Source organism: Spermophilus citellus, assembly GCF_964194105.1.
Source record: "Spermophilus citellus genome assembly, chromosome: 9".
In the NCBI taxonomy this organism is placed as follows: domain Eukaryota; kingdom Metazoa; phylum Chordata; class Mammalia; order Rodentia; family Sciuridae; genus Spermophilus; species Spermophilus citellus.
Window position 1 is genome coordinate 21,906,449 of NC_138191.1, and position 283,764 is coordinate 22,190,212.

Here is a 283,764-nt window from a genome sequence, read left to right on the forward strand (position 1 = left end):
TGTGTGTGTGTGTTGATGGTCTTTTGTTCATTTGTTTTGGGTGCTGGAGATTGAACCCAGGGCCTTTCCAATGCTAAGCATGCACTCAGCCACTGAACCCTGATCCATCAGGTTTGAAAGCCACCGATGAGATAGGTTCGAAGGCCTTTTTCAGTATTCAGATTCCTAAGACCAATTAATCACACACTCATCCAGCAGAAAGCAGCTTTGAGTTGTCCTGTGTCATAGTGGTCCAGGGCAGATGATCACTTGCCTGTAAAAGAGCCCTGCCCTGCCCTGGTGGCTCTTCCAGAATTGAATCATCCCTTGTGCTGGGAAGATAGGCTTTCTATCTAATCAATTGTTCCATCTCAGCAATTTACCTCCCATTCTGCTGACTTTGTTTTTGGAGCTGTAGAGAAGAGCTGGCCAGTATCCCTTCAGTATAGCCTCAAGCACTTGAAAGCTGCAGGAAGTCAGAAATGTCCCTTGACTTTGGCCCCTTTATATTTCCATAGTAACTGCCCTCCATGAGGTTGTTCCTAGCTCTTGTTTGGACCACATAGCTTCTTATAACTAGCCTCTCCTCCCTTCAGTCTTCTTTTCATGAAATCAACAGTTATTTTCCTCACCCCAGCCCTGATTGGGTCACTTCTCCCACAGTTCGTCCACGCTAACCCATCAAAACCAAACTACTTAGCCTGTCATTCAAGGCCTTTCAGAGCCTGAACCAACCTACCTTTTTGCTTTTGAAGCATATTACATTTCTCTTCCATAATTCCTTCAGGCCAAGAACCATTCTGGGTTCAGTTAACCGTTGAATTTTTTTTTTTTTTTGACAGGTTTTCCAAACTTGAAACCATGAAACTGCCTTACCCCTCACTGCCTAATTTTCATGGCAAAATATCTGTAAGATCTCACAAATACTGAGTGATTCATGGAGCTCAGTTTGGAGAACACTCTCTGTTCTTCAATCTGGTTGCCAATCAATGGCTTGACTCTCTTCTATGATCTTCCCAGGTCTTAAACTCCAACTCAGAACAGAATAAACATGTCATATGTTATCTCAGTCTGTTTTTGTTTGTTTGTTTGTTTTGTTTTCTTTTGTTTTTTAGAGCTTTATGGTTATACATAATACTTGGGTTCATTCCAACAAACTCATACATGCATGGAAATCGATTGCCATTCATGATCCCCCCTCCCATTTCTCCTTTTTCTACTCTGCTAGACTTCCTTTTGTTCATCTATTAATTTGTATTAGAATGGTTCTAAAGAACCATAATGTAATAATATGTAACATAAATATAATCTTATCCTTCCCTCTGTCTTTCCTCTATTTTACTTTAACTTCCCCATAAGAAAGAAAACTTTCAAATTTTTAGACTCCTACATTGCTGGTAGGATTGCAAATTGGTGCAACCACTATGGGAAACAGTATGGAGATTCCTCAGAAAACTTGGAATGAAACCACCATTTGATCTGGTTATCCCACTCCTCAGTCTATACCCAAAGGACTTAAAATCAGCATACTACAGTGATGCAGCCACATTAACGTTTATAGCAGCTCAATTCACAACAGCTAAGCTATGGAACCAACCTAGGTGTCCTTCAGCAGATGAATAGATAAAGAAAATTAAACATTAATTAACCATTAAAAAAAAGAATGACTTTATGACTTTTGCCGGTAAAAATGGATGAATCCAGAGAATATCGTGCTAAGGGAAGTAAGCCAATCCCCAAACACCAAAGGTCAAATGTTCTCTTTGATATGTGGATGCTAACACACAATAAGAGGGAGGGGAGAATAGAAGTTTAGTGGATTAGACAAATGGGAATGAAGGAAAGGGAGGTGGGATGAGAACAGGAAAGATAGTAGAATGAATTGAATGTAACTTTCCTATGTTGATGTGTGAATTCATAACCAGTATAATTCCACATCATGCATAACCACAAGAATGGGATCTTAATTGGAGTCAGTTATACTCCATGTATGTATGTCAAAATACAATCTACTGCCATGCATATCTAAAAAGAACAAATTTTAAAAATTAAACATTTGAGTTTCTGAGTTTGATTAATTTCTCTGTTTTGGTTAATTCTCTGTTTCCATCCATTTACTGGCAAATGTCCTAATTTCATTTTTTTTTAAATGGCTGAGTAGCACTCCATTGTGTGTGTGTGTGTGTCTGTGTATGTATACCACAGTTTCTCAATCCATTCATTTATTGATGGACATTTGGGTTGATTCCATAATTTTTTTTTTAAAGAGAGAGGAGAGGGAGAGAGAGAGAGAGAGAGAGAGAGAGAGAGAGAGAGAGAGAATTTATTTATTTATTTATTTTTTATTTTAGTTCTCGGCGGACACAACATCTTTGTTTGTCTGAGGATCGAACCCGGGCCGCACGCATGCCAGGCGAGTGCGCTACCGCTTGAGCCACATCCCCAGCCCCTGATTCCATAATTTAGCTATTGTGAATTGTGCTGCTATAAACATTGTTGACTGTTGCTGTGCTATGCTGATTTTAGACCTTTGGAGAAAATATCCAGGAGTGGGATAGCAGGGTCCTCAATCTGTTTTTGAATACTGACAAGGTTCCATAAAGACATGGAACCAGAACACTCCTCTATTTTCTTTTTTTCCTTCCTTTGTGAGCTGGTACCATGTTTTCCGCAAGAGCTGAACAACTCATTGGGTCTCCTGATTTAATTAAATGAGCAGAGTTGACCAGTTAGCCACCATTGTCTCCCCAGTTTCCAAATAAACAGCCTTCTCTCCTTGTTATCAACTCAAGCAGGTAAATACCTACCTCTGCTGGGGCGACTCCCCATTACTGCACCTGTGACAGACACTGATGGCTGATCACAGCATTTGCCCCTAAGCCCAAGATGTAATGAGGCACACTCAGAATCCTTCTCAACACAATTCCCAAGGCAGGCTTTACCCATCACTTAGAGTTGGCATGCAGCTGAGACAGTTCTATTTACCATCCATGACCTGGTTATTAAATAACTAATGTATTACTAGAAAAGCTCTGAGAGTTTGGATTTCGATTCCCTTATGGAACCTTAAACTAGTCTCTAGTTGCGTGTTGTCTACTCTAAGCCTTAAGATGGAGGATCCAGGTTGTGGGTGAGGGTCTATTAGAAGTCTAATTTGACATAAGAACTGAAATAAGAAAAGGTTTCTACTAAGGATAGGCCTAGTGTGTTGTCTACTACTTATCTCTTCCTCCTACGGAAACACAGAAGTGCCAGGTGAGCTGTTAGTGTTTCATCATAAATAAAAGCACCTGAGAGACTACAAACAAATGACAAACGACTGTAGAAGAACAAATCTCCAGGGCGGGCAGCAATTGGAGATACCTTTAGTGTCCCAAGCAGCAGCATGGTTTTCAACTTGGCCTGAGCCACTGGAACCATTGCAATGGAAAGACCGATAGGTCTGGTCAAATAACAGACAGCTCTAGTTTCTTCTCTCTCCTCTTACCCCACTCCCTCTCCTCTGAGTTGATCACATTTCCTTGGTGATTTTCATGCTTAGTCAGTAGATCTTAGAGGACAAGTGTGTATTCCTTAGGGATCTTGTCCATATAAAACACTCTGTACTAAGTAACATTATCCTCTGGAAGGTATCTTCCTTTCTTTCTCTCTGCCATAAGCATTTACTCACCTCCTACTACATGCTACACGTTAAGCACAATTACAGAGAAGACAGCCCTTGAACTCTATCTAGAGCTGCTATATATGAAATAAAGATGCCACTGCTCTATCATCAGAAAATAGCATTTCAGGTTGCTTCCTCTCCTCATTAGATCTCAAGAAAGCTCTGAGAGAAGAAAGTTGAGAGCTAGCAGCGGAACTGAGGGAGTTCTACAAAATCACAAAGAACCCCCACAGTGTGAACACAGACCAGTGCTCAATTCCAGGACACTATGGAGATCACCTGAACACCTCCTGGTCTCTACTTATTGCCAGGAATTTTCTAATTGTTTTCTATATATTAAGTTCCTAAAGCATCACAACAATATTTTGAGTTACTCTATTATATTATCATTCAAAATGTGAGAAACAAAAGCACAAAGAGGTTTATCCAAGGGCAGACAGCTGGGAAGTAGTAGAACTGGGACTTGAACCAATGTAGTCTCTCTCATTCCAGAGTCCCAAACTGATTGAAAAATGTACATTAAAAAAAAAAAAAATAAGAAGAAGAAGAAAAGAAAATGCTGATTCATGAATTAAAATAGGGTGGAATATGTAATAACTTACCTGGAACTTTCCCCCTCAAGACATCATATCAGTACAAACAGAAGGGTTTTAGTGCATAGGGAGTGCCTACCTGCTCCTGTACTTTCAAGGAACACCTCAGAAATACCACCCAGCCCAGCTCCCCTCCACATCTCCTAGTGTCCCCTGACAGCAGACTGGTGCCCTAGTGCCGGACCCAAACCAAGTACAGTTGTGTTCCTGAATGCCCGGCATGAAGACAGGTCTGCCTGGGTCCCTTTATGTACTAACACACTGTATTTCTGATTGGAAAACCAAGTGATATAACTAGTGCCTAGTACAGCAATGTCATTGGTCCTAGGAATCTGAAGCCCTGACTTATAGAATGGATTCCACCAGACTGTGCCTTAATTCAGTTTTTCATCTGCAAATATTTATTCATTCAATAAATAATTTTGAGCACCTTCTTCTTGCCGAGCCCTGAAACGGCTAAGTTGAATCCAAGAGTTGCCCCAAGGAGCTCACTCTTTGCTAGTCAGGACTGAGAGCTAAAGAGATATTTGCAAGGAGGCATTGTCTTCAAAGGCAGAGCCCGACCCATCTCTCCACCCTGGGAGTCTGAGCAGCAAATGAGATCACACTGGGAAAAGTGCTTTGTAAATAGCAGAAGGTGAGAATGCAGTGTGTGAGGAGGAGGGAGAGAAGGGAGGGAGGAGGAGAGGAAAGGGACATGGAGGGGAGGAGGGAGAGGGAGAAGAGAGGAAGTGAAGGAAGGGGGCTGGGAGGTAGGGAAGGAGGGCAAGGGGAGGGACTTCTTCCTAGAAGCTGTCAGCTTTGTGGAGAGACCTTGGGCAGGCGGCTGTCCAAGCTGTTTTCAATCAGGGTTTGTAAGCAAAGCCTCCGGACACAAGGAGAGAAGCCTGAAACTGTGGGTCCAGTCTCCCTACAGGCCAAGCCCAAACCTCACAGGGCTTGGCAAGCTGCTCTGTCCTCTGTCCTGGCAGGAACCGAAAACTGTGTTTACACTGCTCAAGACTAGGTGCTTTCGCAGCCCGACATGTTCAGGGTCCCAGTTTGAATAGTGACATGGCTAGGCCCTTCCTCCGCTGAGGAAAGCCTGATTTCCCATGAAGCCTCTTTATAAAGAATAGGAAGGTAGCCCGAGAAACGCAGGCCCGAGTACGCAGGCTGCCGCCGTTCTCTGTGCTGAAGCGCCACCTAGAGGCCACTTCTAGTTCGAACCAACGTGTAAGTTTAATTTCAAAATCTGCCTGGAGATAGGTAATGAGAGGGGGTTTTTGTTTGGTTGGTTTGGGGTTTTTGTTGTTGTTGTTGTTGTTCTGGGGATTGAACATAAGCGCTCTCTGCCACTGAGCCACACCCCCTTCCCTTTTTGTTTATTTTTTAATTTTGAGACAGGTTATGGCTAAATTGCAAGGCTGGGCCCTGCTTCAACCTCCCTAGCAGGTAGAGTTAAAGGTATGAATCATGCACCAGCCCCATTAAGAGATATGGTTTCAAAAGACAAAAAGGCAGTAATATGGCCCTTGACCCTTCAGAGGACCTTATTAGTTTCTTCCCAAGTCCATCTGTGGTTTGCTGATGAGATATGCCAGGGCTTAAGTGTGTCACCTTCTCAATGGGAAAGAATTCCTCCATAGCTTGGGACCAGTGTGAGAATGTGACTGCTTCTCACACATCATAAAATCTAGATTTCAAGACAAATATGTGGAGAAAATCTTCCAGCTAGCCCTGACCCCAACCTGTTTTTCTTTTCTTTTTTTTAAAGAGAGAGAGAGAGAGAGAGAGAGAGAGAGAGAGAGAGAGAGAGAGAGAGAATTTTTTTAATATTTATTTTTTAGTTATTGGTGGATACAACATCTTTGTATGTGGTGCTGAGGATCAAACCCGGGCCGCACCCATGCCAGGCGAGCGCGCTACCGCTTGAGCCACATCCCCATCCCCCCAACCTGTTTTTCTTCTCCAACCTCAAAGTTCAGACTCAAGCTAGTTTGGAAAGATTGTTTTGCTGTAGTCAGGACCTCCTTTTTCTGAAAGCTTGCTGGTTCTGCTAACCTTTCTCCAATTAGCTGTCCTATACTGAGCATGAGCACACATTTGTCCTGTGCCATTTATTGAGAAGTAGCTGGACGTTCTACAAAGGCACCAAAGTTTGATAATTCAAAAGGAGCATCAGGTTATTTTAGCCTGAAGAAACTCTTTGACGGTCCCAGGTCTGCAGGGTTCTAACTTGAACAGGGACTACCCAATACCAGGAAAAGTAAACCAGGCTCCAAAACTGAACAAGGAATTGTTTTTATTTTGTTTTGAAATGCTCGTTCTTTTTTAGGGTTTTCTGTTTATTCCTTTGCCAGGCCAATAATTTAGCTCTCTGCTACTCAACACATTGAATATTTAACTATAATTAGGAAAAAAAATACATGGAATATTCAAGCTCTCATTACAGCATCCTAATTCCTGCTGCTGGGGGGCAGCATCGGTGTGCAGTGCCCAGGGAGTGCCCCCAGAGGCATCTTCACATGCAGCAGCTGCTGGTCCCTCTTCAGACCAACAGTTCAAACAAGGGATCCTTTAAGAGGAAAACCCTCAGGAAAACTGGATCGATGTTGGAATCTGTTAACGCCACAGCCGTTCCCCAGGGGTAAAATGCAGTCCACTGACTGGTCTTCTGAGGGAGTCAAGTCACCATTTCATTTACCCATACTCCCAAATAAGTTAGATTTATAAAAACTGAACACTCTTTTAGGGGGAAAAAAAACTTATCTCCAATAGAAATGATTTTTCTTGTTGCTCACAGTAATCTTGTGAAATGAGTATTGTCTTACTGACTTGTAGAGAAGGAAACAGGTTAAAAGTAACAAGCAATTTGCCTATACACATGAGTACCCACGATTTGAACTCGGTGTTCTGTTCCAGAACGTCTGGAGTTTTCCCGGTGCAGTCATCCCTCTTGGTATGAAACCAACATATCAAGTACAAAGAGAATATTCAGATTTCCAGATTGCCGCAGTCTGGCTGGGCACAATTCAGGAGCCACTTGTCAAAAGAAACTAACTTTATTTTTAGAACTACAAACGCCAAACAAAACAGCTCCTCAGGAAAAAACCCTCAGAGCCCAACTGCCACCACCGGCTTCCCACAAGCCTCTTACACCCATACAAACCTTACCACCTCCCACAATCCTCCTGCTCTTGAGGCTGATTGGCTGGGTCGCGTGGGCGGAGCCAAAGAAGTCCCTCAATGAGCAGCTCCGTGGAGGAGCCAATCAGCTAGATGTTGCTGGGGCGCTGTGAGCCAATCATCGGCTGGCAGTCTGAAGTTTGCTGGCAGCTGGAAGTTTGCTGGGGCCCCTTTGGCTGTGGCTCTCAACACCAGATCATTATGTGGATTCTTATGCAATCTTTGTTACTGTACTGTAAGGTGGGGATTTGGGGACCAAGGATGCTCCTCATTAAGGAATAATGCTCAGTGTTGGTTGGTTCACACAGTAAAATTTCTAGGAGGCTCAAAACTTCACAATTAAAACAAAAATATTTCTCCTAACTTTGTTCCCCACTTAATTCTTTTCACTTAAATCAATCAGGCTTTGTTTTCTATAAAACACATGCAAGTATTTGTAACCATTGTTCTCTTGATAAATTTAGTCTTTCTTGGGAGTTAAGAACGACTGTAAAATAATTAAAAGTGAAGATGGTTCACTGTGACTGGAAGAATACAGTTTCAGAGCTGATGACAGTGTATACGCACCCTTTGGAGATGACATAAAGACTCAGCAGGGCTGGGCACAGTGACACATGCCTGTAATCCCAGCATTTGGGAAGCTGAGGCAGGAGGATCACAAGTTCAAAGCCAGCCTCAGCAAGGGCGAAGCTCTAAGCAACTCTGTCTCTAAACTCTGTGAGACCCTGTCTCTAAATAAAATACAAAATAGGGGTGGGGATGTGGCTCAGTTGTTTAGTGCCCCCCGAGTTCAGTCCCCAGTACCAAACAAACAAACAAAAAAGATTCAGCAGTCAGGCGACTTCCCAAGACCATGGTCAATGAGTGCAGTGATGATCAGAATCCCTCTTAGTGACTCTCAGCTGAGTGCACTTTTCATTCAATCAGCTTCTAGTTTCTAAACAAAATCCAGCTAGGAACTTAATTCTCCAGGGCTATCCCTGCAATGACTCATTGGGAAACTGACATTTCTCATTCCTCAGCCCGGGGAGAAGATGGGCACCCCATTTCTGAGTGCCCATAACAGTACCATAGAGCAGATACAAAGTTATTAAACACTGTGCTAGGCACTGTGTTGAGTACATTATATGCATGAGTTTATCTGATTCTGTCCACAAATATATATGGTAGGCATGAACTATTTCCATTTTATAGATAAGGAGAAAGAAATACAAAGCATCTAAGAAACTGCCTTAAGCAAATGGCAAGAGGTGGAAGTAGGATCAAAGTCCTCCACTGACTTTAAAACCATGTGATAAATAGAGGGCCTGGCTGGCCACATGGGGCCCTCATACACTTAGCCTGCTGTCTCTGCAGGAAACTGGCAGCCTTGGTCTAGTCTTGGGAAACCCGGCTTCCCCACTGGGGACTTTTACCCAAACTCCTTTACCAGAGGATGCAGGAAGGGGAGGAAGAGCAACGCAGAGGTTTCACGAGGGAAGAAAACAGGTTTGTTTTCTTAACCAGAGATATTCCAAAAGCCACACCTTGCCTTCAAGAGCTTCAAAAGAAATTCTAGGCTATTAATTCTTCCACCCCTCTCTGTAACCATTTCACTAACAAGTCTTGCATCATACAGAACTTAAGACACAAGAAAGGACTTGAGACACGAACCAGTCATTTCTCTTGACAAAACATTACTTTCTTGGACTGAGGAAAGTAATGAGCACAGCCAGCTCTTAGGAGTCTCTCCTAAGTCAAGGCTGCCCCAAGTAGAAATAAGGACACGTTCAACAGGGGAAGATACAGGTCGTTTCCACACTTCTCCTTATCTCCCTGGGTATTTAAGTCTTTGGCGTTCAAGGGAACTTCAGGGAACTGTACACATTTGGCAGATGAAACAGGGAGACCAAGGTCTAGAAAAGGCGCAAGAAAAAAGATGAAGCTTCTGGTGGAGCAAGGGCTGGGAGGCAGCTCCTGCCAACATGATGAATTCCTCTTGCCACAGACCTGCGATTTATTCTGATTTTGTGCTTCTGCAAAAGTCACAAGTTCTCAACATCACACAGTTGATCTTACCTTAAGTTCCAGTTTAGTAAGAGCATCTGTGTAGTCCCTGATCCACCCCCAGGTTACATGTATAAAGAACAAGGCCATTGAGGCAGCAGTAATTCACTGTTGGAAGGCAATTGTATTTCTCTGCACTAGCTGTTTCTGCATGGAATATATATGCGTGTGCTTTGGGAGTTTGCCCCAAATAATAAATAATTCAAGCTAGCCTCTATCAGTACTGACCTGAACCAGATAGCTATTGTTTTCAAAACAGAGGGATTTACATCAGCTTTGATGGAGCATTTAGAAAGAGCAAATCAAACTACTTGATATTTTATGTAACTCAACAACAGTCATAGTTCCACATACAGAATTTTACCTATTGACTTAATTATCTGGTTTCCCCTTGGATGCAAATAATAAAATAGGAGCTTAAAAGCATTTACTCTTGAATGCTCCAAATATCTTACTTCTTTGTTCCCAGATGCACTTATTTTTGCTTTTTTGCCCATAAAAACATGTCAGTTTCCTGCTTTCTGGCAAGCATGGCTCAGTGTTTGCAGATGCTTTTGTCTGAACTTCTGTGAGGCTGGGGTTGCATTAGAACCTCAAGCATGCTAGCCAGTGTGTTCCCTGGCTTCATTTCCAGTTTCTCCTCAAGGGTCTGAGAATATTAAATCTTTTTTTTTTTTTTTTTTGGTGGTGCTAGGGATTGAACCCAGGGCCTTGATACACGCTAGGCAAGCACTCTACTAACTGAGCTATATCCCCAGCCACTAAATCTTTACAGTACATTTCAACATATAAAGAACTAACCCGGAGGACTGAAGATGTAGCCTAGCACACACTAAGCCCTGAGTTCAATCACCAGTAAGGAAGACGGGGAGAGAGGGACAGAACCAACTGGGATCAGAGGACAGTATAGCTCAACTAAAAGAGAAGGAGCTTTGGGGCTGGGATTGTGGCTTAGCGGTGGAGTGCTCGACTAGCACGGGCAAGACTCGGGTTCAATCCTCAGCACCACATAAAAATTAAGGCATTGTGTTGTGCCCATTTAAACCTAAAAAAATAAATATTAAAAAAGAGCAGGAGCTTTGAGGCATATGACTTTAGACAAATATCATAACCTGACTCAATTTCTTTATTTGAAAAATTCAGAGCTGGAAATGTAGCTCAGTGGGTAGAGCCTTGCCTGGCATGTGTGATTGAACACCCTGGATTGAATCCTTGGAACTGGGGGCGGGGGGAATTCTACCAACCTGGCTGGGTTGCTAGAAGACTATTTTAGTTGGCCATAAAGAGTTTAGTAGACTGGATGGCTTAGACAATTTGTTTTTCATCATTCCGGAAACTGGAAGTCCAAGATCACTCAGCAGATTGGGTTTCTTCTACAGGTTCTCTACTTTGGCTTGCTGATGTCTACCTTCCCCACCCGACCCCCTCTTTTTTTTGGTACTGGAAATTGAACCCAGAGGCACTTTGCCATTGAGTTATATCCCAAATGGATCCTTTTTTCTTTTTTTTTTTTTTTTTTTTTTGAGACTGAGGGCTTTAATAAATTGCAGAGGCTGGCCTCAAACTTGTGATCTTCTTGCCTCAGCCTCCAAAGTTGCTGGGATTACAGGTCTATATCTCCTTGCCCAGCTATGGTCATCCTCTCCATGATTGTACACATCGCCTCTGATCTTCCCTCTGTGCTCCAATTTGTCAGTGTCCAGTTTTCTCTTCTTAGGAGGATTCCAATTACATCAGATTAGAGTCTAAAGACTTCATTTTAATTTATTACCTCTTCCATCTTAAAATATTATATTCTGAGGTGTGGGGATAAGGATTCAACATGTGAATTTTGGGGAGAAAAAATTCAGCTAATAAAAAAAATCAAGTGACACAGAAGGGGCTTGCTAAAAGCTCCCTTTTCTCCTTTCTTTGGCATAGGAAAAGAACTTGTGCCTTGAGATCATAAAAACAACATTTCAACTCCTGGTTCTACTGCTTGCTAATTATGTGATCTGGGGCAAGTTGCTTCATCATCTGTAAAATGCGGACAAGAATATCTCCTTCAAAGGGGCTGTTGTGACAATACTGGGGTAGGCAGAATATCTTTGCTATCAATTGCCTTATTTCTTCCCAGTAGGGATTGTGATATGCCTTTTTTTTTTTTTTTTTTTTTTTTGTCAAAGTGCTTTGACAACTGGCTTTAGTGATGATCTGGGAACTAAATCACTGGTGACAAATCTGAAAAGATTTCAATAAACACTGGCTGAGTAAAACAGAAGTGGCAGATGAAATAGCCCCAACAGGTTCTTACTCAAGCAACTACCCACAAGTCCACATTAGGCCTCACAGTGCCAGACCATCTCCTTCCTAGTATGATGCATGTACTTCCCTTAACCTATCCTGTGATAAAATTTTTTAAATATATTTTTAGTTGTAGATGGACACAATACCTTATTTATTTTTTAATGTGGTGCTGAGGATTGAACCCAGTGCTTCACAGGTGGTAGGAAAGCAATCTACCAAGTCACAAGCTGCCCATCCCAGAGCTTACTGACCAGAAAGACCGTAAAGCAAACATTCTGGCAAAGGATTCTATTCAGCCAACTCCAGCAGCAGAAGCAGCAGCTTAACTGAAAAGTTGTTTTAATAGTTGCTTTTAGTCAGGAAGGCCTCTGGACAGAAGCCCTCTCCTCCAGTTTCAACCACTCCACGCCAGCAGCATTAAAAGGAACCTCCAGAAATGAGTATGACCCGTCCCATCATACCAACTGCATTGGCACAGGCCCAGCAGTGCTCCCCTAGAAGCATTCTGTACCCATCACCCACAAATGATCTGCTTGTCCCTGATGAAGTACAGATATTGAGAATACAGTTAAAAAAATCTTAATAGCTGTCTAACAATAATTCTATGTCTGTTGAATCTGTAATACAAATTTTCTGTTTGAGGCTGGAGTGGAGGTCATTGGTAGAGCTCTTGCCTAGTGGGTACAAAGCCCAGAGTTCAGTCCCCAGCACTGGGGGAAAAAAAAAAAAAAGCTGGTATTTTGTCAGTTTATTTTTTTAGATATTGTACTTAACAAAATAATTGATCTAAAACAATGAGTTCTGCAGCATACGCAGCTTAAACACTGGGTTACAGCTTCTAAGTATCTATGAATGTGAACAAGTATCTTTCAAAACTCAGCAGGATGCTGCCACTTAGGCCTTAGCACATCCCAATCCAAAAGAAAAAATAAATAAATAACACTTTTTCATTCTGCTGTATGAGAGAAAAAAATAATAGTCATTTTCAATCAGAAATTTAATAATTTTAAATTTAATCAGAGTCTGGTGCGCCTGCCGCCGCCCCGCGACGCCCACCGCCACCCCTGCCCTGCAGCAGCCACCGCAGCTGCTTGTATCGCTGCCTCGGGACCGGCTGTATGATTAGGCCACAATCTTCAATGAGTAAACTTATTCCTTTCTGTGGTGTTCTTGGTCACACATTTATGCAGTTTCTGAAGGGCAGTGGAGATTACCGCCAGGCACAGCACGACCTCTATGCAGACAAGTGAACTGTAGAAATTCATTACTACTCCACCAAGAAGCCCCCATAAGAGTGGTTAACCTGGACACAGACGTATTGAATTGAAAATCCACCGAGCATTTTACAAGAGTTCTGACCTGGATGGGATAAACCTCAGTGCACTTCCTTTCCACTGCCTCAGTATTACTGGATTGAAGAATTGCTGCTTCTTGTTAGGAGGTTCATTTCATTTCCCATTACTCCCAACTTCATACTCAAAGTACTGAGAATATCAAGTGGAGTATATTGAAGTAAACTTCAGTTACTTTGCATCATTTCTGTATTCAACTTTTTAAATTCTTTCATAACCCTATTGAGTGTTTTTTAACTAAATTAACATGGCTCAAATGAACCGCCCTGCTCCTGTGGAAGTCACATACAAGAACATGAGATTTCTTATTACACACAATCCAACCAATGCAACCTTAAACAAATTTATAGAGGAACTTAAGAAGTATGGTGTTACCACAATAGTAGGAGTATGTGAAACAACCTATGACACTACTCTTGTGGAGAAAGAAGGCATCCATGTTCTTGATTGGCCTTTTGATGATGGTGCACCACCGTCCAACCAAATTGTCGATGACTGGTTAAGTCTTGTAAAAATTAAGTTTCGTGAAGAACCTGGTTGTTGTATTGCTGTTCATTGTGTTGCAGGCCTTGAGAGAGCTCCAGTGCTTGTTGCCCTGGCATTGATTGAAGGCGGAATGAAATATGAAGATGCAGTACAACTATGAATTTTGTCTTATGAAGACAAAAGCGGCGTGGAGCCTTTAACAGCAAGCAACTTTTGTATTTGGAGAAGTATCATCCTAAAATGCGGCTGCGCTTCAAAGACTCCAATGGTCAATGAAACAACTGTTGCATTCAATAAAACTCGGGCACCTGATGCTATTGCCTTGGAAGTGGAACTTAAGACGGGACCTAATTTGTCGTACATATTAGCCAACATGTTGGCGTGGTGAATAAGTCTGATGAAGCTTCTGTAGGAGTATTGGAAAGCAGTTTTACCAGGCCACAAGCTTGACAGAATTTCAATCTCTATGTTTGGGTTATGATCAACCTGTTTGGACACTTAGCAAAAGATTCTTGCTGTTCACCATTTAAAATGTGCTTATCATTTGTACCAGTTGACCTTTCCTGAAATCATGCGGTATTGAGCTAATGTCTTTAAATCTATTTCCATGCCAGAATCTTACATAAGAAATTTAGAAAGATTAGGTGCCAAAATACCCAGAACAAGACTTGTATATTTTTAGTATCATACAAAACCAAAATTCCAGGAACTAAGAACACTCTAGATTTATTCCTTCAGTCATTTCAAACATTGTAGGCCCTATATGATTTATTCCTTCATTCATTTCAAACATTTATTCCTTCAGTCATTTCAAACATTGTAGGCCCTATATGATTATTTGCCTGCTCTTTTATGTTTACATCTCCCACATACCAGTATACATCAGGTTTGCTTTTATCTATTGGGGTTTTTTGTTTTTGTTTTTTTTTTTCCTTTTACCAAGTCTTACAGCAATTATTTTTATTTAATATCTTTCTATAAGTCTTATTTTTTGCTGTTATGGGAAACCTCCATTTTGAAAACCTACGTTTTTACAGAAGCACATGTCTTTTAAGTCTCCAGACAAAAAAAAAAGCCTTAGTTAATTTAATGTTTGCACTCTGAGGTACAACTTAACAGGGAGGGCCTGGAAAAAAGAATGGGAGGGGGCTATTAAATATTTTTTAGTAAAATGTTGCCTTTGTCTGGTGCAGAACCTGTAGAATATATGCTCTTTAATTTAGTAAATATTTTTTTAAAGGTAGAGATGCTCTGTTATTGTAGGTAAAACAATTCTTAATCATAAAGTTTCTGAAATTCTTGTAATTTTTTTTCATAATTATCAGAAGTTGTTTACCAACTTTTTGTTTGAAGTGTGATTTTTTTTTATTCCCAACCTCTTGCAAAAAAAAAAAGTGGGTTTCTGCTGATGAATTGAGCAGACATCTAATATTTTATATGCCTTTTGAGCTGTGTAACTTAATATTTGGATACTTGATAATTTTGTTTTATTACGTAATTGATAAAATGGTGATGTATATTAATGTTAGTTCAACCATATATTTATACTGTCTGGGAATGTGTGGTTATAGTTCTGTGGGAGAAATAATTTGTCAGTGTTCACCAGCTTGTAAAAACTTAGTGCGAGAGCTTAAACATCTAAATAATGAAATGCATTTATCATAAAAAATAAATAAATAAATTTAATAAATTTCCAGGTACATTCTAAACTTTGACACTGAAAGTGATCAATGCCCAGCAGGTTTTTACATTTAGAGACAGGGTCTCACTGAGCTGCTTAGAACCTCACTAAGTTGCTGATGCTGGCTATGAACTCGCAATCCTCCTGCCTCAGCCTCCCAAGCCACTGAATTTAAAGGTGTGTGCCACAGCGCTGGGCCTCAGACCCCAGAGAGCTTTACTCAAATGTGTATGCAAATTATGGACAAGATATACTGCTCAGACCAGGCAGTATCATAGGGGAAAATCCTGTAACCCAAGGAAATTCTTAGGTCAGGAAATCTGGATTCAAATCCTTGCTTTATTGTCTGAAAGTTTTTTGATGTTGGATATGTGATACTGTATTTCACTGCATAATTGTTGCCACTACAAAATCATAGCATCCTGGTTGTTTCAGTCCAAAAATTGTTTTAAAACTTTTCATCACATAATTGTTGCATGGTATAGTTCTGTTCCACAGCCGCTTAAAAAGGTAAACAGGGGCTGGGGTTGTGGCTCAGCGGTACAGTGCTTGCCTCAAACGTATGAGGCACTGGGTTCAACTCCTAGCACTACATATACATAAATGAAAATAAAGATCCATCAACAACTAAAATAATAATAACAATAAAAAGGTAAACAGCAGTAATGTATTCACCAGGGCATATGGATGTGCATCTGTTTTCTTGAGTACTGTGAGCCTCAAACCTAGAATTCTCAGTACATGAGCACTACTCAGTGTATTTCCAAAAGCTGACTTGCGTGGCCTGTTCAGAGTGCTGCAGTACTAAGGGTAAACAAACCTTATGTGAGTGGCAATGAGGATGGTGCATCAGATAATGAAAACAAACACAGTGGCACAGAATCTTCGGACAGACGATTACACTTTCTAAGTCCATACTTCACAACACTGTAGTAAATTTTCTCAAATGTAATATTTCAACTACAATGTACAAAAAAATTAATGTTAACTTTTTTTCAGAAATATGTTCATTAAACTGTCATAAAGAAATGATGTGTGGAAGTGAATCCTAACACGCCCTGGGGCCCCCTACCAGAGCACAACTGGAATGTAACCCGTGAAGTTCCTCTAAACCCCCCTGTCCCTCCTGATCGAGTCACAGACTTTGGGACAGGAGTACCCTGTGTTATTTGCTAGTAAAGCAATAAACCTTCTTTTTCCTCTTCCTCAAAAAAAAAAAAAAAAAAAAAAAAAAAGAAAGAAAGAAATGATGTGTGTCACTTTGGACTACTTAATTTTAAAGTATATTCACAAATATTCTAGGCATCCTAATTCTGCACCAAAGACAGTTTAGTAATAAAGATTTTTAATACCAGAAAAAATATTTGTAAAAAGTTTAAAAATGGTTGCACTCCTTTTTTGCAAAAATAAATTGGCATAAAATCCATGATTATATTGTGAAATAGAGTAATCTCACTGAGCCAGTTTCCTTAACTACAAAATGTAGATTACAATTATCTATCTGATCTACATAATAAGATTATATGAGATTCAAATGGATATTTCTGGAAAGTGCCTCATAAAGACTAAAGTGCAAGAGATGTACACAATGGGATCAATAGTTTAAGCCCAGTCTTCAAAGAGTCCCCAAAATGGTAGTACAACTACAGAATACTGATGATCTTCAAATATTCTGTTAATCTAAGATTTACCACACTAGAAATGTTGCCTTCAAGTTCTTCCCCGTGAAGAAAGCACTCTTACTTCCTAATGAACTAAATATGGATGTGCATATTTAGCACATCCAAATCTGCCAGGCACCTAGCACCAACGTAGACACTCCGAGGGAAGAAGCAGAGGACAGTTCCTGTCCTGTACAGCTAGCAGGTAGGTGGCAGGTAGTGGCAGGCTCACAGCAGTGTGTGAGTTGGCAAGAACCAGAGAAGAGCAACTCTTCCTGTTCCAACTCATTCAGCTATCTGAAGGCTCACTCAAAAGGATACAAAATCAGAAATGAACCATTTCACTCCTGTACTTTAGGCAAGTGAAGACAAAAAGACCGTAATGTATTTTAGCTTTATTGAAGACATATTACAGTAGACAAACAAGTAGACAAAACACATGCTCTATAAAATATACATTCTTATGTGTGAGAAAATATAAATATCAGGAAAGAACCACACTGAACAACAACTTGGCTTACACTTACTTTTCTTTAGGTACATCTAATACCAGGGCTGCTCAGACTGACATCCTCTAATAAGGGAAAAAGAGAACAGGGGAAAGTATAGGGTAGAATTAAGTCTCTATGGATCAAGAGGCCACATTAAATAGCCAAGAGATATTTCAAGAGCACTTAACCACCTGCTGATCAATTTCTCTTCCAAAACAGTTATAATTGGCATAAGACCACTTTACTTCTTACATTTGAAAATAGGCACAAACAAGTCAAGCTGTTTCTTCACCTATCCACACCCTTTGCGGATTATTAGGACTGATAAGAAACAGCACACAACCTTGAAAGAGGGGGCTTGAATCTTAACCCTTAAAACACACACCCCTGGAGACTGGAGATGTAGCTCAACGGTAGGGCACTTGCCTAAAATATACAAAGCCCCAGATTTGATCCCCAACACCAGAAAACACAAACACACCACCTTACTACTCACAAGCCCTCCAGGTGATTCTTGGGGTTTCAAATGTTGTTTTAAGTGCAATTTGTAACACATCTCTTAATACAGAACTTGGGGAAAGAAGGGAAGGAGGGAGGAAATAAATTAATTGGAGTACAATCTAAATAAATATCAGTTAACCTCAAACTAAAAGTTAAAGGTAGAAGAGGCAGGAAGGAAAAGCCCCTGCTGAGCTGAAATGAGAAAGATCATTTAACAGAAAAAGTTACTTGCCAAGAAAGAAAGCTCAACCTTCTAAGGTCCAGCTGTTTTCACAATTACCTCTACAATCGGTATTAATGAGCAAATTTAAAAATGAAAGCTGTCACATAAAATGACAGCACATTTGGGGCTCAGGGCACAGCTCAGGGGCAGAGCATGTACAGATTCAAAACCCAGACCCAGGGGAGAAAAAAAACCCAACAGCAAACTTACCTCTGTTGATCTATTACCCCCTTGGCATTTCCGTGGTATTATAATTATGAAAAAGGCCACACCAGGTAAAATATTGAATATAAAACTGAACACTATAATTCCAACACCATTCCAACTGGGAATAGATAAGAAAAAAACCAAGTTCTCTCATTTCTATTTATGACATAAACACTTGAATGTGCACATATATAAATTTTTATATATGTATATAAACATACATATACATACATGTACACATATATAAAACCTTCTTATGTCTCTTATCCATTCTCTATTTTGGAATATATCTTTTCATATTTAGTCAAGTTCAGAATTTTTTATCCAATCATTATCTTTATATATCCTAATATATCTGACACCCAAAAAAAAAGAAGAAAAATTAATCAAAGAGCAAAAAGGAGAGTTATAATGCAACACAAGCTTTGAATTTTTCACTATAGTAATGCCGCTTGCATTAGTTCTCTTTAGAACAAGCCCATAATTTTACATTTTCAGTCATGATCATGGGTCACATCCTTTTTGTTACTCATGGTCCCAAAGTTCTTTAGTTTAAAAAAATTCTGAGCTGGGAATGTGGCTCAGTGGTAAAATGTTTGCCTAGCACATAAAAGACCCTGGGTTCAATCTCTAGTGCCATCAAAACAAAAACAAAACAAAAACTGAAGTATTCTCAACTAAACACAAAAGATTTTGAAGGGTAAAATTCTAAGACTGTCAGATTGCATGGAAAGTTCCAATAGAAATAAAGAGAACTTAAAAGTCATCTTGCCCATATTCCATCTCAAACAGAAATATAACACTATTTAAAGATTATTAGACTCTCAATGTACCTTTCCCCCAAAAGGCTGATATTCCACTTGTCAGATAAATGTGATTGTTTAGAGAGTTAACTCATATAGAATTATTAGCAGGTATATGGTGCACTTTCATGTAGATGACACCTGTCCTGTCATTTCATATGACAACCTTTAAGTTAAGGTTTTTATAACATCTCCCTTTAGGGAGATAGGAAAATGGGAAACAGTCTAAACTGCTTTAACAGCCTAAAGTTCCTTTTATAACCCTTTAATGGGCAAAGTACAGGCAACACGAAAGTTACAGAAAAATACACACTCAAAGCATTCTGATGTGGCACTTTAAGGTGCAACTGTACACTGGGCCAGGTTCCTGACATTTCCTATTCTAGAAAGTAGCTTGCATACAATGAAAGTATTTAGAAGATGCCGATAAACAGAAAGTTAATGGCTTAAGTATAGTTCCTGTGTTAGTAAGGCTTCAAGTTCAATGAAACTGCAGTGTGGTGGTGCACGCCTGTAATCCCAGTGGCCTGGGAGGCTAAGGCAGGCGGATCACGAGCCCAAAGCCAGCCTCAGCAATTTAGTGAAGTACTAAGCAATTCAGTGAGACCCTGTCTCTAAATAAAATACTAAAAAGAGGGCTGGGGATGTGACTCAGTGGTTAAGCACCCCTGGGTTCAATCCCTAGTACCAAAAAAGAAAAGAAAGAAAAAACCTAAGAGGGGCACAAATTAAGAACATTTATGTATCCCTATTAAAATGAAGGGATAACTGGGTAGGGAGAGACAGATTTCTCTTAGCATTTGTTTGCCTTTCTTTGCAACATCCTTGATTAAATTAGCATTAAGCGGACAATGTACTGATAGAAAAAAGCATGGGTAAGCCATCAATCCTGTTTACATTAGATGGTGAAGCACTTGATCAGTGTTTTACGTGGTTAGAAATACATGCACAACTGTAATCCCAGCTACTGAGGAAGCTGAGGCAGGAGGATCTCAAGTTCTAAAAAGCCTAAGCAACTTTAACAAGATCTTGTCTTAAAATAATTAAAAGGGCTGGACATATAGTTCAGTGGTAGAACATGTACAAGGACCTGGGCTCAATCCTGTACCAGAAAGGGAGAGGGGGGAAAAAAGCAATTAAGTAAATTCTTCCTAGGATTAGATGTTGTAGTTATTATTTTAAGACCCAAGGTAGGCTCTTTGTGTCTAGACAGATTCCTGACTAGTTATTCAGGCAAGCTTGAAATATCTGGGTGGAGGTTTCAACCATTTGAGCTGATATAAGGAAGGATAACCTGGCTCCTCAGGGCACCAGACTTTGACACCACTGTCAGCATGAGCAGCATGGAGGGAGCACACCTGGATGGAGAGAGCAGTGATTCACACACTACAGTCTCTAGAGCAGTGACTCACACCTGTTTTCTGCCCTCTCCACATACAACAGCTAATATTGTGGGCACAAACTCTGGCAATCCAGCCTAACTCCACATTTACCACTCAGGAAAATCTCTCTTTGAATTAGAGTACTATAACTTTGAGTACATTAGAAAGGGAAGCAAGGCACAAACTAGTTACAAATTAATTGTGGCCCACCTCTCAGATGATCTTGATACTCTGCTGTGCTGTAATTCTAGTATTCAGATCTGCTGCTCTAGAAACCAAAGGTTGATTTCTCAACTGAAACAAAATTATTTAAGGTTACTGATAACTGTTTAGAAGTAGAATATTTTGCCAGGCAGATGGTGCTTGCTTGTAATCCCAGCAGCTCGGGAGGCTGAGGCAGGAGGATCAGAGCTCAAAGTCAGCCCCCAGCAACTTGGTGAGGCACTAAGCAACTCAGTTGAGACCCTGTCTCTAAATAAAATACAGGGCTGGGGATGTGGCTCAAGCGGTAGCACGCTCGCCTGGCATGCGTGCGGCCCGGGTTCGATCCTCAGCACCACATACAATAACAAAGATGTTGTGTCCGCCGAAAACTAAAAAAATAAATAAATGTTTAAATAAAATACAAAAAAGGCCTAGGGATGTGACTCAGTGGCTAAGTGCTCCTGGGTTCAATCAAAACAAAATTTTAAAAAAAGAATATTTTTCCTCACAAGTATTTGTCTGTTTATGGTGCCAGGGACTGAACCCAGGGGGACTCAACCACCGAGCCTCATCCCCAGCCCTTTTCTAATTTTTTATTTTGAGATAGTGTCTCACTAAGTTACAGAGGCTGGCTTTGAATTTGGGATCCTTCTGCCTCAGCCTCCTGAGTCACTGGGATTACAGGTGTGTGTCACCATGCCTGGCTCCTCGTGAGTATTTCTTACACCATTATTCCTACTATAGAGGAAATAAATATGGATCAAGTTAGAGCAAGCAGTATCATTCTTGTTCAACTCTAACAAAATACTTCACAAAAGCAGCTTTTTATTAAAGTGGCATAATCCTCTTCAGCTCCTAAAGGAGCTAGAAAGGGCTGGAAAGAGCATCTAGTAAAATAAAATGCCTCATTTCATAAATAAGGAAATTGAGCCTAGGGAAGTCCAAGGACTCATGTTTGATTACCCAGCTAGTAAAGAGCAGAATCAGAAGTGAACCAGGTCTCTTAATTCCTGTCAGTCCAGTACAACCAATACCACAACCTCCTAAGAAGAGAGATGCAGACTGAAGTTTAGAAAAACTATCATATTTAAGTTCAAAGTGAAAATGAACAGACTCTGACAGGTGCAAGAGGGAAAAGGTAACAGGTGCAAGAGGTAAAGAAGTGCTGCTGCCCACAGGAGAAAAAATGATTAAAACCAAGTAGAAAATTCAGCTAAACTTTATGACAAAAAGCTGAGAAAGGATGTGAGTTTAGAACCCTGGATATGCATGACTTAGATATTTTTAAGAGGTTAAAATTATATAGTTAAGAACATTAGAATAGAGGATCGAACAGTGTATAAAGAAATCTGACAGCACAAAGAAAGAACTTTAATCCACTATATTTCATTAGACTGTTAAGTTCTTTCTTCACATAAAGCTCTTTGCTATGAAATTTGAAGGAAAAAACCCAACTTTTTGGCTTAAATAATCACCTGTAAAAAACAAGGACGACTCTAAAGCTTTATAGTATAGGAACATCTTCTGTATGCTCTTCCTAAAAACAATACAAACACAGGAAGAAGCAATCTTTGGTTTCCCTGTCAATGAAGTACTTTGCTGAAAAAAGATAGTCCCCAAACAAGTCTTCTTCTGTTTATAAGGTTGTGATGAGACAGCCAGGCTCTGAAACAGCCTGGCTTTTAATGCTAGAAAGGGAATGTCACCTGGTGCTTGTAAACAGATGGCAAATGATTAAATGTATGAACCGTCTGGCGTGAAGCACTTAATTTCACCAAGACTGTGTTATATGTGCATAATCACCAAGTACCCTGCCTCTATACATATACTTAACAAATAAGTTTTTAGAACTTTAGACAGTTTTTAGATCTCACTAAGTTATACAAAATCTTTGATCTGAGAAGCTGCTGTCAATATAATAACTAGAGACACATTATATATAATTCTGGCATATCAAAAATATTTACATTACAACCAACACACATGGTCAATGAATAGAAAAATTATTTATAAATACACACATATTTACAATGAGTTCCCTGGGCAATAGGGACCAAAAAAAAAAAAAAAAAAAAAAAATCACAAGAATACAAAAACTTTTGACCTAATACCAGCTGGTCAAACTGGGATTCTTGCTGAAGACCTTGAATATCAAAGCCCCAGCCTCAACTACCTGCTGAAAACCACTGAAGAACCCCAGGCACACTTCCCAGAGGGCTCCAAAGTTATTTTTGCTCTTGGAAGGTAAAGTAGAACATCAAAGCAGTAATGTTTTCTCAGGGTTGTTCTGAGAATTAAGATAATTCCAGCAGGTTAAGCAGCAATCAGACCTTCCTGATAGGCAAAGCACACCTCGGCACATCTCCATGGAACCATCAGGAAGCACATTTGTCCTGTATCTTCCTCTGCCAGTGCTGCATAATTTTGATTTGATATACCCATTTCTGTCAGCTGTTACCCTTCCTTCATCAGGCATAAACCCAAATGCCTGTCCTACCTTGGTGTGGTCAGATGTAACCATGAACAAAGAGTAAAGCAAATGCTGACTTTGGGGTTTCTTCTGAACTCTGAGGTAGTAAGTACAAATTGGTTCACTTTTGTCTCTGCCCAGATTTTATCCTAGAGTGGGTTTCATGTACCCTCACTACCATCTTGAATGTTCCGAGTCCTACTAAATTCAAAAGCATGGTCATGTAACCTGTGGCAGGGCATGGGGGAAGAAGAGTCTGGATCTTTCTCTGCCAGGCCTTCATTTCGATGAAGTTGTGGTGACTCAAGGACTGGTTGTTGGGAAAAGGGCGGATGAGACAGGCCTAATTCTCTGTTTATGTTCCACAGAGGCCGTTGCAATGTTTCTGAGAATGAAAGACAAGAATTATCAGTGGTGACTAGAATTCAAAATTAATTTTCTAAAACTTAATGTCCTTTTAACCAAAACCCCAAAGACATAAAGACGCCCAGTATTCCTGAATAAGAACATGGAGAACAAATGTGTATTTGCCATATTCTTAGCCACAATTAAAAAAACATAACCATACAAACACTGAATACAGTAGTAATGATAATACTGTTCAAGTGCAAACCCAAAAAAATACAGCTCTTGAATTTTATAAACTATCACTGTTTTTTTGTTCTGTTGCCAATAAATAGCAAACTGCTTTTCCATTAATGGAGACTCCATGCCTTTCAAGCATTTTAAATATGATAATATTTATAAATGTGTGATTTGGAGGAATTGTTTAAATTTTTTTTCCTAATTTTCATTCTCTTCAGAATAGATTCTTTCAACAAGTAATTTTTTTTTTAAAGACAGAGAGAGAGAGAGAGAATTTTTTTTTAATGTTTATTTATTTATTTATTTTTTAGTTTTCGGCGGACCCAACATCTTTGTTTGTATGTGGTGCTGAGGATTGAACCCGGGCCACACACATGCCAGGCGAGCGCGCTACAGCTTGAGCCACATCCCCAGCCCTCAACAAGTAATTTTTAATAATGACTGTGTTGACTTCAATTTTTGTAGTGTAATGGCTATGTTAAAGATTAACTATTTGATCTAACTGAAGCCAATACAGAACTTGCAGCTATGTTTTTTCTTCAGTGACAAATACAATACTTACAAAATTAAAAAAAAAATGGAACTGTGGTCTATTAGATCCTTATATTCAATGAATTTAACCAATTAATTTCTGAAACTATGCTGTCTTATGCTCATTCAGCTATTATTTTAGTGGTTCTGCTACATCAAAAATTAAATGCTATACATACATGGAAAATAACTAAAAAGACAATGGTATCCTAATTATAATGAAAGTTTCATGATACATGAGTAATAACTGCTGATTTTGTGCTGCTGTTACATCTTTAAATGTTTTTGTTTTAAAAAACAAACAATCACTGTACTGGGGTTTTAGCTCAGTGGTAAAGCACTTGCCCCACACACGTGAGGCACTGGGTTCAATTATTAGCACCACATAAAAATTATAGAGATATTGAGTCCATCTACATCTAAAAAAATAAACAAACATCATTAAAAAAAATCATTGTCTTCTAACTTCTAGAATGTAAGAACCAAGCAAATACAAGCAATAAATAATAACCAAAAGCAACTATATTAAAATGACATTATCTATACTCTGGTTTCAAAAAAATCTGCATTTCTCTCATTTTTATTACAGTAGTGAACTATTTTCCCCAAAACTACATTAAACATTAACTTCATTACATTAACTTCACCTGGTGCATTTTGGGAAAAACTAGCCTAACATTCTGGGAACCAAAACCCACAAATAAAAATCCATGTGAAAAGTAAGCTAGAGCAAGTTTTTCAAGCTTTAATATGCACAGAAATAACCTGGGGATCTTGTTGAATACATGGGCATTTTATCACTGAACTACATCCCCAGTCCTTTTTATCTTTTGAGACAGAGTCTTCCTAAGTTGCTGCCTCAAACTTGTGATCTCTTGCTCCAGCTCCAAAGTAGCTGAGATTACACATGTACACCACCACAACCCAGCCATGACTGCCTTTCTAACAAGCTCTGAGGTAATGCTCATGCTGACAGTCCTAGCCCACACTTTGGGTAGCAAGAATCTATAGTACCCTAGATAAAGAATAGACAATGCTCCAGTGCACTCTCATTTGCTTATTTCCTTACTCACAGAACAGAATCAAAATTTAGGCATGCAGAAAGCTAAAAAAAAAAAAAAAAAAAAAAAAAAGATGTGCTGCACCTTTGGTTCTCCTTAAATCTTTTTTTTTTTTTTTTTTTTTGGTAACAGGAATTGAACTCAGGGATACTTAACCACTGAGCCACATCAACAGCCCTTTATATTTTATTTAGTGATAGGGTCTCACTGAATTGCTTAGGGCCTTGCTATATTGCTGAGGCTGGTTTTGAACTCTCAATCCTCCTACCTCAGCCTCCTGAGCCACTGGGATTACAGGCATGTGTCACAACATCCAGCTTTGAACCATTAAAAAGAGTCACTTAAAAAATGTGACTTTTTAAATATATATATATAATTTATTTTTTAGTTGTAGTTGGACACAAGACCTTTATTTATTTATTTATTTTTTATGCGGTACTGAGGATTGAACTCAGGGCCTTGCACATGCTAGGCAAGTGCTCTACCGCTGAGTCACAACTCCAGCCCCTTAATGCGACTCTTCTAAGAGAAGGAAAAATTGATTTAGTGTTGGTGCATTTTTTTCCTGGACACTGAATGTAAACATAGAAGACTAACTTCAATAATGGTACTTTTATCTGCCCTCTACCCTCTTGAGCAAGCTTTAGAATTGGTCTCTTAAGAACTAAAGAGTGCACAATAGCTAGACTGTGGAGCCAACCTAGATGCCCTTCAATGGATGAATGGATAAAAAAAATGTGGCATTTATACACAATGGAATATTACTCAGCACTAAAAAATAACAAGATCATGGCATTTGCAGGGAAATGGATGGCATTAGAGCAGATTATGCTAAGTGAAGTTAGCCAATCCCTAAAAAACAAATGCCGAATGTCTTCTCTAATATAAGGGGGGTGACTCAAAATGGGGTAGGGAAGAGCATGAGAAGAAAATTACCTTTCGATAGGGAAGAGAGGTGGGAGGGAGAGGGAGGGAGAATGGGAATTGCATGGAAGAGGGAAGGAGACCCCCTTCGTTATACAGAATACAGGTATGACGATGTGAGGGGGAAAAAGAAAAAGAAGTGGTCACATTAGATTAGGTAGAAAGAAGTGGTGGGAGGGGAGGGGAAGGGGGTAATGGAAGGACAGCAGAATAAAATAGACACTAGTATTGCTGTGGGTATATACGTGACTGCATGACCAATGTAACTCTGCAACCTGTACACTCAGAAAAATGAGAAATTACATCCTATCTGATTCAAATGTATGATATGTCAAGATCATTGTACTGTCATGTGTAACTAATTAAAACAAATTTAAAAAAAGGAAAGAATAGAAAAAAAAAAAACAACTGAAGAGTGCATCTTAAGTCTCATCTTAGATTGCTACTCTTGCCAGAACCATCCCTGAAAAATACTACTATCTACTACATAATTTACTCTCCTTTCTAATCCTATATTTCTTACCTCCTGCCCCATTTCCAGTGCTCTTCCACCTCAGATTAACAGGAGATGACAGAGGATAAAAAGCCAAATGGTCAGGAAGATATGCTCAGGAGTACCTTTCATAGTCTAGAAAGAGCTATGTTTTACTGACCAAGCTGTTATCAAAGACCTGATCTACACAGTATAGTATTTCTTTTCCTGGGCCATGAAGGACAAAACAACTTATTCTAAAACTGTCTTCCCAATTATGGTGCTGATCATACCTCACAGGAGAAAGAAAACATCTGCCAAGTGATGCTGAAATAAAATATTTGCCTGATAGAACAGCAACCAAACAAAACATTTTAAAGTTTTCTCAGTACAAAATAATTTTGCCCATATTATATTCTAAGCATTTCAAATTTCCATTATTTAAATAAAATGGAAGAACAAATTACCAATACCCATATGAAACTTCTCTAAAGCTTCTTTCTATGTGGCCTTTGGATTTTCTGTCATACAATCTTGGTACCCCACAAAAGCTGTTTTCATCCTCCAGATAAAGACTTTGTAACCCAATATGTAAAAACCTCTGGCTCTAATATACACCAGTTAACAATGGCCACTTATTCCAGTGTAACAATTTGTTTGCTTCCTGTCAAATGAGTGCTACCTATATGATAGAAGGAAAAATCCATGAGGTAAGTGAAAGCAAAATAACAAAAAAGACCCTTACCATTGCTTATCTGTGTGCAGGGAAGTTTCTTCTCACTTTTTCTATCATTGTTAGTAGGAAAGGCAGACAGCTCTCTGTCTGCTGATATCAGGTTCTCCAAGACAGTGGCATCTTGGGGAGGATGTGACAAAAATGTCTCCTTGGGCATCTGGACCATGAGGCTGGATAGTGTCTGATCTAGAACATCCTCCTCAGCAATATAGGTGTATGGACAGTATTCACGGGTCCTTGAGTATATGTTGGCATTGTCGTAACAATCTGAGCAGATCACCCTGGTACCAGTGCCACCTAATGACAACATGGGACAGAATCCAAACCATTTTTCTGTTAAGGAATTAGTTTGCATCACCAATTTCCATCCTTGAACTCTTAAACCTTATAAACAAGATGAAGTTTCAAAATCTGTGAATGGACTCATTTAATCTTCACAATATCCTCATATGGTAGGTACTATCATTATCCCCACTTTATAGATAAGGTAACTACAGAACATGACAGAAGTAACGTTGCCAGAGTGAACAACCCAGGCACTCTGGCTTTAGAGCCCACACTCTTGAATATTATGTTAAACCATCTCTGCCCAGCCCGGATAAGTCAAGTTCAAAGGGATCCAAGACAGGGCTTGCACTATGCCAAAAGATACATGCTTAGCCTAAGGAAATTAAAGCAGACAACTAGGAGTTTAGGATGACTTTACTTCATGAGAGTCCATGTTACTTTTAAAAGTCAAGAGGTTAGCAATACTAACTGCTAAAATTATCCCTAGTCTAAGTCCTGCCTGACAAGCATGTGGTGATAGAAGTAAAAGTTTAATAAAGTAAAGAGCAGATCTAAAGTAATATGTTCATAGTCATAGAGCTAGAAACAGGAAGAACTCAGAATCAAATCCAGTCTTTCTATTCCTTCATTCATCTCCCCATGTTTTGGCACTCCCTATGGAAACAAGAGTCTTGAGAAGTAGGGGTGAGAAGTAGGATTGAGAAGTCAGGTCCATTTAATTAGGATATGTTTATCTCTCTGATGTTCTTCATTATATGATGAATGAGAACCACTGTTGTACTTTATTTATTTTTTTGACCAGCCACATCCCCAGCCCTATTTTGTATTTTATTTAGAAACAGGGTCTCACTGAGTTGCTTAGTACCTCATCCTTGCTGAGGCTAGCTTTGAACACTGTTGCACTTTAAACTTTACTGATTATCTACATGTTAGCAGGAGACACTAACTTCCCTTGGATGTGATCTGAGGGATGCTCCTCCCTGAAAAGTCTTTTATTAAGACTCTGGTCAACTTTTATCCTATTTTGCATGAAGCTAAATATTTTCACTTTAAAATATTGCTCAGAGCCAGGTGTGGTATGAACCTGTAATCCCAGTGACTTGGGAGGCTAAGGCAGGAGGATCACAAGTTTGAAGCCAACCTCAGAATTTAGTGAGGCCCTATCTTGAAGTAAAAAATTTAAAAAGACTGGGGCTGTAACTCAGTGGCAAAGTGCCCTGGGTTAAATCCCTGGTACCAAAAGGTAAAAAGTAAAATATTACTTCAGGTTAATGGGGAAATTGAACACTGAAAAATAAATGACAGGACAGGCTAAAGTTGTAAGCATAAACATAAATCCTTACCATCAGTGCCTTTGTGTATATATCCACTGGCAGGAGGCATGAGCTGCTGGTGACTGCCTGCCTCAGAGTTGCTGTATCCTTCCTGTGGCTCAGACAGTGTTCCTTGGGAAGACAAGTAACTAGGAATGTCTGCAGGCAAATTGAGCTCCTCTGATTAAAAAAAAAAAAAAAAAAAAAAAAGACATCTGTAACTTTCAAATAAAGTTACCCAGTTAAAGCCAACACTCTGAAGGCTATTTTCTCAATGTTCTCTACTCTGATACAGCTGGCCAGGGGTGGGAAAAAAGGGCACCACTGTTCCCCTTCAGAAAAACTATGATAGAACTAATTCCTCAAATAGGTTGTTATATCAAGGAAACTGCAAATTTTAACAGAAAAACTTCCTTATGCCTATATTAGGTATAATGTATCATAGGCTCCTAAGTTTTTGTACTTAATAATAAATCCTACTCTACATTCTTTTTTTATAATTTTTTTTTAGTTGTAGACACAATCTTCATTTTATTTATTTATTTTTATATGGTGCTGAGGATCAAACCCAGTGCTTCATGCTTGCAAGGCCAACGCTCTACCACTGAGCCACAACCCCAGCCCTGCACTACATTCTTGACTCAAGTATTAAGTCACAGATATCATCTGGGTACCACTCACCTGTGTTTGTGATACTATAGTCTTCACTTTTCCTTCTCATATGGTAAATAACAATGACCCAGATCAAAGAGGTGCCCACAACACAGCAGACCACAACAATGATGACAATGCCAACTGTAGTCCAGCCATCATCTTCATGCCCAATGCTACTCTGAGAAGAGTCACAATTGGGGGATGAAATGACATTTAGGTAAATATGGCCACGTTCTGTCCCAAGGGTATTAGACATGATACAGGTATATTTCCCGGCATCTTCTAGTCCAGCATCTACAATGATGAGAAGCTGGTTGGCAGCAGCAAAGAAGTGTCTCTCTGTCACCAGCAGTGGTCCATCATCTTTAGTCCAATTGAGGCGTGGAGCAGGACTTCCTCCAGCTATGCACTGTAATACAGCCGTTTCACCTCGGGTTACTGTCTTGTCTTCCAGAGGTCTAACAAATGAGGGTGTCTCTAAAAGGGAAACATTTAAAATATCAAGTTAGGCAATTGTTGGGGCTGGGGATGTGGCTCAAGCAATAGCGCGCTCGCCTGGCATGCGTGCAGCCTGGGTTCTATCCTCGGCACCACATACAAACAAAGATGTTGTATCTGCCGAAAACTAAAAAAAATACTAAAATTCTCTCTCTTTAAAAAAAAAAAAAAGTTAGGCAATTGTATTCTCTAAATCCTATTGAATTTGACTAATGGGAAGATTAGAATCTTCTAAAAATGGGAATTCATAATCCACTTGAATCAAATGTATGAAATATGATGTCAAGAGCCTTGTAATGTTTTGAATAACTAATAATAAAAAAAGAATCTTCTAATATAATAATTCTATTATAATTCTATCTTAAAATATGTTTCAGACCCCTCCCCCCCAAAAAAAATACTTAAATTGAGGCTGGGGTACAGCTCAGTAGTAGAGTGCTTGTCTAGTATGTACGAGGTCCTGGTTTTGACTCCCCTGCACAACAACAAACAAACAACAGAAGCTCCAAAACCTAAATTTCATCTCAACATTTCTACTTTGGGCATGCTCTCCCAAAAAACTAAAAAAGTTATATGCAAAGAAGTTTATTACAAAATCAACTGCAATTTAAAAGTATAAGGACATATCTAAAAATCGCTCTTCAAGAAAATAATTAGAGTCACATGATTCTTTATGAAGACTTTCTTTTAATGACAAGGTAATCCTTGTAATACAATATTAAACTAAAAAAAGGTATAAATACTTAACTACATAAAAATAAATTTTAAAAATGTTTAGAATATGCTAAAATATGAGTGACTTACCTAAATTTTCTGTAACCTTAAAATTTTAAAATACTAATTTTTCTGATTAAACAAGTAACAAATCTAACAAACTTCTTTTAAAAAACCCTACCATCTAGGGAAATACAGAACTAGAAAGAAGAATTTGCTTTAAACTTGAGAATAGGACTCTAATAAGAAGAAAGAAAATAAATAAAAATTCTAGTAAGGGAGATATTTGAAGAAAAAACATTTTGCCAGAATACAGGATTATGAAGCACAATAGAGGGGAAAAACAGAAAATCTAATGAGTTAATACAACGGTTATATGTTGTATTTTTTAATTAACAGGGGAAAATAATTAAATTATCTTAGGTTCTTTGTGAAATAGTATGTGGAGCATTAGAGAATGGCTAGAACATTTCTAAGAAAAACAGTAGGACTTGTAATGTGAGCTTTCTGAAAAGTTAATAAAATACACAAAGTAGAAAAATTACAGAGGGAGACATAAAATTAAGGGATTGAATTTTCGATTTATGAGATAAAAGAACCCTAATTCTGCCCTCAGCATTTCCCCAGATTTCAGTTATCTGACCTACTAATATCCTAGGCTGACATAACTTAAATAAAGTGACAAAATAATAACAAAGGTAAAAAATCACAACTGAAATCTCAAAATTATTTTGCAAAATAATAATGATTTGCAAAACAAAATCAGCTCTTAAAAGCTCCCAAAATAGTAGGGATACTTGAAGCAGTTAATGTACCTAAAACTGTTAGAGAGGCATTTGCTGAGAGACCTCCTGCTATATTTTGCGCCATGCAGCTATAGATTCCCATGTCTTCTATTTTCACATTGGCAATGAAGAAGACATCATCCTCAGGCATGACATGCATGCGTCTTTCTCGAGCCGCAGGAAAGTCAGTACCACCATCTTTCTGCCAGGAAATCTGAGGTACAGGGTGCCCCTCTGCAGCACATTCTAATCTGGCCATGGCACCAGTGCGGATAGTCAGATCCATTGGAGTTTTCAGAAAAGATGGCATCTCTGTTCCAAGAAAGATCATTAAGAAAAAAGTCAGGAGAGGGAAAAATATACACAACATGCCAATCTGACAGGCAAGATATCAATTGTTGAAATGATGCATTTCTTTGAGAAGACATTCTCTCTGGATTGACAGTCAATACAAGTTTAGAAGCCATCTTTCCTCTCAGAAACTCAAGAGTATTTAGAGCACAGTGACAACTAACTCTTCTAGAATATCTGACAGCCTGTGATTTTCCTGATGTGATTAGGGAAAGCTGAAGGCCAAAAACATTTCTGAACTCCATATTTCAGAACTTGATATTTAATACTACTCTCATATGTATGAAGTTAAATGGTGCTTCTTAAACTAACATCAACACAGTGGTCAAGGAAACTGCATGTTTAAAAAAAAAAAAAGGTCTTAAAAAATCTAAAACACAGAAGACAAATACATTTTTTTGGTTGCATAGTCTAAAATGTGACATTTATACAACATAATAGGCAATAGATAAAGCTATCCTGAAGTTTTTTTTTTCCAGCCACAGAAAGAAGAGCATTAATTTAAAAAATGATTCTTTGTGACTAATTTAGACAATAATACCAATCTAAACTAAATATAGTCAAGGAACATAATTCCTTACCATTCACTGTCAGTTTGGCTTTTTGAGAATAATTGGAACCAAAATGATTAGTAACAATACACTGGTATTTTCCTTCATCTGTGAAATTCACATTGAAAAGATGTAAAATACTAGTATATTCCAGAGCTTCTCCAGCTTGCTGCCGGTAACGAACAAAATTCTCAATATCCACATCATATAGGATTTCACTATTTTTGCGCCACACAGTGGACATGGGTGAATCACTGCTACTCACTGCAGTACATGTCAGAGACACATTAACTCCTCTTAGAGCAACTGTGGATTCAGGATGTGTTCTTATCTGTGGCTTGAGAAAATCATCTGAGGGGGGAAAAATGCAGTAGTAGACATGTTAATTATTTACTTGTACTTCTTTAGATTCAATTTTAAAACAAATACCGTAAAACTGTGAGTTCTATTTATACAGTGGCATATTAAAGTTGAAAAAGATTATAGAGCTGATGTCCAATTCCTTTGTTTAAAGATGGGGGAAACATTACAGAAAAGTATTTTCTGTAAATGAGCAAGCTAAGTCACTGGCAGAACCTAGACAGGAACTCAGGCTCCTGACATAAGGATCCAGTTTTACTATCCATGACACTTATGTGCCTATAATGTATTTCTTAAGCATTACCAGTTAGCGGAGAAAAAAAGAAACCTTAGATTAGAATTTCAAGACAAGTTCTAATTCTATTATCCCTTTCTTATTATATATTACATATATTATAACTATTACCCTTTCCATGCCAATATAGAAAATGGGGATATGTACTATTCTATTTCACAGAGTACCATCAATAATACAAAATACTTGGCAGTACTCTGTGAATACTCACAACATTAAAATAGTGAAAAAAATCCAAGTATGTCAAATGTACAACTAAAGATTAGTGTAGGACTGACTTGACTAATCAACTATAGATTTATAAACTGTAACGCTACTGGGTTGATTCAGAGAGGTTTGCATATGAATTCTTAACTTTATTATCTTTACTGATAATATTTCACCGTATAAAAGTGATATGCAGAATGATAGAATATAAGAGATATGTCTACATTTAATTACTAAAATCAAAAAGAAATGTGCAGCAACATATGCAGAATTTAGTCTTTATTGGATTCTTTGTTTCCTTCTTTAAAATATGTAAAAACAATGGAAGTATTTTGTAGGCCTGAACTTGCAAGCACCCCAAGTATTGTGAAATTAGATCTGGCAAAACAAGAGTACTCAAATGAACACGCAACACAGATGTACTAAAGTCATCCCTCTATATCCAAGAGCTTTGCATCCAAGAATTCAACCAACGGAAGAATTAAAATAACAGAGGAAGTCAAAAGTAGTGGTGCACACCTATAATCCTAGCAATATGGAGGGTAAGGCAGGAAGATTTCAAGTTTGAAGCCAGCCTCAGCAACTTAGTGAGTCCCTAAGCAACTTAGCAAGACCCTGTCTCAAAATTAAAATAGGGGCTGGGGATATACCTCAGTGATAAAATGCCCCTGGGTTCAATCCCCAATACCAAAAAATAAATAATAACAGGAAAAAATTATTTCGTTCTGAACACGTACAGACTTTTGTTCTTATTCCTAAAATTATTCCTTAGATAAAACAGTATAAGTATTTACATAGCATTTATATCACATTAGGTATCTTAAGTAATTTAGAGTTAATTAATATGCAGATATTGCATTTATATGCAAATACTATCTCATTTTATATGAGGGACTGAAACATCCAAGGATCTTGGAAGCAAACCCCTGTGGAAGTTGAGGGATGACTGTTCCATGTGAAGCTAAGAAAAAGAATCATTCCTTCTACTTTAAAGGAAATTTGAATGTAAAGGCAAAATTTCCAAGTTGAAAAAGATTTATACCAGAAATTATAAGTATTAAAATCAAGACACCTTGTCTATGTCTATCCCCTCAAGAAAACAACAACAAAAAAAATCCAAGTCTTAAAAAAAAATCCTTCAGTCTTAAAAAGCTGCATTTAAAAATACAGCACATGAAATCAGTACCTTATTATACATAAAACTTGCTGTACATGTATAATTACAGCATTGCTGATGATGACATACACTGCTAGTCACAACACAACTAGTGTTCGTTTTTTAGAATACCTGTGGCACTTTTCAAGACCTACAATAAGTATTCATGTAAAAAAAAAAAATCATACTTATTGATTCGGCAGAAGGATCACTTTAAGCCCAGATTCAAGGATAGCCTAGGCAACCTATCTCAAAAAAATAAAGAATATACAGAGGTGGACTGGGGCACATAGCTCAGTGGTAGAGTGATGTACAAGGCTCTAGGTTTGATTCCTAGCACTGAAAAAACAAGTAAGATGACAGAGGGAAAAACTGCTTATGAAATATTAAATCAAAGAACACAAAATTTAACCTATGATTATTAAAATCACTGAAACCCAGGTTAGAGAATAACACAGAAAAATGGAAATAGATATGCTAGTGGGAAAGCTAGTGGTTCTTTTCTTTTTAATTCTGTTAATACAGTTAAATAAGTAATATATAAAATTTTAAGACAAAAATACAAACCACAGACAAAATCTTTCAGGTCCACATTCAGGATGCTTTGCCCTGCTAGCCATTCAGGATGTGCACAGCTTACATTTACAGAATGATGAAAGTTATTATCAACCAGCCATTGAAGTAACCACTTCAAATGACAGTCACAGAGCAAACTGCTTGTGTTTAGAATCCTGCAGAAAAAAGAGGAAAAGTACCCTTTGTTTTACCTTTCAATATAAGTTTCTTCGGTATTAAAACCTTCATGCATTTTTCTTGCCAAAATGTTTAATCTGAATCTAATCCTAAAAGTGAAGAACATCAAAAAGGGGGAAACAACAGCAAGGGAACCATTTTTTTAAAATATTTATTTTTAGTTTTCGGTGGACACATCTTTATTTTATTTTTATGTGGTGCTGAGGATCGAACCTAGCGTCCCACACATGCCAGGTGAGCACGCTACCATGTGAGCCACATCCCCAGCCGAGGGAACCATTTTAAAGAAGACTAAAAAGCCACCATAACCCAATAAAATGATTCTTTAAAAAAATATTTATTTAGGGGATAGGAAAGGTAGCAGAATACAACAATTACTAATAGGGCATTACGTAAAATTATGGATGTGTAACCGACATGATTCTGCAATCTGCATTTGGGGTAAAATTGGGGGTTCATAACCCACTTCAATCTAATGTATGAAATATGATATGTCAAGAGCTTTACTGTTGTGAACAACCAATAAAAAAAAATATTTATTTAGTTGTAGATGAACACAATATCGTTATTTATTCATTTTTATGTGGTGCTGAGGAAGTCAAAAGTAGTGGTGCCTCACACATGCAAGGCAGGCACTCTACAACTGAGCTACAGCCCCAGCCCAATATGATTCTTAACTGGAAAAAAATACATCTAAAAAGGACATTTTTTGACAACAGGGAAATTTGTGAACTATTTCTAAACACTGGTGTTATGATGTCTACAGCTTTTAAATGGTCATACACACAGAACAATTGTGTATACAAATATCCATGTGTGTGGCAAGAAAGCAAAAGTGAGAACAAGTCCCAGAGCCAACAAGAGGAAGAAGGGAAACAGATAAATGTGGCAAAAAAAATAAATTAATAACTGGTGAATCAAAGTAGAGGGCATTCATTGTCCCTTTTAAACTTCTGAGGTTTAAATTTTTGAAAATTTTGAAAAGAGGGCAAAGACTCACTATGTATTTTAGAACAGTGAGAGATCTTTGTTGTAAAGAGTATATAATTATTTCCAAATTTCATCAAAACTAAAAATACTTCTGCCCTATGGTAATGTGTACTGCAACTTAGACTAAGAGCCACTAAAATATGATTTATGACCTACAATAGGAGTATAACACATATCTGAAAAATCACCATTCTCCATGACCTCTTAAATCTCCTGATGACTTAGAAGAAAGGAAAGCAAATAATTTTGAGACTGTAACCTGCTTTGTGTGTATGATCATAATCTTCATCTAGGTTTAAAGTCTGGTATAAAGTATCTACAAGTCTGTTCCACAGCGTGTTTAAGGGTAACTCAAAAATCCATATTTCAAGGGTAATTTTAACTAAACAAACCATAGTTCCCTTTTGCATTTAAGAATTTTTAAGTACTTTTCATTCATTCTTTCATTTATTCATTCATTCATTCATAGAGAAATATTTGAAAGTCTATCACTATATGCCAGGCACTGTTCTAGGCTTGGGCACAAACTCCTCATGGAGCTTTTGTATGTATGTAGAGTCAAATTAGCAATAAATAAATGCAAAATACAATGTCAGAAATTAGCAATAAATAAATGCAAAATACAATGTCAGAAAAGTGTTAAGTGCCATGAAGAAAAACAAAGTAGGCAAAGACATAAGAGACAGAAGCTACTAGTTTAGATAAAGTAGTCAGGAAAAGTTTTTTGAAGAGATGGCAGTTGGTCAAAGACCTGAAAGTGGTGAAAGGGCAGATGGTGCAAAGATCTGACTTAAGAGTATCCCACCCAGATAGAGGAAAAGACATGCAAAGGACTTGAGGCAGATAAGCTTAGTTTGCTCTACCAAAATCAATGAGGCCAGCTGGGTGTGGTGACACTCACCTATAGTCCCGCACTCAGGAAACCGAGGAAGGAGGATCCCTTGAGCCTAGGCATTTAAGACCAGCCTGGGCAACATAGCAAGACCACCAGCCCCTCACATCCCCCCCAAAAGGCAAGGAGATCATCTAGTATAAAGCAAAGGGATAGTGACAGGAATGAAGTCAGAGGGCTGGGCAGGGAATAAGTGCATTATAAACTAACGAAAGGAGCCAGGCACAGTGATGCACACCTGTAATCCTAGCTACTCAAGAGACTGAGGCAGAAGGATCACAAGTCTGAGGCCAGCTCCAATTTAGCAAGGCCCCAAGCAACTTGGTGAGATCCTGTCTCAAAATGAAAAGGGCTGGGAAAGTAGCTCAGTGGTAAGGTAACCCTGGGTTCAATCCCAGTACCCAAAAGTAAATAAACTAATGAAAGAACTTCAGGGCTGGGGCTGAGGCTAAGTGGTAGAGCACTTGCCTAGCACATGAGGTACTGGATTTGATCCCCAGCACCACACTTACAAAACAAAAAACAAAGAAACAAAAACCTTAAATAAACAAAAGTATTGTGTCCATCTACAACTAAAAATAACTTCAGTTTTACTTTTTAAGCCTTCAATGTATCAGGAAGACACTGAAAGGCTTAGAGGAGTGACATGATTTGGTTTATGTTTTCTTAGGTATAATATAAACTGGGCTCATATCCTAACTCCACGACCAACCTTAGACAACAAACTACATGCTCCAAAATCCCAGTTTTTATTTCTGGAAAATGAAAATGAGAATGCTTACCTCAAAAAATAATTTTTAATAAAGCATTTAGCACAGTACCTGGCCACATAAAATACTTAATTCACAGTAGTTTCTTCACTTGTATTTCTTTTGCTTTCCATCCTTCACATACTGACAGACCCTGCAGACAAGCACCTAATAGAGTATACTGCATTCTCCCAGTAAGTGTTTGAAATACACACCAAAATATTAACAGGTCTTTGAGTAGTGAGGATTCAGGACTCTTTCTCTCCTTCTTGGTTTAACTGTATTTTGTAATTTTTCTACTATAAGTATATAATTGTAATGAAAACTATTTTTCAATTTATATGTAACTCTTTTATCTACCTAAATATATTCATAAAAAGCAATGCAAGTAATACTAAAAAGCAGATTTTAATAAATTTTGAGCTAAAAAGTAGTATAGCCAGGCACAGTAGTGCACATCTGTAATCCCAAGCAGCTCTTGAAGTTGAGGCAGAAGGATCACAAGTTCAAAGCCAGCCTCAGCAACTTGGTGAGACCTTGTCTCAAAAAATAAAAAGGGCTGGGGAATGTAGCTTGGTGGTTAGGCGCCCCTGCGTTCAATCCCTGGTACAAAAAAAAAAAAAAAAAAAAAGAAAAAAGTACTGTAATTTAAGATTTCAAGTAACCAAAAAGCAACCAAAGCTTTGCAATCAAAATTTTTTTTTTCACCAGAGTTACTATAACAGTTTGTTCAAATCAACTGTCAGGCCAGGCACACTGGCACATACCTATAATCCCAGCAGCTGGGGAGGCTGTGGCAGGAGGATCTTGTGAGTTCAAAGCCAGCCTCAGCAACTTAGCAAGACCCTGTCTCTATAAAATATAAAAAGGGCTGGGGATGTGGCTTAGTGGTTAAGTACCACTGGGTTCAATTCCCAGTACCAAAAAAATAAAATAAAAAGAAAACTGTCAGAGAAAAAAAAATTACTCAATAATATTCATTAAAGTCAGCATTCCCTTGTGTTCAAGGAAAAAAGAGATGTCTTTCTTTCCTTTGAACAATATGGGTCATTTTTTTTTCATTCTGTCACCTTCTGTTCACTAAGGACCAGCTGAATCATCTGCTGGGACCCAGGAGTAAAGAGTATTTGCTAGGTGGTATGAGCAGTCAGGCATTTAATGAGGGAGATTTCTATGAAATTGAAAAACAGAGGCTAATGGTTAAACTAGAAATTCAGTTTGTTTTTTTTTCTTTTTGCAGTATTGGGGATTAAACCCAGGGGTAATTTACCATCAAGCAACATACCAGCTCTTTTTACTTTTTATTTTGAGATAGGGTCTCACTAAGTTGCTGAGGCTGGCTTCAAACTTGCAAACTTGTGAACCACCACAACTAGCCATAAACTCATTTTTTTAGGTCCAGAGGAGAGTCAGTTGAAAAGAACCCACTAGATAGTGGGTTCAAAGCACCTTCAGGTGAAGTTAGGACAAGCCATGACAATTTGACAGATTTTCCTGGTTTACAGATTGTCTCTGTTAATGTCACCAGCTATTAAAGTGAACTTTTTGAGTGATTCACACAATTAACAGGCATGAAGGTAGGCTATATATGTGATCCGTTTGCTGATTTCTCTGAAGTTTCTATTAAGTCATCCCGTTTCAATTTAGAAGGCTTTTCGGAAAAGGTCTGTTTTAGTTATGCCTAAAGTTATGCCTACCCACTAGTCAGAAGGGTAGGAAAAACTGGTGCACCAACTTGGAGAGCTACAGCCAGATATTGGAGGAAATAAGAGGAACTGGGAATTTAGAAGAACTAGCAAAATGAACTGGTAGAATCCACAGGGTGTACCATACTTTTCCACTGAAACAAAGATTTCTCTCTATATAAATACTTCACTCTTATTTACAAAATAAAATAAGCTATAGTTACTTTTGAGATTTGGCCTGAATGTTTACATAGGTGCAGCAAGAATGGTAACTGACCACCAGGCTTTTTAAATTTGCTTTGCTGGAATTTTTCTAAGAATCTCAGATTAGACTTTATGTTTTTTGTCATGTTGGAGATCAATCAAACCCAGGGCCTCTCGCACACTAGGCAGGCACTCCCACTACACTCTCTCAGGCTCCAGATTAGCCTTTTAAAAGCCTCTCAAATCCACAGAGCCAAGTCAGAAACTCATCACCAGACTTTTCCTTCAGTCTTTAGATTTGAAGGAATTCTTTTCTCCTTTTTTTTTTTTTTTAAAGAGAGAGAGAGAGAGAGAGAGAATTTTTAATATTTATTTTTTAGTTCTCGGCGGACACAACATCTTTGTTGGTATGTGGTGCTGAGGATCGAACCCGGGCCGCACGCATGCCAGGCGAGCGCGCTACTGCTTGAGCCACATCCCCAGCCCTTTTCTTCTTGAGGGTGTCAAAATACTCTGAAATTTCCAGGACTGCCAAAAGGAATCTTGCTCATTTATGAGGCCCAAAGACAGGAACCCCATAAGCAAGGTACCACCAGGCCAGTATTTCCAACAGGCACTTTAAGTTCCAGGGCTTATAAAGTCAGCATTGGTTCTTTTGTTAAAGCTGTCTGGTCAGATCTGATTTTATACATCATTGTCAAATGATATTCCAGTCAAATCGCTGGTAATATAATCAATGTTTTCAACTGCATCCTGTTACAAGAATATACTCCTATTGAACTTATACAAATAATAATATTACTAGGAAAATAAGAATACTCTCTAAGCTCCTGAATTCTGGAGAGATCAGGAAAGGAGAAAAAGGAATTATTTCCTGTTGTTCACAAAGACACACTTTAGCAAATTGTTTTAAGTTATAGATAGCTAAGAGAAAACAAAAAGAGTGCCTTAAATCTGAAAATAGGGGCTGGGGATGTGGCTCAAGCGGTAGCGTGCTCGCCTGGTATGCGTGCGGCCCAGGTTCGATCCTCAGCACCACATACAAAGATGTTGTGTCCGCCAAAAAATTAAAAGTATTAAAAATTCTTTAAAAAAAAAATCTGAAAATAGAACATTAGCAAAAAACGTCATTATACTTTATGAGTTCCTTCAGTCCCAGGTAATTAATTCTTGTTCTACTTGATCTTGGGCTAACAGTTTCATAAAACCATGTGAAGGAACAGTTTCATAAAATTCCTTCATTAGATTTCTGAAAATCTTATTCAGTCCAATTATTACCAGTATGATTATCAGAAACGTGTTTCTGTCAGTCCTTCCCATGAACCTCTGAATACAAAGCACTTTTAGATTACAATTCTTTGAAAAGGCCTTCAGGAAAACGTCAGAATAAATCAATAATTGTTTATGAATGGCACAGGACTTAGAATGATCATAGTTAAAGATAATGAGTAAACAGTTATTTCTGTGGTATACAACATACCAAAATTATGACCAATAACATTATGGCAAATATATCATGAACAGTAGGGTTCTGACAAATTTCTATGAACTTTATACAACTTCTCAAGTACTTATATTACTAGGATACATAACATAAAAATATAATCTTAGCATCACTTTTTATTTAACATTTCCTACATAACTAAACATACCAAATAAACCTATTTTTATATAGAGAAAAATGCTTTAAGATTTTCCAGGAAGAGCCAGGTGCCATGGTATATTTTGTTAGTCCCAAATACTCAAGAGGCTGAAGCAGAAGAATCACTACAGCCCAGAAGTTCAAAGACAGCCTCAGCAACTTAGCAAGACCCTGTATCAAAATGGGAAAAAAAGGGCTGGGACACAGTTTGGTGGCTCAGTGGTGAAGTGTCCCTGGGTTCAATCCCTACTATGGCACACCAAAAGGGCTGCAAGTATATCAGTGGTACAGCCCATGCTTAGTGTTGAGGCCCCGAGTTCCATCCCCAGCAACTAGGGAAAAAATAAAAGAGCAGACCAAAAATGCAAGAAAACATATCTTTGCTAAAATAAAATTAGATTTAATTTTTCACAGACGCACTACTGATATTTAAAACTGTTAATAAAGGGGCTGGGGTTGTGGCTCAGTGGTAAAGCGCTCACCTAGCACCCTGGGTTCGAGCCTCAGCACCACATAAAAATAAATAAATATAATAAAGATATTGTGTCCAGTTATAAGTAAAAAAAATTTTTTTAAAAAGTTTAAAAAAAAATTATAAGGCCAGATGCAGTGGTACATGCCAGTAATCCCAGCTACTTGAGAGGCTCAGACAGGAGGATCACAAGTTTAAGGCCAACTTCAGCAACTGAGCAAGGTTCTTAGCAACTCGGCAAGACACTATCTCAAAATAAAAAGTAAAACAAAAAAGTAGGGGATTAGCTCAATGGTAAAGTACCCCTGGGTTCAATCCCCAGTACCAAATAAATAAATAAAACCTTTATAAGCCAGATGTGTTGGTACAAGCCTATAATTCCAGAGATCCAAGAGGCTGAGGCAGGAGAATCTCAAATTCCAGGCCAGCCTCAGCAATTTAGCAAGACCCTAAGCAATCTAACAAGACTCAGTCTCAAATTTTGAAAAAATAACTGAGGATATAGTTCAGTGATAGAATATCCCTAAGTTCAATCCCCAGGACCAGAGACAGGGGGAGGGAGAAAGAGAGACAGACAAGACAGAGTCAGAGACACACACACACACCTCCCATTATAATAATAAATCATTCAACTGTAGACAGTTTAACCACATAAGATAATTCTGTCTCATCCCAACCTCCTATATCCATTCAGTTCTTGTCCCCTATTTAAAATAAAAAGGGATTAGGGATGTAGCTTATTTGTAAAGTTCCCAGCACTGCAAAAAAATAAATAACAACAATCTCCATACTAACATAAATTATTTTTTCCCTCAATGAACTATATCTTCATATCTTACACATTTTCTTAGCATTATTCATTTGCATAAATTAATTAGAATTGCTGACTCTTCATAATCTTTATTTCTAATGAAAACTAGGAAATAAAAAAGGTAAACTACAATACACCAATATTCTATAAATTAAGATTTATGAATATATCTTGTTATAATTTTTAGAAGCATATGCTTAATCAGAGTTGTACAGGTCACATTTTTAATCCAAATATACCTGGTTTTCTATAAAATTTAAAAAGCCAAAAGTAGATAAATTTAGTCTTATATTCAGCAATTGATATCTCAGTTTGGTAAATGATCTACATATTCGATAAATAACCATTTACTTAGCAGTACAGTTTTTTTTTTGGGGGGGGGGGCAGGGAGGTACAGGGAATTGAACTCAGGGGCACTCGACCACTGAACTGCATCTCCAGCCCTATTTTGTATCTTTAATTTAGAGACAGGGTCACTGAGTTGCTTAGAGCCTCACCAATGATGAGGCTGGCTTTGAACTCGTGAGCCTCCTGTCTCAGCCTCCCAGAATGCTGAGTGCCACCACGCCCAGCAACGGTACAGCTTTAATGTTTTAAGATACCAAACAGGTTTTTCAAACTATTTTCAAGTAGTACCCAAAAGACCTAAGAAGAGCATACTACAGGGACACAGCCACATCAATGTTTATAGCAGCACAATTCACAATAGCTAGAAAGTGGAACCAACCTAGATGCCCTTCAATAGATGAATGGATTAAAAAAATGTGGCATTTATACACAATGGAATATTACTCAGCACTAAAAAATAATAAAATCATGGCATTTGCAGGCAAATGGATGGCATTAGAGCAGATTATGCTAAGTGAAGTTAGCCAATCCCTAAAAAACAAATGCTGAATGTCTTCTCTGATATAAGGGAGGTGACTCAAAATGGGATAGGGAGGAAGAGCATGAGAAGAAGACTACCACTAAATAGGGAAGAGAGGTGGGAGGGAAAAAGAGGGAGAAGGGGAGTTACACAGAAGATGGAAGGAGAACCTCACTGTTATACAGAATACATATATGATGTTGTAATGAGAAAAATTTTTTTAAAAAGTGTGTCACATTAGATTGGATAGAGAGAAAAAAATGGGAGAGGAGGGGAGGAGGAGGGAGGATAGGAAGGGCAGCAGAATAGACAATTTGATTGATGTATGTACATTCCATGTATGTATTATATGTCAAAATGCATTCTATGTCATGTATGACTAAAAAAATAAATAAAAATTTAAAAAAAAACATAATTATTGTTAAAAAGTTCATTTATAAACTTTTATTCCACTTATATCTACTTAATTTACTTAACAATTATGCTTCAACTGTTTGTAAAAATTTCATGAGACATTAAATAAAGCTAGTCTATCATCTTCATTATCTTTTTTGTTGATAAAGGCAAGCATTAAAAATATTGTAGAGGGCTGTGGACATAGCTTCTTGCTTAGATGAGGAGGCCCTGCGTTTGATCTCTGGCATTGTAAAAAACAAACAAAAAAAAAATTAAAAAACAAAACTACAGGCCAGGAGTAAAGCTCAGTGGCAGAGCTCATGTTCAGCATGCAGAAGGCCCTAGGTTCAATTCCCAGCACCAAAAAAAGAAAACCCACTAAGTTACGTTTCTGACAAAAATGGATAAAAATCACTTGTTTACCAATACAGTAGTTCACCTTCTTATCTATGGTTTTACTTTCCAGTTTGTTACCCATAGTCAAAAATATTACATAGAAAAATCCAGAAAGAAGCAATTCATGAATTTTAAATTGTGTGCCATTGTGTATAGCATGATAAAATCTCCCATTGTTCCAACCAGGACATGAATCATCCCTTTGTGTAGTGTAGCCACACTGTATATGCTATCCACTTAGTAGTCATCTTAAGTTATCAGATCAACTGTGTTATCATGGTACTTGTGTTCAAGTAATCCCTATATTACTTGATAATGTTTCAGAGGACAAGAATAACGATGCAAAGGAGGCACCAGGTCATAAACATGGAAGGACAGACAAACTTTGGTACTATGTGGCAATGTTGCAAGACATAAGAAAAAGTACAGTATAGATAGGTTTGGTACAATCCTCATTTCAAGCATCCACTGTGGGTCTTGGAACATATACCTTGTAGATGAGAGGGAATTGTTATATTTGTGAAAGAGACATTTAAGATTTTCTTTTGCTTGATACATGATCTTATGGCGGCTAAAGAGATATCTAGGGACTATCAGAGTATCTCTAAAGCCCATCTGAGTATAAATAAAATATTTATTCTATTTTCATTCAGCCATTTTTGTTTTCAGCCTCAAGAAGCTATTTCTATGGTCTCCAATCCCTTGAGAGCCCCCAATGGAGGACAGGAAGGCAGAGTTCAAGTGATTGAGAGGCTATAGTGGGAAAGAAAAGGTCTGACAGAAGTGGACTGAAGGATATAGGAAGTAGGGATTTGCAGGGGAGCCTATCAAATGAGTCTAGGGAAATGGAGAGAGAATTAAAGGTGGTTAAAGAGAAAGGAGAACAACAGCAATGAGAAGTGAGAATTTTAGAGGAGCTCTTAAGCTTCCCAAAGAGGCCAATGAAGTTCCAACAAGAAGGAGGTAGACAGAATTAGCAGAGCACATAATCGGCAGAGGATTCAAGAAGTCAGTCAGGTGACAGAAAGGTTCACATGGGACAGACTGAATCCAATAGGGGGAACAGACAGGCCTCTCAGAGTGCCAGGAAGGATTTCCAGCCCAGGCAGCAAGGGAATAATTAATACCCAAGGGAAAGACAGCCAGAAAGAAGACCTTCCAGTCTAGCAGATACAATTCAAAAGAAGTCTGTCATTCATCACAGCTTGTATCAGACTCTTAAGAATCAAAATCTCTCCTTACCAGCTTCAACGGACATTTGTCCGGAGCAATGGTTGACCACTCTGACTCACCATTGGATCCCCGATCAATCAGTCAGGAATGAAAACAAAGGCTTCAAGGAGTACACTTGGGGTCCTGGGTGAGAGGTCCGGGGGTCCAATGATGAATCTGATCCTATCCGAGCCACAGCACCAAAACTGTTAAAGAAAAAGTTACTCAATAATACTTGTTAAAGCATCATGGTAAAGCAGACTTGATATTCAAGACCATCTCGATAGGTATAGAGAATAATGCAGCAGGATTTTGCAAAGAGGGAGAAATAACTAGGTTCAACTGTAAATAACCATGGGCAACCGGGGATTTTATAGCCAAGAAGTAGATGGGGTCAGTAAATGGAAAATTATTAAGAAGTATAAAGAAAGGGTGGGGAACTAGAAGAAGTAGAAGGAGAAGAAGGGGGAAGGGGATTTTTGGCTAAACCAACCTAACAGGATTCTTGCTGAAGACAGGCCAGGGCAATCAGACATCAACTGGGAAATGATTTAGAACAAAAAACCTGAGAAACCTGATCAGCTATCAAGGGTACCCTAAGTTAACCACGTTACTGGACAGGTTACTACTAAACTGGTTTAGCAACTGGTAAAACTGATTTTACATAAAAGTACACAGTCCTATGAGATTGAAGAACCTGACTAAAGTTTGGTCAAGCAAAATCTTTATGACAACTCTAAATTACTAAATGAAACTCTGAAGATTGAAACTACAATATTTGCTTTCAGCTACTATCTAAATTATTTCTTAAATTGGGTTCTTATAACAGTTGTCAAAACTTTCTTGCTGGCCCTCAAATTATAATTGTCAAACTTTTCTTACTGGCATTCAAAACAGAGATAAAAGTTATTTGCAGTAAGCTATGTCCTAACAAGTTAACTAAGGCTAGGAAAAATAATTGAAAATATCAAGATATTCCACTACCCCCCAAAACTTTTTTTAATCTAACAGAAAATGATTTCCATAATATTTAAATTTTTATGGTTAATATTACCTATTCAACTTTTATTATGTGCCAGACTTTATGCTCAGCATTTTCTCAAAAACCTCCAAAGTTTCCTCAGGCATTTAGAAAAAAGAAAAATCCTTATTCCTCACAGCCTATTAGGACCCACATGATCTGGCTCCTGCTTTTCTCTTTGACCCCATTTCATTTATTCCTCCCTGCCCAGAAAGCCCTTCATCCAATATTTACATGTTTTGCTGCTTCATTTCATTAAGATCCATGTTCAAATGCTCAATTTTCACAAGAGACTCCTCTCACTACTTTATCTAAAATAGTAATCCCTGTCAATCCCCACACCTCTAACCTGGTTTTATTTTTCTTAAGAAAATTTATTACCTGATGGGATATTCTCCATCTACTGATTTATTATTTATCTTTCTTAGTAAAATTTATATAAGAATACTTCGCTTTGTTTACTATTATGCTTTCAGCATCCAGAACAGTACCTTACACAGTAGATAAAGAAAATTTTATCTGCATTTGGGGTAAAATTGGGAGTTCATAACCCACTTCAATCTAATGTATGAAATATGATATGTCAAGAGCTTTGTAATGTGTGAACAACAAATAAAAAAAAAAGAAAATTTTACTAAACAAATTATCTCATTTTATTTTCATATAACCCTGAGGGAAGTGCTATTTCCATTTTGAGAAGAGACACTGAGTCTCAGGCTGGACAATATATGCCCACTGTCACAGGCTGTAAAGAATACAGCAAGAATTTGAACCCATGAAGTACAAAAACTCACACGTTTCCATTTTATCTCAAATTGTGTCCAGAACCACTTTTCAAAATTCCCAGTCCACTATAAACCAATAATTACATAAACTACAACAAAAGTGTCTCAGTAATGTCAAATTATTCTAAGTTTCATAAAAGCTTACTTTAAATTTCTATCATTATCTTATTATGAATCAGTTCTGGTACCCAGACAATCCTATGTGTAGCTTCCAGACAAGGCAAAATAAATGGCTAGAGTCCAGTGGTTCTGACATCTGGCTGCATATTCAAATCATCAGAGATCATAATTAATACTAATGCCCAACTAGCCATCCCCATCCCCAGGAAATCTCTAAACCAATAAAAGAAATCATGAATGAAAAAGAACATAAAAATAAATTTTTCTATTGCAACTATTAATAGTATTTGAACGTTTTAGTAATTTGAGCAAAGACATCCTTTCTGACAATTACAACAAAAGCTTAGTTCAACTCATAAATTAAAGGACAAAATCACATTGATTCCTTAATTTTAACCCACCCAAGGGATAAGAATTGAGAAACATGCTTCTGGTAGTCAAAAACTGAAGGAGAAAAAAAAAAACAGTAGGACACATACATAAAGCACAGGGAGCAGTGCTAAGATTTCCTAATTATGAGCACAAACAAAAAGAGAAGGTCTTAGTGTCACACACTCTGAACTTTGCACTGATTATTTTTAAATTACAGGTAGGCACTAAAATAATCGAGTATTACACTTTCTTTTTCCTGCCTGAATGGCACACTTTTGGAAACATTTGGGTCACCTTCATCACACTTCAAAGCACGAGCATTAAAAAAAAAAAAAAAAAAAAAAAAAAGCACAAGCATGGATAGTAATCTGGTGATTTTTTAAAATTTATAAAAGAAAACACTTAAGTTACTTACAGTTCTTTCAAGTGAGTCTGAGAAAAAGCATTTTCTTGGATAGACATTATAGCATTGTTGTTCAAATCTCTGAAATGAAGAGAAATGAAACTACCAGTCACATTTCTACAATTAAGTTACACAAACACTTGACTTTTTGTTGTTATTATTGTTTTCTTTTTGTACTGAGGGTTGAATCCATAGATGCTTTACCACTGAACTATGGCCCCCGGCCCTTCATTTTTATTTGAAACAGAGTTTCACTACTGATGGCCTGGAACTTGTGAGCCTCTCTGCTTCCACCTCCTAAATCACAGGTATTACAGGTGTATATCACCACACTAGGCTTATATAAATACTTTAAATGCTTGTGACAGTCTCTACTAACAGTGAAGATTATTTATATAGTGAGTAAATTATGCAAAACTTACAAATGCTCAAGGGATTCAAGACCAACGAATGCTTTCTTTGTAATTGACTTAATCTGATTTCCTTGCAAGATTCTGAAATAAAATTATATTCATTAGACATTTACCTTTAAAATGTGAAAATAAGCTTAATATGCATTTTTTAAATATTTTAACAGCTTTATTGAAGTATAAAACTGCACATATTCAGAGTGTAGAATTTGATTAGAACAAGCATTTTTAAGAACTTATGAACTTATTAATCAATCCAAGCTTTTATTATTAAGATGCCGGAGTTCAATGAAATACTTCTGAACAACCATCCTGGCCACTAAGAAACTGGCAGTTTTCTTATGATTAAATAGGTTAAATTTCCCATTTCTCACTCTTTAACAAAAGATCATCAGGCCAAAGAAATTAAGCCAGTGTAAACATTTGGAGAAACTCTTCTCATGGAAGATCTAAAATCAACATGAGAGAATCTTCTTTCCTTCTTCTAGATGAATTAACTTATAAAAATTTCACTTGATTAAACATACTTCCTGTTCAACTATAGTTTCTCAGTGATCTCTTTTACTTGAATAGAAATTCAAGTTCTATAAGTAACTTCTCTAAGTGCTCACAGGAATGCTTTGCTAACAAAAAATGCCCCATTAAAAACAAACTACTTGACCAATGTGATCCTGCAATCTGTACAGGTGGAAAAATGAGAATTCATACCCCATTTGAATCAAATGTATGATATGTCAAGATCATTGTATTATCTTGAGCAACTAATTAAAAAAAACGTAGCTCCATAATCCTTTTTAATGAGATGTGGGATAAGTTATTACTCAAAATGCTTTAATATCTGAATAAAAATTTTGGCAGGGCTGGGGATGTGGCTCAAGCGGTAGCGCGCTCGCCTGGCATGCGTGCGGCCCGGGTTCGATCCTCAGCACCACATACCAACAAAGATGTTGTGTCTGCTGAGAACTAAAAAATAAATATTAAAAATTCTCTCTCTCCTCTCTCACTCTCTCTTAAAAAAAAAAAAAAAAATTGGCAGCTTAAAAAAAAAAATTGGCAGCCTAAAAAAAACAAACAAACAAACAAACTACTTGATAAATAACAAAGCTCCTTTCATTAACAGAGGGGCCAGAAGGTTCAGAATTTCTGACCATATCAAAATCCAATCACATTTACAACTGGTTCTTGAAAAGACACTTTTATATAAATACATACAATTTAGTAAGACTTGTGAGTCCAGCAAAGGCTTCACTAGCATCTTCTATGGCCCATGAAATTTCATTGTTTCTTAAGTCTCTAGAAAATTTTCAGGAAAATACAAGTTATGTTAGTCAACACAGTCATCATGCCATTGAGCGGGATCCTAGCAAGACAATGTTACGGTACATGTGCTAATTCTGATCCTTATTTTAACAGTTATTTATAATGAAGACCCAATTATACTTTAAAGGTGTATCTGTATAAACATGCAATACCTGATTCTCATAAGCTAAGAATTAAGCTGGGCATCCTGCTAATAGCACTAATCTTCCTAGCTAACAGTATCTAATTGTGTTAACATATTTAAAATTATAGGGCTGAGATTGTGGCTCAGTGGCAGAGCACTTGCCTAGTACATGTGAGGCCCTGGGTTCGATTCTCAGCACCGCATATGAATAAATAAAGGTCCATTGACAACTAAAAAAAAAAATTATGGATAGGGTCCTGCCAAAGAAGGAGAGTTTCAAGATACAAGGGATATGATTCAGAATAATGGGATTTCTGGGTGACCCAAGGCTTTCCCTGGGCCTTTAAACTTGAAATGGCTGACAAAGAATAATATCAATATAGAGCTTTATAGCTCAAGAGCAATTAAGCACACCCTCTGGGAACCAAGAATGACATACCCGTGTGTAGAAGAATCACTGTATTTTTTTTTTAGGAAAAAAAAAAAAACAACTATGGATCTTTTAAAATCTACTGCTCCATTCTCAGCTGGGAGATGCAATTATACCACATCACGTGCTGATAAAAGAAATATCAGTTTAAAATATTTAATCACTTTTGCTTCCTTAGGCCATTTTATAATAAAAATAAAGCACAAAGCTTTCTGCTTTGTAAGACATAAATCTGTATGAATAACAATAAGGAGGTAGTAGATCCTTCTTCTTGGTTACCCATCTTTACTTAAAATGAAAAGCTAACAGAGTTCATTTTATTTTACTAAGGAGTAAACACTGAAAGCACCAGTGGCTCTACTCCTCAGGTAGGACTTTACCCTCTCCACAATAAAGTATTAAGAGAAACCATGCACAAAATTGAGTAACAAATATACCTACTCTTTCTTTTTTTTTAATATTTATTTTTTGGTGTAGATGGACACAACACAATGCCTTTATTTTTATGTGATGCTGAGGATAGAACCCGGGTCCCGCCCATGCTAGGCAGGTGCTCTACCGCTGAGCCACAATCCCAGTCCTATACCTACTCTTTCAAAAGCATTGGGCTAAAAGCCAGAGTTTCTCAGATTTGATCCTTCATTCTGCCATAACTATCTCTGTGAGGCATTAGAAAACCACGTACTTCCTCAATTACTTTCTTAAACTTTAATTTGGGGGTACCCAGGGGCACCTAACCACTGAGCCACAGCCCTAGCCCTTTTTTATATTTTATTTAGAACCAGGGTCTTGCTGAGTTGCTTAGGCCCTTGCTAAAATTCGAAGGCTGGCTTTGAACTCACGATCCTCCTGCCTCAGCCTCCTGAGAAACAAGGATTACAGGCATACAATACTGCACCTAGCCCCTAAACTTTAAATCTAAAAGTAATCATCAGCAGTAGACTGAAACAATCTGTTTGCCATCCTTTGAATTATCAAAAAGCTGCAACTGCATCTGATATAAATTTCTGAATTTGCACTAATCTAGTTTCACCTCTGATAATACAGAAAAAAGGAATATAAAAGGAAATTAATTTTTTACTTTTCAAGGACAATTCTGAACAAAGTTAAAATATATATATTGGGCTGGGGATGTGGCTCAAGCGGTAGCGCGCCTGCCTGGCATGCATGCGGCGCTGGGTTCCATCCTCAGCACCACATACAAATAAAGATGTTATGTCCGCCGAAAACTAAAAAAAAAATAAATATTAAAAAATTATCTCTCTCTCTGAAAAAAAATATATTTATCTTTAATCGCTTTTGCTATATATACATATTGATATATATATATATATATACACACACACACACACCTGTGCATGTATACAAACATCTTCACAAAATTATCATGTTTCCTTCTCATTGATGGCTAGGTCTCACAGATGTGAGTCTACTTCTTTTCTGAAATCCTCAATGGTGAAACTAATGACCATAAAGTCCCCTATTCAAAAACTATTAACAATCTACAAACTCTGTAGAGTGTGGAGGCCCACACCTGTAATCCCAGTTACTTGTGAGGCTGAGGGAGGAGGATCGTTAAGTGGGAAGCCAGCTGGGCAACTTATTGAGACCTCTTCTCAAAATGCAAGACAAAGACCTGGGGATGTAGCTCAGTGGTAGAGTGTTTGCCTAGCATGTGAGAGGCCCTGAATTCAATCCCCATATCCCCTAAAAAAATTTTTTTCTTAATCTATAAATTCTACTAACTACTCTGTTTTCTCTTATTCTACTGTATGTTTGAGAATGCTATATTTCATTAAAATACCTCTTCATTCAATAAAATTATATTCCATGAAGGAAAAACATTTAACTTACAGAACCACAGGATTTTCAGGTTGAAACTGCCTTTAGCTACCACTTAATTCTAAATTCTTCTTTCATATATGAAGAAACAAACAAAAACATACCCAGGAAAAGCTAAGTGATTTTGTTCATTTCATAATAAAATACATGAGCTTTCATGTCAAATAGACCTGGGTTCTAATCCTGATCCAAACGTTTATAAATTATATGACTTTAAACAAATCATTTTCATCTCTCAGTCCTCAGCCACCTAATATGGAAAAGAACAGTAACAACCTAGTATCTGAAAGTTCCTGGTACTTACAGATAATAATTGTTAAGTTTCTTCTGCCGAAAGTCATGCAGCAAACTAGTAACAGAACAGAAAGAACTGCTCCCGCTATACATCCTGCATTTCTCAGAATGAGAACTGATATACAGCCAAAGTCAGAGAAACAAGAAAATGACTGCATTCTTGACCCCAGCAACTATGTTTTATAACACAGCAACTGGTTCTATAAGACAGGCTTTGCTATTTATGTGTTAACTCAGAATTAAAATATAAAATGAACTTCTCATGATAGAAAAAGTTGTATCTATGGATACCAAGACAAATAAGATTATTATTCCTATCATGGGCTGAGGGAAGGACAAAATATAAAAATATAACATACATAAATAGATCCCCTGATTAGTGGACTGAATTAACTTGCTTTATTTCATTTTAAACCAGAATGGATAAACTTACAGTGTCTGAAGATTGGAAAGAAACCTAAACACACCATCAGCAATGTGAGTGACTCTGTTATCTCCTAAATTCAATCTCTCCAGTAAACTCAGACCCACAAAGGCAGATTCATCCAAGCGAGTCAGCTGATTATAAGACAAATCACTAAAAACAGGAAACATAGAAGGTAAGGAATTCATTGTATTTTGGTTCAACTTACAAATTCTTACTAAATTTACATGGTAAATTTAGAGTTTTCAACAAACTTCTAGGAAAGAATGTTAGTTAGATCTCATTACTGGCCATGGAAATGATTTATTCCAACTATTCTAGTCTCACAGCCTCCAAAAAAATACCATCCAACACTTACAGTTCAGATAGTCTTTGGCAGAACTCCCATGCATCAGGGCTGATTCTTTCAATAGCGTTCTGGCTCACATACAGCTGCTGTAACATTCGTAAGCCATACAACCACCCCTTGTTCACTCGTGTAAGATTATTGTGTTCTAGTTCTCTGCAGAATTAGAGAAAAGAGAATATTTCAAAACAAAGCATGTCAATAGAAGTATAGTTTTAAATCTTCAATAAGTCTTTCTCAGAAAAACATATACCTTTGCTCAACCCAAGTGATACAATAAATCCTATTAAATAAATATTATCTTAAGATTCAGTGCTAGAATGTATTAAGATTGTCTAAAATATCAAATCTACAAAACCAACAAGCTAAGTGGTATAATACTTGTATTCCAGATTGTTGGGAGTTGCCTGGGCTCCAAAGACTAACCTCCCCATCCCCTGAGAAGAGCCGTCCAATGGGGAGTCCTGCTGACTCACATGATCCTTACCCACCAATCAGAAAGCACCCCATGCCAGCTGCCAAAACTATTAAATTGTTAAACTGTTTCAACAGTCAGACCACCCCCTGCTCTAAAATTTGCAGAGCTGCCTCATAAGGGCAAGCCTTGATCGTGCTTTCACAGATGAATTCTGATAATTTTCCTCAAAGAATTTGGGAATACAAACTTTTTACATAAGAAGTTTGTAAGAACGATGACAAAAATGCCAGTAAGCCTACAAAACTTAAAAGCTTTGTGTGGCTGGGCACAGTGGTGCACTCAGGAGGCTGAGGCAGGAGATTTGCGAGTTCAAAGCCAGCCTCGGCTAAGCAACTCAGTAAGATCGTATCTCTAAATAAAATACAAAATAGGGCTGGGGATGTGGCTAAGTGGTTGAGTGCCCCCAAGTTCAATCCCTGCCCCACCTCCCAATAAAAAGCTTTGTGTGAAAGCTGAGGGTGCAGCTCAGTGGTTAAGTGTGTATTTAGCATGTGTGAGACCCTGGGTTCAATCCCCAACACACAGACATACAGAGCTTTAAGTATACTTATTTCATCAAAGAACTGAGAAATTACTAATTTGAGAAATTACTAATTACTGTATAATTAAAGCAACTTTATTTATTTATTTATTTATTTATTGGTACTGAGGATTGAACTCAGGGGCCCTTGACCACTGAGTCACATCCCCAGCCCAAAACAACTATCTTAACCATTTGGTACAAAAAAGTCCCAGAAAGACTCCTTTCCTTAAAATCCTCTATACTAATTCTCAGTACTTACAATTCTTCCATATTATTCAAACCAAAAAATGCTCCATCCTTAAGTTTGCTAATTCCATTCCGCTGCATTTTCAAAGATCTTAAGGAGTCAAGCCCTTGGAATGTAAGACCTTCCACAATTTTAATCCTGTTTCTTTTAAGTTCCCTTAAATAAAAAAAAAAGTTTTACAGTTAGAAAATTGGTTTGCTGAATTGCTCTAACAATAGTCAAAAAAGAAAAAAACACTAGGAAAAATTATCTTCTAACAATCGATCCACTTAGTTACTCACAGGAATTGAAGGTGAGGTAGTTTGAAGATCTTAGGTGGAATCATACTAAGTCGGTTCCGGTTCAACTTTACCACTAATAAGGAACTGGATAAATTATCAAAGCAACCAGCCTCCAAAGTAGTTATCCTATTATTACTCAAATTCCTAAAATGAGCAAGACAACAGCAAAAGAAAAAAATTAACTAAAATAAAAATTCTACCACTGGAAAGCTGACCAAAGACTACGATTGAGTCCAGCTGTATCATTTAATTATATACAAACTTTACAAATCAATTAAATGCTTTATTCTTTATCTACAAAATTATTATGACAGGGTTGGGGTGTAGTTCAGTGGCAGAGCACCTGCCTAGCATGTGCAAGACCCTGGGTTACAACACCAGCAATACATACATACACACAAACACACACACATCACTCCTACTTCATTTAGGTTGGCATGAAGCAGTGTGTGTGAATATGCTTTGTAAATGAAATCAATGATATATATACAATCATCATTATATAGGGTAAACTGTTAAACAAACTACTTCCTATTTACCTTTTACAAAACTATTGACTTAAAAAAAAATTCAAGAAGTATATATCTCAAAAATTACCCTGGATGCCTACCAATATTTTCTGACCACAGTGTCTCTTTGTCTGGGGTGGGGGGGGCGGTGACAACACCAACAACCCCAAACACCCAACGTGAGCTTTGTTTCACATATACCAAAATAATAAGCCAGTAGCACGTCCCTGTAATACTAGTGACTCCAGAGTCTGAGGCAGGAAGATTACAAGTTCAAAGGATAGCCTCAGCCCCTTAGTGAGACCCTGTCACAAAATTAAAATAGAAAATTACAATAAATAACAGACATTTAAGGAAGATAGATACCAATAAACAGTTAAAATGCAATCTAAGGGACTGGCGTTGTGGCTCAGCAGTAGAGCGCTCATGTACAAGGCCCTGGGTTCAATCCTCAGCACCACATAAAAATAAATAAATTTTAAAAAGGTATTGTGTCCAACTACAACTAAAAAATAAAAATTTTTCTTAAATGCAATCTACGGCAAATCTAATTTAAATTCTATTTTACTTACAGGTATTTAAGTTGCATTCGAGGAAATGAAGATGCCTTGATTTCTGATATTATATTGGAGCTGAGGTCTAAACTCTCAAGAGCAGGGTAAAACTGGAGAGCCTCTGCATTTATTTCTGGGATTAAATTATGAACTCTACAAAACAAAAATTACATTGAAGTTACTGCCAATGATCCACCCCCCAAAAGCTATGTACTATTCATAATTTAAGTAAAAGATTTAAAATTTTAATTACTTACAATGAAAGTAGAGTGATATTAGATGTTGGTTCTCCAAAATATGGGATTTCTGTTAGCTCATTGTAATTCATTTTCCTAAGCAAGGGGAAAGAGAGATTTCAAAGTTTAACAAGGGAAATGCTATCTCTTGAATTCTTTACTAATACAAATTAGTAAAGACACCAAATTTGAAAAAGCCTATAACTTATGAGTTAGACTAAGATAAAATCTATTTGTTGAGAAATTAAACATTTTAATAAGAAATGCTTTTTTCAGGACTAGAGATATAGCTCAAAAGTAGACCACTTGCACAGTATGTGCTAGACCCTGGATTCAATACCCAACATGGCAGGGGCAGGGACTTTTTTCATAGTGTTGATTTAGTATTGGTACCAATATAAGAAAGGCTGGGAAAAATTTTTTGCACATTAAACATTTTCAGTACCAGCAAAGTTCTTTGCATTTATGACAGTCAAAATTTAAGGCTATTCTAGTTAAGGAGTATTGCTTAGGACCACAGATGAAATTAATTTGTCCAACCAATGATGGAACCTATGACTAATTTTACATGACATGACATGTAACATCATTCCCAGCAGCTCTTTCAACTGATTGTCTCAAATGTTTTAGGAACAAATTTAACACAATCAGATTTCATTAACCTGGTTTTCAATCACTGAACAACCTCAACAATATAGAATATAGAAAAGAAATCAGAAGTAAACAAGAAACCAAATGAAGTTATAAAGTATATGCATAAAGCTCATGCACTTCCCAATAAAGTGATTCCTGGCTTTCCTCAATGCATATTTTCAACTAACAAACTTGTCAAATGTTTACTCAATATCACAACAAATTAGAAACAGCATATTTGGGACAAGGGAGAAAACAATGCAGGAAAAACAATTCATGGCCAAGCCAAGTGGCACAAGCTTGTAATCCCAGCAGCTCGGGAGGCTGAGAGAGGAGGATCATGAGTTCAAAGCCAGCCTCAGCAATGGCAAGGCGCTAAACAACTCAGTGAGACCCTAGCTCTAAATATAATACAATACAAAATAGGGCCGGGATGTGGCTCAGTGGTTGATTGCCCCTAGTTCAAATCCTAGAACCAAGGGGAGGAAAAAAAAAAAAAACAAAAAAAAAACCAGAGCATAAAGAAGTTAGCCCTGGGGGCTGGGGATGTGGCTCAAGCGGTAGCGTGCTGGCCTGGCATGTGTGCGCCCAGGTTCGATCCTCAGCACCATATACAAACAAAGATGTTGTGTCCGCCGAAAACTAATAAATAAATATTAAAATTCTCTCTCTCCCCCTCTCTCTCTCTTTAAAAAAAAAAAAAAAAAAAGAAGTTAGCCCTGTCTATGAAGAAACATTTTCCCCCACAATACAATCTGCTTCAGTGCCAGCAGCCTATAGACACAAAGGCCAGGCAATGATTCAGGGTCACAGTTTGCTCTGGCATGGGACACTAGAATATGAAGCATTTAAAGACAAAAAACAAAGTTAAGGCCACGTGTGGAGGTGCACACCTATAATCCCAGTGACTCAAGGCTGAGGCAGGAGGGTCATGAGTTCAAAACCAGCCTCATCAATTTAGCAAGGTCCTAAGCAACTTAGTGAGACCTTGTCTCAAAATAAAACATAAAAAGGGCTGGGGATGTGACTCAGTTAAGCACCCCTGGGTTTAATCCCTGGTACCAAAAAACAAAAAAGAAACAGAACTAAGGGTGTCTGAGGGTACTTAGCTTAGTATATAACACAGGGGTGAACAGGCCCACATACCTCAATAGTTGAACCCTGGGAACATCAAAATGCAATAACCAGTACTCACATTTTTTTAAAAATCCCAAAACGATACATTTCATCAAAGGAAAAACTTTAGTTAAGAAGAAAATTAAGGGCTAGGGTATATAGCTCAGTGGTAGAGCACTAGCCTAGCATGCACAAAGCCCTTGGTTCAATCCCCAGCACCACACACACAAAAAAAAAAGGAAAATCAAATGATATCAACCACTATATTCTCAAATAATACCCCAAATCCTCTACCTGCTGCTTCCATCTCACATGATATATTGAGATATTATAACACTTCACATAACAGGGGCTGGGGTTGTGGCTTAGCGGTAGACCACTCGCATAGCACACGCAGGGCCCTAGGGTCAATCCTTAGCACCATATAAAAATAAATAAGTAAAATAAAGGTATTGTGTCCAACTACAGCTAAAAAATAAATACAAAAAAAGAAAAAAAAAAAAAAAACTTCACAGTTTCACTGGCTAAACTCTTAGCCAAAAAGAAAAAAGATAAAATTTACACTGAAGAGGAGAAAAATCTTGCTTTGGGCCCCAAGGAAGTAGAATAATACTTCTATACAATTTGCAACTCGAAATCACCAACTCAATGCCCAGAGAGTGTGATAATAACAAAGTCAAATACAACAGTTTAGGTTTTCTAACAATTTCTTTTAATTAAAAAACTTTTTTTCATTCAATTTTTTGGAAGTATCACTGAATTAAATATCCCAAATTCAAATTTTATTATATCCCTTCAAAGAATTTAACATTAAATTAAAAAAAAAACTTACACTTCCTGTAAAGTTTGTGATTCCAAGCTGATGTTCCAGTCAGATAACCGATTATGGCTCAAATCCCTGAAAGACGACAAAATATCACTCTTAGTTTTTTGGAAAGTAGACTTAAAAAAACCAATGGGTACTGGGAATATAACTCAGTGGTAGAGAGCCTGCCTAGCATACAGAAGACATACTAGGTTTGATCCCCAGCACCACAAACAGAAAGAAAAAAAAAATGTAACCAAAAAATTTAAAAGTCCTCTTAAATTTGAATACAGGCAAAAAGAAATGTTTATCCATAAGAATTCATCTAAATTTCAAAACAGTTATATTACTTTTTTTTTAAGAGAGAGTGAGAGAGGAGAGAGAGAGAGAGAGAGAGAGAGAGAGAGAGAAATTTTTTAATATTTATTTTTTAGTTATCGGCGGACACAACATCTTTGTTGGTATATGGTGCTGAGGATCGAACCCGGGCCGCACGCATGCCAGGCAAGTGCGCTACCGCTTGAGCCACATCCCCAGCCCCGACTTTTTAATTTTGTTTTCTTCTTTTAGTAATTAGGAAATACATTTACATGGTTCAGTAACCAAGGAGTATAAAAGAGAATACAATAAAGTCTCCCACCCTTATTTCCATCCAACCAATTCCCCTTCCCAATAACAAATGAAAATACTGCACACTGTTTCTTGTTCAGCCTTTCAGATATTTTATACATGTACCAAGAAATTTTTACAAATGGCAGAATTTACACATTATTGGTCCCTTGCTTCTTTTACTTAGTGAGTTTCTTCATCCCCTCGCAGTGGTTATATAATATTAGCTGTAAATAAATTGAAAGGTAGATTTCACAAGGCAATATGGTGAGCTCCTATATTAAAATTGGAGTTAACCACATCCTTCAGAGAGATGCAATCTTCCTACAAAGAGCTCTCTAGCTTCAGAATAATTACCCAATTATTACTCAAATTATGGTAGGATGATGACAGTGGCAGCTAATGTTTATTAAGTGTCAGGCAGTCTTCTATGCACTTTATTTAAATATATATGCATATGCACACATATACACATATAAAATTATCTAAATTCATACAACAGCTCCTTTACAAAACAATTACTTTGACAATCCTCACTTTCCTAATACAGAAAGGAGGCACAGAGAGATCAATAACTTGTCAATATAAGGTCACAACAAATACGTAGGGAACCATAAATTCAAAAGTCCATCTCACCTCCAGCAATCAGTTTGTTAGATATGGGAGAAATTTTACTGAAGTTAGTTGTACGTTTAAATATTTAAATTGGCTTTTAAAAATACAACTTGATGTTCCCTGGCATCTTTACAAGACTGTTGAAGTGGAATCAGGGCACACAAGCTGCCCAAGAGATGTCCTATAGGTTACAATATGGCAAGCAACAGGGACACACTAGAGAAAATGACAGATCAATTTGTCTCACTGTGACAACCACATGCAGTTGGCAGATGCATGCAGGTTTAAACGATGTCTCTAACGCAGCAGAACAATTTATTCTGAGCTAAATTCATGCCTGAGCATCTGGAAAATCTAGGTACTTTCATTCAAGAGCTTAATTTACACCATGATATAACTAAGGCTATGTTAAACCATCACTTTTTCACAACAGTTCTAAACAGTTCTTTTACTCCAAGATATCTGTCATGAAGTAGCAACTCAAAGATACTCATGAATACAGCGGTGTGATAGGAAACACAAGATATACACACACACACATATATGAATTCATGCCACATAAAAGTGTCATATTCAGGATTGCAGGTATAGCTCAGTGATGTAGCAAGTGTTTACTAGCACATTCAAGGCTCTGGGTTCAACTCTCAGCACCAAAAAATAAATAAATCTTATATTTGGATACTTTATCCAACACACACTTGCTACTAAACAACAAACAATTCCATAGAAGTGAAAAGTTTTGTTGTTTTGTGGCATTTCAACTATAGCAGAAATTCAACTGTTGTAAATATTCCATATTCTGCCCCAAATTGGCTGGTACAACAAATGAAGAGATAATAACATCTGGATGTTATTAGTTAGCATGGTGTTTACTAGATTCTACATACCATGACTGCTTGTATTTAGCAGCTTTTCCCCTTAAGAATTTGGGCTTTCATTTTAATCACAACAATGCATTTCCATAATGCCTTAAAAAAATCTCAATCTTCCTGGCAGCACAATTTTTGATCATACTTTCCCCCAAGAATTCTCCCATGAATGTCACTCATCAGTGACAATCATTTACCAGGCAATCATTTTTAAAGAAAACATAAAGCAATAAAAAATTAAGCCCAATTTTGGGGCTGGAGATGTGGCTCAGCGGTAGCGCGCTCGCCTGGCATGCGTGCGGCCCGGGTTCGATCCTCAGCACCACATACAAACAAAGATGTTGTGTCCGCCGATAACTAAAAAATAAAATATTAAAATTCTCTCTCTCTCTCTCTCTCTCCCTCTCTCTTTAAAAAAAAAATTAAGCCCAATTTATATGATATAAATAACTTTGTACTCAGTATTAGTGAAAACTGTCCAGTTATCTATTTGAGGCAGAGTAGTTTAATCTGTGTCTTTGAAGAAATGATGAGCTTTTTAACCAACCCAGAGGATACCTAAAATACTTTCAAGCCTCTCTACAGTATAATGTTGTTTTATGCTCTGAAATAGTCTCATATGTCAGCACCCTTCTGAAACAAATCTTCCTTGAATGAGATTTAACAATATTAGGGCCGGAGATACAGGGCTCACCTAGCAAGTACAAGGCCCCGAGTTTCATCACCAGTACCAAAAACTAAAACAAAAACACACTAAAAGTGAACTTCCAACATAATTGTATCAATTGGTATATACCAGTATAGTTGCTTAAGTTATCAAAATAGCAGATATCTAACTAGAATTATTTGACTTTATTTAATCATCAAGTATTCTTTTTCTTTTGCTGGTGCTTATTAGGATCAAATCCAGGGCCTCATGCATGTCAGGCAAGCACTCTACCACTGAGCTACATCCCCAGCCCCAGGTATTCTTACAATAAATATTTATTGGACCATATGCTATGCCCTGTGAGTGCCACAAAAACTGTCAATATTACAGTCTTTTTCTCTTTCTGAAAACAACATTTATAGTTCTCACAGACAGGATCATCCCCAAACTAGACAAATTCAACATCAATTTTATTATTTCCCTTCACTGGAAATGATTAACTTTTATATCTAAATTTCACTCTGGAATTTAATCATATGACATGTGCTAACAGGAGTATAAAAGCATTGTTTTTTTAATCCACATAACTAGTACTTTAAGGCACTAAAATAAATTTATATATATATATAAATTTATATATATATATCATATTGTCAATACACCAAAACATCACAAAAAGTAAGATGAAAGAAGTCTGTAAGATTATTTCTTAACTTCAGTAATGCATAGCAGACATAATCTTATTCCCATAAATGTCTTTCCTATTTCCTTTTTTTAAATACCAGGGTACTTTACCACAGAGCTAAGTCATTCCTTTTTATTTTTTATTTTGAGATAGGGTCTCACTAAATTGCATTCTTCTGGTTTGGTCTCACACATGAAATTAATCATTTGGATGGGTTGTAATAACTTAAATTGCTTTTATTTGCATCAACTGAGCATCCCAACATCTTTCATGACTGGAAAAATACAGAATAAATGAGTTGTGTCATTTACTTTGGCATAAAAAATATGACATAAGAATGTACTCAAAGCACTTTTTTTTTTTTAAAAGAGTGAGAGAGGGAAGAGAGACAGAGAATTTTTTTTTAATTTTTTTTTTTTTAGTGAGGGGGGGGAGAGAGAGAGAGAGAGAGAGAGAGAGAGAGAGAGAGAGAGAGAGAGAGAGAGAGAGAGAGAGAGTTTTTTTAATGTTTATTTTTAGATTTTGGCGGACACAACATCTTTGTATGTGGTGCTGAGGATCGAACCCGGGCCGCATGCATGCGAGGCGAGCGCGCTACCGCTTGAGCCACATCCCCAGCCCCTCAAAGCACTTTTTAAAAGGTCTGAATATGATGTGATCTTTTCTCCATTGGTTAAATGCCAGTTTTTCATTAGGCTAGAAGATCTTTAAAAAGTAAAATATATAGCTAGGTGCAGTGGTGCCACCTATAATCCTAGCTATTCAAGAGCCTGAGGTAGGAGGACCGTAAGTAGTAGACCAACCTTGATAACTCAGTGAGACCCTGTCTCAAAAAAAAAAAAAAAAATTAAAAGACCTAGGGATGAGCTGGGCACAGTGGCAAACACCTATAATCCCAGCTACTCAGAAGGCTGAGGCAGGAGGATCAAAGTTCAAAGCCATTATGGGCAACTTAGCAAGAACTTGTCTCAAAAGTAAAATTAAAAGCTTCAGGATGTATCTCAGAGGCAGAGCACCCCTGGGTCCAATCCTCAGTATCTCTCACTCTCTCTCACATATATACACACATAAAAGACTTACCCAGAGTTCTTCAGTGGAAGTTAATGTCCTATGTATGCTAAAGAACTAACCTGTTCACAACTAAAGGAACAAATGCAAATAACTTTTAAGCAGTCATTATAATAACAGCAGAAGAGATTTAAAAACTATAGGTAACTAAATACATAAATAATTCAATAAGATTGATTTAGTATTGCAGTGGTTCCCAACACTAATTTATGATGAAGTTTTCAGCAGTCTATAGTGAAATAAAAACAGTAAAGACAAAATTACAAATTTTCAAAAGGCCAAATTTGGCCAGACCTGGTAGCACACACCTGTAATCCCAGCATACCTGTAATCCCAGCATACCTGTAATCCCAGTTACTGGGGAGGCTGAGGCAGGAGGATTGAGTTAAAAACCAGCCTCCGAAATTTAGCAAGGCCCTAAGCAACTCGGTGAAACCCTGTCTCTAAATAAATACAAAAAGGGCTGGGGGTGCGGGGGCTGGGGTTGTGGCTCAGTGGTAGAGTGCTCGCCTAGCACATGTGAGGCACTGGGATCAATCCTCAGCACCACATAAAAATAAATAAAATAAAGTCATTGTGTTCATCTACAACTAAAGAAATATTAAAAAAAAAAAGGGGGGGGGGGCTGGGGATGTGGCTCAAGCGGTAGCGCGCTCGCCTGGCATGTGTGCGGCCTGGGTTCGATCCTCAGCACCACATACCAACAAAGATGTTGTGTCCGCTGAGAACTAAAAAATAAATATTAAAAATTCTCTCTCTCTCTCCCCTCTCTCCTCTCTCACTCTCTCTTTAAAAAAAAAAAAAAAAAAAAAGGGCTGGGGATGTGGCTCAGTGGTTAAGTGCCCCTGGGTTCAATCCCCAGTAACAACAACAAAAAAAAAGCTAATTTAATTCAATAGAATGGTCTTTAATTCTATTAAGTACATGTGTGTTAACTTCTTGGCGCTATTGTGAAATGACCATGACAACAAACAACTACAAGAGAGGGGTTCTAACACCCTTATTTGGCAAAACAAGAAGTTGACTATTGGTCCTACAATGTTTGCGTGTTCATATGTGCAATCAGAACAATGTGGAGCTAGGGTTGTGGCTCAGTGGTAGAGCACTCGCCTTGCATGCATGAGGCACTGGGTTCGATCCTCAGCACCACATAAATGTAAGGTGAAGATATTGTGTCCACTTAAACCTAAAAAATAAACATTAAAAATAAAAAATAAAATAAAAAAAAGAACAATGTGCTACGGAGCTCTACAACCACCTAGAGAATCCAGTCAAGTTATGAATAACGAAATAATATTTCACAGTTTCTCATACAGAAAAACAAGATAGTATTGATATAGGTTTTAAAAAAACAATATTGAATCCAGGTGTAAACTCCATGGTAGAACACTTTGCCTAGTACACACAAGGCCTTGGATTAGAACTTCAGCATCTCAAATCATAAAAACAAAAAGCAGAATTAACAAACACAACCATTCTAGGCATTTGCATTTGATCACTAATATATTTAGAACATCACATGAATTTTATTTATTTATTTTAGAGTGCCAGAGATGAAACTCAGGGCCTTGCGTATGCTAGGGAAGTGCTCTACCACTGAGCTATATCCACAGCCCATTGCATATGTCTTAAAATTCTAATTTGCATGAAGAAACCTAAGTGTATTTGGTTATTTTAAAGCTAATGGCAATTGCTAAAGAATGTTTCATTTCTCAATTTAAAATAACACAATAAGGGACTGGGATTGTGCCTCAGTGGAGGAGCACTTGCCTAGCATGTGTGAGGCACTGGGTTCAATCCTCAGCACCACATAAAAGTAAATAAAGGTACTTTGTCCATATACAACTGGGGAAAATTAATTAATTAATTAATTAATTAAATGACAATCAGCCAGGTGTGTTGAAGTAGGCCTGTAATCCCAGCAACTCAGGAAGATGCGACAGGAGGGTAGCAAGTTCAAGATCAGCCTCAGCAACTTAGCATGGCCCTAAGCAACTTAGCAAGACCCTGTCTCAACATTAAAAAAAAAAAAAAAGAAAGAAAAAGAAAAAGGGTTGGGGATGTAGCTCAGTGGTAAAGTACCCTTGGGTTCAATCACCAGTTTAAAAATAAAATAAAATAGCACAATCATGTCTTTTAATATTCTAAGAGTGCTTTAGCTAATGTAAGACTTCCATCCAATTATATTTCTGTAACAGAATTGCTCTCCAAAGCATTTCACTTCAACTGAAAATGTCAATTTCATTATAGGACATTTAAAATTTCTGAATGCCACTTGGCTTTAGGCAATTTGTCTTGATTAAACAAAAATAAAACTCTGATAAAATAATCTTACATAAAATTATTTTTAATTATTGTTTAACTACCAGTGTAGAAACTTAGAAAGTAAGCCACATTTATTCAATTACAACTACATGAAGGCATGTTGTTTTTAAACTTACGCTAGATTTATTCTGTCATAATCAGGTAGCTGTTCCAAGAATTTCTTAGAAAAAAGTACTTGCTACATAACAAAGATGCTGCACTAGGTTTAAATCAGACTACCATACACATGAGTGCCTTAATTTAAATCAATACAACCAGAATTAACTACAGGTATTACTATAATAAAACAAAAGAAATCATATTGATGGTGTGGTGGTGCATGCCTGTAATCCCAGTGGCTAGGGAGGCCGAGGCAGGAGGATCAAAAGTTCAAAGCCAGCCTAGGCAATTTAGCAAGCCCCTAAGCAACTTAGAGAGACCCTGTCTCAAAATAAAAAATAAAGGTTCTGAGGAAGTGGTTAAGCACTTCTGGGCTCAATCACTGGTATTTAAAAAAAAAAAAAAAGGTAAAGAAACCATACTATTATATTGCAATTCTGTTTACACTGGATACATTTTCTCAATAAATGAGTTAAAGTTTCTTTCCTATCTATGCTAATCAATCTGTAAATATATAAATACTTCTTAACCTCTGCAACAGACCTTCTATTTGTATTCTATTTTCAATGAAAATCCAAAAACCCCCATATTTTAATTGCATGCCAAAAAATTTTTTTTAATGATGACTTTTTTTTTCTTTTTAAGTAACTATTAGAAGTCTGTCAATTAATAATTGTGTTGCTCAGTATGTGACACAGAAATAACTGTATGTTGGTGGTTAAGAAACCTCATAATTACAGTTATTTAATACCTAACTTTTGTTCCCAATGCCACTATGCTGACTCAAGGCTAATGCACCTTTCTAAGAGCCACTGTGTAATATAGGCCTGTCAGAATTAAAATGCAGCAGTGGAGACTCCAGAATTATTCATTCAACCATTGTACTTGTTTCTTATATATAAACAAAGAAGCCTCATTTCTGAGTTGTACACCACAAGTAAAAGCAATGAAAACAAAGCATCACATTATTTTTTGGGAAAAATATACTCTTTCCCTTCTTTATAGTGAATCCTAAATCAGCTCAAGAATGCTACTTATGAAGATATTCTGGGTTAATCCTGGATCTCCTGATACATGAAGTTTTCAACCCTGTCAAGTATCAAAACTGCAACACGAAAGGAAACAATATATGAGAACTAGGGACAGAAGACAATTCATTTATCTCAGGTGATCCTGTATAAAATCACGTGCCTGCGGCAGACCACTCAAGCTGAGGTACACAACAAATGATGCAGCCCACGAGGGATCCGCGCTCAGCCCACCCCCCGGCCATTCCGCGTCCCTGGTGGTGCCCAGAACCCTCGAGCACTTAACATTAAACACCCTAGCCCACCTCCTCCCTAGCCAGGAAATCAGACTCCCTAGCCCCGAGAATCTCGACCTCAGTCTTCATTCAAGTCTCCCCAAACCCTCAATACCAGCGCTTTTAGACTCCCACCACCCAAAACCAAGTTCACAACCACAGAATAGCAGTTTCTTTCACAACTCAGGTAGGCGACCGCGCCCTCCAGTCCGCGGCGGAGGGGAGCTCGCCCTTCTCTCGGTCCCTCGGCTTGGCCACTCTACTCACAGGGTGGCGACGTCGGGGGGCAGCGGGCCCGACAGCGCCCTCCAGCTCGACGCGGGCAGCTTTCTGCGACTGCAGTCCAGCAAAGGAATGCGGCAGGAGCAGGGTGCGGGGCAGAGGCCTGCCCAGGCGACGGGCAGCAGGAGGACTGCCTGGGCGAGGAAGAGGAGCCGGGAAAGGGGTCCGGACCGACACCCCGGGAGCTGCTCCTCCCGGACGCCTAGGGGCGCCGGCGCCATTTTCCCCTCGACCGGGACCGGCCGAGAAAACCCGCCTGGCTGACAAGGCGGCTCCGCGTAGGCTTTTGGCCGCTGCGCGACCACCTGAAAGCCCCGGCTGTCGCCTGTATCCTCTAAAAGCAGGCGACAGACAGAAGCGGAGGGACAGCAGGGGCAGCGGCTGAAGACAGGCGGCTGAGGCCCTACGGACACCGCTTGCCCGCCCCGCCCCGCGACGCAACGTCTTCACGCACAGGACCCAGCCAATCTGTGCACAAGGATGAAGTTGCGTCGGGGGCGAGACCCGGGACCGCCCCGCCCCTTCAGGAGAAGGGTATTAAGATGCTCCAGACTGCACTGCCCCTCCGCGGTTCCGCTGCCGTTCCTCCGCTGGAGGGCGCAGTGGTTCTTTAGGAGGGAACCGTGGGGCAAAGCCACCGCCGCAGTCCAAAGTCCTCACTCCGGATTTATCTACCTTAGTAGTATGAAAGGCTCTTTCTTCTTCTTCTCCTTCTTTTCTTTTTTTGGGACTAGGTTTTGAACCCTGTCGATACTTTGCGGCTGAAATACATCCTTTTTATTTATTTTTTTTATTTTGAGACAGGGTCTCCCTAAATTGCTGAGACTGGCCTCAATAATTTGAGATCCTCCTGTCTCCCGAGTCGCTGGGATTACAGGCCTGCAGTACCGCGCCCCGTGATTTTTTTTTTTTTTGGTTGTTTTTGTTTTTTCTTCTTCCCTAGACCCCAAGAAAGGGGAATGACAGAAAGGCCGCCTTCCGAGCCGCAGATGCAAATGGACGCGAGAGCCTCCATCAGGTCCTCCACCAGGCCGAGCTGGGCCTCTACTGCCCCCTGCTGTTCGTCCGCTGCGCGTGCTGCTGTCCTCTAGTGGAGGCAATCACAGTCTGCGGAGGGTCTAGAGTTTCCAGAAGACGGGGCCCCTGTTTATTCGTCTGGGCTTTTCCAGCTTCTGTTGTAGCTTGGGGTTCAATAAATGCTGAACGCCAAGCACCCGCATGCACCTAAGGAAAATATTCTTCTTCGGTTTCAGAGGGTGGTGGTCTCCATATACACCTTCAGAAAAACAAACAGGACAGGTAGAGAGTATTTATCAGTCAACAAAATGAAGGCTGTGAGGAAATATTTTTATTTATCCCGAAGTAGATGCTATCTCGCTATCTTATGCCTACTCTCCAAAGTTATGAATAAAATTTTAATAATAAATACTTTCCAAAGAGCATTTGTGCCTGTTGCCTTGATTGGTCCCTCAATGACTGTGACATTGAGTTACTGCCGATAAGGAAACAAGCTCAGAGTGGTTAAGAAGTTACCCAAAGCCACAGGCAGGGTTGGTAATGCCATGGATTTTCTGACTTGTAAATTAAAAACCTGAGAAGGCACCCAGCATGGTAACAAATGCCTGTTATCCCAGCTATTCTGGGTGCTGAGGCAAAAAAGAGGGATAGTTAGAGACCTGCGGAGAGCCACAGCACAGTCAGAATGGCCCCTGGCATTTTGCCGGAAGTAATAGTTGAGAGGGGAACCATTAAGATGATGATAATTAAGTTAAGCTGGCTATAATTGCTGTGACTGGATGATACTGGATTGAAACAGGCTGTGTAGTCAATTGTGCATAGACCCCTGCTGTCCTACCCAGGTGCCTACTACTTTGGAGTTCTCAAGGGGATTCCTGGGGAGTTCCCGGTGGAGTTCCAGGTGGGTGTGTGGTGTTCCTGGAAGGGCTGCGTGGGTGGTGTTCTCCGGATTTCGGGGCAATAAAGGAGTTCCTGTTTGAACCTACAAGTGCCTCCTGGTGGCTGGGTTATTTTGTGCCCAGCCAGACTGCGGCAGAGACCAGCCTGGGAAATTAGCAAGACCCTGTCTCAAAAAATAAAGCCATCTGTGGTGGTGCACACCTGTAATCCCACTGTCTCGGGAACCTGAGGCAATATTCCAAATTTGAGGCAAATCTCAGCAATTAAGCAAGATCCTGTCTCAAAATAGAAAGTAAAAGGGGCTAAGGATTAGTTCAGTGGTAGATTGCCCCGATTCAATATCCCGTACCAAATACATAAACATAATTTTTCAAAAAATAGAGGTGGGGGGCTAGGGATGTGGCTCAAGCGGTAGCACGCTCGCCTGGCATGCGTGCAGCCCGGGTTCGATCCTCAGCACCACATACAAACAAAGATGTTGTGTCCGCCAAAAACTAAAATATAAATATTAAAAAAATTCTCTCTCCTCTCTCTTTTAAAAAAAATAGAGGTGGGGGTAGAGTCTAAGGTATGTGTCCATCTACAACTAATAAATAAATAAATAAACTAAGGACTGGGGAGGTAGCTCAGTGATTTAATCCCCAGTGCCAAAGAAGAAGATAAAGCAAAGAGAGTTTATAGTTCATTACATTATTAATTTATTACATAAAGTAAAAGGAGAAAATCACATAACTGTGAATATATAAAATATGTATGATGTAGGGCATGATAGCACACACCTGTAATGCCAGTGAAATGGGAGGCTGAAACAGAAGGATATCAAGTTCAAAGCCATCCTCAGCAACTCAGGTAGGCCCTAAGCAACTTAGCAAGACCCTATCTCAAAAAAAAAAAAAAAAGGTTTGGGACAATGTGGCTCAGTGGTTAAGTGCCCCTAGGTTCAATCCTCCATACTCCCCCACCAAATATAGATAGATAGATAGATAGATAGATAGATATACACAAACACATATATGACATAGTATGCTATACTAATGACATCATATTAACTGTCATGTATTTTTTTTGCAGAAAGATAAAAAGGCAATGGTCATATTTTAAAAACTAAAAAGATAAAATATAGAACTTACTGTACTAGATTTCAAGATTTTAAAGCTACTGTAATTATAAAGTGTAGTATTGCCCCAGGGAGAGTTAGATAGATTTTTGGTGTATATCAGAGACTTGATTAGATACTTGATTTATGACTCTGGCAGAACTTCAGAACAGTGATAAAAGGATAGAATTCTTTTTATTAAATGAAGATAAGCTCATTTAGATAGCCAAGTGGAGAAAAAGAAATTGACTCCTTTCTGACATCACATATAAAAATCAATTCAAACTGAACCGGCATGTGGTTCATGCCTACAATTACAGCAATTCAGGAGGCTGAGGCAGGAAGATCACAAGTTCAAAGCCAGCCTCAGCAATTAGCAAGACCCTAAGCAATTTAGGGATAATTTGTCTCAAAATAAAAAATAAAAAGGGCTGGGAATGTGGTTCAGTAGTTAAGCACCCCTGGGTTCAATCTCTAGTAACAACAACAACAACAATAAAGACACCTAAGGATGATATACAAAACCATGAAGCTTTAACAAGAGAGTACTGGAAATTTTTTTTTTCACTCCATAGTAAAAAAGTATATCTTCAGATGCAAAAATTATTAGCCTTAAAAGAATGATAAATTTGGGCTGGGGTTGTGGCTCAGTGGTAGAGTGCTCTCCTCACACGTGAGAGACCCTGGGTTCGATCCTCAGCACCACATAAAAATAAATAAACAAAATAAAGATATTGTGTCAATGTATAACTAAAAATTTTTTTTTAAAAAAAAGAATGATAAATTTGACTACATTGAAATGAATCTTCATTCCCAAAAGACACAATAAAAAGGTATTTGCAGGGCCAAAAGCTGTTGCACATGCCTGTAATCCCAGCGGGTCGGAAGGTGGAGGGTGGAGGATGGAGAGTTCAAAGCCAGCCTCAGCAATTTAGCAAGGCACTAAGCAACTCAGTGAGACCCTGTCTCTAATAAAATACAAAACAGGGCTGGGGATGTGGCTCAGTGAGTGGTCAAGTGTCCCTGAGTTCGATCCCTGGTAGCCCCCCAACCCCCGCAAAAAAAAAAAAAAAAAGTATTTGCAGGCTCAGTGATAGAGCCTTTGAGACTTTGGTTTAATCCCCAGAATCATTAAAAAGAGAGGGAGATTTGCAACACACATAACCAACAAAGTATCCAGAATTTGCAAAGAATTCCTAAAATTAAATTAGATAAAAACAAATAACATGCACTTCAAAAAAGAAATATAAATAGTCAAAGAAATATAAAAAGGTAGATGAAAACATCGCTCAGTCTCATTATTAGTAAGAGAATCAGGCATGGTGGGGTACTGCTGCAATCTCAGCTTCTGGGAAGGCCTGGGAAGGAGGATGTCAAATTCAAGGCCAGGGATTGGGCCATTAATCAGGCCATCTTAAAATTTGAGGATAACAAAAAGGGATTGGGATGTAGCTCAGTGCTTGCCTAGCTTGCACAGGCCCTGGGTTTGATCCCCAGTATTAAAAAAAAAAAATTAATAAATAAACCACCTAGATCAAGGGACCTACCCTTCCAGATAATAAGTAATAAGACTTCAGTCATTAAAAAGTGAGGAAGAGGTATAGGGATAGGCAAATAGTCAAACAGAACATAAAGTCCAGAATTAAAATCATGTACACAAGGAAACTTGTAATTCAAAGGTCATATTACAAGGCAATAAAAAAGGGACAGATTAATCAACAAATATGCTAGGAGCTAAGGGTGTAGGTCAGTAGTGGAGCACTTGCCTAGCATGCATGAAGCCCTGGGTTTGATCCCAGCACCGCAATAAAATTAAAAAAAAAAACAACACAAAAACAACTATATGCTAGAACAACTTGTTATTCAAAACAAAAGAAAATTAGATTCCTAACTCACACTGTAATGAAAATAAAACTAAAAAAGACCTAAATGTGGGCTGGGGTATAGCACAGTAGTAAAGCACTTGCCTAGCTTGTAGGAGGCCCTAGGATGGATCCCCAGCACCACGAAAACAAAAAGAAAGAGGAAGGAAGGAAGAATAAATGAACAAAGGAAAGGGGGGAGCTTAAATGCGAAAAGTAAACCTTTTAGAATAAAAAAAATTGAGAACATCCACGTGTGCCCTCAGGGTAGAGAAGGTGTGACAGAGATTGCTCCTCCCCCGCCCCCATGTCATTCTCCCATTTTTCCCTAATAAGCATGTTGTAGTTGGGCACATTTCCCAGCCTCCCCAGCGCTGTGAGAGAACTAAATGTTTTTGTTCTTTAAACCACTATATTTTGGGGTCTTTTTATTACCACATCTCATTATTTACTAATGCAGATATATTTTGTAATCATGACTTGAAGAACACCAACCTGATGGGAAAATCCTGATAAAATTTGACTATATTAAAATGAAAAACAGCAGTACTTTAAAATGCCATCATATGAAAATACAAGCTATGATTTAAAAAAAAAAAGATATTTATAATGCCTATTCTGCATATATTTTAAAATTCTTCAAACTGGGCAAGGTGGTGCACACCAGTCATCCTGTCTACTCAGGGAGCTAAGGCAAGAGGATCACAAGTTTGAGGTCCACCTCAGCAACCTAGCAAGACCCTCAACAATTTTTCAAGATCCTGTCTCAAAATAAAAAGGATTGAAAATGAGCCCAGTGGTAAAGTCTCTGGGTTCAATCCCTAGTACAAAAAAAAAAAGGAAAATCTCAAAATTAAAATTTTTATTTTTAAAAACCTCCCCAGATCAGTGGAGAAAAAGAAAAAACCCTCCCCAGATCAATGCAGAAAAGAAAAATAACCCCACAGAACAACTGATGAAGGAAATAAACGTGAAATCTCAGGAGAAACCTAAATGCCATAGCTTAGATCTGGATTGTCGCCTAAAGAGCTGTGTGGTAAATGATTGGGAGGGGGTGGAAAAGTCTAAGAGGGAGGGCCTAGTGAGAGGTCTGCAGGTCTTTGGATTCATGTCCTTGAAGGTGACACGGAGACTCCAGCCCCTTCCTCTTTCTTTTGCTTGCTGACCATGAGGTGAGAAGTTTTGTTCCTCCGGCACTCCCACCATGATGTGCCACCAAGGGCCCAAAACACTGAACCAACCAATCATGGACTGAAATCAGTAAAACTGTGACCCAAAATAAACCATTTTTATTTATTAGTTTGTTATCTCAGGAATCTGTAATAATGACACAAAGCTAACACTATTAAGGACAAAATAAACATATAAACAATGTTCAACTTTAGCCAGGCACAGTGGTGCTCGCCTGTAATACCAGAGACTCAACTCTGGAGACCGAGGCAGGAGGATCACAAATTCAAGACCAGCCTCAGCAACTTAGCGAGACCCAGTCTCAAAATAAAAAATAAAAAGGGCTGGGGATGTAGCTGTATGGTAAGGGGTCCCTAAATTCATTCCCCAGTACCAAAACAACAACAACAACAACAACAACAAAAATTGAACTTTAAAAACATCAGAAATGCAGATAAAACTGCAATAAAATATCACTCATGGGCTGGGGATGTGGCTCAAGCGGTAGCATGCTTGTCTGGCATGCGTGGGGCCCGGGTTCGATCCTCAGCACCACATACAAACAAAGATGTTGTGTCCACCGAAAACTAAAAAATAAATATTAAAAAATTCTAAAAAAAAATCACTCATATCCAAAAATTGGAAAAATTAACAAAAATATTAAAGTCTAACAGTATCAAATATTGGCAGTGAGCAACAGGAACCCTTGTACCCTATCTTTCTAGTAGATTAAATCAATATAATCACTTTGGAGGATAACTTGGAAAGATCTAGGAAAATTACCCGCACATTACAGAGGACCCAGCAATTCTGTTCCTAGATAAATATCCTAGAGAAACTCCAGTACATGGGTGGAAAGGATCATATACATGAGTATTAATGCAGCATGATTTATAATGGTTGAATGTTGGGAGCAACTTAATGTCTACTAACAGAGAATAGGTAGATATGGTAAGACCAAAGATAAATCTCAAAACTTAGTGGCCAATAGAAAAAAGCAAACTGCCAAGAATAAGTATGGTATGTCCAAAATATACAAAGTTCAAAGTATATAAAAAATATTAGGTAGTAAATATCTGGAAAAATTTCACAAAAATAATAAACATAAAGTTCAAAAAAATGGTTATGGGCTTGCTCTGTGGAAAGAATGTGGGGAATGTATGCATTGATGGGAGAGAGAGAGTGGGAGAGAGAGAGAGAGAGAGAGAGAGAGAGAGAGAGAGAGAGAGAGAGAGAAAGGAAGAGAACAATTAAAAGAGAGTGAGAGAGAGAGAGCAGGCACCTATGCCTGTAATCCCAGCAACTTCAGGGACTGAGGCAGGAGGATCACAAGTTGAAAACCAGCCTCAGCAACTTAGCAAGATCCTGTCTCTAAATAAAATATAAAAACGGGCTGGGGATATGGCTGAGGGGTAAAGTGCCCCTGTGCCTCCTGTGTTCAATCCCCAGTACCAAAAAAAAAAAAAGGAAAGAGAAATCAATTTCCACCTCCACAGGGGGAAGCAACACCCCATGAAAGGGTTGGAGTTGTGGCTTAGCACAGCGTAGCATTGTGCAAGGCTTTGATCAATCCTATAAGCTTGCAGACAGGCCTCTTACAATTCAGGTTTTTTATATTTTTTATACTGGGGACTGAACCCAGGGACACGCTACCATTGTTTTTTTTTTTTCAGTGGGAGAGTACCAAGGATTAAACCTGGGGCACTTTTTAGCCCTGAGCTACAGTTTGAGCCTGGAATTTGTGAACGTCCTGCCTTAGCCTCCAGAGTCACTAGGTTTACAGGTATACACCATCATCCCTGGCTGTGATTTGGTTTTAATTTAGTCTTCTGCCTTCCCTACATTATAATTTTTTTTCAAGTTATCCTTAAACATAAAGCAATGAACTGTTACATTCATCAAGTATCAGAATCAGTTGGAGGACTATTAATATTAAAAGATGGTCCCCAAAAGTTTCTGATTCAATAAGTCTCCAGTGCAATGTGAGAATTTGCCTTCGAACAAGTTCCCAGGTGATGCTTAAGTGCTGGTCAATGGACCACATTTTGAGATCCACAGTAAACTCTGTCATACACATCATATGCATTTTTATGGGCTGGGGACATAGCTCAGTTGGTAGAATGCTTGCCTAGCATGCACAAGGCCCTGGGTTCAATCCCCAGCACCACCAAAAAAAAAAAAAAAAAAAAAAAAAAAAAGTCTATATCATATGTATTTTTGTGGTTGTAGGGAATTAAGAACAATGCAAGAAAACATGGAGCTGGGTGTAATGGCACACATCTGTTAATCCCAGCAACTGGGGAGGCTGAGGCAGGAGGATCAAAAGTTCAAAGCTAGCTTTGGCAATGTAGTGAGACCCTGTCTCAAAACCAAAAAGTGAAAAGAACTGGGGGTATAGCTCAGTGGTAGAGTATGCCTGGGTTCAATCCCCAGAACCATAAAAAAGAGAAAAAGAAAGACAGATGAGACTTGGCATTCTTCTTCCAATTCTCTTTGGGCCGAGGCCAGCACAGAAGCTCATAATTCTAGGTGGTGATTAGGAGTGTTGACAGTGTAGCAGTTAGGAGCCAGAGGTCAGCAGAATGACTGTGATATGAACCCTTTTCCCAAAAAAATGCATGCCTGAAGAGATAGATGCCATGTAACTGATTGGGAAAATGACCGACTTCTCACCAAGCCATGCACCCCATCCCACACTCTACCCCACAGCCTCAGCGTAAACTCCAGTTTCATGCTTAGAAGGTGTGGCAAGGAGAGTGATGAAATGCTCACCTCCGATCTGTACCCTGTCAACCCATCCCAAGGTTGCTTGAGCTTTGGAGCTAACCTGCAGTGAGCCCCACTTTTGTTTCCAGCTATCTGGACGCATCCCCAAACTCGCTCCTTTATCCTTTCAAGAAATGAGGGGGATGAGCTCTCACTTGGATGAGGCACTTATGATGATTTAATAGGCTCTTGGGAACCTCAGGCTTTGGTCATTCTCAGCAATCAGCAAAGCACTCGTGCGTTTCTGGGCCCTTTGGCCTCACCCTGATCACCAGTCTTCTAGGCAGGGAATGTACCCACAAACCCTTTAGTTGACTAAAAGCCCAGGAACTTGCGTGTGTTCCTGCATGCATGCGTGTTTGTGGGTGCCCAGGGGGAGCTGAAGGTCAGGGCATGGAAGAAGGCCAGAGGCCTCAGGCTGGTCATTATCTCCAGGCCAGAGCCTTTCTGTCCCTGAATAGGACCCTGATGTTCTGCCAAATAGACTCATTCTAATGACGTTCTCACTGATCATCCTCATGATGTCCCAGGAGACCTGAGGCCAGGGAGGTCCATCTGCTGCCAACCATGGTTCTGTGTTCCACTCCCCTGTGGAAATGAGGATGCCCATGAAGCTCCCCATCATCTCACTCCACAGAATAATGCCTATCCTTAAGGGACCCTGATCCTGGGGCTGAGCTGCAATGACAGCAACAGCTTATTAATTGGACTAATGAGAGGGCCTCAGGGCAGGGAAAGAAAGAGAAGCCTAAATGCCTGTATTCCAAGCCCTTTACTATTTTACATGCATTACCTCAATTCATCTTCACAAGGTCCATATGAGAGGAGAATCCTTATATTCATTTTTGCTAGGATCTGATCCCTGACAATCCCATTCTGGATCCCCCCGGCTTTTTCTTAGTACTATGTATTAAGTACTACCCTGAGTTACATCCCCAGCCCTTTTTCTTTTATTTTGAGACAGGGTCTCACCAAGTTGCTGGAACAGTTCTAGAACTTGCAATCTTCCTGCCTCAGCCTCCTGAGGAGCTGGGATGACAAGTGAGTGCTACCACATCCTGCTGTGGAGCCCCAAGACTTTTTTTTTCCAATGAATTCCAGCTTTTAATTACTAAAATCTAGGTAATACATTTTTGTAATTTAGAATAGAGCCCAGACACTTAACAGTGCCATTGTCATGGGTGATAGCATATGAGGCAAAACACATACGCAAAGGTAACACCTTCTGAGCATTGTCAGATGTACTAGGGATTGAACCCAGGGACACTTAACCACTGAGCCACATTCCCAGCTTTTTTTTATATATATATTTTACTTAGAAACAGAATCTCACTAAATTGCTGAGGCTGGCTTTGAACTTGCTATCCTTCTGTTGCAGTCTCCTGAACTGCTGGGATTACTGGTGTCCACCACTGTGCCCAGTTAGCACTAAGCTTTTAAAGACAGCAACCCCTTCAACCCTATAAGGTGGGATTGGTTTAATTTTTTTCCCCTATTTTACCAAAGTGGAAACTTAGAGGTGAAATAACTTGTCTACAATCACACAACTAGGAGGCATCAGAAGGGAGATTGCATATCCATCTGCCTGACTCCACACTGGACTTCTTACCTTAATTCATCGACTCTCTTTTCAGGAATCTGCCTCTATCCTGAGCTCCTACAGGCGTCTTGCTTAAGAGAATGGTGAGACATTTTATTTTCCCATAGAGGAAGCTCCAGTTTGACATAGGGGAATCAGAATGGCCATGCTATTTAGCCTGTGGAACTGAAACCCTAAGCAAGTAGGGAGGGGGAGAGGCGTTGCCAGGACATGGGGCAGGAAGCTTGTTACATGCAACTGCTAGGATTCCTTCAGCACAACCCAAATCCAACTCACTGCCAGATTCAGGAAGAGGCGTGAAGGAGCGGTTAATGGCATGACGTTTTCCTTAACATTTTGGGGTTTGAATTGTTTTCTACTGTCAGCAAGGCCAACAGGGTAATCTGTACCGGCAATTTCGTCCTTCCTGTTTGTCCTCCTGAAGCAGTTCCAGATGACCAGCCACTGGGAACCTGCTGCTTAAGCAGCTGGTGATGGACTAAAAAACAGCACGAGGAGAGCTTGCAGGCAGGGGTCAGTGCCCTCATGGGACTGAAAGTCACCTTGTAGAGAGGAGCTGAGGGTTGAGGACACAGGAGCACAGCTGCTGTGTGCATAGCTAGCTATTCTCTTCCCTGGGCTTATTTTATTTTTTGCAAAAATATATAAATAGTAGGGCTGGAGATGTGGCTCAAGCGGTAGCGCGCTCGCCTGGCATGCGTGCGGCCCGGGTTCGATCCTCAGCACCACATACCAACAAAGATGTTGTGTCCGCCGAGAACTAAAAAAATAAATAAATATTAAAAAAAATTCTCTCTCTCTCTCTCCTCTCTCACTCTCTCTTTAAAAAAAAAAAAATATATATATATATAAATAGTAATAATAAATGATCATAGGGAAGTTCAAACTATACTAAAAAATATAAAGTAAAAAGTGAAATTTTCCCTTCCAGATACTACCACCCACCAGGGTTACAACCTCTGCTAAACATTTATTGTCTATGTTTTGGTAGCTTTTTCTGCACAAATCTTGGTGTAAATATGAGCTTGAGATTTTATTTTTTTTTTATTATCTATTACAAATTGGGATTGATATGTTGACCTCTCCATTGAACATAATCTCTCCAAAATCTTTTGCCAATTTATGCTCCCACCAATAGCATGGAAAAGTGTGAGGTTGGGAGTACGGCCCAGTGGTAATGCAGTGGCATGTGTAAAACCCTGGGTTCAATGCCCAGTATTGGGGGGGAAAAAAAAGGCACATGCTAAAAATGCTTCTGCTGGGCTGGGGTTGTGGCCCAGTGGTAGAGTGCTTGCCTAGCATGTGTGAGTCCCTGGGTTCGATCCCCAGCACCACATACAACTAAATAAACAAAATAAAAGTATTGTGCAACTAAAAATATATTTTTTTAAATGCCTCTGCTTCTCTTCTGCCTCTCCCTTTCTTTCTGCCTTTTCCCTAGCTTCCTTTTACATTCACAATCTCTGACCCATGCTCATTACACAGAATTCCAGGTGTATTAGTAGATGAGAAATAGGGAAGAGGAATTTAGGGCTTATCAACAGGGATATGCAGAAACACAACATCACCCTGTAAAAGGTGACATTGTTGCCAGATGCAGTAGCACACACCTGCACATCCAGCAGCTCAGGAGGTTGAAGTGAGGCAGGAGGATTTCAAGTTCAAAGTCAGCCTCAACAACTTAGCGAGTCCCTAAGCAACTTAGGGAGACCATGTCTCAAAATAAAAAATAAAGGGCTGGAGATGTGGTTCAGTGGTAAAGTGCCTCTGGGTTTAATCCTCAGTACAAAAAAAAAAAAAAGAAGAAGAAGAAGAATTGACACCATTGTGTACATTTGCTAGAGTTCATTTGTATAAATCATTAGCAGGGAAAAAGAAATATATGGGCAAGACTCCTTCTGAGTCTGAGGTTTCACTGGATCCTCAGATAATCCTCAGAAAAAAAGCAAGCACTGTCTCCCTGTTTACAGATGGTTAAAAGGAGATTGTACAAATCTGGGTGTAAGTTTACAGAGTAGTCAAAAGTAGAACTCTAAATCACTGTCCTCTCTCCTCTATCACGTCCACAACTTTTATATATGTATAAAACAAGGTGTGTGTGTATGTAGAGAGAGACATAAACTCCAAGTGCACAATATGTAATTTGTGAACACATATTTAGATCACACCCCATTTTGCACATATGGATATATTCTAAGTGTAATCTGAGAGTGTGCAATATGATGTATATAAAATGTGGTAGATGGTACAGAAGGCACTAAGAGGTGGTTTAAAAACTAAACTCCACCTAAATGTGACTTGGCAGGCCCTGACAAATGCATAGGTGTGTCAGGAACTAATAAAGGTTGGGCAATGTTGAATTGTAAATGAATTCTCTTATAGTCACGGTTCTGGAACAATGTTTAACAAGGGTTATGTGCAGGGAGTTTAGGAGTAAGACACACATGGATTCAAGTCTCTGTGTGTGTGGCTGGAGATTTAAGCCAGGGCCTCTTGCATGCTATGCAAACACTCCACCACTGACCTACACCCCCAACCCCTCAAGCCCTCTATTAACCCATAGTAGATGTGTGTTCTTGGACAACTAAGTTAAATTCTCTGGACCTTGGTTTTATCTTTCTTTTTTTTATTTATTTTTTCTTTTTTTTTTTTTTTATCTTTTTAAAGAGAGAGTGAGAGAGGAGAGAGAGAGAGAGAGAGAGAGAGAGAGAATTTTTAATATTTATTTTTTAGTTCTCGGCGGACACAACATCTTTGCTGGTATGTGGTGCTGAGGATCGAACCCGGGCCGCACGCATGCCAGGCGAGCGTGCTACCGCTTGAGCCACATCCCCAGCCCTCTTTCTTTAAAAAAAAAAAAAAAAAAATTCTTTGTAGTTGAATATGGACAGAATGTCTTTATTTTATTTGTTTATTTTTATGCAGTGGTAAGGATTGATCCCAGTGCCTCACATATACTAGGCAAATGCTCTGCCACTGAGCTGCAGCCCAGCCCAACCTTGGTTTTTTCATTTTTGAAAAAGAGATAATATTCTCTCTCATAAGATTGTTGGGTGAGGGCTGGGATTGTGGCTCAGTGGTAGAGCGCTCGCCTCACACGTGCAAGACCCTGGGTTCAATCCTCAGCACCACAAAAAAATAAATAAGTGAAATAAAGGTATTGTGTCCAACTAAAATTTAAAAAAAAAAAAGATTGTTGGGTGAATGAAATGAAATAATGTCTGTATTATAACTTTCAGTATATACCTAGAACACATAAGTCTTAATTAGTTATTATTTTTATATTTCTTGTTATTTTAGCCCATTTTCTGTTGCTATAACAAAATACCCAAGACCGGGTAATTTATAAAAAATAGAGGCTTATGCTAGATACCATGGCACATGCCTATTATCCCAGCTACTCAGGAGGCTGAGGCAAGAGGATTGCAAGTTCAAGACCAGCCCAAGCAACTTATTGAGACCTGAAACTGTCTCAAACCGAAAAGTAAAAAGGGCTTTGGATGTAAATCAGTGATACAGCACTCCTGTGTTCAATCCCCAGTACTGGAAGGAAAAAAAATAAATAAAGGCTCATGTAGCTAACATTTCTGTAGACTGGGAACTTTAAGAGCATGACATAAGCATTTGGCAAGGACTTTCTTGATGCACCATAACATTGCAGAGGGCACCACATGGAGAGACGGAGCAAAGGAGACAGAGAGAGGTCACTTTCATAACAAAGGCACTCCCAGGATACCCCACTAATCCATGAGTGCATTACTCCATTCATGTGGACAAAGCCCTGTGACCCAATTGCCTCCTGAAGGTCCCAACCCTCTAATACTATTAATGCATGACTTTGGGGGGTAAGTTTCCAACACGTAAAATTTGGGGGATACAGTTAAACCATAGCATCTGTATTGCTATTTTTTTTTTTTAGATTCAACATAGTTTAGTTGTATATAAAACTAGGCATATGACTGAAGAAGTAACAAGAATAAAATTCTAAAGCAGTGGTTCTCAGTCTTTGATACCCATTAGAATGACCTGACATGCTGAAGACAAAATACTGATGTCTAGGCTAATGAAATCAGAATCTCTGGAGGTGGCAAGACTTGCTGGATTAACAGAGAGTGTGATATTTTCAGAGCTACTAAAATGAATGAGGTTATGTGAAAATCAAGGCTTTAGTGAGTTCTCTGAATCGTAGTTATATGACACAGAGGATGGCTATTGAGTAATTCTACTTTCTAAGTAATTCTGTTTTCCCTCTGGAGATTCATGGAGTTCTGGGGAAGCTGACTTCAGGGGTCAATTAGGAGACCCCTAATGACTAAGGTAATCATGGCATTTCATTCACCACCACTGTAATTGGATTGGAGTGTGCTTGTGACCAAAACTGTTGTAATCAGGGTGACTCTCAGGATTGTTACTAGGAATACTGGGATAAAGATGCTGTCTTTTGCAGGGAACAGTTGTGCATACCTATAATCCCACAATTCAGGAGGCTAAGGCAGGAAGATTGCAAGTTTGAGGCCAACCTCAGCAAGTTAGCAAGACCCTGTCTCAAACAACAACAACAACAACAAAAAACTAAAAAGGGCCGCAGATGTTGGTCAGTGGTTAAGCGACCCTTGGTTCAATCCCTGATATCTTCCCCACCGAAAATCTTAAGTTCTCCACATTCAGTGAATGAGGTGAAGCACACTAGCAGCATCCCTGCAGCTCTGACCCTGTTGTTGTGCTCACACTTTGCATGACTCACCAGCCATCAAGGCCCTCACAAACTGGTTCCTTTCTCATTCCCCACTGTACCATCCTATTCTCTTGCAAACTATGTACTTTTCCCCAAGTCTGACATGTTTCATGTTCCATTCTCCAGTGTCTGTGTCCGTGTGTATTGTGTGTGTGTGTGGTGTGTGTGTGTGTGTGTATGTGTGTGTGTTACTGGGAATTGAACTCAGGGCCTAACACATGATAGGCAAGTGCTCTACCATTGAGCTGCATCCCTAGCTCTTTAAGACAAGGTCTCACTCAATTCCCCAAACTGGGCTTGGATTTGTGAACCTCCCGCCTCAGCCTCCTGAGTAGCTGCCATTACAGGAATGTGCCATCTCCCGTGCCTTTTGTACAGGCAATTTCCTTTGCCTGGCATACCCCTTCCATCTTCTCCAAGCAGCAAACCTCCCCTATCCTTTCAGGCCTTCCTCAAATGTCAAGAGGTGGGGGACCTTCTTTGGTCTTCTCATGGTATTTGACCCACACTGTATTCTAGTGCTCCTCACATGGTAGAATCAAGTGTTTCTGTACCAGTATCCCCAACCAGATCATGAATACCTCAAGAGCAGGGTCTATTAACTTTTTCATTTCAGTACATTCCAGAAGCAGTATAGAGTGATAGTTAAGTAAACTGGTTCTGGGAGAACCTAGATTAAAAGTCCAGGTTTAGGGCACTTGTCTAGCATATGTACAGCCCTGGATTTGTCCCCAGCATTGAAAAACAAAGAAAGAAAAATAAAAATCCCAGCTGTACCACTTATTAGCTCTGTTACCTAAGGTAAACTATTTAACTTCTCTTTGCCTCAATTTCCTCATTTGTAAAAATGGGAATTAAAAATAATACTCATAGGGGAGGGAAGAGGGGGAAAAAAATCCATAGCCTACACACTGTTAGGATTAAATAAAATATTCCATCTACAGTTCTCCACCGGAGCACTTAGCCCAGGCTAGTTATTATGGTGATAATTATAGTGACAATGACTACAACAACAACAATTAGCATCCACTCTCCTGCCTTGAATGTTTTAAATGCTAAGTAACAAGGTTTACATTGTTGAAAGTGAACGATGACCAGATTTCTTAACCTAATGACAACTAATTTAATTCCAGAGAGGTAAAAAGCTATTCTTGGATTACTGCTGAGTCCTAGGGACTTTGACCCCAAGGAAGGAGGAACATAAGGGAACCTTTGAGAAAGCTTACAGTTCCGCCTTTGCAGTTCTCAGTAATTAGGCCACTTCTGAACATTCCTGAGATAGTCGTTTCTGTTCTACATATAACCTATTTTGAATTTTTCCAAATCCATTAATTTCGAATTTCAAAACAGACTGATTTATTTTTTTGCCCATGTAAATAGTTTTATTTTAAAAACTTTTTTTTTCTTTTCTTTGTTTTTTCCTTTCTGTTCACTGGGGATTGAACCCAGGGATATGTACGTACTTGGGCAAGAGCTCTACCACTGACCTATGCCCATGCCCCTCTATTAATTTTCAAACTTGATAATTTAAAAATTTTCAGGTATTTGAGTTATAGTTTCTTGAACCGGTTGAAAGTAAATAATAACATGTTAATATTTAGTGAAGTTTCAATATATTGGAGCTAGGGTGTAGTTCAGTGGTACAGTGTCCCTGTGGTCAATCCCCAGTACCACGAAAGAAGGAAGGAAGGAAGGAAGGAAGGAAGGAAGGAAGGAAGGAAGGAAGGAAGGAAGGAAGGAAGGAAAGAAAGAGGGAGGGAAGGAAGGAAGGAAGGAAGGAAGGAAGGAAGGAAGGAAGGAAGGAAGGAAAGAAAGAAAGAAAGAAAGAAAGACTGGGATTATAGCTCAGTAGTAGAGCACTCACTTAGCACCTGTGAGGCACTGGGTTTGACCCTCAGCCCCACATAACAATAAATAAATAAAATAAAGGTATAAAAAAAAGAGAATTTTTTAAAAAGGAGGAAAAAAAGAAAAGTCATCTGGTACACAATATTAAATAAATGCTTGTTTTATTACTTGTTAAGTATTAGTGTGTGTAGCTGACCTTGGGAGGGTGAAGGATTTACTTTGTGGAAATACAAACACTCAAAAGTTTATTTGCCCATCTTTTCCCCCCCACAGCCTCCTTTGCTTACCTAACTTTCAGATGCCTCTTCCTTTGCCACCTCCACAAACTCAGTTCCTCTCACTCTGTTTTGTACAACAACCAGCCTCTTTTCCGAGAATTCAACCCAGGCCTTCGCTACAGATCCAGCCTCAGTCCGTGCATTGCTGGCCTGTGAACACTTTCCCCACATCCTACCTCTTGGGCCACTTGGAAATATCATCCTTTCCTCTTCTTCAATAACCTTTGGATGAAGCAAGGACCAAGACAGACTTATTTTCCCACTAACTTGTATTTTGTCACCTCCCTTAGAACTAAGAAGCAACAACAATCAATTCTTATTTTAAACAGCAACTTTAATTATTGGGACTTATACAGTTTAAATACATATTTGAAACACATTTAAACATACTAAGTATGTTTTATGTATTATATTTCATTGCTGTGTTTTTGTGTTTTTTTGTGGGGGGGGGGTACTGGAGATTAATCCCAGAAGTTATCTAACACTGAGCTACAACCCCAGCCCTTTTTATTACTTTGAGATGGTCTCACTAAGTTGCCCAGGCTGGCCTCAAACTTGTGATTCCCCTGCCTCAGCCTCCTGCTGCTGTGCCTCTGTGCCTGGCTAGTCTTAGTATTTTTTTTTTTAGTCTTAGTATTTTAATGATTAATATTTATAAAAAGTGACATTCTTCATACTAATCTGCATTTCCTAATTTCTTTTTTTTTTTTAAAGAGAGTGAGAGAGGAGGGGGAGAGAGAGAGAGAGAGAGAGAGAGAGAGAGAGAGAGAGAGAGAGAATTTTAATATTTATTTATTTTTTCTTAGTTCTCGGTGGACACAACATCTTTGTTGGTATGTGGTGCTGCGGATCGAACCCGGGCCACACGCATGCCAGGCGAGCGCGCTACCGCTTGAGCCACATCCCCAGCCCATGCATTTCCTAATTTCTGAGAAAAAGGTCAGGAAGGATGTGGCTAGTTCATTCACCCACAAATATAGCACTGAATTCGCCTGGGGGGAGGGAAGGAGGAAATAAAGCAGACCTTGAGCAATGGTGCCTTTGGGGCTCAGTTAAAATCAGAACACTATCTGCTCATCCCCAGTCCTTCCAAAATAAAGAAAGGAAGAACATTTTTGACTCATGTTTTCAGAGGTTCCAGTCCTTGGTCACTTGTCCCTGTTGCTCTGGGCCTGCGGCAGCACAGTTCATTATGGCCACAGTGTGTGGCAGAGGAGTCCTCTCACCTCATGGTGGCTGGGAAGCAAAGAGGGAGTCCAGAAGGAACTGGGGTGGCAATATCCCCTTCAAGGGCATGCCCCCAGGACCTAACTTCCTTCTACTAGGTCCCACCTCCTTAAGGTCCCACCACCTCAAAACAGTGCCACGCCTTTAACACATGTGTCTTTGGATACTTGATATCTGAACTACACAGCGGGGACTCTCTCTGCCAGTGCGGGCTTCATGGGCATGCAACCTGTGACATTGCTTAAGGGCCTCGTGTTTAGTTTCATGTTCTGTTATTACCATCTTTAATTCTTTTTTTTTCCCTGTCAAGAGGCACTGTCTTTTCATTTTTTAATGGACCCTGCAAATTATGTAGCTGTTCATGTCTTCTAATAACCATTCTTCTCCTTAAACACCTACCTGCCTGTGCGTGCAGAGACCAGACTACTTCTCCCCAACCCAAGTGCTTCTGCATATACTCCTCCTACTTGGAGTTCTGATCCAACTCCAGGCACAAAACATGCCCCTGCGCACAAAGAAGACAACCAAGTAAATTCTTTACAAGAGATGAAATTGAACTGAGTGCCATAGTACACGCCTATAATCCCAGCGACTCAGAAGGCTGAGACAGGAGGATGGCAAGTTTGAGGCCAGCCTCAGCAACTTTGTGAGACCCTGTCTCAAAATAAAATAAAATAAAATAAGATAAAATAAAAGGGCTGGGGATGCAGCTCAGTGGTAAGATACCCCTGGGTTCAATCCCTGGTGCAAAAAAAAAATTTTTGTTTGGGTTGAAAGGGCTCAGTCTCATGTAGACTTACCCTATACATCGGAGTGTTTGAGGGAGAGGTTAGAGTGTTTTGTGTCATAAGAATATTCTGAGCTACTGGGGTTGGGGCTCAGTGGTAGAGTGCTTGCCTAGTGAGGCACTGGGTTCGATTCTTAGCACCACGTATAAATAAGTAAATAAAATAAAGGCTCATAAACAGCTAATAAAAATATTTTTTAAAAAAGAATACTCTGAAAAATTTGACTGCTAAGCTGGGCCTAGTGAAACGTGTCTGTAATTTGCCACCCAGGAGGTTGATGAGACAGGCCAGGCGGATCCAAGTTCCAGGTAGCCTCAGTAACCTAGCGAATCTCTGTCTCAGAATCAAATTTTAAAAGGGCTGGGGGTGTAGCTCCTGGGTTCAATCTCTGGTACTGTCACCAAAACAAAGAGTCTGCCTGCTACTCTTGTCTGTTCCCCACCTATACTCCCATCCCCCACTCTCCACCTCCCAGTCCCACCCCCAGCTCACCCCAGACCCTTTAGGAGGGTTGAATTTTCCAGACCTGACATGAAAGGGATCTCCCCAACAGGAGTTTTATACTATGCGGAAACCCAGCGGTGGGAGGCGGAGGGGCCAAGGCACTCTGGTGGTCAGCCACAGTCAGAAATGGGAAGGGGCAAAGGCAAGAAGCAGGAGGAAATGGGTCACTGCCTGTGGTTGGCAGGAGCAACTGCTGTGCCTGAACTTTTATTCTGGGAACAAATCTTTGCTCTCTCCACCAGTGACCCACATGGACCATCATTCTCAACAGTAATAAAGTAGGGCAATAAAATTGGAAAGAAGGGCTGACTCCACAGCTGTGGGGTAAGAGTTCCCTGGCAGGAGAAGAAAGACTGAAAGATAAAGTGCTTTCATGAATACAAAAGAAACAAAAGAGAGTCTGAGAAAAGAAGATTAAAAAAAAAAAAAAAAAAAGCCTGAGTCTTGACTAGTTGCTTCTGAGTGGCTCCATACCTAATATTGACCAAATTATATTGTGTGCACATACAAATACATAACAACAAATCCCGTCGTTATGTATAACTATAATGCACCAATTAAAAGTGCAGAAAAAATGAGAGAAAATAATAAATAAATAAATAAATAAACAAACGGCTCCATACCAAATATTTCCACCGTTTTTTCTCTTTCTGTTTCCCTCTTCTCATTTTAAACACCCTTTCTGTCCAAGGCAAGGTAAGGGTGAGCAATAAGGGGAAGAGTGGCTACAGAGCCAGAGCAAACTGGGAGCTTGGAATCATGGGAGATCTTGGCAGAACCTCACTGTTTCTTAGATGAGTCCTGGAAACACCCACTGAATTCGCTACATCTTCCTTCCCTGCAAACTAGATTTTAACAAGATTCTGCTACAGTCGGCCTTAGCCATGTCCTCTCTTCCACCCCATCCCCAGAGACTCTTCTCTTTCCTTTGGCAGTTTGAGTCCCAGAGTGTTATTTATCAGTGGGCAGCAGAGGGCGATCTGGCCCTGGAGAAGGACCTGGGCAACTCCCACCAAGCGCTGGGGTTGCTAATAACTTGCAGCTCCATCAACATAAAGCTGAACTCTTCACAAAGAAACATTGTCACTAAGCATTTTCCTTTTCATTCTTGAAAGCTCCTCAGCTAACCTCTTCCCCTCCCTCCTGCCTTCATTCCTGCTCTTTCCTCTCCCAACCTCTTGGAAGCAGCAGGAAATGATCAAGGTCCACAGTGAAGAAAAACAAATCCCAGGCCCCTGCTGAGGGAAACCACAGGAAAATGAGCAAGTGGCATTAGCAGCTGCAGGAGCTGAAGGCCACTGTGTGTTGTGTGTGTGTGTGTGTGTGTGTGTGTGAGAGAGAGAGAGAGAGAGAGAGAGAGAGAGAGAGAGAGAGAGAGAAGGTATGTGTGTCCTAGGTAGCAGTACTTTTTAAACTTTGGCAGCCCTAGAGATCTCCTGCAGAGCTTGTTAAAACACAGCTTCCTGGGCCTCACCCTGGAATTCTGATTTAGTAGGTCTGGAGTAGGGCCCGATAATTTGCATTTTTAACTCTCCCAAGATATTGCAATGATTCAGTGAAGGACCATAATTTGAGTAGCTCTGTTGTACGCAAGTGCATGAAAAATTGTGTAAATTTGGGTAAGGGGCTTGCTTGGATGGCATTCTGAGAAGATGACCTTCCCCCAGAACAGTCTGTCCAAATCCTTTTTACTCCAGGCCAGAAGATTTCATAGATCAGCTGTTCTCTCCCCTTGGAAAAGGAGCAGAGACTGTATCAACCAGAGCATTGTTTGGAGGAGGCTGAGTTGAGATAATAGGCTGGTTCTCCATTGACTGTTTTTTTCATCCCAACTGGCAGAAGAATCACAATAGGCCCTCCTTCACCCCTGAGCAGGGGTAAATACTTGCATAAAAATGAAGTTATTCCTGACTCAAACTGTGCTCCAGGGCTTGTGCCCAGAGTCCTCTGTACCCTTCTCAATACCCTGCAGAATCCAGAACCTCCAGAGTCACAAAGGAGTTGTTATCTTCAGGACACCTAAAAGCACTCTCACTAATATTTTTCCCCTGTGGTAGGAAATTATTCCCAGGTAGCTTTACCACTAAGCTACATCCTCAACTCTTTTTGTGGGGGAGGGCCTGAGGTGGGGCAGGTACCATGGATTGAATTCAGGGGCACTCAACCACTGAGCCACATGTTCAGCCCTATTTTGTAATTCATTTAGAGACAGGGTCTCACTGAGTTGCTTAGCGCCTCTCTTTTGCTGAGGCTGGCTATGAACTTGTGATCCTCCTGCCTCAGCCTCCCAAGCTGCTGGGATTTCAGGTGTGCAACAGTGCACAGGCCATCCCCAACTCTTTCTAATTTTTATTGTTTATGTAATCCTGTGCCAGCCTCCTGAATAACTGGAATCACACTTGGACTAATTTAAGAGCCACTCCCTTATGTGCACCAAAAAAGATAACAAGATAAAGAAAAGTGTTGCGTAGGTCTGAATTTTTTTTCTTTTAATGTGATATACACTTTTTAATATTCATTTATGTATTTATTTATTTTATGTGGTGCTGATAATCGAACCCAGTGCCTCAAATGTCCGAGGCAGATGCTCTACCACTGAGCTACAGCCTCAGTTCCTTAGGTCTGAATATTGATATGCCTTGTGTTAGGGATATAACTCAGAGGCAAAGTGCTTGTCTATCATAGGAAAGTCCGTGATCCCCAGCACCACAAAATGCTACTATTACTACTACTAATAATAATATCCCTCAAATTCATCTATTCAAACTTATTCGTCAATGTGATAGTATTAAGAAGTGGGTCCTTTGTGTGTGAGGGGGCAGGGAGAGCTGGAGATCAAATGCAGGTTTCATCATGCTGGAAAAGCACGCTACCTCTGAGCTACATCCCTAGCCTGAGGTGAGTACTTTAGGAGGTGATCAGGTCTTGAGGACCCAGCCCTTATAAAGGAGGTATTTGCCTCTTGCATCATCTGAGGACACTGGGAAGCTCTGTCTATGAGGAACCAGCCCTCATCTGACATTGAATTCATGCTTTCATCTTGAATTTCCCAATCTCCATCAGTGTAAGCAGTATTATTTCTGTCATTTGTAAATTACCCAGTATAAGGTATTTTGTTACAGCCTCCTGACTTAAGACAAGGAACACATCTTAACTACTCCATGTCTCCATTTATGAAACATGCCAAAATCAGTAGAATTGCATTTTTTTTTTTTTTACTCAAGTTTCTCCAAATGACATGACTTTCAGGTTAATGAATATCCTATTAGGACCTGCTCTATCCAAAGGGGATTTAACACTGGGAATTGCTAAACACTAATTATAGGAGGCCTCTGTTGTGGACTAAGCTCTTGTATTAGGTCCCAACAGACAGGCTAAAAATCAAAATGTGGTCATTTGTGCTAAAGTTCCACACCACCAAGCTAGAACTAAGGTGTTTCTTGCACCTTTAAGGAACTCTGGATTAAAGAAATGGTCACATTCCCAAATAGGTCAGTTTCAATAAGCATGATAATGCATATTATCTTAATTCTTACATAAAAAAAGGATAACCTGAAGTAAACTGATAAAAGAGTTATTTTCCTTTTCTAGCCCTGCACCACAAAGCAACTAACACTGAAATAACCAATCTGCTCTTTATGTTCTTTTCTGCTTTCTTCGGGCTTTCTCTATCTATAAACGAACTTTTCTGCTCAGCCCATTGGAACACTTTTCTGCTTTATGGAATAAAGTATTGCCCAGTTCTAGAGTCAAAATAACGCCAATTAAGACTGTTAAATTAACCAGGCATGGTGGCACACGCCTGTAATCCTAGAGATTACAAAGGCTGCAGCAGGAAGATTGCAAATTCAATACCAGCCTAGGGTAGTTTAGCATGACACTGTCTCAAAATAAGAAGGCCTGGGGATGTAGCTCAGTGGTAGAGGCTACTGAATTCAATTCCCAATACAAAAAAAAAAAAATTTGTTTAACTAAATTGTAATTTTGTCCTTTAACATATAGCATGATTTCTGATAAATCTAGCCCTACATCTTTTTTTTTTTTTTTAAGAGAGAGGGAGAGAGAGTGAGAGAGAGGGAGAGAGAGAGAGAATTTTAATATTTATTTTTTAGTATTTGGCAGACACAACATCTTTCTTTGTATGTGGTGCTGAGGATCGAACCCAGGCCGCACACATGCCAGGCAAGTGCACTACCGCTTGAGCCACATCCCAAGCCCTAGCCCTACATCTTGTTAGGGAGAAAAAATAATTTTCTCCACCCTTCATAGTTCTTACTTGGGACTCCTTGTAACAAAGGAGATCTTCTTTAAAAGAAGAATAACAGAAGTTTATGAACACATATATAGTTTCATACGTACAAGAGACATTGGGGTAAATCTCTAAAGTAGATCTGAAAGAAAGTTAAATTAAGTTTAAATATCACCAGTCTCTGAAACAAAGGGGAAAAAAGGTGTGGGAAAAAAAGAGATTAAGTGCTTGTTAAGAAGAGCTGGCCAGGAAAAGCACCTTAAACACAGTGGGGTTTGTTATGCAAATTAAAGTCCTTGCCTTCTGCTTTATAGAAGAGCCTCTAGTGATTACTCTTGCTTCTCTTTCTCCTGCAGAAAGGGAAAGACTTTTACAAAGGAAAATGTCCCATTTACATGCAAATTTTTCTTACTCCAAGGTTTGCAGTTTCTCAAAACAGCCAGGTAAAATAATCAATTTGCAAAAAAAAAACGTGTTTTGTTTTGTTTTGTAGTACTGGAATTGTACCCAGGGACACTCTACCGCTGAGCTACATCATTGTCCCTTTTTAATTTAATTTAATTTTTTGTTTTCAGACAGGATCTCATTAAATTGCTGAGGCCGGCCTCGAAGTTGTGGTCTTCTTGTTTTACCCTCCTGAGTAATCGAAGGGTATCACTACACCCACCTAGAGACAGGTTTTAGAGTGGCATATTTTGGTCTCCTAGTCATATTTAGTGATAGTGACTCTTGAGTGCTTATATCCTCAAGCAGGCCATAGTCAGCTGGGCATGGTGGCATACACCTGTAACCCCAGCTACGCAGGAGGTTGAGGCAGGAGGATCATAAGTGCAAGACCAGCCTTAGCAATTTAGCAAGACCCTCAGCAATTCAGTGGGACCCTGACTCAAAATAAAATTTAAAGAGAACCTAGGTTATAGTTCTACAGCAAAGAATCCCTAGGTTCAATCCCCAAAATGTCTGAAACATAGCAGAGATTTCTCAGCTTTGTTGAGCCTAACTACATGATGCCCTACCCACGTGATTGGTAAATTCACTGATTTATGACTTCCTTGTGTTCTGTAACTATAAAAAGTTTACATAATCTCTTCCACAGTGAAAAATGTTATTGAAGGTAACTTAAATTTGTGTTCAGAGCCTGATAATAAACTGTTATTTCCTTTAAAGCACAGTCAGGGTTATAGCTTAGTTAGCAATTTTTGCCTAAAATGAATGAAGCACTAGGTTCAATTCCCACTATCAACTTCCCCCACCTAAAAAAAGGCTGAGTTGTTACTTGAAGATCATCAAAGAAAAGGGGAGGGACCCTAAAAAGGACCGACAGAGCTGAGATATGCCAAAGAGACAAAGAGGCAAGGGAATCTTTTCTTTGTTTTTGATTTGTGCTTGCTAGGCAAGTGCCCTCCCATGGAGCTACCCCCAGCCCAAAGACAGCAAGTCTTTTGAGTCTTGCGGTGATTCAGAAAGAGCATGTTCTGCTCTGAGTTACCCTGCATCATCAAGCCACATCAATGTCAGTGACTGAACCTCTGATGGTAATGGTGATATAGATGGTTGGGGATCCTTAATAGTCAAAGGTATTTTTGCCAAAACTTTATGATAGCCAGGCAAAAGAGGACTTTCAGTTCCACTCCTTCTTCTTCCAAGTATTTTTTCACTTCTGAATTGAAGTTTTGCTGGAACCATTCCGTGAACAAGATGGCTATCACCCACGCTCTCTGATTAGGTTGCCAGAACACAGGCAGATAATTTTCCTTTTGAGACTGTTCTTTACTTTGTGTGCTACGCCTGCCTTCATTGTATTTATATTTTTTAGTCCAAACCTATTCCTGAATCTATGTAACCATCCCTTACTTGTAGTAAATAGCTTAGTGTCACTCATTTCAGGGAATTCTTCCAGCCTTGATTTCTTTTCCCCCATTTGATTTTCTCAATTACTCTACCCACTTTGCAAAAAAAGTCACCTCTTACCCTGTAAGAATCCTGTGGTATTGCTGACTGAGGTATTGCTCTGAGGTGTAAAAACTTTCAAGACATCAAAGGGACCATTCCACAATTATTTTAGCCAAGGAATCATAAACCCCACCCACTGCTTTCATCTCCTCAAGAGACAAAGTTCTTGAGATGGGGATGTAGTTCAGTGCTGAGCACTTGCCTAGTATACCTGAAGCCCTGGGGAAATCGCCTGTACCACAGGAAAAAAAAAAAAAAAAAGAGACCCTGGGTTTTGCACATGATAAAAAGAAATTTCTAATAACATTTTACTGCTTCAGAAGTGAAGTATTGGCTGGGTGGTAGCACACACCTATAATCCCAGCAGTTTGGGAGACTGAAGCAGGAGGATCTAAGTTTGAGTCCTTCCCCTACAACTTGGCTAGACCCTATCTCAAAATAAAAACTAAGAAGGGATATAAAGTGCCCCTAGGTTCAATCCCTACCAGCCAATAAGCAAATAAAAGTGACTTCATTGTTTTATTATAGTAATATTCACAGAAGTCATAATTATATCTTATGACTTTTAACCTTATAACACAAAATGTTAAATATCAACTTTAAAGGAGCCAGAGACCATGAACCACACCTGTAATCTTAATCAACTCAGAAGGCTCAGGCAAGAGGATCACAGGTTCAAGTTCAGCCTGGGCAACTTAAAGAGACCCTTTCTAAACATAAAAAAAAATTAAAAAGGGCCGGGGATTTAGCTCAGTGGTACAGCACGTGGTAAAGCACCCTGGATTCAATCCCCAATACCATGAAAGATGAAAAAATAAAATAAAATAAAATGTACAATGGATCACACAGCTTTTCTTTCTTTTTTCCAATACTGGGGATTAAGTCCAGGGACTTGTTAGGTAAGTCTACCACTAAGGTGCACCCCCAGATCTTTATTTTTATTTTATTTATTTTTGCAGTACTTGGGATTTAATCCAGGGTACTCTATCACTGAGCTACAAATCCAGCCCTTTTTTTTTTTTTTTTTTTTTGAGACAGGGTCTTGCTAAATTGCCCAAATTGGTTTCAATTTCACAATCCTCCTGCCTCAGCCTTCTGAGTAGCTGGGATTATAAACTTGTGCCACTTTGCCTGACTTCAGACTTTCTCTACAAAGTACAAGAGCAAAGCTGTTTGAAGACTACAGCTCTAGACTAGTGTTATTTCTGGAGTAGGAAACCCAGGATAACCAGGACTTGCCTTCCCCACGGAAGCAGTGGTCCCTGACTTCTCCAGAACAGGGTCAAAATGGTCTTCAGCTTCCTCTTTAACCATTTCCATCCCCATTCCTAGCAACCAGTCAGGTTACTCACCTTGGAGTCACAAAACCTCAAGTAAGACCAAACCTGACTCAGTCACATACCCAAATACCTAGGTCAAAGTACTAAACTTCTCTGTGTCTCAGTTTTCTAATTTATAAAATGAGAATAATAAATACTACTTTTTCTATTCTACTATTATCACTTCTTAATTTGTGTAAATTACCTTAAAAAGTGCTGGGCAATGGAAGGCACTCTTATCTACATGAATACCCAAAAAAGGAAGAATGAGAAATAGAGAGGAGAGGCCAGATGTCAAAATTCATTTGGTCTGTTGCAAAAGACTTGAACCCTGAAATCCTGGCATATAACCCACTCACCTTTATCTTCTGGACAGAGATTCAGATTATCCAAGAATCTGGAGGGATGACTTTTGTGTTAGTCAATTTTGCATCCCAAAGACAAAATACCTCAAAAAACAACTTAGAGAGATTTATTTTGGCTCAGAGTTTCAGAGGTTTCAGCCCATGATCTGGGAACTCCATTGCTATGGGGCTTGCAGTGAGGCAGAGGATCATGGCAGACAGGCCATGTGGACCAGAGCTGCTCACCTTCTGATGACTGACAGGAAGAGAGACAGGGGGGGGGGAGGAAGGGGCCAGGGCAAGATAAACATTTCTAGGATATGCCCCCATTGACCTACTTCCTTCCACTAGGCCCTGCTTCCTACAATTTCCACCATCTCCCAATAATGCCATCAAAAAAATTTTTTGGTGGGGGGAACAGGGAACAGGGGGGCTTAACCAATGAGCCACATCTTCCACCCTTTTTGATATTTTATTTAGAAATGGTCTCAATGAGTTGCTTAGAGCATCACTAAACTGGCTTTGAACTTGTGATCTTCCTGCCTCAGCCTCCCGAGCTGCTGGGATTATAGGCAATTGCCACCAAGCACGGCTGAGATTTTTTTGATTTTTTAAATTGGGAATTGAACCCAGGGGCACTTTACCACTGAGCTGCATCCCCAATCCTTCTTACTTTTCGTTCTGAGACAAGGTCTTGCTAAGGTTCTGAGGCTGGCCACAAACTGCCTCATCCTCCCAAGTGCAGTGGCTGGGATTACAGGCCTGAGCCACCATAACCAGCTCCTGCAAGAATTATTGCTAATATTGAAGGTCTAGGAAAATGATACTCAGGGACTGGTGCTTTGAATGGGCTGAGAGTCCTCAGAACCCACCTCATAGTCAAGGTCTGTCTCGCTTTCCCTGTTTTCTCTCCCTCCCAGCCCAGCGAGAGGCTTTCTGCAAAGTCCCTTTACTACCTAACAGGATTGGCCAAAAGAGGAACACAATTGCCTCAGTCTTCTTGCTGAAATTTTACTAACCAGAGGAGACTACACTTATATTGTAAGAAGAAAGATAAGTCTTATCAATACACCTGGACAGATTTCTGTCACAGAATTCTGTTCTCTATTTTGAGGACAAATGCATAATCTGTTGTTGTAAATAATTTACAATCTACTGTTGGTTCTACAGGTCCACTTGACCTTTTCCCAGACCACTGCATGTTCCAAAGCCCATTGGGTTCCTCTAAAATTAATTTACCATTCTCCTGACATTCCCCACTCCCTTATATAAAAGGGGGCTTATGGGTTTCTGAACCATGTTGGGCTAGTGGGTAATCACACCCCCGTGATTTACCCAGCGCCATGATTTCCCCATTTTGCACATTAATAAATCTGTATTTCTCCTATTTAATTTGACTTTCTCTGGAGGAGAACATTAAAAAGTGGAGTAGAAATTGCCCTTTGCCTTTACACAATGGACTTTATCTACACTTGGCCAGCCCATTTTTATCTCCCTTCTCTTACAGATACCACGTTCTAAACACACACTTCTTGACTCCAAGAGTGTGTGGAGCACATGCTGGAGACCACCAAGGATGAATAGAGGCCAGAGCCAGACACCTAGTGGTAATTAGATCCTGCACAGCACACTTACACTTAAGTGGGTGCCCAGACACGGAGGTGGGAAGAGTCGGAAGGGGCAGGGTGAGCATAAAGACAATAAATATCATATCAGAGGTGGAGAAGGGAGCTAGGTGGAGCGAATAGTTCTACAAAAACATCATGCTCTTTCCAACTCAGAAGGAAAGGCAATAACCTGGGTGTGGTGGTACATTGCCTGTTTATCCTAGGTATTCAGGAGGCTAAGGCAGGAGAATCACAAATTCAAGGCTGGCCTCAGCAACTTAATGAAACCCTATCTCAAAATAAAAAGTGAAAAGGAAAGGGGATGTAGCTTAGTGATGAAGCACCTTAGTACAGAGAAGAAGAAACCAAGGGTGTGTGTGTGTTGGGTGGGAGGGGGGAGCTAGCAGGTAATAACCAGGCCCAGGGAAGCACACCTGCAATCCCACCTCCTCCAGAGACTGAGGCAGGAAGATCAGGAGTTGGAGGCCAGCCTGGGTAACTTAGTTTTTGTTTGTTTGTTTGTTGGTACTGGGGATTGAACCCAGGGGCTCTCAACCACTGAGCTACATCCCCAGTTCTCTTTTGGTTATCTTTTTGTTTGCTTATTGGTACCAGGGGTGCTTAACCACTGAGCCACATCCCCAGTCCTTTTTTATTCTTTGAGACAGGGTCTTGCTCAATTGCTAAGGCTGGCTTTGAACTTGCAATCCTCCTGCCTCAGCCTCCTGAGCCACTGGGATTACAAACATGCACCACCACACCTGGCTCCCCAGTCCTTGTTATTTTATTTTGAGACAGGGTTTTGCTAAATTGCTTAGTCAGGGTAACTCAGTGAGACCCTATTTCAAAATAAATAAATCAATAACATAAAAGAGATAATACAGAAGTCAGACAAGGTACGGTGGAGTTTAGGAGAATTGTTTTAAGTGTTCTAATTTATCTCTCTTCAATTCCTGCCTCTCCTTTCCCCATCTCTGTTAAGTGTTGCATTGAAATCCTGCCAAATTCATATAGATTAAGATGAGAGGGACCTCACTTACCATCTAGTCCAATGTCTTTCTTTTAGGGGGGGTGCTGGGGATTGAACTCAGGGTCACTTGCTCACTGAGCTACATTCCCACCATTATTTTGTATTTTTTTATTCAGAGATAGGGTCTTACTGAATTGCTTAGTACCTGGCTTTTTTGCTGAGGCTGGCTTTGAACTCATGATCCTCCTGCCTCAGCCTCCTGAACCACTGGGATTATAGGCATGCGCCACTGCACCTGGCCCCGTCCGATGTCTTTTTAATTCTTTTTTTTTCTCTCTCTCTCTCTTTCTCTTCACCCCATATTGGGGAATGAACTGAACCCAGGGCTTGCATATGCTAGGCAAATGTTCTACCACAAAGCTGCATCCCCATTAGTTTTTTTTTTTTTTTTTTTTTTTAGCTTTTTCATTGTTTTGTCTTGAAAATTTTTGACCTAGACACTTTGAGAAATACATTTGGGGCCAGGCGCAGTGGCCCACGCCTGTCATCCCAGCAGCTGAGGCAAGAGAATCTCAAATTCAAAACTAGCCTCTGCAATTTAGTGAGGCCCTAAGCTACTTAGTGAGATTCTGTCTCTAAATAAAAGAAAGCACTGGAAATGTGGCTCAGTGGTTAAGCGCCCTTGGGTTCAATCCCCAGTACCAAAAAAGTAAATAAATAAAAAAAGTATATTTGGAACCATGATCCAATTACTTACATCATAAAATATAGCCAAAACCAAGTGTCATGAAACAATTTTTACCACAAACGATGTACTCTGATTTTAACTGTAAAACGCCAGTCGCAACCTGCTAAATTGATGACACAACCTGCTAATGGATCACAACTCACATTTTTTAACACAGACTCATTTTTATGGATGAACACACTGAAGCGAAGAAAAAGCCCCGAGTCATCACAGAGTCAAAAACAGCATTGAAACTCTCAGTTTTTCCTTTACAGGGCTGGATTCCACTCTGACCGAAGGTTTTGATTGGAACTGGAAATTTTTAAAAATGTGCTATTTCAGTGCTTAGACACCTTGTCTTTTTTGGTGTGGACTTTCTACCATTCTTGGGGAACTGGAAACTCAACATGCATTTGCTTTTTTTCAAAATGCAGAAAATTGACTGGTGTTCCCTGCCTGGGAGACTGTCCTCTCTCTTGGAAGGAAGGGGGGCAGGAGGTATTAAGGGTGGGGAGTGGTCAGGTGGGGGGTGAGGAGAAGGCCAACAGGGTTTCCTCTCTCCCTTCCTTCCCTCGTCCCTTTCTTCTTCCTTCCTTCCAGTATCACAATGCAGTTAAATACTGACCAGATCTTGCACTTGATTTTACACACAAATGCGCACAAACACACACATACACAAATCTCTTGAGTAACTAACTTAGGCGCCTCTACGGCCATCAACTTGTAATCAGTGTGTTACAAGCTACACCAAAGGTTACAGCAATGTTGGAAGGAAGTTTCTGTAAGCCTGTGGGGAGAGGAAAGGCTTCTCTGAAGAGGGGGTGGCTGAGCTGCTTCTAATCCAGGGAAGAAGTGGAAAAGCTGTCTCAGGCAGAGATCCTGCTTGTGGGATGGTCTTGCTGGTTTTTAAGATTAGTTCAAAATTTAAGATTAGTTCTAAAATTTACCAATTTTAGGGAGATCTCGAAATCTCCACCTATTTTTCAACTCTGGTCTCTGGAATCCGCTTAAACTGGAAAAATCTACCTATCTACCCCCATCTGACCAAACCAGTTTCCCAGAAGAGGAGCCCTCAGGCGTGGGGCTAAGAAGAGAGAGGCACACACCTATCTTGTATGTTCTTTGGATTTTTAAATCTAACAAGGTAGGTTATTTCTTTTTCTTTTCCTCTCTTTGAAATTAAAGTAGTCAGAAACACAGCAGGAATAGCTACTGAATATGCAAATGTTACAACTACTAAGAGAAGCTTTAATCAAAGCAAAAACAAACAAAAAAAAAGATAGTCTTGCTTAGAGGGATTTAATAGTAGTGCTAGGGAACTCACCTCCCCAACCCCATTCCCTCTACATTTCCTGGTAAGACACAGATGCAAAGGGTCAACATCTGGTCTTAGTGAACAAAACAGGAAGGTCAGGCAAAAGCTTGGAAACACAAACTGTACCCTCAAATGTCAGGCCTACAAACCCAGAAGATCTTGGAATGAGGATTCTACAATAGAAATAAACAACAATTATGTCACAACTTGAAATAAATACTTGTACATTCTTGATGATCTTCATGTTGAAAATCACTTTCTAGATTAAAACTGATCGAGATGATGTTAGAAAAGTCAAATGAAAAATTCTGACACAGATTGGCAGCTTTGTCAGCAGTCTATCTTCCTGGCGATCATCATAAGGTCATGCTCTTTTGTTTGGCTCACACTTTATCTTAACTAAAAATATCTGCGGTCTTTCAAGTTTATTTTAACCAGACTTAAATTTCACAAGAAAATGTCAGTTGTGCAAATGTAATTCGGAGCCACCAAATTAAAACAAAATTATAATTCTAAAGGTTTCAATGAATGTCTATTAATGCCAGGACATGATTTTATTTTACTTTATTTTATTTATTTTTATGCTAGAGTTCCTCCCAGGACCCAGGGCCTCAAGCATGCTAAGGACCACTGAGCTAGCTACATTCCTAGCCCTGGATTTTTATTTATTTATTTTAACATATCTTATCTCACATATAATAATTACAAGAATAAGTTTTTTTTTTTAGAGAGAGTGAGAGAGGAGAGAGAGAGAGAGAGAGAGAGAGAGAGAGAGAGAGAGAGAATTTTTAATATTTATTTTTTAGTTCTCGGCGGACACAACATCTTTGTTGGTATGTGGTGCTGAGGATCGAACCCGGGCACGCATGCCAGGCGAGCGCGCTACCGCTTGAGCCACATCCCCAGCCCAAGAATAAGTTGTTTTTTTTTGTTGTTGTTGTTTTTTTTTTTTTTTTTTTTTTTTAAGAGAGAGTGAGAGAGGAGAGTGAGAGAGAATTTTTTTTAAATATTTATTTTTTTTTTTAGTTCTCGGCGGACACAACATCTTTGTTGGTATGTGGTGCTGAGGATCGAACCCGGGCCGCACGCATGCCAGGCAAGCGCGCCACCACTTGAGCCACATCCCCAGCCCCCAAGAATAAATTTTGATCTATGAGATTCAGAAGTTATAGAGGTGGTGAGAACAAACAGGCATTGGGACTGGGGTTGTGGCTCAGTGATAGAGTGCTCACCTACCATACACGAGGCACTGGGTTCGATCATCAGCACCACATAAGTGTTGTGTCCATCTAAAACTTAGGAAATGCCTTTAAAAAAGGCATTAAAACCCAAATATGCCTCTCTTCACAATCTGTGATTTTCCTATTATACAACGTCTTCTCAAATGAACCAAAGTAAGCTCTAATTTAGTTAATTGACTAAAAGCAACAAGCATCATCCTCAAGGCCAGAGAATAGCCAGGGTAGCTCCTTATTTCTTACTCATTACCCTGTTCTCTCTTCTCAACTCCCAACCTTTGTTTTGATACAGGGATTGAACTCAGGAAGGCTTCACCATGGAGCGTCTTCTCTAGTTTCTTTTATTTTTTATTTTGAGGTAGGGTCTTGCTACATTGCTTTATGGCCTTGCTAAATTTCTGAGGCTGGCCTCAAACCTGTGATCCTCTTCCTACCTCAGCCTCCAGAGTCACTGAGATTACAGATACGTGCCACTACCCTCCGCTCAACTCCCTTCCTATAAAATAAATAGTTTTCTCTCTTCTCTCTCTTCTCTCTCTCTCTCTGTCTCCCTCTCTCTATCTCTATCTCTATCTCTATCTCTATCTCTATCTCTATCTCTATCTCTCTTTGATATGAGCTGGCAGAGTACTGGTGATTGAACCTAGGGGCACTGTATTCCAGCCCTTTTTATTTTGAGACAGGGTCTCACTGACTTGCCAAGGCTTGGCCTCAAACTTGCAATCCTCCTATTTCAGCCTCCCTAATTGCTAGGACAACAGGATGTACCACCCAGCCGGGATATAAATGGTGACCTCAAAAAAGCTAGACACTTAAGCATGCTAATGGAAAATGTTGGGCCTGAACCTTTTCTACCCCCCAGTGCCACCACAATCCTGGAGCCTCTAAGAAGGTGTTAATTAAGGTGTGTGAGCTGTTCTCATCATTTCAAAAGGGCTTCATACAAATTGTCAATTCTTTTTAGGCTACCCAATTCTTTTACCTTTGTCTAGAGTTCCAGCAACTCTGTGGTAGGCCTGGTTATCTTAAGGAAAAAGGAATTAATTAATCAATTAACTATTTGGCAGTTCCTTAGTAGTGAAAAGGTTAAGAATTTGCAATTTAATCTCTGGGAACAAAACCTTATATCAAAACACCAACTCCTTCAATAAACATTTGAGACCAGGAGTGGTGGCTCACACCTATATTCCCAGAGTGTGAAGCAGGAGGAATATGAGTTCAAAGCCAGCCTCAGCAATTTAGCAAGGCTCTAAGCAACTCAGTGAGACCCTGTCTCTAACTAAAATAAAAAAAATAAGAAAGGGTGCTAGGGATGTGGCTCAGTGATTAAGTGCCCCTGGGTTCAATCCCCAGTACCAAAAATAAATAAAAAATAAAAATAAGGGGACTAGGGCTGTAGATCAGTGGTAGAGGTCTTGCCCATCATTCACGGGAACTGTGTTCAATCCCCAATACCTTTCTTTACATCCTCTGAACTAATAGATGACGGTTATTGCAAAGATGAAATTTGTCAAAGAAAAATGCCTGAAACAGGGGCCGGGGTTGTGGCTCAGTGGCAGAGCGCTTGCCTAGCATGCATGAGGCACTGGGTTTGATCCCTGGAACCACATAAAAATAAACAAATAAAAGTATTGTGTCCGTCTACAACTAAAAAAGTTGAAAAAAAAAAAAAAACTCAGAAAAATGCCTGAGACAAAAAGCAGAGTTTACCCTGGCCCTCAGGTGGAGTCTCAATCTATTGACTCTAAGTGAGGCCCACCGCTAGGCTGCCCACAGAGTGGAGGACAGAGGTGAAGAACAAAGGTCCTGTTGTCAGAAAGCTCATCTTCTTTCTAATAGGGAGCCAGGAGTCTTGATTCTTTCTGGAATGTCCTTGTGTTCCCTCCCGCATGAAATGCCCCTCCTCCCTGTGAACACTTGGGAAAAAGCACCATCGAAAACATGTTTGGTTAAATAGAGAAGCTATTCCCGAACAGCACTTTTTTTTTTTTTTTTGTACTGGAAATTGAACCCAGGGTGCTCTACCACTGAGCAAGATACCCAGTCCTTTTTATTTTTTATTTTGAAATACGGTCTCAGTAAATTGCTGAGCCTGACCTTGAGTTTATAATCCTCCTGCTTCAGCCTCCTGAGTAACAGGGATTACAGCTGGGAGCCACCACACTCGGTTCTACATCTTTCTGTATTCTATCTAGAATGTCCTCCAGTCATGTGCAGTGGCACACGCCTGTAATCTCAGAGGCTCAGGAGGCTGAGACAGAAGGATCACGAGTTCAAAGCCAGCCTCCGCAAAAATGAAGCACTATGCAACTCAATGAGACCCTGTCTCTAAATAAAATACAAAATAGGGCTAGGGATGTGGCTCAGTGGTCAAGTGCCCTGAGTTCAATCCCCATACCAAAAAAAAAAAAAAAAAAAAAAAAAAGAAAAGGATAGAGATTGTCCTCTGGTTCCATTTTATCTCAAATGCCACTTCTCCTTTACAAATTTCCTCTAATCTCCTAATTCCCTCTGCATTTCCTCATCTAAAACTGAAATGCCCACATGCTGAATATTTAAGAGTAATTTGGAGACCTCATTATCCGAAGTACATGTATGAAGACATGAACTGGTGTGAATATACTTTGTATACAACCAGAGATATGAAAAATTTGAGCTATGTATGTGTAATATGAATTGTAATGCATTCTGCTGTCATATATAAATAAAAATTAATAAAAAAGACCAATATGAGAGGGAAAAAAAGAGTAATTTGGAGATCTTCAAGGATTATTTTATTTTTATTATTAAAGGAAGTTTTTCCTGGGGCTGGGATTGTGGCTCAGCTGTAGAGCACTCACCTAGCACATGTGAGGCCCTGGGTTCCATCCTCAGCACCACATAAAAATAAATAAAACAAGGGTATTGTGTCCAACTACAACTAAAAAAATAAATATTTTTTTAGAAAAGGAAGTTTTTCCTACTTATCCATCATCAGAATCTAAGTCCTGTGTAAGATGTGATCCATTAAGAATGCATAAATACCTAATTTGTGTTATTTATCTATATTAGTGTTCTGTAAAATTTTTAATAGTAGCAAACTTTTATTCCATATCTAGTACCTAAGAAAAAGGGGATGAGGCATCTGTTTAAGTTGGCAACTCTCTTAAGCAGGGAAAAAGAATGATGTATTTGTGTGTGAGATGAATGGAGGAAAGCAGGTACAGGGGTCTGTTCTTTCTTCCTTCTCGTTTACAAATTTCCTCTAGTCTCCTAACTCCCTCAGTATTCCCTCATATAAAACTTGAAACTCATTATTTGTTACCTGGGATTATGGTTCTTTGTAAATTTATCTTTTTACCAGTTACCAGACTGTAGAACTTTTTTTTTCATATTTATTCTTAAGTTTTAGGTGGACACAATATCTTTATCTTACATTTAAATGGTGCTGAGGATCGAACCCCGTGCCTCCTGCACACTAGGCGAGCACTCTACCATTGAGCCACAACCCCAGCCCTTAGACTATAGAACTATAGAACTTTTAAGGGCATTACAATGTCTTCTCTAGGCGTTACCTTCTGCCACATTTAATATATTCTCAAGAAGTGATTGCTGCTGGGTGGAACTTGCCTGTAGTTACAGTAACTCGGGTGGCTGAGGATTGAGGATTATTTGAGTTCAGGAGTCCAAGGTCAGCCTGAAAACATAATGAGACCTCATTTCAAAAGCAGAGAGAGGAAGTGTTTGTTGGGGTTTAAATCAGTGTCAGAGAAAGAACTTGCTTAGCGTGTGCAAGGCCCAGGTTCCACCCCAACATCTGGGGTATGAAGTTTCCATATAGGCCTCTGGACCCTACTCCGCGACCACTAGCCCTAGTTGTTGGATTGAATCAGAGCTGAATTAACTACTGAAATAACTACCATCTGTCAAGACCTTATTCACATTTATTCACCTAACAATGCCTCTCCAGGTGAAATAGAATGGATCCTTTCTGTTTTATTCAGGGGAAAATAACTGAGTCTTGGAGAATAAAAACAATTGAGTTAGTTAGGTACAGTGTCCCAGGCCTGTAATCCCAGTGACTCAGGAGGCTGAGGCAGGAGGATTGCAAGTTTGAGACCAGCCTGCACAATTTAGGGATACCCTGTCTCAAAGTAAAAAATAGAAAGGGCTGGGGCTACAACTCAGAGATAGAGCACCCCTGTGTTCAATCCTCAGTACCAAAAAAAAAAAAAAGAAAAGAAAAGAAAAAAAAGAAAGAAAGAAAAGAAAAATTAATGACTCCCTTTGTTCAAGGAGCCAGCCTGTCACATTAAAAATAATAATAATAATAAATAAAAATAATTGATTTGCAGGGGCTAGTGGTAGGAGTAGGGTCCAGAGGCCTATATGGAAACTTCACACCAAAGCAAATCCAGTGGTGACTGTGCCTGTAGTTCTCCTGTTTAGTCTCTTTCTTCTCAGAGGCAATGGTGACAGCCCAGAAGGGATTAAACCCTGAATGGCCACTGCAGGGCCCTGGGCCTGGACTGACATAATACCTAAGGGAAAATTTTTAAAAAATGACAAGAGGGAAAGAAAATTTAGACCAAAATAAAATTATTGCAAAGTAAAATCTTACAGAGCTTTAAAATTCAATTTTTTTTTTTTTTCTGATGATAGCAAGGACATTTTGTCTCTGCTGTTTTTCATCTTATAAATTGTTTTGCTTGAAAGGCAAGTTGGGGGTAAATATAGCAGCAGTATCTCGGATGTAATATTTTCTGACCTGGCCTGGACATGTCTTTGACATTAACCTTTAGGAAGGAAAGAAGAGAGAAGTGTGTCCTTGCTACTGTGTGTAAAAGAAACAGAAGCAGAGGGAAAGTCTATTAGGACACAGGGGGAGAGATAAGTGTAAATTATCAGATTAAGAACTGAAGGATGCTAGTGATTTGTCAGATCTCCTGGGTCTGGATGTCTCTGGCAGGCAAACTGGAGCCAGAGCCGGAGCCAGAGCCAGTCAATCAGCAGTATTTACTGAGGTGAAGGTGACCAGAAACCACCCTGCCCTGGAAACCACCTTGGTTCAATTTTCAGCTCTGCTGGTTGCAATTTGAAAAGTGTCCTGTCTAAAATTATTTTTATATTATGGAAGCTCACTCTCTCCTCACTCTTTCCAGAGTCTCTTTTTTCATAAGAGAACAACCTAAGGATAGTAATAATGAAACTTTAATTTGAAAATGGCCTGGAATTCCATGCTGTAATTATGATTATTTCCAGTGAGAGGACTAGGTGGGAGAATGAGGTGAGGGGCTGGGAGCTGAGAGGAGGGCAGATTAGAGACAGGAGCTCACTGAGTAGGGCCTTGATGAGATTGGCTTTGAACTTTTCTCTCTCTTTTTAATACTCTTTAGTTGGTGATGGGCTTTTATTTTATTTTATTTATTTTATTTTTTTTTAAAGAGAGAGTGAGAGAGGAGAGAGAGGGGAGAGAGAGAATTTTTAATATTTATTTTTTAGTTCTCGGCGGACACAACATCTTTGTTGGTATGTGGTGCTGAGGATCGAACCCCGGGCCGCATGCATGCCAGGCGAGCGCTCTACCGCTTGAGCCACATCCCCAGCCCCCGGGCTTTTATTTTATTTATTTGTATGTGGTGCTGAGAATCGAACCCAGTGCCTCATGCATGCTAGGCAAGCACACTACCACTGAGCCACAACCCCAGCTTCAGGCTTTGCGCTCTTGATCCTCCTGCCTTAGCCTCCTGAGCCACTGGGATTATAGGTATGTACCACCGCACCCACCTATACTGGAAATTAAACCCAAAGCAGCACCCCAGCTAAGCAAGCTCTCTACCACTGAGCTACATCCCCAGCCATTTAAAAAATATTATTTTGAGACAGTGTCTCAGTAAATTGCTAAACCTGGCCTCAAACTTGTGATCTTCCTCTCTCAGTCTCCTGAGTCACTGGGATTACAGGCATGCACCACCACACCTGGCATATTTGTTGTTTTTCTGGGTGGAGATTATAGGGTTCAATTCAACCCTTTAAACCATTTTGCTCCCTTAATATAAAAAAAAAAGTTTAAATTACATACTACATGTAAACACATATATAAATATACAATTTCAAAAGAGAAATAGAAAATGCAATAAAAACTTTACAAATCAAAGTACTGGGCGAAAGCACTGCACTTCTTCCAGAGCATGGTGTATGAATGTCAGGTGTGGCTCATTATCATCATCATCACCATTTTTAATATTTACTTTTTAGTTCTCAGCGGACACAACATCTTTGTTGGTATGTGGTGCTGAGGATCGAACCCGGGCCGCACGCATGCCAGGCGAGCGCGCTACCGCTTGAGCCACATCCCCAGCCCATCATCACCATTTTTGATGGTGTCTCACTATGTTGCCTAGGCTGGCCCTGAACACCTGGACTCAAGAAATTCTCCAACCTCAGCCCCCTGAGTAGCAGGGACTCAAGCATTTGCTCCTGCCCTGGCTGTATTATTATTATTATTATTATTATTATTATTATCATCAGCAGCAGCAGCAGCAGCAGCAGCAGCAGAATCACCATGCTCTCCAGCTTTGGCTTCTGTGTGAGTTTTCACCAATGTGTTTCAAAGGGCCGGAGCAGCTTCTCTCCTCCAGAGGGAGTGAGCCGGAATCCAGGCATCTGAAGAACAATACCCATGCTTGGCTCCCCTTCCAGAAGGGAACCCTGAGCCTCATCCCTCAGCTGCCTGGGGCTAAGCCTAGGAAAAACTTGCCTAATTCCAACCTAGAAAAACAGCTCTTCTCTGGAATTCAAGCACAATTGAGAGAGGTCAGTGAAATTTACAGCCTGGTGCCCAAAGAACCACACATTCTACTTTCCGCTTTACAGTTTATAAAGTACTCTGAGAGGCAGAGAATCTGCATAATACACAGGGTTGGTTTTGTTTTGAAGTACTGGGAGTTGAACCCAGGGGCTCTCTACAACAGAGCTACATCCACGGCCCTTTTCACTTTTTTGAGACTGGCCTCGAATTTAAGATCCTCCTGCCTCAATCCACCCAAGTCCTTGGAAATTCAGGTGTGCCTGTGCTTGGCAATGAGCCTGTTTGATGAAGTTCACTTATTCCCTTTTTACAAAGTAAAACAAACAAAATTAACTCAGGAAGGAAGGAGGAAGGAAAAGGCACCACATGTCCTAGGTACCAGGCATCTTACTTTCTTGCTTTCCTCACTGTCTCACAACCTCCCTGGAAGTACCATTCTCATTTTATCGAAAGCCTAAACTCACAGCACATTCAAGGTCACACAGCGACATAGTGGGAGAGCCAGAAGTCACAGCCTATCTTCTGACTCCTGATCTAATGAATGCACCTTCTGCAGCCTCACAGGAGAAATAGAATCCCTGCACATTTACTGCCTTGCAGAAAGGTCATGTATCCAGTAAACGTAGCAGAGCTGACATGTGACTGTAATTCTGATCTCAAGCTTGAGGTGGTATTCTCTGTTTTAACAAGATGTTTCATTTGCTGGTGGGAGAGTGGAGTGGAAGAAATGAGATGTCATGCATAAAATGATCTGTTTAGATAACTTGGGTGAGGGTGTGGTTTGCAGGGAGAGGTTCCTAAACTGAAACTTCACAGTACTAAATCACAAATCAAATGAACGAAAAGAGTAAATCCAAGAGGCTATGCTGACCAGATAACTAAATCTTAAATTTCCATCTTAATCAAGTCTTTATAATAATAACTTCCTTTTTTATTTTTTTGCAATACTGGGGTCCAACCCAGTGCCTCATGCATTGTAGACAAGTGCTCTAACACTGAACTACTTCCCCAGTCATTTAAAAATGACTACTTCCCTGTCTTTTAAAACTGTTTTAAAATTTTGAGACAGGGTCTTACTAAGTTGCCCAGGCTTGTCTCAAACTTACCCTCCTCCTGCCTCAGCCTCCTACATAGAAAATCCAAAAGGTACAAAAGATATAACATGAAAAGTTGCTTTTACTGAATCCCCTGGACGGCAAAATCCCCATAGAGTATCCAGTGATTTAGCGTATAGGAGGTTCTAAGCACTGAAAGAGAAAGGAGGATCTAGGCTGGAAGAGACTGCTCTTTACCTGGTGTAATCAGAAAAGTGTGTAAGAAGAGCAAATGCTATGGGGTGTGGTGGCACAAGCCTGTAATCCCGGCAGCTTGGGAGCTGAGGCAGGAGAATCCGAGTTCAAGGCTAGCCCCAGCAATTTAACAAGGCCGTATGTACCTTAGCGAGAACCTGTCTCTAAATAAAACATAAAAAGGGCTAGGGATGGGCTGGGGTTGTGGCTCAGCGGTAGAGCACTTGCCTCGCACGTGTGAGACCCTGGGTTCCATCCTCAGCACCACATAAAAATAAATAAACAAAATAAGACATTGTGCCCATGTATAACTAAAAATAAAATTTTTAAAAAAGGCTAGGGATGTGGTTAAGCACCCCGGGTTCAATCCCCCAACCCTCCTCCCCCCCCAAAAAAAAGATCAAATGCTTGATTCAAAATATATCTCCACCAGCTTGGTACCACCTTCCCCTTCTACCCAGGTGAGTACTTCCAGAACTACACAGGAAAAGTGCAGTTGTCAAACTCAGTAATATTGCCTGAAGATGTTCTGTTCATCAACCTAATCATTTTCTCTCATCATTTTTATCCTCTTTACTTTTTTTTCCCATGTGGGGAGGCTTTAGTTCATGGCCCTGGGTTTGATTCTTAGCACTTGCTAGTTAAAAAAAAAAAAAAAAAAAACATGCAAAATCATTTGGGGAGTCCCTAGGTTTCCTCACCAACACAAATCTGAGTTTGGAATTTTATTTTTTTTATTTTTATTTTTATTTCTACAAATCTTTAATGGTATTTAATTACATTCATCTAACCATTTTGTGTTATTTTTTTTTTTTGGTTTAAATTTTTTTTATTGATTATTTAAAGCATTACAGAGCTCATGATATATCATCTTTCATACATTTGACTCAAATTGTGTTTTGAACTCCCATTTTCACCCCAAGTACAGATTGCAGAATCACATCTGTTACATATTCACATTTTTACATAATGCCATATTAGTGACTGTTGTATTCTGCTACCTTTCCTATCCCCTACTATCCCCCCTCCCCTCCCCTCCCCTCCCATCTTCCCTCTCTACCTCCCCTGCTGTTGTTCAATTCTCTCCCTTTTTTTCCCTCCCCTTACTTATTTTTGAGATGAGGCCTTGCTATGCACTATATTGCCCAGGCTGGTCTCCTACTTCTATGCCTGTGGACTTTAGAGTAGCTGGGGCTACAGGCAGGTACTACCATGCTTCACTTTAAAACTCTGAGTTTTAAAATGTGATATATTTTCTCACAAGCCCCCAACCTCCCGACATTTTTCCCCTTTATTGGGGGGGGTGGGTGGGTACTGGGGATTGAACCCAGGGGAGCTTTACCATTGTCCTGCGTACCTAGTCCTTTAAAATTTTTTTTCTTTTTTTGTGGTTCTGGGTTTGGAACTCAACACCTTGTGCATACGGGACAAGCACTCTACCACTGAGCTACACCCCCAGCCCTTATTTTTTATTTTAAGACAAGTTTTCACCAATTTGCTGATGCCTGCCTGGAATTTATAATCCTCCTGCCTCAGCCTCCTGAGTCAATGATCCCTCCTAGGATCATAGGTGTGTGCCACCACTTTTTCAAAAAAAAAAAAAATTGTACAAAATTCTGTTATAATCTTGTAACAAACTTTCTTTTTAGTGGTGGTGGGAATTAAACTACTACTGAGTCACACCCCCTACCTACAGCAAAATTTGATATCTGATTTGAAATGTGACTGCATTTTAATATGTAAATACGACGTTACAAAGGATATCCAAAGGTAACAGTGCCTACAGCACAAGAGTATGGACATGAATAGCATAACTCTAAACTGCACAAACCGTCAATTTAGGTACCTACTCACCTACCAGCCACCTGTTCTCCCCGAGGCACCTGCATCATGTTCTGAAAGGTCCTGATCCTCCCTGTCCTGTGTGCCCTGACTGTGGCTTTCCTCATGCTGCCCTCATCAACCACTGACCTACTAGAACTCACCAGCGATCTAGAGTTAACCACAGAGGGTGGAGGGAACGGGGACCAAGATTCAACCACTGACCTAAATCAGACCACAGATCTACGTATGTCTGGAGAACAAGCAGACTTTGGAATCCTCTGCTGACTTGGAGTCAGCTACCTCCAACCCTGTGGAAGAAGGCCCCAGGTGATAACAATACATTATTTTATTTTTTTTATTTTTTATTTATTTATTTTTTGTTGTTTTTAGTTGTCAATGGACCTTTCTTTTCCTTGGTTATATGTAGTGCTGAGAATCGAACCCTGTGCCTCACACACGCTAGGCAGTGCTCTCCCACTGAGCCACAACCCCAGCCCTTATTTTTTACTTTTTTGGATTGTCTCACATATGAGTTTTAGGGGGACACCTCACATCCAAACCATAACATTCCACCCCCAAAAGCTCACAACCAGCTCACAATGCAAAATGCATTTTGTCCATTTCCAAGAGTCTCCCTAGTCTAAACAGTTCTAAGATTGCTCAAAGTTCAAGTCCAAAGTCTTCTCTGAGGCTCAAGGCAATCTCGCATTGTGAGCTCCTATAAAAATAAAATAAAAGCAATTTACAAGTGTCAAATATGTAAAGGTACAGAGTAAACATTTCTTTTTCACAAAAATAGGCTCATAGAAAAAAAGGATAGGACCAAAGCAAGGCCGAAATCCAGCTAGGCAAACAAGCCCTGTAGTTCTGTGTTTGGCATCTGGAGCACATGGCATGATGTCTTCTCCAAAAGGCTTGTGTAGCTCCACCCCTTGGCCTTGTTGGTTGCAGCCCAAGTGGCCTCTCTGTTAGCTTGTCTCTGCTCAATTCCTGAAGCTTTCCTAGGATGATGTCCCACGTTATTGGCATTTCTTAATCTTGGGGGTCTCCTCTGCAGCTTTGGCTTCCTCCTCACATCTCCACACTCTGGCTTCCCAGGGCGTGCCCACAGGGACTCCAACCCAGCTGCACTTTGCCTGGCTTCCCAGGCCTTCCTTTGTAATCTTGGTGGCAGCCTCCATGACCCTCTAAGTCCAGCATCCTGCAGTCTTGCAGAACCAGCACCACATGGTTGATGCCAAGACCTGCTGCCATCTTGAGCAGTAATAGCCCAGCCTCCAGGGACCGTGGCTGCAGCAGCCTCTGAGCCACTGGGTGGCTGAATACATTAAAAAAAAAAAAAAAAAAACTTCCTAGGCCCCATTGTCAAGAAGGGTGCCTCACTGGTCTCTTCTCAAGAGAATTTTCACTTTTACTCTCTCGAGCTTGAAATGCCCTGAAGCCACCTTTCTTATTGTTTCTGGGCAAAGTCTTTAGCATTTCTTTAGTGTAGTATTGTCTTTAGCAACTGCAACTTCCTTAGCTCTAATTTCATTCCAGCCTTTGACTTTGAGTCCACATTTTCCAATTCTTTTTGCTCTGCTTTTTGCTCTGGATTATCACAATAAATTTGGTTAAAAGCCACCAGCAACATCCATGCCACCGCTATGCTGCCTAGGATTTTTCTCCTACCAGATTAAAATCAGCCTCACAGAAGGTCTCAGGTCATGGACAAAATGCAGACAACTTTTCAGCCAGAACATAAATCTAATGGCCTCTAGTCTAGTTACTGATAGTGTTCTCCTTTTCCTCTAAAACATTCTTCACTGTTCACAGTCCTATTGGCATTCTGGTCTTCTGAGCTCCCACCAGAATTAGTCATTAAGTTCCATTTACCACAACCTAACGCATTTCCAGCTTGCACTGCTACACAGCTTAAAATGCCTCCCACCAATTCCAAAACGCTCAAAAAGCTTCTGAACCTCATGGTCAGATTAGTCACAGCAAGGGCTCTATGTCTTGGTACCAATTTCTGTTTCAGTAAGCTATTTTGCTGCTATGATTAAAATATCTGACCAGAACAACTTTAAAGGAGGAAAAGTTTATTTGAGGGCTTATGGTTTCAGAGATCTTAGTCTATAGGAGGCTGGCTCCATTCCTTGGGGCTTAAGGTGAGGCTGAACATCATGGCAGAGTGTGTGGCAGAGGGAAGCAGCTCACAAGAGATCAGAAACAGAGAGAGAACAATACATTTTAGACAGAGCTTTGTGAGTAAAGATTTTGGCCAAACCAGCACCATCATGGGAAGCAATGAGTCCACCTCAGTGGTCTTTAAAACAAAGCAAAGTCTTCATGAGCTGCAATATCATTCTAATATCTATCACTTTCTGAGAAAACTTGAACTTTTGCACCACTACACTATTGGATATTGCTTAATTGTACAAAACTACTGAAACATGGGATGCACCCAGCTGAGAAACAGCAAAGTGTTAATCCTGGATTGGTGTTGTGAATTGCACATAAAAGAGAGAGGGAGCATTTCTTAGATATGTCCCATTTAATGATGGCTTACTAAATTTTCATTGGAATTGCTAAAAATAAATAAATAAATAAATTTGGCCAGGAAAGTTGAAGCAAGAGAATCACAGGTTAAAGGCCAGCCTGGGTACCTTAGTGAAACCCTATCTCAAAATCAAATAAAAAAGGCTGGGGGTGTAGCTCCATGGGAGAGCGCTTGACTAGCATGTGCAAGGCACTGGATTCAATCTCCAGTGCTAAAGGTATCTAATTCTGTGCATTATATTTGATAAAAGACCAATGATATGAATAAGAAATGATGAACTAGGGAAAATGATTTCCTATGAGAGGAAATCATTGAAAGGCATTCACTACTCCTTTTTGCTTAGACAAAATCAATGCCTTGAATTTCCCTGACTCTGCCTTTCTGTGCTATTCTGCCTTGACTTTGGAACCCTTTTATTCTTTAAGGAGGACAAAAGACCATTGTTTCTAGAAAGCCAATCACACCTGATGGTAAACCATGTAAGATCTATTTATCTTGCCATCTTTTTCATAAAGAAAGACAATTTTTTTAAAAGATGAATTTTGCGGTATGTGAATTATATCTCAATAAAAAAGGAGATGTTGGGTGCAATGGCACACACCTGTAATCCCAGTGACTCAGGAAGTCACTGAAGTGGGATGATAACAAGTTTGAGGCCAGCTTCAGCAACTTAGCAAGACCCTATCTCAAAATAAAAACAAGCTGACAGGTAGCTCAGTGCTAATGTATCCATGGGATCAACCCCTAGAACCAAAAAAGAGAGAGAAAGATAATTTTCATGCTGGAAGAGGAAGAGTAAACAAGGTAAGAAATTTGAAACACCTTTTTTTGGTGGGGATGGGTACCACGGATTGAACTCAGGGGTATTTGGCCACTGAGCCACATCCCCAGCCCTATTTTGTATTTTATTTAGAGACAGGGTCTCACTGAGTTGCTTAGTGCCTCACTGTTGCTGAAGCTGGCTTTGAACTCCAAGATCCTCCTGCCTCAGCCTCCCAAGCTACTGGGATTTCAGGTATGTGCCACAGTGCCCCATTTTTGAAACACATTTTGAGATAAAAGAACATGACATGTTCCGTCACTTTTAACAAATAAAGATTTCTAGTCCTTAATACTGAAAGAAATCACCAAAGTTTCCCAGCGATTCAGGAGCCGGATACAGGAGGATAGCAAATTCAAGCCTAGCCTGGGCAATGTGTGAAGACCCTGTTTCAAAATAAAATAAACAGGGCTGGGATGTAGCTCAATGGTAGAGTGCCCCTGGATCCAATCCCCAGTACTACAAAAACACCAATATGATTGCAAATCACAAATGGAAATATAATTAAATTTATGGACAGGTAATTGCACTTGATTTACAAGATGTAAAAGTGGGGGCTGAGGCTGTAGCTCAGTGGTAAAGTGCTTGCCTAGCATGTGTGAGGCACTGGGTTCAATCCCCAGCACCACATAAAAATAAATAAAAGATACTGTGTGTTCATCTACAACTAAAAAAAAAGGGGGGGGGGAGAGGGAATTATTTTTAAAGACAGAGGATTGAGCAAATCTGCTTAAAGGAGTTGCATATCTGGAGATTAAGATTGGAGAATAGATCAGAGTTTTAAAAATTATTATTATAAATATTTGGTACCACTTTATAATATGGTGGCACCTGCCTGTAATTCCAGCTGCCTAGGAGGCTGAAGCAGGAGGATCATAAGTTTGAGGGTACCCTCAACCACTTAGCAAGCCCCTGTCTCAAAATGAAAAATAAAAAATCCTTGGAATGTAGCTCAGTGGTAAAATAACCCTGGATTCAATCCCCTAGTACCGTTAAAAAAAAAAATTACACTCATATAATATGGCAATTAAACTCTACAAAAAATGTTTTCTATGTAGAAAATAAGAGATCCTGAAACTTATAGTTTCAAAATCTTCAATTATTCCTGAAAGATGTTTGGCATGGGTTGTTAAAAAGATGTTTTATAAGCACTTAAAGGAATTGACCCTAGATGCCAGCGTGGGCCCATTAAGGGCAAGTTCATTCACTTGACAAGTATTTTTTGTGAACCTTCTGGGTTCCAGTTACTGCGCAAGACACAGTGATGAAGCAGAAAACAAAACAAGCACATTCCTGCCCCTTGTGGAACTCTGGTGAGAAAGACAGATAATAAAAATCACAGCATAATTACAACTTGTGATAAGTGCTAGGAAAGAGAACACAGATTATGTGAACACATGATGAGCTCCCAGTGGAGTTAGCCTCATGGAGTGGGGGTGGAGGGTGCAGGAGGCAGAGCTAGAGAAATCCTCTGTGATCCTGGAAGTAGTATAGAAACAGAGCCTGGAAGGATGCGTAGAATTTAGGTGGGCAAAATGTGAACAGCACTACAGAGGAAACCCCAGGAGAAAAAGGCACAAGACAGCAACAAGGCCTAAACAAGAAAGAGATTTTAGGAAGGAGACCATCCAGGCAAGTGGGTACCATATTGCACAATCAGGAACGAGGACCTTTTTTGAAATGATTACTGGATGAGTAGATCCAAGAAATAAAAAAGCACTTAAAGAAATTGAAACTAGGGGGCTGGGGATGTGGCTCAAGCGGTAGCGCGCTCGCCTGGCATGCATGCGGCCCGGGTTCGATCCTCAGCACCACATACCAACAAAGAGGTTGTGTCCGCTGAGAACTAAAAAAATAAATAAATATTAAAAATTCTGTCTCTCCTCTCTCACTCTCTCTTTAAAAAAAAAAAAAAAAAAGAAAAAAAAGAAATTGAAACTAGGTGCCAAATAAAATATTTGTTTTCAGACAGTTGATCAAAATGCTTGGGAAGAACCAATTTTCTCTTCTAAAATCCTATCCAAAATCCACTCACTTCTTCTATCCTCCCTAGATTAAGCCACACCATCTCTCCCTTGGCACATTACTACCAATCTTTTTTTTTTTTTTAAGTTAAGTTACAGAGGGACACAGTATCTTTATTTTGTTTATTTATTTTTACGTGGTGCTGAGGAGTGAACCCAGTGCCTCGCATGTGCCAGGTAAGCTCTTTGCCACTGAGCCACAACCCCAGCCCCTAATCTTCTTTTTAAATATTTCTTTGAGTTGTCAATGGACCTTTTAAAAAATTTTTTTAAATACACATTTTTTTTTTAGTTGTAAGTGGACACAATACCTTTTTTATTTTTATTTTTATGTGGTGCTGAGGATTGAACACAGTACCTCACACATGCTAGCCAAGCACTCTACCACTGAGCTACAACCCTGGCCCCACCCTCCTGCCCTTTTTTTTCTTTCTACAAGGAATTGAACTCGACAGCGCTTAACTACTGAGCCACATCCCCAGCCCATTTTTTAAATTTTTCTTTTTAAATTTTAAGACAGGGTCTTGCTACATTGCTTAGGGCCTCACAAAATTGCTGAAGCTGGCTTTGAACTTGTGATCCTCCTGCCTCAGCCTCCCAAGCCACTGGGGTTATAGGCAGGTGCCACGGTGCCCCGCTAGAATCCATTCTCTATACCGCAGCTCTGAGTGATCAAGAACCTAAATTTGAATGTCTTTGCTCTCCAGTGGCTTCCCACTTGTCACAGGTTTTACCTGAGTTCACTACAGATACAGAGATGGAATTCAGGATTTGAGATGTTTGTTAAGGTTTAATGTCTGTGAAAGAAAGGGAGAGGAAGCAGGTGCAACAGAGAAAGATCAGTGCTGTAACCCAACAAAGCTTTTGCCAACCCATCAGGGGGCTCCGAGACAGGTATCGTCGATAAGAATTGGTCAGGATGTCTGATCAGAATGACTGGTCACTCAGTCTCTAGATGTGGTGGTCTGCTTCAGGAAGTATATGCCCTTTTAAGCAGGGCTCTCTGCAGTTGAGGCAGACCCTGAAAGAGCTGTCAACTCTGGCTGTTTGCTGACCATGCTTCTTGTCTGGGCTTGAAGCCTAAACCCTTCTGAAGGCCTCTGAACTGGCCATTCCCCTTGCTTGGAATGTTATACTTCAGTCTTCATGGAGCCAATCTCTTCTAAAGTTATTTGACTCCCTCTTTAGTTCCTAGAGTTGCACCATTTCTTTTTTTTTTTTTTCATATTTACCTTTTAGTTGTAGTTGGACACAATACCTTTGTTTTTATGTATTTATTTTTATGTGGTGCTGAGGATCGAACCTAGGGCCTCACACATGCTAGACGAGCGCACTACCGCTGAGCCACAACCCCAGCCCGTGTTGCACCATTTCACTTTCATCATGCACTCAAGTAAAATTATCTAAATTACTTAATTTTTTGTTTACAAGTATCTCATCAACTAGAATGTAAATTTGATGAGGGTGTAGGTCTGGTCTGTTTTGTTCATTGTTTTAACCCCAGTCAACCCAGTCGGTACCTGGAACACCATAGATTTCCTTCCTCTCCCTCCTCTCTCTCTCTTTTGTCATTTTTGTTGATACCAGATTGAACCCAGGGGCACTTAACCACATTCAAGCCCCTTTTATTTTAGGATAGGTGTCACTAAGTTGTTGAGGCTGGCTTTGAACTTCTAATCCTCCTACCTCAGCCTCCTGAGTAGCTGGGATTACAGATGTGCGCCACCATGCCCAGCTCCTTCCTTTCTTTTTGGTACTGGGGGCTGATCTAGGGGTGCTCTACCACTGAGCCATATCCCCAGCCCTTTTTATTTTGAGACAGGCTCTCATTAAACTGCTGAGGCTGACCTCCAATTTGTGATCCTTGAATGTCAGCCTCCCAAGTCATTGGAATAACAGGTTTGTGCCACCATTCCCTGGGATTACACAGGTACATAACTGTGCTCAGCCACAGTAGACTTTCAATAAATATTTGTTAAATTGAATTGGATGAGTTGCAGAAATGTCTGTTGAATGAGGCCATAGGTAGCTACAGTTTTGGTTAATTGGACAAATTTACACAAATAATATTTATTAGGTCTTTAAGATTAACCAAAAGAGAGATTACTAGTTGACTGATACAAATTTGTCTGGCCCTACTGAGCAGTTAAAAGACAATAAATAATTCACATAGACAGAAATGTTATAATGATACAAATTTCTGATGATACAAAGCTGGGAATATGGAGGCAGTTTTCCAGTTCAGAAGGACCTGAAATTTCTGGAACAACAGAATAGATAATAAGTTGCAGTGTTTTATTTTTACAATGAACTATTGTACATTAATGAAAGTGAGTAAACTTTCATCTAAAACAGAAATTTCACAAAGATAATTTGAGGGCAATAAAGCAGACACACAAAAAAAGAGGATAGACTGCATTATTCTATTTCATATATTTCAAAGCCAGGCAAAAAAGTATTCTGTGGTGTTAAAAGTCAGGACTGTGGTTCTCTTTAGGAATGACAATGTTTGGGAAGAGCATGAAGAGGGCTTGTGAGGTACTGGTAAGGTCTGTTTCTTGACCTGGCTGGTAGCCACGTGGATATGTTTACTGTGTGATAATGAATCAATCTGTGCACTTATGATTTGTGTACATTTTTTTTTTTTGCAGAGAGAAAGTGCTTGAACTATGTCATTCCCAGAATTTTTATAATAATTTATTTGTTTTAATTAGTTATACATGACAGTAGAATGCACTTTGATATATCATATATAATGGAGTATAATTTTTCATTCTTCTGATTATACATGATGTAGAATCCTACTGGTGATACACTTTTATATGTACATAGGGTAATAATGTCTGATTTGTTCTACTCTCCATCCTACCCCCATACCCACTCCCCTCCCTTCACACCCCTCTACCTATAAAGTAACTCTGTTCTTCCCTAGCCCCACTACATTGTGAATTAGCATCCACATATCAGAGAAAACATTTTGCCTTTGGTTTTTTGGAATTGGCTTATTTTGCTTAGCATAATATTCTCCAGCTCCATCCATTTACTGGAAAATGCCATAATTTCATTCTTCTTTAAGGCTGAGTAATATTCCATTGTATATATACCACATTTCAAAAATTTTTATTCTAATTTGTTGTATATGACAGCAGAATGCACTACAGTTCATATTACACATATAAAGCACAATTTTTCATATCTCTGGTTATATACAAAGTATATTCTGTACCACATTTTTTTTTATTCATTCATCTGTTGAAAGGCACCTGGATTGGTTCCATAGTTTAGCTATTGTGAGTTGAGCTGCTATAAACATTGATGTGGCTGCATCACTGTAATATGCTGATTTTTAAAAATTTCTTTTTAAAAAATATTTATTTATTTATTTATTTTAGTTGTGGATAGACACAATACCTTTACTTTATTTATTTTTATGTGGTACTGAGGATCGAACCCAGGGTCTTGCATGTGCTAGGCGAGCACTCTACCCATGAGCCACAATCCCATCCCATGTAATATGCTGATTTTAAGTTCTTTGGGTATAAACTGAGAAGTGGGATAGCTGGGTCAAATGGTGTTTCCATTCCAAGTTTTCTGAGGAATCTCCATACTGTTTTCCAGAGTGGTTGCACCAATTTGCAGTCCTACCAGCAATGTATGAGTGTGCCTTTTTCCCCCACATCCTCTGATTGATTTGTGTACATTTTATATGTAATCTCACACATGGATTTTAAATTTGGGAAATGTATTTTATTTTCCATTTAAAGCTTTTGCTCATGTATATTTCCCAAATATGAATGAAAGAATTTTAATATTTCGACAGGGTTCATGGCTATTGATTTTGGTAGATAATCTGTATTATATTTATTAAATAGTTTCCTTTGATCTCTTGTTTCACAGGGTTTGTATAAGAATGGCTGCTGAGGGGCTGGAGTTGTAGCTCAGTGGTTGAGCACTTGCCTCACATGTGTGAGCCACTGGGTTCGATCCTTGGCACCACAATAAATAAATAAATAAATAAATAAATAAAAATAAAAATATTGTGTCCATCTATAACTAAAAGAAATATTTTTTAAAAAGAATGGCTGGTGAATAGGCTATAGTACTCTTGCTACAGGGATGTTGGGTAAAGGGCATTTTTATGTGCTGGTTACTGAAAGATAAAGTGTTATAGGCTTTTCAAAAAGCCATCTGACAACAGCTATTATTTTAAAAATGTAATGTACTTTACCCAGTAATCTTAGTAATCTTAGTCCTGGGTATCTATTCTATTGAGCTAAAACTACTAGCTTAATTAAACTATTGAGTTAAAATACCATAGGACATATATACAAGAATATTAGCTGGGTATGATGGTACAAGCTTGTAATCCTAGTGGCTCGGGAGAATGAGGCAGGAGGATCAAATTCAAAGCCAGCCTCAGCAATTCAGCCAGGCTCTAAGCAACTTAGCTGTCTAAGATCCTGTCTCAGAATAAAAAATAAGAAAAGGGTTAGGAATATGGTCCAGTGGTTAAGCACCCCTAGCTTCAATCACTGGTACCCCCCCAAATAAAAAGTGGTCACTTTTTCGAGAAACTAAAGAAATTCATCAATAGCACATATACTATTGGAAATCTAGTAGGGTGCAATGTACACACCTATAACCCTAGATCTTTGGGAGGCTGAGACACAATTTTGAGTTTAAGACCAGGTTGGGTAACACAGTGGGACCCTATCTCAAAAAAAAAAAAAAAAAAAAAAAAAAGAAAAGAAAAGAAAAGAAAAAAAAGAAAGAGAGAATCTTAAAGGAAGGTTGTTAGTTTTTAGATACCTTTTATGAATTCCAAATACAAAAAAGATAAATCGATTACTCAGTCCCAATGTCAAGTTTTAATGGAAGATGGCTTTCCAGGTTAGGACAGCAGTTTATCATTTTAATCTAGAGAATTTTTTTGTCACCTGTAGAGAATATTACAAAGTATGACTTGTCTTTGTTTTGAATTAAATTTGCTCTAAAATATTTTTAAAAGTAGCCACTTTCTTTCTTTCTTTCTTTTTTTTTTTTTTTTTTTTGGTACTTTGGTACTGGGGATTGAACCCAGGGTACTTTACCACTGAGCTACATCCCCAGACCTTTTTATTTTTTAATTTTTTAAATTTTTTTTGGTATAACTCCATATCATTTATAACCACAAGAATGGGATCCTAATTAGAATAAGTTATACTCCGTATATGTGTAATCTATCAAAATATACTTTACTGTCATGTATGTATTCAAAGAACAAATTAAAAATTTAAAAAAAAACATTAAAAGGGCTGGGCATGTGGGTTAAACACCCATGGGTTCAACCCACGGTTAAAATAAAAAAAATGTTGTGCCTGTACTTTATTTTGCATGCCACGGAAATTACCAAATTTCCTTGCAGGTATATTATTCTTTTTATAAACTTTCATCACCTCTTTCACTCTTGAAAAATCAGCCATAACCATTTTAAATAACTATAATTTATATATAGTTTCTATTTTAGTCAAAGTTTTCCTGAATTTCTGCAATCAGATTCTATCCAGAATTCTCATTTTTAACCAAGAACTAGTGTCTCAGAGCCCTGTAGAAAGAGACTGCACCAGATATTTCAGTGTTGACACTTCAAATACTCCTGCGTACTTTTGATGTCATACTTCAACAACTCTTTTTGGCGGGGTACCAGGGATTGAATTCACGGGCACTAAGCCACTGAGCCACATCTCCAGTCTATTTTTTTTTTTGATAAAATATTATTTATTTTAGCCTATTGCATAAAAACAAAGTTGTACATTCTTAGTAATATACCATGTTATGTTTTGATACTCGTATACATTGCACAATGTTTGAATCAGTTTAAACATATTTATGGCCTCAAACATCTGTCATTTCTTTGTGGGAGAAACTTTCAAAATCCTTTCTTCTAGCTTTTTGAAATACACAGTATATTCTTGCAGTAATAAAGTATTATGTATATTTTACCACTACAAAAAAAGATCCATTTAAAACAAAAATAAACCCTTGTACATCTCCCAGAAAATATTTTTTAATCCTTTTATTTATTTATTTTTGCATTACAATTCTTAACACACCATTATACCATGATTTATCATATCTCTGATTATATATAAGGTATATTGACACCAAATTCACATCTTCATACACGTATTTTGTATCAGATCTTTTTATTTTTGAGACAGAGTCTTGCTAAGTTGCTGAGGATCTTGCTAAATTGCTGAAGTTGACCTTGAACTTTCAATTCTCCTGTCTCAGCTTCCCAAATCGCTGGCATTACAGGTGCATATCACTGTACCCAGCAAAAAGCAGTCACTTTTTAAATGACAAAAAAAAATCTGTTTTGAATATGAGTATATTTCTATTTGTCTATATGTAGTTATGCCAACATTGAGAAAAAAATGGTTAACAATTAATTTGTTAAATTGATTACTGAGAGGAATAGGGAAGAGGTAGAGTCAAGAGAAAAAGGAAAAATAAAATAAGAACCACAGGATTTTTTGGTAAGTTCTATATGAGCCAATGATCTCACATCACAGGTAAAATGTCACATGCAGTCTTCATACTGTATCCAAATAAAGGACATAATAATCTCAATGTAACTTGTGCTGTTCAACCAAAGTTAGCATATTGTATGAATTTCTGCACACCACAATAATCCCCCATCAATTCTTGTTGATAAAAGAAATAAATTATTTTCCTCATTATAGGAAGAAAGGTTAAGAATCAGTCAAACCTGGGTTCTAGTTTCTTTCATCACCTATTTAGTTCTGTGGCCTTGGGCCCCAGTTTCCTTATCTGTGTAATGGGAATATCCTCAAGGATAGGAACTACATGCTAGGAAACAACATCTAGCAGAAACTAATAAATAATTCATGTTGTCATTGTTATTAAAGTTAGTATTTATTGTGAAAATTAGAACTTACCTTATTCAAGGCAATAAAAACAGGACCACCATCTTACCTGCCAGAAGTAACCACTGTGAACCTTTGAATGTTTGTGCATTAATTCAATGTGATCTGTTCTGAGGCTCTAAGCAACTCACCAAGACCCTGATTCTAAATAAAACATTAAAAAGGGCTGGAGATGTGGCTCAGTGGTTAGTTGCCCCTGGGCTCAATCCCCAGTAGGTGGGCAGGGAGAACTACTTGCTGGATGTATATGTATATGTATTAGATTCACAGCCCACATAAGATAATATGTGTGTTTCTTTCTTAGTAAACACTGGGTGGCGAAGGTAATTCTAAATTCATCCCATGAAGTTAATAGGAAATTCCTAGCATACGTCAGTTAGAGGATCTCCCTCCTACAAAACTGAGGACGTGCAATTCCACCAATGAATCCCATTAGGTATGGAGGAAGAAATCAAAGGGAGGCGTGGGCCTGTGAACAGTTTACATCTTCAGGTACTGTTTATCTGCTTTTTTTTTATATATTATTTTGGGTTTCTTCCTGACAAAAATGATTGACCTGGCAAAAATTCATAGTAATTACTCAGGAGAAAGGAAAAAGAAGAAAGAAACAAACAAAAAATACATGTGTGTGGTTGGGGAGAAAAATCTAAGAACATGGTGTTGGTGGGAGAGAAGACTAAAAGTCTGTGGAAGACACACCCAAATGCTTTTGATGTTTGACCAATTATTATCTTATTATTCTTCCTGCCATAGATGCAGCTGCAATTTTTGTAACAGGATGTTTAAAAAGATTAAAGAGAAGCTGTAGTAGGGTTTTGAGGTGATAAGAGTTTCTAGAATATGTATTTATGGACGTTTAGACTATAAGTTCCTGTACATTCTGAGAATAAACCATCTATTTGTTTTTCTTTTTTTCAAAGAAACAAGTAAAATTTGTATTTCAATATGGCTGCTTCCTGCAGCCAGTGATATAGGAATAATAGAGGAAAGAGAGGTTGGAGGTGGTTCAATCCGTGGCCCCTGCTGGTTCTTAATTAGCTTTGAGCTTCAGGTCCAAAATGTTTTATCTCTATATTATACAAGTGTTCGGAATTTATTTGGATTCCACCTGTTTATCACGAATGGGATTCATCTATTGTTCTAGAAGGAGAATTGTGTGGAATTTGTTACTACAATCTTCTAATATAAAGATGAAAGTAAAAAAACAAAACCACGTATTTTTTGCTAGAGGAGTTTGGAATTGAAGTTGGAATGAATTGAATTGATTCTGCGTTAGAAGAGTATGCTATAGTATCGTAAATTTAGAGAGTGAGTTCCTGGTTTTCAAGATTTTCTGTTTTATCTTACATCATAATTGGCAAAGACCATTAAGAAGGTCTTTGGGGGCATATTCTCAAAATTACTGATGTTAATCATGAATCACTTGCTTGTTAATTTCAATCCTTTCTCCTAGCAACCTAGGCAAATACTTTGTACGAACTTGCTCGATCACTCTCTGTATGTATACATGTGGGCATAATTTTTTCTTAGTTTTTTTCTGTTTGCAAATTAGTTGTAGACAAGATGCTCCTTTCTTCTAAATAGTCAAGTGTATATTTCCTAAAAGCATTGGCATTCTCTTTCATGTCCACAGTACAATTATGAAAATAAGAAATTGATATTGATTCATATGTGCAAGGCCGAAGTTCAACCCTCAACACCACAAAGAGAAAGAAAGAGAAATCAATGATTTCTGCTTCAATAGCATTTTCTAATCTACAGACCTCATTCAAATTTTGCTCAGGTGTCCCAGTAATGTCAACTATGGTAAAAGAAATTCCAGACCATACATTGCATTAAGTTGTCAAGCATCTTTAGTCCATAATCTAAAAATAGATTTTCTGCATTTTGTCTTTCATGACCTTGAAATATTTGAAGAGTTACAGACCAATGATTTTGTAGAATGTTCTCCAACTTGAGTTGTCTGATGCTTCTTCATGATTAGATTCAGGTTATGCATTCTTAGCAGGAATACCACAGAAGCGATGTGATCTGTACATAATATCTGGAGTTGATTTGTTCCATTACTGTTAAAGTTAATTCTGATGACTTTGTTAAAGTGATGCCTGCCAGGTTTCTCCACTTCAAAACTACTGATTTTCTTTTTTTCCCCCTCAATATTTATTTTTTAGTTGGGCACAATATCTTTATTTTATTTATTTATTTTTACGTGGTGCTGAGGATCGAACCCAGGGCCTTGCACGTGCCAGGCAAGCGCTCTACCGCTGAGCCACAACCCCAGCCCTAATTTTCTTTTTACAGTTAACAAATATCTTGTTATGAGATACTATGAGACTGTAAACATTCTGTTTCTCATCAAAATTTTATCCATTAATTTAATATCCAATGATGTTTCTTAACTGAATCAATTTTACTATAGTAATTGTCAAATACTAATTTTTTTTCTCTTCTTTTAAAATTTTGAAACAGAGCTTTGCTGGCCTCAAACTTTTCTTCTTTTGGTACCTGGAATTGAACTCAGGAGCACTTAACCACTGAGCCACATCCCCAACCCTTTTGGTTTTATTTTGAGACAGGGTCTCTCTAAGTTGCTGAAGCTGGCTTTGAACTTGTGATCCTCCTGACTCAGCCTCCCAAACTCCTGGGATTACAGATGTGTTCCATTGCACCTGGCTAACTTCACACTTTTGATCCTCCTACCTCAGCCTTCTGAGTCACTGGGATACAGGTATGCCATCACACCCAGCCCAAATGTGATTTTATAATTCCATTTTTTTCTATATTTTTGGTGGCATTCTACTGTTAATAAAAACTTTATCTTCTTCATTTGCTTGAACATTTATTAACACCAGTATGAATTCATAGTCCTATTTTATTCAATGAATTGTAATCGCATGTGTGTGTGTGTGTGTGTGTGTGTGTGTGTGTGTGTGTGTGGTGTATGGTCTGGGGATTAAACCCAGGGGCACTCTATCCCTGAGTTACATCCCTAACCCTTTTTATTTTTTATTCTGAGACAGGTCTCACTAAGTTGTCCAGGCTGGCCTCAAACTTGGGATCCTCCTGCCTCAGCCTCCTGAGTAGCTGGGCTTACAGGTGTATGACACCACTCCTCGCATACAATCTATTGTTGACAGTATTTATTCTGATGCTCAAATTGTCTCTAATGTGGACAGTGGAAGTCTCTTCAAACTATTCCATATGTTCTCAAAATTCTTTGAGCCTCCTAATTTTATGAGACAACAGGCTTGTCTTGTACATTCCTAGCACCAAACCTGAACTCAAACTTTTCTCTTAGAAACTCTTGTTCCTCTAATGGACAATATTTAATAAAAAGATCTGGGTTCTAGGCTGAGACAGGAAGATCACAAGTTCAAAGCCATACTCAATGTGTTGTGTGCCTGAGCCCGGTAGGGTCTAGGGAGACACCAGCTAGGTGCAGGGGAGGAGGCAGAGGCCACAACTTGAGAGGGGCCCCAGCCCCTCCGCACCTGTGTCTGCTACAGCCGGTGTGAGAAAAAGAGACAATCCTTCCCTACCTCCCTGAAAATCAAGAGTTTGGGCAGAACCTTTTAGCCCACACCAAGATACTAAGGAGCCAGATGAAAAGCACAGACTATGGTGCTGAAACAGATCAATAAGGAATCTGGTGATTTGGCCCTCCAGCACAATGTTCTGCAGGTCCAGTGGGGATGATATGTTTCATTGGCAAGCCACTGTTATTATGGTACCTAATAATAGCCCATATCAACATGGTATGTTCTTTTTTTTTTTTGGCGCGGGATGTGTGTGTGTGTGTGTGTGTGTGTGTGTGTGTGTGCGTTCTCACTGGACTGAAATCAGGTGCATTCAACCACTATGCCACATCTTCAGCCTATTTTGTATTTTATTTAGAAACAGGGCCTCAGTTACTTAAGTGCTGGCTTTTGCTGAGGCTCTCTTTGAACTCTCGACCCTCCTCTCGAGATGCTGGGATAATAGGTGTGCGCCACCATGCCCCCAGCGGCGTATTCTTTTTGACAATTCATTTTCCTACAGCAACACCTTCAAACCACCTAAGGTTGCATTTACAAAAAGAATTTATCATCCAAATATTGACGGTAATGGCAGCATTTATCTCAATATTCTAAAATTAGAATGGTCTCCTACTTTAACTATTTCTAAAGTTCTTTTATCCACTTGTTCACTGCTATGTGATCCAAACCCAGATGACCCTTTAGTGCCAGAGATTGTACCTATCTATAAAAGAGACAAGAGATAAGTACAACAGAATATCTCAGGAATGAACTCAGAATTATGCCATATGATGCTATTTTAAAGTCAGAATAACCTGCATTATAGCTGGAATAAATTTTAAATTTACTGTTCTTTTTTTTTTTTTAATTTTCTTATACAGTTGCTCGCTACCAGACTTCATCTTTTTTATTTTTTGTTTATCTCCCTCCATTCATTCTCATGGTTATCTGAGAAGACTTGAGTTCTGCCAGCTTTGGACAAAAACTGCTTTTTAGAAACTATAAAATAGGGGCTGGGGATGTGGCTCAAGCGGTAGCGCGCTCGCCTGGCATGCGTGCGGCCCGGGTTCGATCCTTAGCACCACATACCAACAAAGATGTTGTGTCCGCCGAGAACTAAAAAAAAAAATAAATAAATATTAAAAATTCTCTCTCTCTCTCTCCTCTCTCACTCTCTTTTTTTTTTTTTTTAAAAAAAAGAAACTATAAAATAGTTACAAGAGAAAAGTTGCCCAAGATTCAGAATTAAAAAAAAAAAAAATGGAGCATGTGTGTTATGTGGCCAATGTCTTCACTCTAACTTGGTTATGAGACTAAACTATTCCTCACTGCTCTAACATGTGGAAGACATCATCTGAGGGGGTGGGAGATGGATGCTTAGTTGTCACTTAAAAGAAAGCAGCATTATTCTAGCAGCATTCATTTTGTTTAAACCTTCCACTGTTAGAGACTTGAGGTTACATGATATGCTTTATGCTCATAATGATGTGGCAAGAGAACTGGTATTGAATTTATAGCATCAGCAGAACAGAAAATGTGATGTATTTTATGCATGTCAATAAAGGAATGACCTGTTCTTATTCTACAAAGAATGGAAATTGGAAGTCAAATACCCTCTGTGTTCCAAAATAGGGTCTCAAAACATTTTATAATTTTCATTTAAATTGTTAGGAGGCTAGGAGCTATTAGTTAATCTATCTTCCAATATACTGTTTAATATAGCACTGAATAAATGAAGCAAGTTGTCAATGGATGAGTGATCAACTAATACCTCTGCTAGTTATTGATTTATTTTTCTTCAATAATATTGCATAAACAAAACAAAACAAAACAAAAAAATTCTACCTCAACAACTTAACAAGGCTTTGAGCAACTTTAGGAAACCCTATCTCAAACTTAAAAACTGGGTATGTAGCTCAGTGATTAGGCACCACCCTTGGGTTCAATCCCAATATCCCCCCCCAAAAAAAACAAGGGTTTTAGGTGTGCCAATTTGTATAAGCTGTTATTGGGCACAATGGTATGTGACTGTAGTCCCAGCTATGAGGGAGGCTAAAGGAGGAGTATTACATGAGTTTGGGAATTTCAAGATCGGTCTGGGCTGGACAAAGTGGCACATGCCTATAGCTAAGGAGGCCGAGGCAAGAGAATCTCAAGTTTGAGGCCAGCCTCAGCAACTTAGTGAGACCCTTTCTAAAAAAAAAAAAAAAAAAAAAGGACTAGGCTATTATTTTATGTAGGCCCTCTGAGTACAGGCTATTTCATAATCACAAACACACATGTGCACATGTACACACACTTAAAGAAACTATATACTTATAATGCACCAATAAAAAGCAAAGAAGCATCTCCCCCAAAAAAGAACTCACAGTGATATTCATAGGTTTTTGTTGTTGTTGTTTTTGTGGTGCTGGGGATCAATCCCAGGGCCTTGTGCATGTGAGGCAAGCAATCTACCAGCTGAGCTATATCCCCAGCCCAATATACAGATCCAGCTCTGTAGAGTTCATTTTAGACTCCTCAATTTCCTATTTGCAACTCCCTTCCCTGACAGTCAGCTCTCTGTAGAACTACACTCTTAACTCTTACTCCCAACAACCCTCTGACCCCTACAAGTACCTCATTTTTTCTCTGACTCACTTTAGTGCAGTCCCCAGTCATTTTGAGGCCAACCTGTGCACACATACTGGCGTTAGGTCCAAAGCACCCGGTGTCGATGATGTCTGTGATATTCTTCTGGTGCTCATTTAGGTGCAGTGCTGCCCTGTTTCCTTTGGGGCCATGATGTTGGCTGCTTTGGGCTACGATGTCTTCAATACACATTTTAGCTTGCAAAAGCACCCTTCACCCAACTTTTCTCCACACCGTAACATGGCCCATCTGAAAAGTCCTAATGTCTCAGAGGATTGTATAGAAACTACTCTTTTGGGTTTGACATGCCCTTTTAGTTCCCATTCCCTAAGATTCAAACATGAATTTGGTCTGTACCCACAATCTCTTTCCTCTTCCAACTTGGTCTCGTAAGTCTTCACTCCCCTTCAGATAAGCTCTTCGTAATCCTTCTTGTACACGAGATCTTGGCAGACAGGTCCTCCAGGCATGTCTGAATGCCAGAGTGTGTCAGCTCAAATTCTCAAATCACTTCCATCATGTTTGTTGCCCTCTTAGCTTGTCTGCATTAATAGTTGAATTTGGAAACACTTTTGAAGATAGAGGACTATACCATCACAAAAAGCACAAAAAAGATTGCAAACCTAGTCCAAGGATTCAATCCAAGGAAAAGAACTTCTTTATGATCCCAAGGATTTGATCCAAGGAAAAGAATTCCTTCATGATCCTGAGGATTTGATCCAAATAAAAGAACTCCTTTATGATCCTCCTGATTAATAGAGAAAGAAGGCAGCCTGGAGAACTTTCAGTTTAAAGACTGTCCTGAGCCACATTTGACCACAATAACACTATTGTCCAGAAAGCCTCTTTTTAAGCAACATCAACAATGTTACATTATTCTCAGTGGTGCTAATTCATACCTAATATATCATTCCCTGATTTCTCTTGTTTCCAACTGTGTGCATTTGAGGGAGAACTGGCCAGGGTTAGCAACATACTCTTTGGCAATGAGACAAAGGATATTAATCTATTTGTACACAGAATAAAGCCAATACTTGCCAGCTGTGGTGGTGCACCCCTATAATCCCAGTGATTCAGGAGGCTGAGACAAGTGGATTGCAAGTTCAAGGCCAACCTGGGCAGTTTAGTGAGACCCTGTCTCAAAATAAAAAATAAAAAAGACTGGGGATGTAGCTGAGTGGTAAAGCACCCCTGGGTTTAGTGCCAGTACAAATATAAAGAAAGAAAGAAAAAGAAGAAGGCCAAGAATTGATAACCTTGGAGTCATTATATCTTCCCCTACCTGTTGAGCTCACTGCTTGCAGACTAGTTATATTTGAACATTTTTTTATTAGGCAGATACTTAGCAATATGCAATTACTTGAGATAAAAATCTTCTGATTACCCGAAAGATATATATATACACAAGAATACATGTAAGACAGATAATTCTGAAGTAAGGACAGAGCATATTAAGTCTTCAGCATTATAGATATTATATCTATTATGTCTACGGAAATTTTTTTCTTTTCTAGAATATAAGTAAGCTTCATGAAGAAGGGAGCTTTGTTTTGTTCATTACTCTCTCTCCAATATCTAGAACATATGCCCAACACATAGTAGATAGTAAAAAATATTTGTTGAACAAATGAAAATATTTTGTGACATAATAGGAAGAAATTAAAATTATTAAATGAAATCCTAAAGTAATTATTGCCAAACAATAGTAGGGAATATTAATACTAAGGAATACCTTGGCAAATGATTACTATTAATATATAATCCAAAGAATCAAAACTCCCCTCCATCTCCAGTTGTTCAAAGGCTGATGAAAAAGACATCTTTCTAAGAACAGACCTACATCCCTAAATAAACATTTAACAATTTAATGTGGTTTGGGTGTAGCTAAGGGAGTAGCCTGTGATTGAAGATCCAAGAGGCACAGTTTAAAAGGAGATTAAGCCCGGTGCAATGGTGCATCCTGTAATCCCAGGTACTCAGGAGGATCAAAAGTTCAAGGCTAGCCTTGGCAACTTAGAGAAAACCTGTCTCAAAATAAAATAGAAAAGGGCTGAGGATGTGGTGCAGTGGCACAAGCCTAGCATGTGTGATGCCCTGTATTCAATCCCCAGTACAGAGAGAGAGAGAGAGAGAGAGAGAGAGAGAGAGAGAGGAGAGAGAAGAAAGAAAACCCAAAAGCAAAAGGAAAAATATCCATATGTTAAAGGGCAATTAGGAAAATGTATATCTACCCTCTTGAGGGTTTTAGGTTCAGGGATCTCAAACCCAAATGCTTTCAGAAGACAGGATAGAAGCATAAGTGGGTGAAGCAGCTGGATATAATGCAACAGGGAGGAGCTGAGACTGGGGTAAAATGGGAATTGTATGAACCTTCTAAAGACACTAAAAATCATTTAAAAACAGTGACAACAAAACACTGATCAAGTCTGTGGACTGAATTCCCTTCACATGCAGTTAGAGAGCTTTAGTTTAGATTTTATATTATCTCTGTGAGTTAACATTTGCCCGTGAAAGTTGTGTGCATGTATGTGCATCTGTGTCAGTGTTCCAACAGTTATTGGCTGGACAATATTAAAAAGAAGCAAATGGGTTGGGCGTGGTGGTCCATGCCTGTAATCCCAGGGACTTGGGAGCCTGAAGCAGGAGGATTGCAAGTTTGAGCCGAGCCCCAGTAATTTAATTAATGAGGCCCTAAGCAACTTAGCGAGAATCTGTCTCAAAAAAAATGGGGGTGAGGGTGGGTGGGGATGTGACTCAGTGGTTAAGCACCCCTGGCTTCAATTCCTAGTACCAAAAATAAATAAATAAATAAATAAAATAAGGAGGTGGAATGGATAGAGCACTTGCACAGTATATGTGAGGTCCGGGGGTTGAATCCCCAGTATGGCCAATATCACATCTCACAGGGTAAGGAGACTTAAATGGGGGTCACATTTGGAGAGCCCAGGTACCCACCTGAATTCTTCTGTGGAACGAGGGCCAAAGGCCACGAGCTGCCTGATGCATTTAAGGTTTTTTTTTTTTTTTTTTTATTAACTTAGAGGTGAAGAATGAGCCACTAGACAAAGGAAGATAGAGTCCTTAGGAAAGGACAAACTCTGAGGGCAATGACTGGCGCTTTCTGGAGGTAGGTGGGTAATCACACAGCAGAGGTTAGGAAATGGCAGGGGCTGTTAGACCCGAGGGCAGATTAGAAAGATTGAATTGGGTTGTCCACAAGGTAACCTATGGGGAAGGATGTAATGACTTGTCAGCTTTCCTGGGATGAACAGAAGGGTCATTTAGCAGGACTACCATTAATACACTAAAATTTGGATGTACAATAAAAGATAAACTTGATCAATGAGTATCACTAATTTTATTCTGTTCTACTCTTATAGTGGTGGGGTGCCAGGAGACCCATTTTGCTGGCCTTCTTTTTTTGTTGTTTGTTTATTGGGAATTGATCCCAGGTGTACTTAACCACTGAGCCAGATCTCTAGCTCTTTTTTGTACTTTATTTAGAGATGGGGGTCTCATTGAGTTGCTTAGGGTCTCATTGAGTTGCTTAGGGCCTCACTAAGTTGCTGAGGCTGGCCTTGAACTTATGATTCTCCTGCCTCAGGCTCCCTAGCCACTGGGATTATAGATGTGTGCCACCACTCCCAGCCTTTACAGAGTTTTTTGTGGGTGAAAGTTCACTAGGCTGAAACCATGGTAACATGAGAAGTTCAAGCATGGAATATGGACTTCTGTCTGGAAGCAGTGAGTCTATGTAGCCACGTGTTTTAGTTTCTAATTAATGAAATTAAGTGGAAGTCTTGATAGGACTTGTAGGAAGTCAGCTTAAATACCGCTCCTGTCTACCTAGCAAATGTACTATAAGTTATGCAACTGTAGCAGATTTGTGTTCAGTTTAATTTCCTCCCCTCCCGACATTGTGAGTTTGTTAAGTTACTACAATCGTTCACCAAGTCTACACTACCTTTTGTGGGGAAGATGTGGAGAATAAGCGGATGAAAGTGAAAAATATAGCCAGGTGCAGTGGTGCACGCCTGTCATCCTTGTGGTCTGGGAGGCCGAAGCAGTAGGATTGTGAGTTCAATGCCAGCCTTAGCAATTTAGTGAGGCCTTAAGCAACTTACTGAGACCCTGTCTCTAAATACAATATAAAAAAGGACTGGGGATGTTGCTCAGTGGTTAAGCCACAACTACAAATCAAACAACAACAAAAACCTAAAAAATGTGCCCTCGTTCATATTCACTCTTCTGCTACAGCCATCACAGGGAACAATATCCTATGGGAGGGCAGAGCCCAGGTGTTTGGAACAGTGGCTTGCAATTAATTGAATGGGGACCCTTTATGGAGCTGATGAAGAGCATGTGATGGACACCTAGGAAGAAAATACAATTTCCAACTAGTAGAAGGATAATTGAGAAGGGGAAACCAATATCCCCCTCTATTTTCTTCTTTCTACACAGAATAAGAACAGGGTCAGGCAAATTCCAGCAGCAATCATGTTAAGCCCTATTCTTTTGGTGCGCGGTTAAAATCATATAAGGAATATGCCCTTGATAATATGTTGGTAAAATGTCATAAGGAGGTGAGGGTTGACTATTTGTCCTTTTTTCTTCTTTCCTTCCTTCCTCCTTTCTTTCTTTTTTCCTATACTAGGGACTGAACCCAGGACCTGGAACATGGTAGGCCAGTGCTCTACCACTCTATACCCCCAGCCCTTTATTTATGTTTTATTTTGAGATAGGACTTGCTAAATTGCCCAGGCTGGCTTTGAATTAATGATTCTCCTGCCTTGGCCTCAAGAGTAGCTGGGATTACAGGTGTGAGCCACCAAGCCTGGTGACTCTTTGTTCTTTAAAAGTCTTCTCTCAGTCTAAAATAGCTTTGCACATCATTACTGTTAATAGAGTTTATAAGGCCATAGCTAAAATAATCCTATTTTATGTTATGTGCAGTGGTTCACACCTGTAATCCCAAATGACACGAGAGACTAAGGCAGGAGTATCATGAGTTTGAGGCCAGGGCAATTTAGCAGGACCCCATCTCAAAATAAAATGAAAAGGGCTGGGGACGTGGTTCAAGGGTAGAACGTCTTTGGGTTCAATTGCAAATAAAGCAAAAATAAATAAATAAGTAAATAATCCTATTTTCCAAACTGAAAATTTCCTAAACTTCATGATGAACTGAAGAGTACAGAAATTGTGAGATGAAATATGTGAAATCTGGACCTTCCCAGATAAGTTAGGACAAATGACTGCCCTGGCTAATTCTCATAATGTAAACTCATAGGCATATAATTACCACTCTTGATATTGTGTTTAATATTGGCCTCTCCATGCTTACAGGCTCATTTAGGGAAGGATTAATTTCATTTTTCTATCAGAGTTAAGATTGAAAAGTAAAGTTTGAATCAGGGCATGAATCAGATTGTCTTTTTTAGCTCTGGTCCTGGGGATTGAATCCAGGGCCTTGCACATGTTAGTTAAGAGCTCTACCACTGAGCCATATCCCCAGCCCCTCTGGGTGGTTTTGATAGTAATATATTTTTTTTTCTTCTGTTGTTTTTGTTTTTGATAGTAATCTCGAGGAGGCTAAGCATGGTGGCACACGCCTATGATCCCAGTTACACGGGAGGCTGAGGCAGGAGAATCTCAGTTTGAGGCAAGTTTGAGGCCAGCCTGGGCAGTTTAGAGAAACTCTCTGTCTCAGGACCTGGAACATGGTAGGCCAGTGCTCTACCACTCTATACCCCCAGCCCTTTATTTATGTTTTAAATAAATAAAATATAATATTTTATCTCAAAAAAAAAATAATAGAAGGACTGGGGATGTAGTTCAGTGGTAGAGTGTTTGTCTAGAATGTGCAAGGCCCCGGGTTTGATCCCCAATAACATGGTAGCATACACAAGATGAGCTTGAAAAATATTCTGAGAGGGAAGCCAAATTGTGTATCCCAGTTGTTACGTGAAGGAAGCTAACAAAGGCAAATTAAGATCTTGTTTTAAGAGTGAAGGCCTTATTCTACCTCGATATTTCTATTGTTTCAGCCTAGTGAACTTTCACCCACTTAAGACCTTCTTTGAACAGTCTGATCAAAAACAAGGTTTTAAATGTTTTTTTTTTTTTTTTCTAGATTGTTTACTTACATCCAAACCTTTAAACAGGAGGCCAAATCTCAGTGGTCAGTTTCAAATAGGTTAAGTTTGGACTGAAGAGATTAAAATTTTTTTTATAACTTTCAAATAGACACGTGAATGATGCCAGTATGCTTGACTTTATCTACTCTTCTCAAATATTCAAGTATTTCCTCTTTCCCAGGGAATATCATAGGGTTGTAAAGAGAATGACTTTAGTGGGTAATCTTTACCCAATCCTGAAGTGAAGACTGCAGTTGTTTGGGTAGTGACCCACATATTTGGGTTGGCAGGGTGGTTCTGCAGGTGGGACTGGGAAGGAGAAGGTCCGGAAAGTCAGTATAACCATGATAAGTGTGCCTCTGTTCACATGGCACCTACTCCTTGTGCATCACCCACGCAGGCTTATCTTCTGCTTTTTTCAGTATAGGATACAGGGTAAAGTTACAAGGTGAATGTGACTACAGTTCTTCCCTTGTAATGCTGTGAATTGAACCTAGGGCTTCACACATGCTAGGCAAGAGCTCTACCAGTCTACCAGTGAGCTATATCCCCAAACCCCAATTTCTGTCTTAAAATTTCTGGTTCTTAAGGGGTATGGTGGTGCACACCTGTAATCCCAGCCACTCAGGAGATTGAGGCAGGGCAATTGCAAGTTCAAGGCCAGCGTCAGCAAATTAACAAGTCCCTAAGCAATTTAGTGAAAGCCTGTCTCCAAATAAAAAATAAAAAGGGCCGGGGATTAGGGATGTAGCTCAGTGGTAAAGGGCCCTGGGTTCAATCCCCAACACCAAAAAAATAAAAAAGTCTAGTTCTTGTGCTTCAGAATGTTTCTTTCCAGGCCTTCCCAGAGAAAACAAAGTTCAGGGTGCACATTTTGTCCACGTAGTCCTTTAGTATTTGAGGAATGATAAGAGAAGAATAAACAGTTTTTGGACAAAATGAATGGCAGAATAAAGAGAAAAGTCTTTGTAAAATTATGTTGGAAAAGAACATTTTGATATCAAACTTTGGGTGAAACTGTCAAATTAATTGATTTTTGTGTATTCATATTTGGATACTGTTTTCAGAACTCCCAAGAATTTGGGATACAGTCTGAGGCCTAGGTATAGGGTAAAGTTATAAAGAATGGATAGAAAAGCACATGCACCTTGGTCCCTGGGAGGCTTAAGTTCCCTCACCTGGTCATTTAATTGTGTGTAAACTAAAGGGATCAAGTACATAAACCAGAGTTACTGATACAAGTATGCACACGAAATTATATGAACAGCAGACTATTCAGATGACCTAGAGGACAGCAGAACAGGCTGGAGCTATTTGGCCCAGTCAATAATCCTGAATATTATTGACAATGATAAAATAGCTAATGCTCACTACTTATGAGTGCTTATTATGGTCTACTAGGCACTGTCCTACGTAGTAGGTACAAATATTATTCCCATTCTTATTCTAGGATTGAAAAGAATAAGATATAGACTAACTTGCCAAAGGCTACCCATGTAGTAATTGACAGAAGCAAACTCAAACTCACCATCTGACTTCAAAATTTTGTTTTGTTTTTGTGGTACTGGGATTGAACAAGGGGCACTTTACCACTGAGCTACATCCCCAGCCATTTTTATATTTTTCTTTGAGACGTGGTCTTGTTGAGTTTCTTAAAACCTTGCTAAATTGCTGAGGCTGGCCTTGAATTTGTGATCCTCCCGCCTCAGCCTCCCAAGTCCCTTGGGATTATACTCATGTGTCACCATACCCAAAGATCTCAAAGCTCAAATCTTTGAAGGAGTAAGTGTGTGGTACTGGGAATTGAACCAAGAACTTCACACATGCTAAGTAAATACTCTACCACTGAACTACACCCTCAGCCCTGAAAGGTCACATCTTTCTTTTTTAATTAATTAACTTATTTATTTATTTTGTGTGTTTGTGTCTGTATGTTGCTGATAATTGAACCCAGAGCCTCAGGCATGTCAGATAAGCAGTCTGCCACTAAACTACCTCCCCAAACACTGGAAAATAAAATCTTAAAGAATTTAATATCCTTATTAAGGATATTAAAAATATATATCAGATTTCTTAGGTAAGTAAAATGAGCAATTCTAAATTGGCTTAGGAATAAATATACAGACTTCCAAATCTATTCCTTTAAAGGTGACAATACACTCTTTGGTGTGTTTATTGAGCGGTCAGAGACAGTTTAACTCACTAGTCAAACATATAAGCTTTGGCCTGGTTGAACTCCCAGTTCTGGTTCTACAACCTGCCAAGTGTTTAACCTTAGGCAAGTTTATCAGTGCTTAGCACAGTGCCTGGCATCTTGTGAGAGCTATTTAAAAAAGGTGTGGGGGGGACTGGGGATGTAGCTCAGAGGTAGAGACCTTGCCTAGCACGAGTGAGGCACTGAGTTCAATCCTCAGCATCACATATAAATAAACACAATAAAGGTATCATGTCCATCTACAACTATAAAAATATATTTTTTAAAAAGGCAAAGCTAGTATTATTGAGCATCTATTCATTTAGATACTACAGTACCACTTTTCCCTAACAGTTCTATAAAGTAGATACTTTTGTTATCACCAATTCATAGATGAGAAGATTGAGGCACAGAAAGATTAGGCAACTTGTTTAAAGAATGGAAGACAGTCTATCTGATGCCAGACCAGAGTTGCAAACACAATTTTATCCTGCTAGTCTCTTGAAATAGACAGAACACTAACTGTGCCTGAACACTTTAGAAGTCAGACTAAGAGGCATACTGACCACGTCTATCAAGAAATTTCAGGGGCTCCACAAGGTCTTCCATGGCATAGTCTGGCTGTGGTTGTGGTGGTGACTGACTAGGGTGAATTTCTGATCATCAGCCATATAGGTTTAGAAATCCAATCTGCTGCCGGGTGCAGTGGCACACACTTACAATCCCAGCTAATTTGGGAGGCTGAGACAGGAGGATTGTAAGTTTAAGGCCAGTCTCAGCAATTTAGCAAAATCCTGTTAAAAAAAATTAAAAGGACTGGGGATATAGCTCAGTGGTGGGGTGCCCCTGAGCTCAATACCCAATCCTGTACACATACAAACGATCCAATCTGCTGATACATAGATTATGGATTCCTAATATATAGATTGTACATTTATCTCTCAAAGCAGACTCAAGTTCCCAGAGGCTGATATTCAAAATTAAACTACCATTTTATTCATAAAATTATGAATAGAAATAGAAAGAAATATAGGGGCCAAGTGCCATAACACTCATGTCCTATGACCAGCACTTGGAAAGTCAGATGGTCAGAGTAAGTTGCTTGCAGAGCACAAAATCAAAAACAAGGGCATTTGTTTATTTGTAGGAAGTCTGTTTTATGTTATGAATATTTATAGGTCATGATAGAATCAGACCCATCCAACTCTGAATCAGCAATTTACTTTCCTCCAAAATGAGAGTTCAGTGCAACCTTTCATCTAAGAATCCTTGGATAAACAGCACCCGCAGTTGCTCTAAGACCCTGTTTCTTCCTGAGCTTTCAGGGCTCAGCAGCCCTGCTCCTGACTAATTATGTTCTTTCTTGAATTTATATTATTTTTTTTCAAGTTACAGCATAATCTTACTGACCATGTGGCTATTCATCCTCTTTACTAAAACTTTGAATAACTATACTTTGATCCATTGTGCATTGATTTTAAGATTCAAATCTGAAAGGGCAACTTTAGTTCCAAGTTCTTGGTGGGGGGTCTTCTCACTGAGGACCTAAAGTACTAACAGCAACAACTGGAGACAGCACCCCTCTGGTAGAAGCTGCTTTCTCGTTTCTGAAGGTTTTGCCTATTTGGCTCTCCAGCTTCAGAAATAGAGACTGTCGCCATCAGATTTTCACCCGTCTACTGAAAACTAAAGGATAACAAACACTGTTTCTGTAGCTACTGAAGAGACAGAATGCTTGGACAGAGATTTAGATGGCTCTGTAGACTCCCTAGCTGTGCCAGCTCTGGGGGAGTCAGTCCACACAGCGTGAAGCAATTTTGTTTCTTGGCTCTTTGCCATAAATCCAGGCAGTTACAGCAACAGCAGCAGTTCTTACTCCCATGCAGAGCTTCCAGAAGGCCTGGGTTCTCTGGCTGATAACAACTAGTGAAAGAGAAGCTTAGGAGTCCTACCAGTTAGAGCAGCCAAGACTTAGAGGAGGACAGTTGCTCCTAGAACCCATGGACCCAGGGTCACTACAGAGCTTAAAGTCAAAGTAAGGCTGCTCCACTGCCTGCATATGTCACACAACACCTTTCACAGCAGATTACAGGGAAGAATGGCACAGAATAACTCCTCTCCCCTTCTCTTCTCAGTACTTCCAGGGTACAGGCAAATGCTGGGGGTGCAGAATTTTTCCAGCACTAGTGGGCCACCACACTGGGACAGCACAATGAGAATGGAAGCCCCTGCCTCTCAAGGCCCACTTTTCAGCTCCTTTTTGCAGGATGGAGAGAATCACAAGTAGACTCAAAGCTCCTGGTGTGCAGACAGAGAACACTGGATATATCTGATCAGCTGCAGCCTCCCTCTGGAGAGATCTCTTGATGATGCTGGGAGAGAGGAATAGGGCTGATCAGGGCAGTCAAACTAAAACTGCTGATTCTCTTCACTGAAGGCCAACCAGGTCACTCAAGATTCCAGGATTTATTATCATACCCCACCTAGGTCTAATAAGTACACATTAAAATCAATTTTCCGCTGGTGTTCAGAGGTTAACTGAGTAGGAAGCCTTGGCTCCTTTATGACTCCAGATTCTTGTAAGAGGTCTGAACATTCCCCACTGTGCACTCCCAGCTTGTCTTTTTTTTTTTTTAAGAAAATACTTTTATTAGTTGTTGACTGACCTTTCTTTCTTTATGTATGTATTTACATATGGTGCTGGGGATGGAACCCAGAGCCTCACACCTGCTAGATAAGCGCTCTTCCACTGAGCCACAACCCCAGCCCCCATCTTGTCTTAATCAGCCCTACCTATTGAGGTAGATTCCAGATCTTTCTTCCATATCTTTGGCTTGGCATAAGTCTCTCACCCCTCTGCTGTGGAATCTAACAGCAGGGAGATGGCCAAAATAGGTAGTCAGGGAAGAGCACAGGCATTCCTATTGCATCTGCTCAGTCTCTCAGCAGCCCTCATGTCAGGGAGTCTCCCTGGGTTACCAGCTAGGGCCAGAGAGAGTCACCCCTTCTCACTCACTGTGTGAAAACAGGACGAGACACAGTGCAAGGTCTCTCAGAGGGTGTCTGCTGAGTGCTGAAAGTCAGATATAACCGGCATTGAATATGGGTGTTCTCCATGGCTCCATTCACCATGTAGTACCTCAGAGGCATTCCCTGGGTTGGTTTGAGCTAGTTGGATGACTCTGCACCCAAGATTCCTTGACCTTTCTTTGGTTGTCACTGGCTTTCAGAGGACTGGCCCTTCGTGACTACCACAGGTAACTACTATTGTTTTGTTGTGCCTAACACTTAGCTAGCATACCTAGTGTTCTTCAACAAAAACAGGCAAAAATGACAGGCTACCACTTTAGCAAGCCTTGGTTGATTCACTGAATAGCTGATTAAAAAATATTTGTTGAACCTTGGTATGGCACAATGTACTACTTGGTGACGTGAAGAGTAATAAGAAATAAGAAAATAGAAGATGGGTGTGGTGGCACACATTTGTAATTCCAGAGACTCTGGAGGATGGGGCCGAAGGATCATAAGTTTGAGGTCAGGCTCAGCAATTAAGGGAGACCCTGTCTCAAAATAAAAAATAAGCCAGGTGTGGCAGTGCATGCCTGTAATCCTAGCAACTTGGGAGGCTAAAGCAGGATGACAGCAAGTTGAAGGCCAACCTCAGCAAATTAGCAAGGCCCTGAGCAACTTAGCAAGATCCTGTCTCCAAATAAAGAGGGCTGGGGATGCAGCTCAGTGGTAGAGCTCCCCAGGTTCAATTCCCAGTATTCAAAAATTTAAAAAAAAATAAGTAAATCGAAATTTAAAAAAGAAAACAGAGTTGGGTGTGGTGGCTCAAGCCAACAATTCTAACTATTTGGGAGGCTGGCAGGAGGATTGCAAATTTAAGATCAGCCTAGGCAATTTAGTGAGACTTTGTCTCAAGATAAAATTATTAAAAAAAAGGCTAGTGGTAGAGGACTTACTTAGCATATATGAGCCCCTAGGTCAGATCCCATGTACCACAAAGAAAAAGGATTCTCTCCCTCATAAATAAACAAATAAACACACACACACCCCTTTTGTCCTGCTGAGGATCAAACCCAGGGTCTCATGTGCATGTTAGATGAGTGCCGTACGTCTAGCTCCTAGGAAGCTACATCCTAACACAAACATAAGTGTACACCCAAATCACTGTAACATAAAATGAGGATAGAGAAAGGACAGGTTACTGTTGTAGTTACTGCATCTAGTTAAGTTGAAGGAGAGCATTTTCATTTACCAGGCCATCGGGCAGATGCTTCTTGATCTCCTGGGGTAGCCTGATTCTGTTTTTGCATGAAGCCAACACCAAGGTTAATAAAGGCTATTGTAACATATTAAACACCGCAAAGTAAATACTTAGTAATGCCCTATGTGCTTGTATCAGGAACTCAGTGTGTAATCCCTTTCTTTTAAATTAATAAAATGGGTTGGCTACCAATCACTTCCCTTAAGCAAAAAAAAAAAAAAAAAATGCAGAAATTGCATTTCTCTTCCCTGTTCCTCAGGGCAACTAGTACAAGAACAAACAGGGTTCAGTACCAGGAATAAAGTTGACTCATACGCTTAGGCTTTCTCTCTTTTTAGAACACATTGATTGAAGACTTGGAATGGGATGACATTCATTCTCATAGGGAAACACATGAAGTGGCCAAAGGAGAGTGGTACGAAGACTACAGGGAATATGAGGTGAAGAAAGAGGAAGAAGTGGCCACTGCACTGGTTTTTTGTTTTGGTTTTGGGGTGTGTGGTTTTTTTTTTTTTTTTTTTTTTGTATTGGGGATTGAACTCAGGGCACTGAACCACTGAACCACATCCCCAGCCTTTTTTTTTTTTTTTTTTTTTTTTTTTGTGGTGCTGGGGATTGAACCCAGGGCCTTATGCATGTGAGGCAAGCACTCTACCAACTAAGCTATACCCCCAGCCCTTCCCCAGCCCTTTTTATTTTTTATTTAAAGACAGGGTCTCACTGAATTACTTAGGCTTCCTTAAGTTGCTGAGGCTGGCTTTGAACTCACATTCCTCCTGCCGCTGAGATTAGAGGCGGGTATCACCACACCCAGCCTACTGCAGTGGTTTTTGTTTTGTTTTGGTACTGGGGATTGAACCCAGGATGCTCAACCACTGAGCAATCCCCCAGCCCTTTTTATTTTTTATTTTGAGACAGGGTCTCACTAAGTTGCTTAGGGCCTCACTAAGTTACTGAGACTGACTGCAATCTTTCCATCCTCTTGCTTCAGACTCCTGAGTTACTGAGACTGATTACAGGTGTGCACCACCATGCCCTGCTACTTTAGGTTTTGACAAAGTCTCTTCATCTCAGAAGAAAGACTCTTCTGGGAGGATCATATTTCAAACGGAAAGCTGAGGATGAATAGAAATCATATAGATTTCAAACTTCCTAGGAAAAGGCAGTAAGTTGTAATAACAAGATAGTACCAGTACATAGTTCACAGGTCTAGAAAACTTATAAACAAATTCTACAGAGGGCCAGGCATGGTGGCACATGCCTGTAATTGCATCAACTCAGGAGGCTGAGGTAGGAGGATCTCAAGTTCAAAGCTACCCTCAGCAACTTAGCAAGTTCCTGTCTGAAAATAAAAAATAAAAAGGGCTGGGGATGTGGCTCAGTGGTTAAGCCCCCCTAGATTCAATCCTTGGCACCCTACCTGTGCCCCAAAAATATTCTATAAAGTATAAATTCTAAGAATTAGCTGTAAAGAGAGGAGGTGGACCTTTCCCAAGGTAGGAGTCTCAGTGGTGCCACTGAGTAACTTCACGCCAAGAGATGAGAACTAAAACCCAGGAGAAGTAGTCCAAGGTACATGAAAGATTTGTAAGGGGTAGAGACATATATTTTCCATACATTCACTTTAAAAATGGTGACATGAGCCAGTGTGGTAGTGCACTCCTGTAATCCCTGCGGCTCAGGGGGCTGAGGCAGGAGGATCACAAGTTCAAACCCAGCCTCAGCAACTGAGCAAGGCCCTCAACAACTTTGCAAGACTCTGTCTCTAAATAAAAAATAAAACTGGGCTGGGGATATGCTTAGTAGCTAAGAGCCCCTGGGTTCAATCCCCAGTGCAAAATAATAATAATAATAATAATAATAATAATAATAATAATAATGACATGTGAACAAAAAGGGGGAAAACTAAAATAGGCTCTTGGCTTCCTACGTAGAAGTAACATTGACATCTCCCTCCACTGAGTTCTTACACATTTTTTCCCCTGAATTATGTCTTTGTTATCTCTTCTACTATTCATAATTGTCACTGAAGCCTGTACTTGCTATTTAAATATTCATGTGTTTGTTATATAAACTATATCAACTCAAGGGCAACTGTTATGTTTCATACCTTTGTTGGCAACTATCTCAGTGCCTGCTCTCATTAAGTCATTAAGAAATGCTGTTTGATTTGAAATTATAGGAGATTTGGACTTCAAGGGTCAACAGCTGCAAGGTCTGGCAATCCATAGGTCTGGCCAAGAATTTCCACGAGGCAAAGCAACATTTGGCAATGACAAGGGCATTCCAGTGAAGTGAAGAGGAGTGACAGATTTTGCAATAGTTCTGCAAATAAAATAGATTTTCTGGGGTGGCTGGGTTCTTTGAAAAACATGTGCTGAATATCTGGGTTCTCACCTTTAAAGACATCAGAGAAGATATTATCTCCACCAGATTTAAATAGGAAGAGGTAACATTAATAAAATTTCTGAGCATACATGGCATTATGCTAGGTACTAGGCATGCAGAATATTTCAAAAAGTAAGACACCATTATATCACTACTGCCCTTAAGCTTAAAATCTCAATGGGGAGTCAATATGCCTGTACAAAAAATAATCAGAGGATGATGTTAATTTTATATTGCATTACAAATTAAACATGACAGCACTGCTTTCTTAAAGAAGAAAGCCTTGAGAGCAGTCTTGGGAGTCCCCAAATTTCTGTGGAGCTTTGCTCCTCAATCTTTTAGACATTTGAAACATAATAAAGTTTATTGTTTTAACCCCTCACTCCATCCCACCTTGCCTATTAATAATTCAAGATAGCATTTCATTTGCCCAGTATAACAGTGTGCTTCATATCTCTCTAATCTCTAAATAGTCTCTTGGATCTGTAATCCTAACTTCCATATTAAGATTCACTTCAGGGGCTGGGCTGTAGCTCAGTGGTATAGCAATTGCCTAGCACGTGTGAGGCACTGGGTTTGATCCTTAGCACTGAATAAAAATAAATAAATAAAATAAAGATGTTGTGCCCATCTACAGCTAAAAATAATTAAAAAAAAAAAGATTCACTGCATTTCATGAACTTTAATTCTCCCTACTAGAAGAACTTTCAGAGGCTAAGTCCTTTTCCGAGCATCAGTCTCAAAGGTAATCTGGCTTTGGTGTGAGGGGGCGGGGCGAGGTTTCTGCCTTATACGTAATTAACTAGTACTAGAGTTCTTGCCAGTAATTCTCTCATTAATAAAGTTACAGCCCTCAAAACTATCTATTACTAGTATCTCTGGTTTCTACGACCAGATTTTTGAATGTCAATTTTCAGTACATCTGAGTCTGTACAAATTGTCTAATCCCTGTTTAACTCAATACCCTGAATTTTGTATTCATTTTGGACTCCTAACTTCCAGAACCAGGGCAGAAAGTAAAAACGTAAAACTTTTTGCCATGGTCCTAGAGGCAAGTTCTGGAATGAGTCACAGGGAAAGCAGTATGGTGGTAGCCTAAGGGTCTCTTATCAAATTAGTCTGGCTACATGGCAAGCTCTGGGGTGCACTCATAAATCAGTAACTTTTGTTGATGATACAAATGGTAGTCATAGATGATTTATGCTTCAAGGTGTAAAGCAATGAAAGGGGTATTTCAGAAAGAAGGAGGAGGAGGAGAAGGCGGAGAAAGAAATCAAGGAGAAGAACATCTTGGAATAGATCAGGTAGCAAGGTAACCATAAAGGCATTATACACCTTAGCATGTCCATCAGATCAAAAGAGATACAGCATGCCAAGTACCCAGCACAGCTCCTGGCACTCAACCACTAGTTCTCTTCCACTTGCATAGAGATTTTACAGTTTACAAAGTCCTTTTGCATACATTAAGGCTTCCCTTGATCAAAAACCTTCTGAATCAATTATTTCCCCCCAGTAGTGACTTGACCCCTCCAAAGTAGCACATAAGAAATACTGCAAGGCTGAGAGTCATACTAACATCTTCAGATACCCCTTTACCCTGGATCCTTCTATAGTCTTGTCCTAGATTTAAGATTGTGAAGGCCTGTATTAGAGTGCCAACAGTTGAACAGAAATATAAGAATGATCTGTGAGCTTCTGGGTAGCTAAAATTCTTAGGGCCTAATTATTACATCCTTATTTGTAAAAGAAAAGTACATTTTTTTCTATTCCAAGACACATATATTGTTATATGTAAAATTTCTCTCTCTTTTTTTTTTCTCATAGTGTTGGGGATTGAACCCAGACTGCTAGGCAAGCATTCCACCACCAGGTTACATCCCCAGCCCAATATCTCTTAAATTTGAGATGTAATTTACAACGGATGGTGTTTTACAGGTCTGTCCGGTGATATAGTTTAGTTGTTTGTTCATGCACAAACATGGTTGCTATTCCTGATGAAACAAACAGATAACTTAAATCCATGGACATTTAAGTTTGTTGACTTAACAGTTGTGTAAGAACTGTGAATTCTATTGTTGTCTGAAAACCTTCCATTGACACCGTCTAAGATCAAGAAAGCATCAGCATCCAAACTTGAAGAATGGAGGCAGAGCACTTCCCTAATAGACACAGGCCCCAGGTTTGATCCCCAGTACCACAAAAAACAAGCAAGCAAACACAGCTTGATGAATGGATACCAGAGATTTGTAAGAAAACCTCAGAAAAAAAAAAAAAAATAGTAGAGACCTCCTTGAGGAATGTGGCATAAAAGAGTGGGTTTCTTTATTTTTTGTTTAATTTTGAGACAGAGTCTTGCTTAGTTGCTTAGGGCCTTGCTAAGTTGCTGAGGCTGGCTTTGAACTTTCGATCCTTCTGTCTCAGCCTCTTGAGCCTCTGGGATTACAAGTGTCTGTTACCCTGCCCAGCTGCTTTACCATTGAGATGCATCCCCAGCCCTTTTGTTTATTATTTATTTTTGATGGGCTTTGTTGTTACATATTTATAGGTGCACACAAAATAACAATATAAGTTGGCCAATATCACTTCAGAGCTCAGCCCTTTTCAATTTTTATTTTGAGAAAGTGTCTCTCTAAGTTGCAAAGGATGGCCTCAAAATTGTGATCCTTCTGCCTTAGTCTCTTGAGTTGCTAGGATTACAGGCCTGCACCTCCTTAGCCAGCATCATCAGAACTCTTGATAGCACTGGTAGTATTGTGTGAAAACTACCGACATCAGTGTCAGTCAAAGTGATTCAGACCAGGTAAAGTGGTGCACACCTGTCATCCCAGCTACTTGGGAGACTGAGGCAGGAGAATTGTGAGCCTTGACAAGTTAGCAAAATCCTGTCTCAATTAAAAAAAAAAAAAAAACAAGTCAGGCTCCATGGTGCATGCTATAATCCCATTGGCTGAGGAGATGAGGCAGGAGGATCATGAGTTTAAAGTCAGCCTTAGCAATTTAGTGAGGCACTAAGCAACTCATTTAAAGACTTGTCTCAAAATTTAAAAAAAATAAAAAATAAAAAAGGTCCAGGGATGTGGCTCAATGGTAGAATGCCCCTGGGTTCAATCCCCAGTAACTAACATACACACACACACACACACACACACACACACACACACTGAAATACAAAGTAATTCAGGTCAGGTATAGTGGCACATGCCTATAGTTCTAGCTACTTGGGAAGTTGAGACAAGAGGATTGACAAGTTCAAGTTCAGATTGGGGAATTTAGGGAGACCACCTCAAAAAACAAAACAAAACAGAAGAAGGGATTCAGAAGACAAACTTTGAATATAAAGACATTTAGAGCTAACTAAACTGAGTTATTTCCTTTATATTTACCTTTTATTAATGCACAAGTGTGATATATGAAAAAAGTCAAAGTCTATAAGTCTATAGAAAAGAAACTCAGTGATAGAGTGAGTGCTTAGCATTCATGAGGCCCTAGGTTTGATCCCAGCAACACACACACAAACACAAATTAAAAAGACAATATGTATAAATAAATCTTAATAAGCTCTTTCAATAAGGACTGAGTGATAAAAAACAACAACAACATTGTGTCATAGATTAACTTGCAGCATTTTAAATTTTTTTATTTGTTCTAATTAGTTATACATGACAGTAGAATGCATCTGACACATAATACATAAATAGAGTATAACTTCTCATTCCTCTGGTTGTACATGATGTAGAATTACACAGGCCATGTAATCATATATGCACATAGGGTCATAATGGCTGAATCATTCTACTGTCCTTCTGATCCCCATGTCATATCCTCTCCCTTCACTCCCCTGTGTCTAGTTACAGCATTTTTTTTAAATTTGTATGGCCTTATAAGCAGTTATGTCTTAGATTCAATGAGAATAGTCATATTATATGTGCATTAATGCTTTACAGTTTAAATAGTCAGCTCATTTTGATCATCAAAATAACCTTGTATTTATAACCAAATTATATCCCCAATTAATAACCAAATTATATCCCCAATTTTACCTATGAAAAAAGTAAGGCAGATTAGTTACTCAAATACCATAGAGTCAGGATTCAGTCCTCTAGAATAAACCTAAAATCCTTTTTTCCTCTAAAATGTCAAGGTTTGCATCAATCTTAGAACTAGTGCTTTTTTTCTTTTACTTTTTTTTTTTTTAAGAGAGGAGCATATCTAGTGAGATTGACTATAACTGTTCAGAATGAACATGGAACATGCCACCCTCTTGGCAAGAAAAGTGAATTTTCAGGATTTTAACAATAACAAATTACTATTACAAACAGCCTACTACTGTGCCTAGTAATAAAAGGTATTAAGTAAATAAGAGGAGTTATGTTATTAAGAGTAATTAATGTTGGCTACCCCAGCAGCTGAACCCTGAATTCTCAGTGGCTTACATAACAAAACTGCATATTGCACATGTCATGTATCTAGCAGGTTGGCAAGCAGGTAAGCTGAATGTTGCATGCTCCTTACCTTCACTCCTGTTATGGTTTGAATGCCTGTGATCCCTCTGAATTTATGTTGGAACTTCATCAATGTAACAGTATTAAGAAGACAGGCCTTTAGAAGGTGATGAAGTCATGTACCCTTGTGAATGAAATTGATACCTTATAAAAGACACTTCACACAGTGTATCTATCTCCTTTTTGCCCTTCTATCACCTCTGCCATGTGAGGACAAGGAGCCATCTTGGAAGCAGAGACCCAGCCCTCACCAGACACCATGCCTATGTCACCTTATTTCTATACTTCTCAGCCTCCAGAACTGCAGTAAATAGATTCCTTCCTTCCTTCCTTCCTTCCTTCCTTCCTTCCTTCCTTCCTTTCTTCTTTCTTTCTTTTTTTTTTAGGAGCACTTAACCAATGAGCCATATCTCCAGCCCATGTTTTAATATTTTATTTAGAGACAGGGTCTCCCTAAGTTCCTTAGAGCCTCACTAAGTTGTTGCTGAGGCTGGCTTTGAACTTGTAATCCCCCTGCCTCTGTCTCCCCAGCATGTGCCACTGTGCCTGGCAACATATAGATTTCTCTGTGTTTTGAGGGGGTACCAAAAGTACTGGGATTAAACCCTGGGGCATTTAACCACTGAACCACATCCCTAGCCCTCCCCTCTCCCTTTTATACTTCATTTAGAGACAGGGGCTCCCTACATTACTTAGTGCCTTACTAAGTTGCTTAGGCTGACTTTGGATTTGGGATCCTCCCGTCTCAGCCTTCCAAGCCACCATGATTACAGGCATGTGCCACCATGCCTAGCTGACAAATAGATTTCACTATTTCTTAATGACTCAGTCTCAACATTTCTTTTCTTTTTTTTTAATATCAGCACAAACAGACTAATAAACTGATATCAAGAGTAGCATGTCAGACTGGGGATGTAGCTCAGTTGGTAGAGTGCTTACCTCAAATGTACCCTGGGTTCAATCCCTGGCAACACACACACACACACACACACACACACACACACACACACGAGTGGCATGTTGCCAGGCATGGTGGTGCATACCTGTAATCCCAGTGTCTCCGGAGGCTGAGGCAGGAGGTTCACAAATTCAAAGCCAGCCTCAGCAACTTAGCGAGGCCCTAAGCAATTTAGCGAGGCCCTAAGCAACTCAACGAGACCCTATCTCTAAGTAAAATACAAAAATAAAACAAAAGGCTGGAAATGTAGCTCAGTAGATGTGGGCCCCTGAATTAAATCCCCAGTACCAAAAAAAAAAAAAAAAGGTATGTGGCAGAACCAAGTGGTGATGCACGCTGGTAATCCCAGCAACTCAGGAGGCTGAAACAGGAGGATCACAAGTTGGAGGCTAGCCTAGGCAATTTAGTGAGAACCTGTCTAAAATAAAAATAAAAGAGGATAAGATATAGCTCAGTAGTAGAGTGCCCCTGGATCCAATCCCCAGTAACCGTCTCTGAACACACAAAAGAAAAAAAAAAGTGGTTTGTTTGCTAACAAATACCAAAAATGTAGAAGCAGCTTTGAAATTGGGCAATGGGTGGAAGCTGGAAGAGTTTGGAGGTACATGCTATAAAAACCTAGGTCACCATGAACACAGCATTAAGGACAATTCAGGTGGGGCGCAGAAGATGAGAGCTGTAGAGAGAGCCCAAATCTCCAGAGATTACTTAAGTGATTGGGATGAGAACATTAGTAGAAATACAGACAATAAAAACCATTTTGATGAGGTCACAGGTGAAAAACAAAGTCCTTGAAACTGGAAGAAAGGCCATGATTGTTATAAAATGACAAGGAACTGGGTCTGGGGTTGTGGCTCAGCAGTACAGCACTTGCCTCACACTGTGAGGCACTGGGTTCGATTCTCAGCACCACATAAAAATAAATAAAAACAAAATAAAGGAATTGTGTCCATCTAAAACTAAAAAAAAAAAAAAAGACAATGAACTTAGCTGAATGCTTTGTGGAAGCAGAACTTGTAAGCAATGAAACTAGGATATTTGATGAAAAATATCTTTTTTTTTTTTGTACTAGTGATCGAAACCTTTCTTATTTTTTGAGATGGGATCTCATTAAGTTGCTTAAGACCTTGCTAAATTGCTGAGGCTTGCCTCCAACTTGTAATCCTCCTGCCTCAACCTCCTGAGTCGCTGGAATTATGGGCTTCTGCCACCATGCCCAGATAATGGAAGAAATATCTAAGGAAAGGACTGAGGAGTCTGCATGGCTTCTTTTGACTGCTTATAGTGAGATAGGGATTTGGGGATACAGAAAAGGGAAGGAAAGATAAGCTGACCCACTGAAATGCAGGAAACGCCCATGAACCTTTGGAACTCCTAAGCAACCCAGACCACTCCTTCAGCCTGCACCCTTGACCCCATGCTCTTACCTGCAAAACATGAGGGTAATACGCAAGCAGAGGAAAAACTGACATGAAATTGTGAAACTCTGCCCTGATTTCACTTCTAGTCCAGCCCCTAAACTGTCCTCTACAAATCTTACCCTATCCACCAAATACACCCATAACAAGGGGTTGTTCTCTATCTCTCTGGAGATAGCCCACATTCCTTTTTTTTTTTTTTTTTTAAGTTATAGACATCTTTATTTTAAAATCTCATCTGCCAATTTAGCGTTTTCCACCAACTCCGGGAGCAGAAACCTTCACAGGTTTCACAATCTTTTGCTTAGGTGCTGCCTTTGTGGGAGCCTTAGCAGCAGCCATTGCCGTCTTTTTAGATGCCTGCTTAGCCTTTTTTGCTTCCTTGGCAGCCCTAATAGCTTGCTCTCGTTGAGCCTTTCTAACTTCTGTTTTCTGATTCCTCTTGGCCATGATATCAGCAAGGGATGCACCAGTGATGGCCCTCTGAAATTTGCACGCCGAGTTCTCTTCTTTTGAATTTCTTCCGACTGGCCCTTTTTGTGCTTCCTTCTATAGAGGACAGTCCAGTTTATCTGCCGAGGATTCCTCTTGGATAGGAAAGCCGACTCGCATTTTGCATTAAGAAATTGGAAAACCTTTCCGTTGGTCCTGGCGAAGCGCCTCCCGTGTTCGGGGTATATCTTGTACCCACTAAAACTGCACAGCTCGACCTTCATGGCGGCGGCTGCTGGGATAAAGGGACGACAGCGAAGAGAAACACATTCCTTGTTTTACCCCCAAAGCTACTCATTCTTGAGATGGCCCACATTCTCCCTTGGATGTATCTCTCCTAAATAAACCTTTGTGTCTCTGACTGGTTACATGCTAAAATTCTTTTTTGTCACATATGCCAAACACCCTGCTTTCCTCAGTTGAGGTCTCTGGGAAATCCTTGGACCTCCTGTGACAATAGTAAAATGTGAGAAGATAAAAAATTAAAGATGGAATTTATGATTAAAAGAGAAGCTGAATTTAAAGATCTGGAAAATTCTTAGTTTGGTGGAATTGTAAAAGCCTGCTTAAGACAGAATACCAAGTGTTTGGTCCCAACAACCATTTTTTTTTTTTTTTTTTTTGAGCAGAGTACTTTTATTTCAAGGCAGGGTCTCTGTGTGTTCTGTGACTGTCCCCAACAACCATTTGATAAGGAGATTAGTACGGCTAGAATGAGGCCAAATGCTATTCATCAGGACAAAGGAAGAATGACTCTGAGGCATTTCAGAGATTTCTGAGGCTGCCAGTGGCATCACAGGCAGAGTGCTAGGGCCTTGAGGGCAGAATGTGTTCAAAGGAGAGGCCTGGGGACCAAAGGGGGCCTAGAGGCTCCGCCCCCTGCATTCCACTGCAGCACTCCTTGACCATTTGTGGTTCTAGCTGGCCCAGGTATGCTTCATGCTGCCCTTGAGAAAGCTGAGTGATAAACTTTGGCAGTGTCCTTGTTGGGCCAACTCTGTATGTATGCAGGGTCTAAGAGCTGCAGAGGGTGCTGCTTCCACCTAGACATCAAAGGCTGTCAGAGAGCCTTGAGGCTTAGGCAGAGAACTGAGTCAAGGCATGGCAGCCACAGAGAGCCCCCACCAGGGCAATGCCCAGCAGAGCAGTAGGGTCAGGGCCACTGCTGAGAGCCCCTATAAAACAATGTCTAGAGGAGTCACAGGAGACTCAAAAACTGAGACTCAAAAACTATAGAACCATATGATGCAGCACCAGCCGAGAGAGGCACAGCCATCCAACTCTTACTCCTAGGATCTGCAGCATGGGCTGAACCCAGAGAAGTAGTGGAGGTTTGGCTGCCTAAGGCCTGAGGAGCCCAATCTCTGCTCCAGTGTGTCCAGAAAGTGGGACACAGAGTCAAAGAAGGTTGTTATCCAGCCTCAAGATTTAATGTTGTTTAATGTGGGTTTTGGACTTCCTTGGGACCTGTTACCCCTTCTTCTTGACTTACTATTTTTGGGAATGGGAATGTCTATCTTATGCCTATCTTTTGGAAGCATATAACTTGCTTGACTTCATGCTTACAGCTGGAGAAGAATTTGCCTTAGGATTAATCATACCTTGAGCCTCATGTGATTTAGAAGATATTTGGATGAGACTTTGAACTCAGACCTTAAGTTAAGACTTTTGGGATTACTAGGATGGAATGAATATTTCATATGTGAGAAGGACATCAATTTTGGAGGATGACGGATGGAATGCTATGGGTTTGTGCCTCCTCCAAAATTCATGTTGAAACTTAATTCCCACTGCAACAGTATTCCGAGGTGGAGCCTTAAGAGGTGATTAGGCCATGATTCACTAATCATGAATGTATCGGTGCCTTATAAAAGGGCTTGAGAGGGCAAGTTTGTACCTTTGGTCCCTTGTCTCCTCCAGAAGATGCAGCAATAAGGTGCTGTCTTGGAAGCAGAGAGCTGCCCTTACCAGATACCAAAACTTTTGCACCTTGATCATGGACTTCTCAATTTCCAGAACTGTGAGAAATAAATTTATATTATTTGGAAATTACCCAGGCTCAGATATTTTGTCTTAGCAGCACAAATGAATTAAAAAACTCAGTAACCATGATGACTCAGACTATACCTTGAAACTGAACCAAACAGAACATGTAATCTCAGAGGTTGTTGACAGGGAAAAAGGTTAGAGGGAGCACAATAATTTATACTTCCTCAGCTTGAAAAATGAAATATGTTACTTCCTTCACAGGTCATTAGCCAGCTGTAATCACACTAACTGCAAGAAAGGCTGGGTAAAGCAAGGAACAGTGGAATATTTGGTGAGTACTGTCTATGGTAATAGTAGTCCTTGAATTACTTCCTTGAGGGCAAAAATCTGTGTTACTTATTGCTATTTCCATAAATCTAGAAAAAGTGCCTGATGTGGTGCTTGCCAATAATTGTTGAATCAAAAATCAATGAATAGAGGCTGGGATTGTGGCTCAGTGGTAGAGCACTTATCTAGCAAGTGTGAGGCAGTGGGTTCAATACTCAGCACCACATAAAAAATATACATAAATAGGGCTGGGGTTGTGGCTCAATGGTAGAGTGCTCGCCTAGTACAAGTGACGCACTGGGTTTGGTCCTCAGCACCACATAAAAATGAAATAAAGATATTGTGTCCACCTACAACTAAAAAATGAATATTAAAAAATATACATAAATAAAAGGTATTGTACTCATCAATAGCTAAAAAAAATCAATGAATGGTATATAAAGTTGGTTTTCTAGAAGTATTCTGAATAGTTTCTAGATAGAATTAAATACTCAAGTTTGGTTAATGTTTCAACTAGAGTTAACAAAAAGAAAGTATTTTGTTAAGAATTTATTTGAGGGGCTAGGGTTGTGGCTCAGTGGTAGAGCACTTGCATCAAATGTGTGAAGCACTGGTTTTGATTCTCAGCACCACATATAAATAAAAAAAAGTTGTATCAGCAACTAAAGATTAAAAAAAAAGAATTTATCTGAAGCTGGGTGTGGTGGTACATGCCTGTAATCCTAGCAATTTGGGAGGCTGAGGCAGAAGGATTGTTAATTCTAGGCCAGCAACTTATTTGAAGTTGTTGAATTCAAATGTAGTTACGGATTACATGAAATCTTTTTTATGGGAGGCTAGTGATTTTTTAAATTTTACTTTATTTATTCTTTCTTTCTTTCTTTTTTTTTTTTTTTTTTTGAGATAGGATCTAAGTCACTGAGGTTGGCTTTGAACTTGTGATTCTCCTGCCTCAGTCTCCCAAGTAGTTGGGATTACAGGCACACACCACTACACCTAGCCCTTGGTTTTTAATAGGGAATGTAGGCATGAACAATATTGTAATAATTCATATGGCATTGGTTACACAGAAGTAAGTACCAAGTGATATGGAATGACAAACTGCGGGACTATCCTGGTTTGAGCAATAGGAAAGTAGAGTCGAAAAGATCTCTCCCAAATTTAATGTTTCAATTTAAACCAAAAGAATAAGGAGGATTTGGCAATGGAAAAGTGAAAAGAATTCCACAATGAGGGACTCGCACGTTCTTGTAGTTCGACGATGAATACCCACAGGATTACATGCCTAGTTTTATAGCAGGAGAAGTTGTAGAAAAAAAACAACTTATTCAAGGGACACTGTTTAACAAACAACTTAATTAGGACCATAGGTCATATTCTTAACCTTTCAGGACAGAGCACACAATTTTCTCTTAAGGTAGACTTTTCTGACTCAAATAGTAGCTGAGCCAGTTATTTCTGTAGCCCATCAGGAATACCAACCAACCATGAGCTAGACTGATGTAAGAGATACCAATTTACAGCCTGTTTCAGAGCAAGCAGGATGAGAACTAAAGAGCCCTAAATGGCTCTCATGCAGGAAGAGGGTGGGGCATAGTGGTAGAGGGGGAAGATTCTTCGGTGAAAGCCAAGCGCTAAAAGCAGCTGCCTGTGACATTTCCATCAGCAGCCTTTCCTCCCTCCCTCATTGTGTATGAGACACACATCAGATGTTCTGGTTTATGATTTCAGTTTCAGAGCACAAACGCTCTGAGATCCAAGCTCACATACTTCTCATTGTGGCCTGCTCATTAACTGGGTTCTAAAGCCCATCCAAGACTGACAACAATATTGGGACCCCTTTCTCCTACTCCAAAGGAAATGTGGAAACTTGTGGATTGGTTGAGCCTCAGATCTCAGGTGCCTAGTCTCTATCTTTGCTAGAAAGTGATGACGTACAGCCTACCAAATAGATACTGCACAGATGTCAGAATCATTTCAGAACACAAGGTCATGTACAGCTATTGCCTTCCCCCATTGATGTCAACACTAAAGATAATCTGTTCTCTTTCCTTTAGAAGACACAGCAGAAGCTAACCCTTGGAGGTCTGAGGTAAGCACCACTCTCTGTTAGGTGGAGCAGACTAGGGAGGGTCAACTCTTTACTTTTTAGTGTTGTGTTTACTTCCCAAGCAAATAAAAGTAGAAAAATCTATTATTTGTGGAGAAGATAATAAAAGAATGCTCTTAAAAAGCTTTTGCTTCTTTGATTAAAAGCACAGATCCTGATTTGACTGAGATATCAATAAGTGAAAAGACATGGTTACACACCGATGAATCTTTAAAACTTTAAAAGTTCCTAATATTCTGATCATTTAAAATATGTTAAAGATTTCTGTTAAGTGTTGGTATTTGGAAGCTTCCAAAATGCTAGGTCATATTATTTCTTAGATTACTTCCACATATTATCTCATGTGATTATAAAAACTATTGTAAAATTAACATCAACAAATTTTAAGACCAAATTACAATGATGTTAACAACAATCTGTTTTTTTTTTAATATTTTATTTACATTTTAGTTTTCGGCAGACACAACATCTTTGTTTGTATGTGGTGCTGAGGATCGAACCCAGGCCGCGCCCATGCCAGGCAATCGTGCTACCTCTTGAGCCACATCCCCAGCCCCAACAATCTGGCTTTTAAAAAATATTTATTTTTAGTTATAAGTGGGCACAATATCTTTATTTTTTTATTATGTGGTGCTGAGGATCGAACCCAGTGCCTCACACAGGCTAGGCGAGTGCTCTATCACTGAGCCATGGCCCCAGCCCAACAATCTGTTTTAATCTAATTGGTAGCAGTGCCTGAGCACAAGAATGCTTTCTTTATAATTGAACAGCCACATTAAATGAGTTTTGTGTCAGAATTCTTTTTTTTTTTTTTAAATCCTCTATTGGTTCTTTCTTTATTCATTTTTATGTGGTAATGACGATAGAACCCAGTGCCTTACATGTGCTAGGCAAGCACTCTATCACTGAGCTACAACCCCCACCCTCAGAATTCTTTTCTTTTTCATTTTTTATATGTTATTTTTAGATACACACGACAGTATTTTGCCATATTATACATATGTGGAGTATAACTTCCCATTCTTATGGCTGTATATGATGTGGAGTTATACCTGTTGTGCCTTTATATGTGAACATAGGAAAGTTATATCTGATTCATTCTACTGTTTTTCCTATTCCCATCCTCCCTTCCCTTCATTCCCCTTTGTCTAATCAATGAGCTTCTATCCACCCCCCTTATTGTGTTAGCATTTGCATATCAGAGAGAACCAGAATTCTTTTTATAACCAAGTATTAGATCCAATTTTGGATGATTTGAATGATGGGTAGGCTTTGGAAGGAGCATGTTAAAAGTTCATATCATAGTTTCTTAGTCCACATTATTTCTCAAGCCACATAAGTGTATGTCTGAGGTAGTAACTACATTTTTTTTTCATGCATGCTATGCAAGTGCTCTACTACTGAGCTTCATCCCCCATCCCATAACTGTTTAGTTTTATTTTTTGCATTTTTTTGGTATTAGGTATTTGACGCACTGAGCTACATCCCAGCTAGTGTTTTATTCTTTTTGAGACAGGGTCTTGCTGAGCTGCTTAGGTCCTTGCAGAGTTGCTGAGGCTGGCTTTGAACTCATGATTCTCCTGCCTCAGCCTCCCAAGCTGCTGGGATCATAGGCATGTGTCACCATGCCTGGCTATAGGTAGCTTCTTTGTTTTTTAGCTTTTGGCAAATGCTAATTCAAAAACTGGAAGAAAAGCTATGTTCCTATGTTATCTAAATTACTTCTTTTCAGGCTGGGGATGTAGATCAATGGCAGAGTGCTTGAGGCCCAGAGTTCAATCCCGAACACTGCAATAAAAAACAAAACAACAACAAAACAATCAACAAAAGAACTCCCAAAACGTCTTTTTTTAGAGTTGGAACACTGTTGCCAGCTACTACATTATACATAAGTAGGAAGGAAGAAATATGAGCCGAGGATCTTGGGAATTAGAAAATTCAACACTGTTGGATTTTTAAACACTATCTATCTATATGACATTGGATATATCTGAACTTTTTCTTCTGTAAAATAAAGGAGTTGGATTAAATTCTTTCTTTTTTTTTAAATTTTAATATTTATTTTTTCAGTTTTTGGCAGACACAACATCCTTGTTTGTATGTGGTGCTGAGGATCGAACCCAGGTTGCACGCACACCAGGCGAGCACGCACACCAGGCGAGCGCACTACCGCTTGAGCCACATCCCCAGCCCTAAATTGTTTCTAACCCATTCTTTAGTTTGAATATTCTGATTCATCTGACAAGCAAACTCTCCTCTTTTTTTGTCCTTGTTGTATGTAGAACGCTCAATCATTTTCAGCTTAAAAAAAATCACCACAGATGCTTAAAATAAAATAGCTCTCTCCCTCTCTATAGAATGTCTGCCCCTCTCCCCAGGTAGTCATGATACCACTTAAAAATTATTTTAAAACATCCAAATAAAAATACAAAGAAGAAAATAAATGCTATCCTATGGGTATAACTTTACTACCGAGGGACGAACCTCCTTAACATTTGAAGTTATAATCTTTTGTTATTACAGGGTATGTGTGTGTGTGTGTGTGAGTTTCTGGGAATTTAATCCAGGAGTGCTCTACCACTGAGCTGTATCCTTAGTCCTTTTTTTTTTTTTTTTTTTTTAAAGAGAGAGAGAGAGATAATTTTTTAATATTTATTTTTTAGTTTTCAGCAGACACAACATCTTTGTTTGTATGTGGTGCTGAGGATCGAACCCAGGCCTCACGCATGCCAGGCGAGCGCGCTACCGCTTGAGCCACATCCCCAGCCCTCCTTAGTCCTTTTTTTAGTTGGTGATAGTGTCTCACTAAATTGCTGAGGCTGGCCTTGAATTATCGATCCTCAGGCCTCAGCCTCTCAAATTATTGGGATTACAGGCCTGTGCCACCACACCAGGCATATTAGCATTTAAAAAAAAAAGTTTAAAATGGTTCATTAGAATTGTATGTAATAGCAGAATTTGTTGTTGGATCAAACCCAGGGTTTCCCACATAGTAGGCAGGTGCTCTACCACTGAGCTACATCCTAGGCTCCTAATATTACTTTTTTTTTTTAATACCTGGGATTGAACCCAGGGGTGCTTAATCACTGAGCCACATTTTCAGCCCTTTCAATTTTTTATTTTGAGACAGGGTCTCATTAAATAGCCTTGGGCCTTGCTAAATTGCTCAGATTGGCTTTGAATGTATGGGACAGCCTCAATCTCCTGAGCTGCTGGGAATCCAAGTGTGCACCACTACATCTATCTCTCATATTATATCTGTGGTCATAATTTTATGCATATTTTCTTTAAAAAACAAAATTGTTGACTGGGCATGGTGGCACACACCTATAATCCCAGCAATTTGGGAGGCTCAGGCAAGAGGATTATGAGTTTGAAGCCAGCTGGGCAATTTAGCAAGACGCTATCTCAAAATGAAAAAAGATTGGGGATATGGGGATATAGTTCAGTGGTAGAGTGCCCTGGTTCAGGATGGTGCCACAAAAAAAAAAAAAAAGTCATCACTTCGCATTTAGTGTTTTATTTATTTATTTATTTTTTTAATATTTATTTTTTGGTTCTCTGCGGACACAACATCTTTGTTGGTATGTGGTGCTGAGGATCGAACCCGGGCCACACGCACTCCAGGCGAGTGTGCTACCAGTTGAGCGTGCTACCAGTTGAGCCACATCCCCAGCCCGCATTTAGTGTTTTAAAACCTGAATTACTTACAACACATCATAAACATTTTCTTTATACTCTTTTAAAGCATGATTACTTTTTTTTTTTTTTTGGTACCAAGGAGAATTAACCTAAAGACACTTTACCATTGAGTTACATCCCCAGTCCTTTTTCTAAAAATATCTTGATTTTATTTATTTATTTTTATGTGGTGCTGAGGATTGAATCCAGTGCCTCATGCATGAGAGGCAAGCACTCTACCACTGAGCTACAACCCCAGCACCCCCAGTCCTTTTTATTTTTATTTTGAAATAGGGTCTAAATTGCATAGGTCCTCCCTAAATTTAGAAGGTTGACTTTGAACTTGATATCCTTCTGATTTAGCCATTTAGTCTCCTGAGTAGCTGGGATTATAGGTGTGTACCACCTTGCTGGGATATTTTGGTTTTCAAATGCAAAACCTATCAGTTTTAAGGGTCTATTCTGTGCACTTTCCCCATCGATATTTAGGTAAAAACTGAATTGGGGAACTGATTGCAATATAGATTCTCAGGAGTTTCTCAGAAAAACAAATAAAAACAACCAGATAAGTGGTTTTACATTGAGCAACTCTATGTAAAGTGTTACAACAGTGTCTGGCACAGAGGACATGCCTTATTAACTGCTATTTATCATCATCATTATTATCCTGACACCTACCACTTTGAAATAATCAACAAGTTATTTATTAGTCATATGCATATATCTATACAAATCAGGTTGTAAGAAATTTAGTGATGCTTTAAGATGTGTGTGTGTGTGTGTGTATGTGTATGTGTATTTTTTTTTTTTTTTTTTTTTGTATAAGGTATTGGACCCAGCGGTACTTTATCACTGAGCCATATCCCCAGCCCCTTTCTTTCTTTTTTAAAAAATATTTATTTTTTAGAAGTAGTTTCCCACAATACCTTTATTTTGTATATTTATTTTTATGTGGTACTGAAGATCGAACCCAGGGCCTCACATGTGCTAGACAAGAGCTCTACCTCTGAGCCACAATCCCAGCCCTCCCTTTCTTTCTTTTTTTTTTTTTTTGAAACAAAAATCTTTTTAAGTTGCTAAGGGTCTCACTAAATTGCTGAGGCTGGCCTCAAACTTGTGATCCTCCTGCCTCAGCCTCCGAAGTCTCTAGGATTACAGGTGTGCACCAAGGCACAATGATACATTTTGATGAAGAAAAAATAGAAAATCAAAATTTTACAGAAAAAAAAATTCAGTTTCCTATCATAATGTCCTTTGTCAGTTCAACCAGAGCCCTGCATCAAAGGTTGAGAAAAGTTCATAGCACATTGTTTTCCAAATAAATTAAAAACAGAAACCACTAATATGTAAGATAGCAAATGAAATTAATTACACAGTAATATAATGTATTGCTTTTCAACAATTCTGGTGTCTCATTAACTGGACCAAACTCCACATTTTTGTTTTGGTTTGTTTGAGAAAAAGGAAAAAGAAGTTTCACTGCTTTGCTAGCAAAGGAGAAACACAGGACTCTTGTCCCAGGGGCTATGTCCACAGGTATTTTGAATGTAAGAATCAAGGTTCGAGGGGAAATCAGACATTTGAATGAGAGCCTATCCTATGGAGGAACCAATCTCCTTTATAAATTTTTTTCCCCACCAAAGAGGATAGAATGCCAATAGGGAGAGGCCAGGAGAAAGACTGAAAAACTAGCTGCTTAGAGACTAGCTTCATGGGAATGTCTTTAGCTCAGCCTTTACCTATGAGTGCTTCCATCCCTGAATGCCTTTGTTTTGGTATATCTTCTAATCTACAAAACAAAGGGAGTAAAAGGAATTAAACTACAATTGTACAGGATATTCAATAAGTGGAAAATAGTCTTTGGCTGAATTAAAATTGTCTTGCAATCACTTTGAAAAGGAGTGAGTAAAAATCTTGAAAAGAAAACAAACTCCTAGTAGAGATTATCTCAGAAAGGTTAGTGTCCCTAATTGGCAGGAAGTCATACCAAGCATTAACACAAAATTTAAATTTCCTGCCAAGGGACTGGGGTTGTAGCTCAGTGGTGTATGTGTGAGGCACTGGGTTGAATCCTCAGCCCCACATAAAAACAAATAAATAAAAATGAAGGTATTGTGTCCATATACAACTAAAAATAAATTTTTAAAAATTCCTGCCTAATATAGACAGAAAATCCATTTTGTGGACATTAAGCCTTTTTCTTTCTTTTTTAACAAGTGAAAAGAATACATGAAATTTATTTCATCCCTAGGGTATGGCTGTAGTAGACTTTAATACTACCTTAAAATACATAATTTTCTCCCTCACCCCAACTTTCTCTTCGATGAAGAAAAAAGGAGAAATTTGCTTTGCTAATCTGAGGAAAAGTTTTTCATATAAAGAATGCACAAGATCACAGAATGTTTATATGATTATCTTATACTCAATGTGTAATTTCTAAATTCTGTGGCTTTTGCTTTTTATTTTTTTGGTACTGGGGATTGAACCCAGGGGTGCTTAACCACTGAGCCAAATGAAGACCTTTCTATACTTTATTTTGAGACAGGGTCTTGCTAAGCTGCTTAGGGCCTCAGTAAATTTCTGAGGTTGGCCTTGAACTTGCAATCTTCCTGCCTTACCCCTAGGAATTCCTAGGATTACAGGTGTGCACCACCATGCCCAACTTGGCTTCTTAATAGTAGACAATATATTAGGAATTTGGAATAACTGAATTTTAAAGTACAAAGATCGCATAGATTTTTGCTTGAAGTCCTTATTACTTAAGCAAATTCACTAACAGCCTTGAGGAATGCTTCCATGGATTGATGAGGTTTATAAATATGTAATGTTAAAAAAAAATAAAGAAAGAGATGTACATCTAGAGGAGATAGTTCAAAACACCAAATTTAATTTGCAAGCCCATGCTTTTTTCCAAGTAATCATGAGCCCTGGGAAGGAATTAGGAAATGAAACATATTATAAATAATTTGGATTTGGAGGTGGCTTCCCTAAGCAATTTATTAGAGTAAAATAACTGTCAAAAGAAACTCGTTGGCAAATATAATAACTATGAAACCTTATTAATTCACATTAATTAGTAAGAAAGTTAAATGGGAGCTAAGAGATTGGAATTCTATAACAGAATTCTATAACAGATCCTTTGAATCTCCCCCCTCCCCCCATCAAACTAAGGATCTCACACACACTAGTCAAGTCCTCAAGCTCAGAGCTCCACACATCCCAGTCTTGGGAAAAAAATGCCTTCTAGGAAGAAGAATCAGCATGTACAAGGCTGAGGGCTCAGGGTTGGAAATATGAAATACTCTTGCATTTTCCTGATTAGCATCCTCTTCATTCCCATCTTATACTCTCTGGACTCTGAACAAATTAATAAAAATAGCTTAGCATTTGAGAACACAAGCTGAGTTAAGTATGCTTAAGTTTCAATCTCAGCTTTATAGTATTTATGAGTAAAAAATTACTCAATTTATGATTAAACATAAGATTAGTGACCTACCTGTAAGCTTTGGGAGAGGGAATGGGATTGCCACAGGATCTTGGTAGAAAGCCTTCAACATTATGGTTGCAGTGACTGAGAGTTCCCTCAGTAACTAAGTCCATGCCTCTCATTCCACTGGATTCTCTTAAGTGATCCTGGTAGTCATTACAGCCTGATTCATGTACTCCTATGTTATGGTGAAAGCGCATTTGGGCAGTTAAGGCCTATGGTCTCACCTGGGCTGATCAAACAAGTGACTAGTGAAACAGAGAGGTTCTGCATGATAGAGTTAGAAGGCTCCCAGATTGACTAATCTTTTAATTGAAAATAGGAGTAAAAACCTATTATCCAGCCTGCCTGGGCCTGATGGAGCATGAGATGAAGGCCAAACCTAGTCCTCTATTTGGGTTGCCCATCTGTAATTTACGGTTTTATGCCTCCCATTGGCCTCTTGAATGGCATGTAATTTCTCCAGATTCTAGTTCCTGCTGTGGCTAGTTTACATGAGACAAAAGTAATGAAATCTATGTACATGAAGGATTTAGGGGGTGATGAAAACAGTCACTCTAGGAGAATGTAGTCTGAGCTTGGTGGCTATACTTTTGGCTTTGGGATAACTCAGTAGACCGGCTATCCTGGGGGTAAGTAACAAAGGGTATTCCATTAGGACAAGATTTCCCAGTTTCTTTCTTGCTATTAAATTAGATGTGGTAAGACAGTGGGAGGTATGTGTACATCAATCTGTAAGACTTTAAAAATTCCTCAGCCTGAGACTATGACTTCTAATACACTGGAGAAAAAAGAACTTGCCCATTTGGCTGTGGAGTCTGGGGCTGAAGATTGTAAGTGGGCTCAGAGTGGTAAAAATGCCCGTAATCCCCACGACTCTAAGGAGGCTGAAGCAGGAGGATGGCTAGTTGGGGGCCAACCTGGGCAACTTAAATAAAAAATAAAAAGGGTAGCTCAATGGTAGAACACTTGCCTAACGAGTGCAAGACCCTGTGTTCAATTCCTAGTACTGAAGAAAAAAGAGAAAGATAAAGTTGGCCAGTTCAGTCACTGTGGCCATGATGACCACAATGAACTCATGGATCTAGGATCGGGAAAAATTATGAATGAAGCTGCAAGGAAATTGTCCTTAAACTTGAACCCTAATTTGTGAAAGGTGACAACGGCAGGCAAGTCTCCACATAGGGACAGGACTGCTAACTCTATGAGTATGACCCTGGTTCTGAGATTAACTTTTCCTTAGAGACCTTTCATAAATCATCATGGGCACCATGAGAACTTGGGGAAGCATCTGTTCTTTTTCCCTCTTCTCAGTACTGGGGACTTCCCAGCACCCAGGGCTGCTCTACCACAGAGTTCCATCCCTAACTCTTTTTTAAAAATTATGAGACAGGATCTCACTAAATATCCTAGGCTGGCCTTGTACTTGCCATCCTTCTGCCTCAGGCTCCGGGGTAGCTGGTATTATAGGCATGAGCCACCATGCCTGGCTCTGCCTAGTTCATAAAGACTGGCAGCAACCTCACAGGAACAGACTTCCCACCTACCTACCTGTTCATTCCTCATTTCTAACCCTCACACAATTTCTTATTATTGTTAGTTCTTCTTTTACATTAATTAAAAACAAAGTGTTAGTTTTATGGATTTTAGTTTCTTTTCAATCACTGAATAATGCATTATATAGACATGTCAAGCAAACTTGGACTATAGATTGTGCTGTATGGGGAAGTGTTTCATGCAGAACTTCTCAGCCTTTGAATGTGGATGTCTACAAGGGTATGGATTCTCCTCACACTGCTTACCATTCCTTATTATATTATACTGGGCTCATTAATTTTTTCCTAGTCCTTGAAGGTTTTTCAGTTTGAATCTTGGTTTAGATTAAGTTCAGGAATAAGTAGAGTGATACTCAGATGAAAAGACTTACAAAACATGAATGTTTACCTTCATTCTTAGTTCTCCAGGAATAGATTACTAATTGTGGTAGGGACCATTTCCCTGTATGGATGAGGAGGGTCCTCAACAGTACTTAACTTCTCTAAATACACACCTTTTTTAGGTGAGCCACCTTCCAACTGTTCCACATTCCAAGTTTTTCCGTGTGAGCATTCTCTTCTTTGAGCAATAATGAGAACATCTACCTTATTTAGGGAAACTGTTATAACGTATCCACAGTGGTATGTCTTTATTAAATGACCCCCCCACAAAAAAACCCTATTTTAGAGTACAACAGGCATAACATCTGAATTCAACACTTGTTCAAAAGGTAGGGCAGGGAAGTCTTTATTTATATACAGCTCAGAGTAGGTTTGATAACCCCTGGACTTGTAATGTGTAGTGCAGGGCCTCCCGGCAGATTTGGGACTCTTAGAAGTAATCTCAAATTGAGTTCTATGCTTTATGCTGAGTGACCTGAAATAAAGGTGTTGAAAAAAAACATGTCCTAATATCCTTACCCACAACTTAGTTGCCTAGAGACACATAACTGCTCCAAATTCAGATATGTATTGGTCAGTTTCCCATAGTGCACCTTCTGATTTCAAAGGCAGCTTTCATAATCATTGCTTAGTTCATTTTCTTTTCTTTCTTTCTTTTTTTTTGTCCTAGGGGTTGAACCCAGGGGTACTTTACTATTGGGCTATATTCCCAGCCCTTTTTATTTCCAATGTTAAGACAGGGTCTCACTAAGTGGCTTAGTGTCTTGTGAAGTTGCTGAGGCTGACTTTGAACTTGCACTCTTCCTGACTCAGCTTTTGGAGTCATTGGGATGATAGGCATGAGCCACCACACCTGGAAAGTTTGTTTAGCTCTACCAAGGGTCTTTTTTTTTTAAAGAGAGAGTGAGAGAGGAGAGAGAGAGAGAGAATTTTTAATATTTATTTTTTAGTTCTCGGCGGACACAACACCTTTGTTGGTATGTGGTGCTGAGGATCGAACCCGGGTGGCACGCATGCCAGGCGAGCGCGCTACCGCTTGAGCCTCATCCCCAGCCCTCTACCAAGGGTCTTTCTAAGTCAAGAGGGCCTCAAACTCTTTGCATTTGTCTCCTATGGTTTTAGTAGTTGCAAATGACAATTCTATTCATTTATTTTTGGTGAAAAATAAATGATGACTGTTTCTTTTTCTTTTTTTTTAAATACTGGGGATTGAACCCAGGAGTACTTAACCACTGAACCACATCCCCAGCCACACTCCCCCAGCTTTTTTCCACAGATAAATGACTTTTAATTACTTGTTCCAAACTGAGTGAAGAGTTATACAGATCAGCTAAACAGAAAGGCTATGGCCTGTAGGTAACAATCCTGGTTGTTTGTTGAGTGCTACCTGCACTGAGCACATTCAGGTTTTCAATATTTTGAGTTTACAATAACAGTAGATACATCTCTGCTGCTGCATTATAAAGTTGCTTTATAACTGATGGGAAGGAAAGATAGGAAACCTAGCACCTGTGAGGCTCTGGATTCCATCCCCCCCCCCCCCCATTTTCCACATCCAAACTGAGGAGAAATACAATTTGGCTATTTTGGCCTTTTGTGTTTGGGAGCTTGTGGTTTCAGAGATCTCAGCACACAGCCAGCCAGCTCCATTCCTTGGGGCTCAAGGTGAGGAACCCGGCCCCTTTAAAAATATTTTTTATTTAGAAACAGGACTCACTAAGTTGCTTCAGGCCTCAATAAGTTGCTGATTCTGGCTTTGAACTCATGAGATTCTCCTGCCTCTGCCTCTTGAGCTGCTGGGATTACAGACATGCAGCACCATGATGATTCTTTTTTTGTAGGGGGTGTATCATAGATTGAACTCAGGAGCACTCAACCACTGAGACATACCCCAGCCCTATTTTGTATTTTATTTAGAGACAGGGTCTCACTGAGTTGCTTGGCACCTCGCTTTTGCTGAGGCTGGCTTTGAACTTGCAATCCTCCTGCCTCAGCCCCCTGAGCTGCAGGGATTTCAGGTTTGCACCACCATGCCCGGCTATGATGACTATTTCTTACTATATGATCTTTGGAAGATACTTAATTTCTCTGTATTTGTTTATAAAATGGGATTATAGCAGTATCTAGTTTACAGCATCTTTGTGAGGAGTTAATGAGTCAATACATACCAAGTACTTAGAATAAAGCCTGGCATGCAGGCATATGTGTGTATGTCTGTATGTATGCATGTGTAGATTAGATATACATAATTGAACCCAGGGGTACCTTGCCTCTGAGTACATCCCCATTCCTTTTTTTTTTTAGATATACATAACAGTAGAGTATGTTTTGATGTATTATACATACATGGCCCATTTCCTTTTTATTTTTTAAGAAAGGATCTTGCTAACCTGCTGAGGGTCTAAGTTATTGAGGCTGACCTTGAACTTGCAATCCTTCTGCCTCAGATTCCTGAATCATGGGGATTACAGGTGTGTGCCACTGCATCCAACTAATGCTGGCAAATATTAAGTATTCCATAAATCTTAGCTGTCATCAAATTATTGTTTTTATTAATCTGCACTCATTACATCTGCCTAAAAATACTTTACTATAGGCAGGAAGGAAGAGAAGGACGAAGGGAGGAAGGAAAAAAGATGCTCAAGGTTAGGACTTCATTAGTCAGAGTAAAGGAAGGAAAAGGTTTAGTAAATAGGTAGGAACACGTATAGAAGGAATGCTTGCAAGGGAAGATCCTAAACAGTGGCGTAGGTAACCAAAAGCATAGGCCAACTCTGCCTTGTGCTGCCTGAGACAAGGAGTGGGAGAAAAGCCATATGAAATCACAGAACAGAGTGACGTGATGGGAACTGAAATGCAATAAAGAGAGGATTGGGTGATCTGGGTGAAAACAAACTGAATTAGAGGATAAATAGGTCAAAAAGGAATATTCTCTTGGGCTGGGGTTGTGGCTCGGCCCTGGGTTTGATCCGTAGTACCACATAAAGATAAATAAAATGTATTGTGTTTAACCACAACTAAAAAATATTAAAAACAAAATTTAAAAAAGAAATATTCCCAAGTACTTGTTTTCTATATAGAATGTCTTGCTGCCCTTAAAGTCTTAATCATTACACTTTATTATAATTTTTTAAAATTTTGTTCTTAAATCTAAATTAATTTTAGAAAATTATAAGGAAACAATGTAAATGTCCCATACTATCAATATTTTAAAATATAGGCTATATCTCAGAGGTATAGGATTTTTCTAGCATGTGTGAGGCCCTGAGCACCATACATACACACACACACACACACACACACACACACACACACTAGAAAATAGTATTATAAATCCCTGAAAAACTTGCTTATATGTATGTGTATAAAAAAAAAATCCTCAAAGATCTAAAGAAGCAGGAAAACAAATCCCTGGCCACCAAAATTACCAAACACACACAAAAAAAACAGTGGTCAGAAATAATAATTTTGGACTAATTTGTAAGGGTGAAAAAAATTTTCTTGTAAGCAATTTGTTTTCTATCAAACTGTTTTAACCAAGTTATCTCATGTTAGCAGGAAGCCAGAGAAGTAACTGATTAGGATGCCGAACTGGTGGAGGCTAGAGATAAGTGAAGTATCAAAAAAGGAGTAAGAAGAGCTGAGGAGAAATGGGGAGAGGTCAGAGAGGCTTGGAGCACATCTTACCAACCCTGAGTTATTCTTCAAAAAATGGCAAATTCTTCACAGATCCAGACTTAGACCTTGGCAAATAGCAGGACTACACTTGAAATCTAACAGGAAATTAAATGAAGATGCTCTGAACGAGTGGGTTCACAACTTTAAAGAATGTTTTTGGGACTGGCATTCTCTCATTTTTTTCTAGGTGTCTTGCAATAGCATACATGGTTCAAAACCAAATTAGATGTTGCCTATTAAATCGTTACAAATTATAACGTGGTATTCTTTTATTATTTATTTGTTTGTTTGTTTATAGTTATAAATGGACACAATGCCTTTATTTTGTTTATTTTTATGTGGTGCTGAGGATCAAACTCAGTGCCTCCCTCACACTAGGCAAGTGCTCTGCCACTGACCTACAGACCTAGCCCTGATGGGGTGTTCTTAATTGATTAAATATTGTATCAAAAAGAATCCTTTCCTGTACTGTTTTTCTTTTTTTTTTTCTTTTTGTTTTGGACTGGGGATTGAACCCAGGGGTACTTAACCACTGAGCCACATCCCCCAACCTTTTATTATATTATTTATTTATTAAAAAATTTTTTTTTAGTTGTAGATGGACACTATACCTTTATTTTCTTTATTCATTTTTAACGTGGTGCTGAGGATCAAAACCAGTGGCTCACACGTTAGGCAACCGCTCTACCATTGAGCTACAACCCCAGTCTCTGTATTTTTTATTTTGAGACAAATATAAAATATAAAAATATTTATAAAAATGTAAAATATAACAATATATTTTATTTGCTGAGTTACTTAGGGCCTTGCTAAACTGCTGAGGCTGGCTTTGCACTCAATATCCTCTTGCCTCAACCTCCTAAGCCTCTGGGACTACAGGCATGCGCCACAACGTGGGCCTGGCTCCTGTATTATTTTTTTATTAGTGAAATGGGACTAGCAATCTTCTCCTTCCTATATCACAAGGGATAGAATCGAGGGTATGCAAATTAAGTAGTTCCTGATTTCCAGAGAAAACACAATGTAGTTTTATTTTTCCTTTCCAGATGAAGCAACTAAGCAACTTACTTAGCTTGAAGAACACCTATATTGATAGTTTTCACGTGTTCTTGCTATTTGCATTTCTCACACAGGCAATAATTTTTTAAGTTATATAACTCCTATTTTGAAATCTTTTCATTTTGCTCACTTAATAAATTTACAAACTCACCCAGTCTATCAACCTTAAGACAGACCTGTCCTGGGAATTTTGCTATAAACCTAGAAGTCACTAGAAAGCACCATGCCTTCTGTTTTTAATGGGCATTTTTCTTCAATTGTTTACTTTAACATCTTCTCTGGATTCGATGCAATGATTTCCATGGTGTAATGTGTTGGTCTTTTGGGTGGTTTTGAAAATTGAGAGTTTAACCCAGGGGCCACTACTGAGCTACATACCAGGTTCTTTGTATTTTTGAGACAGGGTCTCACTAAGTTGCTCAGGGTTGGCCTTGAATTTGCGATCCTCCTGTCTCAACCTTCCAAACTGCTGGGATTACAGGTGTGCAACACTAGGCCCTGCTAACGTAATGCTTTTATCTTAAATACTGTACTTGGTACACTAAGAAAAACCTGGAGCTTCGAAATCTATTTGGTTCTTCTGATCATGCTATTCATTAGATGGCAAGCTTTAGAAAGGTCTTTTAGACCTTTATTAGACGTTAATTTCCATTTCTATAAAATGGCAGTAGAGGTGGGAGATGATCTTTTTTTTTTTAAATATTTATTTTTTGGTTAGACACGATACCTTTATTTTGTTTATTTAATTTTATGTGGTGCTGAGGGTCAAACCCAGGGCCTCGCGCATGCTAGGCGAGCGCTCTACCGCTGAGCCACAACCTCAGCCTAGGAGATAATCTTTATCCTCTTCACAGACTTAAATTTCTGATCCTACACTTCCTAGTTTATTTCTTCAATGTCTCATGGCTTAACTCAGGAAGAAAATCTTCCTGAAGAGCAAGGATTTTACCTACATTATTTTATCATTTTTGCTAACTTGTGCCACCCATTTACTACTTTTCAGTTCCCTTTTATGCACTTTATAATATTAATACATAAACAATATTAATTCATAAACTATAATAATGTTAATTCATAAATACTTGTAGAACACTTTCCAAGGATTACCAATCACTTTTGCAAATACTATCTCATTATCATAACAGTTCAGGCTCATAGGTATTACCTCTTCAGTTTACTTTGGGGAATGAAGCGTAGAGGAGCCCAGTGAATTAATTGTATAGATAGTAGTTATGGAATCAGGTCTTCTGGTTCCAAAGTCTACACTCTTTTCACAACACCAAGTCTAGAAGATCCAGGTTTTGTAGGGTGTGAGGTGTCAACAATTTTTGTGGTTATTTCAAAAGCAGGAATATAAATTTATAGTATAAAACAGTATGATTCTGTGAGCCCATTGTTAGGGCCCTTCTCAGAGCCTTGGAAAAAGTTTATTCAAGTGAGGGCCTTTAGGGTTAATCTCTAGGATTAAGTTAAATGGAAATCTGCTTTTTTTTTTTTTTTGCAATGCAGGAGATGGGAACCCAGGGCCTCACTTGCTAGGCAAGCATCTCACCAGATTTTTAAGATGAAAAGAAAAAAGAAGGGCTGGAAATGTAGCTGAGGGGTAGGGTACTTGTCTAGCATGCTTTCATTTGATTCCCAGCACCACTGAAAATAAATAAAAAGGTTGAAATAAATATTAATTTTATCATCATAAAACCTTTTGAGGTAGGAATTATTCTTGTTGTACGGAGTGGAAAATGAGTGGCAGAAAGATAAAATGACTTGCCTAAGGGTACAGAGCTGGGAACCCGCAAGTATCAAAGCTGGAACTCAAAAGGAGATCTGGCTCTCAGGTCCTTGCTGTGCATCTACCACACTATGCTGCTCTGTAAACCTTTTACATTTCCTGGGAATAATTTTATCACTTCTCATTATATTCCATAGTGGGAATAAATTCACAGTTGAATCAGTCTCCTGTTGTGTCTACCTAACCATCTGAATGCTTGCTGCCACCCTAACAATCTTAAAACACTGCTGTTCTAGCCAGGTTTCCCAATGACCTGAAGTGCCTTATCTTCTCTGCATTTATCAAATGTAAAAAGCAAAATAGCTCACAATCAGTACTTGGCATGGATTCCATACGGTCTTCTAGTAACATGTTGAAGTCTTAGCGAAAACTTTTCTGCCGTAGGAAGAGGCAAGAGTGGGTGAAAAAAAAGCAAAGGGGACCTCATCAACCAATCTCTACTTCTGTCTCAGGTTCTTCGTTTGCAAAACAAAAACTGTAATACTTACCTCAAAGGGTCTTGAAAATTGAGTGGGGGTGGGGAGAAGAGGGAGGAAAACAAGAGAGGATGGGCAGGGTTCTGCTATGAAGCAAGTGCTAAACAAAAGTCGGTTGATTTGTGTCCCAAAACTTGAAAACCCTCTCCAGGCAGAGACCTCTTCTCATACTTTTTTGGTATTTTCCAAGGGTCCTAGAAATCTAGGCACTTGTTACTTTACTTGATCACTTCAATGGACACACTCTGATGTCTGGACTTGGTCAAGAATCTAAAATGGCACTTATAACAAAACTAAGGTCTGTCGTCTGACTCCAAATTCTGGATACTTCCTAGCTCTGTGACTTCCGGAAAGTTACTTAACCTCTCTGAGTTTCAGGTCCCTTATTTATAAAATGTAGCTGCACCTACCCCATAGGGTTGCGAGGATTACTCAAATAATTCAGGTGAATTGCTTAACAGATAATCTGCCCCTCAATACGGTGAGCTGTAATTCTATCCAGTCCCAAACATCATGTTCATAAAAATGTGCTCCTCTCCGCTTCCGAGGGACACGCCCTATCCCACTGGCCAGTCTCCCCACCCTCTGACCGCTCTCTTAACCGACTGGTGACACCCACCGTTCATCAAATGCCACAGCCCGGGCAACGTGGTCAGGGAGATTCCTAAATTCTCTCACTGAAACTTCCTACGAGCCTAGGAAGTCGGTTCTCTGTTGCCATTTGAGAGAGGAAACAGGCCCAGGGAGGCTGACTTCCCCGAGGTCACCGCACTCAAGTGCCAGGCCCGCAGGGAGCCAGGCGCACGCGGTCCACAGCCCGGGCATCTTCCCGGGTCCGAGCTGCAGCGCGTCCATTCAAACGCTGCCCAGTCCTCCTCTTCCCGTCCCCATCGCGCGCCCACCGCCCCTCACGCTCAGGGTCGGGCCCCCAGGAGGCTTTCCCCCTCTTCTCAGGCAGAAATCGACACAGAGAGGCCGGGCTGGGATCCCGGACCTGCGGAGGTGCGCGCCGCCCCTCAAGTCGCGGAAGGAGCGCGGCAGCCGGCGCCGCGCCTCAGAGCGGGGGCGCAGCGCCCGGGTCTGGCCGGGCCGCGAGTCACGTGGCGGGGAGGGGGCGCCGGCGCGCGAGCGGGCGGGCGGGCACGCGCGGCCGTGAGCGTTGGAGGCGCGAGTTACAGTTCGGAGTATGTATGGCGGGGAGGGGGCGGCGGCCGCGCAGGCCGACTCCGCCCCCTGTGCGCATGCTCCGGCCCCCGCGGGTTATAAGGCAGCAGCGCCAACCCGGCCAGACAAAGTGGCGAGCTGCGACGTGACTAGCCTGCCGCGTGGGTGCTAGGGCGAGAGAACCGGGCGGCGGGAGAGCGACGCGAGCCGGACCTGGGGCCCGGAGGAACTCCAGCTCGAGCCGCCGCGTCACGCACAACTCGGCGCCGCGAGCCCGGCACATAACGGTTAGTTAGGTCACAGCGAGCGGCGCTCGGCGCGTCCCCCGCGGTGCCCTGGCTGTGGGGTTGGGGTCGGGGTGCCCTCCGGCGTCGGGAACCTTCCTCGGGGCGGGGGGAGGAAGGTGGCGTGACTGAGGGCATCGTACCTGCGTGGTCTTGCTGAAGGGGACCTTGAGGTGCTGGGGACTGCGTCTTCCAGCCGATCCACGGGCCCCGTGGTCAGGTGTCGGCCACTGAGCTGACCGAAGAGTCGAGTCATGGTGCCCGGTGACCTTGGGGAGTCGCTTCCCCTCTGGCCCTCTGAAGGCTCCCGGAGAGATGCTTTGATTTAGAAAAGGGGCGACCTGGGGCCGATTCACGTGGTCCCTCCGGACTCTCCCGCCGCCTTCTGGTCCCAGGGAAGGGGCTCGGGGCGGGAGTTATTTTGGACTCGTGGCATGCCCGCCCCAACCTTCTCAGCCTGCCAGCCCTTGTCCCACCTGATGACTTGAGACTGGTGTGAGGAGCTGCATTGCCCACAGCCAAGGCTGGACTGCAGGGTTCGAATGGAGCGCACAGGGCTGGCCAGCCCGCCACCTTCGGGATTGCTGCTGGCTGGGGCTCTTTGTCGTTCAACCTGTGGCTTCCGAGAGGCGCCCTCTATAGCGCCCTCAGCCCAGGGGACTTTAGGCGGCCCAGTGGAGATGACTGTCAAGGTTAGCGTTATCTTTGGACGGATGCACACTTTTTGTTTCTTCAACTACATCCTTTTTTTTCCGCATTCATTTTAACATTGCATTTCTTTGTCGTGACATATTTGGTGGAACAAGAAGCAGTTGCAAAAACTACTTTGTAATCACTGTAAAGCAGGAAACACGTGTTATTACTCCAGTTTTTTCCCCCCTGGGTTTCCAGTGGCCGATTGCAAACTGGTTGTCGCTTAATAGTAAAACCTTTACAAGCTACTTTATTTGCCATAACTAGTTTCGAAATCTTTTTTTGAAAATTCTGCTTTCGAAATAAAACGTGTACAGTTAAGCTCCCTGATAAGAGCGTGGGACTGGTAACTACTGGCATTTCGCGATAGCATGAACTCTGAATTGTGTGAATGTAAATAGGAATTAAGCCATTCGTAATTTCTATCTCAGTTCCCAGCCCCACGAGGTTGAAACGGACTGTGTCTTAAGTTTTAGTTGTTAAATAAACCCATAAATCCAAATCTTATACCCTGGGGTACAGCTTTGCCTTGAGGATACCATAGAAAATGATGAAGAATTCAAGGCATCTAACAGGTAATGAAAGATTTTTTTTATTTATTTAAGCCAAAAATTGAATAGTAATTCATTCTCTGTTTAAATAGAGGCTGTTGCATCAGATTGCTGTAACCCTTACTAAATCTGCCCATTAATAATCTGAGGAGCATTTTGTGACTAAAGATTTGGCTGTAAGCTTAACATAATAGGCTGTAACATCCCTAAACAGTTATTAATAAGGTAAAAAAGATCACACCACCTTAGCATGAAACCAACTGATCAGTGTTTCATAGTTTACATGTCTTTTCACCTTTTAAATATTAGAGCATATAATATTGGCTCCAAAAAGGGTCTGATTTCCTTTATTTTATACATACAGAAACTAAAGCTGGAGAGGTTAAGAGACCTAACATTTTGTGTCTGAAAACTTGTTAATGGATGGGAGAAAACTGTCTTTGACTCCTGTTTTTGTCAGTTTAGCACTCCTGAATTTTCTCTAAAATTTGTAAATATGGATACTTACTATCTTAAGCTAAAACTATATTTTTAGAGTAATAACTTATCTACTTCTTTTTTGAAAAAGTTTCAAGTTGTAGATGGACACAATACCTTTATTTTAATGCAGTGCTGAGGACTGAACCTAGTGCTTCACCTAGTCCTAGGTAAGCGCTCTAATCACTGAGCCACACCCCCCCCCCCAGCTCCATAATTTATCTCCTTTTTAGGTTCTGCATACCCATTCTGTTTCCAGTTTTCTTCATAATATAGGTTCCTGTGCAGATTCAGATCCCTGTGTAAATGCCTAAATGGATGACTGTTTTTGTTGCAGATGAGGATTAGGAAGATGGAACTTGGGAAATAGTCTAGAAACTTGTGAATTTCATAATTCAGCAATTTGTTATTGGCTCTCAGGCATAAGGAGAGACTTATAAATCTCAGCACTTGCCCTCCTGGAGTTTATAATCTAGCTGGGAAAACAGATAAATATATAAATTACCACAGCAAGTATTCTGAACACATATTGTTATGATAGGGGAAGTACAGGTTTCTATGGGAGCTAGTACTGTGTTGTGTAGCTGTGAGAGCATCCAACTTAGTAGAGAAGCAATCTGAAACTTGAAATATGAATAGGAGCAAGGCAGGAAAGGGAGTTGAGGATAAGCAAAAAGAGCATTTCAGATATTAGTGGTGCAGCTATAGAATACAAGTGTAGTGCAAGAGCTCACCAAAGCTAAAGCATAAAGAGGGGTCAGAGAACATGAGAAGATAATGGAGAGCCTTAAATGATTTAAAGGAATCATTTAAAGGAATTTTAAATTATTAACAAAAAAGTTTGAGGGGCTGGGATTGTGGCTCAACGGTGGAGTGCTCGCCTAGCACGGGCGGGACCCCGGTTCGATCCTCAGCACCACATAAAAATAAAAGGCATTGCGTTGTGTCCATCTACACCTAAAAAAAAAAAAAAGAGTTTGAAAGAGCACTCTGTGTGAAGGTGATGGAAAGCAGTTTTTAAGGATTTTAGGGGATGTGGGGATAGCCTGATCATATTTTGCATTATAGGGGCATTTTTCTGGATCCATGTGGAAAGCAGGTTAAAGGAGGCCCTTGGAATGGTGGGAGACCACAGTGATGAAGTAGATGGACAGTATTGGGAGGATGGAAGAGAAAGGTAAACAGGATTTGGTGGTGGACCAGTTGTAGAGACTGGGGAAACCAAAGGAGTTAAGTCACCCAGGTTTCTTTTTTTTTTTTTTTAATATTTATTTTTTTTTTAGTTATTGGCGGACACAACATGTTTGTTTTTTGTATGTGGTGCTGAGGATCGAACCCGGGCTGCACGCATGCCAGGCAAGCGCACTACCACTTGAGCCACATCCCCAGCCCCCAGGTTTCTAACTTGAGCAAATAAATGAGTTCATTGTCTTGTCTAACTTTTGGGGCGCTAAGTGGTTGTGTGACCCCGAAGGCTGCTCAGTTTTATAAAACTTGGGGACAAAATTTAAAGCCATTCCTATCCTCTGCATTTGTTGATGACACTGAGAGTGGAGTTTTTCTTTGGTATCTTCAAAACACAAACAATTGAGCCATTAATGTTTCATCTCCACCGCATCTACTTTCCTCATCCCCTTCATATTGTGAAGCAAATCTATGTAAGTATTTCATCTGAATGTTTCAGAGTATCTCTCTGAAAGAGGATTTATTTTTTGGTAGAACTGGGTATTGAACTGGGGTGCTTTACCATTGAGCTACATCCTTAGCCTTTTTTGTTCTTTATTTTGAGAAAGGATCTCATTACATTGCCCAGGCAAGTCTTAAACTGTCTTCCTGCCTCAGCCTCCCAAGTTGCTATGATTAAAGGTGTGTACCACTGCTCCCATCAAAAGATGAGTCTTGTTTTTTGGTTTTTGTTTTGTTTTAGTTCTGGGAATTGAACCCAGGGTGCTTTACTACTGAGCTACATCCTTCACCTTTTTTCTTTTGTGTTTTGAGACAGGGTCTTGCAAAGTTGCTTAGGGCTTCACTAAATTACTGAGGCTGGCCTCAGATTTGTGATCTTTCTGCCTCAGCCTCTTGAGTACCTGGAATTACAGGTGTAAACCACTGTGCCTGGCTCCCCATCCCTTTTTAAATTCTGAGATAGTGTCTTACTAAATTGTTGAAGCAGACCTAAAACTTGTGATCCTCCTGCCTCAGCCTCCTGAGTCACTGAGGTTTCAGACATGTGTCAGTATGCCTGGCTGTTTTTTTTCCCCCCTCCCTATTCTTAAGTTGTTTAAGTTGTTTTCAGACAATTTTCTGGCTTAATTTGGGATCCAAACAAGGTCTCACATTACACTGGTTTGGCATGTCTCTTTAAGTCTTAACCTGTAGATTCTTCCTCATTTACCTTATAATTTATTTGTTGAAGGAAATAGGTCATTTTTCCTCTAGTTTCCCTCGTTCTGGATTTTGATGATCATGTCCCTGTGGTATAGTTTTAACCTGTCCTAGTTTAGCATGTCCCTTTATCCCTTGTATTTTCTACAAGTTGGTAGCGAGATTGAAAACTTGGAGCAAATTTAGATTGATTCAGGTTTGATTTCTGGTTGAGGGTCTGGGAAGAGAGGGTAAATGCAATTCATAGGTAGTGGTGTATACTTCAGGGAGGCATAGGATATTTGATTGTTCCTCTTTCTGCTTTATTAAACCTATTTCATAATTTTGCTAGTGGTTTGCAAATGTAAGTAATTTGACCATTTTTTAAATGTTTATTTTTTAGTTGTAGCTAGACACAATATCTTTATTTATTTATCTTTATGTGGTGCTGAGGATCAAACCCAGGGCCTTGCACATGTTAGGCAAGCACTCTACCACTGAGCCACAACCCTAGCCTACATTTCTTAATTTATTAACCAGAATACTCACATAAAAGAGAAACTACAATTTAAATAGTAAGGGCAAGTTTTTGTGTTTTAATACTATGTGGTTAAAAAAAATACTATATGGTATATGATTGAAACACTATCTTTGGGGACAATGTATTTAATTTCTTTCTTTTTGTAGATAGACAGTATACTTTTATTTATTTATTTTTATGTGGTGCTGAAGTTCAAACCCAGTACCTCACACATGCTAGGCAAGCGCTCTGCAACTAAGCTACAGCCCAGCCCCCTGGACAATGTATTTAAATGTAATAAGGTACATCTTTAAAAAGCTACTGCTTTAAGTTGGTAAAATGTTTTTAGTGCATTTGAAACTTAGAGTTTCAAATGACCTTCTTTGGAATTTTTTGGGGGAGGTACCAGGAATTTAATTCAGGGGTACTGGACCACTGAGCCACATCCCCAGTCCTATTTTGTATTTTATTTAGAGGTCTACTTAGGGTCTTACTAAGTTGCTTAGCGCCTCACTGTTGCTGAGACTGTCTTTGAACTTGCCATCCTCCTGTCTCAGCCTCCTGAGCTGCTGGGATTACAGGCATGTGCCACTGCATCCAACTGGAATGTTTTAAAATTATGCTCTTGCTAGGTCTGGTGGTACATGCCTGTAATCCCAGCAATCTGGAGGCTGAGTCAGGAGGATTGCATGTTTGAGGCCAGCTTCAGCAGTTTAGTGAGGCTCTAAGCAGTTTAGTGAGACCTTGTCTCAAAATTAAAAAAAAAATAAAAGGTCTGAGGATGTAGCTCAGTGGTAAAGGGCCCTGGGTTCAATCCCCAGAAACAAAAAGAAAAGAAAATCAGCTCGTAAATTGATGGTGTTTCTATTGTTCATCTCTGACCTTTCTTGGAGTTTATCTGTTTCCCAAGCTTTAGGGCTTTTGTTGGGAAATACCTGGTGGAAGTATTACCAAATCTAAGTCATAGGCTTTAACCAGATTCCAGATTTTAAGAACAGGGGTTAGCGACTCTTTTGATCTTCTTTTTAAGTTAACCTGGACATTTCAAACTCAGTGTGTCACTTAAAAGCCCATCATCTTTGTTCTCAATTTCCCTTTATTTCCCAAAGCTGGTTTTCTGGTAACCAGAATTAAAACCTTTGAATCTTATTATTATTTCCCCCAGTGGGCCCTCTGCCCTATTGTATGCAGGCAGGTGCCAGTCATTTCCTCTCTAGCTTAGCTCTTGCTTCCATCCCTCTCCCCTTTATTCATATCACCACTGCATAGTTTGGGCTATTGCTATGACCTTTTAGCTTCTATCATTGTCATCCTCCTTCTCTACTATGTCTTACTTGCTGCCAGTTCTTGTTCATGGCTTTCAGTGCCTACCCAAGTAGTATTTGCTTGGATAGTCTTCTTTAGTATATTTCTATAGGTATCATTCGTGTTCTACAGAACACATATTACTATTTATTTCTAATACTAGAAATTGAACCCAAGGGCCCTTAACTACTTAGCCACATTCCCAGCCCTTTTTAAATTTTTTATGCTGAGACAGGGTCTCGCTAGGTCGCTTCCAGCATTCCTAAGTTGTTGAGGCTGGCTTTGAACCTACGTTACTGCTGCCTCAGCCTCCTTAGTTGAGATTACAGGCATGGTCACCACACCCAGAATTCTTTCTTTAATTTGCCCAGACACTCTGGTATATTCCCTTGTACTTTCTTCCCTGTGATTTTTTTTCTTTGTTTGGAGGGTCGTGGGAAATTTTACAGTGGATCCATATGGTGGAAAAATTGAGTATGGGTAACATGTTTGAGCTCTAGTGCCAGCCACAGCAGTCATCTTATGGAAATAGTGTTTAGAGTACATGCAATGATGGGATAAATTCACATGTACCACATCAGTGAAAATGGTGGCAAGGCCTGAGCCATTGACCATTTATGCTGTAACAGGATTCAGCTCTTTTGTTTGTCCACACTACCCTGTTGCTAATCAGAACTCATAATATTGTTGAATTTGATTTTGTTATAGTGATTTAGCTTTTGTGTAAAGAAGAAATTTCTCAAAATGTACTGGTATTATAAATTGCTTATTTGATCATGGGTTGAAAATATGTTCCCTGTGATTTTGCTCTTCCTGTGTAAATCCTCAAGTACTTTTTTATTTATTTAATTTAATTTTATTTTTTGTTGTGCATGTGGATTGAACCCAGGGGCTTGTGCATGCAAAGCAAGCACTCTACCAACTGAGCTATATCCCCAGCCCCCCCAGTCCTTTTTATTTTGAGATAGGGTTCTGCTAAGTCCCTGAAGCTAGCCTCAAATTTGCGATCCTCCTGTTTCAGCCTCCTACCACATGGGGCTCAAAGTACTTTTCTGTTTAGTTTCTTCCCTCCATTCCCTGCCCCTCGCCCTCATCTTGTTGTTGGGGATTGAACCGAGGGCCTTGTGTAGCCCACATCTTCTGAAGATTATTGAATGAATAAAAGCCTAATGAGCTGGATACTGGTGCACACCTGTAATCAAAGCAGCTCAGGAGGCTGAGGCAAGTTCATAACAATTATAGCTGTCTTGAAATTGTTTAAGCTTCTCCCTACTTCAGAAATACTGTGGAGCTGGGCACAGTATAAATAAAATAAATAAAATAAAATATAAATAAATATAAAATAAATAAAAATAATAAGGGCTTGAGAGTGTGGCTCAGTGGTGGAGAGTCACTGGAGTGTATTGGATTCAATCCTAGTGCTGAAGAAACAACAATAACAAACCAACCATCAACTAAACACTGGTTATAACCATTACTGCTAGGTCTTAGTTGTTATTTTATTTTTTGGTACTGAGGATTGAACTCAGGGACACTTGACCACTGAGATAGGTTCCCCAGCCCTGTTTTGCATTTTATTTAGAGACAGGATCTCACTGAGTTGCTTAGTACCTTGCTAAATTGCTGAGTCTGGCTTTGTACTCAATCCTCCTGCCTTCGCCTCCTGAGCCACTGGGATTACAGGCGTGCACCACCGCGCCCAGCTTGCTTGTTATTTGTTTACAAACGCCTTATTACATCCAATTAAATATTTTTACAGTTCTACCTTACATTTTATTTTATGCATTTAGAACATTATTCTGACAAGAATTCCATGGGCTTTTGAAAACCACCAAAGGAATCTGGCACTAAAGATGCTAAGGACCTCTGCTCCTAACTCCTTTACTTTTTTTCCCACGTGAGAGTGAAATTAACCAAATACAACATAGGCTATAGATCATAATGTTGCAGAGTTGTAGAATGATGATGTTATAGGTTAGGTAAATTCTTGGGCCATTGACTTACTCTCCTTTATTATAAATACTGGCTTCACAAATTAGGAAACAAAATGCTTATGTATATGCTAAGGTAGAGCAAAATGATGTGTTTTTTTGGGGGAGGCGGGGGGAGTACTGAGCCACATCCCCAGCCTTTTTATTTTTTATTTTGAGTCAGTGTCTCACTAAGTTGCTGAGACTGGCTTTGAATTTGTCAATCCTCAGTCTCCCCAGTCAGTGAGATTAACAGACATGCACCACTGTGCTGGACTAGACTAAAATAATTTTCCTTCACAAATTCAGGCAGAATAATTTTGCTTTGAATTCAGGAAGTTTGTGTTTTCAAAGGAGTTTTTTTTTTTTTTTTTTTTTTTAAAGAGAGAGAGAGAGAGTTTTTAATATTTTTTAGTTCTCGGCGGACACAACATCTTTGTTGGTATGTGGTGCTGAGGATCGAACCCGGGCCGCACGCATGCCAGGCGAGCGCGCTACCGCTTGAGCCACATCCCCAGCCCATTCAAAGGAGTTTTATTTTAAGGGCTATGTTAAATGGAACAGTAGATGCCTTCATTTATTTGGCATTTTCTTACTTTTGTTTTGAGTACCTTGAAATCAGCAAATGTACTTGAAACTTTGTCTTCAACAACAGCTTAGTGTATGACTGTATGCATTTACTTTGCTCATTTGGAAGAACCCCTGAAAAGGTTGATAAACCTCAGATTTGAAATACCTGCCTCTGCAGATTACAATTGTACATCCTTACTTCAACCTATGTAATTATATAACAGTATTATTAATTACCCACAGAAATCTGTTGGATGGAATAGAGGAAAGGAGAGTGGTTTACCAATTACTATAGTTTCCAGGAAAATAAAATGCTTATTTGGAAATTGTATATTTCTAATTAATTATTGATATTATCTTAATGACAACGTAGCCTGGCCTTAAGTTTAGTATATTTTGAGTTAATAACACTAATTTCCTTTTGATTATATCTGTAATGACTATATAAATAGACTTTTTTTGCTCTAAAAATGCTATGCAAATAAAAATTTTTAAATGATGAATGTTTTAATTGCCCAATAGTACTCGGTTTTAATACTCTGGTGGTTTGTCTGGCACTAGTGAAACAAACAAAAAACAACTTAGTTCTGTGTGGTCAAAGGTACTATCACAGTGAAATCTGTACTCGTTCAAAAGGTTTTTATTATGTGATTACTGAATGTACAAGAAATTAGTAGAAAGGTATGGAGGCTTTATTTTTTTCTTTTCTGATAATTGGGGATTGAACCCAAGGGCTTTCGTCCACTGAGCTACAGCTCATTTTTTAATTTTATTTTGAGACGGGGTCTCACTCAGTTGATCAGGATGGCTTAAACATGTGGTCCTTTTGCCTCAGCCTCTTGAGCAGCTGGGATTACATGTGTGCGCCAGTGTACCTTGCTGAAAAAAATATCTTGGAATATGGTTTGAAAGCTTTTAGAATGAGAATAAAGCTTTTAAATGAACTGTTATTACTCTATTTCTAGTCCTTAAAGATAGATTTTATTTTAAATTAAGCATAATGTTAATTCTATAATTCAGCTCAGTTTTTTTTTTTTTTTAAAGAGAGAGTGAGGGAGGGAGAGAGAATTTTTTTTTTAATATTTATTTATTTATTTTAGTTTTCGGCAGACACAACATCTTTGTATGTGGTGCTGAGGATCGAACCTGGGCCTCACGCATGCCAGGCGAGCACGCTACTGCTTGAGCCACATCCCCAGCCCTCAGCTCAGTTTTTTGCAAGAAAACGCCTTCTGTTTATCTTTCAGTGAATTTTAATCCACTTATGCTCCTTATTAGCCTTCAGAATTCTTCAAGTGAAGTAGATTCTAGCAGAAATACTAGAATCTACTAAATAAAATATTTTTTTAAAATGTTCATTTACATTCAGAGTAATAAATGATGTAACCCTGACAATATGCTGCTTTTTAATTTTAATCTAGCCATAATATTTATTTTTCAGATTCTGGAACAAGGTAGCTCATATATTAGTAAATTGAATTGGCCCACTTAGATCTTGATAGGTATTTATTCCAGAATATAATCTGGAATTCTGCCAAGCAAAATCCAGCATTGATGGACACAACATATGTCCGTCCACCCTTTCTTTGGTATTATTTCATTTTTATGGTTTATAAAACATGAATGGGTCCATTTTGGGGAAGAAGTAAACACATGAAAGGGACATAAGACTCAGGACATAAATAATAGTTACTTTCTAGTCTGTGAAAAGGCAAAAATGAATCACTAAAGAAGGTAAGTTTTTGTTGGGTATGGCTAAGTAGTAGAGCAGCCCAGCGTGACAAGAGAAAAGGAGTGGAAGGGAACCTGCACAGGAACAGAAACTTCCCTGCCTCTCTGTAGAGGGCACTATATCCAGAGAGCATAGGACGACTAAAGAGGTTTTTTTCTTGTTTCATTTTTTTCTGTTTCTCAAAAACCGGTAAAAACAAATTTCCTTGAAGCTTACCGTTTGGTCATATGTATGTGTTGAATTTTTAAAACTAGAAAAATAGCCTCTGTCCTTCATGATCTAAAAAGCACACAACAGTTCAATTAGGGGAATATTGCTTACAAAGGAAGAAATAGACATACAACTTGTCATGTAGAGTTTTTAAAGTACCCAAGAAACATTGATAAGGTGTCATACAGGAAACTAACTCCATGTGGTGAGATGTATTCAGAAAAGCAATTAGTTATACCTTAGTGTTAGGTAAAATTAGGTAAACTATTAATTCATGAAAAGTCTTTTTACTTTTGCAAATTACTGAGTATTTCTTGTATCACGTTAATTTGTGAATTTGGAACAAAATTACACTTTTTGCCTTTATTTGACTTGGTCTTTAGGACAAAGGTGTCCTAAAGTAGTGGTGTCCCTTAATGGTCATTATGTGCCTTTCTCCCAAGGGAGGCATAAGGTTGTCTATTTATAGCTAAAATTGCCCGAAAAATGATTCATTATGAACCATGCATCAGTATTTTTAAAGTCCATTGCTTATCTTCCTCTTCTGCCTCTTTTACAGTGATGCTCATCAGAATATCTTTTTCCCCCTTTCCTTCTTTCCATTGGTTTTATGAGACAAAAAGCCTCAATCTTTACTAGTAAGTATGAGAAGCACTAATGACACAGCAGTGTCAAAGAGAAGGAAACTTGAAAATATACTTTTTAATTGTGACTGATATAATGAAGAATTGGTTCTACTAACTTTTCTTAAAACTTTGAAATATCTTTTAGAAGTTATTTTCTAATCTCTGGACATCCTTATCTACTATTTTATGCCTATGTGCACTAATCCATTAACTCCAATCCTAAAGAGAAATGAGCTAACTTGATTCTGTAGCTTTTGTTTTAGTTAATTGTGCTTATATTTTCTACAATATATTAATAGATATACAGTATATTAATACAATGTATTAATAGATATACAGGCTTCTCTGTGTGCCTTTTGAGAAGTAGCCTAGATTCCTGAAATGGTAAAATGCTCTGGAAGTCAGGTGTTTGCAGTGTAAAGTAAAAATGAATTCACTACTTTTGACCAGGTGTCCAGCTTTTACTCAAGAATCTTAGTGCTTAGCTCTAAATAACCTATGGTTCTATTATATTGCATGGTTTCCCAGTTTTTTGTTCATCTGATATTAAATACTCAGCAGACTTAATGTAGAAAAGATGTAGGTGTTTTCTCTTTTTTTTTGTGGGGAGAGAGGGTCCTGGGGATAGAACCCAGGGCTTTGTGCTTGGTAGGCACACACTCGACCACTGAGCCATATTTCCATCTCTACCCTTAGATTTCTTAACATTGGTGTATTTTTTAATTGAAAATAGGCTGTTTCATTACACAGTGGTGAAGAGTACAAATTAATGTAATTTTAAGAGTAACTTGGTAGTATATACCTTAGAATTTTTATAGGAATTCTAAAAATTTATCCAAAATCTCTAATTTACCACAGTAGTGTTTTATGGGATGTTTATAGAAGGAGGAAAATAAAAGAGATACCTAAGCATGCAACAGTGTTACAGTATTGTTTTTTCTCTAATGCTGGGGCTTCCACACACTGGGCAAGTGCCCTACCACTGAGCTATGTCTTCAGTCTTTTTTAATCATGTATTTATTTTTGAGATATGGTTTCTGAGGTCATGTGTGGTGGCACACAGCTATAGTCCCAGCAACTCAGAAGGCTGAGGTGAGGATTGCATGTTTGGTCCCAGCCTCAGGAACTTAGCTGAACTCTGTATCAGAGTTGAAAATGAAAAGGGCTGGGGCTGGGGATGTGGCTCAAGTGGTAGCGCGCTCGCCTGGCATGCGTGCGGCCCGGGTTCGATCCTCAGCACCACATACAAACAAAGATGTTGTGTCCGCCGAAAACTAAAAAATAAATATTAAAATTCTTTAAAAAAAAAGAAAAGGGCTGAGGATGAATCTCAGTGGAAGAACACTCTTGGGTTCAGTCTCCAGTACCAAAAAACCAAACAGAAGTTTATATTAAGTAGAAAAAGTAGGCTCTGAAGCAGAATATAATATGAGCCCCTATTTGATGTTTATGCTTCTCCATGAGTATCCTAAAAGGAAGTCAAGAGAATTGACATAAAAATGTTAATAACAGGTAAGTTTTTCTATTCACACGTGTATATCTTCCAATTTTTCTATAATGAATATCTGTGACTCTGTGTGTGTGTGTGTTATGGGGAATTGAACTCAGTGGCACTCTAATTTTATCTCCCTTTCAGCCTCCAGCAATGTAACATTTTATGTATGCTTACCCCAGAATAGTTATATAGTTTCTTCCTTCCTTCCTTCCTTCCTTTCTTTCTTTCATCACTGAGCCACATCCCCAGTTCTTTTACATATTTTATTTAGAGACAGAGTCTCATTGAGTTGATCAGGGCCTCACTTTTTGCTGAGGCTGGCTTTGAACTGAAGATCCTCCTGCCTCAGCCTCCTAAGCTGCTGGGATTGCAGGCATGCATCACCACACCCAGCTCAGGCCCCACTCTTTATTGCATTAAAAAAAACTAACCCTTGATCTGTGGAGTTGTAAGGCTCATAAAGAAACTTAGTATGTACTTAAATAGTAGAAAGGCACAATAAAATGGCCAAGGAATCCAGGATGCCACTTTAGGAGGTTGTTATTGAGATTAGAGAATTAATATGCTATTGTAAAACTTACTTTCACCTTGGATGATGTATTTTAAGTGCTAGTAGCTTATATTGTTTTTGAAGTAGCAATGTGTTTTTGAAGTAGCACTGGTAGCAGTGTGAAATTGTATTTCATGCCATGTCCCCTTAAATTTACTTGTTCCTAGAATAGGGGCCATACTCCTGGTAATAAAAAATGTCAATTTAAAAAAAAGTCATTAAAAAAATAAAACATTACTGTATTTTGTTCTCATTTATTTCTAATTGTCAATTGAAGTAAAAATAGTTACTAGTTTCATGAACCCTTTTAATAATATTTTAAAAAATTTAAGTTGTAGATGGACACAAAATCTTTCTTTATTTTTATATGGTGCTGAGGATCAAACCTAGTGCCTCATACTTGCCAGGCATGCACTCTACCACTGACCGGTAGCCCCAGCCCCTTAACTCTAAACCTTTTAACAGCTGTTTCACAATTTTTCATGCAGGCTTGAGCTTCAAGTTGAATTGTTACAGGGACAAATATTTTTTATTGGAATTTGTATTCAAAGTTTACTAATCAGACTATAAGTAGAAGTTTCTCTGCCTTATTTTGAAAATTGTTCTCAATCCAAAATGCCATTATTCTTATATATTTAGCAAGTCTACAAATGGATCACTTATGAAAGAAATTATATTAATGTAGGGAGGGTAAATAAAATATTAAAACTAATTCAACAGAGGAATCAACTCACAATTGAGAATTTCTATGTTACTGAGGCTATTTTTCCTTCCACCCTCATTGTATAAAATCATGCACTACCTTTAAATTTTCCTGTTCACTCACCTGTAAGTATGGTCAACTTCGTTGGTTCTCTGTATTACTTTACTCTTCTTCATTTCTAAAACAACTACCAGAAAATTATAGTTGACATAATAATAGCATCATGAGACTACTATTGAGTATTAAAGTTAAGGTAAATTAATTAAAATTGTACATCAACATAGACCCATTAGAATGGAAATATAAGTGAAAATTGAATCTTATTTGGGCATATTATATTTTCTTAATGAAATTTAGAAAGTTGAGAATAGAAAGGCACTATTTTTTATTTATCATTCATTGAAGTAGGTTGTGTAGCTTTGTTCATGAAACAGCACAAGGAACTCTTAACTGCTGGTAAAGTAAAATATTGATTATCAGAAAGCTCTGTGAAAAAAACTTATGTTAAATCACTTCATCAAACAAGCCAGGAATACGTATTTTGCATGTTATTTGGCGATGGCACTAAATTCCATTTCCTGGGATTTATTCTTGAGGCTGGGTCTTTATATCTACAGGCCTCCATGATATGTGCAACTTTGTTTCTGCCCTTTTAAAGAATTTCAGTCTTGAGCCTTTGCTCAACTAAGAAAATCCAACTGAACTCATATTTAGCAAAGATTCGTCACAAAAAATCATCCACAAGATAAAGTGTCATACTTGAACAATTTATACATAAAACTACACTTAAGAGAGATGCCAGAAAGGTTGGTAATTAAGGGGTATTAACTGCCTTATGCTGGAGAAACCCTATTCTCAACCTCCAGCACCACCTTCTGTCTTATTTTAGGTAGTGAAAGGGCTAAGCAATCTGATAAACACTCTACTCCATCACATGATACGTTCAGTCAAAAGACAGCAGGCCTTTTCCGGATCACAGTATAAATTAGGACAGTTACGAATGTTAGGTTTTATCTATTTTATGGTGCTCTTACTTCTAACAAGCATTTATTATAAACTTTCCGGTTGGGGAAAACTTTGAACAAATTCCTGATTTGGGGTAGAGACTGCTGTTCAAGCTGGGCATGGTGACACACACCCTAATCCCAGCTACTTGGGTGGCCAAGGCAGGAGGATTGCAAGTTCAAAGCCAGCCTCACAATTTAGTGAGGCCCTATTTCTAAATAAAATACAAAAAAGGACTGGGGATGTGGTTCAATGGTTATGTGCCCCTGAGTTCAATCCCCACTACCAAAACAAAAAAACACTACAGGGCTGGACAGTGGAGTGAATATGACATATCTTTCTTATATACATGTATAAATATACCATTGTGTACATCCATAAGACTAGGGTCCTAATTAGAATAAGATATATTCTGTGCTTGTATAGAATGGTTCAACTATCATTTCACGTATAACTAAAAAGAACCAATTTTTAAAAAACGGTAAACAACAACAAAAACTATAGGGCTGGAGATATAGCTATGTTGTAGTGTTTGCCCTCATGCTTGAGGCCCTGGATTCAATTCCCAGCATTACAGGGGTCCAGATTATAGAGCCATGTGTGCTGTTTGCGTATAATTGGAGGCTGAGGCAGATCCTGCCTGGGCAACTTAGAGAGACCCTTTCTCAAAATAAAATTTAAAAAGGACTGGGGTTATAGCTCTATGGTAGGGGCTCTTGCCCAAATGTGTGAAGCCCTGGGTTCAATCCCCAGTACCACAAAAACAAACAAAAGGCTATATCGTTTGCCAAACTTTAGTGTGGTTATCAAAGAACATTCACAATTATCTGAAAAAGCTATTTACTCCCCTTTTCAATTATATATCTGCTTAAGGTTGCTTTGGTTTGTTTGTTCAGGGGGCAGGTGTTGGGTATGAGAGTGGAGAACTTCTGTTGTTGGTGTGGCTGTTTTGTTTGTGTGTGGTGCTGAATATGGAATCCAAAGCCTTGAGTATGCCGGACAACTCAGCCCTGAAAGTGAATTTTTACTTAGAACAATAAACCCAGGAAAATAAGATAGCTTTATGAATTTCATGACACATCTTTAATATCTTGCTCCCTGGATCTGCCCTCCCTTCCCTTTCTAATGCTTTAATGATGTATGATGACATACAGAAAGCTGTAGCTATTTAATGTGTACAACTTGAGTTGTTCAGAGATAAGTCTACACTTGTAACCATCATCACTGTCTATGCCTTGTGCTTATCACCTCCAAGTTTCCTCCCAATTTGTTTTTTTCCTTTTGTGTTAAAAAAAAAAAAAAACTTAATATAGATATACACTCTTGGCAAATTAAGTATTTGGTATAATGTTGCCTGATCGTAGGCTGTGTGTTGTACAGTGTGTGCCCTTTGACTGTTACCTTCCTATTTCCCCCTCCATCCAGCTCCTGGCAATTACCATTTCACTGTCTGCTTCTTTGACTAATTTAGATTCACATATAAGTAAGATCATGCAGTATTTGTCTTTCTTGGTCTGGTTTATTTTACTTGGCAAGTGTCCTTTGGATTTATCCATGTTGTCACAAATGGCAGGGTTTCCTTTCTTAAGGCTCAATAATATTCCACTGTATGTATATGCCACATTTTCTTTATCCATTTCTCCATTGATGGACATTTAGGTTGCTTTCATTCTTGCCTTTTACTGACTAATGCTGCAAAGAACATGGAAGTGCAGATCTTTGAGATCCAGATTTCAGTTCTTTGGTGTATATATACCTGGAAGGTATGGTTTACTGACAATTTTTTTTTTTTTTTTCAGGAATCTCCATGTTTTCCATAGTGGCCACATGTCTTTTTTACTGTTTTTTGTTTTTACTTTTTTACTGTTTCTGTTACCAGGAATTGAACCCAGTGGCACTTAACTATTGAGTCACATCTCCAGCCCTTTTAATTTTTTCTTTTGAAACAGGTTCTCACTAAGTTGCCTAGGGCTTGAGGCTTGGGATCTTTCTGCCTCCTGAATTGCTGAAATTACAGGCGTGCACCACTGTACCTGGCTGAGATCTGCTGTCTTAAAAAATATATTTTTTTTCTAGTTTATTAGTACAAAGGTCGGATCATATAAAAAACTGAGATTATTAACTAAAATATTGATTTTTTTTTTTAGATAAAAATGGGTTAAAAGCAAGAATTTATTTACACATATTCTGGAAGATAGACTTGAAATGCTTCTTAAAGCATTCTAGTTAGCAATTTATTGATTTCTCTTGGAATGAGGAGAGTGTATTTTACTTGTAATATAGGTAGGTTTTCCAGGAATGACAGATAGTTGGAGGTTTGCAGAGACAGGTTTATACTTTTTTTTTTTTTTTTTTTTTAAAGAGAGAGAGAGAGAGAGAGAGAGAGAATTTTTTTTTTTTAATATTTATTTTTTAGTTCTCGGCGGACACAACATCTTTGTTTGTATGTGGTGCTGAGGATCGAACCCGGGCCGCACGCATGCCAGGCGAGCGCGCTACCGCTTGAGCCACATCCCCAGCCCCCAGGTTTATACTTTTTAAATGTTCTTCATATGCAGTTTGATCAAAACAATGCATTGCTTGAGTGTTAGTTAGGCTTAGTGGTTGTATTTTTACTGTGATGGGTGCTTTTTGTTTGATTTGAGGGAATAAACTTGGACCTGTGCATGCTAAGCACACATTTACCATTGAGCTATACACCCCAGCCTACTTATTTATTTTTCCTTCCTTTTTCACTGTAATCAGTTTAATAGTGGAAAATAAGGCAAAAGAAGGTGAGATTTACTAGTTCTTGAGTCTTGGAGATTAATTTGGGGCAGGTGGTTCTGTAAGCTATGAAGCTGGATTAGGGCCAGTTGTAAAGAGCAGAAGGTTAGCTTCTTTAGCAGTAATAGCTTCAGTAAATCAGCCTTCTGGATTTGAATGTTTCCATGTGTAGCTGAAACTTAAAACTAGTTTAAACTTAGTAATAAATTCTTTTAAGATTATTGATTTTTAGATACTTCCTGCCTCTTTTTCGATCACAAACTGCCATTGTCGTGTTAGGAAATGACAATGGCTCTGTTTTATGTGTTGATGGGAAAAGTATGGGTAATATAAATATAATATAAATAATATAAACATAATGATTACTGTTTTTAAGGGCTTTTGTAGCTCTTCTAGAGTGGACCCAAAACTTGGCGGGTGTGGAGCATAACTTTGGCTTTTCATATTGGTTTACTAAGCATAATTCCAAAGACACATGAGAAAAGGAGAGACTTCAGAAACACCGAAAGGGGGTTCTTGCTACCGTTATCATTGATAAGAAAAATTAGGGTTATTATTTCATATCATCCTGTCTGAGGCAATTTGAGCTTTTCTCATCACCCTATCATTTTTTTCTTAATCCCCCCCCCCCCCATCACTTATAGGCAACAGTAGCTAAGCTGATAGGGAGGCTACTGTGTACATTGTAAGGATTAAAGTCTTAAATTAAAGTCAAAACCTTTTAGCCTCTGAACATCTATATTTAAAAAATGTATGTGCTCCCTTTTCTTAACAGAGCTCCACATACTGGGCCAGGAGTCCTGCTTGTACCTTATGTACAATAAGAATTTTTAAGTTAACAGGAGCAGCCTTTTGTTAGATGGTAGTAGAACTATATTGAATCAGTTTGGGGGTTTTATAAATGTTCTTTTTTTTTTTTTTTTCCAAAATTACTTTGTGTACCCTTTATTTCTTACACTTTGTATTTATTTTTGAATCATCTTAAAGCTTTATCCTGAAGTGCTAAATCTAATTTTGACATTATAGAATGAGGTATTATTAACATGATGAGGCGAGTCTTAGTGACTAAAAATTAGAACTGCTTAATTGGGACAAATCATAGCTGGCAGCTAAGCCCAAAGTTTAATCACGTCCAGCACGTATTAGCTGTTCCAGTCAGGACTTGATGTGTTAAACAGCTCTACTGTCTGTGTGTGGGTGTTATTCTATGTAAATATTCTGAGATGAATTAATCTTTTTAGTAGTTCTTTGAAAAATTTCAAGTGTTCTCTTTTTTTCATATTTATAAGAAAAAACTCATAAAATTGATGCCCAGAGGAATTCTGTTTAACATAATATTAGAATCTAGGCTGCCTCTGTTAGTGGAATTGAGATGTTAAATAACATTTTTTATGTTCAGTAGAAATTTTAGGAAACCTTGTAAATACTAGCTAAGTGAAATGCTGCTTTTTTTTAATTTTAATTTTTTTTTTTTAGTTGTAGATGGACACAATGCCATTATTTTATTTATTTATTTTTATATGGTGGTGAGGATTGAACCCAGTGCCTCACACATGCAAAGTAAGCACTCCACCACTGAGCTACATACAACCCCAGCCCTAGAATAAGCATCTTTAATCTTTAAACTAGGTGATATTTTTAAGGGAATTCTTTCCCAGATCATTAGATTTAGATGGAATCTTAGCTGAAAATCATTTTTTCTAAAAATGGATGCCTGAGGTCTTCTGCTTTTCTACTTTGCCTTATCTGAAGGTCCTTCCCCGAATATAAAATAAAAATATAATTCTATATTTCATATCTCTTACTCATCCCATATCTTACTGTGTTTCACTGCCCCATGCAATAAAAATCTCTAGGGCCCTAGAGGAAGGAAAAATTATAGAAGGCATTGTTTTAGAGAATCCTATGACAGAAATCCAAAAAGATTAGGTCAGAAATATTGAAGGGAGCATGAACTTATTTTGCATGGGCAAAAAATTCCTGCCTTCCCTGTTCTAAGTTCAAATTAGTTCTAGAAAAATGAGATGGTTATCACAGTGATGTGTAATTTAACACATTTATTTTAATTAAAATGAAATGTGATTTTTTTTGGGGGGGTACTAGTGATTGAATTCAGGGACACTCAACCACTGAGCCACATACCCAGCCCAATTTTGTATTTTATCAAGAGACGGGGTCTCACTGAATTGCTTGGCACCACCCCGTGGCTAAGGCTGGCTTTGAACTTGCGATCCTACTGCCTTCACTTCCTGAGCTGCTGGGATTACAGGCGTGCGCCATTGCACCCAGCAAACATGATTTTGTTTAACAGAAATCTGTTCTACTTGGTTCAAGTTTGTCGTCGTTGTTATTACTGGGATTGAACCAGGTGTGCTTTACCACTGAGCCACATCCTTAGTCTTCTGAGATAAGGTCTCACTAAGTTGCTGAGGCTTGCCTCAAATTTATAGTATTCCTGTTTCGCCTCCTGAGTTACGCAGATTACAGGTGTGTGCGGATTACAGGTGTGTGCTACCACACACAGGGCTCTATTCCAGGTACCAGGAATGAAAAACATTATTGCTGCACAGAAGGGTTTTTGTTTTGTTTTTTTTAGGATACTTTATTATTGACGTACTATTTTAATTTTATATTCTTCAGATATTTGGATTTGAGCTACATTTTGGAATTCATCTATACCTAAAATGCCACCAGCAATTGGAGGACCAGTTGGATATACCCCCCCAGATGGAGGCTGGGGGTGGGCAGTGGTAATTGGAGCTTTCATTTCTATCGGCTTCTCTTATGCATTTCCCAAATCCATTACAGTCTTCTTTAAAGAAATTGAAAGTATATTCAATGCCACCACTAGTGAAGTATCATGGATATCTTCCATCATGTTGGCCGTCATGTATGCCGGAGGTAAGTTATGCATAAAAACTTGTTTTTTTTTTTATAATTTTCATTAAGCAGCCAGTTTCTTTTGATAGCATTTTTAAAGCGTCTCAAGATGTTTTGAAATGTTATTTCTTGAAGTTTTGTGTTTAGAGTCATATGTTTTTCATTTCTGATAACATGTCAAATCTTACTCCATTTGTTTCACTATGGTTTTCTGAAATAGAAATAAGAAATTGTGAACAGCTGTGATCTGCCCCATTCAAGTATCATTGAGCTTAAAAGGTTTCATAAAAATTATATGTATGCAGCTGTTTTTTTTAGACTATTGAAATATAAACATATTTTTTAAAGGTGATATTGGAAGAATTAAACTAAAATAACCTGGTTAGAATAATTCAAAGTCTCAGGTAAAATCTCTTTTAATGATGTTAAAAAATCAAAAAACTAATAGAACTTTCCCTTGTTCCTTGTGATTTGCATCCAAAAGCATTTCATTTGTACTTTAAACTTGAGTTTTTATCATTTCTTTCCCTTCTGTTTTCTTTGGCATGTTATGAAAGTTATGTAGAGAGTAAATTGCTTACTTAATATTATTTAAAATACTGTTTGCTTGACTATGAGACATCAAATCACAGTTAAACGTGTAAAAAAGTTAAACCTACCATAATAAAATATGTAGTTGCTTAGTTAGCAAGAATTCTAGAGCCAAGTGCTTTTGTTTATTGGGATTGACAGTGTGTCGATTCTTTGTTTAGACAAAATTCTGTTATATCTTGTCATTGTTAGCAATTTATTGCCTCCAATTAAACTCACATGTAAATCTTTAATAGCCATTATAAAGATTCTAGGAGCTGGGAATGTGTCTCAGTGGTAGAGTGCTTGCCTAGCATGTGAAAAGATTGTACACTTAACCTGCAAATAATTTAGCCTTTGGCTGCTAAACTGGTATCAAATTGGACTAGTACTTACTGGGCTCCATGAGTATACTCAGCACTGAGCTATTTGTTATAATAAAGAACACTGGTCCTGATCTCTTCCTCTGAGAAATTTATAATTCTTTGGAGATAATAATATAAGCTTATGAAGCAGGAATATGTAGTAGAAATCATAATTAAATTACGCATTATTAAATTTTCACAGAAGAAATAGATAAAATGGTTGCCTTGGAGGAAGATAACCAGGGTGTCTAGGAACAAGAGTGGGAATACCTATTTTTTTCACCATGCAGCTTTTTCTGCTTTTTACAATTTTAAGATAGGCCTGTTAGGTCTTTCGCATACATTTTAAAAGAAATTAAGGGCTAAATTGTAGTACTTTTTTTTTTTTAAGTTCAGAAACTTTGGACTTTGGACATTTGTAGTTTCTGAGCGCCTATAATTTACAGGCTTTGAACTCCAATCTGCCAGAGTTTCTAACCAGATTTTGAGTATGATGACTTGAAGAAATTGGCATAAGTATTATCCAGAGGCATTCCAGGTATTCACTGTATCTTTAAGCTGATTACAAATCAGAGGTTCACATGTTGCAATTCTAAACTACCAAAGAGCTTGGGAGCCACTTGTATTTTGCATCAAAAGTAAGTGATGTCACTTGTGCTAATTGCATGTGACACTTTCCTTTAGGGGAAACAGTTCCTTCTTTGTCCTCACCCAGTTAGTGAGATAACTAGCACATTTCTCTGAGTTTGTCTTATAGGCCTATAAACTACCGCTTTCTATTTTTAATTATAGCTAATTAGGGCCATCATTCCTTAAATAACTCTGAAGGACAAATTGCCTATCATGAGCTGTGTGGCAGAAGTTTTATTAAATGGTTTGTTGTTGTTGTTTCTCTAAGTGATATGTCCCCTAAGAATTTTCATCTCACAGCTGTCATAATCCTTTTTTTTTAGTTGTTGATGGACCTTTTTTAAATTTATTTATTTATGTGTGGTGCTGAGAATTGAACCCAGTGCCTCTCACATGAGAGGCAAGTGCTCTACCACTGAGCTACAACCCCAGCCCTGTCATAATCCTTTATCTTGTGCACTAAGACTACACTCCAAATGGTAGTATGATTTCAGCTGTGAGTGATAGTCTTGTTTTTAGTGCTTTGGGTAAGAGATAGGTACCGATAGTTAGTAAGAATGTAAGTATATTATTAGGAAATTATCTTAGTTGCCTCTTTTTTGTTTTTCCTTTTTTTAATATGAAAGCTTCAATTTACATATTTTCAGTACCACAATAAATTTCTTTTTGTGGGGGAATTGAACTCAGGAACACTCGACCACTGAGCCACATTTTCAGCTGTATTTTTTAATTTTATTTAGAGACAGAGTCTCACCGAGTTGCTTAGCACCTCGCTTTTGCTGAGGCTGGTTTTGAACTTAATCCTCCTGTCTCAACCTCCCAAGCTGCTGGAATTACAGGCACCACCTCACCTGTCTCACAATGAATATCTTAATACTCTGGTTTGGAATTTTGAATGCAAAATTTACAGTATTAACTTATACCTCATAGACTCAACAGTATAGCAATATTAATCTTTGTAATTCTGACTATACAAAGATCTCATTACTGATTTATATGGAACCATTTTGCAAATATTCTTTCAGTGTTCAGTTTTTCAGTCTCACGAAAGCTATAACTTCAGATTATTTTCAAATTACCTGGGACCTAATATTTTTATTAAGTGACTGTTAGTCTTTTCAGGTATCTGTTAAGAGTCTGTTCCTCATACATGGTTACCTCTAGCTGCATGTTCCCATGACAGAAGGGAAGACAAGCACCCTCAGGCCTCTTTTACAAGGACACTGATTCCATTCATAAGGCTCTGCCCTCATGACCTAATTATTTCTTAAAGGCCCTATCTCTTAATACTGCTCCTTTAGGGGTTAGGTTTCCTTAGGTTTGAGGGGACACCAACATTCAGACTATAGCAGTGACTTAGAAGGTATCAGTGGAAACTGTTTTGTGCACACTCTGGGTGGAGCCTTTTGGGCAGCTAGTCCTTGACTCAGCCACTTACTTAGACTTGGTCCTCTGAGACACAAGGATAATCAAAAGTTTTGATTCCCTCTCATATTATTATGCATACATATGTCTGTATCAGATGATTAGAGAGTGCGTGCAAACAAGTGCACAAAAGCATAAGCATGTGCACTAATGTTATCATTATTACTACCAATATTTGTTGAAGAAGACCTACTAAACACTTCACATGTGAATTCATTTTTATTCTTTTCAACAACCCTAAAAGGTAAATTCATAATAACCTCAAGTTGTGAGGCCCGGGGTTCAATCTCCAGTATTGCAAATAATTAATAATAAAAAATAATAATACCTACCACCACTACCTCTGGGGAGCAAAGAGAAGAAAGTGATTGAGCCATAATTTGAATTAGGATTCCCTTGGATCAGAGCCTGTCCTTTTAATATTAGTATACCATGTGGCAACTCTGAATAATAATACTAGCATATATTATCAGTGTATTCTGAATATGTAGAGTCAGTTTATGATTTTTAAAATAAACATATTGTCTTCTAGGGGAGCTAAGTATAGAAAGAAACACAGTAAGGTCAGAATGTGCTGTGCTAATAGAAATGTGGTTTGTGTCTTCTGCAGTATAACTTTTTTCCAAAACTACAGAGTACTGTAGTAGGATAGTGGGGATAGGTTAGATGTGAAACTCGGCTCTCACTAGCTTTGTGACTTTGCAAGTTCTAGTATCGGTTCTTCTTGTATCTTCTTCCCTACTGAGGCATTGCATTGAGCCTTTTCCATTTTTTTTAAGAGAGAGTGAGAGAGGAGAGAGAGAGATAGATAGAGAGAGAATTTTTAATATTTATTTTTTAGTTCTCGGCGGACACAACATCTTTGTTGGTATGTGGTGCTGAGGATCGAACCCGGGCCGCACGCATGCCAGGCGAGCGCGCTACCGCTTGAGCCACATCCCCAGCCCGAGCCTTTTCCATTTGCAGTCATCTACCTTAACCAGATAGACTGATGTGTCCTGTAAACCTAGTTATCATTTCCATAATCCATATGCATGACATATGACACAAGTAGTTTTATAAATATGAATAAATGAAATTCAATGTATGTTACTCCATTTTGTAAAAAAAAAAAAAAATCTGCTAATGTTGTTAGTTTTTTTCCCCCCTTTTTTTGTTTTCCCTCTACATCAGATAAGTACTGTGCCAACATCATGACAGATGAAAGAGGCACATCTCACACAACGGTGTGAAAATCCAATCATCATGATAATGAATCTCAAAAGGATAAAAATATATTTATTTAGTAAAACTAAAGGCTGAGGCAAAGAGGATTTTGAGTTCAAAGCCAGCCTCAGCAACTTTAGCGAGTTCCTAAGCAACCTATCTCAAAATAAAATGCAAAAAAGGGTCAGGGATATGGCTCAGTGGTTGAGTGCCTCTGAGTTCGATCCCTAGTACCACCAAAAAAGGAAAAAGTGGGGGGGCATATTGTACTTGCTCATAGCAAGTGAGAGGCCATTTTCTGTATTTGAAAATTTATACATAAAATTCTTTTTCTGATTATTTTTCATGTGGTTCTTTCCCATTCAAGTAAAACTAATCATCTTCGTACGTTTAGCTGAGAATTTAATCTGGTTACCCAAATAACCTTTCATTTCATACCCCACCTTTTTTTGGTACTGAGGAGTGAATCCAGGGATGGGTGCTTTCTCACTGAGCTGTTTAGGGCCTCCATAAGTTGCTGAGGTTGGCTTTGAAGTCGCCATTCTCCTGCCTTAGCCTTCTGAGCTGCAGTATTATAGGTGCATAACACCACACCTGGCCCTTTTTTGTTTTGGAGTCTCGTTACAACTACTTTTATAAAATTGATTATTATCTAACTTGATCTTCTGCAAGCTTTTTTTCACAGTATTGAAACATAGTAATTGAAAAATAAAAGATGTATTCAGTTCAATACCTGAGACATCTAGATGTAACTGAGAATTTTTTTTTTTTTAATGACCTACTTGGAAAACTTAAACTTAAAAAAAATTATTATGTATTATTGACTGTTTTTTTTCTTTGTGACACAAGCCACATTGGTTGTAATGTATAAATAATGCACTAAAATTAGAAACCTACTCAGATGTGTTCTTACATCTCATCATATCAAAATGCCTGTCCAAGAATTGAAACTAGAGCAAACTTACTATACATAGGTTGATCATCCTGCATGCATCAAGTTCCCTGTGAACATTCATTAACAAGGTATTCCAAATGCCTTTAAAGAAAAAAATTAATGATGGACTGGGATCTTTTGTATTTTAGTAAATCTTGAAATGTCTTTATTTTCTAGCACACATATATATGACTCACAAATAATAATCGAAAGATTCTTATCATTGCCATTTTAGAGGACTTGTTCTTTATTGTTATTCATGCCTTGTGTAGATATGAGGGAATATGGTTCCTATATATTAAATTTTTTGTTCTCTCCCAGGTCCCATCAGCAGTATCCTGGTGAATAAATACGGCAGTCGTCCAGTCATGATTATTGGTGGCTGTTTGTCTGGCTGTGGCTTGATTGCAGCTTCTTTCTGTAACACTGTATCGGAACTTTACTTGTGTATTGGTGTCATTGGAGGTGAAGTATTATTCATTTTTGAGTGTTAATTTTTTGCTGGTCGTTTAGTACTTATTTGCATTCAACTTTCAGATCTCTTGAATGACAATTTCTCCCCCCCCACCCCCGTCCCCACTTTTTTAAAAATTTTGAAGCAGTATCACACTAAATTGCTTAGGGCCCCATTAAGTTGCTGAAACTGGCCTTGAACTTCATGAGCCTCCTGCCTCAAGCCTTCCAGAATGCTGGGAACACAGGCATTTGTCACCATGCCTGCCTATTAAGGGTTTTTAAGGGAAACTGCAGTGTGTCTTTTATTTTCTCTGTTTCTTTTGCTGGGTATCTTGTGCATGCTGGGCAAACATTTTACCACTGAATTACATTCCCTTCCTTCTATGTTTGTTATTTAAATACATATATGCTAAATTGTCCTCCAGAAAAGGGTGAATAAGAGTCCTGCCACAGTATGAGAGAGGATGTACTTGCCAACAATGGGGTATCCTTTTTGTTTGTTTGTTTGTTTCATCATTTCTAATTCAATAGGTAATGCGTACCTTCAGATTGTAATTTGTCTCTGCATATTAGGAAAGTAAGGGGTAATCTAGAAAATGTTTTTTCATTTTGTGTCTAGGTCTTTTGAGTATAATTTTTTAACATGTTTTTTGACAACTGTTATAAATTCATTTTCTTACTGATATAAGAATAATGGGACTGGGAATATAGCTCAGTAGTTGAATGCTTGCCTGAAGTACTGGGTATTGAGCCCAGGGAGAGTCTATCATTGAGCTACATTCCTAGCCATTTTTATTTTTTGTACTGGATATTGAACTCGGGGCACTCAATCACTGAGCCACATCCCCATCCCTAATTTGTATTTTATTTAGAGGCAGGATCTCCCTGAGTTGCTTAGCACCTTGCTTTTGCTGAGGCTGGCTTTGAAATCACAATTCTCCTGCCTCGGCCTCCCAGCCACTGGGATTACAGGTGTGCACCACCATGCCCAGCTTATTTTTTATTTTGAAATAGTATTACTCGTTGTTCGGGCTGTTGCACAGCCAGTAAGTAGTGATGCTGAGATTTGAATTCTGTAGTTCACTTTTGAATTCACACTTTAAACCACTATAGAGTGTAGCCAATAATGAGACTCTTTTGTCCCTTTCTATTACTTACACCTCCTATTTTAGTTTCTTTGTCTGGTTAAGTAATATTGGAGATATTTCTGATATTTATAAAAGTTAATTTTGCCCCTTTCCCTTAGGTCTTGGGCTTGCTTTCAACTTGAATCCTGCTTTGACCATGATTGGCAAGTATTTCTACAAGAAGAGACCATTGGCAAATGGACTGGCTATGGCTGGCAGCCCTGTGTTCCTCTCTACTCTGGCCCCCCTCAATCAGGCTTTCTTTGGTATCTTTGGCTGGAGAGGAAGCTTCCTAATTCTTGGGGGCCTCCTATTAAATTGCTGTGTAGCTGGATCCTTGATGCGACCCATAGGGCCAAAGCCAACAAAGAAAGAAAGTGTTAGGTCCAAAGAATCCCTTCAAGAAGCTGGAAAATCTGATGCAAAGAATGTAGGTGATGCAAATACAGATCTCATTGGAGGAAACCGCAAAAAGGAAAAACGTTCACCTATTCAAAAAATTAACCAGTTCCTGGACTTGTCCCTGTTCACACACAGAGGCTTTTTGCTGTATCTCTCTGGAAATGTGATCATGTTTTTTGGACTCTTTACACCTTTGGTTTTTCTTAGTAATTATGGCAAGAGTAAGCATTATTCTAGTGAGAAGTCAGCCTTCCTTCTTTCCATTCTGGCTTTTGTTGACATGGTAGCCAGACCTTCCATGGGACTGGTAGCCAACACAAAGTGGATAAGACCGCGAGTCCAGTATTTCTTTGCTGCTTCTGTTATTGCAAATGGAGCATGTCATTTGTTAGCACCTTTATCTGCCAGCACCTACATTGGGTTCTGTATCTATGCGGGATTCTTTGGATTTGCCTTTGGGTGGCTCAGCTCTGTATTGTTTGAAACACTGATGGACCTCGTTGGACCACAGAGGTTCTCCAGCGCTGTGGGATTGGTGACCATTGTGGAATGCTGTCCTGTCCTCCTGGGGCCACCACTGTTAGGTATAGTATGTTTTCCTACCTCTATGATTCTGCTATCCAAAAACAACAACAACAACATGTGAGGGTTCAATCCTCAGCACCACATAAAAATAAATAAAATAAAGTTATCATGTCCATTTACAACTGAAAAAGAAATTCAAAATATAGGTGTACAGGATTGGGACAGTGATAGAAAACATTAGTGAGCTGTTTGACAAAGAGCAGGTGTGTCTCATTTCTGTGCTCTCAGTGCTGGCACACAGCTTGACAAAGCATAATTGCTGATATACAGAGTCAAATAAAATGGAACCATCAGCTGTACAAGAAGATCAGGTTTTTTTTGTTGTTTTACAGTTTTTATCCACATTGACTAGATTTTTGAACAAGGTAACAGGGACATGGGTTACCAAAGTATCGAGCTTGTTTGGTGAATCTTCGTCCTCATTATGTTTTCTGGATGATTGCACTTGAATGCGATATGGGACATTCCTTGTTCCTCTAGCCCAGGCAGCTTTGAGCCTAGTATCAGTGCGCATATCTGGAGTTCCCATTTCCTTCATCATGGCAGATTTCCAGATGTTGTGAATGTGGGTGGTGTATTCCCAGGTCACGACCTCATTGATAGCAGAATAACCCCTCCTCTTGCAACCCTTCTTTGTGGGAGCCATTCTGCCAGGCCCAAGATGGAAAGGAAGGGCATGAAAGATTGTGGGAGCAGGATCAGATATTTTAAAAGACAATATTTTAAAAATTTTCTATCACTAAAACTAACAACACATTCTTTGTAGGAGAACGATTCTACCTTTAAAAGTACTTTGGAGATTTTTGTTGTTTTTGTGTTTTGTACTTGGGGTTGAACCCAGGGGTGCTCAGTTACATCTCTACCCCTTTTTATTTGAGACAGGATCTAAGTTGCCAAGGGTGGGCTTGAATTTGTAATCCTCCTGCTTTAGCTAGAATTATAGCCATGCACCACCATTCTTGGCTCCAGGAATTTTACTTATTTACTTACTTATTTATTTGTGGTGCTGAGGATTGAACCCAGGGCCTTGTACGTGGGAGTCAAGCACTGTACCAACTGAGCTATATCCCCAGCCCTCAGGGAATTTTATTTTATTTTTATTTTTTTAAAGAGAGAGTGGGGGGGGAGAGAGAATTTTTTTTAATATTTATTTTTTTAGTTCTCGGCGGACACAACATCTTTGTTGGTATGTGGTGCTGAGGATCGAACCCGGGCCGCACGCACACCAGGCGAGCGTGCTACCGCTTGAGCCACATCCCCAGCCCCAGGGAATTTTATTTTAATGCTGGAATTTATTCCAGTAGAAATAATGTAATAGTAGCTGTTGTGTAAGTTTACAGTGGTACCAACACTAAAGTTGTATGTATCTGTTGCATCTCACAAGGCTGTGAGGTAGGACTATTTTAATCCCCATTTCATAAGTGAAGAAATAGAAGCTTGAAAATGTAAAATAATTTGGCCAAGATTATATAGGTTGTAAGTCAATGTGTAATTTGGGAACTATTCCCTGAGGTTACTAAATACTTCATTTTGTAAATTAATAGCTCCATAGATAACACAAAGTAAGAAAGTAATTTGAACCTCTTTTGGATATGATACATGAATTTCGTTTTGGGGAGTGAACAAAAGTCGACAGCTATCATTTTGGTTTTTTTCTTTGATAATGGGGATTGAATCAAGGATGCTTTACCACTAAATCACGTCCCCGGTCATCTTTATTTATTTATTTTCGAGACAAGGACTTGCTAAGTTTCTGAGGCTGGTATTGAACTTGCAATCCTATCTCTATTCCCACTTGGCTGGGATTATGCCACCATGCCTGGCTACAATTGTCTTTTCATAAGGCTCTCTTCCTCCAATCTCTTCCCAATGAGTTTACAAATTCCGTCAAATTTCATCTCCTTAATCTCTTTCTAATGCTCATTTTTCTCCATCACAACTACCACCCTTAACCAAACTCCTGTTTCCTATTCCTCCTGATCCTAATGGTAAAATCCTAACTGGTCCTCCTGTAGAAACACCAAGTTAAATGGATTTCTTTACTATCAGACTTCACAAAGCCTTGAAGATGAAAGGAAGGGATATGCCACCCCAAATTCTTTTGACCTTTGAAACATTCGGCTCACTTTTGCACAATAGACCCAGGGGTCAGAATTCCCAGATTAAAGCCAAATGGTTGCATTTATTAGTTTTATGACCTTGGATAAGTTACTTATGTCTCTGTACTTCAGTTTTTGTATCTATACAATGAGGATGACCGTGGAATGTGCCTGTCAAAATGAAGTGCTTAGAATGGTGGCTAAGTATTGCTGTTAGTTTAGTTACCAGCACAGGGCAAGTGTTCACAGGACACTCTTTGGGAAATTCTGCTAGAGAAAGAGCATTGGCCTCTTGTAACTGGAATAGCTTTGTGTCCTCAGACAAGAGTCCCAGACCTCTTCTGAGCAACACTTTTCCCATTATGTATTGAGGGGTTTGATTGCAGATTGATCTCCAGGTCTTTGCTAACTCAAATTTGCCCAAGAATTGATGATTTTTCAAGTTGCCAAAAATAACAATATACAAGGCAACTCTAAATAGATAATTTTTAGAAATTCCTTTTTATACTGATTTGTCATTTGTGGGCTTATAGAAGATTGGATCAACATCTTTTTTTTTTTTTTCCCTGACAGGATCCTTAATACTTTGTTTGGGAAAGGGTATCCCTGTTCATTTTTACCCACATTGCTTTCTTTCTTTTTTATCTCTCTAGGTCGTCTCAATGACTTGTATGGAGACTACAAATACACATACTGGTCGTGTGGTGTGATCCTAATTTTTGCTGGTATCTATCTCTTCATTGGCATGGGAATCAATTATCGACTTTTGGCAAAAGAACAGAAATCAGATGAGAAGCAGAAAAAGGAAGGTAAAGAGGAGGAGACCAGAATGGATGTTGGTGATAATCCAAAAGAAGTTACTAAAGCAGCAGAATCTCCAAAGCCAAAACGCACAGGAGACCCCAAAGAGGAAGAGAGTCCAGTCTGAACCAAAGAGGCTGGAGCGTAAATGGAGCAGTTGGTGACCCAAGACTTCTGAAAATACTCTACTGGCCTGTAGTCTATCAGTGGTGCTCAACACAGACAGTGAACATTTGTGTGGAAAACATACCAGTGTTCATGATGGAGTTTTTGTTTCACTCCTTACCAATAGCCTGAATTGAAAATATCATATGCTTTGGGGAGGGAGTGGTTGGCAAAGTATGTGGAAAGAAGTAGTGTTTTTTTGTCTTGTTTTATTTTAATCTTAGCTTTTAATAGTGTCAAAAAGATTATAACATGTGCCTTAAGTTTTAGTCTTTAGAACTCTTTAGAGAGCCTTAACTTTTTAAACCATTCTTCTGAATTCATTTAAGTGTCACATTAAAAGAAAATAACAACTAACTTGTTTGAGGCAACTCTGAAACTTAATTTTGCTTCATTGTTATTTGTAATGTATTGTCAGACATTGTTATTGGAACACTTATGAACAGAAATGTTGGTTCGAAGTTGGAGGTTTTATAAAATGCTGACTAAAATATTTTTCTAGCATCGGTAGTTGCCTGGCATATGTATGTGCCTGTTAGCTATATGTTTAGAAAATTTAAAGCATAAAACTTGAGAAACATCTTGACAGTCCTAGCCACATAGTATTTGTCAACATCTCTCGGGTACCTTTTCCAGGATTCTTATTAGAAAGTAAGTGGGGTTTTTTTTTTTTTTGTTGTTGTTCCTTTTGTTTGTTTGTTGGTGTTTTTCACTAAATTACTGTTCTCCCCTATTCAAAAACATTTTGAGTGGTTATAGATCATTGTCTTTTTTGAAGTCACTGGGTATTATTTTTCTCACTTTAAAAGTATTAAAGTCTAGAAAACTTTATAGTCATGGCTCCTAAGTAAATGCAACTCATGTAATTAAATATAGACAGATAGTTTAAGCATCAGCTATATTCACCTTTGGTTTTTCTAAAACCTCAGTTATACTATGAGACTATTAGAATCTTTGTGTCTGTTGGCTTTGTGTTGTTGGTTGCTGCTTTCTTGTTTTTGTCTAGGTGGTCCTGGGGATTGAACCCAGGGCTTTCAAGAATGCTAAGCATATGCCCTGCCACTGAGCAGTCCCCCTACAGTCTCCTGGAATTTTTCCCCATTGATTTTTGGTGATTCAGTTTATATTTGCTTCTAGTTAGGGCTGTGTTATTCAATATAGACAAATGTTTGTATGTCATGTTTTGTTTTACATTTTTTTCAGTGTTTGCAAATTCAAGGGGGCCAGAAAAATTTGGACCTAGGCAAACCTATAAAGATGGGGAGGGAAGTTGTAAAGTATGCTTAGTTTCAGTAAATCCTCTTTTTCTGAGTGGGCTTAAGAAGAAAATTATGACATATGCTTAGAATTATTGAGCACATTCTTATATCCACGTGAAACTCAAGTTTTGTGACCCTTTTTACTTACCTGAAATGTGGAGAATGGTTCTGGTATAAGGGTAGGAGGGGAGGTGGACAGATTGGAACTAAATATTTTTTTATTTTTTAACCTAATATCTTCTAAATTAAGGTAGAAAGACAGATACATTCAGTGAATTATTCAATGCATTTAAAATACCACTGTAATTGATAAGTGAAAGTATAGATTCAAAACCTTGTATAAGAGACTGGCTTTTGCAAATAAAACATTTATTTTATTTTTAGAAAATATTTCTTCCTCCAAATGTTTATTTTGTTGAAAAAAATATTGCTGTGTCTTCATTTTCATTATCAAGTTTCAGTTTGGCCTTTGCTAATATTAAACCACCCAGTTTATGTGCCTTAATTTTGTGTGTATAGCTTATTTTGTGTTGATTTTTCACCTTTCCTCTTTGCTTTAAGACAAGCAGGAGGGGAATTTGAAACCTCCTCTCCTAAATTGAGAGCATCCAGAGCAGTTAGTGTTAAGGACACAACGAGAAACTCCCTTTGTATGAGTGTTATGGCAGAGAGGAAGGAATTTGAGGGAAGAAGCCTGCTGAGAGTATTGGCAGACTGAGCCTGTTTGGACACTAAACCCATGTTTAACCTCTGTGTACCTCTTTTCCCTTCTATAAAAATGAAGACAATTATTGAGGAATTGTAAGTAATAGAAATGGAAAAAAATAATAAAGCAAGCCTTAGAGGATTATCCCTGCTCCCCATCATGTTCAGTAGTTAAATCCTGTTACAGGAGTGAGAATATTGTGTAGATTTATCACTATTCTAGAACGAAGGGTTCTGAATTTGTTGTAATCAAAAGCAAAAGTTACTAACTGTCTCAAAGCTGGAACTATACTTGTTATCACCTGTCCAGCCCTTATTTATTTTTTTGCACTAAAGAGGTAGGTTTTAAGGATTTGTTTTCTGGTGCTGGGAATTGAACCCAGGGCCTTGCATCTGCTAAGCATGTGCTCTACCACTGAGCTAAAACCCTGACCCAGGGGTTTTATAACACAAGATCAGTTTTGGTGACAGCCAAGTTGAAAACTCAACATGGATCTGCTCCATGTCTTCTCTTCCTAGTTAAGGATTAAGGGTCCTGGTTAACAACTGGCTGATCATCTCTCTGTTGTAAGTCAATCCTGGAAATATCCAGCTTTCTGATCTTTTCTGTTGTCCCTTACTTTATTTGAAGATTGACTTCATATGAATTTTTATTTCAGTTCAATGGTTTTAGTGGCTGCTGTGGGTAAAGAGATGTGTGCGTAGGACTCCTCCTACCTTTTCCTTTTCACTGCCCCCCCACCCTCCTAGGTAGATGCAGTATCTAAAAGGCCTGAGACACGGACCAAGAGTACACTCTGAAACAAGGAGCAGGAAAGTTACTTAGAAATTTGACAATTATAGGAGCTTATGCTAACATAAAGCAGACCATTTATCATGGTTACATGCAAGTCTCTTAATAAAGTTTAGATCACCTTGCACAGTTTTCTACAAAAAGTACTCAGGAAAGGATGATGGTAAAACAAACTGGAAAATTTGGGCTCTTTTTATCCCTGAGTTAGTCACAATGAATAATCCTCTGAGTTTATTAAGTTGTCTGAATTTAGTAGTTTATGTCTATATCATAGTTGTACATGTCAATATTAAAGTTATATTTTAAAAAGGAAAAATTGTTAACCATTCGGTATTTTTATATGAGCTCACATTTTATTGTATTGAATTTTAATTGATAAATTGCGAATTGGTTACATGTTTGTGTGAAAAACCTGTGTCTGGGTTTTACCTTCCCTAGCAGATGGTTCTCAGCATGATAAATTCATTCATCAGTGCAGGTGTGGCCCCTCCCTCCTACCACACACTTTTGTTTGGAAAGGTAAGGAAAGATTAACAGTAAATTTCCACTTTTGCAACACGACTTGCTTTAACAAACAAGTCAGGCATTTGCCTAGAAGACATGAAGAAAGAAGTTAATGATAGTTTGTGTAACTATGAACACTCTTTCAGTACTTGATGAGAAGTGACATCCCAAACTTGCTTGGCTTGCTCCAATGTGATCAGGCCAAGTTGCTTCAGAGTTTAGAAGCAACTGGGCTGGTGTTGATGGGGGTAGGGTGAGGTTCAAGTATATCACTCCTGAAATGTGTTCTAGCATTAGGATCTTAGAGTCAGTCACCCTTTTCTAATTAAGTCTGGACTGTAGTGGCAAATTCATTCACATGTGAGCAGGTAGAAGTAATAGGATGGGTGAGGGTAGAATATCTTTCTCCAAAACTGACGGGCATCATCCATTTGCTTTGTGTTGACTTGCCTGGAGGGTAGCAATAGCTAGGAAAAGGAGTCACAGCCTCCTGCTTGGGCGAAAGGTAAGCTGCTTGGGTTCGAATGGAGGCTACTTCAACCAAGTAACTTGGCCTCCTTAAGCATCAGGGTATTTCCTATTTAAAATGTTAATAATTAGTACCCAGCCCTAGGTTTGTCAAAAAGATCAATTGACAAGTGACAGCTATGTTAATAGCAAGTGCTTGATAAATGTAAACACCTATTTAAAAATTTCTTTTAAAATATTTTTAAAAAAATATTTAATGAACACAATATCTTTATTTTATTTTTATGTGGTGCTGAGGCTCAAACCCAGTACCTCCTCACACATGTGAGGCGAACGCTCTACCAACTGAGCTATAACCCCAGCCCTATTTTTAAAAATCTTAAGTGCTTGGGAAAACATTGTACTCTTACAATTCCAAAGCTGATTCTTACTTGGAAAGAATGGTTTTGCGGTGACTCTTTAGAATGTTAGCTAAGTGATCAAGTTATCCTTTTTGATCACATCCCTCCTTTTAGTTTTCCTGTTTTTCTTTTGTATGTAAATGGATGGGAAATCATTTGTGGTTTGTGCTTGTATGTCTGGCTCTTTGCTGTGAGATGCATCCTAAAGTCCTTGCTCTTTTCTACTATAATAGCACACTCCCTCCACAATTGTGTTGATTGTATAAATGAGGAAATATAATCAGTAACTAATTCTGGTTAAAGTTTTTTGTCCCTAGCAATATCCTTAAAAGCAAATTGGAAAATTGAAGAGATTTTTATTTTTCCCTACTACATCACTGACTTGGTTTAAATGACAAATTATTGCTTGGTGGCTGAGTAAATTTGTATAACTTTTTCTTTGGAGAGGGGGTACTGGGGAGTGAACTTGGGGGCCCTCAACCACTGACCCATATCCCCAGCCCTATACTGAGTTGCTGAGCGCCTTTCTGTTGCTAAGGCTGGTTTTGAACTCAATCCTTCTGTCTCAGCCTCCTGAGCCACTGGGATTACTGGCACGTGTCACTGCGCCCGGCTTGTATGACATTTTGTGAAAGCAGTTTTGTAATATGTATCAAGTACCTGGAGTTCACATTTTTATCCTTTTCCCTAAAAATTTCAAATTTTAAGAAAGTTTATGTTTATCTTTTAAGGGGGTGTCAGTAAGTATTTAAATGATAGTTACAATGTCCTTGTGATATAAACATGAAAATATTAAGCGAAGATGCATGACATGTTTACTAGACCAGTGCTGTACCACTGAGCGTATCCCTAGCTCTAAAAAGAAAATTTTAATGTAGCAAGGGGAAAAAAACCACAGGATTTGATCTGGAAGACTTCTGGCAAGAGACAGTTGTCTCCTAATAAAAATGAAGCTAATGATGATTATAAGCAAGTAATTTTTTTCAGCTTTTTCAAGGGTTGTACTCTGGTGAAAGTGGGGTGAGTGAGACGTGGAACTCAATCTCTTTGGCGACTGGACCTAAGCTGTGGAGTCCCTCTGCACTGGGCCAGCTGCCAGGGCTCCTTCCTGCAGGCAGGTGTCTTGGAGACAACATTCCTGCGGTTCCTCTTCTGAGCATCAGCTGCAAGTAAATGTTGAACTCAGGAAGCCAGAGGTTCAGCATTCTGCCACCTCAGAGGGTTGTGGTTGTTCTGGGGCATTATCTTTCTGAGCTCAGCTTCAGAAAACAATACACTGATGTCACAAAAAGACTGTGAGGTTAGGGGTGGGTATAGCTCAGTGGTGACATGCTTAGCAATGAGTGAGGCCCAGGATTCAAACACCAGCACCAAAAAGAAAAACAAGGTGAAATCTGCTTGTGCATATAGCTCTTACTCAACTACCTCCTGCCAGTTATCTTTTTTTTTTTTTTTAAATCTTCCATTCGAATGGGGAAAATAGAAAGCAACATAATAGATATAAACAATAGATGCAGGGTAAGTTTACATTAATTCATCCAAATTTTGGGAGCATCTTCAACACCTCCTGAAGAAGCTTCCCTGGATCCTCAAACCAAAAGGCATCTCTCACTTTGCATGCTGTTTTTTCTCAAGAAGCAAAAATACAGATACCGTTCCTAGACCGACTGTGGGCTGCTAGCCCATTGGGAAAGACTGGAAACTGATGTAGAGGGTTAGCAAACCTAACCCAATCTTAGGAGAGTGTAAAAGGATCAAAAAGTGTGACTTTGAGCAAGTTAATTTCTGGATCTTTGCTAAATATGACAATTACTGCAGGGATTAAGTGTGAAGGTACACAGCATACTGCGCAGCGCATGTGGTTTTAAAAATTAATCTATGAATATTCTGCTACACAGTGTAGCAAGTCAGGTAAGTCATCAACCAGAACAGCGATGAATAAAGAACAGCTGATAATGCCCTAGCTCATCTATTTACAAAGGCTTTTCAAATATATATCAAGCAAAATCCCTGGGAGGTAGGTGTAACTCAAAATACTGGCCCTTTAGGTGGGCCTTCATCCTGGCCCAGCACCTCCCCTGTGGTCAGAAAAGCAACTCTGCCAAAGCTGAAGGCTGTGCAGGGTGGAAGCTCTGGAAACAAGAATGGAAGAGGCCAAATCCTGGGTGATCCTGAAGGGTGAATAGTGGCCAAGCCAAATCGCAGGAGCCCTGCATCAAAATGAGTAAAATGGTTCCCAGCAAATTCACAATCTTAATTTATGATCCTTTCCCTTGGCTTTGAAACTCATAATGTGATTCTTTTTACGCTTGGGGATTTCCTTTTCTAATATGCTTTACTGATTCGAAAATTAAAACTGAATTTCCTGAGCTTAGACTGGCCACATCCCAAGAGGAAGTGGCTAGAAGCCATTAAGAGGGCCAGAAAGGGAACTGGATGGGGATGGATTAAAAGTCACCTGGTGTGCTGACAATCTGTATAGGCATAATTATTTAGAGAAGGTTTGTGATTGTTGTAGTCTTTGTGATTTATCTTTTTCCTTCTCATTTCTTTTTAATCTTAAAATCACCTTAACGTCAAAAAAAAAGGGCCTGTGTGGTTTTGCTCAGGCTTTATTTGTATATGCTTTTTAGAAAAAGGAGCTACAGAGACTTTAGATAACTTTTTTCCTTCCAAATTTCAAGTACTATCTTGTTTTCTCAAAGGCTAAGAAATGAGGAAGCAGGCCTGCAGAGTTAAAAGCCCCCACCCCCAGTATCTATCTCTACACCAGCCACTCTCCCCCCTCCCCCTGTGCCTTATCAGTTGCCAAGTCCTGCAGATTGACTGTTTCTCCTTCCCATCACTCCTCTTCTGTTGGCTTGATTTATAGAAGCCTCCTTGGCTTTGTTCTCACTCTGTATTTCTAATCCAGTCTCAACACTGTTGCCTAAATGAGTTTTCTAAAAGGGCCAATTCTCTCAGTATTGTTACTTAAAAGTTGTTTATCTTTTGCTTTTTTTTATTACTTTAAACAAACCAATAAAGATAAAAGTAATAAAATTCAAATATAATCATGTCATTTCTCTTCTTAAAATCCTATAATTTGAGGATAAAGTCCAAACAAGTCTAAATTCCTTGGCCTAACCCACTGGTCCCTCCCTGATCAGCTCCTGTCTGCTGCATTTCCAGCACTTATTTTAAGTTTTTATTTTGAGACGGGGTCTTGCTAAACTCCTGAGACTGGCCTCCAGTTTGCAATCCTCCAGAGTTGCCGCCATTACAGGTGTGTACCACGCTGCTCGCTGCCTTTACAGTTTTTTCTCTTGCCAGTATTCCACCCATACCCTGCTCTCCATCTCAACTGGATTTCTTAGTTCCTAAGTGCAAGCCCTTGTCGCACACCTGCCTGCCTTCAGACCTGCTGACCCATTCCTGGAAATGCCTCCTTTCTCCTCTGCACCAACTCCTATTTGTCCTTTCATAGCAGTGCAGTGCATTGTTATTGTTAACATTTATTTTTTAGACTTTTATTTTTGGTACCAGGGATTGAACTCCCGACCACTGAGCCACATCCCCAGCCCTATTTTGTAGTTAATAGAGACAGGGTCTCTGTGTAGCTTAGTGCTTCGCAGTTGCTGAGGCTGGCTTTGAACTCACATTCCTCCTGCCTCAGCCTCCCGAGCCGCTGGAATTACAGGTGTGTGCCACTGTGCCTGGCTTCCTTTTTTAAAAAAAATTCCTACCAGATTGAGCTTCTTGAGAAGAAACAGCATACAAAGTGAGAGATACCTTTTGATTTTAGGATCTGGGGAAGCTTATGCAGGAGGTTTTTCTCCTTGAGAAAAGTGGCCAGGGAGAGCTCTGTGAGGACCCCGGGAAAAGGGACTGATAATCACGTGTTAATCACGAATTATTCACCAGGCCCCAGGCTAGCCTGGTCTCTTAAGAAGCTTTTAATCTGCTGTGAGCAATAAAATAAAATGTTTGCAATACATTGTGATCAGGGCCCTAAAGTCCACAGGCCAAACCTCAGAGGCACAAGGCCCTGAGGGCTGCTGTAGAGGAAGAACTGGCCATTTTTCTACATACTTACACTCAACATAGAACACTTCTGTGACCAAATATCTGCTTTTACTTCCCCACACTAAGCATTTCTTGAATTCTCTGAATTCCCTTCCCTTTTCAAAGATAATCTTTGGGAGTCCTGTCATGGAGCTCCATCCTGACATGCTCCATCCAGCAAAGCGTCAGACCCTACAAGTTAAGGACTTAGTCCCACCACACCGCCCCAGCTTCAGATGTTCATTGCAAGCAGTAGGCCCTTAGTTGACCCACAACTTTTGTCCAGCTTGCCTAAAGGGAAAAAAAAAAAAAACAGGCATATTTGAAAATAAGGGCTCCCAAATTAGACAACAGGACACCCATTTTTCATATGAAGAAGACTCGAAACATTGTCTCTCTGAAAGACTCCTCCAAAAAGAGCAAATGAAAAGTTTAGGTGGGTAATTATTTATTTTTTTAAGTTGAATCTGCTTTGTCACCATCCAATCCTGAGCCTCAAAAGAAAACTATATATAGCCCGCCTGGTGGTATGTGCCTGTAATCCTAGAGCTCTGCAGGACCTTGTAAGCCTAGGAACTCAAGGCCAGCCTGGAACATAGTGAGACTTTGTCTCAAAAAAGAAAAGGAAAAAAAAAAAAAATCCAGACATGATGTCACATGTCTATAATCACCTACTCTGGAGGCTGAGATGGGAGGATCATAAGTCTGAGGCCAGCTTGGGCAACTTTTACCCTGTCTCAAAAATAAAAAGGGCTGGGAATGTAGCTCAGAGATAGAGACCCCTGGGTTCAATTCCCAGTATCTAAAAGAAAAGAAAACTAGATAAAGTGTTGATAAAGTTAAGCCCTCAGATCAACAAGGTTTTCTTTAACTAGTTTTCTGCCCTAGTCAGATTCTTGGGCTCAGAGTAATCCATTTAGAAAAATGCTTTGTCAGTCTTGTTTGTCCATGGGCTCTACCCTGAACTCCATAATCTGCTTAAAAGCAGAAGCTAAATTAGAAAGCTCCTATCTAACTAAATTAGTAAACTTAAAGTTTCAGGATCTTCATTAGGAACCTTGGACTTTGTGTCTAAAATTGAGAGCGGGAGTGTTTGGAAACTGATAAAAAAAATTTTATTTTTTTTTCACAAGTATTAGTTTTAAAAAGCTATGGCCAAGTGAGCAGGTAGCTTTAACTTGTCCCATTTTTGTCAGAAATACAATTTAGATTTAAAAAAATAAGCAGAGCTGGTGTGCTGGCACACACCTGCCATCCCAGTGACGTGGGAGGCTAAAGCAGGAGGATTGCAAATTCCAGAACAATCTCAGCAACTTGAAAAAAAGGGCTAGGTGTAGCTTGGTGGTAGAGTGTTTGCCTAGCATGCATGAAGCTGTGAGTTCAATCCCTAATACAAAAATTCTTTAAAACTAGTGAATTAGGTGAACGTAAGTAAATGTAATACAATTTTTAAGTAAAACTTTCAATAATATTTCTGTGCTATAAATATATGTGTGTATTTATGTATACTTAAAATGGTGTCAAAATATTTTTTTTTTTGGTAATTTGCAATCTAAAAGCTAGGCTAAGATAAAAATGAATAATAGATATTCATTAAATGCCTAGAAGATTTCAAAATAAGATAAAATGCCAAAACATTAATTACTGAACATAAAATCAAACTTATCTCCTTCTGGTTTATTATTATGGAAGAACTAAGGATCTGTTAGCAAACATGTTCTGCATCACATAAGAAAATGGTATTATGAGGAAATGCATGCATCTAGAAATTATAAAATGGGTAAATATACAGATGTTAGTATGTGGCAATTAATTCATACTAAAAATGAAAGATAAAATTACTATAAAAAGGGCTGGGGTTGTAGCTCAGTGGTGGAGCACTTGCCTAGCACGTATGAAGCACTGGGTTCGATCCTCAGCACCATATAAAAATAAATAAATAAAACAAAAGTATTGTGTCCACCTACAACTAAAAAAATTTTTAAAAAGGAAACAACTCCATATGCAAAATATACCAAAAAATAAGATGCATTTCTTTTTCTTTTTTTTTTTTTTTAAGAAAGAGTGAGAGGGGAGAGAGAGAGAGAGAGAGAGAGAGAGAGAGAGAGAGAGAGAGAGAGAGAGAGAATTTTTAATATTTATTTTTTAGTTCTCGGCGGACACAACATCTTAGTTTGTATGTGGTGCTGAGGATCGAACCCTGGCCGCATGCATGCCAGGCGAGCGCGCTACCGCTTGAGCCAGCCCAGATGCATTTCTTTGTGAATAAAGTTATGATATATTCTTTTGTGGGGATTTTTTTGGTACTGGGGATTGAACCCAGGGGCTCTCAACCACTAAGCCACATCCCCAGTCCCCTTTTTTTGCATTTTATTTAGAGACAGAGTCTCACTGAGATGCTTAGGGCCTCAGTAAGTTGCTTAGGCTGGCTTTGAACTCAAAAATCCTCCTGCCTCAACCTCCCGAGCCGCTGGGATTACATAGGCATGCACCACAGCACCCAGCTAAAGATGTAGGTTTTTGTTGATTGTTAAAAGAAAAATTAATTTTTGTCTTGAAGTATAATGACATATTGTTTTAGGATGAAAAAGGATAATACAGGGCAAAAGCTGAATAGATATAAAAGTTGAGAAGAGAGCTGGGGATATAGCTAGTATGCAAAAGACTCAGGGTTCCATCCCTAGCACTGCAAAAAATTTTAAAAGTTGGAGAGAGAGTGAGCAAAAGAGAATCTGGTGTGGTCAAATCAACTAAATTTGAGTGGGAAAAAAATGGAGGTGGGGTACTAGGGATTGAACTCGGAAGCACTTGATCGCTGAGTCACATCCCCAGCCCTATTTTATATTTTATTAAAGACAGGGTCTCACTGAGTTGCTCAGTGACTCACCACTGCTGAGGCTGGCTTTGAACTCCTCCTGCCTTGGTCTCTTGAGCCACTGGGATTACAGGCTTACGCCACCATGCCCAGCTTGATCAAAAATTTTTAAACATATTTTTGTTGTTGTTGTTGTTGTTTTGTTGGTTTGTTTTTTTGTACTGGAGATTCAACACAGGGCTTTTTATTTACTTTTTAATTTTGAGACAGGGTCTAGGCCCAGGCTAGCCACCACTTTCTCCTGCCTCAGCCTCCCGAGTGGCTGGGATTACAGGCATGTCCCATGTCCCATATTCAGCCACTATATTATTTAGGTCTTGCATTATTGCTTATGACATTTTAGATTGCTTACAAGAAATGTACTTTTGTGCATTTTAACCGTGAATTTAAGAAAAATAATTATTATTTATTTCAGGTAGACATTTGGTTTTTATCAGGAGAAAGCAAATCTCCTAGAGTTTAGTTTCTTCCACTAGGAATCATTGGGTAGAGTCAGTGAATCAGATATTTGACATAATTTATGGCAACTGTTTCCCAAACCTCCTGTCAATGCCTTTTCTCCTGCAGGAAGCCAGATGATGAAGCATTTCTGGGTTTACACTTTTATGTGGTTTTTCTTTTTTTCCTGGATTAGCTGTATTATGGTATTATTTCTTTTTCTGACCTCCTCCAGGCTTTCCATTTTAATTATTGGTAAGTCCTCTTAGAATCTCCTCAGATGGCTCCTTAAAGGGGGAGTTCCAGGTGTTGAGAAAAGAGCAGAAAGATTGGATACTGGAATGTTCTTGTCTTCCCTGGTATTTGCTGCAAACTTCTGCCGGGCTGAAGAGGTTGCAGCAGTTTCTGAATTGTGGCAGCAAGCTCCATAACTCTGACTTTTCAACAAAATCAGTATGTAGGGCACTGTGGTGTGTGCCTGTAACCCCAGCTACTTGGGAGGCTGAGGCAGGAGGATTATTTGAGGCCAGAGGTTTGAGGCCAGCCTGGAGAACACAATGAGACCCTGTCTCTTAAAAAAAAAAAATAGCGTCGATGTCCAGCTCCTTCTCTATTGGACCTGTTAGAAGTCTGGCCTTTCCAATTTTTAGTGGTTCATTTTCCCTCCTTAATCTTTCATTCTCAACCACAAGAAATTCTGCATGCCTCCTCAAATCCTCCATTTCAGTTGCCTGCTTCTGTATAATAATTGTTTTATCATCTTTGGGAGACCCCTGGATTTCACGGAAGAGCTTCCCTGTGGAAGGGCTGTAAAGGGGAAGACCAACCTGGCCCTCCCATCCTCAGCAGAGGGTTGGTGAGATGCCTGCAGCTGGGCAGCTACACCCTGGTCCTCTATGAGCTCTGAGTCTTCTTCACTCACGCTTGACCCATTCCTGCCTCTCTGCCAGGAGGACTTTCATTTGACTATCCCTCTGCAGATCTCGTGGCAGAAGGGCCTTCCGGGATTGTCAGCTTTGGATGGTCAGCTTCGTGGCTTTGGAGAGACGAGCCACAGCTAATGATGGTCAGCTCATATGCTCTCTTGGTGACAGGTTGCAAGGTCCTTCCCTTACTTCCCTACACCCCAGGGAAAGTGGTGGCAGCAGCCACAGGAGCACATGGGTGAGACACAGCAGAGACAGCAACCCCTCTGCATGCCCCGGGAGCCAGTGGTGGGCACAGAGTGAGAAACCACCACCTTGAGGAATGAGGTTTCTAAATGTATTTTTTTTTGGGGGGGGGCACTGAGGATTGAACTCAGAGGCATTCAACCACTGAGCCACATCCCCAGCCCTATTTCGTATTTTATTTAGAGACAGGTTCTCACTGAGTAGCTTAGTGCCTTGCTTTTGCTGAGGCTGGCTTTGGAACTCACATCCTCCTGCCTCAGCCTCCCAAGCCCAGCTTAAATTTATTCTTAATATCAAAACTAGAACAAAACTAGAATTTGGTCTTCCCTTTTAAAGAAACGGTTTCCTCGGAGCATTGATAAAAGGCTCTGAAAGGGTTTCTTTACCTTTTAAGTTATCTGCTAAGGGATTCTGTGGGATTCTGTTGTAGTGTCTATTTGTGCCCCCGTCTCCCCTCCCAGTGCTGGAGACCACATCCAGGGCCACATACATGCTGGGCAAGCCCCATACCCGGATTCTGTCTTTTATGAAGAACAGAATATCTTGTCTTGTATGAGGTCTTTTGATAAAAAAACCTTAGTCTTCTCAATATTAAAAGAGCTAAGTTCTTTTTTAAAAAACTATGTAACTTTCCTGTGTTTGCAGTGAAATCTTTCTTCACTTTGGTATCGTTTCATAACCATCATAGTGACTATGATCCTGTTTAATCAGGTGGTTTTTTTTGGTTTGGTTTGGTTTGGTTTGGTACTAGGAATTGAACCCAGGGCTGCTTAATCACTGAGTCACATCCCCAGCTCTTTTTATTTTGCGACAGGGTCTTGCTAAGCTGCTTAGGGCCTTGCAAGTTGCTGAGGCTGACCTTGAATTTGTGATCCTCCTGCCTCAGCTTCCCAAATTGCTGGGTTTATATGCAAATGTACCCCCACACCCGGTAAGCAACTACATTACTGAAGTGTTCCATCTTCTCTCAGATCTACAACAAAGGTAACTTCAAGGTTTAGGTTTAACATCATTTAAGGAAATTCGTGGAAAACCCTAACAAGCACAGATTTCTTAAGACCGTACCATTGAACTGAGTAAGAATTTTCAGAACTTTAATGAAAGTGAAGAGTTTATGAAACTGCTAACCCAATATCAAGCAGAACAAGCATTAATGACATGGCTGGGCTCAGTGGCCCACACCTGTAATCCCAGCAACTCAGGAGGCTGAGGCAGGAGTATTGAAAATTCAAAGCCAGCCTCAGTAAAAAAGTGAGATGCTAAGCAACTCCGTGAGACCCTGTCTCTAAATAAAATACAAAATAGGGCTCAGGATGCAGCTCGGTGGTCGAGTGCCCCTGAGTTAAATCCCCAGTACCAAAAATCAACAACAACAAAAAACAAACACTGTGGGATAGTAGAGGATAGGAAAGGCAGCAGAATACAACAGACATGAGTATCTCAATATGTAAATCAGTGGAAGTGTAACTGATGTGACTCTGCAATCTGTATACGGGGTAAAAATGGGAGTTCATAACCCACTTGAATCAAAGTGTGAAATATGATATATCAAGAACTATGTAATGTTTTGAACAACCAATAAAAAAATTAAAAACAAACAAACAAACACTGTTCATTCTTTTTTTTTTTTTTTTTTTGAGGGGGGGAGAGAGAGAGAGAGAGAATTTTTAATATTTATTTTTTAGTTCTCGGCGGACACAACATCTTTGTTGGTATGTGGTGCTGAGGATCGAACCCGGGCCGCACGCATGCCAGGCGAGCGCGCTACCGCTTGAGCCACATCCCCAGCCCAAACACTGTTCATTCTTTAGGTTTTTTTTTTTTTTTTTTGTTGTTGTTGTTGTTGTTGTTTTTGGTTTTGTTTTGCATTTTTCAGATTTAAGGAAACTTTTTTTTTTTCCCTTAAGCTATCTGGGGAATTTGGTAAAGTATACTATTGTGAACAAAAATTGAAACATTTTTTGGCTCCCTACTTGATAACTCTAGAACTGGGAAACTCTTAGGGAGTATTCTTTTTTTTTTTTTTTTAATATATTCAGTTGTAGATGGATATAATTATTTTATTTATTTTTGTATATGGTGCTGAGGATCAAAACCAGTGCCTCTTGCATGCTAGGCAAGCACTCTACCACTGAGGAACAATCCCAGCCCTCTTAGGGAATATTCTTATTTGTATGGCAATAGAGTTATTTGCATAAACTCAAACAAAATCTGTTCTTTTTGTAACAGGAAACAATTGGAAATGCTAGTTTGGTTATGTTACAAAAGCTTCAAGACAGCTTTTTTTTTTTTCCTTTGGTACTGGGAATTGAATCCAGGCATGCTCTAGCACTGAGCTACGTCCCCACACCTTTTTATTTCTTGTTGTGGGACAGAGTCTTGCTGAGGCTGGCCTCAAACTTTATGTTTTACTTCAGTCTCTTGAGTCATGGGATCATAGGTGTGTGGTCATGGCTCCTAGCATGACCAAACAGCTTTAAGGAATTTAAATAAACTATGCAATCAATAAATAGGGACCCCTTAGGGGAAAAAAAAAGTCTGAATTAAAAGGGTCCCTAAAAGCTGAAGTCAGAAGACTTGATAAAGGCTCCAGAGAAATCACCAGAACAGTTTATACATGGGCAGCTTCGTGCCTGTTGATATGTGGACTGCTCAGAAAGTTCACTGGGACACTTGCAAATTTCAAACCAGGAAAATCCATCAGATTGACATGGACTGAAAATGCTTTCAGACCAACATCTAAAATCTTCTCTATTGCCCTCTGGACACAGATACTAGGTTTATGTAGTTTATTCTTGCCATTGACCTGTTTTCTTTTGTTTATTTTATTTGGTTTGGCTCATGGGGACCTTGGCTGAGACACACACTCCAAATTGTTGGTATCATCCCCCTGATAGTTGTCCTAGTAGTCTCCGAGGCATGCTGTCTTCGCCCAAGGTTGTAAGTGCATGTTTGCCACTATCAGTGGTGCACCAGATGGTCTCACTGTGATTAAGCAACATAAATGAGATGAACTACAAAAGGAATGTTTCTTGCCTGAGCTTGATGTCCTGCCCAGTCAGCCTGGCTCTCCCAGGCAGCCTCCCGGCCCTGCTCAGCCCATCTAGGGACAACACAGCCCCTGTCCCTTCCCCAGGAGGCTGTGCTGCTGTGCTGCTCAAGAAGGGACAGGCTCCTTGGTCACCTGCCTCAGGACAGAAGGCAGCTCGGCCCCTGCCCCCAGCTCTTTGAGCCACCTCCCTCCCCTGGCACCAGTGTCACATACTCTCAGAGGCAGTAACTAGAATGGGCACCAAACTCAGAAAGACCTGGATCCAAAGCCTGGCCCTGCCACTCACTGGCCATGCGCCTCTGTGCCTCAGTTTCCTCACTGGCAAAACGACGACAGTCATGGTTGTGTGGCAGAGTTCCATGCAGGACACAGCAGCCACCAGAGGTGTTTTGAGTAGAAAGTGATTGGACCCAGGATTGGGGGCACGGGGGATGCCTGTGTGGCCATGGGGGGGGGCTGAATCTCTAGAGGGTCTGCCGCTGGGTCTGAGCAGGAAAGGCAGGCTGGCGCCCAAGGCTGCACCAACGGCTGTGGCCAGGGAGCAGACGGGCCTCACTGCTTCTGCCAGCTGTCCCCTGGCGCCCAGGGTGGTGACTGGACACCAGCTGCTGCTGCAGGAAAAACGTACAACTGCATGGCCAGCTTGCCAGGGGCAGCCCAAGCAGGAAGGCGGCCTCCTTCACCTCCCCAGTCTCATGTGAGGGTCTAAATGGTGGATCCCGTCTGCACTGTCCCTCGGGAAGGACCGGATCTGGGAAAGGCCGTGTTTAGCTTTCTCTCTTCTTTTTTGGCACCAGGGATTGAGCGCAGGGGTGCTTCACCACTGAGCCACGTCCCCAGCCCATTTTTATATTTTGTTGGAGACAGGGCCTTGCTGAATTGCTTAGGGCCTCGCTGAGTTGCTGAGGCTGGGTTTGAACTTTCGATCCTCCTGCCTTGTCCTCCCCAGTGGCTGGGATTACAGGCATGTGCCACCGCACCTGACTGAGCTTTCTGCCTCTGAAGAACAGGAAATAGGTGGCGGTGGATCCTGGATGCTTCTCAGCCAGCAAGGGTTCTGCCTGGAGGGCGTCCTGGACAGTTCCTGGCACAAGAGCAGGTGCTGAGTAAGTGTGGGTTATGGTTCATACGCTGTCATTGTCACGTGCCTGCTGTGTGCCAGCACTGTGCTGGCCCCTGGAGATTCAACAGCAAGCAAGACAGGTCCATGCCCTTTAGTATAGACTAAGCACAAAGTAAATTGTTCTACATAAAAGAAAACTGTCATAAAAGCCTGGGATCAACAGGGCTGTGAGAGTCAAACAGGGGACCCTGACAAGACTTGTCCGGGGGGAGATGGGGAGCCATGAAGTCTTTCCAGGAGGAGGGAACTCTTTTTTTTTTTTTATTGGTTGTTCACAACATTACAAAGCTCTTGACATATCATATTTCATACATTAGATTGAAGTGGGTTATGAACCCCCAATTTTACCCCAAATGCAGATTGCAGAATCACTTTGGTTACACATCCACAATTTTACATAATGCCCTATTAGTAATGAGGCTCGAAGGAGAAGTCGACATGGACCAAGTCAAGCAGAAAGAAGCAAGGGGTGTGTAATGACGTTCACATCCACCCAAGGGACCCTTACAAACCCTGGAAGATGGAGAACGTCTGTCATTTGGAAGGAGTGGACGTCTGTCTTACTGGTGCACAGTGTGGTGGGTGAGTGGGTGAGGGATGAGCTGGAGAGGAAAGAGGATGGGGAGGCGGGGTGGGGTTTGGCTCAGTGGTAGAGCACTTGCCTAGCCTGTGGGAGGCACTGGGTTCAATTCTCAACACTGAATATAAATGAGTGAATAAAATAAAGGTCCATCAATGTCTAAAAAAATAAAAATAAAAAAAAAAGAGGATAGGGAGACCTCATGGGGCATGCAGTGTCCTTCCTGGGCATTGAGCTTTAGCCTATGGGCATTGGGAGGCCACTGAAGGCATTTAATCAGGGAAAGGATCGTCGCTGTTCTGGTTTCAGCAATATCACTTTGATGTAGTTTGTGCAACAGGTTAGAAGAGGGCAGGACTGCGTGCAAGGTTTCATTTATAACTCGGCCATCTGGGCCGGAAATCATGGCAGCCTAGAGGAGGATGGGGGGGGGGGGCCGGTAGAGCTGAGTTCAGGAGGAGGCAGAGTGAACCATGGGGGTGGGGTGGGGGATGGGAGGAACCTGGGGTGGCTGCCAGGTTTCGGCAGCAGGCGCACCCGATAGATAGGGTGGGGCTCCCATCCACTGCCTGCAGTTGATCCTGGGATGGTGCCCACCCACAGGCTGCCTGTCCTGGACTGAGTTCACAGAAAGCCCCTTCCCTCCCCTTCCCTCCCATTCAATGGCCTGCGTGTGATTCAACTCCACCAACAATTAGTAAGCACCCATTGTGTGCCTGGAATTGGGAGGCTCCTTCCAGGCTCACCTATGGGGGTTATACTGGGTGACAGAGATGGGAGTTTGGGGGTGGGAAGAGAAGAAGGGAAAGCTCAGGACACTTGGCCTGCATTCAGGCCCTGTCCCTTCCCCCAGGGCTGGAGGACCACGCCTACCCCAGCCCTGCTTCCCACCCCCAGGTAGGCAAAGTAGGAGGGTGGTCACCAGGGCCTTCCACAAAGGCTCTCTGCCCCAAATCCTACTGGAACAGGCAGCTATGTGGCCTCTTCCTACTCAGAACGCCAGAAAGTTCTGTGTTCCTTCTGCTGCGAGACCCAGGAGGAAAGGAGGAACCTTCCAGACCCTTGTCCCACAGGACTCACAGCCTGCTGGCCAATAAACTCACTCCAAATCAAGATGTTTCCCCAGATGTCTCCTGGCTACAGGGAGACAAGAGCCGGTAACCCCTGGGTGACACATAACTACTTTATTTTTTATTTTGGGGGGCTAGGGATTGAACTCAGGGTCTTATGCCTGCTAAGCACATGTTCCACCATTGTGCTAAACCTCCAGTCAAATTAAGGTTTTTTTTTTTTTTTTTTTTTTGTTTTTAATGTTTTTTTCTTTTTTAGGAGAATCTAGCTCTGTTGCTCAACTCCTGGGCTCAAGTGATCTTCTTGCCTCATCCTCACAAGCAGCAAGGACCACATGTTTACGACACCACCACACCTACCTCAGTATCAACTTCTTACTATCACACTAGTGCAGGCAAATTCTAGGACTGCTCTATAATTGGATCTTGGATCCTAGAAGAGAGGCCTGCTTTTTAGAAAGGTGAGAATCCCAGAGCCATCCTCGTGAGTCTGGATGTTTGGAAAATAGTAACAGTAACAGCATTTACTACTGATCATTTACTATCCTCATTTCTAAATCTGCAAACTTCTGCAGGGTAAATATTGTTTGTATTTTGCAGATGATGAGTCAGGCTTTTTTTTTTTTTTTTTTTTGGTACCAGCGATTGAACCCAGGGGTGTTTGACCACTAAGCCACATCTCCAGGCCTTTCTTTCTTTCTTTTTTCTTTTTTTTTTTAAAGAGAGAGTGAGAGAGGGAGAGAGAGAGGAGAGAGAGAGAATTTTAATATTTATTTATTTTTTAATTTTATCGGCGGACACAACATCTTTGTTGGTATGTGGTGCTGAGGATCGAACCCCGGCCACACGCATGCCAGGCGAGCGCGCTACCGCTTGAGCCACATCCCCAGCCCCTCCAGGCCTTTCTATTTTTTATTTTGAGACAGGTCTCACTAATTTGCTGAGGCTGGCCTCGAACTTGTGACCCTCCTTCCTCAGCCTTCCCAGTGGCTGGGATTACATGCTTGGTGTTTTTTTGTTCATCAAGGTCACATGACCACCAGGTGATGGAACTGAAATTTTGTTTTGTTTTGTTTTTGTGCTGGGTATTGAACCCGGGGCCTCGTACATGCTGGGCAAGGGCTCTCCCACTGAGCTACTTTCCTAGTCCACTAAACTGAAATTTTGACCAACCCAGACTTGATACCAATGCTTTCTTGGAGTCTTGCTCCTGGGATCTCCTGCTCACTATAAGTCCTGCCACTCCCTGGAGGGGTCAGGTTCCTGAATGATGTTTTCCTCTCACACTTATCACATGGTCCCAGTTATTGAAGCCCTTGGGAAGGAGCGGGTGGAGAGAGCCAAGGCCAAAATGCAGAGGGGATATGTGCTGGGGAATCTGCACAGGGAGAGAGGAACCAACCAGGACCCCCAGAGAGTCCTTTCCATTCCCAGTAGGGGGTCTTCTGGGCACCGCAGAGTCCTGTTCTTGCCCGTGTTTCAGAATCCAAGGACTCCTGGGCTTGCTCTTTCCCCTCCCAATCTGGCTCCAAGAAGCCTCAGGACTTCCTCTTCCCTCTGCTCTGGGACGCTGTCCAGAGCCTCAGCCTACTGACCTGAGGTCCCCACCCGGGTTTAATTTCTACCAATGCTAATGCCTTCAAATCCCCGGCTGAGACACCAGGCCAGGGTACAGCCTGCAGAGCTCATTCATGTGAAGGAGCTGTCTGGTGACCACAGTGGGAGTGGGCAGAAGCCTCCAGGCTCACGGCAGCTGCCCCTCCCACCCCCAATCTGGGTTCTTTGCCAACTGCCCCATGCAGCTTTCGGGGGGAAAGACCAGTGCGATTCCTTGGGTCACAAGACCTCAGCTCTGTCCCTGGGCAAGTCTTGGTAACTCCAGGTCCTTGCGTGGCAGAACTGGATAGGCTCCAGGGCTTGGCACTGCTGTGAACTATTGCCTCTGCTGGGAAAGGAGGACCACTAGAGGACGTGGAGGACCCAGGCTGGTGGGGAAGTCACCGATATGTCGTCCTGCTGGGCTAGGGCAGGGGGATGTGCCCAGCTTGGCCAAACATGGAGGCTCGTCCCTGCCTCAGGAAACCTGTCTGGGTCCATGAGGGCTGGATCTTGCTTCAGGGTCCTCTCTCCTTGTTAGCACCAGCCCCAGCCTTCTGGAACCAGAACATTCCCACTGCCACCTCCCACACTACATCCCTGGGGAGCCCACACTCCACACTGACACCTCTGTGGTGTGTATGCTGTCACTCCAACCCAACAGCAAACACTCTTGGATCAACAGGAAACACACCTCAATAGGCGCAAACAGCCCCCCTTCCCCCACAAAGACAGCCCTGACCTACCATGAATTCCTCAGGACCTGAAAGCCATCTGTTTCCAGGGCTCCCCGGGACATCACACCGGCCTTCTTCAAGAAGCCTGGAGAGAGGGGGCCAGTCCTTGGGTGCAAAGGACAGTCAGTCCCTTCCCGCCCTGCCTCCTCCCCCCACCCCCAAGGTCCTGTCAGGTCTTCATTCCATCCTGCTACCCCCCCCCCCCCCCCCCGAGCCCAGATGCGGCAGTGCGGGTGCGCCCTCGTGTGGCCCACAGAGGCCCTGCAACTTCAAACCAGGATCCTGGCCCCTACTTCCCCACCCACTCCTGCACCTGGGCATCCCCTCCTCCAGGAGCTGCCCCCGCCGTGTGTGAGAGCCCAGGTCCCATCTGGCCTCCTTAGAATGATGAGAGTAACAGGCCCTGTTTACATTGTTGGAGGGATATTACCAAAGCCCTGACAAGGAGTCCTGCTGTCTTCAACCGATGACTGCTAAAGTCATTTCCTTCCCCACGCTGATGCTGTTTATTTTCTTTTTCTTTTTTAATTATAGTTGGACACAATATCTTTACTTTTTGTTTATTTGTTTTTATGTGGTGATGAGGATCAAACCCAGGGCCTCGCACGTGCTAGGTGAGCGCTCTACCACTGAGCCACAACCCCAGCCCCTGATGCTGCTTCTTCTAGGAAGTAAAAGAAAATGAAATAAAACAAGCTCCCAAGGAAATCACAGTTCTCCATCATCATTAGCAGAGCTTTCATTAACTGTTTACCTGAAGACAAGGAACATGAAGTACTTTCCATGTGCTAAATACAATTCATAGGAGGCTATTGGTTTGGACTGAAATTCTGCACTGGGCCCAGCAGACCAAGCCAAAACAGAGTCACTGTTCCACACTTCCACAAAATCAGGAGAGCCAGTGAGAAGGATTGCTTCTTTCAGCCCTTTTCTCTCTCTCTTTCTTTCTTTCTTTCTTTCTTTCTTTCTTTCTTTCTATTTTTTGTCTATAAGGTCAAACTCCTTTGTTCAGTACTTTGGAACACTTGACTTATTCTATTTTATAGAATGAGATGTTGCCCAGCCAGGCACAGTGGTGCACATCTATAATCCCAGTGACTTGGGAGGCTGAGGCAAGTTCAACACCCGCCTCAGCAACTTAGGGAGGCCCTCTGCAATTTAGCTAGACCCTTTCCCAAAATAAATAAATAAATAAATAAATAAATAAGGACTGGGGATGTGGCTCATCAGTAAAGCAACCCTGGGTTCAATTCCCAGTACCAAAAAAAGAGAATGGGGTGTTGCTCAATTCATGAATCATGAATAAAAGTCAATTAGACCTAGAACTAAATTTGTTGTAATTTTCTCTTTGGATACATGGAAATTCAGAAAAGGAAATAAGGGTTTAAAATTTAATTAAAGTTCCAGCATGGTAGGAATGAGCTGACATCTCTTGGAACTTTGTTGATAATAAAAGCAATTTCTTCTGACTTGAGATTCCCCTCCCTTATACACCCTCTCTGCAGGGCCACCCCAGGCTGTTCCTCTAATCAGAGGAGGGCAGAGATGAGGGAATGGGGGATCATGACTATCCTCACCAGGCCTTTGCTCAGGGTCTGGTCAGCTGAGAGGATCTCAGGTAGAGGCATAGGGAGGTGCTCCTGAGCAGTGATTTCAGAAACCTTGGCCTAGACCCATTGGCCAAACCCTCCTTCCTTACCTATCACTGAAGATTCCTCCATGGTGATTTTACTTACCCAGAAGTTAAAAAGCTGTAGAAAGAGACTCATGACAAGCAATTGACAATTATGGACGGCATCTTGGCCAGCCTCCCTCCCAACCCAGCAGTCCCGGGTTAGCAGCTGACCCTGCTGCGGGGCCTCGGCTGGAGAGCTAGAGGGGCTCGTCCTCCCCTGGTGCAGCCGCCCTCTTGGAGCCCAGGCAGCTCTGACACCTGGAGGCTCTTCTCATGCTGCTCAGCTTCTGCCAGGGAGAGCCACAGATCAGGGCTCTGTGCAGGTGCCAGGCCTGCGCCAGGCTGTGGAGAGTGTAGGGTGTTACCTACAGTCGCTGCCACTGCCCTCAGGACGCACCAGGTCCGCAGTGAGGAAATGAGCAGGGCCCTGGCTGCCAGCAGCCTCAGCAGTCCTGGGGACACGCACTTGTCCCAAAGTCAAAGTTCTGCCCTGCACCCTGGAGGATGGAGCCATCAGTGTACAGTAGGACAGTCACCCAGTGGCATGGACCCCTGCCCCCGTAAGCAGCCTGGTGACAGGTGGACTCCTACTGAATTTTTTCTAGCTCTTTTATGAAGTATCTGTGGCCTGATCCTGACCCTATGAACTTCCTTCTGGCAGCCCAAGCCCCCAAGCTTGGCTCAACGAAGCTAGGCAGCAGGAGTGGCTGCCAATGGGCTCAGGAATTAACCTAGTGGTTCTTGACTTGAGGGTGTAACAATCAGAGATTGTTAAAGTACAGATACAGATCTTCATTGCCTGGATAAACGGTAAGCAAAAATTCAAATCCTGGGGAATGCCCCAAGGGACCAGCATAGGATGCAGGCTGGGGGTGGTGTTATTGGACAGGCTGGCCTGACCACTCTGAGAGGTCAAGAGAGGGTCAGAAAAAGTAGCCTTTGCACTGAAGTCTGAAAGCAGGTCAGAGTTTACCAGACCAAAGAGAGGCCCTGGAAAAGGCTCCTGTAAAGTTGGGGAGCAGAAAGGAGTCCTCCTTTAGCTGGGGTAAAGGTCTTTCCATACCAGATCTGGAGTCTGGGGAGGTGGGTGAGGGACCACCCAGCTGTCTGAGCTCTGGGTTTAAAGTCAGGTCCTGGGGTCCAGTCATAGCTATACCATAACCTGTGTGTCTTAGCTTTCTGCTGGGTCAAGTGGAGTTTCAGAGTAAACCTTGCCCTCCAGCTTCTGACTACTAATGTGCACCTGTAATCCCAGTGACTCCTGAGGCTGGGGTTGGAGGATTGCAAGTTTGAGGTCAGCCTGAGCAATTTAGCGAGACCCTGTGTCAAAATTAAAAAAAATTAAAAGGGCTGGGCGCAGTGGCACACGCCTGTAATCCCAGAGGCTCAGGAGGCGGAGGCAGGAGGACTGTGAGTTCAAAAGCCAGTCTCAGCCAAAGAGAGGTGTTAAGCAACTCAGTGAGACCCTGTCTCTAAATACAATGCAAAAGAAGGCTGGGGATGTGGCTCAGTGGTCAAGTGCCCCTGAGTGCAATCCCCGGTACCCACCCACTCCCCCCAAAAAATTAAAAGGGCTGATGCTATAGCTTAGCAGTAGAGCATCCTGAGACAAACAAGAAATCCCCAACTTCTGTAGCCCCAGATGGAGGCCAGAGGTGGGCACACAGGGGCCAGGGGGAGCCATTGTCTGGAGGACAGCACCCAGGATGCCTCTCCTTCTCTGGCTGCTGCATGGGTCTCCTGGAGCCTCAGAGGCTTCACCGACTTCCTGGCCAGCCAAGAGCTGAGAGATGGATAGAGGACAGATATCTTGGAAAGCAGAATCAGCCTGGCAGTGTGTCTCCTTCTGTGAGGGTGGTGGGCTGTGCTGTGAGAAGATCTGAGTCCCAGGGCACCAGCCCCATGAGCTTGGGCAAGGAGGAGGCTGCACTTGCTGGGAAGAAACTCCTTTAGATTCATTCTGGAAAAAGTGGATGGGACATGGCAAAGCCAGTTCCTTCATTGAGACCTAATCAGAGTCAATTACTAGGAACCACAGCCAAGGACAAAATCAGTTAGGACAGAGATAAATCTTCTCTGAGATCCTCCCGGCTTTGGGCAGGGAAGAAGGTGACAGAGAAAGAACTCTGGTGCAACAAATGGACATGAGCACAGAGTTAAGCTCTACACAGCGGCACTAACTCATTTCTCAAGGAGTTTGTATTAGTTACCTACTGCTGCATCACAAGCATCCAAAGCTTAATAGCTTAGAAAGCAAACATGGGTTTTTCTCACATGGTGTCTGATGTTGGGAACCTGGGAGCTAAGCTGCTGGGGGTTTCTGGGTCAGAGCATCTCATGACGATTCGGTCAAGCTCTTTCAGGGTTCCAGTCATCTGAAAGCTTGACTGGAACTAAACACTCTAAGACTGACGTATGTCACGTATAGGAGCCAAACACACATCGGCTCTGCCTTGGCACTGTGTTGTTTATTTCTTCATTGACTCAAAAGCCTGCAGTGCCAAACTCAAATTCTGACAGACCCAATTGTTTTAAAGGTAGTCCAAATGTATTGCTAGTCATTTAGAACCTGATTTTTTAAAAAAATTAATTAATTAACTTTAATGGGGTATATACGACAGCAGAATGCATTTGGATTCACTGTACACAACTGCAGCCCAACTTTTCATTTCTCTGGTTGTCCACCATGTAACGTCACACCATATGTGCAGTCCATCCATGTACCTAGGGTAATGATGTCCATCTCATTCCACCATCTTGCCTGCACCCATGCACCCTCTCCACCCCTCCCTTCCTTTTGTGCAATCCAAGTTCCTCCATTTTTCCCATGCCCCACCCCCCCTTATGGATCAGCATCCACTTATCAGAGAGAACATTTGGCCTCTGTTTTTTGGGGATTGGCTCACTTCACTTAGCATGATATTCTCCATCTCCATCCATTTACCTGCAAATGCCATGATTTCATAGACGCTGACTTATTTGCATACTCCACACACTACCATCCCACATCTTCTGGCCATAGACACAGTAAACTCTGGAGCTCTAACACACCCCAAATCGTGGCTTCCCTTCTTCTCCGACCCAGAGACTCTGCCCTGTGTGCTGAGGAGGGACATCGTCTACACACCCAAAACGATCCTCTCCAATCTCCCCTGCCCCCAGGAGCTCCCCTGCCCTCCGGTTCCAGGTGACAGCCTCAGTCATTGCTTATGGAAGGCCTCTTGCCAGCTGCCTTCCCCTGCAGGCAATCCTGTCAGGACAGGGCCCAACTAAGGCTCATCCTGTGCTACTGCCACCTCCTGGTCAAATCCCGGACTTTACTCCACAGGAGTGTGGCTGAAGGCCTCTCCCCAGCACCAAGTATTCTCAGCAAGGACTGATGCTTTCTCCCAGAGGGAGAAATCCAGGAGAGGGTGACCAAGATGGAAGGCACCATGCTGGCATTCTGTTTAGTTTGTGCTGCTGGGAATCAAACCCAGGGCCTCCTGGGGGGCTGGGCAAGTGCTCTGCGTGAGCTCCACCCCAGCCCTACGGGGCTACTGTCTGATCTTGAGCCTCCCTCCTCCTCCCTGTCCCTGTCACACTCACACACAACATCACTTCCGTTCCATTCTGTTTGTTAGAAATGAGTCACTGAATCCAACCACACGCAAGGGAGGGGAATTACTTTCTACCTCTCTAAGGTTCCAACTCTCGAATGGAGGAATATCAAAGAAATGTATTTTTAAATCACCACAGCACTTCTACAATCCTCCTTCCCGAGGCCCTGTGAGGCAAGGAGTGCCTGGAGCCCAAGACCCCAGGACGGTCACAGCCCACACAGGTAGCTCTGGCCTCTGTGACATCAGTTTTTTCCACACCAGTTTTGTTTTCTTTTCCACTTTCTGGTCCTCCGGGCCGTCCTGTGAGGTATCTCAGAGACTATTTATTGTGCATAGAGCAGCTAAAAGAGCTCAGGTCAGGGCTTCAGAACAGCGAAGCTGGGTGATCTCAGGAAAGAGTTCATTTCTTCTCTGGGCCTCCTCATCTGCTTCTGTAGAAAGTTAAAGGATTAATAATCACCACTGGAATACAGCTCATGAATGAATGAGAAAACCCTAAGATATCACCTCCACTGCCAAAGGAAACACAAGTTTATTTTCAGTTAAGGAACATCAGAGTGAATTTACAAATGGATACAATACGAAAGAACTGGCAAGTTGGCTCAAGGCCAAGGCCCGTGGGGAGAGAATCTACTGCATTCTGCTATGGAATGGACACATTTGCATTTCTTTAGAAAGGTATTAATTTCGGTATCATTATTACTATTTTTACAAGTTAACTTCTATCTCTAAAGAGCTTGAAAATAGTCTAGTCAAAGACAAATCAGGCAGAGGAGGATGGATGAGTGTCCACACTGGAATCCCATTTAATTTAAAAAACCCACAATTTTGGGCTGGGGATGCGGCTCAAGCGGTAGCGCACTCGCCTGACATGTGTGAGGCCCGGGTTCCATCCTCAGCATCACATACAAACAAAGATGTTGTGTCCGACGAAAACTAAAAAAATAAATAAATATTAAAAAAAATTCTCTCTCTCTCTCTCTCTTTTTTAAAAAAAACACAATTTTTCCTTATATAGCTCAGTTGGTAGAGTGCTTGCCTCACATGCACAAGGCCCTGGATTCGATCCCTAGCACCACTCCCCCAGAAAAGAATGATTGTGGTCATTGACCTCTGATCCTGAGGCTCATGTAACAGATGAGAAAACCCAGGCTCAGCTTGTGAGCAGCCACACATTGGAATTGTCTCTTCCCTTTGTTTCCACTAGGGGGCCTCTGGCTTCGCCCTTTCTCTGTTGAACCCAGGCGTATAAGAATCATGCATCCTCTGATCCTCTTTCGATGAAAGAGACACCTATTTAAGGAGAATTAGGCACTCTGATTCCTTTTGTCTTGACCAGAAACAGAATGCTTTTTGTGTGGTGCTGGGATTGAACCCTCCAGGGCCTTGTGCATGCAAGGCAAGCACTCTACCAACTGAGCTACATCCCAGCCCCTCTTATCTATATTGACTGGAAGTATTTAATGAACCTGAGAAACAACCCAATTATCAATGCACTAGGGTTAATAAGGCCTTTCAGGCCAGGAGCGAACACACTGAGGCTAAAAAGGGAAGAAAAGCCATTATTAGGGCTGGGGATGTGGCTCAAGCGGTAGCGCGCTCGCCTGGCATGTGTGCGGCCCGGGTTCGATCCTCAGCACCACATACCAACAAAGATGTTGTGTCTGCCGAGAACTAAAAAATAAATATTAAAAATTCTCTCTCTCTCTCTCTCTCACTCTCTCCTCTCTCACTCTCTCTTAAAAAAAAAAAAAAAAAAGCTCAAGGTCCAGCCTCAGCAATTTATAGATACCCTGTCTAAAAAATTAAAAAATGAAAAGGGCTGAAGCTGGGCTGAAGCTGGGTATAGAATGTCACTAAGTTGAATCCCAGGAACTAAAAAAAAAAAAAAAATTGGGAGAGAGGGAGGGAGGGAAGCTTTTTCAGATCTTCTGCAGGGGGTAAGGGATGGGGTGGTTCATTCAGGGCCCCAGTTCAGGAAGTTACAGGGCACATTCACCTACCTGCTATCTAGCCAAACTTTGTGGTGGATTAAATAGGGCCATAAATTCCATTCTGCTCCTCCCCTCAGAGGTGGAGTCTATTTCCTTGACCTTTGAACCCACACTTCCCTTAGGACTTCCTTTGATCAGCAGAATGTGGCAGAAGGGACACAGCCTGAGTTCCTGATGATGGGGTTCCAGGACTTGCTACCCCAGGATATGGCACCTTGGCATATTGACTGTGTTAAGCTGAAGGAAGGTCTCTCTATCTTCCTCTGCCCTTCACCCTGACCGCAGGTTGTAAAAAAGTAGGAAGAATTTTTTGATCTTCCCCTAAAGCTGGTCATTAGACATTCCTGTGAGAATCGTCCTCTTTATACTCAGAGGAAAAGAACACCCTTACCTTCACAGATGAAGGGACACAGAAGAATCCGAACCAACAGGTCTGGCCAAGTTTCCTGAGATTATTACTATTCCATCAGGCCCTTTCTGCCCTATTGTGTGTCTCCGTGACTGCCTTCTGTCCATCAAACCTGTCATAAAAATGCCCAGGTCTACCTGTTCTGAGGGAGTCTTCATTTCCTTATGAAAGATCCCTTGTCCCATAAAACTTATAGTAAATAAATCATGCATGTTTTTCTTGTGCAAGTCTGTCTTTTTTTTTAAATAGGGGCCCCAGTGATCTCGGAGGTTAGGGAAAAGAAGTTTTCTCTCTGCTATACAGGGCCTAGGACTCAGGACATACCGTGTCCTGAGATCTTTTTGCTCTCTTAGAGAATACAGCAGGCAGGGGCAGACAGTGCGACATAAGGGAGCCAGTCCAGCCTCCTGAAGGTACGGGGACGCACCCTGACCTGCAGAGCTGGTAAAGCAAAGGAAAACTTGTGACAGAAGATGCAGGAAAAAAAAAAAAAAACCCTCTGATCTGAATTTCCCTTACCTGACTCAAGTAGAACTTTCCCAAAATATGATTGCCATGGATCCCCTCCAAGGTAGCAGCTTTCAAACTCAGCTGCCACAGGACAGCCCATGGGGGGCGGGGAGATGGGAGAATGATACGGACATTATTACCCCTACGTATGGGTATGAGTGCAGGAATAGTGTAACTCTACATCATGTACAACCCGAGAAATAAAAAGTTGTGCTCCATTTGTGAAATAAATAAATAAATAAATAAATAAATAAATAAATAAATGCCCCAAACCAACTGGGTGACACCTCACCTGTAATTGGGGAGGCTGAGGCAGAAAGATTGCAAATTGGAATTCCAGCTTCAGGAATTTAGGGAGACCCTCTTTCAAAATTAAAAATGAAAAGGGCTGAGGATATAGCTCTGGTTTCAATCCCCAGTACTGGAGGAAAAAAAAACCCAAAACACAAAAAAACCTGCCCAAAATACCCTTCCATACCTTGCCACTGAAGCCCTAAACTAACTTCTCCACTGCTCCTGTTTTGCAAAGCTGATATATATTAAGGGGAAGAAGAAATTTTCTTCTCATTTGTTACCAGATGTATGGCTGAGGCTTTGTGACATAGTAATTTTTTAAAAATTGCCAGGTGAGCTGGCGCATGCCAATAATCCCAGTGGCTGGGGAGAATGAAGCAGGAGGATGGCAAGTTCAAAGCCAATCTCAACAATTTAGTGAGGCCCTAAGCAACACTGTGTCTAAATAAAAAGGTTCAATCCTTGGTATCAAAAAAAAAATCATATGCATGTAATGTATATTACATATGTATACTCCTAAAATAAACTCTTATGTAATTTCCTGAGTGAATTACCCCATTAGCCCATTTCTAGTCCAAGCAGGGGAGGCCTTAATGTCACTAAATGTCACTGCCACCTTTGAATTCTAATCTAAAATTTGACATTCTCGGTACTGTGCTTGGGACGGGCAGTGAGAGAAACCTCAGAAACATGGGAAACAGGAGAAGAGGGTGTGGGTACATGGGTAAACAAGGAGCTGCTCTTCAGTTGTTTGTCTGGGGAGCTCTCGATCAGGGTGGAAGGCAGAAAAATATAGTACCTTTTCCTTGCCCTTTGCAAGGGTCATGGCTAATTCCCCACAACAAATTATAACAGATGAACAAGAGAAAAGCCTACACATTTACCAAAGTTTCAGAGGACATGGGCGCCTTCAGAAATGACCGCCTGAAGGCCTGAGAGAAAACCTGTACAAACCTTCTAGCTTCCCTAGCTTTTAGACTTGCTATTGTCCCTAATTTTAGAGATCACCTAGCTAAGCAGTCCATTGTCTATAACTTTGTTATAGATAACTCTGCTGACTTCCAGGTCACAATGGTAAGGGTGCCTAAGCTGTACTGGGGGAACTTGAATGCTGATATTGTCTCTCTCGAACCAGTTGAAACCACTGACCCTTCACTTGGGTCTGTGCAGGTGTGCACTGGGTAACCCTTTGTCCTCAGAGGAAAAACTCCACCCTTGGATCAGGCTAACGCTGCTGCTCTCTGACATACATCCTGTGAGATATGAAGAGCCATGAAATTTGACTCCACATGCACAGACCACTGTTTATGTCAAGCTTCCTCCTCTGTAATCACCCCCACACCTCACACCACCCTACCCCTGGGAAGACATATTTGAGGCTTGTTTTCCCATCTCCACTTGATTGGCTCCTCCCACTTGAGTGATTGGTATACTGCCAAGTGGGCAAAATGGGCCTGGTTCGGCAACAGAACCAGGGAAGACTGTGTGTTTTTATGTTAAGTCTGATGGAAAAAGTGGATAGTTGTGGAGAAACCTGATTGGATGAAGAGGATATGATCTCTGGTAATGATCAGAGTGGGGTATCTAGCCAGGTGTGATGTTCAGATTCTTCTTGATCTTTTTGTGTATGTAGCGTTCCTTCCCTCTGGGTACTGGGTGGGACCACTCTGGAACAAGTAGGTTAGAGGATTCCTTTATGACCTTGCTTCACATAGAAAGAAGGGGAAGGTCACAATGACCTTTCTTCTTCTGTAGCTTTTCCAATGGCCATGTTTTGGGGTATCATATTCATTCTTTCTTTCTTTCGTTTTTTCCTTTTTAAAGAGAGAGTGAGAGAGGGAGAGAATTTTAATATTTATTTTTTAGTTCTCGGCGGACACAACATCCCTGTTGGTATGTGGTGCTGAGGATCGAACCCGGGCCGCACGCATGCCAGGCGAGCGCGCTACAGCTTGAGCCACATCCCCAGCCCCTTTTTTCTTTCTTTCTTCCTTTTCTTTGTCGTGTGTGTGTGTGTGTGTGTGTGTGTGAGAGAGAGAGAGAGAGAGAGAGAGAGAGAGAGAGAGAGAGAGAGATAGATAGATACTGGGGATTGAACCCAGCTCTATTACTGAACTACACCCTCAGCCCTTTTTTTAAATTTTGAGACATAGTCTTGCTAAGTTGCCTAGGCTGGGCTTGAACTTGCAATTGTTAGGATAACAGGCCTGCACCACCACGCCATCTGGAGGTAGCAGTGTCATATTCTGAGCCTCAACAAGGAACAGGATTATTTTGAGACAAGGAGGCACAAAATTTAAGGGAGCACTCACTCTCAACATCATGCCAGGGTCAGGTTGGTCCTTGCAAATGAATGTCTCCTTAAACTTTTTGCCCTGGACACCTCCCTTACTTTACTCCCAATCCTGATCCTTTCACCTACTTTTCTTTGGCTCTAACCAAGTCCTCAAAATTGACAGAAGAGGATAGAGGAAAGCCCCGAGCTCTATCTCTCTGGTGGACTCTGCTGTTTTCATCATCTTGAGTCTGACACTGTTTGCTTTGGCCTTCACTCTGACACTCTACCCTGGAAACAAACTACTCTGCAATTTAAGAAGAAAGGCCCAGGTTCACTCACTCCTGCCAGCTCCAATATGGCTTTCAGACGAGCTCAGATGTGCCCCAAGTCCTCAGTGTAGCCAATGCCAGGCTTGGGACAGGACCCAGGAGTTCTGTACCTCAAAAGAGGGTTCTGGCCACTCCCATATCAAATATTTCTTTATTGTGGAGTTCTCCACCTTCTGTAGGGCGTCTGCCCTTTGGTGCTTTTTCCTGGAACTATTATTTTGTGCCCTATATCTGACCTGTGCAAAAATATGATGAAACCTGAGTTTACTGCTAAATTGAACTAAAGCCCTGGTGAACATTTAAATTGAAACATCTTTATAGCTCTGAATATTTCATGACAATAGAGTAAAACAACCAGCATAATTTACTAATGGCTGATCACTCATCACAGGTATTAATACATTTGCAGCGCAGTGTCAACCAAGGGGAAATTAGCTTCAAGGGACAAGTCTGATGTGATGAAGTTCTCTTATCTCACCTTGGCTTTTTTTTTTTTAAACTGGGAATTGAACTCAGGACCTGGAGCATGCGAAACAATCGCTCTACCACTGAGCTAATTCTAGCCCTTTTAAATTTTTTTTTCATTTCGAGCCTGGAGTGATGGCACGTGACTGTAATCCCAGTGACTCAGGAGGCCGAGGCAGGAGGATTGCAAGTTCAAGATCAGCCTTAGCAACGTAGCGAGACCCATCTCAAAATAAAACATACAAACAAACAAACTAATAAGGGCTGGACATGTGGTTTAGTGATTAAACAACTTTGGGTTCAATCCCTGGTACAAAAAAAAATTTTTGAGACAGGTTCTTCCTAACTTGCTGAGGCTGGCCTGGAGTTCGTGACCCCCCTGCCTCAGCCTTCTGAGTGGCTGGAATTATAGGTGTGCACCACCAAGCCCAGTTTCATTCAGGCTTTTTTTTTTTTAAACTTTATTTTATTTATTTATATGTGGTGCTGAGGATCGAAACCAGGGTCTTGCATGTGCGAGGCGAGTGCTTTACCACTGAGCCACAACCCAGTCCCTTCATTCAGGCTTTTGACAAAACTTCTTTCATGTACTCATCATGACACATTTGGCTCATCATCAGGTGGGAAGGGAATTCTGTGATCATGTCCCAGGCACAACAGGGCTGAGCTAACGTGTAGCGTTCTCTGGCAGAGACATTACAGCAGTCCTGTGTTAGCTTGCTATCATAATTAAACACCTGAGATAGTAACTTAAAAAGAGAATAGATTTCTTTTGGCTCATGGTTTTGAAGCTTCCAGTCCATCATTGATTGTCTCCGTTGTTTTGGACCTGGGTTGAGGCAGCACATCATAGTGGGGACACGTGGCAGAGCAAACCCTTTCACTCCATGATCCAGGCAACACAGAAGAAGAGGAAGGGGCCAGGGTCCCACAGTCCCTGTCATGGGCATGCCTCTAATGACTTAAGGACTTCTTCAGCCCCCACCTCCTAAAAGTTCCATCATCTTTCAATAGTGCCCCCGGGGGACCAAACCCTTAGCATATGGACCTTCAGGGGATGCATATCCAAACCATAGCACCTCCCTTGTCTGTGGTTTTCTTTCTGCAATTTCAATAACCTGTGTCAGTTGCAACCCTAATTGTGTGTGTATGTGGGGGGTGGTCACATCATCACAAGAAGTGCAATAAGATATTTTGCAAGAGAATAAGAAAAAATATTCACATAATTTATTTTACAGTATGCTGTTATAGACTGCTATAATTGCCCTGTTTTATTATTAGCTATGGTAATCTCTTACCCACATTAGAAATTAAACTTTATAGGTAAAGAAAAAACCCAGCCTACGTTCGGTACTATCCACAGGCATTCGCTGGGAGTCTTGGAGCATCCCCTGTTGATAAGGGAGGTTATGATGACTTTCTTCTTCTGACTGAGAGCCCAATGTGAAGTGATTAACAATGGATGGAAAAGAAATAAATGGGTTTAGCTGTATTAGCAGGGATTTAGGTTGATATGAGAGAAGTCTGCAGGCATAAGCAGCTCTAACTCTTGCTGGAATGCTCTTTTCATCTGATTGAGTCTCTTCCCCGGCCCCTTTGGGCTGTGCTGCCAAAGCCATTCAGCAGTCAGGGTTTGGTGCAAGGAACTGAAACCACCCTCGGAATTCTAGGTGTTCTGAATGGAAGGAATTTGGTACAGGAAATTCAAAATTGCTGAAGGAGAGGGATAACCCCCAGACTTCACAGAACTGACCTACATTTGATGCTGCCAGGGTAACTGCTGGCCCAAACCTGACCTCTCTGCTTGTCCTGCAAATATCAATTTGTCGTTAAGGAAATTAAGAAACTGTGGACAATCTATTTTGAGAATAAAACAATACAAACCTATTGAATCCTGCATTAACTTTTCATGAAATTCTGGCTTTTCAAGTGTCTTTGTCAATTTGAGCTGCTGTAACCATATGTGAATAGGCCTATTTCACTACAACTTCATCAGAATTGGTCTTTTTCATTAAATACATTTCCCCCCTGGTTTTTAAAATTGAGACTTTTAAAATTGTTATTTGTTCTTTTTAGTTACACATGACAACTAAAATCTACTTTGATATATTTATACAAACATGGAATATATCTTATTCTCATTCTCCAGTCTTGAGGAGGTACACGATGTTGAGATTCACTGTGGTGTATTCACATATGTGCACAGGAAAGCTAAGTCAGATTCATGCCATGGTCTTTCCTATTCCTATCCCCCTTCCCTAAAATTGAGACATTTTTATTTTAAGAAATCATTCTTAAATCATCTTAGAAGACATCCTGTCCAAGAAGATTCCAAAAGAAAGGTGAATGCAAGGAACACCGACTGAGACAGGAAATGCTTACTTTTTCTTTAATTAAATGTCATTTATTGGTCATGGTGGTGCACATCTGCAATCCCAGTGACTCAGAAAGTTGAGTCAGGAGGATGGCAAGTTCCATGACAACCTTAGCGATTTAGTGAGACTCAAAATAAAACTTTTTTTTTTTTTAATTTATAAAGGGCTGTGGATGTAGCTCAGTGGTAAAGCACCCATGGATTAAATCCCCAGTACCTGCCCCTACACTAAATGCCATTACTGTTAAAAAAAAAATATATATATATATATATATATTATATTATATATTATATAAAGAATATATATATATTCTTTAAAAAAATTTTTTTTTTAGTTATAGGTGGACACAATGTCTTCATTTTACTTTATGTGGTGCTGAGGCTCAAACCCAGAGCCACACATGCCAGGCAAGCACTCTACCTCTTAGCCACAACCCCAGCCCAATATAGATAAATAAATATATATATAAAATGTTGTTTTATTTTACTTTTTAAAAATATATATATTTTTTTAGGTGTAGATGGACACAACACAATGCCTTTATTTTTGTGTGGTGCTGAGGATTGAACCTGGATCCCGCCCGTGCTAGGCGAGCGCTCTACTGCTGAGCCACAATCCAGCCCATAAATATATTTTTTAAAGACTTCCCTCACATTTGAATATCAGTCTAGTTGCCAGTTTTCTTTCATTTTCTTTTTGGTACCAGGGATTGAACCCAGCGGTGCTTAACCCCTGAGTCACATCCCAAGCCTGTTAGAGACAGGGTCTTGCTAAATTGCTTAGAGCCTTGCTAAATTGGTGATGCTGGTTTTGAACTCACCATCCTCCTGCCTCAGCCTCCTGAGCCTCTGGGATTATAGGCGTGCACCATCATAGCCAGCTACTCTGTCCGTTTTCCATTTGTGAGTTATCTCTTACTCATTGGTGATCTACTTAGGGCTTATTTAACTTATAAATTTAACTGAAATACTAATGTAATATACATTTTTGTGACCTCTTAATTATACAAGTATTATTAATTATATTATTTCACATAGTTTCCCAAACAGATTCTTTCTTTTTATATCTTCCTCTAATGTAGGACTATAAGTCTAAATATCTATCTATATATTTCCTATGGGAAAACATAATATTAATACTATCCTTATTGAGCTCCTGTTTTGTGCCAGATGCCAGGTGGTTGTTGATATACAGTATTCCCTTTTTTAAATTTCTTTTTATTTTCTCTTTTTGTTTATTTATTTATCACAATGCTGGGGGTAGAACTCAGGGCCCTGGCAAATGCTCAGTCATTGAGTTACAGCTCCACTTACAAGCCCTGGATTCAATCCCAGCACTACCGTTACAGGGCGGGGGCCTTCTAAAAAACTGAGACAATGCAAAGACCCCCCGCCCTTCAAACCCCAATTCTTGCAACCAAGTCAGAAAGATTTTAGACACGTCTCTCAGGATAACAGGAATGAGTTTACTGAAGGGATGGGAAAGGGGAATGGGGACACTTTCGAGGGAGAGGATGATCTTCTCAGAGAGGAGAGGGACAATGTGCTACTCCAGTTTTTGGGGGGGGATCCCAGAAACATTTCCAGAGAGTCCTGCCCTGGTTCACCTCTTGACTTTTGACTGACAGCAGGGTGACATCAGACTTTCAAGTCCCCACTGCCATGGCAACTCTAGGTCACCTTGGCTCAGATTGACAAGTTCTAATTGGATTTTTAACCATTCTTACAGATTTTATGATTAAGAGAAACTATTCTTTTTCTTTTTTTTTTTAAATTTTTTTTTAAGAGAGAGAGAATTTTTTAATATTTATTTTTTAGTATTTGGCGGACACAACATCTTTGTTTGTATGTGGTGCTGAGGATCGAACCCGGGCCGCACGCATGCCAGGCGAGCGTGCTGCCTGCATTTCCTTGCAGATAACAGGTAGATTGCTGACGAATGTGACATATCCTGTCCCTTTAGGCCAGGCAGGGCTGCAGGTAAATTATTTTTTGGCAAAGAAAGCCTGTGGTGGTCTGCACAGTGGGCCTATTTTATAGAATTATTTTCTTAACCTTGTATTCCCACTATCCTCATCTATCTGTCCCCTAATACTACTAAATGAGTAAGTAAATAAATTTTTTAAAAAAGGCAAGCGCTCTATCACTGAACCACTCCTCCAACCCTGATACACAATATCCCCCTCCTCTTCCAAATAATCCATTTTACAAAAGTTAAGCAACTTGCTAGAGGTTTTATTTATGGTAAAGATTTGAATGTAAGTCTTCCTTTCTCTAAAAATTCCACACTCCATTCACTCCTGCTCTACTCTTTCCTTCTAAATACTTCTTTGGGTTCAATCCCCAGCACCACAAAAATAAATATTAAAAGTAAATAATTAATATATTCCTTTAATTACTTCTTGTCAAGTTTTTCCTCCAGCATTCATTGAACCAGTTTTATGATTTTTCTCCTATATTATGTTTATGTGGTAAATTGCATTGATTTTAAAGAATTTTTTTAAAAAAAATAGTAGTACTTTTAAAAGATTTATGGATATAAGTGTAAAATAAAAATGAAAATCACAAAAACGAAAATATTCCATTGTAATTGAATTAATCAGCATAAATAGGCTACATTGCAGAAAAGCCACACCCCCAAATTTTAACGACTAACAAAGATCATAATTTTGGTTCTCAGACGTAGATTAGTGCGACTTTTTTCAATCCAGTGATTCAAGGTATTCTTTTTACTTTTGTGGTGCTGGGGTTGGAACCCAGGGTCTTGAGCATGCTAAGCAAGCATTTTACCAGTGGAGAGGCATTCCCAGTCCTGAGTATTCTTTGCCTCGATATATTGCTACTATGTAACAATCCTTTATGTCTTTTTAAGAAACAGAGTCTTGCTAGCCCAGTGGTGCAAGCCTGTATTCCCAGTAGCTAGGGTGGCAGATGCAAGAGAATCCCAAATTCAAAGCCATCATCAGAAATTTAGTGAGGCCCTAAGCCACTCAGCAAGACCTGGTCTCTAAATAAATATGAAAAAGGGCTAGGGATGTAGCTCAGTGGTAAAACACTCCTGGGTTCAATCCCCGGTACTGCCCCCCCCCCCCAAAAAAAAAAAAAAAAAAAAAGAAAAAAGAAAGAGAGAGAGAGAGAGAGAGAGAGAGAGAGAGAGAGAGAGAGAGAGAGAGTCAGTCTTGCTATGTTGCCCAGGTTTGTCTGAACTCCTGGGCTCAAGGGATTCTCTTATTTCAGCTTTGGGACTGGCTGGGACTACAGGTGTAAGTCTTCCTATATATAAAATCTGTACCCAAATTCTAGTGTATTTTAAATCTTTCCATATTTTTAATCTTTCTTCTTACTTCGTGGTGTTTCAAGATTGCTTCTTTTATTTTTCCTTTCCGTTTCGAGTATTTCCTTTAGTTATTCCTTTCGGGTTGGTCTACTGAGCCAATTCTCTTAGAATTCTTTCTCTGAGAATGCCTTGATGACCCCTTCATCCTTGAATTCTGGGTATAGAATTCTTGGTGGATCATTCTTTTCTTCCAGTACTTGGGAAAATGGTGTCCCACCTCCTTGTGGCCTCCATGGTTTGTGACAAGAGTCCTGCTATCATTCCAAAGGTTTCTCTCTATAGATAAAGCCTTGTTTCTCTTTTGTTGCTTTCAAATATTCTTTCTTTGTTTTTAGCTTTTGGGAACTGGACTATGATGTGTCTTGGCGTAGGTTTTGGGGGTTTGTTATGTTTGGGATTCACTCAGTTTCTTGAAAATATGTAGATTTATGTTTTTTGCCAAATTTGGGGAATTTTCAGGCATTGTTTCTTGGCATATATTTTTAGCTGTGCCCTCTTTCTTGCTCCTTCCCAGAGTCTAGTGACACAGGTCTTTTACTCCATAAGACCCTGAGACTGTGTTCTTTTTGTTTTACCTGTTTTTTCTTTGTTGTTTAGATTGGTTGACTTATATGGCTCCGTGTTCGAGTTCACAAATTCTGCTCTTCTTTCCTCTCTGTTTCTGTTGAGCACATCCATTGAAGTTTTGTAATAAAAACCCTCCCCTGGATTCAATCCTCAGTTATTATATTTTTAGATTCTAAAATTTCCATTTGACTCTTCTTAGTGGTCGTCTTCTTTCTTTCTTTCTTTTTTTCCCTTGGAGGCTTTTTATGTTCTCACTGGTTTCCAGTGTGTTCACAATTACTCATTGAAATGCTTATGATGGCTGCGTTAGAACCCCTTCTGGGGCCGGGCCTGTATAGCTCAATGACAGAGCTCTTGCCTTGCATGTGGGAGGCACTGGGTTCGATCCTCAGCACCACATAAAAATAAACAAATACATCTTCAACTACAAAAAAAAAAAAAAAAAAAAAAAAAAAAGTTCTAACTGGGCATGTGGCCCATGTAGGTAACTCTACCACTGGGGAGGCTGAGGCAGGAAGATCACAACTTCAAGGCCATCCTGGGCAACTTAGCAAGACTCTTGTCTGAAACAAAATAAAAAAGGACTAGGGTTATAGCTCAGTGTTTAAAGTCCTCTTGAGCTGGGTACCATTATGCGTGCGTGTAAATCTAGTGGCTGAGGAGGCTGAGGCTCCGGGAGGTCTGCGAGTTCAAAGGCAGCCTCCCTAAGCAACTCAGTAAGACCCTGTCTCTAAGTAAAATATAAAGAGGGCTGGGGATGTGGCTCAATGGTTAAGTACCCCTGGGTTCAATCCCCAGTACCAAACGAAACAAAATAAAAACCCTCCCCTGGATTCAATCCCAGTACCACAAAAAACAAAAAGCAAACAAAACAACAACAAAAACCATTGTCAGGGTTGGGGACGTGGCTCAGTGATAGAACACCTACTTGACATGCACCAAGTCCCAGGGTTTGATCCCAGCACTACAGGAAACAAAGCTGAGATGCTTTTGACAGATAATTTTGACATCTGTATCATCAAAGTGTAGGTTTTGTGGGTTGGTCTCATTCATGCTGAGAATTTTGTGATTCTTAGAATGAGTGATTTTTTAAAAAATGCTCACTTTAAAGTTTACCCATGATGGGTTGTTATATGCTTGTATTAAAGTGGACCAGGTGTCCATGGAGACCATATCAGTTGAGATCAGTTCACTGTGCTTGGTTGTTTCCTGTGCCCAGTGAGGTCATACAAGGAGGAGCCTTGACTTGACTTTCCTCTGGGATAGGCCAACTTTGCTTGGTGGCATGAGTAATTTTTTTTTTTTTTTTTTGGTAGTGGGGATTGAGCCCAGGGGTGCTTTACCACTAAGCTACATCCCCAGTGCTTTTTATTTTTGAGTCAGTGTCTCCCTAAGTTGCGGAGGCTGGCCTCAAAATTGCAGCCCTCCTGACTTAGTCTCTTGAGTCATTGAGATTATAGGGATGTAGGGATGTGCCACTGTGCCTAGCAGTATGAAACAATTTTGATTGAAACATGGACATTTGGCCGAGAGTGCTGTTGCACACCTGTAGTCCCAGCGCCTTGGGAGGCTGAGGCAGGAGGATGGACAGTTCAAAGCCAGCCTCAGCAACTTAGCGAGCGGCCCTAAGCAACTCAGAAAGACCCTGTCTCTAAATAAAATATGAAAAAAAGGGCTGGGGATATGGCTCAGTGGTTCAATCCCCAGTACCAAAAAAAAAAAAAAAAAAAAAAAAAAAAAGAAAAAAGAAAAAAAAAAGAAGAAAAATAAGAAGAGAAAAGAAACATGGACGTTTGGTTATGATGTTGCAAGACATTGGGAGTATTTAAATCTTCTGCTTTAGCAGACCTCCTCTGCTCCTCTGATATAGTGGAGAGAGGAAAGTGCCTCTTTGTTTTTGCCAATGGAAGTCCAGGTTCTTAGACTCTGCTGACATGCAGGCTGGGAAAGGGGCTCCTAGTTACAGCTGGGGTAGGGGGAGTACGGGGTCCTCACCAGGTCTTTGCTGATAAAACCCTGACTGGAGGATTTGAGATGCAAGCCCTGCTCCCCATGTGCCTTCATAACCACTGGGCAGCAGAGAAGATTCTAACTCTCCACTTGGTGTCCACGGACACCACCCTAGCAAAGAACGGGAGGTACCTTGTTATCTCCAGGTGGAAAGAATGGAAATCCAGCTTCCCCACGGGGTCTCCACTGATTGTGAGAGTGCCAGGTCCCCACTTGGTTGTCTCTGAGAGCACCCTTACAGGGAGGTTGGGGTACCACATGACAGGCTGGTGAGGGGGAAAGTCCAGGTTCCCCACAGCCTCTGGCAATAGGAATGGCTAAGGCTGCTGTTTTTCTTTGGTGTTGGTAGAGTAGTTGTTTTCTAAAAGTTTTGTCTTGCTAGGTTGCTGCTTTCCTGGTGCCTTGGCTACAGGGAGCAAACTTTTTTCCTTGGGCTTTTCTTTTATCTGTACCTATTGGCATCTTGGGGTCGCTGGGTTCTCCAGCTTCCAAAATGGCATATAGAGGCAGAAAGAAAACACAGGGAACTCACCACTATGTCAGTCCTTGGGTGCTGAGGCCTCTAGCTGATGTGCTTTATTTTCTTCACCTCTCAGAGTCTTCCTGTGTTTGTTTTATATATAATGCTCAGAGTTTATAGCTGCAAATAGAGGTAGAAATTGGGCTGGGGTTGCGACTCAGAGGTAGAGTGTTTGCCTAGCATGCATGAGGCACTGGGTTTGATCCTTAGCACCACATAAAAATAAAATGAAGATATTGTGTCCAACTATAACAACTAAAAAATAAATATTAAAAAAGGGACAATATTTATGTTCCATCTTTGATGAATTTAATTTTTCATTGAGAGAAAATTTACATCATCTAAAATTAACTGTTAATCATTTTAAAGTGTATACTTGAGCAGCATTTATCACATTCATCATGTGCAACCATTATCTCTATCTAGTTCCAAGACAAAAGACCAGTCCTTTTTATTTTTATTTTTTGAGGCAGCATTTTGCTAAGTTGCTGAGGTTCTCGCCTCAAACCCTTGACTCAGTCTCCCTAACAGGTGTTGCCCAGCTGTTCCAAGACATTGTTGCTATCCCGAAAGGAAACCCCACACCTTGTAAGCAGTCACTTCCTATTCCCCGGCCCCACCCAGCTCTTGTTAGTCACTAGTTGATGTGTACATCCATGGATTTACCTGCATGGAATGCTCATGTAAACAGAATCATGCAATGTGACCTTTTTGTCTCCCCCCACCACAAATACTTAGTATAATGTTTTCTTTTCAATATGCAGTGCTAGGGATCAAACCCAGGGCCTCCAGTGCACTGGGCAAGCCATACCCCAGCCCTAGTAATATTTTCTTGGTTCATATATGTTGTAACATGTATCAATACTTCGTTTCTTTTTATGGCTGAATAATATTCTGTTGTATTGGATGCATTTTGTTTATTCAATCTTATGTTGATGGATACTTGGTTGCTTCCACCTTTTGGTTATTGTGAATTATGCTTCTGTAGGGGAAGAAAAACTTTCTTCTACCCTCTTATTTTAGTGCTGAGGCCTGAAGCACCTATAACAAAAGAGACTAGCAAGAGAAAGACATACAAACACTTTAATGTAAGTTTTGCATAACAAGGGAGTCTTCAGAAATAAGATCCAAAGAAACAAACAGGGGAACCCATGTTTGCTGCAGAGTGGACAGTTGTGGGGAAGTATGATTGGACATATGACCTATTGGTAATAAACTTGGGGATACTTAATTAGCAAGGCCTGTTCAGAGTCTTCTCTGTGTCCCTGTGTCTTGGGTACGTTTTATTCTTCCTTCTGGGAAGAGATCCACCCTGAGGAGGAAGGTGTTTCCCCTATTACAAGGCATATACATTTTCTTTGAAGGAATATCTGTTTTTTTTTTCTTAAAAAGAAAAGATGTTTTTTCCTGGTATTGGGGATTGAACTCATGGCCCTGTAGCATTGAACTACATCTCCATACCCCCCCCCCCCTTTTCTTTCATTTGTTCCAATTAGTTATATACGATAGCAGAATGCATTGCAACTCATTGTACACAGGTGGAACACAACTTTTCATTTCTCTGGTTGTACATGCAGAGTCTCCAGACCTTTTTAAATTTTTTATTTTGAGACAGGGTCTTGCTAGGTTGTCCAGGGTGACCTTGAACTTGCCATCATGACTATCCTGAATTTAATGTTAAGTGTAAATTTATACAGTGCTGTATGTGAGCAATTCCTCTGACATGTTACCTTGTATAATCTCATACAACCATGGAAAGTGGTTTCATGACTTGTAGAACATTGGAAACTCCTGTTTATGCAGTCTATCACTGTATCTTTTTTTGTTGTTGTTGTTGATGGTATTACTTATTTTATTTATTTATTTTATTTTTTATCACTGTATCTTCAATTACAAAAAGAAATTAATATTAAACTTGTCTTTCTCATTAATAATTTGTTCATCCTGTAAATCATATGAAAAGTGTTCTTTTCTATAAAAGGCAGTCATCTTTAAATTTAAATTCTATTGTTAAACCTGTAACTATTTGCTTTGCAATGTTGCAGCCATTTTCAAAACAGGAGAATCTAAACTCTTTGGAGAATTCTAGTAACTCTTTGATGTATTTTATTGCAGGGCCTATAGGGGACACATTTTTATATTGTAAATGCTTTATGATAAACTGTACTGCCTTAGTTGGCAGTTTCTATCCTTCTGAGCAGCCAGCAACAATGAAAGTCAGCTTTTAATTGCTGAATTTTTAAACAATGAGATGCTAATGCGTACATATCAAACGATCTTTCCAGAAAAAGCTTTTAATTAAATGCACATTAAAAATTAGCTGCAATTGCAGAGATTTGTCCTGTAGCAGATGAGCAGGAATGACACAGGAGAGCGTAGCCCGACAGTTGGGACAGGGTGGGTGTTTGGTTTGTGTAGATGAGCAGGCGTTGAGGCAGACAGGGGAAGTGTCCGTGGAGTGGGGAGTTGGTGTGCCCTTGCACCTAATAGAGGGTCTGGAGTTACTTGTGTTGGCAGTGCCAGCAACAGCTCTCCTAGTTCTGTTGGTAATTGCCCTCCCGTTGGTAATTCTCCCTCCTCTCCCCACCCCAATCCCCAGTTGGACAGTTACTCCCAGGGATTCCTCTCCTTATACTTTTGTTGTTGTTTTTCTTTCTTTTTTTTTTAAAAAAAATCGTTACTTATTTTGTTTATTTATTTATTTTAAACGTGGTGTTGGGGATCAAACCCAGTGACATGAGTACTAGACAAGTGCTCTGCCACTGAGCCACAATCCCAGCCCCTTGTTGTTGTTTTTAATTATACATGACAGTAGAATGTATTTTGACCTATATTTTGACATACATACATACATGGAGTATAACTTCCCATTCTTGTAGTTCTGTATGATGTGGAGTTACACGGGTCATGTATTCATATATGAGCATAGGAAAATTATGTCTGATTCATTCTACTGTCTTTCCCATTCCCATCCCTCCTCCCTCCCTGGTCCCCCTTTCTCCGATGAACTTCCCCCAATTCCCCCCCCCCCACACACACACTGTGAGTCAGCCTCTGCATATGGTGCTAATCTTCTCTGTATCAGTCCAATTTTAGTACAGGTGGTGCCCAAGTGAGCGCTCCTTGTACTTTATTCAGACTTTATTCAGAATGTTACCAAACTCTTGGTCCTTGTCCCCAATGCCAATCCAGTAAGGAGGATACCGTACTGAGAAAAAGGAAAAAGAAGTTTTGTTGCTTTGCTAGTCAAGGAGAAAACAGGGGTCCCCTGTCCCAGAGGCTGTAATTCTGCCTACCCATCAGCAGGAAGAGGGGTGGGGCTTTTATAGAGGTGACTCAAAGGCTACATTGCACGTGTTCTCTTTGGAGTTGCAATTCAATTGTTAATTCGGAAGACAGTCCTATCTGTGAACTTCTGGTACCATCCTCAAAGTCTGCATTATTTCACTTTTATGATGGGTGTTACTCAGGGACAGATAACTCTGTCTAAAATGGGGGGAGGTGGGGGAGGTAATCCTGTTTCCCCTGAGATTAGGCAGGAGCAGGGAGAGAGGAAAGGAAAGAGACATTTTCATTTAAAACACAAGCTGCAGTGGTAGGGGCTATATTCTAAACAGAAAGTGTACAACTGTGGGCTGCAGTTGTGGCTCAGCGGTGGAGCGCTCGCCTAGCACGTGCGGGAGGCCCTGGGTTCGATCCTCAGCACCACATAAAAATAAATATTTAAATAAAATAAAGATATTGTGTCCAACTACAACTAAAAATTAAATATTAAAAAAATAAAGAAAGTGAACCACTCTTACAGAAAGAGGACACATTGAAGTGGCACCCCCTTTCTCCACAGAAAAGCCCTCTTCACCATGGCTGATTTTAGGACTGTCAGAAAAAGAGTCTCTGCAAAAGGGTCCATTGTAGATAAACTTCCTATTTTCTTGTCGCCCTGTTTACTTCGCCACTGGCCGAGAAGATACCAGCACTCCAAGTGCTGGACACCCCCTTACTAGTTTTTCACAAACGTATCAGTATAGTACTTTGGAGAAATGTGCAAACAAGGCCTCTGGCCTTGAGCTGGGCTTCACAGAGATGTCTACATTTTTAAGATAAGTTATAAATGGGCTCCATGGTAACAGCTGGCAGGGGGAGGAAAGAAAGGGGAGAAGAAGCTCTCCCCTTCTCAGGTGCTGTCCTTGAAGAGTTAACATGTCCAGAACAGTGAAAGAAAAAGCTGCTTTTATGTGAACTTCTGCAGACTGTGAACTTCTGAGCCCCTCCCCTTACATGCTGGGTATAAAACTCTGAAACTCCCTGAACTCGGGGTTCAGGGGGTTGATTGATTACAGCAAAAGCTGTGCCCTCTGAACCTGGCTGCAGCCAAATAAAACTGTTTCCTGCTATCTTCGGTGCCTTGCCTCCTTTGTCCCTACAACAGACACATGAGATCATCCTTCTTCTTCCCTCTGTCACTTGAACCCAGACCCTCTTCCCGTGTAGGGTGGGGGAGCCATGGAGCCTGCAGGAGACCTAAGGGCATCTAGAGGACACAGGCTGCACTTCAGGGGGCAACAGCGAGCTTGGTGAAGCCGGGAGGCTAATGGGCAATGGAGTAGCCAGGCGGGTCCCCTGTGAGCCGGCTCTGACCCGCTGGCCCCTTGACTGGGTCTTCCCGTGTAGGTGCAGAGTTCCTCGACCTCCTGGGCCACCCCGCCTCTGTGCATCATCGTGGACGTACGTTTCTGTGGGGTGTTTTGGACCTCCAGCCTGCCAACAGGCAGAGGCCCCCAACCATGGGATTGGCCCTTGTCCCCGCAACCAGGGAGGGGTGTCCACGCCCCACCTCCACCCTTTCTTCAACTTGCTTGAGGGACCCAACCGGTGCCTTGTCTGCCTGTCCCAGTGTCTGGAGTCCATGGAGGCTGAAGGTGTTAACCTCGAGTTACCCTCAGTGCCCGGCTCTGTGGCACCCAGAGTGTCTACAAGCTGGGAGGCCCTTGGCCCTCGGGTGCACTTGTGCAGAGAGGTAAGGTGCAGAAGTTATTTGAAACCCGCACTAATGCAGTGCCTCCCTTTTATCGGGCTTGCAGTGGGGTGCCCTGTAGTCCTGCGGTAAGGGATGGGCAGAAAAGACCCTCCTTGGACTCTTAGAGCAAGCCCTAAGCCCACCTGATTTGGGGGAGGGCGTTTCCTGCTTTCCTATACTTTCTGCAGTGTAGGCTTTGTGAGGAGTTTGGGATTTTCCGTGTGATATGCAAAGCCCTTGGTTATGTTTCAAAGCATAACTATAAGCAACAATAAAACCATTAGTGTAGGGGCCGAGAAGTGTGCAGACTTGGCTGACTCATGGAAGAGTGAATCAGTTGATGACCAATGACAGGTCCCCAAGAAGAGGGGCCCAGGCTAGAATGCAGGGGTGGACAAAGAAGGATTATTTTGCAATTTGACAGGGTTTGAATAACATCCATTTTCTTTTTCAGTCAGCATGAAAAGAAACAACAAAGTTATTTTAAACCTATTGAAATCAGAGTTTGAGACCAAACTAGATTATCTGCCTCTGCTGGCAGGTGGGTTCTTCTAAACTGTAGGTCTCTGCAGCAGACAAAGCCTGTTTTGTGTTAGCAAAACAGATTCTTCTCTACTACTGTCAAGTGGTGAGTTACAGGGATTGAACTCAGAGGCTCTTAACCACTGAGCCACATCACCAGCCCATTTTTGTATTTTATTTAGAGACAAGGTCTTACTGAGTCGCTTAGCACTTCACTAAATTGCTGAGGCTGGCTTTGAACTCTCAATCCTCCTATCTCTGCCTCCTGAACCATTGGGATTACAGGTATGAGCCACCTCGCCCTGTGAGTTATACTGCTGGGTTTCTGTTCTTGCAACTAAAAGGCTCAGGGGTCACTCCAGTTGAACTGGGCTGACTGGGATGCACAAAATAACCACACAAGAGACATAAATACCTTTTTCTTTGGGGTCTCTGTGACGGCTCCTCTGACCTTAAGGGTCCACAGAAGGAGCACGCGCTGACCCCTTTTATTGAGGAGAAGCTATTCAAATGAGGCAAGGGGTCAGGTTTCAAGGGGCTGAGTCTATCTTCATGATGTCCATTGTCATCAGGTTGACTGACATCTGGGTAGGCCACACCCAAGGGCACAGTAAGAGAAGGGGACACACACAGGGCACTTCCATGGAAGATTCTATCCTAAAGAAGGCAAGGGGTTATATTACAAAAGAACAGGTGAGCATAGCTCCATCCATGGGGCTGTAGCAAGACACACCCATGCACGAAGACACAGTCACTCAAATCCTAGAAGAGCTTGGCAGTCTAGCAGCAGTGGGTGCCTGATGCCACGTCGCCCAGCAGGGGAGGGGAGTTAACTCAGTCACGTGCTAGGTTGGTCTCCCACATTATAGGCTTGTTTTTGTTTTTGTTTGGCACCAGGGATTGAACTCAGGAGCACTCAACCACTGAGCCACATCCTCAGCCTTATTTTGTATTTTATTTGGAGACAGGGTCTCACTGAGTTGCTTAGTGCCTCATTATTGCTGAGGCTGGCTTTGAACTCACGATCCTCCTGCTTCAGCCTCCTGAGCCGCTGGGATTATAGGCATGGGCCACTGAGCCCGGTGAGTTATAGTTTTTAATAGAAGGCTGTGCCCTTCAGTGTTGCAGCAGACCCCAGAAACTCACCACCAATTTCAGGATCTTGTCTCACAGATTTGAAGAATAAAAACCACAGATGAGGAAGAGCAAGCATAAAAGAGTAGGATTTATTTAAGTGAGAAGAAAAAAGATGGAACTCCTGCAGGCTGACAGGGAAAACTATAGGGCTGCCATTTAAGTATAATAGTATAGGTAGGGGTTTCTATAGCTACTGGGTAGGGGCATTGATTAAAATCTATGTTAATGAGGTCTTGGAAAAGCACCAAGGCTATTGGTTCAACCTTGTGTCTATAGCCCTCACTCAGATGTGACCCTCCTCCTTTCCCGATAGCCCTGGGACAGAGGAGTTGCCTGACTATTTAGAATGTTTCTGCAAGTTAACTTCAAGGAGTGGCCTTTACATTATTTAAAAAACAAAACAAAAACAAAGAATTTAACTGGAGTCCACTAACTATTCTATCTTGTTCATTATTATTTAAAGGAGGAAAATCATCAGACTTATTTTTTGGGGTACTGGAGATTAAACTCAGGGGCAACCATTGAGCCACATCCCCAGCTCTATTTTGTATATTATTTAGAGAAAGGGTCTCACGGAGTTGCTTAGCACCTTGCTTTTGCTGAGGCTGGCTTTGAACTCCCCATCCTCCTGCCTTAGCCTCCAGAGCTGCTAGGATTACAGTCGTGCACCCCCGCCCCTAACATATCATCAGATTTTGAATAGCTGCTTTTCTATTGCTAACACAAAGATCGCCAGGAAACCTCCAAGCTGTACCAAGTTTATTAGACCTACCACAGAGATGGACAACACCACTTGGACAGAATATTAGTAGTTTCCAAATGGGAGGTTGGGGAAGGGCTTTATTTTTGTTTTTAACAGCAGAAATCATCTTTATTCATATCCTCCACCCACCTGAGCCCCTTCACTCAAAGCCGTGGGCCTGGACCTGATGAAAGGATCAGATACCAATAGCCTTGGTGCTTTTCCAAGATCTCTGGCAAGGACAAGATCCTATAGTGTGGCCCTCTGGAGCTGAGTCTATTGTTTCTTTTCTTTTCTTTTTAATATTTATTTATTTATTTTAGTTGTAGTTGGACACAATACCTTTATTTTACTTATTTATTTTTATGGTGCTGAGGATCGAACCCACGGCCTCACATGTGCTAGGCAAGTGCTCTACCACTGAGCCCCAGCCCCAGCCCTGAGTCTATTAGTTTCTGACTGTTCAGCCGACTATCTGAGGTGGGTGAAATTCTGGCCCCTAGGAGCAGTATGGGTGTTGGAACCCCCTTCAGGTTCTAACCTGCCCTCCAAAAGGAGGAACCAGTAAGTATTATTCCACCTGACAACACAAAAGGATATTTATAAGGTTTTGGATTCTAGTGTCAAATGGTTTAAAACCATTAAAGCTGATTGGAATGAGGCAAAGGTTGTGACATAGTAATTTAGGGTTAGTGGATGCAGAAAGGAAAGAGTCTTCAAGTTGTAAGGGTCCGGCAAAGCGTCGGAGACAGAGACCACACGAGACTAGCTCCATGCAATGGCAAGGGGGATTTATTAGGGATCTGTTCCAGCGCGCTAGGGCTCCGTGCTCACTCAAGAAGGGAGAGCAGCCCAGAGCCCAGAGCAGAGGTCAAGCAGAGCTTAAGTACACTTTTTGGAGAGGGCGGCGGGCTTTGCATACATCAGAACAAATCATCATGAGGCGCGGGGAAATTGAACAACAATTCTGATACATGATTTGTCCATTCATTGGCGGGAACAGTTTGGGTAGGGGTGATTGGTCACTTCTAAGTGGGGTACACATTCAAACTGATTGGTTCTGGGGCCTGGATGCCTACGTGCCATGTTACCTGGAGCCCTTAGCTATTAAACAACCAGGGAATCAATGGAGATATTTACTGAGCAGGTCCCGCATTGTCCTAACAAGTTTACAGAGATTGCAGGTTCCGGGGATAGCAGGGGAATTGTAACAATAAACTTCTACCTTTTAGCCCAGGCCTTGTAATCTAGAAGCTTTACAATGCCCTAGTCTTTTACACTTTAACTCAGACTTTTGCAGCTTAGAAATTTTACCTTTACATTCCCCACTCCTTTTTCTGACTACTTTTAATCTTAAAAGTACTGAATCATAATTATTGGAAGGTCTCATTTTTCATTTCTGCCAGTGGAGCATATTGTTGTCTGATCACTATGAGTTGTCCTGCGTTTCCTAGAACCGATTTCAGCATGGCCTCCATTTTAGATTTCACTCGACATTAGACCCCGATTTATCTAGCTACACTGACTACCTAACTTTAAATCTGACTTCATTCCCCCCCTCTAATTTGGGAACTCCTTACTGCTGTGAGGAAGGGAGACGAAGAGAATCTTTCTGGCTTCTTCAGGCTGAAAAGGGACGGCGTGGGGCAAGCAGTTTGGAGTCCCCCTTAAAAATATCGGGTCTATCGAGTGGTCCATGATAAAAGTCCAATTGAGAAGTAATAGGCTGGAGAGCCATTTGAATGACAGGTGGTCTATAAGAGAAACAAGAACTCATTAGTACTGTGTGGTGAGCCATTTTGCTGCGCTGCCTTGTGTGGGTGTTGGCTTAGTTCTTGGACAATAACTCAGTGCTTTGTGGTCGGCCAGTTCCGGAGCGAGCCGATATGATAATGTGCTGAGTGTTCTAAGAACCAGTAAAAACTGGTAAGAACCAGTTGACCTGTACTTCCTGGCTCTGGGCGCCAGTGCTGAATTCCTTGCCTTATTGGCTGCTGCTGTGTTGCTATGCGCTTTTGTCCAATCACATGAGACTTAGGCCGCGGCTCTAGTATATTAGGGGTGGTCTTTTCGGGCTCAGGGTCCTTTCTCTCATCGAACCATAATGAAAGCTCCCAGTAAAGCGTGCTAAAGAAGAATCCTGTTTGTTGTCGTCATTCCTGCTGGCGGGTAGACGCGACAAGTGGTGCCAAAATCCGGGAATTGTCATCTGTCGGCTACGAGGGGACCCCCGACATTTTGCGGGAGGATTCAGAACTTTACACGCGGAGCGGTGGCGCCGGTAAGTAATCCCCTGATCCGGTGGCTCTGGCTTAGTATAGTGCTCTATCATGGGTCAATATCAGTCTGTTTTCCGAAACCACTAAAAAGGGGACAGGAGATTTTGATGGAGCATCAGGATAGTAGGTCAGAGTCAGAGGAATCTAAGCAAGAAAGACATGAAACAAAACAAAAAGGGGGATCTAATGCAAAGTTAAGTGAAAGTGCACTCAAGGAACAAAAGGATGTGACTCCAACATTAGGAGCACGCCCGAAACTTTATCCAGATTTATCTGCCTTCCGCAAATTAAAGATAGCTGATTCAGATGAGTCTGAATCGGAAGGCGAGTCAGAAGGTCTTGCCCCAGAAGAAGAACAAAGCTTAGAGAAAATGGCGGCTGAATATGAGCATGGCCGCTATGACGCGGCAATGGCCGCCGCCCTTCTTCCTCCGAAGCCTCCGGCATATCCTGTAGCTAAACAACGGTTGCCACGTAATGGGTCTCCACCCACTGCTCCAGGCGGAGCTTGTGGCTTCATAAAACGCAGTACTTGGAGGAAGCTGGAAGAGGAGGGTGCATATCCTGTTGGTGCATATCCTGTTTTTGAGGATGCACAGGGACAGAGATATTTTGAGCCCGTTCCTTATAAATTAGTTAAAGACATAGCTGAATCTGTCAGGACTAATGGTGTCACAGCATCTTTTACAATTGCATTGCTTGAACGCTTACATCTTAATGCTATGGCACCAATGGATTGGTATCATTTAGCAAAGGCCTGTCTCTCCATGGGACAATATCTTGATTTTAAGGCATTATACTTGGATGCCGCTATACAACAGGCTCATGCGAATGCAGCTGATGGTCAACAAGCCTGGGATGTGGAGATGCTGACCGGGACAGGTCAGTGGGCCCAAAATCAAAATGTTTATCCATTAGTAGTATATCAACAGATTAATACCTTGGCTTTACGTGCCTGGAAGGCCCTCCCTAATAGAGGTGAAACAACGGGGAATCTTACAAAAATTATACAAGGCCCTGCTGAGCCGTTTTCAGATTTTGTTGCTCATATGCTTGAGGCAGCCTCCAAGATTTTTGGGGACATAAACCAGACAATGCCATTAGTACAACAATTGGTGTATGAACAGTGTACCTCAGAATGTAGAAGGATTATAACACCAATAAAAGAGAAAGGGTTGGATGCCTGGATAAAAGCCTGCCGAGAGATTGGAGGTCCTTTGACAAATGCAGGGTTGGCTGCGGCAGTGGTTGCGGCAACCAAGGGGAGCCGAGGTTCTTCTTCTTGTTTCAATTGTGGTCGTAAAGGACATTTAAGAAAAACTTGTCCTTTCAAAGAACAACCCAAAATGTCATCTCCTCGCATTCCAGGGTTATGTCCAAAATGTAAAAAGGGAAGACATTGGGCTAATGAGTACAGATCTCATTAAAGTTAAAGACATACAGGGAAACCCACTTAATCCTGTGGCCGAGTCAAAAAACGGGCGTCGGGGCCCCCGACCTCAGGGCCCTCAAATATATGGGGCGCTACAAGAGAATGCACAGTATCAACCATCTTTTCGCCCGACAGAACCCCGAGGAGAGCAACACAAGGGTCTGCAGGGTTGGACATCTGTGCCACCACCAGACTCGTATTAACACCAAGTATGGGAATTCAGCCAATTCCTTCTGACCTTAAAGGTCCATTGCCCAAGAATTCAGTGGGACTGTTGCTTGGTAGGTCATCATCAGCATTAAAGGGATTGGTCGTTACCCCTGGGGTGATTGATCCTGACTTTGACGGTCAGATAAAGATTCTATGTTCTGCACCTAGAAATATGATAGTCATATCCCCAGGAGATAGGATTGCTCAACTTCTTGTGTTGCCTAGTCTTCATGATTATTTCCCTTCTCAGAAGGATGTGAGGGGGGATAAAGGGTTGGGCTCTACAGGAGTACAATTAATAAACTTGTCTTTACAACTAGAAGAGAGGCCAATGTTGGAATTAATCATTGAGGGCAAACAATTTCCAGGTCTCCTTGATACAGGAGCAGATAGAAGCGTTATCAGTGCAAGATTCTGGCCACAGTCTTGGCCACTGCAGTCATCTTCCCATACATTACAAGGATTAGGTTATGCTAATGCCCCTCTGATCAGCACCAAGTCGCTCAATTGGACAACGTCCGAGGGACAAAAGGGTACAGTGATACCGTATGTTATAGATGTACCTGTTACATTATGGGGACGAGATATTTTGTCTCAGATGAAATTAGTATTGACCAATGAATTTTCTCCACAAAGCCAACAGATTATGAAAAATATGGGACATATTCCAGGTAAAGGATTGGGAAAAAAATTACAGGGACAAACAGAACCATTGATGCCTAGTGGAAACAATGGGACCCGGGGGCTGGGTTTTTCGTAGGGGCCACTGGGGAAGCAATTCCCATACCTTGGATCACTGATAATCCGGTTTGGATCCCCCAGTGGCCCCTATCCTTAGAAAAACTCAATGCAGCCAAACATTTGGTAGATGAACAATTGCAGTTAGGACATTTAGAATCCTCTTGTTCTCCTTGGAATACTCCTATCTTTGTTATCAAAAAGAAATCAGGTAAATGGAGATTGTTACATGATTTGAGAGCGATAAACGCTCAAATGCAGTTGATGGGTTCTATTCAAAGGGGCCTGCCTTTGTTATCTAGCCTGCCAAGGGAATGGCCTATAATTATAATTGACATCAAAGACTGTTTCTTCTCTATTCCTTTATGTAAACAAGATTGTCAAAGATTTGCATTTACTTTGCCTAACATTAACCATGAAAAGCCTGATGAAAGGTATCAATGGAAGGTTTTGCCTCAGGGCATGACAAATAGTCCCACTATGTGTCAACTTTTTGTGGGAGCTGCCATACAACCTATCAGAGACAAATTTCCTAAACTGAGAATATGTCACTATATGGATGATATTTTGCTTGCAGCACCTAATGATGCTCTATTAGAGGAAGCTTTTGCCTCTATGATTAAATATTTGGAAGGAGCTGGCCTTCATGTAGCACCCGATAAAATCCAGCAAGGTGCTGTTGGACATTTTCTAGGAGCTACAATAGACTCCAAGGTTATTAGACCTCAAAAGATCACTATACGTACTGATCACCTACAAACTCTTAATGATTTTCAAAAATTGCTTGGAGATATAAATTGGATAAGACCTTATTTGAAAATATCTACACATGAATTACAACCTCTTTTTGCCTTGTTAGAAGGTGATTCACAGCTTTCCTCTCCGCGAGAGCTGACGCCTGAGGCTCGAAAGGCTCTACACCTTGTTGAGCAAGCTCTTTGCTCTACACAATTACTCCGAGCAGTGCCCAACCAACACATTCAACTATTGGTTTTGCCATCAAAGAATGCTCCTACTGGGGTTTTGTGGCAGGATGGGCCACTGCTCTGGATTCATCATTCTTCTACTGCTCATAAGACTATAGCTCATTATCCAACCATGGTGGCTAGTATTGCTTTACAAGGAATCAAATTGTGTGTTACTCCTTTACGTTATAATATGACTGCTTCTGTGGAACAAAGTAACAGATTGTCTAGATTTTTACAGGAAAACTGGACTAAAGGAGAACGGCTCACTCAAGAATTGCTGTCTCAGATTGCCAACTTAAATGGAACACGTGTGGAGCCTCTTTTTGTTGCAGACTTTGCCTCCTGGGCCTCTTCTATATTTTCCTACTTTAAAGAGTGGGTAGGGGTTGGGTTATTCGGTATTATGCTTCTTTGTGGCCTTGTCTTATGCCTTTGGATGATTTGTCGTATGCGGCGCATGCAACAAAGTGATAGGGTCAAGGTGGTTCAGGCACTCGCTGCACTGGAAGCTGGGGCCTCCCCACAAATTTGGCTCGCCAGCTTGGCAAAATGCTAAAACCCCTGTTTTGATGTGAATGGCCTTTGCACACCAAGTGACCTTGTTGTCATTGCACCTTGGAAGGCTTCCATGTCTAAGGAAGACAGCCTTTGCACTCTGAAGGGTAAATGTTGCCCATTGCACTCAGAAAGGTGACTTCCTCGTTTGGCCTTTGAATGCCACCCTTGATCGGAGGGGTCATCATGAGGACACTTCCTAGATCGAGTGAATTTTAAATGGTTCAAACACAATATAAAAGGGGGAACTGTGGTGAGCCATTTTGCTGCGCTGCCTTGTGTGGGTGTTGGCTTAGTTCTTGGACAATAACTCAGTGCTTTGTGGTCGGCCAGTTCCGGAGCGAGCCGATATGATAATGTGCTGAGTGTTCTAAGAACCAGTAAAAACTGGTAAGAACCAGTTGACCTGTACTTCCTGGCTCTGGGCGCCAGTGCTGAATTCCTTGCCTTATTGGCTGCTGCTGTGTTGCTATGCGTTTTTGTCCAATCACATGAGACTTAGGCCGCGGCTCTAGTATATTAGGGGTGGTCTTTTCGGGCTCAGGGTCCTTTCTCTCATCGAACCATAATGAAAGCTCCCAGTAAAGCGTGCTAAAGAAGAATCCTGTTTGTTGTCGTCATTCCTGCTGGCGGGTAGACGCGACAGTACTGGAACCATATTGATGCAGTAATAAATGCCACAGCACAGGAATATGCCAATGAGTATAATGACCAAGACAAAGATTAACAATGTTTTCACGACAAAGTTGCTGAGGACATGGCTTCCATCTGAGTATGTAAATCTTTAAGGATATTTGTCACATTGTCAGAAATGTCAGGGATGTAAACACAACAACTAACATTTAGGGTTACAGATGTCCTTTTTCTTAAGATATAGTCTAATAATCTAATGCCATCTGATCCTGCCAAACCCCTTTACTAGTATGACCTCTGTGTCTAATAGAGAAATCTTTAATTCTGTTACATAGGGCTGAATAACCATACTAGCAAAGATCAAGTCTACCTGCGTTGGTTAGAAATAAAGGCCTTAGACTAAAACTACTCTAGCAGTCCCTTTGACAGTTATCAGGCATTTCTGTCTAAGAATCTCTTTTGTAGCCTCCAGTTTACTTATTTATGGAAGTTACATTTAACTATTATTATCATTTAAGATGTCCAGGAACAGCTGTGCTTTGGCTTTGACTGTCTTTGCTAAGTGTTTAAGATGAAGCAAGTCAAACTGACTTCTGTTCTACCTATTGTTAACAGTCAGCTGAGTCTCCTGAGAGTCCTCGGGAACTTCACAGCAGCTTCTCAGTTCTGCTAGTGTCATTTGCGCTAGGATGGGTCCAGGCCTTGACCATACAGCTTCCCTCAGAAGCATCAGGGATGTCTCCCTTCTCTGATGACCCTCCTCTTTACAGCAAATGCACTGATTGGCCTTCTGCCCTCCACTGGTCTCATTAATCTCCCTATTCGGGAAGTTATGTGGCCTAGAGTTGCAGAGCCCTTTGAAAAAGTTCCCTATTCCCTGATTCAGACTGACTCAGAGGGCAAGAGCCAAATTTTTAATTTTAAGACTTAATCTTAAACATCTAGCAAATAAGTCAACAGCCTTATATTAAGAGTACTGGGCTTTAGTACCTATCTCTCTATCCTGTAAGTGATAACTCCTTGTAACACATTATCTTAAATTAACCCAGGTTGTGAGTTCTTAAAGCAGTACCTCTTTAAAATATTAACAGGCAATCCTTAGTCCATCTAAAAGCAAACTACAAAACAAGACTAACTAGGGTAAAAACATATTTAGTCTATGTAATAGCTACCTAGAATTTTGGCAGAGTACATCCCCTGTTTGGTATCCTGGCAATCGTGACAAAAACCAACTTTTGGGCACAACTTTAAATGCACTAAAATCTGGCCTACTTTTTTCATAGTCACTTTCACATGCAGTGAGTTGGCTGTATGTCAAGTAAGGTGGGGCTCTTCATAAATCTTAAATACTATAGTTCTAAAGCTGATCTTTGTTTTCTTTAGACATCATTTTACAAAGTTTACATAAATTGTTGCTCAAGTTTACCTGAATATTAGCTAAAACAACATAATATCACATCTAAAACATGAATTAAAGGAAGGCTGGAGGCTTCTAACCTCTTGTTGGAAAGTAGCAAAATATTTCTGTATTTTACAATAAAACCTTCACCCAGATTAGGCTCCCATTGACTTAAAAACACATTTAAATTGTGTCTCAGTGTAGAAAGCAACATAGAACTCTACATATCCTACTGACAACAAGTCCAGTTATAGAACACAAATGATAAATAAATTTCCAACATGTTTTTTTAAGCCTAAAATTACCATACAACTTTAGAACACCAGCTTGATATAATGTTCTTTTGAAGCTTCTACCTTACAGACTTGTATACCTGAAAGATATGAACACATTAATAACACCATAATTACGTTTATGTTTTTATATTAACCAAGTTTAGCTTTTAAAGAAATGACTAAGGGGGAGATGGCAGGGCTTAGATAAATGGCAGGCAACCCGTCTATTGGCAGGTTTTTCCAGATATCATCACCAGCACCTGAAGAAGATCAGAGCGAACAAAAACAGAATGAAGATAAAAATTAGAGCAAAGATCAATTTCTGGCAGAAGTTCCATGTTGGGGGGGGCTGACAGAAAAGAGACCAAGAACCATGAGGAAGCTTAAAAGGACATAAAGACTCATGAATCCAGGATGGCAGATTAAGAGGTTCTCTGAACTTGTTGTTTCCCGCTGTCCCATGTCCGCTGCATTCCATCGTGCCTGGTAGTGAGCTTCAGCACTGAGTGAATTGTTCTCTTGAAGATGTTGAGGGTCCATCGGTCATCAGAGGCTAGTAGTGCCTAAGCAGAAGCTGGTTGGAAGTTTGATTTGAGACTTTCTGTAATCGGATTTGAAGGAACTTCATTATGCAGAGCAAGAGAGCACAAGAAAAGTATTGAAAAACAACAGTTGTTGTTTAACCAAAGTTGTGTAACTTATTCAAAAACTTATACACATAACTAATTTACATAAACCTCCTTCATCACTTACTTAAACCCTCTTGATCACTTAGTCACATAGACTCTCCTATCTAGAGACACAAATTTTTTTTTCTCTATCAGTTCCATACCTAGAACCTTTTAGTTTCTTCTTCTATCTACTAACCTCCTTTTGTTCACATTTTGAAACAATACTTGTAAACTTTTAAATTTAAGCAGAGTTAACATTTTATTAGGGCCTTTTTTGAACACCTAGAAAAACTTATAAGCTTAATCCAAGACCTCTTTACTTTCATCTGTTTACCCAATTTAAATTGAGCCATTTGAATCACGTGAATCAAAGATATTTGGATCCATTTTTAATTTTCTTTTTTTTTATGAGCACTCCTCATCTGTTAATTGTCATATCACTGCAGGATATATGGACATACACACATACAGACATACCGACATACAACACATAACAAAAGTGTGCACACATAACAATAATAAAGGCCTCGTAGTTTTTCGCAGATGAAATCTCCATTGCAATGCTTTTTAAAAAAAAAACTCCAGTTGATCAAAAAATAGAACTTATCAGAAAAACATTAACTTGTCTGTAGGATAAAAATCATGAGCTCAAAAAAAAACATAGAATCTAAGAAAAGGCAAAAGTCCTTTAATCTAGTTTGAGTTCCCATAAAAAGACACCTTTACCCCTTTTTTTTCCTTGGGCCTGAGTTCCAAGCTGCTTCTGTTTGCATATCAGCTTAAGCCCTGGCTAAGGTCTGGAAGGAGCAGGGAAAAACTGCTATTTTGAGCAGACACTTTAGGCTTAAGGCATTTTAGCCATAAGTCATATTTCCAGGTTTGGATGTTGAAAATTATGATACAAATTTAAGAAGCAATTTCCAAAATTTTATATCTTTTTACACTAGAAAAACTTGCTCACATAAAACTGGAAATAGAATCTCTACCATCAGAAGAAATTTCTTTAGGACTTCTAAGCCACTTTCCTTGTTCTGAAGTTCCTAAAGTAGCATTAAGTTACATTAAATTTGCCCACACACTACCATGTATATCTGAAATTAGGCTTTGAGAATTTCCAAGACTGTTGTTATTTAATTATTTAATGTTATTTTAATGAGCCAGACCAACGTTTTAATTTAACGCGTTTTTTTCTAAATCTTACACACTGAGAGAAACAGATACCAAATCATAATTTACTATCCTTGCCCAAATCAATGCACTGTATACCTAGTGAAATATCCTTAGGCTGCCCAGTTCAAAATTGAAACTCTTTAGAACTATCTGAAATCAAACTAAACAATTGCTTAAACCCAACTTTTAACTGCAAGATAGTGCAATGCTTTAGAAACCCATTCAGATACCAGATTGTTACAATAAAAAATTATTTTTTTAGACACACATTTAACCTAGTTTATCTTTAAGAAACAATCAGACAACCAGATAAGAATATATCCCTCCAAGTTTTGAACTTTCATTTAATTATGACTCCCATCAGTGGCACCATAGACTTTCCCACGAGTGGACCAGATGTTTTCACATAGGGGCAACTATAGGTATAAAATCAAAGGTCTCAGTGTGACTGGCTTTACTGCATTCAGTGTCCCTTCTTTTTAAGTAAACAAAGGTGGAGTAATCCTTAAGTGCAGATAAGGACCCAGGGAACTCCCCAGAGCTAAATGGCTCTGGCAGCTGCTGGGAGTCCCTTAATCTTATCTTTCACCCACAGGATCAGCTCCTCCGGTTTGGTTTGACCTTAGGCACTAGGCTTTTTTTTTTTTTTCTCCTAACTTTTTAGTAGCCAGCTCCCAAAAAGCTCATCCTCTGCTTACAGTTGTTTCAAGTGCTGGGCTTCCCCAAGAAAACTGAGTGGAGACTCCTTAGAAGTCTCCTCGGGAGTGTTAAAATTTGTGACTGAAAATTTGGTTCCCATCCCTAAAGCCAATTAACACCAATTTAATAATGAGGACAGGGCTTTGAGAAAAGTCAAAGCGAGAGGTCAAAGTTGTTAAATCCCCAGCAGGCATCTCTATTTGCATTCAAGCCGATTACAGGAGGGAAAGAAAACATTGCTTCCCTAGTCTCAGTATTTAGCCTTAGATGGAATTTTCCAAGCAGCCCGACTCAAGGAAGACCCGTTAAGAGGTTCTTTTGCCCCGGGATTTGGTGATCACTGCAGCCGGGGAGGGCTGTAACACTCGGGGGGTTTGGGGACCCGGTCCCTTCTACCCCCACAAGGGAGGGAGAGGGCCGGGTGCCCCCGAGCCACTTTTTTCTGCTCGCCAGCTGGAGGGGGGGGGAACACAGTCCCCTGCAGACTCCTACTCCAACCCCACCCGCCCCGCTGTGGTGGAAATACGCCCGGTGGCAGCCGGTTGCTGGCAGAGGAGGGGGAGGTGGGGTGGTCCCCCGACGACCTCACCCCCGATTCTGTCTGCCCGTCCGCCGCGCCCGCTGGGGCACCCCTCTCCCCTCCCAGGAGGGGAGACGGCCAGGGGGTGGAGAGGACAGGTGGGTGGAGGGGCTGGGAGGAACAGGGACAGGACAGATCCGCCATACCGCTGGGTGGAATCCTCCCAGCGGACTGCGCAGACCCCACCCATGCAGGAAGAGATTCCCAGAGGTCCTGAAAGGTTAGAAGCCACAATCTAGATGGCCATGCGGCCCGGCTGAAAGACAATATCTCTGACTTTGCAGATTAGAGAGAGAGATGGAGGGACTCTCCTGGGGGCCATTCAACTCCGAGGGTGGGCCACTCTGAAGCGCAGGGAGACAACACAAACGTGACGCAAACGCGGACACACAGTAAACGTTTAACACAAATTCAGAAGCAAAAATTAAAAACAGACAGTGAATTCAACAGAAAGAGTTGCCGGCAAAACCAGATGGGTTGGCAGCAAAATACACCGACAAGGGTTCATCCGCCCCTCTACCTGATGGGGGGGCATTTCCGTCCCCCCGAGTCCCCCAAAGCGTCCCTTGGGGGCGTGGCTTGTGGCTCCCTAGACACGTCTGCCTGCCACCGTCAGGGGGAGCTTACGCTCTCCACTGACAGCCACACACACACACTGCCAACCCCACCCGAGGCTCTGAGAGATTATGCCCTCTGGGGACTTACGCCCACCATTGAGCCGCCAGAGACCAAATCTGAGCGATCGCACCTGAGCAAACAAGGAGGAGAAAAGGAGAAGAAGGAGAGGAGAGAGAGAGAGAAAGAGAGAGAAAGGCGCCTTACTTACCCCCGAAGCAGTTTCGTTGGGTCTCCCTGTCCGGCGATGCGCAGTTCCCGGCCAACGCACCAAATGTAAGGGTCCGGCGAAGCGTCGGAGAAAGAGACCACACGAGATTAGCTCCATGCAATGGCAAGGGGGATTTATTAGGGATCCGTTCCAGCGCGCTAGGGCTCCGTGCTCACTCAAGAAGGGAGAGCAGCCCAGAGCCCAGAGCAGAGGTCAAGCAGAGCTTAAGTACACTTTTTGGAGAGGGCGGCGGGCTTTGCATACATCAGAACAAATCATCATGAGGCGCGGGGAAATTGAACAACAATTCTGATACATGATTTGTCCATTCATTGGCGGGAACAGTTTGGGTAGGGGTGATTGGTCACTTCTAAGTGGGGTACACATTCAAACTGATTGGTTCTGGGGCCTGGATGCCTACGTGCCATGTTACCTGGAGCCCTTAGCTATTAAACAACCAGGGAATCAATGGAGATATTTACTGAGCAGGTCCCGCATTGTCCTAACAAGTTTACAGAGATTGCAGGTTCCGGGGATAGCAGGGGAATTGTAACAATAAACTTCTACCTTTTAGCCCAGGCCTTGTAATCTAGAAGCTTTACAATGCCCTAGTCTTTTACACTTTAACTCAGACTTTTGCAGCTTAGAAATTTTACCTTTACAAAGTAAGGCTTGATAAATACTATCATTTGAAAAGCAAACTTCCCAGATGAGCAAATTGTTTGCCTAAAAAAATTGGCTTATAGGAATTTCACAACAAAAACATTTATGGCTTATCGCCCAGTGCTCCTGGGCAACAATTTCCTGGGAAAGTTGTTAAATCCTATTGACACTGGTGCTGTTCCTGTCAGTCCTGATTGTTCATGTGAATGTAAATGATCTCAATTACCTTCTCCCACTGCTACTGGTCATTCTTCAGCTTCAATTGGAGGATAGACCATTATCATCTAGAGTTAATATTAATTCACATCTTATTAATGTTTGAGGGGTTGTAATTACTTATCAAGATTCTGGTGGCCATGATTTCAAACTCTGTGTCAGGTTTCTTTCCCTAAAATATGTTGATTCGTCTGATGAGAGAGTAGCTCCTCATTAGCATTTAAATCACACATTTGTGGCTCTGATGTCCTGAACAAATGTATATCCTCTCTAATTAGGTGTCTTTGTGGGAGAATAGGAATATCACAAGGAATAATTTAAAAATCTTCATTACTTTTTTTTTCTTTCTTTTTTTTTTTTCTGTTGCTGGGTATTGAACACCAGGGCTTACACCTGCCAGGCAAGCACTCTACCATTGAGCCACAGTCCCCTTCATTAGGTTTTCAAATCCTGGATGTAGTATAAGGTCCTTGCTTAGCATCTGGATGGCCATCTTAAATGACAGCCACCATTTTAAGGAAAAACTTTCACTTTCCCACCCAAGGGTATTTCTGAGAAAGACTCACCACTCCCTCATAACAACCCAACCCTTATGCCCACATTAGGACCCACCTGGCTCTGATTCCTGCCCTTGACCCATAAAAGTCTAGAAGCCAAGCCTGTTTTGCCTCTCTTCTGTGGAGAGATGGTCTCCATTTGTCAGCTCTGACAAGTAAACTCTGTGTGTACCTCTACCTGGTCTCTGGCTTTCATTTCTTGCTTACCCGTGTCTCATTCCTCACTTTCCCTTCACAGAGAGCACTCTCAAGAGACAGGGGTCCGGCTCCAAACAGAGAACAACCAAGGAGACAATGCTGTCTGCAGGTTCATTACTGTGTGCTGTTTACCAGCAGAACTGGGGACCCTCTTCTGCTCTCTTTGCCAATCAGGTGTTCAACTTCTCTTTCACTGGGGCAGTGGTGTTTTTGGTGTTAGTTGGTCCTCTCCAAAACTGTCATGGTGGCCATCCTGCTTAGGGGGGCTTCATCTACAAGTCAATCCCATGTTAATGTAGGCGCTGGGGTCAATAGCTGGTCAGAAGTGCACCTGCACTACTAAAGGACACATCCTTCTCAGACAGATGGAGACACCTATAGCCATAGTTCCTAGCTTCACACCAATCTCAATTAGTGCCATTAATCCTGTCAAGAATTATTCCCTCATTGCTATACAAAATTACATATAAGAGGTTGTGAGGGGAATGGGAAAATAAACAAGGAGAGAAATGAATTACAGTAGATGGGGTAGAGAGAGAAGATGTGAGGGAAAGGGAGGGGGGATAGTAGAGGATAGGAAAGGTATCAGAATACAAGAATTACTAATAGGGCATTATGTAAAATTGTGGATGTGTAACCGACGTGATTCTGCAATCTGCATTTGGGGTAAAAATTGGGAGTTCATAACCCACTTGAATCTAATATATGAAATATGATATGTCAAGAGCTTTGTAATGTTGTGAACAACCAATAAAAAAAAAAGAATTAGTCCCATTAATCCTTTTCTATTATGCAACTTTCCCAGTGGCTCCTTTGCTTCTGTTTATTTTCTACAAGTTAACTACCACCCTTCGCTTTCTTGCTTCTCTGAAAGTAGTTTAAATAAGACTCTAAGGTAATTTAAAGAGCACCTGTGACCTTGCCATGCAGTTCACTGCTCATTGGGAGCTACTGCTTAACACCCAGACCCTTTGTAACAGGGATTCACTTGATGGCTTTGAAACTTACATGCTTCCCCCACCCCCTCCAATCTTCTTTTCCCTAAACTTCTCCTCCCTGATCTCTCCTTCCTAATCTCATTTTCTCTGAATCACCTCTATAAAAGTCCCTTGTCCCTGTGGATGGGCAGAATCACAGCCTTTGGTTCAGGAGTCCCCTGTGTTTCTCCTTTGTTAGCAAAGCCATAAGCCTTCTTTTTCCTTTTCTCAAAACCATGTCCTCGTTAATGGATTGGCATCGGGGACAAGGACCAAACTTTGGCAGCACCTTGATTTCACCCATCGGGTCCCTCTTTGAGGGGACATCTGTGGCACCACTGGTGCAGGAGTCATGGTTAAGCAGGAGTCAAGAACCTAGGAATATTTATTCTCTTCTGGTGTGTTCTAGGTTCTCATCTGTCCATTGGCCTTGGGTTTGGGGATTCCCTCTTGTTGTCTTGTCTGTGTTTTTGTTAGTATCTACTAGCGCCCTTTTAAGACATGGGCAATACTGTGTCGCTCCTGTAGGTGGTCTCTAGGGAAAGATCTTGGCTGGTTTGTTTTAAAGGTTCCCATCTGTTGGCCATGGTTTTAGGGATTCTTTCTGGTTGTCTGTTTCTTTTTTGTACAATCTTGCAATTGGAGTTGGTCTATCAGAGGTAAAGTGAGTTGAAAGGAATATATATATATATATATATATATATATATATATATATATATATCTGTCTAAGAAAAAGATAATGCTTTACTGTAACCACCTGGCTTTTGAATAGCTTTCTGATTATACAGTCTTGCAGTTGGAGTTGGTCTGTCAGAGGCAAAATAAATGGAAGAAGTTTGTATGTGCAGGTCTTTCTGGTTTTAAAGGTTCCCAACTCTCAGCCCTGGATTCAGTGATTCTCTCTTGGCTGTCTCTTTTGTTTTTGATATCTTTTACTGGCCCTTTAAGACATGGGCTTAAAGGGCCAGTAACAGATATTGATCCTAATGGTAGACTCTAGAGAAGAAAGATCTTAACTAAATGGGCCACCTCTAGGTATCTGCCTGTCTAAGAGAAAGATGCTTGACTGTAACACAATCTGGCCATTGAATGATTTTCTGGATTATCATATAATCTTGCAGTTGAAGTTGATCTGTCAGAGATAAAGTATAGGAAGAGATTCTGTACGTACAGACATTTATGCAGTTGCATAAGGAATCTAAACAGTCAGAAATTAAGTTAAGAATGCAAAAAGGCATTGCCTTTGGTATGCAAGGATAGGATACCCAAAGAAAGGGTAAAAAAAAAATTAAATCCTTTCAACCCAGTGCTGCAGTCCCAGTAGGGTTTATGGCCCCAGGAAGCTACAAATCATCTTACTGTGGGTCAGGGATATCACCCTTGGGCTGAAAAACAGTAAAATAATAAATCTCTATCTATCTATCTATCTATCTATCTATCTATCTATCTATCTATCTATCTATCGATCCATCCATCCATCCAACCATTCCAGGAAAGTGCCCAGGCTGTAGAAAAATGGGCAAAGAGAACCTGGCCTCTGCCCTGCCTTCCAGCCCCTTTTGCCCATGGGGAGTGAAGGTGGTGGCCACAAAAGATGCAGAAGTAGGTTCCAGCACTGTTAGTTTATGATCTGGGGACAGGGATAGAGTCCTCCATTAAGGTCTGACAGGATACCCCATTTGGCCAGGGGATATCCATCACTGGGAGGGGCTAAGTACTTCTTGTTATGACAATATCCCATCAAACTAAATGCATGGGGAGACTGGCAGGATAAACAACTGCACCCAGAAAGGAAAAAAACAGAAACTAAGGCCAACCTTTGTTTTGCTGTCAGCCTCTGCAAAGGGATGTTCGAGGAAATCTAAAGGAAAGGATGGAATGGGCCTCCTTCATTGAATATCTATATTCCCAGTGTAAGAAAACATCTCAAAAGGAGACTCTGGGTACACGTTACAGTGGAGAGCTCACTTAAAGTCGATGGCATTGTGATAATATGGGAGACAGGTCAGGCTCAAAAATATCCTGTGCTTCAACCCATTGAATGCAACCTGGGAGAAAAAAAGTTTAAGACAGAGTTTTTGAATATGCCAGAGTGTCTGATCCCTCTCCTGGGATGAAAATTTGTGCAAACTAAATGCACAGAAAATATTCTTAAGGGTTGTTTCAGAATATGAATTTAAGAACAGGTCTGAAACTAGAAAAGAGATAAGAGAAAACTACAGGTAAGGAAATATTTTAGTATGGAAAATTAGAAGGTAAAAGAAATGTTTCTGGGTGAGAAAGTAATTTGTATGTTAAAGTAATATTTTTGTGCTAAAGTCCAAGATGAAAGAGAGGACAAAACTAAGGATATAAACAAGTTGTTGAATGTCTAAGTAAGTTGCAGAAGGTGGATGGAAGGTAAATCTTAAAACGTCTGTGTTTTGTGATTCCATTGGCTATAATTAACACAGTCAAAGCTATTCAAATTTTAATGTACTGATATGAAAATAAGTATGAAACATTGATCTATTCTTATCTCTCAGGATAATTTTCCTGTATCTGTTAGGTTTTATTACTTAGGGAAACCAAGTCTTAAAGGAATTGGGGTTTGTACCTGCTTTAAAGTTTTTTTAAATGATTTCTTTACTGGTTAAATAAATGGTTATTTATTACATACACCTGTAATCCCAGGGTCTAGGGAGGCTGAGGCAGGAGTATTGCAACTTCAAGGTCAGCCTCAGAAATTTAGTGAGGTCCTAAACAACTTAGTGAGACCCTGCTTCAGAGTAAAAAATAAAAAGGGCTGGGGAGGTGGGTCAATGGTTAAGAACCCCTGGATTCAATCCCTGGCACCATAAATAAATAAATAAATAAATAAACAAACAAACAAACAACTTTTATTTTAGGTTATAACAATATAGCTGACACCTAAATTCACATGACTAGATATATGCACATATCTGAGAACTATGTTTGTATAAGCCTTTTCTAAGCGTTATGTAAAATATTACAAAATGAAAGCTTATCTAGGTTTACTGGCAAGGTAACCAATAACTGCTCTCTTTTATACATTGTATGTGACATAGAAAGGCCACACTGATATTTGAAGACCCATCTTTTATCTGTTTGCTTTGATTAAGTATATTCCTGATTATTAACAGTTTCTTAAATGTATAAGAGATTTAAGGCTATCTTTTGATTTTTGCTCATACTGCTAACCCATGCAGTCCTCTGATTATTGTTACTGTACACAATGGATTCTAAGTTTTACTTTAAAAGTTAAATTTAGTTGAATGTGAAGCTTAGGAGAGTACTTTACCAAGTTGGTGTTCTCCAAATTTTATAAACTAAATTGTCTGTAGCAATAATAGTCTCTTTCAGATTTACATAGAAATAACAAATGTGGTTGGTATTTATGCCATTTAATATTTGATAACTGGATAAAGGAAACCTGTTGTCAATAGCTGTACATAAAATTTTGTGTTACTCTTTACACTGGGATAAGAATTTAAGTATATTTTTGTAAAGTATTAAGGAAAGCCTGATTTGTTCAAAGGTTGGCAATGTGGGACATGAAAACATTCTGCCAACTTTTCCATGAAAGGGAAGTTAAAAGCTCTCTAGTCTCTCTGTGTATGATTATGTTTCAGATGTAATGTATTAGGTTAACTGATATTCAGAGACTCAGGAAATAACACACGAGAGCTTCGTAGAATGGTATTTTTAAAAGGGACAAAGATCAAATTCAGAAACAAAACACTTTAAGATTTGTCAAGAGGCCAGCCTCACCTAAGTTAAGGCTCTGCCTCTGGTAGCTTTCCATGTAAGGATGGCTCCAAAGTAGGCTAGAATTAAGCTTATTTATGTTGTATTCAAAAGATAACATTTTTTGTTGTTGTTGTAAGATTACTGTAATCTCAAGGTAAACAGGGGATTTAATACAAAACTTAAGTAAAAGTTTGAGTAAATTATAAAAGGTATTTAGTTTATAAAAGTTTTTTTAAAAGTAAAATTTATATGTAATTGAGTTGATAAATATATAGGTCTTTGTAGAGGCTAAATAAATATAAAAAGATAACATTAGTATTCATTTTGCATTTTCCTTGTAAAATTTTATAACCATTGCCTGTTAGTGTTTTGCAGAAATACCACTTTTAACAAAACAACCTGAGTTAATTTGAGACAATAAGCCATCAGGACAGAGATGATATAAAGCAGACCTGCAGTATTAATGCTGACTCCAATTAAAAGAAAGGGGCTCCTGAAGAGAACCTGCTCTTTTGCCTTTTCTAGTTTGCAGAGGGCACACATTCCTTGGCTTGTGGCCCCCTCCTCCATCTTCAAAGCCAGCAACAGAGATCAAGTCCTTTTCCTACTGCATCCTTCTGAACTCCCACTCTGCTATCCTCTCCCATTTTTTTAAATTAGTGAGTCAAAGAAAATATTAAATGGATTTGTGCATGGTGTGCCTGAAATTATTTTATCATAACAAATGGTCTTTAAAGACAGAAAAGTTAGGATAACAAATGTTCATTTGAACAGAACTACTCTAAATACTGTAAGGAAAGAAAAATCTTAAAAAAGGTAAAAAGATGGAGAAATCCAAGTAAGTACAAAGCTGTTGCACACTGAATTTTTTTTTGTTGTTGTTGTTCCAGGAATTGAATTTAGGGGCACTTGACCACTGAGCCACACCCCCAGCCCTATTTTGTATTTTACTTAAGGTCTCACTGAGTTGCTTAGCACCTTGCTTTTGCTGAGGCTGGCTTTGAACTCCCAATCCTCCTGCCTCAGCCTCCCTAGAAGTAGGATTAACAGGCATGCACCACCACTCCCGGCATAAAAATCTTTTAAAAAAAATTCCAGTACAACACTTCTTTTTTTCTTGTACAGAGTCCCAGATTTTCAAGATCTTCCGTGATTCCCACTCATTTTTATGGGAGAGTGACTTGTTTCAGTTAAAATTCTAAGCAAATTCTATTCTCTACTTTAAAAAACGCAAACCTTATTTTCAGCAAATGTACAGGAAAGCTCTGCATTCATGTTGTGAAGCTTACTAATGAAGAATTTCATATTCTTTATGGAAAAAAAGCCAACACAATAGCATTAGATTCATTGAAAAACTTATATTCCACATTTATTTGTTTTTCATTGAGGTAAATTAATGTAACATAAAATTAGCCATTTTAAAGTGTTTGTTTCAGTGGTATTTAGTATATCCACAGTGTTGTACCACAATCTATATCAAGTCCCAAGTCATTTTCATCATCCCAAAACAAAACTCCCTACCCATGTAGCAGTCACTCCCTTTCTCTTTATCCCTGGCTCTTGGCAACCACTAATCTGCTTTCTGTCTCTGGGTATTTCTTGAAATGAAATTATACAACTTGGATCCACCATGCGACCAGCACGCTGGTTTCATACAAGAGGTTCGTGGCATAGAAGTTAACTAGTGAGATCAAAATAAACACACAGACTCAATTACCTTTTTCTATGACCAGGTTCGAGACAGCTCTCCCCTCTGGCTCTCACCTGGAATCACCAGTGGGGCAGCAAGGCTTACTCAGGACTAGCAGGAGAGAGAGAGAGAGAGAGAGAGAGAGAGAGAGAGCACGCCAGGGAGTGGGCTTTTATTGGGGAACAAGAAATTCAGGGGAAAATTCCATCCAATGAAGGTCGAGGGGGCAGCATTCCAAGGTCAGGGTCAGTGATTGGCCTCAGGGTCAGTAGTCAGTCACACCCCCACACGGACAGGCTCTCACACCTGGAGAGGGTGGGGATAGCTCTGACACAGTTTGGCCAGAGTGCCTCACACCCAATCAGGGAGGTGCCCAATCACGTGTAAGAATGGCTTCCCACACTTGGAATCTTTTGTGTCTGGCTGCTTTCACTTAATATATTTTCAAGGTTCATCTGTGTTGTGGCACTTACCAGTACTTCGTTTTTATGGCTGAATAATATTCCATTGTATGGATATCCCACATTTATTTATCCACGCACCTATGGCCAGGCATTTGAATTGTTTCCAACTTTGGTTGTTGTGAACTTGCTATGAACATTTCTCTATAAATATTTGCTTGAATACCTGTTTTGGGGCATATAGCTAGTGGAATTCCTCAGTCATATAGTTCTTTTGTTACTATAGGTTTGTAGTATAAGTCTGGTGTTGTGATGCCACCTGCTTCACTCTTCTTGCTAAGGATTGCTTTGGCTATTCTGGGTCTCTTGTTTTTCCAAATGAATTTCATGATGCTTTTTCTATTTCTATAAGAAATGATGATGGGATTTTAATTGGAATCACATTGAATCTGTATAGCGTTTTGGTAGTATGGTCATTTTGACAATATTAATTTTGCCTATCCAAGAGCATGAGAGATCTTTCCGTCTTCTAAGGTGTTCTTCAATTTCTTTCTTTAGTGTTCTGTAGTTTTCATTGTAGAGGTCTTTTACCTCTTTTGTTAAGCTGAACAAGTTCACCGCTTTTGTTAACTTTTTACAGAACTAACAAACTATTTTCCACGGTGGCTCCATTTTTTTTTTGTACCAGGGATTGAACCCAGGGGCGCTTAACCATTGAGCCACATCCACAGCCCTTTTTTGTATTTTAGGGACAGGGTCTCACCGAGTTGCTTAGGGCCTCACCAAGTTGCTGAGTCTGGCTTTGAACTCCCAATCATCCTGCCTCAGCCTCTCAAGCTGCTGGGGTTACAGGTGTGCGCTACCCCTTTCCTAGCAGCAGCATAATTTTATGTTCCCAACAGTGTATATGATGTTCCAGATTTCTCCACATTCTCACATTGTTTTTAAGGGCTAGGGTTGTAGCTCAGCGGTAGAGAATTTGCCTAGCACATGTGAGACACTGGGTTCAATCTTCTGTACCACATAAAAATAAATAAATAAAATAAAGGTATTGTGTCCTTCTACAACTTAATTTTTTTTTATAGTCACACTAATAGGTACAAAGTGGCATCTCATTGTGGCTTTGATTTGTGTTTCTCTAATGACTAATGACTCTGAACATATGCTTTTGGCTACTTGCACGTGTTCGTTGGAGAAATGTCTATTCAAGTACTTTGCCCATTTTTAGCTGGGTTCTTTTTTGTTGTTGAATTTTAAAAATTATTTATATATTCTAGATATTAGGTCCTTATCAGATATATGATTTTTAAGTAGCTTCTTTCATTCTGTAGTTAGCTTTTTCACAGTGATGACTATATCTTTGAGGCTCAAGAACTTTTAATCTTGTTGAAATCCAATTTGTCTTTTTCTTTTGTTGCTTATTGTTGAGAGCCACAGCTGAGTCAGAATGACGCCTGGCATATTGCCAGAGGGAATGGTTGAAAGGTGCCGCCATCGAACCATTGAGATGATGATTTGAGTTAAGCTGTATATAATTGCTGTGATGCTTGGATTGATTGAGTTGTATATGGACCCTGCTCCGGGAATAGGGTGGCTCTGGGAGTCTGCCTCGGGCGCCTGATACTTTGGAGTTCCCGTGCAGTTCTCGCAGGGGTTCGGGGAGTTTGGGCACGGAGCCCTGTGGAAGGAGTGTGTGTGTGCAGTGCTGGTGAGAGTTGGGGAATAAAGAGTTGCTGTGTTTTTTTTTTTTAAGAGAGAGAGAGAGAGAGAGAGACAGAGAGAGAGAATTTTAATATTTATTTATTTATTTTTAGTTTTCGGCAGACAACATCTTTGTTTGTATGTGGTGCTGAGGATCGAACCCCGGCCGCATGCAAGCCAGGCGAGTGCGCTACCGCTTGAGCCACATCCCCAGCCCCAAGACTTGCTGTTTGAACCTACAAGGCTTTGTGGCGGCTTGGTTATTTTGTGCCCAGCCAGACTGTGGTATTTGGTGGCCCGTTCGGGGAATGCCTGAAGCTTGGAGGTAAGTGAAATTGCTCGCCCCCGAGGAAGAGCAAGAGAATGGGTGACCACTTCAAAAAAAATGTGTTCTTGTTTTGATTTATTTTGTTTTTATTTCAAGTTGCCTGTCCCTAGAACTTTCTCAGGCAAACTGGGGAAAATGGTTGGCTCAAGGTTTGAAGTTGTTTGCCCCTGAGATAGAGATAGAAATAGACCACGAATATACATTTCAAGAAAATAGGAAATTTGATAATGTTAGGGTCTGTAAACAAGTCAGGATGGCGCCTGGCATTTTGCCAGAGGGAGTGGTTTGTGAAGTAACGCCAGTGAGCCATTAAAGTGTGGAGATTCCTTATTGGTTGACTGCTGTATCTAGTTTATGTTAATTAAGATAAGCTGTGTGGAATGTATATATACCCCTTCTGTCCTACAATAAAGGGCTCCCACTTCTGCTGTATCAATGTACACAAGTTGTTCGTCACCCCCCGGTTATTTTTCTGCAGCTGGACTGCGACATGATACAATGCATTTTTGTTCAGTTTTGGTTTCATTTTGTTTCGGTTTTGTTTTGTGTTGTCTTTATAGTAGAAATATGGGATCAGAAATTAGTAAAAAACAAACCGAAAGAGTGTTAAGTAAATTGTTAGAGATTCAGACTATGATAGAAAACATGTTAGATCAAGCAAAAGAAAAGGTCTCTTGAGCTAGTCAGACAGAGGAAGAAAATTTAAAGGAAGAAAGCTTAGAGGAGAAACAGCTATCAGGGGGGAAGCTACAACAGGAGGCTGCTACCAACACCATTCTATCACCAGAGGGCGTAATTCAACCAACAGCTCCATCTATGGAGACAGCTGAGTGGCCCTCAACCCCTGTAGTTGATAGATGGGATCCTGAGACAGGACCTCAAAGATTAGCATGCCCTGTACTTGAGCAGGCAGGAGGGCAGCGAATTCACCATGCTCTAGATTTCAAAACAGTGACACAGTTAAAGGAGGCTGTAACAACCTATGGCCCTCAAGCACCCTTCACTGTAAGCATGGTCGAATCCATCACCAATTGGACATGATGCCAGCAGATTGGGCTAGCATGTGTGAATCTGTGTTAAATGGAGGACAATACCTGTTATGGAAGGTTGCCAATGAGGAATTTTGCATGGAGATGGCTAGGCGAAATGCAGCAGCCGGTTATCCTCAGAGAAATCTAGATATGTTGTTAGGAAAGGGAACTTTTGAGGGTCAGCTGCAACAAATTACATATGATCCTGCTATATACTCACAAATTGCTGCAGATGCAGTTAGGGCATGGAAGACTTTACAAGGACATGGAGATTTACAAGGTCAATTATCTAAGGTAATACAAGGAGCTAATGAACCTTACGCTGAATTTGTAGATAGGCTTATTCAAACAGCTACCAGAGTTTTTTGGGATACAGAACAAGCAATGCCATTAATAAAACAACTGGCTTATGAGCAAGCATATCGTTTATGCAAGGAGGCCATTAGACCATGGAAACATGAAGATTTAAACACATATATTAAATTATGTAGAGACATTAATGAACAAGGGCAAGTCTTGGCAGCTGCAGTACAACAGGCTTTAGATGCCAGGCCAAAAACATGCTACAATTGTGAACAAACAGGACATTTTAAAAGGAGTTGCCCCATAGGAGGAGGGTTTAACAAAGCTAGGTATCAGAGGAGTAGATATTTGCCCACGATGCTGTAGAGGGAGACATTGGGCTAATGAATGCCGTTCTCAAACCACCATAGAGGGTACTCTGTTATCAAAAAACGGACAAGGACCAGGTGTTTACCCATGATATTGTGGAGAAAAGCATCGGGCTCCATTGCCAAAAAACGGACAGGGGTCCCAATGCTCTGGGGCTCACGACCACAAATATACAGGGCACTGGAAGAACCCAGCAACACCATGGAGGAACCCAGCAACACCATTAGGGTAGTGCCCAGGACACATTGTCCATTAGATCTTTCATCAGACAAACCAGAGGGAGCACAGGGTTGGACATCTGTGCCTCCCCCAGAGCAGTACTAACTCCGGAGATGGGAGTTCAAATCATTCCCACAGGAGTAAAAGGACCTCTTCCCCAAGGAACAGTAGGTTTATTATTGGGACGCAGTTCTTCTACACTAAAAGGACTTATGATAAGTCCTGGGGTAATTGATCCTGATTATGAAGGTGAAATAAAAATTATAGCTAGTTCTCCAAGAGGTATATCAGTAATTTCACCAGGAGATAGAATAGCACAGTTATTAATAATATCCAGCCTGCATGATAAATTTTCTAGTAGTACTATAGAAAGAGGTTCCAGGGGATTAGGCTCCACAGGTGTAGATTGGGCTATACTGTCTTTAAATTTAGATTCTCGCCCAATGCTAAAACTAAATATTCAAGGATATGAATTTAATGGGCTACTGGATACAGGTGGAAAGACCTTAGCATCATCTCTCATCAAGAATGGCCAAAACATTGTCCATTACAACAGGCCACTCAAACACTTCAAGGCCTAGGAGTGGCAACTAATCCCCATAGAAGTGCAATGGTATTAGATTGGAAGGATCCTGAAGGATGTGAAGGAACTATACAGCCATATGTATTGGATCATCTTCCTATAAATTTATGGGGACAAGATGTCCTAGATCAATTAGGTTTGATATTAACAAATAACATCAATCCAAATGCGCCCACTATTATGGCTAGACAAGGTTTTAGGAAAGGAAAAAGATTAGGAGAACAAGAACAAGGTATAGCAGTACCAATTCAAACAGATCAAGGAATAAATAGACATGGATTGGGTTTTCAGAAGGGGTCACTGAGACAATAAAAATTACTTGGAAATCAGAAAGACCAGTATGGGTTCCTCAGTGGCCCTTAACTAAAGAAAAGATACAAGCAGCCCATGACCTGGTCAAACAACAATTAGCGGAGGGACATATACAACCTTCCATATCTCCCCATAATACTCCCATTTTTGTCATTAAAAAGAAATCTGATAAATGGAGATTATTGCAAGATTTAAGAGCCATTAATAATGAGATGGTTATTATGGGACTTGCTCAATCAGGGATTCCTCAATTGTCTGCTTTGCCAAAAACCTGGTATGTTTTAGCTATAGATATTAAATATTGTTTTTTTTCAATTCCAATTCATCCTGAGGATAGTCCACGTTTTGCATTTACTATCCCTGCACTGAATCATGAAGGTCCTGATCAGAGATATGAATGGAAAGTACTCCCTCAAGGGATGGCTAACAGCCCAACTATGTGTCAAATTTATGTTAACAAAGCAATCCAGCCACATAGAAATCAAAATCCTGAACTACAAATATTTCACTATATGGATGATGTATTATTAGCACACAAAGCTAAAAACACATTGCTAGAATGTTATGCTACACTTACAAACTTATTAAAAAATTATAATCTAGAGATAGCAATTGATAAAGTACAATTAAATTTTCCAATTAATTATTTAGGAGTTCTATTATCCTCAACCATGGTCCGTCCACCAAAAATTCAAATACGAGTAGATCAACTCAAATCACTTAACGACTTTCAAAAGTTATTAGGAGACATAAATTGGATAATGCCTTATCTAGGCATAACAACAGGAGAGTTGGGACCTTTATTTGATATCCTAAAAGGTCCATCAGATCCAAATTCACCCCGCATGTTAACGCCTGAAGCAAGAAAGGCATTAAAAATCATTGAAACATATATGGAAAATATGCATTTGGATAGAATTGATATAAGTTTGCCTTTATTATTTATTGTAATATCAACAAAAAATATTCCTAAAGGAGTATTTTGGCAAGAAGGTCCATTATTGTGGATACATTTATCTTATTCTCCTAACACTATTCTTACTAGGTATCCTGAGGCTGTAGGATAATTAATACTCAAAGGAATAAAAGCAGCAAAGGGAGTGTTTGGAATTTCTCCCAATAAAATTATTACTCCATATACTATGGATCAAATTGATGAGTTAGCTAATGAGTTAAATACTTGGGCAATAATCATGTGCAAATCTAATGTTTCATTTGATAACCACTTACCATCTAATCCTTTATTTTCTTTTTGGTCTTTGCATCTTGTAGTTTTTCCAAAAATGACAAGAAAAACACCTATCATGAATGCTCCAAATATATTCACTGATGGGTCAAATAATGGTACAGCAGCAGTAGTTACCCCTAATCAAATTTTTACATTTTTAGTACCCAAACAATCAGCTCAAAAGGTAGAGCTTAATGCAGTATTACAAGCTTTTGTGATGTTTAAAGATTCTGTATTTAATTTATTTTCTGATAGTCAGTATATAGTTAATGCTATAGTATCCCTTGAAGATGCTGCTAGGATTTCCCCTTCCTCTACTGTTTTCTCTTTGTTTTCCACTATACAAAGTCTAATCTGGGACAGAAAAGATCCATTCTTTATAGGACATATCAGGGCACATACAGGATTGCCTGGAGCCCTTAGTTTGGGCAATGATTTAGCAGATAAAACTACACATGACATACATATTTTCTCTACACTAGAAGAAGTTACAAATTTTCATAAAAGGTTCCATGTCAATGCTAATACTTTACAAAAGCGTTTTAAAATAACTAAGGAACAAGCTAGACAAATAATAAAATAATGTCAAAATTGTGTGACCTTTTCACCACAAGTTAATCTTGGAGTCAATCCTAGAGGACTGATACCTAATCATATTTGGCAAATGGACGTCACACACTTGCCAGAATTTGGAAAATTAAAATATTTGCATGTTACAGTTGATACTTCTTTCGGATTTTTGATGGGCTCCCTTCATGCCGGAGAAAAAAACTAAAGATATTATAGCTCATTGCTTACAAAATTTTGGCACTGTGGGCATTCCAAAACAGTTAAAAACAGATAATGCCCCTGGCTATACCTCTACCTCTTTTAAACAATTTTGCTCATCATTTGGCATTACTCACATAAAGGAATTCCATATAATCCACAGGGACAAAGCATAGTTGAAAGAGCTCATCAAACTATTAAAATGTACTTATTAAAGCAAAAAGAGGGAATTGGGAAGGGGTATATATTCCCCAAAGATAAACTTAAAATAACCCTTTTTACTCTAAACTTTTTAAATTTGGATTCATCAGGGCTTAGTGCTGCGGAAAGGCATATGTGTCCAAAAAATGTACATAAGCCCAAGGTACTTTGGAAGGATATTCTAACAGGACAATGGAAAGGTCCTGACCCAGTGATTTTCTGGAGTCGAGGTTCTGTTTGTGTGTTTCCACAGGGAGAACAGCAGCCAATTTGGATTCCAGAGAGACTAACCAAAGCGATTTCTACAGACCAAAAAGAAGATGATTTGACTCAAATCCATAACAGCTGATATCCAGAGCTCCAGCTTGGCTATTCTTACATCTGTGACAGTGATTCTCCCACACCTGGAGGCTAATGAATAATGAACACCATTAAGGCCTATTTCAAATTAAAAAACCTTGGGTCTTGCTTGTGGGAATACCTTCAGACCCATATGCAAGTTACAGGAAGAAGGATGGGATATAAAAAAAAAAAGAGTCAAACCCAGGTGGTAACCAGGATGCTTTATTTCAATACCTATTTTATTATTGCCTTTTCCCACATCATGAAGTTCTATTTTATTTTTTGAGCTCATACAGACCTATTTTAATGTTTTTCTGATCAGTTCTATTTTTTGACTGTGGAGTTTTTAAACATTGCAATGGAGATTTCACCTATGTAAAGCTACAAGGCCTTCACTATTGTCTTATGTGTTGTATGTTATGTGTGCACACTTCTGTTTTGTGTTGTATGTCTGTATGCACATATGTCCATAGATCATATATGAGGAGCGCTCATGAAAAAATGGATCCAAATTTTTTTTTTATTCACGTGATTTAAATGGTTTAATTTAAATCAGGTAAACAGCTGTTGATGTTGTTTTTAAAGGTGGTTAACAGATCTGTTTGTTTACTTTCACCTTTCCTTTTCATTATATTTAATAATTCTGTTCAGGATAATGTAAATTGTTTAGAAAATTGTTTTCTTAGAGCCTGCTGGAATGTTACATAATTTCTTTTTAGCCATCATTGCCAGAATTCCTATCTTCATCCCAGTGCCGGTGAAGACAAAGATAAAACCAAAGTATAGCTTCTTCGATTGCTATCACAGTAAACTGTATACTGTATAAACTGATGCATCAATGAATAATAACTCAACAAGTGATGCTCAATCAGGAGTCAATTTACTTTGGGAGGAAATGTACATATTGATGGATTCCTCTGCTTTGAACTGCTTGCAGAACTTGCCTGGAGTATGTATCACTTGTATGCATTGTGAACAAATTGTGGTAGTGCTGGGGCATCTTTGCTGATGGCGTCATCGGTGGTACAATTTTTCCAAAAAGAGCCGTCATTTGGCTTGGTGTCGTGGCATTTTGCATCCTCCTCCCTTCTGCTTATGATAGTCTAAAACTTGGGGGCCAACAGAGGTGAGGCAAAGAACCTCACCCCCCAACTGGTGCAAAGGCCAAATTTGGGGGCCAACAGAGGTGAGGCAAAGAACCTCACCTCCCCACTGGTGCAAAGGCCTATTCACAAGTATGGCTGTATGCTGGACCGGTAGTCAATGACCGGTAAGATCCAATTGCAATGGTACCAACCTAAGGTAGGAGGCTGACGCCTTAAGGTCAGCTCATCCGATGACAGGTAAGGACCATATGTAGTATTGGACAACCTAAGACAGGCATGGTCCCTAAGCCACATGCTATTTTTTAATTAAACAGAAGAGGGGAGATGTTGAGAGCCACAGCCGAGTCAGAATGACACCTGGCATATTGCCAGAGGGAATGGTTGAAAGGTGACGCCAGAGAACCATTGAGATGATGATTTGAGTTAAGCTGTATATAATTGCTGTGATGCTGGATTGATTGAGTTGTATATGGGCCCTGCTCCGGGAATAGGGACGGCTCCGGGAATCTGCTACTTTGGAGTTCCCATGCAGTTCTCGAGGGGGTTCGGGGAGTTTGGGGTGCAGAGCCTGGTGGAAGGAGTGTGTGCTCCCAAGGAGTGTGTGTGCAGTGCCGGTGAGAGTTGGGGAATAAAGAGTTGCTGTTTGAACCTATAAGGATTTGTGGTGGCTCGATTATTTGTGCCTAGGCAGACTGCAGCAGCTTATATATATATATATATATATATATATATATATATATATATATATATATTGTTTAATTTAAGGCAGACTGCAGCAGCTTATAATTTTTTTTTGTTTAATTTCATTATCAATTCTGAGGTCTTAAAGATTTAACTCTGTTCTCATCTGAGAGTTTTGTCATTG

General features: G+C 40.1%; 3 protein-coding genes, 1 long non-coding RNA gene and 3 pseudogenes across 16 annotated transcripts; 5 read left to right on the top strand and 2 right to left on the bottom strand.

The window, feature by feature from the left end:
* Positions 1–12,854: 12,854 nt before the first annotated feature.
* Positions 12,855–13,000, top strand: LOC308657066 (uncharacterized protein; the record flags this gene model as incomplete). The annotated part of the gene is made up of 1 exon (XM_081308519.1): positions 12,855–13,000. The coding sequence occupies one exon, from the start codon at positions 12,855–12,857 to the stop codon at positions 12,984–12,986; it is 132 nt and encodes a 43-aa protein (XP_081164645.1). The 3' UTR covers positions 12,987–13,000.
* A 329-nt stretch (positions 13,001–13,329) lies between these two features.
* On the top strand, positions 13,330–14,028 carry LOC308657065 (protein tyrosine phosphatase type IVA 1-like; annotated as a pseudogene). The gene has a single exon. The product of its transcript is annotated as a protein tyrosine phosphatase type IVA 1-like (transcript).
* Positions 14,029–17,295: 3,267 nt separating this feature from the next.
* LRIG2 (leucine rich repeats and immunoglobulin like domains 2) lies at positions 17,296–174,948 on the bottom strand. Of its 4 annotated transcripts, none has more exons than XM_081306092.1 (18): positions 173,883–174,948; positions 59,049–59,114; positions 56,489–56,563; positions 56,250–56,384; positions 55,169–55,312; positions 54,900–55,043; positions 53,652–53,795; positions 53,303–53,446; positions 50,072–50,152; positions 48,872–48,943; positions 48,462–48,530; positions 35,246–35,409; positions 32,691–33,011; positions 31,789–32,070; positions 29,789–30,238; positions 29,138–29,287; positions 27,516–27,803; positions 17,296–23,582 (listed from the first exon to the last, which is right to left on the bottom strand). In XM_081306092.1, the coding sequence occupies exons 1-18, from the start codon at positions 173,993–173,995 to the stop codon at positions 23,359–23,361; spliced, it is 3,066 nt and encodes a 1,021-aa protein (XP_081162218.1). In that variant the 5' UTR covers positions 173,996–174,948; the 3' UTR covers positions 17,296–23,358. The 4 variants fall into 4 exon arrangements, with proteins under 4 accessions (XP_081162218.1, XP_081162220.1, XP_081162217.1 ...); XM_081306094.1 differs by lacking the exon at positions 173,883–174,948 and adding an exon at positions 68,201–68,216; XM_081306091.1 differs by lacking the exon at positions 173,883–174,948 and adding an exon at positions 67,511–68,184.
* Positions 126,875–127,563, top strand: LOC308656756 (ubiquitin-conjugating enzyme E2 D3-like; annotated as a pseudogene). The gene is made up of 2 exons: positions 126,875–127,015; positions 127,260–127,563. The product of its transcript is annotated as a ubiquitin-conjugating enzyme E2 D3-like (transcript).
* On the bottom strand, positions 151,455–152,017 carry LOC308655816 (large ribosomal subunit protein eL24-like; annotated as a pseudogene). Its single transcript has one exon. The product of its transcript is annotated as a large ribosomal subunit protein eL24-like (transcript).
* On the top strand, positions 153,673–169,449 carry LOC308655818. Of its 2 annotated transcripts, XR_014023521.1 has the most exons (4): positions 153,673–153,778; positions 154,009–154,078; positions 156,132–156,166; positions 168,848–169,449. It is a non-coding gene; the product is annotated as an uncharacterized lncRNA (long non-coding RNA). The 2 variants fall into 2 exon arrangements; XR_014023522.1 differs by lacking the exons at positions 153,673–153,778; positions 154,009–154,078 and adding an exon at positions 155,847–155,973 and having other exon boundaries at positions 168,848–169,446.
* On the top strand, positions 173,402–207,994 carry SLC16A1 (solute carrier family 16 member 1). 6 transcript variants are annotated; one of them, XM_081306104.1, is made up of 6 exons: positions 173,402–173,742; positions 174,955–175,007; positions 194,085–194,177; positions 199,608–199,751; positions 200,989–201,855; positions 204,609–207,994. In XM_081306104.1, exons 2-6 carry the CDS (start codon positions 174,980–174,982, stop codon positions 204,881–204,883), a joined length of 1,407 nt encoding a protein of 468 aa, XP_081162230.1. In that variant the 5' UTR covers positions 173,402–173,742; positions 174,955–174,979; the 3' UTR covers positions 204,884–207,994. The 6 variants fall into 6 exon arrangements, with proteins under 6 accessions (XP_081162230.1, XP_081162231.1, XP_081162229.1 ...); XM_081306103.1 differs by having other exon boundaries at positions 173,405–173,742; positions 193,917–194,177; XM_081306101.1 differs by lacking the exon at positions 174,955–175,007 and adding an exon at positions 184,691–184,769 and having other exon boundaries at positions 173,405–173,742; positions 193,917–194,177.
* The last annotated feature ends 75,770 nt before the right edge of the window (positions 207,995–283,764 follow it).

Bases quoted from the DNA above. Each gene is read 5' to 3' on its own strand.
- LRIG2 (XM_081306091.1), bottom strand. From the start codon at position 67,746: ATGGCGCCGGCGCCCCTAGGCGTCCGGGAGGAGCAGCTCCCGGGGTGT. The intron at 56,385-56,488 runs GTAAGTAATTAA...TTTGTTTTGTAG, and splicing joins AATATCACTCTACTTTCATT to AGTTCATAATTTAATCCCAG. The intron at 29,288-29,788 runs GTGAGTGGTACC...TTTTTTAATCAG, and splicing joins CTATAGTATCACAAACACAG to AGGAGCTCAATTTGCCTGCA.
- SLC16A1 (XM_081306103.1), top strand. From the start codon at position 193,961: ATGCCACCAGCAATTGGAGGACCAGTTGGATATACCCCCCCAGATGGA. The intron at 194,178-199,607 runs GTAAGTTATGCA...GTTCTCTCCCAG, and splicing joins GGCCGTCATGTATGCCGGAG to GTCCCATCAGCAGTATCCTG. The intron at 199,752-200,988 runs GTGAAGTATTAT...CCTTTCCCTTAG, and splicing joins GTGTATTGGTGTCATTGGAG to GTCTTGGGCTTGCTTTCAAC.